The 281,268-nt window shown below is 42.6% G+C and overlaps 28 protein-coding genes and 5 long non-coding RNA genes across 42 annotated transcripts in view; 24 read left to right on the top strand and 9 right to left on the bottom strand.

The window, feature by feature from the left end:
* Positions 1-13,886: 13,886 nt before the first annotated feature.
* LOC725504 (homeobox protein ARX) lies at positions 13,887-28,964 on the bottom strand. The gene is made up of 2 exons (XM_006560986.3): positions 27,028-28,964; positions 13,887-21,550 (listed from the first exon to the last, which is right to left on the bottom strand). The coding sequence occupies exons 1-2, from the start codon at positions 28,001-28,003 to the stop codon at positions 20,688-20,690; spliced, it is 1,839 nt and encodes a 612-aa protein (XP_006561049.3). The 5' UTR covers positions 28,004-28,964; the 3' UTR covers positions 13,887-20,687.
* A 24,813-nt stretch (positions 28,965-53,777) lies between these two features.
* Positions 53,778-54,985, top strand: LOC552641 (39S ribosomal protein L2, mitochondrial). The gene is made up of 2 exons (XM_006560985.3): positions 53,778-54,034; positions 54,260-54,985. Exons 1-2 carry the CDS (start codon positions 53,800-53,802, stop codon positions 54,955-54,957), a joined length of 933 nt encoding a protein of 310 aa, XP_006561048.2. The 5' UTR covers positions 53,778-53,799; the 3' UTR covers positions 54,958-54,985.
* Positions 54,968-57,048, bottom strand: LOC408539 (sideroflexin-3). The gene is made up of 4 exons (XM_392085.7): positions 56,586-57,048; positions 56,335-56,511; positions 55,566-55,954; positions 54,968-55,486 (listed from the first exon to the last, which is right to left on the bottom strand). Exons 1-4 carry the CDS (start codon positions 56,738-56,740, stop codon positions 55,242-55,244), a joined length of 966 nt encoding a protein of 321 aa, XP_392085.2. The 5' UTR covers positions 56,741-57,048; the 3' UTR covers positions 54,968-55,241.
* Positions 57,049-62,658: 5,610 nt separating this feature from the next.
* Positions 62,659-66,703, top strand: LOC102655457. The gene is made up of 4 exons (XM_006560987.3): positions 62,659-63,592; positions 64,148-64,415; positions 64,567-64,827; positions 65,314-66,703. Exons 1-4 carry the CDS (start codon positions 63,371-63,373, stop codon positions 65,391-65,393), a joined length of 831 nt encoding a protein of 276 aa, XP_006561050.1. The 5' UTR covers positions 62,659-63,370; the 3' UTR covers positions 65,394-66,703.
* A 2,047-nt stretch (positions 66,704-68,750) lies between these two features.
* LOC102655520 lies at positions 68,751-72,970 on the top strand. 4 transcript variants are annotated; one of them, XM_006560988.3, is made up of 5 exons: positions 68,751-69,140; positions 69,528-70,211; positions 71,041-71,214; positions 71,284-71,576; positions 71,954-72,970. In XM_006560988.3, exons 2-5 carry the CDS (start codon positions 69,680-69,682, stop codon positions 72,374-72,376), a joined length of 1,422 nt encoding a protein of 473 aa, XP_006561051.1. In that variant the 5' UTR covers positions 68,751-69,140; positions 69,528-69,679; the 3' UTR covers positions 72,377-72,970. The 4 variants fall into 4 exon arrangements, with proteins under 4 accessions (XP_006561051.1, XP_006561054.1, XP_006561052.1 ...); XM_006560991.3 differs by having other exon boundaries at positions 68,752-69,140; positions 69,528-70,106; positions 71,095-71,214; XM_006560989.3 differs by having other exon boundaries at positions 68,753-69,140; positions 71,095-71,214.
* Positions 72,971-73,979: 1,009 nt separating this feature from the next.
* LOC725622 lies at positions 73,980-76,957 on the top strand. The gene is made up of 5 exons (XM_001121449.5): positions 73,980-74,562; positions 75,461-75,587; positions 75,685-75,982; positions 76,066-76,259; positions 76,420-76,957. Exons 2-5 carry the CDS (start codon positions 75,476-75,478, stop codon positions 76,776-76,778), a joined length of 963 nt encoding a protein of 320 aa, XP_001121449.1. The 5' UTR covers positions 73,980-74,562; positions 75,461-75,475; the 3' UTR covers positions 76,779-76,957.
* Positions 76,958-80,245: 3,288 nt separating this feature from the next.
* On the bottom strand, positions 80,246-89,888 carry LOC102654656. 2 transcript variants are annotated; one of them, XR_003306143.1, is made up of 3 exons: positions 89,803-89,888; positions 81,708-81,806; positions 80,246-81,645 (listed from the first exon to the last, which is right to left on the bottom strand). It is a non-coding gene; the product is annotated as an uncharacterized LOC102654656 (long non-coding RNA). The 2 variants fall into 2 exon arrangements; XR_003306142.1 differs by having other exon boundaries at positions 80,246-81,659.
* LOC725660 lies at positions 82,406-84,925 on the top strand. 2 transcript variants are annotated; one of them, XM_001121482.5, is made up of 3 exons: positions 82,406-82,650; positions 82,792-83,330; positions 84,111-84,925. In XM_001121482.5, exons 2-3 carry the CDS (start codon positions 82,817-82,819, stop codon positions 84,479-84,481), a joined length of 885 nt encoding a protein of 294 aa, XP_001121482.1. In that variant the 5' UTR covers positions 82,406-82,650; positions 82,792-82,816; the 3' UTR covers positions 84,482-84,925. The 2 variants fall into 2 exon arrangements, with proteins under 2 accessions (XP_001121482.1, XP_026301196.1); XM_026445411.1 differs by having other exon boundaries at positions 82,484-82,649; positions 82,789-83,330.
* Positions 89,007-91,515, top strand: LOC102655709. The gene is made up of 3 exons (XM_006560993.3): positions 89,007-89,508; positions 89,595-89,702; positions 89,827-91,515. Exons 1-3 carry the CDS (start codon positions 89,007-89,009, stop codon positions 90,093-90,095), a joined length of 879 nt encoding a protein of 292 aa, XP_006561056.2. The 3' UTR covers positions 90,096-91,515.
* Positions 91,516-97,377: 5,862 nt separating this feature from the next.
* LOC725729 lies at positions 97,378-99,151 on the top strand. Its single transcript, XM_001121541.5, has 3 exons — positions 97,378-97,900; positions 97,983-98,085; positions 98,236-99,151. The coding sequence occupies exons 1-3, from the start codon at positions 97,568-97,570 to the stop codon at positions 98,571-98,573; spliced, it is 774 nt and encodes a 257-aa protein (XP_001121541.1). The 5' UTR covers positions 97,378-97,567; the 3' UTR covers positions 98,574-99,151.
* A 4,934-nt stretch (positions 99,152-104,085) lies between these two features.
* LOC552558 lies at positions 104,086-107,655 on the top strand. Its single transcript, XM_016916685.2, has 3 exons — positions 104,086-104,593; positions 104,720-104,895; positions 105,697-107,655. Exons 1-3 carry the CDS (start codon positions 104,331-104,333, stop codon positions 106,089-106,091), a joined length of 834 nt encoding a protein of 277 aa, XP_016772174.1. The 5' UTR covers positions 104,086-104,330; the 3' UTR covers positions 106,092-107,655.
* Positions 107,656-109,056: 1,401 nt separating this feature from the next.
* Positions 109,057-110,785, top strand: LOC107965608. Of its 2 annotated transcripts, none has more exons than XM_016916686.2 (3): positions 109,057-109,210; positions 109,317-109,846; positions 110,090-110,785. In XM_016916686.2, the coding sequence occupies exons 2-3, from the start codon at positions 109,345-109,347 to the stop codon at positions 110,380-110,382; spliced, it is 795 nt and encodes a 264-aa protein (XP_016772175.1). In that variant the 5' UTR covers positions 109,057-109,210; positions 109,317-109,344; the 3' UTR covers positions 110,383-110,785. The 2 variants fall into 2 exon arrangements, with proteins under 2 accessions (XP_016772175.1, XP_026301478.1); XM_026445693.1 differs by lacking the exon at positions 109,057-109,210 and adding an exon at positions 109,239-109,262.
* A 5,276-nt stretch (positions 110,786-116,061) lies between these two features.
* Positions 116,062-118,049, top strand: LOC725823. The gene is made up of 3 exons (XM_001121625.4): positions 116,062-116,596; positions 116,771-116,943; positions 117,032-118,049. Exons 1-3 carry the CDS (start codon positions 116,316-116,318, stop codon positions 117,340-117,342), a joined length of 765 nt encoding a protein of 254 aa, XP_001121625.2. The 5' UTR covers positions 116,062-116,315; the 3' UTR covers positions 117,343-118,049.
* Positions 118,050-118,250: 201 nt separating this feature from the next.
* On the top strand, positions 118,251-124,483 carry LOC100576740. Its single transcript, XM_026445623.1, has 6 exons — positions 118,251-119,694; positions 120,161-120,586; positions 121,186-121,298; positions 123,189-123,741; positions 123,827-123,886; positions 123,968-124,483. Exons 1-6 carry the CDS (start codon positions 119,184-119,186, stop codon positions 124,204-124,206), a joined length of 1,902 nt encoding a protein of 633 aa, XP_026301408.1. The 5' UTR covers positions 118,251-119,183; the 3' UTR covers positions 124,207-124,483.
* A 281-nt stretch (positions 124,484-124,764) lies between these two features.
* On the bottom strand, positions 124,765-128,610 carry LOC100577464. Of its 2 annotated transcripts, none has more exons than XM_006560997.3 (4): positions 127,913-128,610; positions 125,789-127,622; positions 125,078-125,260; positions 124,765-124,997 (listed from the first exon to the last, which is right to left on the bottom strand). In XM_006560997.3, the coding sequence occupies exons 2-4, from the start codon at positions 126,096-126,098 to the stop codon at positions 124,846-124,848; spliced, it is 645 nt and encodes a 214-aa protein (XP_006561060.1). In that variant the 5' UTR covers positions 126,099-127,622; positions 127,913-128,610; the 3' UTR covers positions 124,765-124,845. The 2 variants fall into 2 exon arrangements, with proteins under 2 accessions (XP_006561060.1, XP_016772176.1); XM_016916687.2 differs by lacking the exon at positions 127,913-128,610 and having other exon boundaries at positions 125,789-127,012; positions 127,288-127,632.
* Positions 128,611-130,624: 2,014 nt separating this feature from the next.
* LOC725988 lies at positions 130,625-132,085 on the top strand. Its single transcript, XM_006560996.3, has one exon. The coding sequence runs from the start codon at positions 131,104-131,106 to the stop codon at positions 131,893-131,895; it is 792 nt and encodes a 263-aa protein (XP_006561059.1). The 5' UTR covers positions 130,625-131,103; the 3' UTR covers positions 131,896-132,085.
* A 1,176-nt stretch (positions 132,086-133,261) lies between these two features.
* LOC100577544 lies at positions 133,262-135,529 on the bottom strand. 2 transcript variants are annotated; one of them, XM_016916688.2, is made up of 3 exons: positions 134,711-135,529; positions 134,221-134,609; positions 133,262-133,812 (listed from the first exon to the last, which is right to left on the bottom strand). In XM_016916688.2, exons 2-3 carry the CDS (start codon positions 134,540-134,542, stop codon positions 133,625-133,627), a joined length of 510 nt encoding a protein of 169 aa, XP_016772177.1. In that variant the 5' UTR covers positions 134,543-134,609; positions 134,711-135,529; the 3' UTR covers positions 133,262-133,624. The 2 variants fall into 2 exon arrangements, with proteins under 2 accessions (XP_016772177.1, XP_006561058.1); XM_006560995.3 differs by having other exon boundaries at positions 134,221-134,596; positions 134,711-135,521.
* Positions 135,530-136,730: 1,201 nt separating this feature from the next.
* LOC102655899 lies at positions 136,731-139,629 on the top strand. The gene is made up of 4 exons (XM_006560994.2): positions 136,731-137,850; positions 137,936-138,256; positions 138,817-139,141; positions 139,222-139,629. Exons 2-4 carry the CDS (start codon positions 138,055-138,057, stop codon positions 139,241-139,243), a joined length of 549 nt encoding a protein of 182 aa, XP_006561057.2. The 5' UTR covers positions 136,731-137,850; positions 137,936-138,054; the 3' UTR covers positions 139,244-139,629.
* Positions 139,630-141,786: 2,157 nt separating this feature from the next.
* On the top strand, positions 141,787-144,191 carry LOC408538. The gene is made up of 3 exons (XM_392084.7): positions 141,787-142,667; positions 142,927-143,112; positions 143,615-144,191. Exons 1-3 carry the CDS (start codon positions 142,442-142,444, stop codon positions 144,004-144,006), a joined length of 804 nt encoding a protein of 267 aa, XP_392084.1. The 5' UTR covers positions 141,787-142,441; the 3' UTR covers positions 144,007-144,191.
* On the bottom strand, positions 143,457-145,860 carry LOC113219288. Its single transcript, XR_003306194.1, has 2 exons — positions 144,626-145,860; positions 143,457-143,813 (listed from the first exon to the last, which is right to left on the bottom strand). It is a non-coding gene; the product is annotated as an uncharacterized LOC113219288 (long non-coding RNA).
* A 124-nt stretch (positions 145,861-145,984) lies between these two features.
* LOC726094 lies at positions 145,985-148,595 on the top strand. The gene is made up of 2 exons (XM_001121861.5): positions 145,985-146,412; positions 148,140-148,595. Exons 1-2 carry the CDS (start codon positions 146,043-146,045, stop codon positions 148,469-148,471), a joined length of 702 nt encoding a protein of 233 aa, XP_001121861.1. The 5' UTR covers positions 145,985-146,042; the 3' UTR covers positions 148,472-148,595.
* A 4,459-nt stretch (positions 148,596-153,054) lies between these two features.
* Positions 153,055-155,207, top strand: LOC102656231. The gene is made up of 2 exons (XM_006561001.3): positions 153,055-154,136; positions 154,299-155,207. The coding sequence occupies exons 1-2, from the start codon at positions 153,608-153,610 to the stop codon at positions 154,679-154,681; spliced, it is 912 nt and encodes a 303-aa protein (XP_006561064.1). The 5' UTR covers positions 153,055-153,607; the 3' UTR covers positions 154,682-155,207.
* A 691-nt stretch (positions 155,208-155,898) lies between these two features.
* Positions 155,899-156,793, top strand: LOC726125. Its single transcript, XM_026445624.1, has 2 exons — positions 155,899-156,173; positions 156,248-156,793. The coding sequence occupies exons 1-2, from the start codon at positions 155,899-155,901 to the stop codon at positions 156,768-156,770; spliced, it is 798 nt and encodes a 265-aa protein (XP_026301409.1). The 3' UTR covers positions 156,771-156,793.
* Positions 156,794-167,131: 10,338 nt separating this feature from the next.
* Positions 167,132-170,180, top strand: LOC100577654. The gene is made up of 3 exons (XR_003306195.1): positions 167,132-169,467; positions 169,551-169,870; positions 169,962-170,180. It is a non-coding gene; the product is annotated as an uncharacterized LOC100577654 (long non-coding RNA).
* A 1,268-nt stretch (positions 170,181-171,448) lies between these two features.
* Positions 171,449-175,812, top strand: LOC726155. Its single transcript, XM_001121915.5, has 4 exons — positions 171,449-172,707; positions 172,880-173,112; positions 173,195-173,937; positions 174,677-175,812. Exons 1-4 carry the CDS (start codon positions 172,062-172,064, stop codon positions 174,813-174,815), a joined length of 1,761 nt encoding a protein of 586 aa, XP_001121915.3. The 5' UTR covers positions 171,449-172,061; the 3' UTR covers positions 174,816-175,812.
* Positions 175,813-176,469: 657 nt separating this feature from the next.
* On the top strand, positions 176,470-177,611 carry LOC726185. The gene is made up of 3 exons (XM_001121942.5): positions 176,470-176,632; positions 176,723-177,087; positions 177,181-177,611. The coding sequence occupies exons 1-3, from the start codon at positions 176,529-176,531 to the stop codon at positions 177,459-177,461; spliced, it is 750 nt and encodes a 249-aa protein (XP_001121942.2). The 5' UTR covers positions 176,470-176,528; the 3' UTR covers positions 177,462-177,611.
* Positions 177,612-179,606: 1,995 nt separating this feature from the next.
* On the top strand, positions 179,607-180,668 carry LOC726206. Its single transcript, XM_001121961.5, has 2 exons — positions 179,607-179,918; positions 180,020-180,668. The coding sequence occupies exons 1-2, from the start codon at positions 179,712-179,714 to the stop codon at positions 180,554-180,556; spliced, it is 744 nt and encodes a 247-aa protein (XP_001121961.1). The 5' UTR covers positions 179,607-179,711; the 3' UTR covers positions 180,557-180,668.
* A 1,705-nt stretch (positions 180,669-182,373) lies between these two features.
* Positions 182,374-183,969, top strand: LOC726229. Its single transcript, XM_001121985.5, has 2 exons — positions 182,374-183,133; positions 183,207-183,969. The coding sequence occupies exons 1-2, from the start codon at positions 182,578-182,580 to the stop codon at positions 183,461-183,463; spliced, it is 813 nt and encodes a 270-aa protein (XP_001121985.1). The 5' UTR covers positions 182,374-182,577; the 3' UTR covers positions 183,464-183,969.
* A 6,776-nt stretch (positions 183,970-190,745) lies between these two features.
* LOC102656509 lies at positions 190,746-193,257 on the top strand. The gene is made up of 2 exons (XR_003306131.1): positions 190,746-192,253; positions 192,946-193,257. It is a non-coding gene; the product is annotated as an uncharacterized LOC102656509 (long non-coding RNA).
* Positions 193,258-245,593: 52,336 nt separating this feature from the next.
* On the top strand, positions 245,594-249,247 carry LOC102656563. Its single transcript, XR_408967.3, has 2 exons — positions 245,594-246,759; positions 246,850-249,247. It is a non-coding gene; the product is annotated as an uncharacterized LOC102656563 (long non-coding RNA).
* Positions 249,248-250,698: 1,451 nt separating this feature from the next.
* LOC102656143 (keratin-associated protein 10-7-like) lies at positions 250,699-251,302 on the bottom strand. Its single transcript, XM_006561051.3, has one exon. It carries the CDS (start codon positions 251,277-251,279, stop codon positions 250,752-250,754), a length of 528 nt encoding a protein of 175 aa, XP_006561114.2. The 5' UTR covers positions 251,280-251,302; the 3' UTR covers positions 250,699-250,751.
* Positions 251,303-251,594: 292 nt separating this feature from the next.
* Positions 251,595-269,930, bottom strand: LOC410627 (putative aminopeptidase W07G4.4). Of its 2 annotated transcripts, none has more exons than XM_006561008.3 (8): positions 269,706-269,930; positions 267,127-267,408; positions 263,187-263,295; positions 256,494-256,641; positions 253,184-253,536; positions 252,669-252,947; positions 251,982-252,221; positions 251,595-251,902 (listed from the first exon to the last, which is right to left on the bottom strand). In XM_006561008.3, exons 1-8 carry the CDS (start codon positions 269,720-269,722, stop codon positions 251,756-251,758), a joined length of 1,575 nt encoding a protein of 524 aa, XP_006561071.2. In that variant the 5' UTR covers positions 269,723-269,930; the 3' UTR covers positions 251,595-251,755. The 2 variants fall into 2 exon arrangements, with proteins under 2 accessions (XP_006561071.2, XP_026301122.1); XM_026445337.1 differs by lacking the exon at positions 269,706-269,930 and adding an exon at positions 269,396-269,412.
* Positions 269,931-271,629: 1,699 nt separating this feature from the next.
* LOC410626 (sodium-coupled monocarboxylate transporter 1) overlaps positions 271,630-281,268 on the bottom strand; it is an 11,997-nt gene continuing 2,358 nt past the window's right edge. Inside the window, exons 3-5 of the mRNA XM_016916549.2 lie at positions 279,367-279,518; positions 278,500-278,640; positions 271,630-274,295 (exon numbers count right to left, since the gene is read on the bottom strand). Of these exons, the coding sequence (XP_016772038.1) occupies positions 273,152-274,295; positions 278,500-278,640; positions 279,367-279,518 (1,437 nt within the window). The 3' untranslated portion in view covers positions 271,630-273,151. The remainder of the gene's footprint in view (positions 274,296-278,499; positions 278,641-279,366; positions 279,519-281,268) is intronic.

Here is a 281,268-nt window from a genome sequence, read left to right on the forward strand (position 1 = left end):
TGTTTCATCGTTCATTGCCCAAAAATAATTAATTTGGAAAGAGATTGAACCACTTTTGTCCTGTCGTATCCATTTATCAAAAAACGCGCTAATCATAAATCAATGGGATTCGCATGTCGAAAACGTGGTCGCGACACGCTCGGTCCCATCGCTACGCGCGCCACTGCGCCAATTCGAACCGGCCGATTCATTAAATACGGTCCTCGGGAGACCCGCAGGGTCTCCATGAGCCCGCGCCCGCTAAAACCGACCTCATTAGGAGGCACGCCGAACGCATTTGTCGGCCCCTTCCCCCTCCACCGCGCCCCCGCGTGATTTTTCCGCGATACCGCCAGGCGCTCGCCCGCCTCTTGTTATGCAACTCTATACGCTTTCCCGTTGTCCCGTTCCATTCTTTTATTATCGGAGACATTCGCCTATTCACCGCGGTATCGCGCGGAACGAGAAAATTCTCGGTATAATAGAAACTTTTTCAATGATAAAGAAAAGAATGGCGGGGCCAATTTGCGACTAAGGAGCGAGAACGGTGGACGGAGGCGACGGCGAGGTGGGGAGGGAGGAGGGTGGTAGGTTGGCGAGAGAGAGAGGGAGGAGGGGAGGGGAGGGGAAGGGAGAGGGGCGACGGAGGGGAAAAAGGAAACGGGGCGCGTCTCAAACGGACGCATTAGAATAAAGCGGAAGATTAAAGTTAACGCGTTCCGTCGGCCGCTCTGTCGTCGGCTGGTCGGAATGAATGGGGCTCGATAGAGGTGATCATTAAGGCGCTCTTCAACGGTGGCGCTATCCTCAACGTCCATCGAACGTTGAGGATATGCTAGTGAGGAAAGGGAGTGTTAGTGTTTTCTAGTTTTCCAGTTTCGAAAAAAGGGATTTTTTGTTTGTGAGGAGATTTTTTTTGAGAAGGAGATTTCATTGCGATTTAAAATACGTTTTTTTTTTTTTTTATTATTAATGTAGGACCGATGTTTGGACGAGAAAGAAATGTGGAGGTTAGTTGGAGAATTGATCGGTTTAAGATATCTGTTTTTCTTTTTCTTTTTTTTCGATGGAGGAAAATTTTGATCGAGGCTTGTTTTGTCGAGCGATTTTAATCTCGTAATTGGATAAGGTGAGGCGGATGATAGATGGAGATATGGTTTGGATGAAATTAAATTAGAAGGGAAAAAAGTTATATACAATATATCATTATTTGCAATAATTTTGCGATTACAAAAATGGGTATTAAACGATTATCAATGTATTGATTACATTAATTGGAGAGGTTTTTTGTTAGATGAGATACGTCTTCTAATTTTGGACACGGTTTAAGCGTTCCTCGAAACGTTTTGCACTGAAAAATTTTAGCATTTCATCGATTTCTCTCCCCTTCCCCCTTTTTTTCTTGATGTTGTTTACAACGACCGTTTTCGCGGTTTTTTTTTTATTTTTACTCGTTTCAGAGGGATGGCATTACAACGACGCTTTTTCGGGGAATTTTAAAGGGGAGTAATTTATCGACGAGAAACGCGAATAAATCATGACCGTCGCGCGGAAAGTTCGCGGAAAATTTATTCCTGTGACAAACGTTCGAAATTTAACGCCCTGCGAAAAATTTCTCTTTGGAAGGATATCTCTCTCTGTTCGAGGATATCGAAAGAATGGTATCTAACGCCACGAAGTTGTAAATTTTGTAAATTTCCTCGCGGAAGGACTCGGTGGATAAGCTTGAGATACTTCTTGTTTTTGATGGATTATTGAGTAAGGATAAGAATCCTTATTCTAAAGTAGTTATCATGAGAGTAAATTCATCCTTTGATGGCAGCACCAATACAGAAGTGTATACGATAGATTTAGTATCTCATACATTACTTATCTCTTTACCATTTTAGTATCATTTTCAATGTTACCGATTTAATTCAGAATGAGACGTAATATTCGTAATTCAGAAATATTATGATTTACGAAATAGTAGAGATTGTAAAGCTAAAAGCGCAATAAATAATATATTTTTTATTGAAAATTTTCTATTGAAAATTAAGACACATTAAAATTTTGTAAGAAAAATTATAATTCGCGTATATTTTATGTTCCAAGTATAGACATATGATAAAAATTTGAGAATCAGCCATCTTCAGAGTACGGTAAATGAAGGCAAAGAAGGCAAAGACAGCGAATAATAAAAAAAGAATAGAGATACATAATAATTGATCAGTACCATCTCTAAAATATTGAGAATATAGCTTTAAGTAGATAAGTTACGATAGAATTAAAGGTAAAATAGGATAGATAAAGATAAAGAGGATAAGAATTAAAGACGAGCGCCATCTCTTCATTATTTTTAGAGATATTCTTGAAAACGAAAGATGGCACAAATACTAATTCTCATTCTATCTTCTTTTTGAAAAGATGTCTTTTGTACTCAAGAGATGATGCTGATAATCAATTCTTATTGTATCCTTTTATCTATTCTTTTCGTATTATAGATTGTCTTTACTTATATTAAATTCATTTGCGAGACTCTAGAGATGAAGCTGAATACCACATTTTTATATTATCTATATCTTTTTTCCACTATTTGTTTTTCTTGTCTATATTTGCCATGCAAAATTATATCTCAACATATGATATCTTCTACATCTAATTAATTTTATTGATATTTTCTATTTAATTTAATATATAAAAATTCTACTTCATTTAATTATTATATGTTGCAAGTATTATAGACATTATAGATATTTATTTTTGTATACATATATATCCAGGAATTCCATATATTTTTCTAAATATTTTACATATACTTTCTTATGTGTTGTAAAAAAAAAAAATACAATAAAAAATATATAATATATATTTTTGTATTTTTGTATTTAATAAATATATTTATATAATGTTTTAAATTCTGAATGCATTTTCGTTTTACATTAGGAAAAGATAAATCGATAAGAGATTGATCGAGAAATTTTTGATTGAACGAAATTTTTGGTCGAAAATTTGATTTTGTATTAGGAGAACATAAGTTGATAGGAGGTCGTTCGAGAAATTTTTGATTGAACGAAATTTTTGGTCGAAAATTCAATTTTGTATTAGGAGAACATAAGTTCGTAGGAGGTCTTTCGAGAAATTTTTGACCGAAAATTCTATTTTGTATTAGGAGAAATAATACATAAGTTGATAGGAGGTCGTTCCAGAAATTTTTGTAAGAATTTTTGAAATTTTCGAACGGACGAAAATATTCATTCTTCACATACTTATCTTTTGTAATGAAAACTATCATTTTTTGAGATTTTAACCAATTTTGTTAATATTTGAAGAATTCAAGAATATAATGATCATTATATTTTTATTATATGGAATATCTCGTTTGTTTTTTATAATATCGAAAAATATTTTAGATGAAAGTTAAGTGGTTTCGAAAGAGACATATTTTTGTATTATTACTTTTTTCATTTCTTGACACGTGGAGAATTTATGAAAATCTAGAACAATTTTTTAAATACAATCATATGTTTTTTAAAACTTTAGAAGATGCATCTCAGCGTTCTCTATAAAAAAGTATTAATGTCTATATAGTAAGAAATTTATAATTTAAAAGATAATTAAATTTAATTAAATATCTTTTAAACTAATAGTTTTTCGCTATAATTGGCTTAATACTTTCTTTTTATAGAGAATATCGAGTTGCATCTATTAATGCATTAAAAAACATATTATTTTATTTAAAAAAATAAAATTAATTTCCATAAGTTTTTGACGCGTTCACTTATGAAAAAATCAAGTAAATCAGAATATTCCTTTCGTGAAACTATACAATTTTTATTTGAAACATTTTTTGATATCATAAAAAATTAACGAGATATTAGGATAAATACAATAACCCATCCTGAACATCCCTCAATCCCTTAGAATTAAGTAAACTGTTAAAAAATGATTAATTAGCTAAAAATTGGCTAAATTAAAAGGTAAGTATTGGAAAGGTAAGTATAAAGGTAAGTATAAAAGGTAAGTATAAAGGTAAGTATAAAAGAAAAGTATAAAAGGTAAGTATGCTATTCTTTTCATAATTTTATTAACCTAATAAAAAAGAAAAAAACTGGCAAAAAAATCGATCTGAAGTTCTAAAAAAATATAAGCCACTTCCTCTTAAATTATATTCCTCCAATACAATGTTAAAAGATTGACTGAAAATTTTTGCTTTTCGAAAAATTGGATTTTCTACTAGGAGAATATAAGTTGATAGGAGGTCATTCGAGAAATGTTTCCAAGAATTTTCAAAATTTTTGATCGAACGAAATTTTGCTCAATTTTTCCCTTTGTATTAGGAGAAAATGATACGAGAGGAGGTCGGCCTCCTACAAATTTCTAATTTTTGCTATATCTTTTAAACTATTGGTTTTTCGCTATAAGTGGGTTAATACTTTTTTATAGGAAATTTTATGCTCTATCGATTGGCGCTTTAAAAAATACATGTTATCGGCAAAAAAAACAAAGTTGTGCTAAAAAAGCTCCTTATTGGTCAACCTACTAAAAAACTGAGAGCGTCATAATGTAGCCCTTTCGAAACCAATCAACTTTTATTTGAAACATTTTTTAATATTCTGAATAATAAGCGAGATATTAAAAAAAAAGTACAAACGTCGAAATTTCGGCGAAGAAAAATTTCTGGCCAAAAATTCGATTTTGTATTAGGAGAACATGATACGAGAGAAGGTCGACCTCCTACAAATTTCTAATTTTTGCTATATCTTTTAAACTATTGGTTTTTCGCTATAAGTGGGTTAATACTTTTTTATAGGAAATTTTATGCTCTATCGATTGGCGCTTTAAAAAATACATGTTATCGGCAAAAAAAACAAAGTTGTGCTAAAAAACTCCTTATTGGTCAACCTACTAAAAAACTGAGAGCGTCATAATATAGCCCTTTCGAAACCAATCAACTTTTATTTGAAACATTTTTTAATATTCTGAATAATAAGCGAGATATTAAAAAAAAGTACAAACGTCGAAATTTCGGCGAAGAAAAATTTTGGCCAAAAATTCGATTTTGTATTAGGAGAACATGATACGAGAGGAGGTCGACCTCCTACAAATTTCTAATTTTTGCTATATCTTTTAAACTATTGGTTTTTCGCTATAATTGGGTTAATACTTTTTTATAGGAAATTTTATGCTCTATCGATTGGCGCTTTAAAAAATACATGTTATCGGCAAAGAAAACAAAGTTGTGCTAAAAAAGCTCCTTATTGGTCAACCTACTAAAAAACTGAGAGCGTCATAATATAGTCCTTTCGAAACCAATCAACTTTTATTTGAAACATTTTTTAATATTCTGAATAATAAGCGAGATATTAAAAAAAAAGTACAAACGTCGAAATTTCGGCGAAGAAAAATTTTTGGCCAAAAATTCGATTTTGTATTAGGAGAACATGATACGAGAGGAGGTCGACCTCCTACAAATTTCTAATTTTTGCTATATCTTTTAAACTATTGGTTTTTCGCTATAAGTGGGTTAATACTTTTTTATAGGAAATTTTATGCTCTATCGATTGGCGCTTTAAAAAATACATGTTATCGGCAAAAAAAACAAAGTTGTGCTAAAAAAGCTCCTTATTGGTCAACCTACTAAAAAACTGAGAGCGTCATAATATAGTCCTTTCGAAACCAATCAACTTTTATTTGAAACATTTTTTAATATTCTGAATAATAAGCGAGATATTAAAAAAAAAGTACAAACGTCGAAATTTCGGCGAAGAAAAGTTTTTGGCCAAAAATTCGATTTTGTATTAGGAGAACATGATACGAGAGGAGGTCGACCTCCTACAAATTTCTAATTTTTGCTATATCTTTTAAACTATTGGTTTTTCGCTATAAGTGGGTTAATACTTTTTTATAGGAAATTTTATGCTCTATCGATTGGCGCTTTAAAAAATACATGTTATCGGCAAAAAAACAAAGTTGTGCTAAAAAAGCTCCTTATTGGTCAACCTACTAAAAAACTGAGAGCGTCATAATATAGCCCTTTCGAAACCAATCAACTTTTATTTGAAACATTTTTTAATATTCTGAATAATAAGCGAGATATTAAAAAAAAAGTACAAACGTCGAAATTTCGGCGAAGAAAATTTTTGGCCAAAAATTCGATTTTGTATTAGGAGAACATGATACGAGAGGAGGTCGACCTCCTACAAATTTCTAATTTTTGCTATATCTTTTAAACTATTGGTTTTTCGCTATAAGTGGGTTAATACTTTTTTATAGGAAATTTTATGCTCTATCGATTGGCGCTTTAAAAAATACATGTTATCGGCAAAAAAAACAAAGTTGTGCTAAAAAAGCTCCTTATTGGTCAACCTACTAAAAAACTGAGAGCGTCATAATGTAGCCCTTTCGAAACCAATCAACTTTTATTTGAAACATTTTTAATATTCTGAATAATAAGCGAGATATTAAAAAAAAAGTACAAACGTCGAAATTTCGGCGAAGAAAAATTTCTGGCCAAAAATTCGATTTTGTATTAGGAGAACATGATACGAGAGGAGGTCGACCTCCTACAAATTTCTAATTTTTGCTATATCTTTTAAACTCTTGGTTTTTCGCTATAAGTGGGTTAATACTTTTTTATAGGAAATCTTATGCTCTATCGATTGGCGCTTTAAAAAATACATGTTATCGGCAAAAAAACAAAGTTGTGCTAAAAAAGCTCCTTATTGGTCAACCTACTAAAAAACTGAGAGCGTCATAATGTAGCCCTTTCGAAACCAATCAACTTTTATTTGAAACATTTTTTAATATTCTGAATAATAAGCGAGATATTAAAAAAAAAGTACAAACGTCGAAATTTCGGCGAAGAAAAATTTTGGCCAAAAATTCGATTTGTATTAGGAGAACATGATACGAGAGGAGGTCGACCTCCTACAAATTTCTAATTTTTGCTATATCTTTTAAACTATTGGTTTTTCGCTATAATGGGTTAATACTTTTTATAGGAAATTTTATGCTCTATCGATTGGCGCTTTAAAAAATACATGTTATCGGCAAAAAAAACAAAGTTGTGCTAAAAAACTCCTTATTGGTCAACCTACTAAAAAACTGAGAGCGTCATAATATAGCCCTTTCGAAACCAATCAACTTTTATTTGAAACATTTTTTAATATTCTGAATAATAAGCGAGATATTAAAAAAAAGTACAAACGTCGAAATTTCGGCGAAGAAAAATTTTTGGCCAAAAATTCGATTTTGTATTAGGAGAACATGATACGAGAGGAGGTCGACCTCCTACAATTTCTAATTTTTGCTATATCTTTTAAACTATTGGTTTTTCGCTATAATGGGTTAATACTTTTTTATAGGAAATTTATGCTCTATCGATTGGCGCTTTAAAAAATACATGTTATCGGCAAAGAAAACAAAGTTGTGCTAAAAAAGCTCCTTATTGGTCAACCTACTAAAAAACTGAGAGCGTCATAATATAGCCTTTCGAAACCAATCAACTTTTATTTGAAACATTTTTTAATATTCTGAATAATAAGCGAGATATTAAAAAAAAGTACAAACGTCGAAATTTCGGCGAAGAAAAATTTTTGGCCAAAAATTCGATTTTGTATTAGGAGAACATGATACGAGAGGAGGTCGACCTCCTACAAATTTCTAATTTTTGCTATATCTTTTAAACTATTGGTTTTTCGCTATAAGTGGGTTAATACTTTTTATAGGAAATTTTATGCTCTATCGATTGGCGCTTTAAAAAATACATGTTATCGGCAAAAAAAACAAAGTTGTGCTAAAAAAGCTCCTTATTGGTCAACCTACTAAAAACTGAGACGTCATAATGTAGCCCTTTCGAAACCAATCAACTTTTATTTGAAACATTTTTAATATTCTGAATAATAAGCGAGATATTAAAAAAAAAGTACAAACGTCGAAATTTCGGCGAAGAAAAATTTTTGGCCAAAAATTCGATTTTGTATTAGGAGAACATGATACGAGAGGAGGTCGACCTCCTACAAATTTCTAATTTTTGCTATATCTTTTAAACTATTGGTTTTTCGCTATAAGTGGGTTAATACTTTTTTATAGGAAATTTTATGCTCTATCGATTGGCGCTTTAAAAAATACATGTTATCGGCAAAGAAAACAAAGTTGTGCTAAAAAAGCTCCTTATTGGTCAACCTACTAAAAAACTGAGAGCGTCATAATATAGCCCTTTCGAAACCAATCAACTTTTATTTGAAACATTTTTAATATTCTGAATAATAAGCGAGATATTAAAAAAAAGTACAAACGTCGAAATTTCGGCGAAGAAAATTTTTGGCCAAAAATTCGATTTTGTATTAGGAGAACATGATACGAGAGGAGGTCGACCTCCTACAAATTTCTAATTTTTGCTATATCTTTTAAACTATTGGTTTTTCGCTATAATTGGGTTAATACTTTTTTATAGGAAATTTTATGCTCTATCGATTGGCGCTTTAAAAAATACATGTTATCGGCAAAAAAACAAGTTGTGCTAAAAAAGCTCCTTATTGGTCAACCTACTAAAAAACTGAGAGCGTCATAATGTAGCCCTTTCGAAACCAATCAACTTTTATTTGAAACATTTTTTAATATTCTGAATAATAAGCGAGATATTAAAAAAAAAGTACAAACGGCGAAATTTCGGCGAAGAAAAATTTTTGGCCAAAAATTCGATTTTGTATTAGGAGAACATGATACGAGAGGAGGTCGACCTCCTACAAATTTCTAATTTTTGCTATATCTTTTAAACTATTGGTTTTTCGCTATAAGTGGGTTAATACTTTTTTATAGGAAATTTTATGCTCTATCGATTGGCGCTTTAAAAAATACATGTTATCGGCAAAAAAAACAAAGTTGTGCTAAAAAAGCTCCTTATTGGTCAACCTACTAAAAAACTGAGAGCGTCATAATATAGCCCTTTCGAAACCAATCAACTTTTATTTGAAACATTTTTTAATATTCTGAATAATAAGCGAGATATTAAAAAAAAAGTACAAACGTCGAAATTTCGGCGAAGAAAAATTTTTGGCCGAAATTTCGATTTTGTATTAGGAGAACATAAGTTGGTAGGAGGTCGTTCGAAAAATTTTTGGTTGTACGAAATTTTTTGGCGAAAATTCGATTTTGTATTAGGAGAACATAAGTTGGTAGGAGGTTATTCGAGAAATTTTTCCACAAATTTTACCAGTTCTTGGAAATGACATCAAGTTCCTGAAATTTTTAAAATTTGATTAGGCGATAGCACATGAAGTTTTTTTTGATAATTATATATATTTAATTAAAATACTTACCTGTAAAATACTTACCTGTGATATACTTACCGTTTGCATACTTACCTTGCAGCTATTTTTTTGTTTTTTTTATTGTTTTTTTCAACAGTTTACTTAAATCTAATTATACTTACCGTTTGTATACTGACCTGTTGTAGCTGTCATTCTTTTGAAGAGTCTTTTAATCATTTTTTAAATTGTTTTTTTAAATTTAAAAATCTTTATATTTTACATACTTATCTTTTACAATAACTATGTTCTTTTTATAATATTGAATATATTCTGACTATTTTTTACATTTATAATATCCAGAAATAGACCAAGTGTCCCACATCATATTTTACCTGAAATATTTAATTTCTTTTTAATGACATTGAATAATATTATTTCGAATAAAAATTAAATGATTTCAAAAAGACTATTTTTATATTAGTGCATATTTCTTTGCATTAATATAAATTATTGTATTCTCTACAAAAAAAGACTATGAAAATCGAAAAAATATTAATTTAAAAGATAATCGTTTAAATGAAATAAATATTTTAAATATTTTGCAAAGTAATGATTTTTTTTTAATTTTTATTTGAAATCATTTAATTTTTATTTGTAATATTTTTTATTATAGAGAATAAGTTAAATAAAATTAGTAGAATTATCAAATATTAATATCAATAATGGGATCTTATATAAAATAGTTATACTTTAAAAATATAATATAAAAATATAGAAATGCAAATTAGATAGAATATAAGAAACAATCTGTTTTTCAGGAATCGATATTTTAGAACACAAAGTTTGTTAAAACATCATGTTCATTTTCTACCTTATCTGTAGCTACTAATTTCACATTGCCTAATCGATAATCAAATACCATTTGTTGGTAATGATCGTCTATCTATAAAATAATATTCTTCTTTATCTACAGACAATAAGAGAAGAGAATTTTATTTCCAACGCAAGATATCAAATTTGTTTTCTTTTTAAACTTATCATCTGCAGCAAAATTTGTTTCCAATATTATCTTGTATATCACTTTTATTTGCACGAATTATCATACTAATCTGTCTCTATCCTAATCATTCATCCTATTTCATCATTGATCGAAACATAGTCAATATCCTGATCATTATACGTTATATTATATAAAAAACTATATTTAGTATATAGTACAAATAATTATTTCTAAATACTCTCCGAATACATCTAAAAAAAAAAAAAAAAAAAGAAAAAATCCAAACGTAATAAAAAATCATCGAGTCCATATAAAAAATCCACGATATATTGACCAGATCGCCTAGAATCGCCATATCGTTACGCAAACTTTTCTTACCACCAGAAAGCACGTCACGCTCGATTGAAACCCCCTCGACTGCGAGAACAACCCGGGCATAATTCCGTCCGAGTTCGAGTAAGAAAACTAGGAGATTGAGAGCCGAGGAGAAGATTCTCCAGAATCTTCTCCCTCCACCAATCCTTACATCCCTTTCTCAATCTTTCGCTCAACGATATATTCGAAAGGGTTCTCCTCTTCTCGGTGTAAAGCCGAGAATCCCCGATATAAATGTCAAGTTCGCCTTTCGGCTTTGCCACTCGAGTCTCTCTCTCTCTCTCTCTCTCCCTCCTCCACGCGCGTTTCTCTTTCGTCACCGAGGGTGGTTTCGGCTCTCGTTGCCCTTGACGTGCCTCCTATCTCTTCCCTTACCCTCTTCCTGTCGTTACCTACCCCCGAATATTTTCTCCATCTCCTCCTCTCTTCTTCCAGAACCCTCCCCCCCCTTTTGAGTACACGCTTACATTTTACTTCCCTCTCGTTGTAAAGTCCGACCAACCCTCCACGTCCTTCCACGATCTTTCTTCTTCCTCCGTTCTCCTACGTTCATCCTCCTCCACTTTTGTTTCTGCCCCCTTTCTTGCCTCCACGAGCCGAGGGGTTCACGTCGTCGAAACAACAAACAGAGCGAGGAAGAGAGGGAGAGGGCGGGAGAGGGAGGAGGAGGGAGGGCTACATAGTAATCGTAGCGATCTTCGCCCAGCAAGTGAGAAAGGCAATTTGGGCGAACCGCACACCACCACCACCACAGGGGAGGGGGAGAAGGTCCGGTGGATAACGAACGGCCCGCTGGGAGGTAATTAACGGTGTTTTCCAACCCCCGGAGTAATGCTCGTCGTTACGACGGTTACGACTGCTCGTCTGGAGGAGGCAGAGCCGGGGAAATCGGCAGAGGCGAGGCTTTCTTCGACCGCGGCGAAGGTGAGGAACTCTAACTCGTCTGGCCTTCTGGCCGAATGTCGGATGAGCCTGGACGAAGGCATCCTTCGAAGAGGGATGAAAGGGAATTTCTTTCTTTTTCTTTTTTTTTTCGTCGAGATTAAGTGGTTAACCTTTATGGATTCCTTTTGAGAAAAGGGGGGAGAATGTGGAAGAATGTAGCTAATGGAACTTTTTTATTTATTTACGATGCGAGGAAAATTTGGACAATTTTAATTCATATTTTTATAATTTCACAATATTCTTATAGGTTTTTAAGTTTGCATCAATTTTTTTAATCCCTCGTTAAATCCATTTACAACTCTTAGAGATTAAGGCTTTTTCAAATTCTTTAGGATCCGTTCTATTCAAAGATAAATTTACACTTTCTTACGTCGAATATCAGATCCAACATACGTGTAATAAAAACAATGTTAACGATATATATATATATAAAATTACTTAAAACAAACAGTTGTTACTTCTTTCCAACACATTTCCAAAACAAGCTCGACCAATTCTCAGAGCCTGAAAAAGCAAATTAAGTATAATCACCTTACCATCCGCTATCCTGTCTATACACACACACACACACACACACACACACACACACACACACACACACACACACACACACATACGCACGCATATACGAGTATTCCTTTCCTCCTAAAAACATGAATCATTCCTAAAAATTTTCACCACCCATACCATACGTAATCATCGCGAGAAAAATCAACGATCTCGCGGCCACCGATCGCCCCCATTCTTCCATGTAACCAAGACGACGGGTACAGGGTGGATACAGATGAAGCAGGTACACATGCATCTCTCCAACGCGCGCACACACACACACTTGGACACGACACGCCTACCTAACGCCGCGACTGCGGCGGAACGCGGCCAGAGAGTTGCCTCGCACCGGTAAATAATGCAAGCCGGGGTAATGGCGCTATCTCTGCGCATCTTTTATTAAACGTTCGCTTCGCCGCCCCTTCCCAACCCTCCCGCGCCACCCCTCCCTCCCCCACCCGCAACGCCGCTCAACTATCCGAGCCGGAACCCGCACCCCCTCAACACCCACGTAGCACAGCCGGGTTATTGCCACCCTGACTGCTCTCTTCTTCGCGGAAAGGTGAGGAGGAGGCCGAGGAGGAGGGAGGAGCGCGAGTCCTCTACCACCCCGCTACCGTACTATGCCGTTGTTCCACGTTCCTTGTCCACTTGTTCCTCGACGCCAATGATTTTGCCACAGATTTTGCGCAGCTTTTCTTTCTTCGGGTGAAGAGAGAGAGAGAGAAAGGGAGGTAAGAGGAGGGGTGAGTTTCGCTCGGTGCTCGTTTTGAGTCGGTCAAATCTTGCAACGTTTGCGGGGTAAACAGGGGAGTATGGTTCATCGATGCGAGAGAGAAAATTCGCGTTGAAAATACCAACTTTGCGTTCGTATCGTGCAAATTCGGGCCTTGTAAGATCATTTTGTAATCGAAAATCCTCTGGAGGAAAAGGGAAGAAGAAATTTTGAAATTTGTTCTTCAATGGGACGTTTGATACTTACAATTAATAATTATTCTCAATATTATCGAACGAAAGAGAATGGTTGCTTCGATTCTACCAAGGAATTTCTTCTTTTAGAAATTTCTCTTCTCCCTTTCATCCCTTCCTCCCCCGCACGATGTGTGCACGATCGAAAAGACGAGGTCGCATTGCGAGGCGTTGGCAATTCGAGCGTGGAAACCCGAAGGGCTGTCGATTTTCGCGGCGGTGCTGATTTCAATTAGCATTATTATTAGAACCGCATCGGCGACAAGGAGAGGAGCGGAGCGGAGCCGATCGTCCTTCTCCCCCCTCTCGTGCACGCGCACACCCACCTCCTCCGGTCCGGAGCGCGCAGGTCCCTCACGTACACGCGGCCTGGGGACCACCCCGAGCGGCTGACGCTTTGCTAGGGGGTGTTTGAAAGCGGTGAAATCAATGCTTCTGTTTGCACTGTTGAGGTCGAACCGAATTCCGTTCTCCCGCCCGCGTGTTTGTGAGCCTTTGTATGTATGTATATATGTATGTGTATGTGTGTGTGTGTATGTATATGTATGTATATGTGCGTACGTGTGCGTGCAGTCAGATACGAGCACCACGTTCCACCCACCATGACACACTCGGCCGATCGCTAAGGTGAAAGTGCATGTGGATGGATGTGCATAGGCGACGCCAATTTTCGTCGGAGGCGGTTCTCTCTCTCTCTCTTTTTCTCCTCTTCCCTTCTTTCTTTCTTTCTTTCTCTTCTTTTCTTTTTTTTAATCGAAACTACGACCGCCATACCTCCTTTCCTTTTTCTCTTTTTCGGCTTCGATCTCCGTCCGTGGCTACGTCTCTTTCCTTCCTTCCTTCCTTCCTTCCTCCTGTTCCGGCTGTAAAATCAATCGGCGCTGCTCGGCCGAGGATTAGACTCGATGTCGATGGTAATCGAAACCCCGGCTGGTAATTAAGCGGATATTTTGATAATAAATTTAGATTGGATTTGGATAAGTAGAATCGGATGGATTTCCTTGTTCGATTTTCGAATGAAATTTGAAGAAATTTTGAAGAAACGATGGTATATAATTTTGCGATTAATCAGTGTGTATTCTGCACACTCTTACAAATTATTTAGTAAGAGGTGTAGTGATTCTCGATCTTTCGATCTAGAAAGATCGTTAAACTGTTCAAGCGAAATCGAGGCGAGTCAAATGAAAATTTGCCAAACGAATTTTAACCCCCTCCCTCTGAGATAACCGTTTCGGAGCTTCCACTTAATTCGCGTCAAATGGAGCCAAAGAGGAGAGGTTTCGATGGGATCGGTCCCAAGAAGAAAAGGAAGAAGGAAGAGAGGGAGGAGCGGCTGCCATAATCCCCTTCCCCCCGGTTGATCTGGTTCCGCTCGCGAGACAAGCGAGAGGACGCGTCCGCATCGCGGGCGGGAAACAGCGGCGCGGGTTGGACGAGGAAAGAGAGTGGCGCGGACGCGAAAGATAACGGCTCGCAGCCAATCGATCGATCCGCGGAGGCTTTTGTTCGTCTACGGTTCGTCCCGCTATCCGATTTAACTACGACTGCCCGGAATCGAGCCGCCACCGTAAGAACCGACTTTGTCTCCTCCCCAACCCTCTTCGCAGCTGGGGATCCTGCGAAAATATTGCTCGATCGCGCCGTTACAACCCGCCCTCCTCCCTTCTTTGTCCACGAATCTTACGTCTTATACGATAATAATAATATTGTTCTTCGACAAAAAAGTGTAACGCACGAGAATTGTGTGCGTGCGTATGGAGGATCTGATTTTATTAGTCATCTAAAAGTCTCCTGAAAGTAATAATCTCGATTTTGAATTTTGTTACGTAACTTTGTTGACAAATTCAAGAGACATGTCGATACGTCGTTTCAGGTACACTTGCTCGACTATACAATCATTAATTTACTCTATTTCTCTTAATTGCATTCACAAGTAGAAATTTCTTTAATTAAGGTAAATTGCACTTACGTAATAGCTGGATATTTATTATTTCCTTCGAATAATAAATTAGAATTCTCCTGTTTACAATTTAAAATGTAAAAAAAAAAAGAATTACACGCATCTCGATACAAGTTTCAATTAGGTTCAATTAGGTAAACGACTCATTTGGACCCGTATAACACATCTATTTTTCGAAGAAAACAATCCTTCCAATTTCCTAAACAAAAATATATCCCCCCCCTCCAAACTTCCCATTTCTATCAAACGCCCAATTAACGGATTCCAATCAGCGTGTCGGTCCAATTCCGAATCCAAGTCGAAATCGTGCGCGTTCCTCAAGGCAAGGATAGCCTCGTTAACCACGGCCGGACCAATTACCTGTTCCGCGAAACGTCGCTCAAGAAACGTCTTTTTCCCTCCTTCCCTCCTTCCTTCCTTTCCTTTTCCTTTTTTTTTTCCAAGCATATTTCGGTAGCTCCTTGTCCTATAAATAGCACGCGCGCGCAAGTGGTGCGCGCCCTCGTCGTATCCGCAGCAGCAGACAGGACGAACGAACAGCTATCGAGCTATTACACGCTTAAGTGGAACAGGGTTGACTGCAGTGGCAACAGCGTGCCTTGCTCGATGCGTGCGACTCGGCGACCTCAAACTGCTAATCCGTAACACGGATCCGGGTGGATCGGTGTGCACAACCGCTACACAGGAGTCGTCCCGTTGTTGGCACCCGACGGTGAGCGGACGGGGAAAGGACAAAGGGGGTATATACGGCGGCGGCGGCTATACGGTTGACCGTGGATAATTGGTAACTCTAGACCACGACCGACTTCCTAACCGGTCGCGCTACGCGCCTTTTCACGCGGCTGATAACGAGCCCTTCCCCCACCATTTTAAACGCGCCACATTGGGGAACGGAGAGGTTTAGCCGGCCTTGCCTTGCCGCGTAGGTCCTAGGGAGAATTTATTTTAACAGCTTTTTTTCTTCTTTTTTTTATCCCCGTCGCGGGCTGCTGATTTAAATTGGGAATAAATATTGCGTTTAATTAAAAGGGCGTGAAAGGGGTTTGGAAAATTGTTTCTGGTTAACGATGGTGTTTGATAACGATCGTTCGAAATATATGGAATATAGTATCGAAGAATTGGAAAATTTTGTTTAAAAATGAATTTAAAATTCGATATTTAAAGAGTGTATTATTGTTATTTCGTTCTTTCCCGTTGGTAAAAAACCATTTAATTTCGTGTCATTTTTCAATTTCAATTCTTGATACAAACTTAAACAAATGAATTAGACTCCACGATTTATATATAAAAATCTTCTATCTACACCAATAACTTTCAACAAATTAAAATCGTGATTCGATCGGAATATCGAAATATGATACGACCGTGTCCCTCGTTGTTTCGAATATCGATCAATATCGTTGATTTTCGACGCTAATGAGCCAATCATCCCCGAGACAAGCCGACACGAGGGACACAACGCCCAAGAGTCCCCGAGACGGATCGTTAATTAGCACCCCCCTCCCTCCCTCCATGTTTGCACCCGTGTTCCATTCTCCGAGGTTAAGCGTGCTCGAGGAAAGAATTTCTTCTTTCTTTCTTCCTCCGTACGATTCCACCTTGCGCCCGTCGAGGTTACGCCACTGTGCGCGGGGAGCGAGTGTCGCGCGGGGTTGGTTATTTCACGGTCCACTCGGTCGACTCACACCCCTTACAGGCGGCGGCAGCGGTGGCGGAGCCCCTTTCCAAATCCACCCCTAAGAATTAATTCGAGAGAATCGTCCGGCGGCCGTGCGACAGCCGCCTCTTCCGCTCTCTTCCTCCTTCCCGCCTACCCCCTCGGATCATCCCTCCTCTCTCTCTCTCTCTCTCCCCCAGAGAGAGGCCACTTTCTTCTTCTTCTTCCTCCTCCTCTTCCTCTTCTTATTCGCTCTCCTTTCGCATTACCGTTCGCGTCGATCTAACTCAACTCCCCCGGAGCTCTGGCATCCCTTGGCTTGATAACACCGTCGTTTCGAAGGGTCGAGATAAAAAGGAAAGGGCCTGAAACGTGAGGAGGGAGGGGGAGGAACACGAGGAGGTCTTTTTCATTGTCTACGGTCGAATGGGTTGGTGAGACTGATAAGGCTAATTTTCCCTGCCCTGCTGATTTTTCACCGATTTCCTGTCTTTTGTCCTGGACGGACGAATTTCTGTGATTTCTTTCTTTTTTTGTCTGGAAAAATGTGTATAATGAGGAGGAGGATTTTTGCGTTCGATTTTAATCGATTGATTTCCAAGAAAAAAAAAGAAAAATGTATAGAAGTAACGATGGAAATTAATGCAATAAGAAATTTTTCGCGAATATTATTAGATTTGATTAGATTAGAATCTTATAAATGAAACTTTTATCACCGATTATCCGATCTTTCCATCTTTCTGTGGAGAACGATTCATTCATTTAAGAAAAGAAAAACTAATTCCAATTTAAAATTTTATGAATTCTTCTTCGATTCCTTTTCCCGATTGGAAAAATAATAATCTAACGAATTTCTTACACGATTTTACAGAGATCTTTTCGAGATTCGAGTTACCAAGGGTAGAGGGGGATCGATTTATACATCCAACGATTCCTCTGCGAACGACGTGTAGTGTTTCATCTGGACTGATTTGCACGCATATGTTCGCATGGACACGAGCGACGGGTAAAAATATTTCACGCTGTCGGATGTCGACGAAAAATTCCATTGGGACTGGGTTACAACGACCAGTCGAAATATCTTTCTCATTAATGACGATGAGTAATAGCGTTGTATCGCCAACGTTGAACGTTTCGAGCGATATGTTACCCGCTCATCGACCACCGCCATTTTTCAGAAGCCTCGCTGCAGATCGATTCTTTATAAACATCGATTCGAACGTGATCCCTTTTAATTTTTATCTCTTATGCAAAATTCTCTTCTTTTATTCTAATTACAACGTTTCTCCTTTTAACGAGTTCGTTTCAAGATTCTTGCATTTGCCAAAAAAAAGAAAAAAAAAAGGAAAGGAGAAAGGAGCGGAGGGGAAGCGAATTATCGTGTCCAAGCGTCGCAAAAAGCGCCGATCTCTGCTCGTCAAACGTCCATCATTGTCCCAGAGGAGGCCTTTGTCAGCGCCTACGGAGGCCGGATCAGGAGGCCTGCGCCTCGCCTCGCGCTTTCTAATTTCGGCATCAAAGCAAGGCGCGAGCGATTTTCCGTCAATTGAACGTGGCTGCCTTTGGGACGGGTTGACAACAAGCCGCCACTGTATATCACGAACCGTGCGTGGAAGGCTGGACGAGTTTGGGCGAACGGCCGTTCAAAGCGCGTAATATTCCTCCGCCATCCGGCCGTCTAATGGCTCGACTCGTTTAGCGACTCTCCGTTCTTTCTGTCGAGCTCCCTCTCCCTCTCCCTCTCCCTCTCTCTCTCTTCCCACTTTCGCGAAAATTTCGACTCCGCTTCGCCGTGAGCACACAATCGAGAAACCGATTGTGGAGCAGGATTGATTAAGAAAAAGCGGGTAGAAAAAGTTTAAGAGATAATTAGAATTCCAGGCCTCTCAGATCGTTCAGAGTCCAAGTACAGTGTTTATTCACTCGTTATAACAAGCTCGATACGATATTTAAAAAGAGATATTTAATCGGAAACACTTGCACTTTTTTGGAACACTCGATCGAATTTAAATTTTATTAGAAATTTTCAATTTTACGTTTGTTTCAATATATATATATACTATCATATTCATAGTGAAAAAACGAACTCGAGCGTATAACGAAAATAAATGCACACTGTGCGTTTAATAATTTTTCTCTGGAAAATGGATTGATTCAAGGGAGAGTGGAGAAGAGAGGAGGATGGTAGCGTTCGAGACGAGGATACGTAAGGAACGTAAAATCGTTGGGGCCACGCGATCATTCGAATGGATTCGAAGCATGGAAATACGCATAATACGCAAAGTATGCTCGATTTGCAGCGGCACCTGCATCGGGTGCACGCAGGGTTGATCGATCTTCGTTGAGGCCGGCGCGTATGCTGTATGGGATAATCTGCGTGTATTTACTGGCAAAGGCTTACGAGTGTAACGTACGGTATTTTATTTTACACAGGAACGTTCCACTGCGTTCCGACGTGGTTCAGTTTTTTGCAGTTTTTGCAGCACAAAAAATTTGCTCGCTAAATCCTTCCCTCTCTCTCTCTCTCTCGCTCGCTCGCTCATCCACTCGCGACAGACACACCCGCTCCGCTAACCCTTTCTCTCACGCACACCTTACCACCTCTTCGCCTTCCTTCTTCCGTTTTTTACACCTATTACAGATGATCTCTCCATTTTCCTTCATCGACGAAGGCGTTGAATATGTTACAACGATGTACGAGAAATTTCATTCCCTGTTGTTCATCTTTTCAAAAACAACAACAAAAGTTTCCACCGATCTTTCATAATAATATTCAATTAATATATCGAGAAACGGATAAAGAAAACTTCGATCGGTTTCACTCGATTTTCCCTTTCTCCCCCCATCCGTTCCCCCCCTCCTACGCGTTACACACGAATATTGCACAATTTGATAATAAAAACCGTAGTAATAATAATAATAATAATAATAACCCTCGTATATTCGTTCAATTTTTTTTTCAATTGCGCATATATATATCCGGTTTTACAGCCGGCCGGCTGTAATCGACCGCCTGTTGTTATTCCAAAGGCCGCGTATCACCGCGTATTTATCTTTCCGCTTGGGATGTCCCCTTCTCCTCGCGTGTTTGGTGAATTTTAAACGAGCCGACAATATCCTCCAAGAGATACGCGCTCGTTTTCCGCGCCTCGCCCCCGCGTAAACCGATTACCCTATCGTGGAGAGAGGGGGAGGGGGAGGAGGGGGAAGGGGGCAGTCCATGCGCGACGATCATCAAAAAAACAAAGTGGGCGAAACGGATAGGTCGACGTTCGGAGATATATATATATATATATATATTCGAGATATGTTCTTCCAAGTTGGCTGTTCACATCTCTCTTTCCTCGCGAGGAAAGAAACATTCTCTCGAGATGGAATCGGTGAAGATGAAGAAACGGAATGGTTGGCGCTATTTACAATTTGCAATTGCGGCGTTCCGTCGTGGATCTCGACGATATTCGTTCAACGCGAGCGGTGTGCGTCTACGAAGCTGCATATACGATCGGAATCCACGGAAAGACACCTCGATTCGCTTAATCGATCCCTATTGTACATCATCTTACATACTTGACTTTTCATTTCTTCACGCGCTGCCCTCTTCGATCAAAGCGTACAGCGATTTCTCCCTCTATTCGAATCGATGTCACGAAAATTATAGAAACAATTTTCTCTTTATTATACATACTGACCGAATATATTTCGAAGTTGAAGATCTTCTCCAAACGAATGAATAATTGTATTTCGAAAGATAGAAAACCCGCTCTACTCTTCGACCAAAGATGGCAGGAGATTAAAAATCACCACCAATTCCTTCCATCCCCCCTGCCTCGCGCATCGTCGTCTCGTGCAATCGTAACCACTCGCTCGCTCGCAAAGTGCATACTGTACAACAATATATATATTCTCACCCGATACATATTCGCGCCACAGCACCCACACTCGCGACGAGTCCACCTTTTGTAGCGACTACAGCGAAGGCGAGGACGAGGACGCGGTCCGCGCGACGGATTGTCGAGTTCGCTACGCGTGCGGATGCGTGTGGGGGTGCGGATGGGTGGAGAGGGCAAGGCCCGTGGAGGATGGCGTGGAGGTGGGTGGTGGGCCGGAGGCGGTGGCCGGGGTGGCGGGCAGGTGGTGGCCGAAGAAGGTCGGCCCCGTGGGGGGGTAGGGGGGCGCGGCCGGGTGATAATAGCCGGGGGGCGGCGGGGGGACGGGCGGCGGGTGGTGGACGTGGGTGTGGGGGTGCGGGTGCGTGTGCGAGTGGGGGAGGGGGTGCTGGTGAGGATGAGCGGCGAAGAGGAAGGCCGGCGCGTAGGGGGGCGGATGGGGCGGCGTGGTGGGCACGGTCGGGCTGTTCACGTCGAGGCCCGGGTTCTGCTTCTTCCACTTGGTGCGCCTGTTCTGGAACCAGATCTTCACCTGGGTCTCGGTCAACGAGAGCGAGAGGGCCAGGTTGAGCCGCTCGCACACAGACAGGTATCTCGTCGTCTTGAACTTGTTCTCGAGGGCGACCAGTTGCTCGTAAGTGAACGCCGTCCTGGCCCTCCTCGGCTTCCCGCCTGTCCCACCGCCGCTCCCCCCGGTCCCGTTCTGGCTGCCCTGGTTCTGACCCTGGCAACCCTGCGCTTGGACGCTGCTCGACGAGGAGGAGGAGGAGGAGGACTGCCTCTTCTTGCAGTTGGCCGAGGGCACGTTGCTCGCCGCGGTCGCGCTCCCGTCCCGGCCCGCGCTCGAGGACTCTTGATCGGCCACCCTCATCTCCACGTCCTCGTCCTCCTCCTCCTCGTCCGCCTCCTCGTCCATCTCCTCCATCCCCGCCTCGGGCGTGCCCTCCTCGTCCTCCTGGCCGCTCCCGCAGGCGAACTCGCCCCGCGAGTCACCATCTGAAAACAGCAATCGCGCGAGTTAGACGCGGGGGAAAGATGAAGAAGAAGAAGAAGAAGAAGAAGATGATGATGGTGGTAGGGGGCAAGGAAAGCGATACGGTGTTGCGTGACGAAAATTGATTACACCGGTGGGGGGAGAAGGATTGGATGGGATGGGGTGAGATTGCCGGTCGGGTGTCGGTTTACCCTGTGACAAAGCGGTAACGTGACCCCGGCCGTTGTTTCACGCCGCGTCTCCGCGCGGAAGACCAGGCCGCGATGGGGCGGCGGGGCGCGAACTCGATACCGCATTACACGAGGGAAAATGAAAAAGAGATGATCTCCATTTATCGGGGTGGAAAATAGGCGAGGAACGGGACTCCAACTCGCGCCGATCGACCCTCTTATCCCATCAGCGTACAGTAACCTCGAAAAAACGCGCTTGTCGACGCTTGTTCCACGGCAATCAGTTTCAACGAGGGACATCGATGCGGTTTCGATGGAAAGTTTCATTCCGCGTTTAATTTTATTCCTCTCCGTTTCGGTCTGAGAAAAGATAGGATATTCATTTCTCGAACGTTTATATATTCTCTCGAACCGACAATATTTAAAAATATTCCATGGATAGTTGGATTCGTCTCAAAGAGGAGGAGAGAAAAGTCAGAATTGAACAAGTTGCAACGAGCAACGTTGCAACGTATCCAATCGCGAAAATCTCTCGTAGCTTTGACGACGTGGAAGACGTATCCCTGGGATTCCGATCTCTGGACTCGACAAAACGATCGGATGATACGCGCGAATCAGATGGAAAAGGAGAGAGAGTAATAAGCGGGCAGCCGGTCGGCCGGAATCAGAGAGGGAAAGAGAAAGAGAGCGGCCAATCGTTCGCTCAATGAGAGAGGAGATTGGAGATTCAATCAGCACGCAGATGTCCCGGGGACAGATATTCCCTGGCTCCGGTCCGTGGAGGCTGGGGGCGCCCCTGTGGGAGGGGGTGGGGATAGGTTTCCGGATAAAACCAGAGAGACGGAAAGAGAGAGATTGAAAGAGACGGATGGGCGGTTGAAGAGAGAGGAGAAGACAGCTGGGAGCAAAGGAGGAAGAGGGGGACGGGCGGATGGAGAAATGGAGAGATGGAGAGAGAGAGAGATGGTGGAACTTCATCCGAATTGGCGTGGCTCGTGGCCCATAGCCCGTAGCCCAGCACCGTGCCTGGGGGTTGGAAGTCCGTAGGGGGCGACGGATCGAGAAGGTTTACGTCGTAATGGGATTTGTATCTCGTTAACGCGCGATCGTTCTTGCAGGCCGTCGTACAGGCCGCCGCCGACCGCCTCTCCCCTCCCCCCCGCCCGCCCCATAGCTTCCTCTTTCTTTGCCTATTTTCCGCCACCGGCCCTCGTATCTTTCAACTCCATACCGTGGCCCGCAGGCTACATCCTTCCCTCCCTCCTTTTTTTTGCCATTGTACAGGCGTTGCGCCGATTGATCGGCCTCTAATTGAATCGCGTAATTTATATTGTTCCTCCGATTCTCCATTTTCCAACCGGCCGTTTTTTTCCCAACGAATATCTTCGTGCTTCCCTCGAAATCCTTTAATCGTTTCTAATTAAACGATATCGTTCTTCTTCTTCTTTATCCGTTATTTTATTCTCCCCCTCGTTCGCATTCGAATTCTTTCGATAAGAATCTCGACGAGAATCGGATAACGCGTTGCCAATTTTCTAATCGAATTTCTCCGATTCGTTTTCGTTGGCTGCCAATTCAATCAATTTCGAGATATCGTTCGAGATAAATTTTTGGAAACAGTTGGAAAGGAATCGACGAGGCGTCTTTGGGCAATTAATCTTCGACAATGCACCCTTTTGTCGCGCTTATCGATATTTTACAGCGTCGATGAAGCATTTATCTCGTTTAAATCTTCTTCATTAGATCTCTCGCGCGGGAGAATCGATATACGAGGGGGCAGGGTTAAGGTCCCCGGGGGGTGGCGTAAGAGGGCACGAGGGGGTTGGGAGCGCAGTCAGGAGCACTTATTTCGGTTTTCCTCATTAAGCACAATGACAGCAGCGTTTGAAAACGAGTATCGCGGCTTGGGAATAGGCAGACCACCCTTCCCCTCACCTCCCTCGGATGATGACGTTGACGAAGCGTTGCGAGACGGTTGGATCGAAGCCTAGAAACGTTAATGGGCGGCGGGAATGTTAGGAATATTAGTGTGAAATTTCGTGTGGGCAGAGCAATAATGGAGGAAGATAAACGAGGCGAGGTTGATCACGATCGATCGAGATTTAACAGCGGTCTGTTTGTTTTACGAGCGGCCGGCCAATTATAGATTGGCAAGTGTCGAATAATCAGGTTCTTGGATACGTTCCGCTCTTCATAAAGGATAAATCCATAGGTTTGGAACACATATGGTCACGTGTCTAAAATCTGTGGGGAAGAAATATCGGCGGGTGATTGATCCAATAAACTAGGGTTGAAATTGCTTTTACCATCGCTCGATCTAAACACGGTTTAATTATTTGGCTTGGTTGCGCGAATACAAACGATTAAATCCCTCAATTTCGAAACTTTTCCTTTTACCCATAATATTTATTCTTGTTACGCTACTTTTTTTTAAAAAAAGAAATATCTATCTATCGAGCAAAAGATTTCGCTCCAACAAATTTTTTACTCCTTCCTTTCAATTCGACCACTTTTTCTTCTCGCAAAGAATTATCCCTTAATGCTTCTTTACCTCACTAATTTTCCACAAACCATCCTTATCTCGTCATCCACGAGATACTCGAGAAAATATACTGATACAATTATCATAGTGTTTCCAAAACTTGGAACAATGAAGATCGGTCCAAGAAATATATATATATATATATATATATATATATATATATATATATATATATATATATATAGAATTGTTCCCTTAACGAACAACTCCCTTCTCCCCCCTTTGCCTCCTCCGATAAGAAAAACACAGAGCTGTTCAACCAACTACTATCCAACGTCCGATCGGTAATTACAATTTTTCCAGAAAAATCTAGCGGAAAATCCGAGTGAAATTTCGAGTCGTGAGGGGGAGGGGAGATGGAGAGGAGGAGAAGGAGGGGGCTTACGTTCTCGGTCGGAGAATCGGTGGCGTGTGCAAAAGGGGGAGAGACGGTGGGGCGACGATGAGGGAGAAGTCATTATGATGCAGAAGAGCCAATTTTCTGGGCGGCTTGGCGCGATGCGACGCGATACGCCGCGATGCTGCGCGATTATCATAACAACCGGCGATATTATTCCGTCGCCGGATTTGCGGCGGGGGTGGAGAGAAGAGCCGGAGAGCTTCGACGGCTGCCGGTCGAAACGGATTTCAACCGATCGGCCGGCTGTGCCTCTGATGCACTTTTAATGGATATTCCTGACCACCCCGCAAGATGGATGGGCCGAGAATCGTTTGTAATCCCGATTTCATCGCCTCCTCTGATCGATCCTCCGAGAAGCCAGCCAGTTTCTCTCCTTTCTTCTCCCCTTTCTTCCGCCAAAGGCACTTTACTCTGTTTCGTTTCATTCGTTCACATCCAAACTTTTACTTTTCGTCACCATTTCATCCGTAATTTTGCAAACCACTCACATTGATCACATTATTGATTCGTTTCGTCCCTTCTTACATTATTGCGCATACATCGTTTCTTCTCGTTCATCGTAAAAATTAACGTTCTCGTCTCGTCGCCCATCAATTTTGACAATTTCCTTCAACCTCCATTCTTCCCATTCCACCGTTACTTTTTGTATCTCTTCTCACGCGACGAAAGATGAATCCATCCATCGGTTGACAGCGCCGGTTGATTTCGTTTGCAGCCAGCGTCCCGTACCGGGATAAAGGGACGATAATGATGGGGTTCAAGGACTGGTTAACGCAGATTAGCGGAGCAATTTGTCACGCTCCGACAGGCCGCCCTCGCGAGCCCCCCCTCTCCTCCGCAGGTCTGCAGGTCCCCCTACACCCAACCTTGGTCCCTTTTCCTACCCCCTTCGTTGGACGAATTCCTCCGCCCACCCTCTGTTATCGGAGCCGGGGATTCTTCCTTCTTATCTGTCCGCCAGACTCCATTAAATTCGAAAGTCAACTGTGAAATTGGGATCCTCGCGCGCGCGCGCGTGCTCGATCATCGACATTATCGGGACCGGATAAGCTTTCCGCGCCAGATGACTCGTTTCGATTACTAAGGCGAACGAGGAATTTAATAAAATTCGAGTCGAATCTTGGTCCGAAAGAACGCATCCGTCGTACTTGCTTTGCATTATTAATTGCATGAATCAATTTTATATTTCCAAAATAAGTGGAATAAGTTTCAACTTTGATACTTTTCTTCGTCGATAAAATTGAAATTGGAATTATATCGAATCGAGGTAGGAGAAATGAGTGATTTCTGTATCATCTTCGTCGAATAAATCGTCGAATAATTCGTTTAGATTTTCGGGCGGTGATTATTAAACGGTGAGACGACTTTTTGAGTTTAAGCGGATCACGACGGAACGAATGGGATTGGAAGAGGGCATTTAACGGCGACATTCGACCGTTCCGCTTCAACCCTTGTTCCCGGTAAAGCGTCTACATCATCACTTTTGTCGGAATCCCCGCAACTAACGCAAATAACTCTGAAACGGGCGAAATTGCAGGACGCGCGGGGAACCGAGCACCGTCCTCCCGTCCGTTCTAAACTTAGAAACGAGGAAGAAGCGTCGAATAAGGGGGGCGGTGGTGGAGAGGAGATGCGCCCGGGGACGGAAAAAAAATCCACGTTCAAGATCGCGGGATCCCGAGGCGGGCGGGAGAGACGAGGACCATATGTTTCCTCCTCCTCGGTGGAGAAAAAGAGCGGAGCGAGCGATGTTTTGGTGGACGATTACGAGGACGAGCGCGAGAAAGGAGGAAGCAATAAACATGCGAGCTGATGTCTCGTGGGGAACGAAAGCCGGTCGAGATTAGGTGGAGGCTTTGCGAGTCGCTCGAATGCGAATATGATCCTCGCTCCGGATTAATCGGCCACGTTTTCCAACCGAATTTATCAACCGAGGAGAAAGACGGAGCGACGTGTTTTTCGTCGGAGCGACGGTAGAATCGCTTCTGTATGAAAATGTAAATATTTCGGATAGGAAGATTTGTCGTGTTTACCAGCAAGGATTAATACTCGATAATACATTGTAACGAACGATAATATTTCCAAGATATTTAATCGTTAAAAATGACCCGTTATCAAATATTCTATCGATTAAACTATCTTGTATTTCCCTATTGTTCACCGTTTAAACAACGATTCCCTCCACTATCTCGGAAAAAAATTTATGGAATCGTCAACGTTCGTCCAAAAATAAACACGACTCATTATATATACAAATATAAAAAAGAAAAATCATTTCCAACACAGCGTTTCAAGTCGTCAAAATCAATCCTAGATCAATCAATCACCAGACGTATTAGGATCGAAATCGAAGAGCAAACTAATCACCTTCGTGCACGCTGTCGGGCCGCCGATGTCGCCGATGCTGAACGCGGCTGTGTACCACCCTTCCGCCGGTGAACTTGTTCGGATCCAGTATATTCTCGACGGAGAACGCGAGGCACCGTTTGTTCGCTTGGACGGTGCTCGCGGTCGTGGTGATGCCACCGCCGCCGGTCGAGGTGCCGGTCGTCCGTGCCGCGTTCCCGGAAGTGCAGACGGTCATCACGGTCGACGCGGCGGCCGCGGCGGCGGCGGCGGCGGCGGCGGCGTGCGCGGATATGTACACAGGTGTGCCGTGGGCAGTAGCGGTCTGTTCACCGCTTTGAACACACGAGAAAGGGTGGACGACGCCTCGGGCGGCGAACGGGTTAAGGAACTGGTCGGATCCATCGCCGCCCCTCGACGAGGGGGCGGTCAAGTCTACCGGGCTGCTCGGGTTGCTCTCGTCCACCTCGTCCCGACAAACGTCCACCTCGACCTCCTCGTCCTCCTGATAACTTCCGTTCCGATCTCCCGGATGCACTACTACTTCCTCCTCCTCCTCCTCCTCCTGCTCCTCCTCGTCCTCCTCGTCCTCGACCACGTTCCTCCTCCTCCTCCTGCTCCTCCTCCTCCTCGCGCTCCTCTCGTCGCGGTCGCCGTTCTCCTCCTCCACCTCCTCCTCCTCCTGCTCCTCCTCCTCCTCCTCCTCGGCCTCGTCGTCTTCCATCCTCTTCGACCGGGCCGATTCCATCTCGTGGAAGGTCGCCTCGCTCCCGTTGTCTAACGGGCGGAGGATCGGCGAGGCCGGCGAGGGCGAGTGCTGCTGCTGGCGCGCGTTCTCGTAGCGGACGAAAGGCTCGGCGGCTGTGCGTACGTGGAGCAACACGTGCCTCCTTTCTTGAGGCGGCAGCGACAGCCCCGCACGCATATCCGCTTCCTCCCGCGGTAGAACGACCGGCCCTAGAGGCGACACGGTCCTCCCTTCCTGCATCCTCCACATAACCCTTCGAGGTTATCTCTCCTTTACCTCCTCCCCGCCTCTCGATCCTCCATTCTCTTCTTCCAATGCTTCCTCCCTCCCCGCTGACTCCAAACTACCACTACTACTATTATTATTACTGTCGCTGTTGCTGCAGATACTATTATCTATTACTGTTACTACTCGCGAGAGAGCGAGAGAATATTCACACTCTTCACGGATACAATTAATAATTACGGATCACCTCAAACGGTGGTGGGAAACGGGTGCACCCCGACTCGGCGAGACACCACTCACACCCCCCGATCACACTCCAACTCCATCACTGATTCCTCTCCAACCACACTATAATTTCTCTCCTCCTCTCCTCTATCCTGCCGGAAGAAGAGCGAGGAGGAGAACACCAAACGAAACGTTCCTCGCTCGAGACGAGACGGATATTACGTGTACGTGACCGAACAACCGAGTCTCGCCTCTTCCTCTCGAGAACAAGCGCGCGACGAATCACCGAGAAACGGAACGGACGAACCGAGGGTGTCGCGTAGCACAGCGTAGAATCCGTGTGAAATCGTGGTTGGCGATCAGAGCGTGGTCGGGCGCGCGATTAGCAGTGTCTTTGGTGAGTGAGAAGCGGCGCGCGTCCCGTGAAAGCTGGCCTCGGCACCTCCACGTAGAGCCATGGTGGCTTGAATAGGTGGTATATCGGCGTATTATTAGTAGCGGAGGAGCCGTCGTAGGAGACGTGGTCGGGCGTACCGGCGTACCCCGTCTGGTGGGGTGGTTGTTCCGCCTCGAGTGGGCGTGTCCAACCCCTGCCGGCTTACCAGAGTGTGCCGTGACCGGCGAGGGGGCGTGCACGGTGTACGGGGGGTTGCGCGCACACACGTGCTCTACCCCGGGCCCGTCCGTGGTGGGTTGCGATCCATGTCCACCGCGGGCGGCTCTCTCTCTCTCTCGCCCGTGTTGGTTGGACGCCCGCGCCAACGATCACTTACACGACGATCACGAGGACGCGCGCGATCCACCCAGACACGAAGCCGCGGATAGTGAATGGACGGGCACGAACACGAAATCGGGAAACAGAGGCCGCGTGCAGACGTTTCGCGGCCCCACGAGCGAGCTTTCGCCAGATACTCGGGTATGTACACACAGGGAGAGCCCTACCTCTCCCTCCCTACACCAGCTTTCTATCCGCCCTCCCACTCCCTATCCTCACCCCACTCCCTCCGATCCGGACCGGCTAAAGTGGTTTGTCTTTGATTTAACCACCACCGCCGCCACCGCCGCCACCGCCACCGTCGATGGAGGAACGCTTTTCCCTCCACGCACGTTGCCATCGTTCAACGTTTCCCGGAGGACGTGTGGAGGAGTTGCTCTACCTGCTAGATATGTACATATATATATATATATTTGTGATCGTGAAACGTTGCTAGGTTTATCGATGATCTTGACACGCTGGACGGCTTCGAGTACAATTATGTCGAAGATCTTTCGATCTGTCTTTGAGCGGCTTTGGCTTTTTGGAGGCGAAGGAAGAATGGAATGGAACGGTCGGTCGGTGGATGAAGGAAACCGGGGAAACTGGCGGCCACTGTTCGCGGTAGCGGCGTGGCTGTATGTATTGCCGCCGCCGCCGCCGCTCTTAACTCGGCGCACGGATATTGTTTACCCGACCATTTAGGTAATTGCTGGCCTACCGCCCTGCCAGCCAATCGAACGTAACCGGCGGATGAGCCTGCAATACCGAGGCCCTCCCTCCCCCCCGATCAATCCTCTCTCGTCCCGCGTGTACACGGATCTCTCTCTCTCTCTCTATCTCGCGATTTTTCCTCCCTTTTCAACTTTGTTATTGTTATCGATAGTAGTGCGCGTCTATAGATATCTGGCTTTTGTTTGTCGTTCGATCCGCGTTGCAGGAAGCATCTCCCCTCGTCTCCTCGATCATCGTCGAATTAGCTCGGGCCCAATCGTTCCACGAGATTGACGCTCTCCGATCGATTCTTTCCACGAAATTGGAGAGAGCTTTTTTTCGTCATCGAAAAACCCCGATCCCGGATTCGGATCGTTCGATGACCGAAAGGGGGAAAGCGAGGTTTTGGAATGTAATCCATAACCTGAAGTTGTAAAGCGAGCTTTTAGACGGAAGAAGAAGTAACGGAGGAAGTAGTTCGATCGAGGAAGAATGGAAAGATTTTCAAAAGAGGCTCGAGAATGTAAGCCTCGAAACTTTGAAACTATTCGCACGTGTGATATCGAAATTATTAATCGTTCAATTTCCCTATCTATCCCAGAGAAGGAAAAAGAACTGATCTGACAACACGTCTGAAAAGCCCGTTTCAAAAACTAATTTTCCTAATTAACCGCAAACAGCCGAATTAACGGCTGTTCAACACGGCCGACCATAATCGCCTCCACACCGTAAAAGGGTTAAACGATCGAAACGTATTTCCCAAGTCGTTGGAAATGCTCGCTCGGCTTTGCCTTCTCTTCATCCGCCCGCTAATAAGCTGTAATAATAGGGCGGCTCACCCTCCCCCCTTCCACCCCCTCCCTCGCCTCGCTCGAATCGATAAGCATAATGAACCAGATCAAATATTTATAATCCTTACGAGGCCGCTTTATCGAGTTTTACTTGGACAGTACAGATGTTCCTGATTCGCGTAATCGCATCCAGTTTGCATCCAGGGCGGAGGGGGAGGGGAGGGAGGACGAGGGGGAGTGAAGAGAATATCGCGCGGCGGTAACTGGAAACTGGCTGAAGCCCGTTGGTTTTCCAGCGGAAGGCGGAGGGAGAAGAGGGGAGGGGAAGGGAGGAGGAGGAGGTGGTGGTAGGGGCAGCTGGTAGTTGGCCAGCTACTAATTTTCGCCCGCTCGCCGCCGCCCGGCTAATGAGCATTATCGTAAATTTATTTCGGGGTATATACCACGAGCCGGCACCCGGCACCCGGCCACCGCATAAGAACTAACAAATTAATTTAATTCGTAAATGACACGTACGGCTTGCACGGTGCATTTACTGCATTGAATGCCGGCGCGCCGGGCGCGGCTCAATTTGCAGGCCGGCCACCAAAGCTTAATTAAAAATTTACACCGACAATGCGCCACGTTCCGCACGTGCCCCGATTGTTGTTGTTGTTGTTGTTGTTGTTGTTGTTGTTGTTGTTATTGGCGTTCAACTATCTCTCGGTGACGAAAGATTTCTTGCGCGACGAGGGTTCTAAAACTCGTGGAGGGAGGAGGAGAAGGGGAAGAGAGAGAGAGAGAGAGAGATCGAAGATGCGCGTTAATAAGCGGAAACTCTTTTCGAAACTCTCTCATCGACTCGGTGGAATAGAAAGGAAAACAGGTTGTTAACCTGTGGAAGATTGGGGTTGGTACCCTTGGCGAGGTCGCAGGTGGAGCGGACCGGCGGATTATCCTATACCTGGCAAAGTGATGTGGGTTTAGGCGAGCGTCCCTAATAGTTCCGAAACGGTGCAAGCGGAGTCGAAGGGATAGGCGGTGGGAAAGGGGAAAGGAGATGAGGAGAGCGAGAGGGCGGTATAGGGGTTGCGCTGTTGCTAGAGCAGGATAGATCGATACGCGAGCGCGAGGGAGAAGGACGGGGCGATGGGACGCGCGATCGGGCGGAGAAAGACGTAAATATGGAATAAGGGGCGAGGGGCGAAACAGAGAAAGGACGAAAGGTGGAAGGTGGCGGAGGAGCGGGGAGGAGGAGAGGGAAGGGGAAGGGGGTAGTTTGGAACGAAGATCGAACAGACCAGCCGTGACCAATTTGCGCCCGTTCCTGCTCTCGATTCCGATCCCGATCTCGCTCTCCCTCTCTCTCTCTCTTTCTCTCTTTCATCCACACTCTCTCGTGCACGCGACACACACATACAGGCATATATTCGCCCGTGCGCGAACACTATCCAATCTCTATACGCGTACATTCGTATAGTGTAAGTACACGCGTATGTATATATATATATATATATATATATATATATATATATATAGACACACATGAACGAGCGGAATCTTCCTACCCTCTCGCGACGAGTATAGTAGCCCGTACTACTACTACTATTACTACTAATGGTAGGAAACGATGGCAAAAGATAGTCGGCCGGGGAGGAAAGTCGGCGCTCCGTTGTCGCTGTGCTTGTGTACACAGCGCCGGCCACCCCAAAAGTTTCACGCCTATCTGGACCGACGCGGCACCCACTTCTATCCGCGCCACGATAATTGGCCAATTAAAACCGGCCGAGAGCGTTCGAGTTACCTGGCATCCGATAATTATACGGTATCCTCGCGGTGGTTCGACCACCACGTATCCACGCGACCAAGGGAGGGCGCCGGAAAGGGAGGTGGCACCCCGCACTCCACCTGGCCTGAAGGGAGGAACCGGATGGATCTGACGTGGAGGAGGAGGAGGAGGTGGAGGAGACGGTGGAAGGAAGAGAGGAAGAGAAGGTTGGAATCGACTATTCCGATTACGTGGCTTCGGGATTCTCTCTCTCTCCCTCTCTCTCTCTCTCTCTCTCTCTCTCTCTGTCTCTCCTCGCAGCTTGTCCTCCCCCGCCACACCCCCTCTCGGGCCTTCCCTCTCGACGTCCTGTCCTCTTCTACGTAAATCAATGCGGCCAGCACGCCCTCTTCTTAACCCCGTGACGCATGACTGGAATATTCCTCGGTTCTCCGCGTTCATCCGCGGTCTGTTTACCGGGACTCGTTTCTATCCCCCCCTCTCCCCTTCCCTCCATCGAGTCGATATCGATGTATAACGGCGGTTCGATCTCTTGATTTCGTATGTGTGTGTGTGTGTGTGCGCGCGCGCGCCAGGTGACTCGATAAGAAGGGTGGACGGGTTGGTTGTGCTTGGACTGGTGGAGAAACTGGTGGCTGGCCGGCCGGCTTGATCGACAGCTCGTTAGCCGGCATGTTAATTGATTCGATCCTTCGGAGCGGGGAGGGAGTGGGGAGAGGGAGGATGGAGAATTCGATGATTTTCAAGTAAGAGGTTCGGATGTTGCGAGGATCGATGGAAAATTGTAATCGTTTTTTGTTTGGGTTGCGGAAATTCATCTTGGCGGAACGATGAAATATAATTAACGATGTTTCAATTATTTTATCGCAGTAGCAATTTCACGTACAATCGCTTTTTCGAAATTATCCCTCGCCACGAGAGCGAGAGTAAGAGTGTCCAGTCGTCTCGATTATTTATTTATTCGTATTCGGATATCGTATTCGATTCGCGCGCACCCTTTCGATACATCCCTCGCGAATTAAGATTTTCGATTTTATGCAAATTGGATTTTTACGTAATTGGATTCCTCGCACGTTGGGACGGATGGATTTTCGAAACGGACCGTTCGATGTTTTTCATTTATCTTAACTATAAATTGTTCACGAGTGAAAAAAGAAAAAAAAGAAAAAAGAACCAACGCTTTTCTCAATTTTCATCTCGAAAATAAACACGTACAATTTTCATAATAAACAGTCCATTTATAATCGTGGTATTACAATAACACGTGATTTACCTTACCCGGGCGTAATTTCATGCATAATATTGCCGCACCGGAAACGCAAATAGAAAACGTTGTGTCCGGGCCGAAACAAGCTCCCTCCCTCCTCGAATAATCGAATATCCGATCGAATGGAAATAAATATTTGAAATATTTTTTTTTTCTTTCAAATACAACACGCGCACGCACACCGTGCCGAGCCGAAAATGGAATTCGTATCGGGATGCATGTCTCATTAAGAATGAGTTTTCCAGTTTGATTAATCCCGTGGCCGGGTGATTGATCGTTTACCCCTAATTAGAGATCGGATAAGTCGTGAAAAAGTGGATGAAATTACGCGTGACACGGGAGGAAATTAGGTCCTCGGCGAACAGAATGATGTATGATCGTTATACTTCAGTAACCTTAGCGACAACCGCGTTAAGATACTCGTGGATACGAGGCTGCTCTATTTCCGATGGAACCTTCTTCCAACGAGGTAATTATCCTCTTAATTAGAAGCATAATTCCCCGTTGACGTCTCGTTCTCTCTTTTTGAACAGACTCGGGTGAAAAATAAAGGAGGGAGAAAAAAAAAAAGGAAAAAAAAAAAGAAAAAAAAGAGGAAAGGAAAAAAAGGAGAGGAAGATGGAAAAGTGGACGAGAAGATTTATGAAAATCTTTTTTCTTTCTATTTTTATTTTTTTTTTGTTTGGTATATCATTTTCCACATGGTTGCGATCAACATTGATGCAACAATGGCCGGTGACTTTTAATGCGTAATCGCGTAAACGTTAATTGTTGGCGATTATCGATTCATACAATTAACATTTTCTATAGACTATTGAACACCGATTGATGTTAATTACTAAGCCCCCCTTTGTTTAATAAAGCTCGTTTTCAAACGATTATTGCTCGCCCCGCGTATCGAGCTCGCGTTATTAGCGGATAGAAACGTAATTGAAAACGCGCCACCAAGAATCCGATATTCCAATTCGTGACGCTTTCATCTTGCTTGCACGTGTCAAAAATAAAATTATCAATTAACAAAAAAAAAATCTATCGCGTTGCTCGCGAGCTTGAGAATATTTCCCTCGGAGAAAAAAAAAGAAAATGAAAATAAAAATATTATAAGTGTCGAGGCGTAAATTTATCCGCGAAAAAAATAATATTAGTAACGAAACCGTTTCTCGAACAATTTAAATGCAACATTACAATCATTAACACCCAAATGCACATTCGTCCAAAACTCTTCGAAAACTCCAAAATCCTCGAAATTCCATCGAGGCAATTTCCATCCAAGGGGAGGATCGAGGAAGAGCGGGCTCTCCTCCAATTTACGCTCGGCCGCAGAGTGAGCGTAGCCCCGTAGTCAAAGACATCGAAACGGGCGTACACTCGATCTAACGGGGAACAATGGCCGTAACGGGTATCATAATGGATCTAATGACGGCACAGCTTTCCGGATAATTCGATGTCAAGGCGGCGTTTCCGCCACGATTTCCAAGTGACGCGCGTGCGAGGATAGGTCTGGGGAATAGGGCCCAAAGGAGGTGATTATACGCGCTCGTGCTCCAACGATGAACGGTTGGCAAAAGGGTCGTTCCGTATATATATACATATATATAATATATCGCATTAGGCGCGGGGGTGAACCGAGGCCGGGTATCGCTTACGCGTTATTATTGCAGCGATACGACACGCTACGGTGTCACCCGTGACCTCCCATGGGGGGTTTGCCACCGTATCATATACAATGTAGGTACCAACTGTCACACCATAGGCGAGAGGCGGCCAGGGTATTCCCCCGGCTGGAAACCGGCTAGGCGTGCTTTATGGTGCGTCAAATTAAAAGATTCCCTCCTTTGCGTACCCTAACTGCGATCCGATCCACTTTGGCCCCCCGGTTTACGATCGGAGAGAGATCGGGCCGCGGAATCTTGGCCGAGCGATCGAGCCTTAATTCGCGGCCAATGGACCGTCGTTACGGGTGAAACGTGGCGAGAAAATTTTCTAATTCGTCGGCACCGGGATTTCTTAATCGTTCGGGAGTGTCGACGGGGGGGCGATTCGAGATATATCGTCGAGAGAAGCGATTCGTAATCGTTTTCTAAAAAGAAAAAAAAAGATAGAAATAATAGAGAAGATAATTTTTGAACTTTTGAAGAAACGAAGAGATAATTTCTTGATGTTTAATACGTTTCGTTTCAGATTCTGTATATACATCTTGTCTGATATTTGTATCTTTATTAACAAATAGAAATTATATTTGAAAAAAACTTTCTAGCACTTTTATTCTCCCCGTCAAACTTCGTACTTTTATTATTTAACATTTCCAGTAAGCGAACCTTCACGCATACAGATAAAACATGAATTATTAAACCCATTCTTCCCCCCCAATCCCCAACCGTTCCAAAATTCCCCGTTCAATCATCCATGAGATTCGAACGATATTTCCAAACCTCCAAACAGGTCGTTACCACAATTCATCTAGAAGCCACCCACGAATAGTTTCGCGTCTCTCTCTCTCTCTATCTCTCTGTCGCCTTTCCCCGAGCGAGATCGTTCGCATAAATATCATCCTCGGTATAACGAATCGGTTCGATAATGATGGGCCCGATTAGCCGAGAATCGTGGCCAAAATTCGAATCGGCGGTCGATTAACCACACCACTTTGCACGTTTTCCAAGGAAACTCGGTCCAAGTGTCGCGCGTACGCTTGAAATCGCGTGAATTCGAACAGAGGGGGACGGATATATGAATTTCCGGGCGATGTGCCACTCGCCGTGAATTACAACGCTCGATCCTCCTTAGCCACCCTCCTCTCCTTCTCTCCGCGAGATCGTGTACCGAGAATTATGCGCATCAAACGGCGTGTATTTGCATATTTCGAACGAGCCAGTGACATAGGAGAGGGGCGAGAGAGAGAGAGAGAGAGAGAGAGAGAGAGAGAGAGAGAGAGAGAGAGAGAGAGACGTTTGATAGAGGATAATTCGTGGATGCGCTCGACAACTCGTCGGCCAAGATGCTCCACGTTCGTTTGCTCCGGGTTATTTTTGCGGTCTCCCCGCTTTGTAAATAGCGGGAGGCCGCCGTTTGAAACGGCGGAAAATGATCCGGTGGTTTATAACGGCCCCCATTATTTAATGGCGCAAACTATGATCCCACCGTGGAAACATCTTGTTTCAAGCTAGTTTCCATTAGACTTAGCCGACGATCGTCCATTTAATAAACAAATGGTTCGCGCGCCTACGAGTTGCGCGCAAATAATAATCGGCCGGTTTGCATAATCCTCTCCACCCCGCCCGTTCCTCCGGCTTAATTCGCCCGCCCGTTTTGTCAACTTGACAATAAGGGGGTAAAAAACAGGAAAAGATGGGGCAGGGGAAGGTAAACAAGAGGAATTCCTTTTCGCTTCCGTTGGAATGAAGTTTTCGAGTGTGGACACAATTGTCAAAGAATATATATATATATATAAAAATATCTTTCCTCAGATTCTTAATCATTTCATACCGTTCTTGTAAATGTTTATCTTGGATATTTTTTATTCATCGTTGCATTAAAAATTTACAAACCTTCCTATCACCTTCCTTCTTCGACGAAACTTTACCCCTATTTTAATTCACTCTTTTTGGAAAAAGAAAAAAAAAAGAAACAAGATACGAGATTCATCGAGAAAGCGGTAGCACAAAGGGAGATCTCGTAACTTGCGACGCGTTACGGTTCCTCTGCCTCCTCGTGGGCCGAACTCGGGGCGACGTTTCGAATTCTTAACGACTCTGTACCGCGTATTAACGACGCGGTCGGTCGGTGGCAATTTCGCGCGAGACTTACGGCCGTGGCCCATCGCGGCTCGTTAGTAAAAATAATCCTCCTTCGTGGGAAAGGGGGGGTGGAAAGAAGTCAGAAACGCGAATACGCGGCGTTACACGCGGCTGGCAATGGAAACGAACGAGTCTATAAGTCCGTGTCGAGGCGCGAATAAACCGGGACAGCTCTTGTCTCGGACCCCGTCTCTCTTTCTCCCTCTCCAACCATCGACGACGACTACGAGGTTCGATCCTCCTCCCCCGTTAGACGTTTCGCCTCTTCAAAGTGTCAAGTGACAAACGGTCCCGCTACCGAGTAGGCGTAGTCGTCGGGGTGGATATAATTTGTCAGGAAATCACCCAATTAGCCTCCCAGTTATGCGGCCCAACAGATTTAACCAATTAGTTTAGCTATGCGAGCCCTAATACATTTCCACGCCGCCGCCGGCTACCGAGCCGCACCTCTCTCTCGCCCTTCTCTCTCATTGCCCCCTCTTCTCTCTCTCTGCGATTCTTTCGTTCCTCCTCCTCGGATTTTCGCTTCGGTTCTCACCGAATGGATGCATATGCGTTTCATTATAAATTAATTCAACTTAACAAATAAGAAAATTACGTGCAATTTCCTAGCATAAGAGGATGAAAAAGTTATCTCGAGTTATTATCCCTCCTATAAGAATATACGACTCGCGTGAAAAGAAAAATCGATGCAAATTCGATGCGGTTTTCCATTTAATTATCCTCCATAGGAAGAGATCCGTCCACGATGGGACACAGAAAACTCAGGCACGTTCTGCACATTCTGGACGCGCGTTCCACGCGCGCACACAGCCGGGGGAAAGTGGTTAGTATCTATTTATAGAGGAGTGGATCGTCGAGCGGAGTGTTCTCTCCGCGTCGGATAGGGCGGACAGGGGGAGAGAGAGAGAGAGAGAAAGAGAGAGGGAGAGAAGGGGAGAAAGTGGGGCTGGTACGTACAGAGAGTCGAGAGGTGAAGCAATTTGTCTCCCTAATGAGATGTCACCCCATCCGCGCGCGTGCAGCCGCGGCCAGTAAGGAGACGGAGCGGGACACACGGTGAAACCGATCGAGCAGAAATTCCCCGCGCCTTCCGCTTTTTCCACCACCGAAGAGTATCCTTCGCGGCGACCCTTGGTGCTGATTTTTTTTGACAGTGACCGATGTATCTCGCCCTGCCTCCCTGTGAAAGAAGAAACGGATCGAGAGAGAGAGAGAGAGATTCGTCTTAGATTCCATTCGAGTTAACGAGTTTGAACGAGGGTGGTGTATTTTTATGTTTTTTCTTTTTTTTCTTTATATGAGTAAGTATACATATTGATGTAAATCGTATTGTTTTGGATAAATCTGATCTTGGAAAAATTGTGTATCGAAAATTTGTGTACGTGTAATTTAATTGGAAGGAAGGTTGACGATAAGATTGATGAAAGTCAAGAAAGAATGAATTTATTATTATTCTTAAGAATTTCTTCTCTCCTGTCATCGAAATGGAAAGAATTTTAATAGGAATTAAATCAAGGAAATGAAAAGTTGTTTGAGCAAGGATACCAAGTTAAATGGAAAGTAAAATAATATTTGTAAAAGACGAGGGTGTATGAGTAATTGATTAACCGTCATAAATTTCCTGACGAAAATTGCTTCGAATTACGTACTTCAAATTAACCGTCTGCGAAACACCGAAAGACACGTGGTGTAAAAAATGATCCAATCTTCCCCAGGCACGTTTACGAACCGAGAGAAAAAAAGGAAAGGAAAGGGGAAAAAAAAAAAAAGAAAAAAGAACGATTAATACCGCGGTATATACAAAGTCTAGCACGTCTATATAAAGCTTAAGCCATCCTGAGCAAACAGTACACCGGGTAATAACGTTAATGACTGCTCGGTTGCCTGTCCCTTGCACCGAATAAACCGTCCCTCCCTGGAAACCGCCCATGTCGCTGCCGCAAACGAATATACGAAGCCACGAAGCGATAAAACGAAGGCAATGATTTTGTCAACGGGCTCAAGACGTTCCGGAAATAAGCGTCCCGATCGCGCGATAGAAAAACGAGAGACTCTCGTCGACTGCTCGGTTAGGAAACCTTCGTTTTTATCTCTCGCGAGCGAGACCCGACCCGGTTTCGTTAACTCTGCTCCCTTCTGCTCCCTTTCCTTCGAATTACCTTCCTTTTTTTCTTATTTTTATTGTTCTTATTACAAACAATATTTCTATTGGCAAATATAAGGAAATATTGTTGTAAGATAAGTTCGTAAGATTTCATAGACAGGTAATGTAGAAAAATAATATAGGTTCAAATATATAATGAGAAACGGAAAGAGGCAAGGGAGAATTTTATTGATGCACGGTCATCGCAATACGTGAGGTCCTTAGTCCTCGATTTTTACGCTCTTTTACGCGGTAATCGACACGCAACTGCGGACTTTTCAAACGTTTAGGGGCATGAAATCGTGAAATAGTTGCGAAAATTCACCGAATCAATGATGGATGAAAAAAAAAAACACGTCTATATATAAAATCTTATAAAAATACGATTAGTAAATTAGTAAATTTTTGAAACATTATCCATATTCATTGATTAAAGAAACAACTCTTTGCCTCCAATTCAATGTAATATTTCCACAAATATCACGTGATATCGATTAATGCACTATTTTCGTTCTTCGAATTGAGATTCAATTCCGATACAAGTTAAAAATTATTCGGCCCTGGCCTAAATTAAAATAAAATAAGAATTTAAATTAATCATTTGCCTAGATCGTATCGCGCATCGACGAGTTCATAAAGAACGCAGGAATTGGTCGAGCAAGCCTCGCGTATTCCATCATTATCCAGCCAGCTCCCTTTTTTATTCCTCCGGAATAAATCCCCGTGCTTTAATCGCGACCAAGAGAGATCGATCGAATGGAGTAACACGGAAAGAGAGAGAGTGCGTGTGTGTATATGTGTGCACGGTCAATGGGAGCACAGTCGGAGTACAGGATTGCTCTGGTCGATTCTAATTGAATCGTCCTTTGGCCTCTAAGCGATCACAGTTCCGCCCGCTGTTAGAACGGGCGACCCTCTCCTCGGCCTCTATTACGCGTTTCCAACCGGAGATTCCACGCGACTCGTCTTATTTTAGACGAGCGATCCAGCTTTTTCCCCGAAACCCCGGCGCGCGGACCTACGGCATCCGGCCGCGATAATTGTTCGAAAATTAATTTCCTCCGATCTGGAATTGGCGTGAAACGAGGTTTGAATCGAATCGGAGAATGAAACGGAAGAATTTTAAAAGGGAAATTGGAAAACATCCGTACGATGGTTACGTATATAAGAACAGTTGACGAAAACAGTTGAAATAATGTAAATTATTCATTTTTATTTTCATTCTTACCTAATTAGTCCTCTAATTAGAACACGCATCAACTGTGATATACAAACTGTCTAATCTCCCCTTCAACACTTTGATACATTCGAATATTCAAGCCCCAATTTAAGTTCCAATAAGAAATTATTAAAAGAAAATTATCAAAGAAGTGATAAAGAGCAAACGTGGACAGGTGGACCAATTAACCGACATACTTATATCTCTCGCGTCTTACACCCACTCGTATCCACCACCCACGCGCGGTGTGGGTTCACAATTGCACGCGACGGCGCCCACCAGCCGTTATTTTTAAAAACCGTCCTCGGAATTTCTCCCTTCTTCCTCCACCATGCTTAATTCCGTCTCTCGATAAAAACCTCGCCTTCCCTCCTTCCTCCGCCTTCCCACCCGCGCTTCGCGACGTGAAAGAAAGAAGAGCGAATCGAACGTGGAAAGCAAGGTGGCGAGGTCCGCAGGTGATCGCTCGAAAAAAAAAAAAAAAAAAAGAAAAAACGCCTCCAGCCAATATTAATACAACCCCTACCCCCGCCATAAGACGATCCCCCTCCCTCCGACGAGGGGGGAGCGCGCACGCGTGGGGTATTAAATTAATGTAGTCGACTCCTAGGTCGGCGATTAAACAAAGGGTGAAAATTGAGCACCGCGTGCCCCCCCTCCTCCTCCTCCCTCGCTCCCCGCCGCCGCGGTGGCGGCGGCGGCGGCGGCGTGCTCGGCCACGAAACGGCGCATCGGCTACACCCACCCTCGGCTCGATTTCGTCGCTCGATCGCTCGTAACGCGTGGACAGCGTGGCCAGAGTGTGTGTGTGTGCGCGCGCGTGTGTATGTGTATATATCGCGCTATTGGGTCGCGCTCGCGCGCGCTCCATGCATATACGTACACTGCCATCACGGACGAGTAATCGTCCCCACGTACAATCGTGTCCGCCCGCTTTCACGGATACCACCTGGGGAGGAGGAGGAGGAGGAGGAGGAGGAGGAGGAGAGAGGTGGTGTCGTGGTGTTCATGGACGCCGGGTTTTCACGGGTTATATCGAAATTTCGGTTGTCTGCGAGTCGAGGAGGGGGAGGGAGCGCGCACACGCGTTTAATATATGTAAACTGGCGGTGACGGTGGCAGTGTGTATATGTATATACGTGTATATGCGTGTGTACGCGTGTATACGTTGCCGGTTATACCTATGTACACATCGGCCGACCGCCGTGGGGCGGGCTTCGTTCGTTGAATGCGGTTTAATATTAATGGGAACTGATGATAAGCAGCGCAAACAAGCGTCGAGTCTCCCGGGAGAGATCTGCCTTCTGTTACCCCGGGTGCAGTGGGACCCTGTGCGCTACACGCGTATATATACGTTCGCGGGAGTGGAGTATACCGTGGAGGAGGAGGAGGAGGAGGAGGAGGAGGATGGCTATACGCCGCCGACACAAAGATGTCGACCTGTTTCGTTTTTCGACTCACAACGGTGGGGAAAAACGGTGTTGCGGCAGATATATCGGTGAAAAAGAACCATTTATCGTAATGACAAATATTTTCGAACGAATTAAACTTGATCTTAAACAGAGAGAGAAAGAATTAAAAAAAGAATATCGTACTTCCATTTGATCGACGAAAAGAGAAGAAATATTGTAGGTGATCGATATGTTTTACGCGTTTCTTGTAAAAATTGGAAAGAATAACGGGGGGAAAATCAGGGGCACTTGGGTAATCGGTGGGTATAAATACGGTCCCATACAAACACGAGCGCAAATGCGGGGAATGGTGACTCTTACACGCACAGATGCACGTACAAATGAGGGAGAACTCGGGCCGGGGTACAGGGAGGGGGTAGGAGGGGCTCGTTTGCCGGTACTTACTTTGGTCGCCTCGTCCTTTTCTCTTCAACCCTGCGTGTGTGCCAGCAGCTCTCTGTGGACACGAGCCCCCTGCCTGCCTCTCTTCCCGTGGCTCCACGATTGTGCCCCGGCTAACCTATTCGGTTTCGGCGCGAGTGTTTGCTCGGCAAATTAGAAAACGATCGGCGATCGACTATTCTCGGCCGAATAGGGAGACGAAACGCACTGTGTTGGGGTTGTTTCGAACGTTAGGGAGAACTTAATGCGCCGCTACGAATCGCTTCGCTAATACGTTATAAATTCCCGGGGCGTTCGTTAACGAGGGGAGGGGGTGGGGGAGGGTTTGCGGTTTCTTTGCACTTTGTTCGCGTCAATTTTACAAATTTACGCGTTGGAGAAGAGAGAGGAGAAATCTCGATGATCCGTGACGTCCAACACTGACGAAAACACTGAAAAAGGAAACGTGTACATGAAACATACGCGGATGATTTGTGTCTCGGAACAGATCTCGTTTCGAGGAATTTCGAGGCCCATTGCCTGCCAAATTTAGGGCGTATTCCCGCCGTAACCCTGGCCAGGATCGTATTCAACATCCTCGTCATCACGACCGCCTCCGCCGCTTCGCTATCCGCGCTTGATTAAATGGCTCCACGCTCGCTTACAACGTTTATTAGAACGCTCCACTGAGAATCTCCTCACGACATGCTCCTCCTCTCTCGATCATCCATCATTTACGAATAATCCACTCGCTATGATATTCTAAATTCTAGATTTAAGAAAGATCCGTTTTCCATAATCATCTAATTATCCCCTACTCGTCGCTCACTTCATGCAAATCCAAACTGGATAAAGAAACATTGTCGGTTTCGATCTAATACATAAGCCAAGCCAAGATTCGTGGGAACAATATGAAACCGAGATACTACCACTCGAGCGGGGAATTCATCCGTGGCGAATAATCGAGCATTGGCAACTAATTTGGCCGACGATCATCGTCGAGAGACGATGGTGGTGTACACCGATATCTCGGTGGTGCACGGATATTCTCGAAGCCGCAACGAGAAGTACAAAGCCTCCCTCCTTTCACCCCCCTCTCTCTCTCTCGTAGCAGTAGTAGTAGTAGTAGTAGTAGTTTCCTAGTGCTACTAGGTGAGGAGGGAATAACCCAGGTGGAGAGAGACGGATAGATAACAAGATAGATGTGTAGAGAGGGAGGGAGGGAAATTGCAGAGGCAGAAGAGGAGGCGATGGAGGTGGGAATAGGGATTCCATTATTTAACCGAGGTAGTTTAGGCGAGTATTAGGGGTTTGAGTTTATGACACCCCCCTCTGCTGTCCGGATTGCCTATTAATACGATATGAGGCTGGCCCGCCTCTATTCCGCATCATCGCGCCTGGCGAGGCGCTCGCCACCCCCGGAGCACGAATTTTTTTTTTTTTCTTTTTTATCATGCAACGACGTTTCGTATGAATGCGAAAATTCCTTCTCCCCGCGGCGGTCGCCCCTCCCCCCCTGCTCGCCTCCCCGCGATATCTTTATTGCCCGTTTTCATTCCACGCAATCTCGCCCGGTAATTTATCCGCTCGCTTTCTCGCTCGCCCGAGTTTCACAGCTGCGGTGCGGATCTCGTGGATCTTCCACCGGTTCTCGTGTCCTCCTCCTCCTCTTCACCCCACCCACTTCCCCCTCTTTTTGTTTTTTGAATCGATATCCACTGTCGCGAAAGAATCCACTCGAATCCGCGTTCCTTTGGAAATTTTCAAAGCAGAGAGAGGAGGTTTCTTTGTTCAAAGGGGAATTTTATCCAGTTACAATTTCGATTTAAATGTTCGTAATACTTGATTTAATCGAGATATTTAAAAATTAGAAAGCGTACTTACTTAAACCTTCGGAATTTATCAATCAATTTGAAACATTGCGGAGTTTCGAGGCAAGGCATCGTTTATTGCTAATCGCATATTTCGATCAATCGTAAGCCGATCTCTCTCGATTACTCGCGTTCCTCTCTCTGTCTTTAAAGGAACGGTACCTGCGTGTGCTCGCAACAAAGAGGAATCCCTCTTGTGGAACAACAAGTTCCAAGTAACTGGATCGGAGAGGTTACTTGGATTCTCTTACGCGGTAACGATCTTTCTCCGCGGTCGCGATTCAAACTTTGCGTAAACGCTTGCGAAACACCAGGAGGAAACGGAGGAAAAGGGATAGAGGCAGAGTGAGAGGAAGCAAGATACAATTGGAAGAAGAAGGAGAAAGAGAGAGAGAGAGAGAGAGAGAGTTTGTACTTGGGCTTATATCCGCGTACAAATTGCCTTTCGCTTAAGAGCTAATTAAGAGGCAGTCGTATCCCCGTTGGGGGAAGGTTTCCATTGGAAAATGTATCCTCTAAACTGGCGAACGTATATCCTATGACCTCCCCTGGACTCTCGAGAACTCGAGCAGAAGAGACCCTTCCTTTTCGTGCACCTATATACAGAGAGACCGAGGTAATCGTTACGACGTATCCGTAGACAGATAAGAGCATCGACTGCTCTTCCGTCTCGATTTCCAACTCTCTCTCTCTCTCTCTCTCTCTCTCTCTCTCTCTCTCTCTCTCTCTCTCTCTCTCTCTCTCTTCCATCCGTATTTCGCCCCTTCCCCTCAGACCGGGTCCATCCAGGTTCCAGGAAGCGTAGAATCCTCTTGGATTCCCCGGAGCCGACTTATCCGCGTATACTCCTAAAGTGGCGGGTGATCCTCGATGAACCGTGACTGGTCAGGATTTCTAGCGATTCTGGGGTAAGGGGAGGGTAAGGCGGAGGATCATCGAGGACCGTGTTACGTTCGAATTTAAAAGTTACGAGCGGACCTGGCGTGTTTAAGGGATGGCGAACGATTCTCTTCGATGGAGAATTCCATAGAGAGTTTTTCCATTTTTATTCTCGATGATTCCTTTTTTTTTGGATTATAAGTGATAAAGGTTTCGATCTAATGATTTAACACGCAAGATAGTAGAATCATCGAGGGGGGTATTATGTTTGAAGTTGTTGTTTGATCGAAGAAGATCGAGAGAGAGAGAATAGAAGCAGATCTTATTAAAATTGGAATCAATTGTCCGATAAAATGATTTCACGATCGAAGAAAATAAGATTCGAAATGGTATAACAGGCAAACAAAGGGAGGTTGGTGAACTGTGAGAAACTCTCAGCTGATCTGATAAGTAGATGCACCAGGGGAGGCGATTTAAGGATGGCACACTTGATTACGTGTGAACAGCGTGACGTTGGAATAAAATTCTTATAATCAAAATTCGATATCTTCTTCTTAAAATTTACAAGAAACGGTCTCGAAATTTTTATCTCACGCAACAAGTTTCTCGATTCCGTTTTCCAGAAAAGAATACCCCTCCCTCCTTCCTTCGTTCAATTATCCCTTCGAAATCGAAACTCCAAAAAGTCCCGCCCCTCCTCGAAAAAAACCAAAACGAGCTTACCATCTTAGAAACAGATGTGTACAATATTTCCCGGTTGTCTCACGGTTTACCGACGCAATTAAAATTCGCCTCGCAAGCTCAAGCACGTTCATTGCCACGCCATTAATCCCTCCCCTCCCCCCCGAACATCCGACTAAAACCAACACGCCTCGCCCCCCTCCCCCCCTAATTCTCCACCTCTAAATACCCTCCTCCTAAATATTCGCCTCGCGTATGTATATAATACCGCGTTTAAAGGAGCAACCTGGAATCTTCTACAAACCTCGGGATCGAGCTAGGGAGAAAGGAACGGTATGGAAAAGCGAGGTCGGAAATCGTAAAGTGCTCGACACCTCGGCCCTCCTGGACAAATAAGACGGCGAGTGGAAGAAGACGAAGCGGCGACGACAACCGGCGGCGACGAGTGGGAACCGACTTGTGACTCTCTCTCTCTCTCTCTCTCTCTCTCTCTCTCTCTCTCTCTCTCTATGTATAACACAGAGAGACGACTCCATACTACGCGGCAATTCAACTACTCGACACCGTCGAGCCCTCGCCTCTTCCATTCAGCCCAAGAGGACGTGGACGACGAGGGGGGTGAGGAAGAGGGGGAGGGTAGAACGTGTCACATTGGATGGAGGCAGGAGGCCGGGACAGGGACAGCTAAATAATAATTCTCACTTAACTAACTCGGTTAACTAGCTTCGCCGCGGCTAATAATAAAGGCGTCGTCGTGAGCGCGACGAGAGCGAGAGGGAGAGGATCGTTTTCGAGAGAGGGTGCCACGACGTCGTCGAGCTCCGGACGGCGGGAAGGGAAGGGAGAGGGAAGAAGACCGTGGACCGCGCCGAGGTCTGAAGTCAATTTGTCGGAGAATGCGTTGGGAACACGTGCGTCGCGAGATTCTCTTTCGTTTCTGAGCGTAAACGCACGGAAACACGCGTGTTGAAAAACTTTGGGAATTCTCCTCTTCGAGGAGAAGGGAGGACGAATCAGCCCCGCCGACGAATTTCGACTGTCCTAGACCGGCAGTCTGCCGCGCAGGAGACGCCCTAGGGATTTCCGGAAGGACACCGCATTCGTGCTGCACACATTCCTTTTGAGAAAAAGTCAAAACTCATTCGCGACACGGAAAATTGGAAAGAGAACGAAGAATTAACTCCACATGTATATACATTCCTTTATCTACTTGCACAATGACAATTAATCTTCCTAAGATTTCTCTTCGCAAGTAAAGAAATCAAACTGAACGGAACGAAACATTGGAACACATTATCCAGAAGGAACCACGACGGCCAAGAACTAAGATCTAAGATCTATTTTTTATCGTCGATGCACACAGCCTGTATTGTACGGATGAGGTGTGTGCCCTGCCCCCTCTCTCTCTCCTATCCCCCTATTCGATCCCGGATGGTCCAGAGGGGGGCGTCGGTAGATCCGGGTCGACCTTTCGGTCTTTCGGGGTGGTCCGCAGCCCGCCACTACGTAGGTATCCACTTATAAACACGACCCTACTTACTCTTTCCGTAGTCTCTGGCCTCGTAGGACTCGCGTCAGGGCGGTAAAAGGGTAGATAGATACACGGCACGGTATTAGTAGGTATTAGGTGTTGGCCTGGGAAAGGCTGCACGTGCTTGCGAGGAATCCCATCCCCTCCTGCGAGTTCGGATAATTCTTTAAGTGCTTCCTTTCACCCTTCACGCCGCCTCCGATCTCGCCACTCTTACCCCGGGGGGGCCGATCCTCGGCTCACCACCCCCCCTCGACACCAACACCCTCCCCTCCTCCCTCATCTCAGACCGACACGCTCGCGGTGCCAAGGCTCCGGCTACGGATCTCTCTTTCCGGTCTACGTGTATATACGTATACGTATATGTATATGTATATGTATATATATAACGGTCGACCCTTTTTTCCATCCTTTTCTCCGTTTCGTTGCTGGATCCTAGGTCGCGAGGATCCTTGCTCCTCCGCAGACGGCTTTTAGCAATTTTATCGTGTGCGCGATTCTCCGATTCGGCTTTCACCGCCTCTTTGGACACCTTAACGGAGGAGGAGGAGGAGGAGGAGGAGGCCCTTTAATCTTCTTAACGCGAAGTTAAGCGTTCGGAGGAGGCTGGATGCGTCGACTTTAATGCATTCGATGATAATCGGATAGGGCGCCGAATGCTGTTGTGGATTAATTATCAGGAGAGAGCGTGGCTGCGCTTGAAATTGAGCCCAACAGTCGAGAGTTGGAAGATTATGATTGAAAAAAAAGAAAAAAGAATTGGAAAATCATATGCTATTCTATGAGTGATTTTTAATCTTCTCTTCCTTTCTTTTATTTATTTTTTTTTTCTTCAAACGAGAGAATCTCGAAAGGAAGTTTTTTCTTAATCGGCGCGATTCAATTATATAACGTAAATGAAGATACACGAGAGATAGAGCATTGAAAATTTGCAGCGGTATTCATAACAGGTATGGTTTCCACTTGAAATCTCGCCGGCAACTACCCGGCCGATTTACGTATTCCCATTCCGGGGCGGTGGTGCGTCGCGCGATGGCGGCATAAATAGAGCGTTACTTTCGCAATTTGAAACGGCAGCCTCCATAATTAGAATAATATTGCCGCACGCGAGACTCGTAATTTCCGTAACGCGGCGCAGTCGAGCGGCGGAGTACTCGGTAAATGACATAATTATCGCTGAATGAGCGCGCGTATCGCGCCGGTCCCCGTCTCTCTCTCTCTCTCTCTCTCTCTCTCTCTCTCTCTCTGAAATTACTTCGTAACACCTAGTTTTCACCGCGCGGATCCTTCCACTCCGCGTCCCTTCCACGCCGGGCAAAATAATCCGTATCCGTGCAAGCGTTCCATTCGTTGTCTCCGACCTCCGACAAGGACGTCCTTCCTCGCAGGATCACCCTCCTCCTCCTCCTCCTCTAAAAGAGTAGATGGTCTCGCGCGGAAAAGTGAACGAACCGTTCTCAACCAAGCCGTTCTCCTCCGAACATCTGGATGAAATTAACTCGACCGGTTCTTCCGCAGACAGACTGTCTGCCGCGTCTTCCTCTCCTCGCCTCCTGCGATATTTTTTTTCTCTCTCTCTCCCTCTAACCGAGGAAACACTCTTTCCCTCCGATCAGTCGAGGATTCGTCGTGCAAAATTGTCATACGAAAGAATCTTTATTATTTCCCTCCTCCTCCTCCCTTGAACGATCGTTCGAAACGATCGACGAGAACAAAATGCGCGCGAGAAACGAAAAAGCTGATTCGAAAAACAGGGGAGATGGAGGGGGTGGAGAAATTGATAAAATTTATTTCCATCCATGGAGAAAAGGAGAGAGAAATAAAAAGAACTGTCTTCGGTTCGGTCGGCCGATCAAAGACAATCGAGCGTGGAAAAACACGCGAGGGGGGAAGGGGGGGGGCGGACAATGGGTCGGCGCGGTCGGATAAAAAGCGGCGAGCTGCGCTGAAATGAAAAGCATTGAATTCGTCGCGGACGGATTTATAGGTAATTATTTTTCTCGAACGTGTCCGCCGTCCCCCCTTTTATCGAGAGAGGCGTAGGTGGTGGAGAAGGGGGGAGGAGGGTTTGCCGCGTCTCTCGTCAAGCGAGTATCTCTCTGGCGAACGAGAGCCACCGCTGGGCGTGGAAACTAAAGCCTGATCATGTCGCGGATGTACATTTTCTACGGGGATCGTATTCAGCCGAGGAACGGCGAGAGGGTGAGGCCGGAGGTGGTTGCAGCCAAAAGGGAGGTGCGAGGGTGTATATAACCGGCGACAATTGCCGGTTACTGCGATTCGCGCGAATCGCACAAGGACTTAGCTAGCTCGTGTATACATATATATGTATATATGTATATATATATATATATACGAATACTACACCGTGAATCCTCGCCATGAGGCCGAGTGGAACAGGCGGATCGAGGAGGAGGAGGAGGAAGTGGAGGAGGATGAGGAATCGTTGAGGAAGATAGCGGAGGCAAGAATGGGACAGATGGAGGGGCGAGAGAAAGAGGGATGGCGAACGGCGGTGAGGGCGAGGGGTTGTATAGATACATCCCTGCGGCGGTGGTTTGTAATATTATGATAACCCTCCCTGGCTGCCTGGCTGCCTCACCCCTACCCTCGTTTCCCTCCTACGCGGCCCAGGCTGCGCGGCCACCCTCTTTCAGCGGCCATGTTGCCGGGAAATATGATTATTGTTATTATTTGCACCCTCCTTCGACCGCATCCTCCTGACTCCTCACCTCCTCTGGTGGCAATCCTCTCATCCTACCGCTCTTCCCTCTCCCTCCCTGTCTTCCCTGTCTTTCTTTCACCATCTCGTTTCACCGTCACCCGCCTCCGATGCTCTTGTTGCCATCCTCCCTTCCCCATATCTTTCCTTCGTCTCTCTGATCTCTATCTGATTTCCTCCTTCCGTCCCTCTCCCTCCTCCCCCTGCTACTCATCCCCCTTCGATCAAACTTGATTCTCTTCTCTCCGAGGCTTGCTCGCCTCTACAGATCCTACAATGACGATTCTTCGCTCTCCGATGAATTAAGAGGAAACAGAACAGAAATAAGTCAAAAGAAAAGGGGGGGAAAAAAAAAGAAGGAATCAACGATGATTCTTTCTTTTCCATCGCCTTCCATTCTATTCCCGTGTCTCTTTGTTCTTCCATCCTTTTCGCGTCTGTGGCCGTTCGGCAGTTCGCGAAACTTTACGATGCAAAATGCCATCCCCGTGTGTCGCGCTTCTTTCCATCGCTCCTTCTTCTACTTTTTTTTTTTCTTTTTTTCTCGTTCTATACCGCTTGCGTTTCTTTTTTATTTTTTTTTTCTTCCCAGAGTATTTTGCTCTTCCTCGTCTCCTTCTTTTTATTTTTATCTAACGCTTCTCCCCGTCTTTGTCGTTTACCCTCGTACACCTCTTTTTCCTTCTCGACGCGCAGTTCATCCGCAACTCCTCCCTGCGGAAACGTTTCATCGACCGAGACCATCGTCCTCCTACCACCTTTCCTTGTTTTTTTCGCAGCTTTCCTCCGGGCTTTTCTTTTTTTTTCCCCCCCTCCTCTTTCTTTTTTCCACCATCCCCGAAACTTTCCTCGCGTGACTAATATTGAGAAGTATCTCTCTCTCCGCCCCGTGTTTGAGGAGCGGGACGGTTATCTCGAATCTGAAGACTGATAACCGGAAACTTTAAAAAAAAAGAAGAAGAAGAAAAGAAGGGAGATCTTTTTAAACGTAATATTCGTGTTTCAACGCTCGAACGCTGTCTCCAAACTTTCTCGAATAATAATCGTGCAAAAGGAGGGGAGGGAAAAAAAAAAAAAGAAAATAAGACGAGATATTCCTCGAAGAAATCTCGAGATACAAGCTTAAATATCCTCTTCTCAACTCTCTTCTGGAAAAGGGATCGCGAGAATCGCGTAGACGTGCAGACCATTTCCCGCAAATTCGACTAATCGTGTTATTCGTCGATTCCTCTCTCGGTATATACGTTGTAGAACGCCGACGGTAGAAGCGTTAAATGTAACGAGAATCGTTGGTGTGACGTAAGAAAGGAAGAAATAAACGAACAGCCATCGGGTCGGAAGAGAGCACCACGGGATGGGTGGTTAGAAAGAAACGAAGGAACGAACGAACGAATAAACGAACGGGGGCGGATGGAAAAAGGAAAAAGAAGAGAAAAAGAAGAAGAAAAAGAAAACGAAAAAAAGCAAAAAGAAGAAAAGAAAGGAAAGAGAAAAGGAAGAAGGGAAACGAGGAAGGTGGTGGTCTCGGTCTCGTACCAGTCGCGAGAGTCGTGGTAATAAATGGGCAACACGAGCGCTTATAAGGGGTAGGTAATCTAAAGCTTTCGAGGCGGTAGCGGGGAGGGAAGGTGGAGAGAAAGCGAGGAGGAAGATGGGGGAGGATGGGGGAGGGTGGATGGAGGCGAACCTGTGTGCAGGGATGAGAGGAAGAACCGGCTGGAGGAGGAGACCACGGAGGAAGGGGGATAAGGGTGGTTACGGTGAGGGTGTGAGATAAGGTATAAGGTGGGTAAGATGGCGGACAATTTGCCGCTCGACTACTCTTGCCCGCACCCTTCCCTCCACGCGATTCCTCCCCTCCCCCTCCCCTGCCCATGTACCGGGTAATAGATGTTCCTCCTTCGCAACCAACAGAGAAACGTTGAACGCGCGCGCAAGCACCGGTTTCCACCCTCCTCAACCCCTTACCTCCTCATTCCCTTTCTCCCTCTATCTCTCTTTCTTTTCCCATCCGAGTCTACGTCTCCTCTTTCTCCGCACGGAAAGACCCTTCTCGCGGCTTTTCCGTCCCTTTCTCGACGCGTGTGGAACCGCGCATGAACGTATATATATATATATATTTCTACGTATGTATGTACGTATGTACGTATAAGCGACGAGATGAGAGGAGAATCACGCGTGCACGCGAGCAGCGGAGACACGTACATGGCGGAAAGTTGCGGCCGCGTTCGCATATACACCGACTGGCTCCGCGGTATTCACGTTCGTGGTACGTAGGTATTTTAAACGCTCTCCACACCGTCACCTGCCGCCGCCGCCACTGCTCGCTCCACCCTTCGCGCCTCCACCTCTCCCCGCCCCTCCCTGACAGTCTACCCGCCAGACCGCACCAGCATGCTCTCTCTTAGCATTCCATCCGCCATCTTCTCACTTAATAAAATAATTACCCCAGGCCAATTAAGCGTTCCCCCACCCCTTTCAACCCTTCGTCCCCACCGACCCCTTCGTCCCGAGGCCATCCTCGTCTCACCAACGCCTAACCCCTCTGTTCCTTTGCCAGGAGGGAGAAGGAGGAGGAGGAGGAGGAGGAAGAGTACAAGGCAGCGCGTACAACTCGCGCGTTCTTGCTCCTTTGAGCGAAGAGGCTTTCTTCTTGGGAGAGAGGCAGCTATTCCGCACGGTCGTTACACGACCGTTTACTCGGTATTATTATTTCAAAATGCCCGCCAAACGGGCTACGATTAAACCTGGCGAGAATTATTCAAACGCGATTACGCGTGCCTCGATGTATTATGATTTATATCACGTGATCTCGATCATAGTTGGAGTTTCTCACGCGAGAATGATATTTTTTGGGGGAAAGGGGGGAAATGTTGTCAGTTTTTTTTTTTTAAAGAGGTTACGATCGGTTGTTATGTATGTATGTACATATATGTATGTATATGTGTATGTATATGGAGAAGGGGGGCCCGCGAGGGCGCGCTCGCGCTGTTCCCGCGTATTTTATACGCGTATCGTTATTTAACGGCTCACCACTCGCACTTTTTCCCGTGTACGGGAGAGATTTAACGTGCACCGGCGATAATGCATTTTATATTTATGCACCGGTGAAAATTTAGCATGAAACGGCGATGCATTGCTCGTCAGCACGGAAAATCATTTATTGATTTCCAATAACGGTGTTTTATCTTTCGTATAAATATAATGGCCTCGGTAACGTACCTGATGAATCCGGCACGCCCTATTTTTCATCGTTGTAGACGAGTCTTGCTCCTGCTTTCCATTTTCGATCGTTGACTAATTGCGTTGTCCTTGACAGGAAGCATCGAAGATCGTATTTCTTAACGTATGAGACGTTCCTCCGATTTTTAGATCTCACTCAACGTTCTAATTCACGCTTTCGTAACACTAGTGATATGAATCCACGCTGAAGCAAATTTGTTAACATGAATTAACGCGAAATTCAAAATTTATTCGACGTAGAACAGTATCGCACTAACTAGTCAAATAGGAAACTAACGAATTAGAATTCGTTTGAAACATCGGTGGCGACATCTATTGACAACTGCTCGATTTAAACTCGGTCTTAAGACGCGACGATGGCGCTGTAATCAATTCGTATCAAGATGTCTACCATGTCGTTGATAAATCGCGTTTTCGGTAAATACGTTGCAGAAATTTGTCATAAAACTGCTTCGGTATCGTATCAAGTGCAGCCAAGGAGAAACCAGTGGAATCTAGTGAAAACTCCAAAACCTGGAATCAAAGGAAAGAGTTACAGAAGAATTGTACATTTCAAAAATGAATACACAATTGAACCTTTGAAGGTTACGAATTTAGGAGGCAGAGATCCTGTTACAGGTGCGCACTTTTACTTAAATTTTTTACTTTTTACATCCATGAGATATAATAAATTGACATTGATGGATTTGACGAGGTTAAATTAATTTTCAAAGTATATTTCATTTTTCGTTTGATAATAAAATCGTCGGTTGATAAAATAGTTTTCTATTCTGGCGAGAAACGTAACACGAATGAATTAACGTTAAATTATTCGTCCATTATATTATTTATTTTTCAAAACAGGAAGACTAGTGGCCAAAGGAATCGGTGGAGGTATTAAACACAAATATCATTGGATTAGATGGATGAGAGATGGACCCACCGATATCACTGAACCTCCAAAGGAAGACAAAGTTTTGGCAATAATAAAAGATGGTTGCAGAACGTCGAACGTGGCTTTGATCGGAAGTGGCAATCACATGCAATACATCCTCGCTACTAAAAATATGAAAATTGGAGATATAATTCGTACTCATAAAGGTGTCCCACCGAATCCGGTCAGAGCTTACGAGGGAGATTCTTATCCGCTTGGTGCATTGGCCAAAGGCACAATCGTCAATTGCGTGGAAAAGTATCCAGGTCTGGGTGGTTCCCTTATTCATTCCGCCGGAACGTACGGTACAATATTAAGAAAGGACGGATCTGATCGCGTAATTGTTAAAATGCCAAGCAAGAGGGAATTCAGCTTGCACGAAACTTGTATGGCAACGGTCGGTAGATTGTCGAACATCGAGCATGATTCGATACCGATTGGTAGCGCGCAGAAAAATAGAGAGCTCGGAAATCGACCGAGAAGCGGTTTGTGGAAGAGGAAGACAAGTCAATACGGTCGAAAAATTAAATCCACGCCTCCATTACGTATGATCGGGCCAAATATGATTGGTTTAAAAGAGGAAAAGCTCGAATTAAATTTATCGGGTTATAATATTGTTAAAAATTAAATTCAATAAATATCGTTGTACCGTTTCACTTTATTGTCTTCGTTACTTGACCTTGCTAGCTTTTCTTTCTTTTCTATATAGTTGCAACACGTAATTGTAATATATACCAGAGAATAAAACTGGATTTGTTTACATCTGTATCTCGATCCCGATTAGAATCGTGATTGAATCTTTAACCGTGATTCCGTCTCTATAGAAATATTACAATTATAATTCCTTCCGCTTTCTCTCGCGATTTTTTTCAATCGCGCGCACGCTTCCTTTGGCAGTATTTCGATATTCGTTCAAAGACCTTTATTGTAATACACTGTTTGAAGATTCGGATACTTGGAGAGTATTTGTTCCCGTACTTCTGGTTCCAGATCGTCTACCGACATGGCTACTCGTTGCTCGAACAGCGCGCAACAAAGAGGTGTGGCAAACGTCAAGCAAATTCCGCAAATTAAAACTTGTATAGGCACGACAGCCCATTTCGCCTCTTGCAACAATTTTCGTCGTTCTATCACGTTCATTATGATTGGCGCCATTGCTGAAAATACGTAAAATATCGATCATTTCAACGTTACAAATAGATAAAAATCCCACCAACGTATTTTAAAAAAACTTACTCATGCTCGGCACGGCCATAAGGACACGGGACAGAGTGACAGCGGCAATCGCCCTTCTAGCGGCACGTTTACTGTTTCCAATCTTTACTCCTTTCTCCGTCTGTAATTCAATACCGTTTTGGAGCTCCAACATCCTCATGAACGGAATATTTACGCAGTTGGCTGCGGCCACCGCTGCGAACGGCACCAATCGGCACACCATAGGTGGTGCATTCCGGAATAGTCGATTCAGGCTGAGGGCTGTTATTACAGCTCCTCCAGTTGCAATACCGTAACTCTGCAGGATCGTTTGTGTGGGAATCGGACTCGACCCGCTACGGTTCGTGTAATTGACGATAGCGTTGAACGACTGGTTCACCCATTGCCAGAACATGACATGCGTTGTTGTTCTAGAGTATCAAAAAAATCGAGCATGTTAACACGAGAATAAAAGAAAAGCGTTAAAAGGAAAAAAATTATTCAAAAATTCGTGTCGTTTTTTTCCTTTCACGAATGCAAATCGAATATACCGCAACACGATAAATTTGAATTAAATTTTTTTCGCATATTGATGTTCACTCATGTTTATGTATCTCCCCGTTGTAACACATTTTGAATCGAACAAACAAATATATATAAATCGATACGATTCGATAGTAAGGTGAAAGGTCCGACAAATGTTTATCAATTCAATGCCACGATTTATATATATATATATAAACCGATATAAACCGTCCGTCCCAATTTTCTTCTTACTCGCCAACATTAACGTAAAAACTCGTTCACGCACTTGTAGAACGTTAACATACAGCCGGTGATCATCATGTTCATCGGTACTTGGGCGCTCATCCGTCCTATCAGGAACATTTTCTCTCCCGTGTCGGGATGGAAAGCGCTGTCGTACAAGTATTTGCATCTCCACAACTCGTCCTCCGTGATTTTCAACTCGGCCAGACTGTCCCCTTTCCTGAGGGAATAATATACAAAATCACATTCCACACCTAACGAAGCCAAACGTATTAAATCGTAGATGTTAATTACCTGTATTTGGTGACCACGTCTCGTGCATGCTCCAGCTGTTTCCCGGTGGCAAACAGATTCAAAGGGTTCGTTACGGCGAGGAAGTGAAGCGCCCTACCCTTGTACGTGCTCTGATCCCAATACGGTTTCTCGATGTCGATTCTCTCCTTCGACATTTTGCCAACTCCTTCTGCTCCTGCCACTCGTTCCTTCTCCTATCGGTTGCTCTCTCTTGCTCTCTCTCTCTCTCGCACACCTGCTCCGTTTCCTCTCCACGTTACACGCACTCCCACCACGCGACAGGTTTCTTTGCCTCTTGTTCGCTAAGACGACGAGAGGACGATTTCATACGAATCCTCGAGAGAGGACGCTCACACGCCTAAGACGCATAGCGTCTCGCGACTGAATCGAACCGTTGCATAACGCGATATCGTCGCCCCCATCGCCACCGTGTTCGACCTTTCGATCCCGATACTTCTCTCTCTCTGTTCTCCTCTCGGCTTCTCACCCCTTCGATGCCGTTATCGATAACGCATGCACGCCTGCGTGACCACCACCTTGCCACCGACGCTTCAGTTTACCTCCTCCGCCAACAGATGGTGATACTTTTATCGATGGTCAGTTTGCAGTTTGGGATTTTATTTTATTTTTTTTTTTTTTTGGAACGTTGAAGTTTTATTTTATTAAGATAGTTAAAAATTTTTTTTAACTATGGTTAACAGCGATCATTGTATATGTAATTAAGTCAATTGTTTTTTTTTTCGTTAAGGTGGTGATAGTTTAGTTTTCTAAATTTGAAATTTTATTTTTTTTCTAGTTTGGAAAGTTTGTTGGAAGGGAGAAGGTTATTCGTTGTATTTATTGAGAGGGTTGAAGGAGGATTAAAGGAGAAAAATTCTCTTTAGGGGTAGAGATTGATACTTTAAATTGTACTGTTTCTTCAACCCTCCAACAGATGGAGTAACGCGTCATTTCTATAAAAATTCTACGCTTCAAGTTTCGAGCAAGCGCTTGAAATTTATCTCGAAATATTGTGTATGTTTCTTTGTTTTCTTGTTTAAATCCCCGCTCGCATTACATTTCGTGACACGGTAATATGATAAACGTTGGACGCAGTCATGATGAAATGTTATGTTACTAACCTTTAAATCGAAAGATCTATCAAATTTTATCGCTTATTGTCTTATTTGATTTTTGTACGGTAACGTAAATGGCCACGTTACAAATGAAAATCGACAATCAACAGTAAATTGAAATCAATTATTCGATAAACTTTGTGTACGCCCAGTCTTCGATGTATGTATGTCCTTTTTTTGACAGTATCTTGTCCCTTTTCTTGATAATTAAAAAAATGAACGAAGACGCGGCCTTCTTAGGGAACGAATTAAAAATTCGTCATTACTCTCGGTTTTAATAATAAACGTTGATTTATCGATCGATCAAATTGCGACACGGGGATCAATCCATCGGGGAAACTTTCTACAAACGTTAGATCCAGTTCGAGGCAATAAAGTTGAAGTTTTAATATAATTATTTATCGACTGGAAAAAGGAAAAAAAAATTCTTCCAACGCCAAATGCCCCGATTTTTCATCGCCCCATTTAACTTTTCTTCTATTTCTATTCTCTCGTTACCATCTTACTTTATTTTTTTTAATTCACGGATGATTTATCGATTCGTAAAAATTCGTGTCATTTCGCTCGCTCGTGCGACGACACGACAATATTTCATATTTCTTTATCCGCTTTAACAACGTGGATATAAATGGCGAAGAAACGGTCGAACGTTAATAACTGAGATTGATAACCGAAAGGGGAAGGGGAGCACGCGCCAGCACGTGTTCTTTTCCAGGCCAGAGAAGTGTCTTATCGTACGTTTCAATTGCATCGTCCTGTTCCACACCGTTTCAATTTTCACGCAGCATATTTTTCGCCGCATTTTTCCTTCGACGAATCGAGGTCGTTTCACAGTGTGTACACGTTTATCACTGCTCGGAATTTGTAATTAAACGTTTTAATCTTTTTGATCGTGTCAAAACGCGCCGGCTTCAAGGCTTGCCGATCATCGGCCAGTTCATCACACGTTGCCCCACTTGTTCATCGCACGTATCGTGCGACTGAAATCGAAAACGAAAGGCAAGAGAACGTACGCGGAAACTGTAATTTGCATCATTACATGCGCCGATTATGCGCTCATCCCCACCACTATTGTCTAAACATAATTGTTAATTCTACCGGTAAAAAACCTTTGAGCGGTTGGATCGATGAGGTATTAAATAGGGTATTTATAAATATAAATTATAATCTCTTAGCGCGCTCTTATTATACCAGCTTTCCTTTCGAGTTTTTGTTAAAACGAGATAAATATATTAAACGTTTACTGCATTTGAATATTTAACATTTCTCTTAATAATCTCTCAAATTTTTGTTCGCAACAAATTTGATTCGAAATGCTTATAACTCGAGTTTTCAGAAGACGAAAAATCACCAAACCAGTTAGTTGCGTCAATCGTCTTATCGAATATCCTGCTCTGGATATAATATATAATAAGCCTCTTTTTTAATTTCTCATCACAAAGTGAAATTATAATAGATTTTCGATCGAAAACCATGATAATTGTTCGATTCAAAAGTTCGATCATTTTATCACGCCTCTAAAAATGTAACCACGAATCGAATAATTATTTTCTCTCGCCTCTTTTTTTCAATATAATAAATCGGATCCATATTTTTTTTTTTTCTTACAAGGGGACAAGTTTAATTATAATAGATTTTCGATCGAAAACCATGATAATTGAAAAATGTTATATTCAAAAGTTCGATCATTTTATCACGCCTCTAAAAATGTAACCACGAATCGAATAATTATTTTCTCTCGCCTCTTTTTTTCAATATAATAAATCGGATCCATATATTTTTTTTTTTTTTTCTTACAAGGGAACAAGTTTAATTATAATAGATTTTCGATCGAAAACCATGATAATTGACAAAAATGTTATATTCAAAAGTTCGATCATTTTATCACGCCTTTAAAAATTCTAAAATGTAACCACGAATCGAATAATTATTCCGTTTCTACTTTTTCGCCTCTTTTTTTCAATAATAAATCGGATCCATATTTTTTTTTTCTTGCAGGGGACAAGTTTTTTACGACGCGGTATTCAGGCCGTGAAATTTTCACGCGTTCACACGTTGTCCCCAACGTGTATCAACGGACGATCAATTTTACGAGTATTTACGAGCATTTCTTTCCTCGCGAGCTTAACTCTTCCGATTCGTAAACAGGCATAATGATTCGCTGAACTCGTTTCGAGTTGAGAATAAAAAAAAATGGACGAAACGATCCTTCCGCAAGTTCAATAATTATCGGCGATCGATACTTTCACCGGGGCGGAATTAACGGGGCGATCATTGGCATACGAGATCTACTCGGGGCGCAACTATTGGCGCGGAAATGGAGGCCAATTGGAAGCAGCGAACGTAAGACGAGCCGTAAATGATGACGAGCCTTCTCCTTTCCTCGACAATTTCTAACTCGATAGCTCGAAACAATGAAATTATTCGCAAATTATGCGAGGCAGGACTACTACTACTACTATTATTATTATTATTATTTTTTATTATCCCAATTCGAAACGTCTTGATTTGAAACGTTTCCGTGAAATGTGGCGCAGTCTCGTTTGACGTCAATTTTTTTTCTTTTCTTTTTTTCCTTTAGGAAATCGTGTCGTATTATTTCTTTTGGAAAGAAGAAGAAGAAGAAAAAAGTATCCACGGCTGTGGCTTCCTTAATAAACACTTAATATCCGTTGCGGTTTATTTGGCTACGAGAAGAAAAAGAATTTGTCAAATTTTGTTTATTCGTCTCGTCCTCTGTTGTTGAAAATTTTTATCCATGATATAATTCTTCGAGTAATTGTCTACTTATCATCTTGCTTATGTTGGTAATATTATCTCGTAGTATTATTTAACATGGTATCGTTTAACATGTCATGAACGTGTATATATATCTGTAACTTATCCAAGTCGTTATTATAAAACCAACCAATTGAAACGGAATAAACTTTTTGGTCGTACAAGTATGGCGAGAGATTGAACGTGATTATTAACCTCATTACGATTATGTAAATTCTATCTTCTATTCTGCGTTCTATTTTTATCGGAAATTTTATCTGTTTACGTTTGATTGATCGTATAAAAGAAGAAGAAGAAAATCTTATAAAATTTACTATTAATTAATCTATCCCGTAATATCTGTTAATTAACGCAACGAATTGAACGAATACCTGCAACGAATCGATAAACGAATCTCATTCACAATTTTCTCTTCTTGTTAACCCAACAGAAATCGTCGTCCCCGCTGAAGAGAATGAAATATTTATTCTTTTTCTTGCAGGAATTATGTACAAGCGGTGGTCAAACTGGAATTATCGTCATATCCTGTGGACAATTACACAAAAGTGGGTCAATAAAAAAAAAAACATAATTTGTAAAGCAGGTTACATAGCTAGAGACGCGGAGCGTCCAAGGATTCTGCCTTCCAGACATCGGACGAGGCCTGGATTTTTATATCTAAAGTCAAAGCTGCTCGTTCTCCTTCCTTCCACTTTTTCTTCGATTTATCGATGAATTCTATAAACCTGTTATTTATTAATTCTTCGTACCAATTTTTGTTTACATCCGGGTCGCTTGATTCCATCGAACGTTTTTCTTTAAAACAACATTTTTTTCTGAAAAAAAAAAAAGAAATATGTACATGTATTTATATATTCATTCAATTATATTATTTGCAATGTTTAAAGATTTTTATTGATTAAAAAGAGACATGAAATATTACTATTAACATTGTTTAATTAAAGATTAACGACATTGGAGCAGCTCAAGATTTTATTCGTAACAAGCAAAAATAGAGGATACGTACGAGAAATCCGGATAAAAATCGAAATACTTCTTTTGATAGCGTAATCGACGGCTAGAAAAAGAGAGAAGCAGGATTAAATAACGATATTATTCTTAGAGACCGTAAGAAAGTGTTTAAGAGTGATGTGTTTAAGATATGCGTGGAAACAAAATATGATAGTTCCAGTTAAAGTGTTACCGAACAATTAGAATTGAAATAAAATTAAAGATAAAATTCGTCAATCGAGTTTCTTCTCAGCCTCGAATTTATAATTACCTTATCGAAGTTAATCTTCATCGTTCTTTGACTTTCTTCTTTTATTAATATCAGAGGATTTTCAGACAGAATTAAATTGATCGACCAAGAAATAAATTTATCCTTGCCATCGACGAAGTTTGAATCACGTTAAGGGAAGAGGTGTAGAAATTTTCTCCTGGAAAAGTAAAAGGTTTGGTGTTGGAGTAAAGGACGAGTAAAAAGAAAAATATTACACGTAATTATATCGAATATTTTTCGAGGATAACAAGATTTGATCGACGAGCATTAAACTAGTTTTTACCAGTTTCTTTCTTCTTTTTCTTCTTCTTCTTCTTCTTTTTTTCACAGAATCTTGTAAAATTTCTCGTTTGCACGGTTTGTTTGAAATCGTAAAAATATTCGAGTTCTCTAAAGATGTTACGGGTCATTAAGAAATCTGTGTCACTGATTACGACCAGTTAGATAAGCAAAAGTAAAGATCCAGAGGTAACGAGAAAGCTTGCAAAAAAACATCTTCCTGCTCTCCTTGCGAACAATCGTGATAATTTCTCTTCTTTCCTTCCTCGAATCGGCAAATTTGAATCTTTTTACTTTCCGACCTCAAGATTTTACCGTCTCATTAGAGACTTTTATTACGATTTTTCGAATTTTTAAGGCATAATTTTTCTCTTCCTCTCCTCTTCCAGTTGTACTTGTAATTGTTTTCTTCGAATTGTTGAATATAAATTTTTTTCAATTTTCATAAATTTTCAAATCTTGGAGTATGTCCTTTCTTCTTCTTTTTTTTTTCATTATAAAGTGTATCGATCCTTTTATCCCTCTTGTATGGAAAATAAATGATACGTTATTTCCTTCGAATCGTTAAAGAAACATTTTCTAAATTCTTAATTAATTTTAATACCTTGAAATTATCAACGCCATATTTTAATTAATTTAATTACGCATATCTTATTGCCTAATTATTTTAACTCGATCGAAAGTAGTTTAAAAAAAACGATTACAGAAAGAGGCTAATTTTCTTAGACATCTTAAACAAGCTCTGCTTATCTCGATACAATCCTACGGAAATTTCAAACGAAATATCGATACATTATTTCAAACTTAACAACAAACTACGATTAAAAAAAAAAATAATCAAAATTCTCCCATCAAATTTAACTTCGAGCAATAATAATACCAACGATTTCTTCCCCGATCAAACAAAACGATTCAACGATTCGTGAGGCGATCCTCATAAGGTTTCTTATCCAATTCACAGCCGGTTCCAACGAGATCGTTCGCCTTTTCAACAAACTGCAGTGCGTGTGCAGAATCAAGCTCCAGTCTCTTGCTTGAAGATTATCTAAGCCGTGTATCTAACCGGTACCCCCACCGACCTAAATGCACCAGATATAAATGGTCAAGACACCATTCTAAGATGTCAGATAGTGAGTGGACTTAATCTCTCGATCATCCTGCGATCATCCGAGAGAGGCGGTGCTCGATGCTCGTCGTCTCGATCCATCGATCGAAGGAACAAACATTATTCCTCGGGAATAATCGGATCGTAATCATGGAAAGGGAAACCCGTGGGGAATATTGGTGCACGGAATAGAAATAGGATTATATAATAAATCGCGATTCAGTGTTCTTCAAGGATTTCCTCGATCATGAAGTCGCGTGGCTCGAATTCGTTCCATGGAATTGGTTACGCTTGGTTACTGGTGACCATCTTTTGTCTCTCGTCGACCACGTCTCACACTTTTAATTATTCGAGCAACAACTCGACGTACGTCGAGAAATGCCGAGCCGATTGCGCGTCCCACAAGGATCTTATAAGTTGCGGCAAGTTCAGGGTCGTTAGATGGTTGAACGACATCGCGAGGGAGAAGGTAGGATTCGTCCAAGTTTTCTTCTTTTGCTTTAATTTTATTGTAGAATACTCGAACTCGGAATATATTTCCAAATTTTTGAGTTCAATTCAAAATATTAAGAGAGAATCTTTGATAATCGCGAAACTTCATGCACTAGTTCTGAACAAAAATTGTTATTCGAAAATAAGCCGCAAAAAAACGAAGCAATCTTTTCCACAAGATATATATGACAGCAGTTTGATTGAAGTATCCATTATTCGCTACAAGAAAAACTGTTCAGGTGAGAGTATCGACACACAATCCTCTCTGTCACCTCTTCGAGACTTTTACTTTTTAATATCACAGCGATCGAATCCACACGCGATTTTTCATTTCTCATTCCCTTTTCAGATATCTGTTATACAAATCAAAATTTTAATTATTAATATTAAAGATACGAAAAAAAAAACAAAATTTTTTTAAGAAATCCAATTATTATATAACAGAGCCAATATCCGATTATTTTGTTGATTTTCCTTTCTTTTCAATGATGATAATAATAATTGATCGACGATTCGAAAACCTCGTTTCCAGGAATTCAAGTACGGCGCGATCCGCATCGTGAGGATCCCGTTCCTGTCGCAGCAACCGGTTATCCCGAAATTGCCCGAGTCCCGTGCGTTCAAGAGCGGCATAATGGAGGCCTTGAACTTCGTCAGGGACACGGCCGAGGATCTCATTACGAAACGAGCTTTCGTTTACACGATCGACAACACGGCCTCCGCGAGAAGTTTCGGGACCATGCCTATGATCTTGGACGAGGATCAACTCGCTCGGATGGAGAGCAGAGGCATATCCGACGGTAATTTTTACATAAATTCACTCCTCCTTAATCCTTCGTTCCAACGAGCAGAAATACTTTAAACAGATCAGAATAATCGATTATGAAATTAATAATAATAATAATAATAAATTCGATCTTTTTTTTAACAAATTTCCATAATAATTAACAGCTGCTTGGCGAGGGATCAAGCAGAAGAAGGCTCTCATCCTCCCGCTCTTGATCCTCTTCAAACTGATGAAGCTGAAGCTTTGGATCGTGCCGATCTTCCTCGCCGTCCACTTCATCAAAAAGATTCTGGTGATCGCCTCGATCCTCGTCCCGATACTGTTCACGCGTCTCAAGATATGCAAAGTGTCGCAGCCCCATCATCAAGGCTACCCTCATCACCTGTGGACCACAGCGGCCGAAGCGCCGATCGATTATCCGTCAGGTAAACGGAAGCGGGACCCGCTTCGCCACCGGTTTCGTGTCACGGTTCGTTGTCATTTCGGAACGTGCACGATTTTAAGACCGACATTGACCGTGACGATTGGTCGGAATATATAAATAATGTAATCGTGCGATGACACAATGCGAAGCACAGTTATATAACGCGGAATTGATGGGCGAGGAGCGATATTTTCCAATGATATTTCGATCGCAGTGATTCCACGTTATTGTAATTGCACGTATTTTCTCTGGAGAAAAAAGAAAAAATGAAGAAGAGATTAGTCGAGTGTAACCCGTTTTCTAGGCTGAGATCGATATAATCTGCCCTCCTTACGTAAAATAATAATAATATAATTATCGAGAGAAGGGATTCATCCTCTAGAATTGTATTATTAATGAATTTTACAATCCTGCTAATTGTTGCAATATTTCCATTCATCACAGTTTCGAGTTCGTCTCTAATATTCGAAATTTTTTCGGTCCACAGGAGAGGAAATCTGGCCGTCCCACAGAAACGACTACCAACAAGCTCCCCCCTATCTAGCCTACCGCAACCCGTACGGATGAGGCAGGGAGAGGAAAGCAAAAGATCAAGAAGGATCATGCAACGCGCTCGTGCCAAATCTCGCTTGGACAAACAAATCCTTTCCTTCCTCTTCTTCCTCAACACTTTCTTAACGATAATAGGATGCGTCGTATTTAGCGGCGATTATCGATCGCTTTCCACCCGGCGAGAAATGACTTTCACACGTTGCCGAGTACCGTTACCGATATTTGTAACGAGGCGCACGTAATCGAGGATCAAAGTGGATTTTTCTTTTCCTTTTTTTTTTTTCCACGAATTCGTGTATACGCGAGTCAGTCGAATTTCTCGAATTGATTAGGTGTACCGTAAATCCAAAGGAATTCGCCACGGACCTCGCGTGACGCCCACTTCCGGGATATAATGTAACGAGACTGTGTACGAGTCTTGGAAGAACGCACGCGGAAGGGGAGGACACGATGGATTTGGAAAGAAACAATTTTCTTGATGAAATTGAAGGGAAAAATTCGTTGAAATTGTCCCATTGTTAGATTTATCATGAAACGAATTAGTTGTAATTAATTCCCAATATATATATATATTTTTGTAAAATAAAATTGGACAAGATTATCTCCAAATACTTATACTTCATGTACAATTCAAAAGTGATACCTGATTACTGTAACCAACGATTACAATCTCCACTGGATTTCGAATTGTTTTTTTCCAATCCTCCCCAAATTTCTTCCCCAAATACTTATATTCATGTACAATTCAAAAGTGATACGATACCTGAAAAACTCCTAATTTCTCGAATAAAGAGAGCCAACCAACAATCTCCATTGGATTTCGAATCGTTTTTTCCAATCCTCCCCAAATTTCCTCCCCAAATACTTATATTCATGTACAATTCAAAAGTGATACGATATCTGAAAAACTTCTAATTTCTCAAATAAAGAGAACCAACGATTACAATCTCCATTGGATTTCGAATCGTTCTTTTCCAATCCTCCCCAAATTTCCTCCCCAAATACTTATATTCATGTACAATTCAAAAGTATACGATACTTGAAAAACTCCTAATTTCTCGAATAAAGAGAGCCAACTAACGATTGCAATTTCCACTGGATTTCGAATCGTTTTTTCCAATCCTCCCCAAATTTCCTCCCCAAATACTTATATTCATGTACAATTAAAAAATGATATCCGAAAAATTCCTAATTTCTCGAATAAAGAGAGCCAACCAACAATCTCCACTGGATTTCGAATCGTTTTTTTTTTCCAATCCTCCCCAAATTTTCCAAACGCATACGCGAGCCTTTTCAGCGAGGCGCGAACGATGGCGGTCAAGGTCGATTCGTTGGTTGGAAACTCGTGGAAAGGCGCGGCGCACCAACTGACCCACTGACAGATTTGGACGCGGTGCGTGGCTCCCCGTGACGCGCGCTTCCGCACGCTGACCCGACGCGCGCGATCGCGGGGGGGGCACGACCGTTACAGGGCCGGCCGGTTATAGGCGCTCGTGGATGGATGCGGCGCCGATCGTTCCACGCGATAATACACCGTCCGTCGCCGTTTTAATGACAATGATTGCAGCCGATCGGGTGGAACGGTCGCCGCGAGACGGCGACCGACACGCAGCTTGCGTCCGACCGTTACGCTCGAGCCGGGGTATTAACATAACGGCGCTCGTTCCAAGGGTTTCTCGAGCTCGAGAACTCGAGTCCAGGGGGTTGCGAAGTTTTCTCGCGAGAGAAAAGAAAGATGTAACACGGGTTGGGTATGAAAGGTTTAAGATTCTTGAGGATTTTTCTCGATTGAACGTGTCTTGCGGGTGATTTGAGGAATTATTAAAGAGAGGAGGATAGATTGCTTTGCATGATAGCTTAAGCAACACGTTTCATCTTTTCAAAAATCGATGAATTATTCATCGATCAACGAATTCCGTTGCTGGCTATCTCAACAGAGATCTAGCAGGATTGTAAAGTGTTTCATTAATAATACAATTCTAGAGGAGGAATGAAATTCATCCTTATTATCCCGCAATATCGTATGTAATTTCGAATTACAGATTCAGAGAATCGAGTCACGTCGGCCGAGTATATCGTTTCGTAACACCATCATCATCGATTCCGTTGAAAACGTCTTTGTCTTTCTTAAATCCGATAAAATTATTCCAAACACGACCCAATTTCCAAAGCAAATAAATTTCTTTAACCCGCGATCGAGAAAGTAACCACAACATCCGAAATCTTCCTCGAGATCCTCGCTATATCCAAATGATATATACTTTTGATTTGAATTTAAAAATTTGAAACAAATCTTACTTGAAATCGAACCATGTGAAAAGGTAATTTTACGGAAGAAACGAGAACAAATCTTCCACGAATCGAAATCGAAGGGTGAGATCGCGGATTGAAATTCTTATCGCGCGCCCGATCCAATTTCCCTTGGCACACACGCGCGTACACGAATCAAGGAATGGGCTTGAAGAAAACTGTGTGTCCATTCGGGACACACAGTGAAATCTGTCGCGAGAGTGACGATGCAACAAATTTTCAACACCCTTTTCTATCGATTAGCGTAGTTAACGTCTCGACACATTCTTTCCATCTCTGTTCCGATTCTGCACAAGGAAAGATGCAAGGCTTCGCGAGAGAATGAAAAATTTTATCCACGGGTTCTTTTCGGGGAGAAAAATAAATTGAAAACCGGATTAGCGGCCTACTTGAATTTTAAAAATGCTCGATTATTCGTGTCGATGGTGCAACGACACCTCAACAGCCGGGGCTTTACGCCGGGAATTTTCCACGACGAGCTTTCCGCGCGAGCTTCGACCTCGCGTCACGTGAGATTCGATTTCTCCTCGATGGAAGGCTGGGCCTTTCTACTCGAAAAGTTGAATCGATAAGAAAGAAGAAGAAAAAAAGAACAAAATTCCCCTTTTCTTCACATCTTGTATATATCATATATAATAATTTCAAAAATCCAATTATCGAAATTGATTTAAATTTCTACAATTTAATATATATATAATAGATTTAATAGAAAAGAATGGATTTACAATTTCATCAATTAAACAAATAAAATTTTTAACGAAGGAAAACAAATGATTAAAAGAATAATAATTAAATCGGAAGGGAAGAAAAACTAAGCTAGTTAAGCGAAAAATCAGAGTAAAGGGCATAAAAAAGAAGGAAGAATCAGCCGAAATTCCAACCGGTGAAATCGTTGCGGGTTAGACCCGCGTCGAGAATTCGATTGGATTTGAATGAGAGGAGGACGGGTTGCGTTGCGCGCGGTGGATGAAAGGAGACGGGCGGTGTATGGCGGGAGCTTGGCTGGCGAATGAACGAGGAGGACGAGAAGGTGGAAAGGAAGGAACAGAGGGACGGGCAGACGACGAATGGCCGGGTAACCCAGATCGGATCTGCCCAACCGATCCTACGGAGAGAGACTCGCCAGTTGCGCTCGAGTCGACCATCGTGCACGGCTTCTCGAACGGGTTTGCTTCCATTATTCCCCGTCGTGCACGCGTGCTCCAATAATCCTTCCCCCGATAACAAATCTGAAAAATCTGCCTGGAATAATCGTTAAAGATTAATTACGTTTGATTCGGTTTGGACAAGGATCGTACACAGGCTTCGATGGCCGACCGGATACGTTTACGACGCGACCACGCGAAGGGGAAGAATCTGGTGTGAATTCTCGAAACGAATCCAAGGATCAGGATTCCGCCGATTCCTGTTCAACAAATATCTCTCTGCTACACTCGAACCAGATATATAAAGGTAAACATGGATGGATAGAACGTTTAGAATATACGTGTATATATATGTATTAAAAGATCCGTTGCACGGGATCGTGTTGTTTTTATTCAGAATCGATACTGTTACGCTGTTCACCGTAAATCTTTGTGCAAAAGCTTACGATTTCTCACACTTTGTTTCTAATACGAAATACAACTTAAATACTCTGACATTCGTACCAACTATAATTAATTATCGTTAATAGTAATAAAACTCTCGTGTCCCCTTACAAAAATTATGTAACAAATTAATTTTTTTTAAATTAATTTTAACAAACTAAAAAAAACCCTGAAAGATCGACAATAATAAAGCACGTTCTTCGATCTTTCGTCAAATCGATTGAAATTGAAACAAAGGAAATGATTGCAGGAACGAAAACGAGCGAGCCTCCGAGAGACCGAGATGCAGCTACATTTCGGCGGTAAAAGTAGCTAGCCGAGAGGAGAGAGCGATAGAGACAGAGCGATACAAGATAGAAAGAGAGAGAGAGTGAGTGAGAGGAGAGCGAGCGCGGCCCAACGATGCGCGTGACGAGAATCTTGTCGGTGTTGGCGGTCGCGTGGCTGGCGTCCGGGGTCAAGGACCACGTGGCGGCCTTGAACGAGACCAGCCACCACAGTCCCGACCAACCCATCGAGAACGAGGTTTCGTTGGACAGCGGCGAGACCACGACGGACCACCACCACCACCCCCATCAAACCGTGCCCGGCAAACCTACGAAACTGGACGTGAACGTGAACCAAATAGTCCAAACGGACGACAGATCTCGATACCTGGCCGAGGCTACGGATCCGAACAACTCGACGTCCCCCGTTTCTCGAGGAGGGGAAGAAGAGGAAGAGGAGGGGAGAAAGGAAGGGATTGTTCGCCTCGTCCTTGGGGACGATCCGGCCGGCAACGCGTCGCGGATAATGCTGGGGAGCGGGGACGGGAGGAAGGGCGAAAAAGGTAAAGAGGAGAGGCGGCCGGACGCGAGAGAGCACGTGGTAAAGATGATACGTGGTCTGAGGAAGGATTTAGTAGCCGGTAGAAAAGCTAGAAACTTCTTGAACGGTGAGTCCGCGTGAACGTGTCACGCTTTCGTAATCCTCGCACCGGAGCGGATGCTCGATAGGGAGAGGTGGTTTATTTCACGCAGCGTCGCGATTATTCTTCTTTTTATTCTGTGTTTGTTTGCCTTATTCGCCCGATTTTGCACAGGGATGGAACGATCGTCGACGAATCGGTCGAGTTTCGAAACGAAACGGGCGGGCGATCGGGTCTCGATCGTGATCTCGCGATATTTGCTATTATTTATCCATTGGAGCAATGATTCTCCTCTTCGTCGAGAAAGTAGGCAAAGTTCTCCGAACTTTTTTCTTCTGTAAAACGAAAGTACTAAGTTTTCGAGGAGAAGAAGAATAAGTTTTTTTACTGGAAGTCTACTTTCCTTGGACGAATATTTTTCGTGGACGATTTGGATTACGATCGAGGCCCGGAAGCGAGCTTCTCAGAAAGAGAATTAATCTTCGTTGGCAAGAAAATCGTTGCACGTACACGCACAGAGATCGATCGATCGAATGGACGCCCGCCATTGTCGAAGAATTACGCTTTTCACCAACGCACCACCAACGATCTTTTTTTTAGCTTTCTCGCTGAAACATGCTGAAACAAAAAAAAAAGAAAGAGAGAATTAGCTTGGTAATCTCACCTGCTGATTTATTGGCAAAAATTAATCAAAAAACGTCGATGTTGGTCGCTTAATAAATAAAATTTCGATTACAGTCGAGTCGAGTGTGAAATTTCAGAGTGAGAGAAAGAGAGAGAGAGGCCGATGGCTGCAGCAGCATGGCTTGCAGGACTAACCGCAGTGCTTTAATACGCTACGTACTTTTGCTTTCAGCCATCTTTCAGGGAAAGAGTTCCTTTTTAACAGGATTCGGACTTGGTTTTCTAGCATTCGGCCTGAAGAAGCTGCTGCTACCTCTGATTTTCGGTGTACAGATCATTAAGAGCGTCCTGCTCGCGCTTTTCCTGCCCAGCATCATAGGGAGTATCGGTAATATCGTCGGCAAAGGTGAGTGGTAACCTTCTTTCTATCAAAATTCTATCGATGTGACGCGACAAATCTCTTCGATCGATTCAGGGGTTTCCTCGTTCGCTCAATCGTCGCACACCACGGCCCAACCCGAAGAGAATTTCGAGTTCAAGGATAATTCCGACTTGTACAACGACGACTATTTGACCAGGCAACCGGTGGGGACTCTACCAGCCTCCGCGATGTACGACGAGACCATGATGCAGTCACAAAAGACGCCAGAAATCGCCTCGAGATATTCTTTCACCGATCACAGAATGACGCATGCTAATGCAGTCGCTGATCGTTATTACACCAGGCACGTCGCAGCCAATGGACTTTCTAAAAAGCAAGATTTCAAGGTAAAGACTGTTATTACGATATTACTCTTCCATTTATCTTTTTTACATATATATATCGTTTGATGAAAACTCATTCCCAATTAGAAAAGAGTTACTGCTATTCCATTTTTTTCAATCGAGATTTGAAAGAAAGAAAGAAACAAGGAAAGTTAGAGAAATTTTATAGAATAGTAATTCGAATCAAGGTACAAGATGAGCTTCAATAAATTTAATTTTAGAATTACTTATTTCAATATAAGTATGAAAGAGGATTTAAAAGTAAATTAAAGAAATTTCTTTAATTGAAGATTGTTTTACAAATCGCCCGTCAATTTCAATTAAAATTGAAATAAGTCGTAACGAAGGAATTCAAAGTTGTTTAAAACAAACTCTTTCAGGTGTTCCACGAGATTCCAACGAGCTCGTTGCTGTTGACCAACTACGATCCTTTCTACTCTCCCCTACTGTCACGGCTGGACGCGGTGTTCTCGCGGCTCGGTCACACGAGCGAAGGTTGCAGGGAGTACGCCGTGTGCGCCATGTATCGAAGCCCTGCCAGATACGCGCCCTACTCGAACCTCGTCTCGGCCCAATTGTCCAGGGAATTGAACGAGCTGAGGAGGCCGAGCAGCGACAACCCGGACGTGCTCAGGTTTTTCCGTTACATGAAGGCTGCCAAGGACGGCCAGGACGGCGTCAAGTGCGAGGCCGCCTATTCCAATTGCGCGTTCGCGCGGGAGGATCAAAGCCTCAGGCAGAATCAGGCGATGCTGGCCACGTATCAGGACATCGACAAACTGGTGCACGCGAGGAAGTTGTAAGAGACGGGATTCGACGAAACGAGATGATTCGAATCTATCTTCGACAAGACTTTTCGAATAATTATATCATTTCTCGTAATTCACGGGGTAACCGAGCCAGGTGTTTTCGAGCGTGCGCTCCAGTTTCCAAATGGCATTCGATATGTAACGGAGTTTCTTGAGAACGGAGTTTGAGGAGAAATATTTTTTTATTCATCTAGATTATCCTATATCTCGATTGAAAGATGATTTTTCCTATTCAAATATTCTGACATTCCGATATCCTACCCGACTAGTCCAGTTCTATGCGGGCATCGAAATCTCCTTCAACGTGGAACATTCCACGAAAGGGATCTCCTCAGGTTCCGTTCAGAAAGATGCAAAAAAGTCTCGAGGCATCCACAGCTCGGTTATCTACGCGTGTCTACACGATGATCGTTTCACAGGGCAATTATATGATCGGTAGTAGTCCGGATCAAAGACAGTTAAATCGAGGCAATTTCGATTGAACAGGGGCTGGCAACGAAAGAACGTCGATAATTACGCGTCGATAACGGTACACGGATATGAAACGCGTGTATCGTTATCACGAACGTTATATAGGGGGGGGGGGGGGGGGGGGGACTCGTCGTGGATCCGACGAATAATTATCTTCTCGAATCGAGAAGAGACACGCACGGTTTATCAGGGAAACAGTTTATACCGCGTGTTTCTCGATATTTCGAGTTATCTTTGAATCGCCGGCGTCGATGATACGACGAGATCTTTGAATAAAGTTTGATTGTTAAAATAATTTTTCTTTTCTTTTTTTTTTTTTTCGATGAAATCGTTCGTCGACGATTCAAAGAGTAAACAAAGATGAGAGAACAAAGTGGAAAATCGAAGTGGTATGTGATATATATATATATATATAAAACGTAACCACCAATTTTCCAGCAAAGGAAAACGAGCAATTCCATTTGATTTAGCGGTTTAATTAATCGGCAAGATCAAGCCAATGATCACAGTGGAGTGGAGTTGGAAATCGTGACCAACACCTTTCGTTTTTTTTTTTTTTTCTTTTAATTTAATTTAGCCGTTTAATTGTTCGCGATAATCAGGAGGGATCCAAAGCTCCACGGATTTAGTTTATTTATTTATTTATTCTTAAGTCAAGGGTGAGACTTGTTTGGCTGTTAATTTTGAATTAATCAACGGAAGCGCGGGGATGATGTGAACATATTCCTGGGCAAAACTATTATTTATTAATATAATAACATTTCCATCAGGGTCGGAGAGAGCCGGCCCGACTTCTGGGTCAACCGAGTTCTTTGTACAGTGCGTCAATAAAATTGTGAATGCGCTACCGATTTCTTCTTTCTTTTTTTTTTTTTTTTTTTTTTTTCTTCCGTTTTACGAAACATATCGGCACACATCATTCACGGTAATTTGGAAACGGTATTATTCAACGGTATTATTTCAATTATATATATCAGGATGTTGATGTACTTGTTCATAGTTTTGGAGGATAGGATTTCTTCACGAATTAATATATGTATTATTTATTCGAAAAATTATTAAATATGAAGCGAAATTGCAATGGATTTTAACAATTGGATAAGGAAATTGTTTTTTTTTTCTATAAATCTTGTTTATAAATTTGTCTATCGATCGAATTTTCTTTTTCTTCAACCTCCAAAGCTGTTTCACGAATATCATCAACTCGATAAAAAAAAAAAAACGAAGTTCCTTTTGTTTTCGCGAAATTCGGGATTAATAATGAGCGAAAAATTTTGTATTCCAGTCTCGATCGCCAATTTCGTTTGCCGTGCTTCCACGAAAGGGTCGAATAATCTAGAATTTAAACAAAGTTTCGAAAGAATAGGTTGGAGAACACGAAAGGAGAAAACGAAAGGAGCAGGCTCGATGACGCACGCTCGATTACTTAAGGAAAGTCCAACGACTTCTTCTCGTTCTCGTCACTCTCTTGCTCCTCCCTCGAAACCGACTTGTTCCGGATCCCACATCCGGGGACCGCTTTCACTTTCGGATTTTTACATGCTCCCTTTTCTGCCCCCGCACGAATCAGCCAACCTACGAATCCTTCTCTCCTCTCACTCCACGAGCCTCCTCGAGCCGAGTATATAAATAAAGAGGAAAGAGACGCGAGCACCGATCGTCTCTAAATCCATCCTCCATTTTGCATTTTGAATTTACGTCAGGAGAAGGTGAGACTCCATTTTTCTTTTTTCCCCTCTCTCTTTCGAAAAAAGAAACTTCGAAACTCGATTTTTATATAAATCTGAAACAAAGAGAGAGATTCTACGTTGAAATTCCATCATTGTTAGAAACAGCGAGACTTCTTTGATCGATAATTCCGAAAAAAAGAATCTTTATCCAATATTCAACTCTTATTATATTATAAAATCGAATTATTTATCATTTGATTAAACGATTGATCGCGATTAACGAATCCATTTCTCAAAGTCGAGATTGAATCGGATTGAATCGAATTGAATTAATCTAAAGCAATTAGAAACGTTACAATTAAGAGAAAAAGGATATTAAAGTCGCGCACGGTGAATGAATTCGGTTCGAAGAGAAGAGAATGCGTGATCGGCGTGACGAATGCGATGGACGCGCGACCGGAATACAAGGTTACGGAACCCGGTTCCTTTGAACCAGGACTCGCGATTGGTCCGCCGAGGTAACGGAACTTGGAGATCCGCCGCGTGGTTAACGATCCAACTCTTGTTGGGTCTCCGACAGACGTTCGACCGCGGTTCGTGAATCACGATCGCCGTGATTCTCTTCTTCTTCTTCTTCTTCCTCCTTTTTTTATCCCCCTTCCCTCCCCCTGGAATCGTGGAATCGATGTCGTTACCCGATCCAGTCGCTCCAGACGAGGTTTAGAGCGCGATCCATTTTTCAAAATCCATCAATTCATTTTCTTCTTCTTTTCTCTCTCTCTCTCTCCTTTATTCCTTTCTTCCTTCCTTTCTCGAGTCGAAAAACAGTGCGTTTCTTTCGATAGAAATGGTATTCGGTTAAAGGACGTGTATTTGATATATATATATTTCGAGAGGATGTCGTCGCGGGTGTGTCGATAAAGGAACGTGATTGCAGGAACTGTTCAGAAGAATGCGACTAGTGCAATTGCCGGTAACGAAAGGTTGCGTGGTGTTGTTCACGCTGTTGGTACCGTGCCTGTCGGTCACATTCGAGGATGGAAGTTCCGGATCCGAGGCACGCGGTGAGTCGTTTCGAAAGAAATGAGTCATTTCGAGAGAATCGATGAAAAGAGAAATTTCGAAATTTTTCATCGATCGATAAACTTCATCGATTTTCAGAGAATCACGTGGCGGAAGAACAGGCGGCGAACAATTTCAACAAGACGCGGCAAGGGAAGGGATTGTTCGATTGGTTAGGCGTGGATCGAGACGTGGATCCTTACGTGGCAAAGACGGATCAAGGATGTTTGAACGGCGATCTCGCGGAATGCTTCAAATCTCAGGCTTTGCGTTATTTCTCCGATTTCTTCGACCAGCCTCGCTACGACATGAACGAGCGCGTGAAGGTAGTCAGGATGTCGAGTAACGTGGTGCGGCAGGTCGATCGTCAACCGTACGAATACTCCGGCGAAGCCAGGTACGAGCCAAGAATTTCAAAAAAATATATATCAATTCGTTTTACGAATATATACATTAATTTCTCACGATTTTTCTTTTCAGGTCCACCGACTCCGAATGGGATCAACTGATGAAGTTCGCCCTAAGAAAAATCGAAAAGTTCGTGAAAACGGTGGCCATAGAATTGCACGTAAATTCGGAAGAAACTGGAGAGAACGAAGTGTACGCGCCACGATTCCTGGACGAAATCGCCGACGAAATCGATACTCTTGAGAACAAGAAGGATACCCTTTTCTGTGAGCAGAAACGAATAATTTATTTATCTCGTTGCAAAGTTTTCCAAAATTATATTACATTCTCTTCATCTCTACGTTCAAACTTCTTTAAAGTGTATTTATTTATTTTTTGAATCTAAGTTTCTAAATATCGTTATTAATATTATATTTCTTTCAACAGCTCGTAATCAATTCAAGAGACTTCTCATCCCCATGCTGATCGTGTTGAAGCTGTTCAAACTGAAGCTGCTCTTGTTCCTGCCTCTGATCCTCGGTCTGGCGTCCTTCAAGAAGTTTCTAGGCTTCCTCGCGATCGTGATACCCGGTTTAATCGGCTTCTTCAAACTTTACAAGCCGTTTACGCAGACTTATCATCCACCCGTGTACACTCAAAGCGGCATAGCTTACCCGTATCACAAGGAAAACAACGGTTATCCTTATCCCGGGGAACATCACGGCCCTGAGTATCCAATTGGATATCACAGAGATGCCTATGGGCAGGAACTTGCTTATCGAGGCTATCGAGATTACCAGTCGTAAATTTTTTGAAAATTTTGCTCCATGCTCGCTCTCTTTTTTTTTAGATTATACGAATACGTGTTGACCTGATGTTGATGATAGTATTACGATGATATTCCGTACAATGGTACAGTCTTTTGTAGTATTACGTTCGGAATTGTATCGAAGAAATCTTTGCAAAACTGTTTCATTGAAAATTTTTCCAAGGGATACGCTCTCTTTTTAGATTATAAACCATTGCCATCGTTGAACACGCAATAGTCGCTCGTTTCGAATATTGGACGTAGCTGTGATGTCCACTTTTCATTTCATGAATTTGAACAAGTTCTCTCTACATGTGTGTGTATGTGTATGTGCGTACGCGTATGTATGCTATGTGTAAGTATGTATATATATACAAAGAACGCGAGTGTATAAGCAAATAATAAGTTGTGATAATTTATTTTGTATACATTTAGGATTTTAAGATTTTATTATTTTTTCCAACGATCAATGATTCATAAATTTAATTATAGGCGTACGATTCGATCCACGCATTATATGCAATGATTATTGAACGAAATAAAAGGAATAATATAACGGAAAACTTTCTCAAAATTTAAACGACAGTCAGCTGCCTTCTACTTCTTTACTTTTCATAAATTATTCACGCGGCTATTTCTTGTAATAATTAAAATTAATAATTAAGTAGTAAAAACGGATTATAACAAAATTTATTGCGGAATTAAACGACATTGTTGTTGTTGTCGTCGTCGTCATTGTCATTGTCGTCTTCGTCGTTGTTGTTTCATTGAAATATCTCTTTGAATGGAAAGTTGCTCGAAGCGTAGCTGTCGTATAAAATTTTATTAATATCGGATTACTTGTTTTCATGTTTCTCCGCGTTCCCTCCACGTTTAAGTTTTCTCAATCGTCAACAAAATATGGGACGGCTGTGACAAGTTTACGGCCGGAGAAGAGCCATCGTGCATCTTTATTTTGCACGTCGATGATGACAAACCGTCGCCACCGAAAAAAATATTATCCCGATGTATGTAAACACAAGTCATGCATAAGAATTTGAATTCTCGTACCTTTTTTCTCTTCCAAGAAATCTCTGGACATCAGAGACTCATACTTTTAATTCTGAATTACACAATTTCTGAATTAAAAAATTTCTGAATTACACAAATTACTCTCGATCCAGATAAGAGAAGGTTATGATATTTTGACGTATTTCCAAACTCACGAATTTCTTCAAAAATAGATTAAATTGAAGAAAAAAAAGCTTTTCGAAAAAATTACTGTAACTTCTATTTCAATCTTCATAAATAGTATTTTAACTTCATTACGATTTCCCTTCATTTTTTTTTTATCCTTTCCAGGATAAAATAATTTCCTGTCGTTTATTAACTTGCAACCCCTCTCCCTTAAACCCCCATTTTCTTTCGTATTCAAACATTTCCACACACAGTCGGAAAACCAGTCGTTCTCCAAAATAATAGCCTCGATCGAACAACCAACCACTTCACATTCTTTCGTTCTCCGAGTCTCGTTCCTCCCCTCTTTTTCTTCTTCGTGGATGGAACGCGATAAGCGGGTTTGAAGTCGCGTGAAAATCTTGTCTCTCTCTCTCTCTCTTCCTCTCTCTTCTTCTCTCTCTCTCTCGTCGTGGAAGAAAAGGTGGAACGAGAGTGCACGAGGCAACCGGTTCGACGCGATTCTCACTCGCGATCCAGAGAATCGGATGGAGCGGACCTGTTGACCAAGTGGCCTCGTTCGAGCCAGAAGACCGGAAACGGCCGATACACGGAAAACACGGAAAGTCTCGCGCAAAAACAATCGATTTTACGAACCAGTTTTTACATACTCATCGAGATACTCACAATGGAATCGTCGCTTCTCGATCGATCTTCCTTCTTCAGGGAGAGATTCTTCAGGGAGTAGAAAAAATTTGGGAAATTGAGGGAGAGAAGAATGATTTAGGAATGATTAAAGTCTGGATACATAAGAGAACGCATTTAACTTTGTTAATGATTTTCAGCTACGTTTCTTAATTATTTGATGCTCTTTTCGAAGATTCGTGTAAGTAGATTTTTTTTTCTTCTTGAATTCTTAATCGAATTCGTTAAAATTTATCAAAACCTCGAAATGGAGCGTGCTCTGTAATTTCAGAGGAAAAGAAATTTCTAAAACGGGACGCAAACTCGTCTCTTCGTTTCATCCAACGAATATATCGCGATAATAAACGAGCGGAGGAAACGTTGATGATTTCACTTTTAAATGAAATTGCCTGCCACTTTAATACTCGACGATGTCTCTCGAACGAATCCCTATAGACAAATGGAAATTGACAATAATTTAAGAATTTCGTCCATCCGTTGTTTTGATGCGCGGCAAGGGAAGCGAAATTTCCTGTGTGCGCGTGCGTGTGTGACACGGTCGATCAAATCGTCGATACGTCGACTGGTATCAAGCGAGGAAAAAAAAAGAAAAAGAAAAAAAGAAATGAGGGAACAAGGTTACCGAGGAGAAAGTTAACGAAACAGGTAGATATCAAAGGCACTCGAGCAATGCAAATCGACCAAAGATCGCACGTGACTGTTCGCCATCTTTTTTCTTTTTCTTTTTCAAACTTTGTCGATTCTTCGTTAGTTTCGTTTAAATCTATCGGATCGGATAGAAATTTTATAGAATATGAATAATATTTGCGGAGAATTTTAATCGATTATTCGCCAAAATTATGATTCGAAAAAGAAATATGATTTTTATCAAATACTGAAAGGAAAAACTATACAAGAAAATGATTCTTTGCAATTGTAATTTTTCCTTCTTAAAACGAAGTTACTAACGAAATTTTATTAGAGGAAGGATTTAAGGGGGAAATTATTGTTAATGAATTGAATATAAAACGCTTAGGAGACTGAATATTTATATATATATGTATACACGTCGAGTTGGATGAACGAGAGTTTGGCACGAAAGTATGCCTGCTTTTACCTGGATGAATGTAACCGATGATGTACATACCTGCGATTTTCCTGGTCAGTTCCTGGTGTGTTTACTTAGATAAGATGCGATTTAACGAGTGGATATTCTCCAGAAGACGGTTAGGATGTTAAACATAGCCTCCAGAAGAGGCCAAGGTAAGGCGCGGTGTCCAATATGATAATTCGTACTTCGTACAAGTGATCGTTGTACGAATGTTGTACAACCTCTTTCTAGACAAAAATTCCAATTTCACGCGAAAACTTCGATTCGTATTAATAATATTCCGTTAAAGTCTCGAATTTTCTCCAAAATTTAAAAAAACAACATCGATCGATCTACAAAAATCTTGAAAATAGAATCTTAATAAATTGAGATCTCGTTGAAAATTCGATCACCCACGCTGTCCTATGGGCGTCCAAACGAATTGGAATTCGGCGTAACGGTCCTCGAACCTTTAACCAAAAACACCTTCAGGGCGATTGGAAGATCGAGTCGACGTCGAATAATCGTTTGCCATATACGAATCCGCGGCTGGCACACTTCTCGTCCCTTTTATTTATTTATTTTTTTCTTCAACATTCCATTTTGCCTCTACCAAGCTCGCATCCACGAGTTCTTCAACGCGAGTGAAAAGAATCGATGCGATTCGAGCAGAGAAAAAAATTCGATCGACGTTCACGACTCGAAATGGAAATTGTAACGCGGAAATCTACGATCGGCGATCTCGGTGTACGTTTTCAGGTCATGCGGATTAGTTTCGGTATCGAATTTTAATTTCACCGATCGGGAGGAATTAGATTTCACTGGGTGATTTATCGAGCGGTTGACCGATTATCTTTGGAAATTTGAATATTTGAAAGTTTCGAGGGGACGGCGTCGTTTAACGAGTCGAAAGTCGGATAAGATTTTAATAACCGGCCGAAAATTTTCTACCCTTCCAACCGAGAACAAACTCGAACAAATAAAACAAAAATATAGATCCAAGAAAATCATTGAGAATTACGAGAGATCTCGTAATTCGATTGAACGCGTCCAACCTTTTTCTCCCCCGTCCGGGAAAGTAGCAACAGTTTACCCGATTCAAGAATGAAAAGCGGATATCGGATATACGTTTTTCTTCACGCCTAGTTTTACTCGGATCTCTCGGCGACATCTCGGCGATCCCCTTGATTTCTTTCCTAACTTCAACCGCGAACTGTTCCCTCGAAGTCGCGCTGTTCATTCGAAACGCAAACAACGGCACCAGCTTGAACTTGGCATTCCAACTTTCTACCGAATTCATCACTGTCCGAACATCCAAGAAAATCCGTTTATTTACTATTTACCACGCTCATCATCAACTCTTTTTCACCGCGCTGCTCAAATATTTGATTTTCTTTATCCCACCACCACCTCCAGTTGATCGATCGTTTCCCGTGCTCGAATCCTCTCGTCTGTCTCTCAATGTACTTCCTATTTCCATCTATGGGTGGAACGAGTTGGAGGGATAATTCTTTTATTTTTATCCGGGTTAAGACACCGAGTTTTCCCAACGATTAGGGAAAAGAGATCGCGCGTGTTATTTCTTTCTTCTTCTTCTTCTTCTTCTTCTTCTTTTTCTTACGATTTAAACGCTCGAAACCAGGCAAAAGAAATCTTGGGCCGCGCGAAGTTGCGCAGCAATCCTGCGGAAGGAAGGAGGCTCCGAACTTGGCACACTTCGTCTGCCACGCAAACCCTCCTCCTCCTCCTCCTGCTCCTCCTCCCATAATTGTTTCTTGTTACGGCACGCGATATTTACTTTCTTTACGAGCGTAATATAACGAGGGCCCCTAGTAGTTAGTTGCTTTCTAGAATATTTTTCACCTCGATTCCGATATATCCTGCGCCGGCCCACGAGTCACGAGATCGTCCCGATCTTCCTTCCCTCCAAACGAATCTGGAAAAAGAAAACTACTATAACCGATGAAATAATCCACCTGAAACTTATCCCCAAATTACTTCATTATCTTTCCATCTTAAATCAAAATCCTCTTACGAATTGTCCCAATCGACAACCCCTCTTTCTCTTCCTAAAAGACTCCCAAACTCCAAGCTAACCTAAAAAAAAAAAAAAAAAAAGAAAAAAGAGAGTGAGAGAAGAGTTGGAAATTGCGTAGAGAATATATCGTGTACATCATAGAGATGGCGAATCGATCGCGACACCGGATGGATGCATCGGCAGCCTCGGTCAAGTGTCTAACAAAGTGGCGGCCGCTCGGCGTGCGTTCCACATCCGTGACACGGTTCTCGCGACACGACGGGTCTCGTGGCTGGACACCACCACCGGGAGAAGAGTCCAGGAATCGGTCGCGCTTGTGTTGGTTCGACGACGAACCACTCGCGACGACCTCCACTCTACACCAATAAGTACTCAAACACCACCACCCGGAGGTGTCCCGAGGTGTCCGGCAAAGGTGGAACCAGTTTCGATCTCCTCTCTCGGGGGTCGGCGCTCTTTTCAACGGCCGAGATCACTGCGCCGCGGAGGGACATAGGAGGAGGGGGGGCGGGAGCGGGGGAGCACACGGTGGATCCCACCACCACTGTGCTTTTCCCATCATGTGACCGGCAGCCAACCTCGTATCAAAGGCAAAAGTGGCCGCCACCCGCCCCCGTGTATACTCCTCCGTGTGTGATATCCCTGGCGTGTGGTGGACGACCCGGTGCGTTGCCGCGCCGCGTTTTCGCGTGCACGCATATTCGGCCTACGGTTTGCCTACGGTATATAAAAGCGGCCGGGGCGAGACGACCGGGTTCAGAATACTCGCTACGCTCGATCCACGCATCGGGTGGTGGACCCGCCGCCTTCGGTTCGAGACAGGAAAGGGACAGAGAGAAGAGGGCACGAGGCACCCGTGCTTCCTTCCACCCGCTCCGCTCGTCTTCTTCGATTTCAATTTTCGTGAGTACCTCGCGAAAGCTTTGTCCTCTCTCGAGAGAGATCAAGTTTCTTGTGGATCTTTGGAATTATCGAGAGTTGTTTTGCCAAATTTTTCTTCTCTCGATTGGAATTCGAATCGAAGTTTTTTTCGTTGATTCGCAGAGAAAGAGAGAGAGAGAGAGGCAGGATGAAGGTAACAGTGTTATTCCTGTCGATCTCGTTGCTGGTAGCCCTGTGCCCGGCAACCCCGTTGACGGAGAAGCTCGACAAGATGAGCGTGCTCGAGCAGCAGTCCGTGACGCTAACGGATCGGGCCAAGTACGAGGAGGAGCTTCTAAGGAAGCTCAACTCCAAGTGCTCGCAAAACGACATGAGCAGTTGCGTGATGCTCAAGCTGGTCACGTACATGAACAAGCTGCTGAAGAAGGCGTCCATCAAGTTGACCGACGACATCGAGATAAGAAAAACGAGCCAAGCGTCCGAGGAAGTGATCACGTTCGAGGCAGGGAGGAGCAAAGACGATGAATCCGAGGTCCTCGACCTCGTCGCCAACAAGGTGTACGCGTTCGTCAAGTCGAGGAGCATCAAATGGAGGATCCTGCCCGAGGACGACGTAGTGGTTTCCGCGTCCGAGGATGAGAACGGATCCTTGAACCTCGGACTCTCCATCGAGAGGGCGGATAACGTTCCCGTACAAGATGGTAAACATATTCTTCTATTCCAATTAATAAATTTTCATCTTTTAATGAGGGACATTTTTACTTTTATTTCGATTCTATATTATAAAAATCCAGATCTGGAGGAATCTATTCTCCAATAAAGATATTCCATCATCTATTTTAATTAATAAATTTTAATCTCTCATTGAGGGACATTTTTACTTTTATTTCGATTCTATATTATAAAAATTCTATATCATCAAATCTGAAGGAATCTACGAAGGAGATTTTTATTTTTATTTCGTTCAAATTCGATTCTATATTATAGAAATCCAGATCTGAAGGAATCTATTCTCCAATAAAGATTCCATCGTCCACTTTTAATTAATAGATTTTAATCTCTCATTGAGGGAGATTTTTTATTTTTATTTCGATTCTATATCATAAAAATCCAAATCTGAAGGAATCTACAAGAGAGATTTTTACTTTTATTTCGTTCAATATTATAGAAAGATCTGGAATCTATTCTACGGTAAAGATATTCCATCATAATCCAATTAATAGATTTTAATCTCTCATTGAGGGAGATCTTTTTACTCATATTTTATATTATAAAAATCCAAATCTTCAATCTATTCTTCTCCAGTTACGCAAGTTGCTTAACTTATGTTCATCTTCTTCCCTCGACTTTTACTCTCCCCCCAATTGTTTTGGTTCCTTCGATCCGGATATCATCACGATTCCAAAACCATTGCGAAAAATTATTTCGAATCGAGTTCGTTTCTTAAAGAAAGCGAAAGAATATGACGGTTGATGTTGCAGGCCGTGGCAAGAAGAACAACAACATGGGCCCGTTGATCGCGGCTGCTGTGCTGAAGATCGGTCTGATCGGAGGTCTCGCCTTTAAAGCGCTCGCGCTATTGGTCGGGAAAGCGTTGCTCCTCTCCAAGATAGCTCTGCTGTTGGCCGGTATAATAGGCCTGAAGAAGCTCTTCTCCCAGCAGAAACACGTGACGTACGAGGTGGTCGCCCATCCTCATCACAGCTCCAGTCACACGTTCAGCTCGGACCACGGCCACGGCGACAGCTACTCGAGCGGTTGGGCCAGAAGTTTCCACGGCCCCCAGGAGCCCATTTCTGGTGTTCAGGGCGACGCTGCCCACGAGCTGGCCTACTCGGCGCACACCAAGTAAAAAGAAGAAGAAGAAGAAGAAGAAGAAGAAAAAAGAGATCCCAGTGCGACTCGGTTGACTCGAAATTTTTCTCGGCCAAAATTTTCCACAATTTTTCTTGCCAACACGCTCTTCTTGCCTCTCCATTTCCCTTCTTCCTTATATCTTCGTTTATATCTCGTTTTTGTTATCCATTTCTTCTTCATCTCTCTCTTTTGAAACGAGACAACTCTTTGCTGTTTGACCGTAGACTTGGACAGATCGTGACAGAGTTTGGACAGAGTTTCTTTAAAATAATTTTCAAATTGGAATATGTTGTGTTTACATCGATATTTCCATCTCTCTCTGTTGATACAATTTTTATTCGCGCCAAAAAATTGGTAAAACCTCCTCGTTTTGTTTTTTTACTTTTAATGCCGCGTTTTTCGACGCTTGGCAGTTGAATTATATACGCGAATATATATATACGATCGAGGAATCGAGTTCCCACGAGCTCATCGAGCGGTCGGATCACGTTTATAGGTAGACGGACGAACGAGACGCACCCATCGACACGGAATTACTACTACTACTGTTGCTACTATTACTACGCACATACCGACGAGTGGACTGTTTCCATAACAAACTGTAACTATACTCTATTTATCGACTAATTTATGATTAACTTATTCGCCACCGCTACGCGGGGCCCAGAACTGTAAAATAATGTTATTATTTACGTTGTTATTTACTTGTATAAATAATTTATTTATTTTGTTGTTATTTATATATATACACGTTTGCATCTAATCTTGTATGGAAAAAAAAAACTAGTCCAATATTTGTGTTTTCAATTTCCCCATCCCTGTCGTTTTGTTTAATTTATCCGATATTTATTGGAATTATAAAAAGAAAAAGAAGAAGAAGACTGTATATAAATATTATTGAAGAATGCGTGGCAATAAAAATGAATAATTGTTTTACTTAAAAGGTAGGTGCAAACGAATTCTCGAATCTGAATTATTTGAATCATTGTAATCACTTGGATGATTACAGAGATTACACGTTCACCTTTATCGTTTCTTTTTATCGCTGTTTATTATCAAAGCCAATCGTGATTAAATTCGAATAAGAAATTCTCGACCGAAACTCTTAGTACAACTTTTAATTAGACGAAAAGAAGAAGAAGAAGAGGAATGATAAACGTAACGTAAAAATATATATATCATTCTAGATCCAGAACGAAACATTTTTACCAATTAGCGAAACGCGGTTACATACAGATCGAATACAATTAACAGGTCGATATTAATTAGCGCGAAAATTAATGGAAAATTTAATTAACGCTTCCATCTTTGCTTATCTTGAGAAAAGTAGCAGGAAAAATGATCACACACGGAACGAAAGTTTCGATAAATTATTTCTAACTGTTCGATAGGAAAAATATGCGCAATATATTCGTGGTATTCGTCACGTCGTGCTCCGCTTTGCGGAACTTAGCGGGACTTGCAACACCACCAGATGGCGTCGACCTAGGAATTTGACTCGACTCACGACCAATCTTCGAGCGTATTTTGAACCTCTTCCTCGTTTCTCCAATTTTCCAATTTCGTTTAAAATTTCCACCGTTCTTCACACGCAAAAAAAAGAAAGAAAATTACGTATCAAACGATTCAAAAACGAATGGAATTTCTTCTTCGAGCAATCGAATATTCGAGATAAAAAGAAACGAGAACTGTCTCAAGATTTGAATTATCCCAAATTCTCGACAGAAGAAGCGTCGAGGTGGCCCATACATTTTCGGAAGGTGTCGGAAGAGACGAAGGGAAAACGAAAAAGTAGCCGTGGATCCACGGAGGCATCTCTCATTCAAATAAACCGTCCCCGTTTCGCCCGTGGCCGCTTTCTCCGCCTCGATCGGGAAGGATCGAAAAGAAGAAGATGACGACGATGGCTCGCGATAAGGGACACCCAGGAGAAAAAGAATCTCCTTCCCTTCTCCCTTCCCCTTCCCTACTCCTTCCGCGCGATCAACTTTCGGTTTCGGGTATCGGAGAGAGGCGGACGTCGTCATCGTTGACCCAGTTCTCGATATTCGTAAATTGGAGAGAAGAAGAGGAAGAAGAAAATATCGACACGTGGATCACGAAAAATTCGAGGATCGATTTAATCGAGAGAAAGAATGCTTCAAACAATTTAATATCATCTTTCTGATAATTCTAATCGTTCGAAAGCAATCGAAAGGATCGAGATTATTTTTCTTTTCTTTCGATGTCGAATTTATTATTATTATTATTATTATTATTGTAACGCGCGCGAATCGAAAATTAGTGGCCTGGTTTCGTTTCGGAAGCGCGTTTTCGCCCGATTCGGAGAAATTCGTCGCGAGAGGAGAAAGTATCCGTGGACGTATCGATCGTATCTTTTCTTATTATCGTCGTAGAAGGATGTTGAACGCGTCGTAAATGGTGTCGACCGGTCTCTGCGTCTGAATGATCGACCGCTTGTTGCCGACACACATTTCGTCTATCGAAAGGAGAAAACGTCTGCGATCGGTAGATTCTCGACCGGCTCGTTCTAAATTGTCCTCCTCCCTCGCTTATTACGGAAGTATAATTCTCCCGGGGAGAAACCCGAGAGCCTGATTAAATTCCCTCTCCCTCCCTCCCTCTCGAATTTTCAACACGAGGAAAAAACAAGGACACTCGAGTTTACACGTTTGAAAAACTTGATGATCATTACACAGGATATTAAAAGCCGTCGTTAAGGGGAAATTTACGATCGTAAAATATTAAATTGAAGGTGTTGGATATAATTAAAGACGGCTACTTTGACTGGGGAGAAAGAAAGATAATTGAATTCTAAATATAGAAGAGTTGACTAAGTACAGTTAAATTGCTGTAACCAAGTTTGTAAATTAGAAATAATTAAGAAACTTACCACCGAGGAACGAGACGAGAATGAGAATTTTCAAATTTTCGACGATATTTCGAATTTTTTCTATATTCAACGTACGATCGTTGCGATCGTACCATCCCCTCCTTCTCCCACCCCTCTCTTAAATATCCTAAAAAAAGATTTCCATAACTTATCCACGACGAGAAAAAGAAAAAAGAACGAAGCGGAGAACGACGAGAGAACCACTCGATCCTCTCCTCGAGAGAAAGACGGAGAAAAGGACAAGGAAAACCAGGAAGAAAGCCTGTCTCATCGTCGATCGGGTTTCAAGGATACACGATCGTCCGTGTGGCGTGGCGTCGTGGCAAGGTATCGAGCGAACGGTATCAAACCGGGCCTAGTTATACCAACCATCCAACGTGTACACCGCACGTATACACGTATATACGCCGCGGTGTATCGTTCAAGCGGCACGCGAAGGGAAGTGGAACAGAAGAGAAAGGTATGCGGCGGCAAGATGAACTAGTTTCGTTCACCGGCCTGGTGCGTCGATCAAGCGCCGATGGGACCGATTCCTTCACATCCCGTCTCTCATCTCACACCCGAACCACCTGTTGTCCCTCTCTACTCCTCCTCCCTCGGGGGAATCAAGTATCCCCGGAGGAGGAGGAGGAAAATTCTCTCTTCGTGGAGAAGGGGGGCGCATCGATGCCTCCATCGCGTTTCCATTCAAAAATTCACGAACGCGTTCAAATTCAAATTCCAGGCGATGAAAAAAAGAAAAGAGAAAATTTAAACCAACTCGAGGAAAATCCAGGTGGCTGGAATAATAATAATAATAATATGTGGCGCGGATCTCGTGCAGCTAATTGCGGATCGAAAGATATATATATACATATAAGGGGGACGGGGAGAAGAGAGCGCTTTACCGCGCTTGCCTTGTTACAACCGCGTTCCGAGATTCGAAATCGGTTACGTTCTCTTCTGCTCCACTAAATCGCGGAAAGAGGGAAAGGAAGCCGTTTGTTCCGTCCGTTTGGGCGGGGTGTTGTACAGCGCTAGTATCCAGTGATCTAGAATAAAGGGAGAGCGAGGATGAGAGAGAAGAGGAGATCGAGAGAGACGGGGGAGGAGGGGGCGTATTGGCAGCCAACCGCGGCGTAACGCTCTGAAACGCTTCGGAAAAATGAGAATTAAAAACCTGGGAGCAGGAGATGATAAAGATTGAGAGGCAGGAGAGGAGATTAGACAGAGAGAGGAGGAGGAAAAAAAACGGGACGGGGGAGAGCGGGGGCGAAGGAAGAATCGCAAGCCCGACAACGGCAAGCAACGAGCGAGCAACAACGAGAAGAGGAGAACGGTTCGAAGCTGCCGCTCTCCTTGCTTCTTTTCCTTTTTTTTTTCTTCCCCCTTTTCTTTTTTCTCCTTTTCCTTTTTTTTTTCCTCTTTTTCATAGTTACAATCACCGACCGGCACGTACAACTTATATATAAACGAGATTTCAAATCCGCCTAGATGCACCACTCGGACCTCCGCCGTAGGTTCCACAGGTACGGTTACATATATATATATATACATATATTCGTCGAAGCGCGTGTCTCTTCTACGCGGCCGCCGCGTGTCAATTCGGAGTGCAGAGTCGGAGAAACAGCAACAGCAAGGGGGAGCCATGGATTGGGCAAGGATCGCGTTCACGCTTCGCTACGGGGAGAGACGCGGCCGTTGCTTGGCCATCTGTCTGTCCGTCGTCTGCGTGTTTTGCATCGCGAGTCAGGCTGACGCGGCGACGACCAACAACAACGAGACGAAGGACGCATCCGGCTGGGCATCGGCTGGATTCCCGTCGGGAGCCGATTGCTCGGGCGCGGACCCGTCTAAGAATATTTCTGTGTCTTGTTACGGGATCAGGATCGTGAGGAGGATCGTGCAACAATTCTTGGAGAGGTCGAGCCAGGAGCCGAATCTCGAGATATTGGACGGAGTGAGTTTGGTCGAGGTGCCGGCCAATGCCGCCTCCTCCCCGTTCAGGAAAGGGAAGTTCATGAAAGGGTTCGGGGGCGTGGGAAGCTTGATGCAGTTTCTCGAGGGAAGGGAGTTGAGGATCAAACTGCCCGCCCTGTTGCCGCAGAATCTCGAGACCGCCCTTCAGGAGAGTTTGCCGGTCGATCAAGGTTCTCATCCGGATGATTCCATTCCATCGAAATCGGTATTCGGCTCGTCTTCACTTATCCTTCCCTCTTTTTTGTATCGGTTTCAGCGAGACGAGGAAACGGCGGAGGATTCGGGGGCGGCGGCGGCGGCGGAGGATTCCGCGGCGGGAAGAAAGGCGGCGGCGGAGGGATGATGATGCTGGCTCTGATGATGGGTAAGACGATTTTTCGAAATCAACATTTTTTTCTCCTCCCTCTCCGCCTGAAAAATATTTCTCTCTCTCTCTCTCTCGACAAGAGATATAATTAATTTACCTGGTTTATTTCTGCGATTTTCAGGCAAGATGATGGCCGCGCTAGGATTCGGCGCTCTCGGTCTGCTGGCCATGAAGGCGTTGATGGTGTCCGCGTTGGCCCTGATGCTCTCGTTGATCGTGGCCGTGAAGAAACTGGCGAGCGGGCACGAGAGCGGCGGCGGCCACCACGTGGTGTACGCGCAGGACGTCGGCCACCACCATTACCGGAAGAAACGGTCCTCCTCCATAGGCGAGGAGGACCTTCCTTACAGGGGATACGCTCACCTGTTCGCCGACTCGAGGGTGTCCTGATCCGAATGTCTTGATCCCAAGATCCCGCGCTGGACCGGCTTCGTCGCCTCTTCGAGACGAGACAGCAGCACCGATACGTTTGTTAATTAATTAAAAAAAAGTCGAGGATGGGAGGGGAAGGGGAGAGAGAGAGAGAGAAAGCACGAGAAGAGACGAGACGAGACGAGGACGGGCGACACTGGACTGGTGACAATGACATTGAGACGATGGAGGTAGTGAGACGGACGAAACACTTGACGCTCCGTTAGAAAGTGACGGTTTTAAAGATTCTCACACGTGACACGTAAAGTAAAGAGTGTTGAAAACGTAACGATCGGTTGTGATGGATCGCGCGACACGCGAGGAGCAACGACGAAACGAACGGGCGCTGGAGAAATCCGAGCTTCCTCATCCAAGCTTCTACTTGACTCGAAGAATAATTTATTTGTTATCCCTTTCTTTCGTTCTCTCATCTGATTCATTTCTTCATTTCTTCCTCTTTTGTATTTATTTATTTATTTATTTATTTATTTATTTATTTATTTATTTATTTATTTGTCGCAACCGAGCAAATAAAAATTTCTATCCAATTTGTTTGGCTGAAAAACAAATCGTGTGTGCGTCTGTTCCATTCTTCTGTCACTTTCCGCCAATAAAAGGGAGAGAGAGAGAATAGAAGAATTTGGCTCCGAATATAGATGGAAAATTTGTACAAATTGCCCGTGATTTATTTTCTATTAAGAAAAGGGAAGAAAATTCGAGAACTGAACCCGATTAATTCGATTGGAAATTACATTGGGCCAGATATTCCGCTCCAGTTTGTCGCTCGAGCATAAAAAGAAAAGAGAGAAGAAACTCGAAAATCCGTTCTAGGATCAAGAGAGAAGAAAAATTTAAAATTCTATTGGAAAAAAGAATTGATAATCGAGAACAGTTGAACCAACGTGTATTAATATCCGATCGAATATATATATATATATATAGGAAAATCGGCCGATCGAGGAAAGTGTGCCAACGACTCGCCATTTGCCGTGCGTTGCATATTTCACTTTGCTTTCCGCGCTCGCGATTAAACTCTCCCCCTCCATTCCTAATCGATCGGATTAACGAGCATAAAAGTGGCAAAAAGCCACTTATCACGGCGCGAATCCCTCCTCGCGTGATCCGGATGTCCGCGTTGGCGGATGGTTGTGGGTAATCGTGTCTCGCAAGTGGCACAAACCGATTGTGTAAGAAATCGTGCAAAGTGAAACGTGGCCGCTCGGTTTCGACCAACGTCTCGCGGCGCGTGATCGCAATCGCCGTCATCAAACTCGAATTAATCCAATTAATTAATTAATTAACAATACATGTATACACATAAAACTCCAAGTTAAACGAACAAGTTTATCGTTTGCATTATCCTTTTTCTACCAGAGATTAAAGAAAATTTTACGAGAGATCGAATCCCTGGAAAATTTCATTGTCAAAAAAAAAAAAAAAAATTGATTTGGAAATCGAGGCCTCGAACGAATATTCGAATCTCGTTTCTCGGAGAAGGATTCGAAGCCGCGGTCGAGCGGCAGAGTCGGCTCAGCTTTCCAGAGCCTTCCTCTTTCTATGCACCTTCCCAACTCCCCTCCCTCCCCTCCTCACTCGAGCCAACCCGTCGTTCCCCTACCTCGAGGCCCCGTTTCTTCGTCGAGTCGCGTTCGAAGCGAGCACAGAGTGTCTGGTGGGAGGATGAGCGAGGAGACCGAGACCCACTGGCACAGATTCCACACACACTTCCTCTTTTTTTACGTTTGAAATATCATAAAACGGGGGAAACGCGGCGGTAATCGGCTCAGATCATCCAGTGAATGCCGCGCACTCGTAACAAACGGCCGATGAACCGATCTCCCGCTACGTTGGCCGGAAATGAGACTCGAATTGGAATCTAAATGTTTTTCGAACGTAAACAGTTTCGTCCGATCGATTTCTTCTTTTAATATTATTATCGTGCTTTGTCTTTTATCTCGTGTCGAAACTTTCTTCGTCGATATAAATATAAGTTTTCTTTGATCGATCGATTTATCTTTCGATTAATACAGTAATCCATCATCAACTTTCTCGAATGATAATAAAAAGAAAAATGAGATAGAAAAAAGTTTCTTATCGATTCATTTCACTTGAATTTCTCGAAGGAAAAATTCCTCCTTCTTTTTTTTTAAATACATATTGCAATTTATATATTCATTGTCTTTTACTTTTTACTGCCATCAACTTTCACACTTTGTTTTCTGTTTCCTTGATTGGTAAACAAGTTTCCAACTTGGATTTTTTTCTCTCTCTCTCTTTTTTCTTCTTCTCTCATTTAAAATTTGCATAAATATACTTTCCTTCTCGAACTTCATAACTTCGCAACTGCCGCGTTTCGCTTTCGTTCCCCACTCTCGAGAAGAAACTTCCTTCCTCCTCCTCCTCCTCTTCATCTCGGCGATGCGGCCGAGATGATCAAAAAATCGGCGCCCAATTCTGCTCTGCTTTCGAACAACGCTCGCGAACAATGCAACGCGAACGACGCGGCGATTAAAATTTTACAGCGCCGTAAACTCGAGCGACCAGCCAACTCTGCCGCCTTGCCGAGGGAAAACGAAAGTTGGAACGTTTTCGTGAATGGACCCCGGCAAAACGACAGAAATCGCGATCTTCGAAACCGTTCCAATCTATCTTCGGAAAGAAACCACTATTGAGAGATCATTTTCGTTCCTCGACCTACTTTTCCCTCTTTTTTTCCGAATTAAGAGATCCTCCCGGACTTTTTTCTTTCTAGAATTTAAAATATTTTTGCCCGATCGAAGCGACTTTTCGAGAAATCGGAGAAATTCTAACGATAAATTCGTCTAAAAATCGACGATCGAACACAGTAATATTTCTCTTAGTGAAAGAGTAGTCCGTTACATTCCACGGTTATTATCCGTTCGACGAAAAGGAAATTTAAAATTCAAATGCCGGCCGGTGTCGACCGATTTTACGAATGTACGCGCGCGTGTCAAAGGCGATTCATGCTTCACCGTGAATAACGCCACTGTTCCGAATAATCAGAAATTTCTATGTAAACTAACAGGGTATGTATTAGAGAGGATCGATACGAATGGATGGAACATGTCCGATTTAAAAATTGTTTATGCAAATGGTTTCGCGCCGGGATTCGGGTCGGATGATGATTGATGAAACGGCAGAGAGATTTTTGAAATTCCTGCGCGAAAGAATTTTCTCCTTTCTCGTGCGGGAAAATGGATCTTTCATAATTCAACTCGATGACGTCCTCGGTGAATTATCGAGAAAAGTTAGAGAATCGTCGAATAATGGAACCACAAACTATTTATTTTCCCGTTTCTTTTTCTTTTTTTTTTTTAATCTCTAAAATCGATTCGTTCTTTGAATCTGTCGAACAGATCGATGAATGGAATTTTCCTATCGCGGAAAAATTCTATTCAAAGCAATGAATATTTCTAATGAAAGAAAGAAAAAAATCACTCATTCCATTAATTCCACGAGAGAGAAAAAAAAAAAAAATACGGTAGTCTTTACACGTTCCTCGACCGATTTACTCGTAAACTCGTCGCTACGACTCGTTACCACGCAACCAATTCGTGGAACGATAAAACGACACTTTGACAAATCTTATTGAATTCTCTCTCTCGTCTCGATAATAAAGGATTCGTCACACTTGTTGAATAGACGACGAGTCCACGTACGCGCGAAAAAATTAAAATGAAGAAGAAGAGAGAGAGAGAGAGAAAAAAAAGAAAAAAAGAATCCGTCGATGATCGACAGAATCGAGAAAGCGGAGTGAAACATATTCCACCCTTTCGAAAAATATAAACTTCAACTCGGCTCGAAAACGCTTCAACTTGCGAACCAATGACCGTGGAAAACTCCGACTAGTTACAATTTTCCCCCCCCTTTGTTTCCTGTTGACCGACTTGGCACAATGTATGATATTTTCGTTCGAAAAGTTTGCAATTTCGAAGTTGAATCGTTCGAGAGAGGAAGCTCGGGGCAAATTATAAGGAATTTGCGTGGAAAATGTTGCGTGCATTTCTGGGTTAACACCGGATCGGCCAATCAAGGGACCGATCCTCGTTTCTCTGGTTCGAGTGAAATTCTTTGGGCGAACCAAGTGTATGCGAAGCGAGTCGAGGTGGAGAGAGAAACGTCAACTTCGAGGCTATAACGTGCGTGCACGATGACATCTATTTTCGAGTTCTCTCTCTCCTCTTTCTTCCTTCCCTCTTCTTCTTTTTCTTCTTTTTTTTTTTCCCTCCCATTTCGAATCTCGTTTCGTTCGCGATACACGATACATTCCCGGAATTCGTGAAAGAAATCGGTGAAATTCGAGCCGAGCTCCAGAATCGTCGAGTGATTTATTCAAAGAATAAATCAGAGTGGATCGTATATTTCAAATGGGCGATTATCGAATTCTAAATTAGTATAGGAGAATTCGTTCTCTTGAAAATGTTCCATCCACAAATGTATTAAACGTCGTTAATGATATAATTCTCGGAGGATACGCGCGACGTGCATGTACGAAATTGAATGTGAACACTCGAACGACGAGCGACAATGAGCTCGTTTCGCAAAAAGTATTACTGAAGTATGAGAAGACGCGATAGACATTATACGAAGTGAGTATATGCTATTTACTCTCTCTCTCTCCTCATTACATTAACCATTTTCATTGCATTAAACGGATAAAATGAATATTCCATCGATTCGTTAATTATCGCTGCGGTAGAAATTCAACAACAACGATTACTTTCCACGATTAGCTTCGACAAAGCTCGGTTAATAAATAGCGACTCTCGTATACACGAGTATACGGCGTGTAAACATCACTGTACCCATTAATCTCTTCTTTATTCCAAACGTAATTCGAAATTCTCCTATTATCTTGTAATAATATCCAATATATATATATATATATATACACCTCATTTACCGAATAAATAAAATATTTCCTTGTATATCATTTTAAAAACAACGATCAATTTCATTTGAAATTTTTACTCTCGATATCTAGTATTCTCGAGTGTTCTTCGCCGATAGCGTATATCTCGAATATAAATTCAAGATGAAGAGAGAGAGAGAGAAAAAAAACACCACGCACAGACACGCGCAAAGAGAAAAGAAGTTACCTCTCGGTGAAAGTTTACATAATCCGTTGAACGAGTACGATATCAAGCGTACCTAATTTCGCGATCTTCCTCTTTCTCTCTCTTCGGATCGTTTTCCTTCCTGTACACGATTCCAGCTGGAACAAGGCTCTGGGCGTGTCTGCTCCTCCGTGGAAGGAGAAACCGTGATTTTACTTTTGAACGGAGGTCTCTCCTACCCGTTTGCCAAGGAAGGGGGCGAGGAAGGATCGACGAAAGGATGATCCCAAGCCCGATGAATGAACGGGCCACTGACGTCACGTCCAACCGGATTTCCTTCTCTCGTCGCGCCTGGAAAGAGGAGGAAGAAACGAACGAGAGGAAGAAATTTTTTCAAGGTAATTATTATCAACGCGTTTCTTCTTCTTCTTCTGACCTTATATTCGCTCGCCTAGCAACCCTCGTCTCCCATTTCGTGCTCGATGAAAGGGATTCGAATCTGCGCCTGAAAGAAGGACGGAGAGTTACACGAAATAAAAAATTCCAAATTGGATTCGAAAATTCTTTTCAAACAATTGAATCTTACCTACCGTAAGAATTAATTGATAAAAAATTCAAATTTCAAATGATACGAAATAAAAAATTCCAAATTTGGAATTAAAATTAATTGATAAAATATTCAAATGATAAATAAAATCGGTACTCCTCGAAGATGATCAATCGTTGTTACGTTGAGATTCACGTTCCTTCTCCTCTCGTATGTACGACACAATGGACGAGTTCGAAATTTTGGAATTTCGTGGACGAGTGGCGGCTTGTGCGAGGAAGTTATTGGGTTATTTCGCAACCGAAAATTCCTCGTCCGCTCGAAAGGAGGGAAAACGAAAACGACAAGAGGCTCTCGCGTCATTATCGACGAGGGTCTCCGTCGTGAGAGCCGCGGCGGGGTCAGAGTAGAAAGTGGTGTCCGCGCGCGCGATGAAGGTCGGATCCGGGATGTTTGAACCTGATCTATACCAGTTTTCTTTCATTCACGCGAGAGAGAGAGAGAGAGAGTTCATATCACGCGTCAATTTCTTTCTTCCACCGGAAATCGCGCGAGCAACCAGCGATTTAACCAGACTCTTCACTTTGCGATTATCGCGTGGAATAGGATCCATCGAATTGAACGCGATCGTGTTGGACGCGCCAGTAGATCTCTCTCTCTCTCTCTCTCTTTCTCTATCCCTTCCAATCAGATCTTATCCACCATACCCGTTTAACGCCGTTAAGAGGTCTACACGATTTGCCGCTCTCTAACAACAGCGTTTTGTTAATTGGAGGATCCTCGTTAATTGCCCCGCGTGACTTCATCCGACGCTCCTTTCGAGGAGAAAACTCGGTTCACGCATTGAAATCTATAATTTCACCCGAACACACGCACACAGTCTCCAATTAAGTAAGGAGTTTTTTTTACTATTGCTCGAACAAATATAATTTAGATTTTTAACTTTTGGTTTTGTTAATTGGATCTCTCTTTTCTTTCTTTATTTAATTGCCCCATATACCTTCGTAACGTGCGTAACCTTAATTTCCAGCCAAGCGTTTTTTCTTCTTCTTTTTCCTCTTCTATTCACACTTTCCGTGATAAATACGTCAATAAGAAATATTCATAATCCAACAATAAAAATCGTTGAATAATTTCCCGAAAATTCGGGTCATCTTTATTCAAATAATGCCTCTCGCTCACTTATCTTATCTTATCTTGATTTCTCCATAAATATCCAAATCAGAAAAGAATCATCCAACAAATGCACCTTCGAATTTTTCCTTCGAAATACTACTCGCTACTCTCCACGAGAATACTCTCCGAGAGATGAAAGGGAACGGAGGAGGCAAGATTTTTCTCACCAGCCGCCTCGTATCCGTTATCCGTGGGCAGGTCGCAGGTCGTGCGATGGGCGGCTGTGTACGCCGTGGTGGAACACCTATCCGCGCCCGCCTCGCTCGAATACTTTCCTCGGTACGGGCCCCCTGCGTTAAACGGCCCGCGCGTGGCCACGCTCGGAGCCCGTGAGAGCATTGTGACGACACGTCCCGTGCCACGGCAAATAGGAAGAAAAAAGAGACAGGGTGGGGCGGTGACGCGGACCGCGCCGAGAGGAGGGGCCCGCCAAATATATAAGGTAAAGAGATTGCACGGATGGACCACACGAAATTTCACTACGGACGGGACGGGTTTCGGGAAAATTCGGCGCCCATTTTCATCCAATAGTTGCCTTTACAATCCACACGTATACGTATATATATATATATATACGTATACATATATATACACATATATATATAAATCTCGACTTTTCGTTTCGTTCGAGAGAGAGAGAAAGAGAAGTCATGAAGATACTCGCGATCGCATCGATCTTGACCGTGGCCGTGGCCGTTGGCCAGAGTTTGGACGATTGTCTGCAGACCGACAGCATCTCCTGCGTGCAGAAAAGCTTGTACAGAAAGGCCAAGGAGTTTTTCGACAAGGACAGCTTGGAGCTGTTCGCCGGTGTCAGCTTGGTGAGGAACGAGCGCGGCCAGGGGAGAAGCTCGAGGAGTGGGAAGGAGTTGATGTACGAGCAGGAAATCGACTCGGCTAACAGTGTCACGGACAGGCAGACAGCTCTCGAGAACTTCGTCAGCGAGGAGGCTGGGCAATTGTTGACCGGTCGCAGCCTCAGGGTGAATACAATTATTTACGCATTCACGAGTTGTAATGTAAGGGTTCATTTCTTAAGAATTCGTTAATCCTTCGTATTCGCAGATCAACTTTGCCCCAGCTTTCGAGAAGATCGGGGAGTCGGCGCGCGCCATTTCGGACTCGGCGCCGGAAGAGGTTCGCCAGGCGGTCGACGAAATCGTCGAAGGTACGTAGCGATCTATTTCTAATTATCTATTTTTAATCGAGATCCAGTGATATTCCATTTATGGAATATATTTGTCGACGTGTAAAATAAATAGATAAAATACTCCATTTGAAGAAAAATTCGATTAAAATGAATTCTGTTCGTTTCCAGGTCGAGGGAAGAAGAAGATACTCAAGTCGATCCTGCCCCTCCTGATCGCAGCGAAAGTGAAGATCGGCGCGTTGGCAACCCTCGCCTACTTCGCCATCGGCCTGATAGCGAAGAAGGCGATCTTCGCGTCGCTCATCTCGCTCGCCATTTCCGCTTTCTTCGGCCTGAGGGCGCTCTGGTCCAAGAATTCCCACGACATCACCCCGTACAACGGTTGGGCAAGCGGCAACAACGGTTGGGCAGCCACCCCCGTAGCGAGCGGATGGTCCTCGGCCAACTCGTGGGACGACTCTCACGGCTACGCGCAGAGCCAAGCGTATTCCGGATATCATCATTAATCCTTCCCTCTCAACTTTTAGCTCCATTCGCGTAAACGTCTCTCTTTCTCTCTCTCTTCTCCTTTTTTTCTTCTTCCTCTTCATTCTCTATCCCCTCTTTCCTTTCCCTTCTTTTTCTTTTCTACAGTTCCTGAATCGATCTAACAAAAAATTTTTATATTTATTTCGCTCTATTTATCCGATATAATAGTTAGACGCGACTATCCCCATCGGGGGGGAGGGTCGAAGTGTAAATAATGTTAATATATTATATTATATAAATATATATATATATGTGTGTGAAGAAATTGACAGGATTTCGGAATCAAACAGATAGAGGCTAGTCGTAATAAAAGAAAGAACGAGAAAAAAAAAAATGAAACAAACTCTCCCTACGAGGAGGAGGTCACACGCGATGACCAATTTCTCTCTCTCCATTTTCCACCATTCAGCATATACTCCTCCCCGCAATTAATTTAATTAATTAATATCGATCGCAGTTGAAACACCATCTAGTCCACGTACACGATTTAGATGAACTCCCTACCTGATTGTCTAATGTAACTATATATGTATACGTGAACCGTAGGTTTAAAAAGGAAAAAAAAAAAAAAAAACAAAACAGAGAACGACACGAGAAAATCGATTCATTTTTCTCTTCCTTCAAAGAAATATCTTCGAGTCTTCTTCCATTCGATCGAAAATTCTACCGGATCCGAAACGACGAAAAGAGAAATCATTCGCCGACTTTCCAACCTTTCCAGGAACCTCCGAAACCGTCTCCCCCCCTCTCTCGTTCCCCTTCCCTTTTTTCATCGGCGAAATTTCAGAACGAAACCGGCCTCGAAACCGGGCCCTCGAAATCGAGACGGGGCCCGATCTCGTCGGTACGACGAGGGGAAAGTGCATCGGCGATGCGAAGCCGAGGCGATTCACCGCGCATCCGGTCGAGAAGCGTGGAGAATAGGTGGAATAGGATGGGTCGATGGGGTCGAGTTCTGCGAATCGGGTCGGTGGATTCCAGTAAATCTTTTGCGCGACCGATGTCCTTAAGTCCCAGATAGAGGAAAATGAGCGGCTGGAAAGGAGGTTGGCGCGAAATTGCCGTTTCTTCCGATATCCCCCGTTCAGGGGGCCAGGTAAAAATCCTTTTTTGCCCACCGGTTTCTGGGCCACGAATACTCGATCGGATTGTAAAAACATTTGTTTGAGGAGTCGGCCCTCGAACCGATTTCTTCCAAGGATCGTGAAATTTTCAAACGAGGAATTGAGAATCGGTGGTGGTCGAGATAAAAGAAGAGAAATAAGACTTCATTGGATGGAACGAAGGTGAAACGAGGAGGATCGAGGGGAAACAGGAGTGTCACGGCTCGTTACATCCGGCAGGATCGCGAGGAATCCCGGGGAAAAAAAAGATGCGGAATTATTCTGAAAGGAAGAGGAGAACTTTCGTTGGTGGCAAAGTGACGGGGAGAGGAGGGGCATGTATTAATCATCTCATCTCGGTATTTCTCTTCGAGAAATCTGAATCCAATAATATCTTATCGATCCAATATATATAAATAAAATTCTTTTTCCTGAATTTCAAAAAATAATTTCGTTCCCTTGAATCGAATTCATAAACCAATTTATATTATATATATATAAGGCAATCGAGCCCGTGAATCGTTCGATTTCTTCGTGGAGAGGCAGAAACTCGGGCAGAAAAATCGGAACGCGTTACAGAAAGAATAATTCGCGACATTTGTCAGAAAAGAAAAAGAAAAGAGGAGAAAAGAAAAAGGAAAATTGGCGCTGCGAATTTCGAATGATCGAACCAACGAACAAACAGAAGGCTTTCTTCTGGATGTCAGAGAAGCAGGAATTTCACCTCGTGAACGCGGCGAGGCCTTCTATCTCGAGTTTATTAGAGAGTCGTAAACGGCGGCAAAGTCATGGCCGGCTCGCTCGTATCTGAATCTCGGCACGGTTCCTCCTCGAGTCCGCGATTAGTCAAGTCTCAAGAGTTTCTCGCGCGTCACACGGTTTCTTCGGATTCATTGGTTCGAATCCTTTCCTTATTAGTGGGGCCTCCCCCTTACGGGCGACGCGCGACAGATGTTCGGCGTGATTCGAATCGCGGCGGCGGTTGGTCCTTGGTAAAAATGTAGTAAAAGCGCGACACGGATTCCTCCCGTGGAACGATACAACGGAGTATCGTTGGAAATTGGAAAGTTTCGAGAAGACGCGTCGATTTTCGAAGGAGCCTTCTCCGAACCGGGTTACGAACCCGTCGAAAATAATTTATTCGAGCTGTGTAAGCTCGCTTTACACGTTTTACACCTAGAAACAGATTGGTCGATGAATAGGAATTTTAGTTTAGTTTAATCGTTCCAATCCAAGGAAGAGGACTTGGAAATTAGAGGAATAGAATTATCTTCAAAAGGAAGAATTCTCTTCGAAATAGCCTGCACGTTATTATTACGTTATTTAGGTCATTTTGCTCGATTGTTTTGTTGTCCATTTAAAATTGCAATTAAAAGAGAAAGAAAAAAAATGGTTTCTCTGCAATCTTTCTTTTACATACGTTAAGTATATCCTGTATCCATCGTGATTTAAATAAATAAAGTGCGAAAAATAAGGCGTACTCGATACGTAGACACGCTTCGTTCATCCGGAAGCGGGAGAAACAAAAAGAAAAATTAAATTCCAACTTTCGAGAGGAAGCCGGGATCGATACACGCGAGCGGCGTGTCACGCAACACCTTGAACTTCGCCGTGAATTTCGAAACAACAATCGCCAGCTGACCCGTTACTCTTTCCCGCGGCATCGTTCCGCTCCTCTCGAGGCTTCTTCGCTCTCTTGCTCAGACTGCTCGTCTCCATTCCAATTATAACGCATCTAGATCTTCTTCTTTTTCCATGCACACATGAAATATATTCGAGAATCGAATAAACAGTTTTCATCAATCTCATCATTCAACGTCGACTTACTTCCAAACATACGTATATATACATATATATATATATACTTTCGATAACGTTTCAACAGCTTTCCGATCGGTTGAAAGTGTGCTGTCCTCTCCACTACTCTCTCACACGGGCTCTTAACCTTTGATTCCCGCGTTCTCTAACCATAATGTCCTCGATACTCGAATGGCTTCTGCCACTAGAAGCTAGCGATGGGATCGAATTCTATATATATCTTTTTTGTTTCTGACTGAATCGAGATCCGAGCAACACGTCCAAGATTCGTATTGGAAATTTTTGGCAAGTTAGTATTATTTAATACTGTCTTCTTTTTCTTAGGGAATAAGTAAAACACGGATAAAATAAATCGATCTTATCAATCGATGATTGATATATTCAATCCTCTCTTTTTTTCCTTACTATGATAAGTTTCATACCCTCATTGTTCAATTCTACTTCTCCTTTTTAAACTCCTTTGTTCAACTACTCGCGAGCCGCTCGATCCCATCGCTACTAGAAACCGTTCTCCATTCCGCTAAAACGATTACATTACGTTCCATCCTTTTCCACGTATTCGAGTGCACGCATTCCACACGGCTGTTCCCCGCTATTCTTCTTCTCGGCGCGAAATCGAGGTGTCATTTCATTTTGATCGAGGGTGGCCACAGAGTTTGTGCTGTACCTTCCCTTTTGTTCACGTGCACGCGTACGCCGGCACGTAAGAGGCCGCGCGTCAGGTGGATGATTCCTCCGCCTTGGGCGACATTCGTTCTCGAGGGCCGGCCGATCTTGATCCCCGAAACCGGCCTCTCCCTCTCTCTCTCTCTCTCTCTCTCTCTCTCTGGAAGGGAGCAGATACGGATCGGGGAGAGATGAAGACAGGTGTGCTCATGAAGGGGAAGGAAGAGAGGAGAGGAAGAAGAAGAAGAAGAAAAAAGAGACGAGGCAGCCGAAACGAACGCTGGGCTCTCGACCCAGTTGTAAATGGGTGAGCGACCCCGTTCTCGAGATAATATCTCGCGTCCATCATACGACGATGAATTTTTCGATCCATGTCAACCTCTCTGGCAATTAACGATCCACTAGATGTTGCGTTTCCATGCTTGAGGAGAGCGTGGGGGTAATCGTGGGAAACGATTGTACGACTTGTACGAGAATCGATCCAATTTTTCCATTTCGAAATAATTTCTTTCCAAACGTTCGAGAAACAAATGGATTCGACGTTTCTTTTCTTTATAAGAATAGTGGTGACAGCGAAATTTTATTTATAAAAGTCAAGCATTTTGTTGGTAATTGATTCAAACTGCATTTGTAATAAATACAAATATACGAATCTTTCTTGACGCGAATAAGAATAATTGTCATTCGTGTTTCGCAATCTTTACGGGGAGGAACGATACCAATTTCGTAATTCAATATCTTAATTTCTGGCCTCGAATATGTTGTTACTCGTGGAAGGAATTTAACGACATTAAATCTCGGCTAACTGTATAAGCGCTGTAAGGACCGGTCTAAAAGTAGCTTCCTACAACTTGGAAACAGTGTCATACTGTTCCAACAGACTGTAACACCGTTGATCATTCCTCGCGATCGAGCAACGTAATAAGGAAAAATCAACAATTTTCGCAATTCTCCAAACATTCTCAAATCCCCAATTTCCGAGATACGATGAAAAAGTTTCGCGCTCGAATCCCATCTCCGGGAATATAATAAAATCGGGGAGGATCTTTTCTTTTTTTACACCTCCTCGATCACGATACGTCACGATATGTGTATTTATACGTCGCGTGCATTACAGAACGCGAACGATCTCCTCCCAATAATAATAAATAATAATAGAGAATCGACGAAGAAGAAGAAGAAGAAGAAGAAAAGGAGAAGAGACACGTGAAGTCGTGCGAGAAATCACAAGGGAGCCCCCCACGTGTCCCCCCACGACATATGCGCGGCCGCGTATAGTAGATTTCCCTCGTTGAAATCTCGAATCGAACGAGGCTCCCTTCTACCATTCCAGGAGAACCTTAATGGAGTCCGAACCGAAGTAGGTCTGCCGTGAAGAAGAGGAAGAGGAGAAGAAGAGAAGATGGTACTACATCGTCGAGCCAACAACAACGTCATAAAAAAAAAAAAAACCGACGAGAAAAGAAAATGCAAGTGCGTTCTTTGTTTAATAATCCTCTAATGTAATCCCCTTGTATTTATATATATTATATCTCTGCATGCGCATCGTGCATACAACTTGTGCGTATCCTGTTCCTTCTCCTTCTCTTTCTCTTCCTCCTCCTCCTCTTTTTCTTTCTTTCTTCTTCTTCTTCTTCTCTTTTTCGCCGTTTCTTGCCGAAATAACAAGGATCGGGGAGAAAGGAGAGGGATGCAACGAGGGAAGGAGAGGCCTCGTAGAGAGAAGGCCTTGGAGGCCTTCGAAGAGAGGGGTACGAGAGAGAGAGAGAAACGAGGGGGAGTAGAGAGGGGATTGCAACGCGGGGAATAGAGGGAGACGGAATGGTAAGCGAACGCGAACTCTCGATGGCCTGTGCCCACGAGGTCTCCCCTCGTGCGATACTTCGGTATAAAAGCAAAGCAACCTCTTTTGGATGTAACACACGAGGTTCGATCGACGCTCATCCTGGCGTCCTCTCCGTGGCTCGACATTCGTTACTCGCGCGATCGTATCGAGGGATATTAATAAGCGACTTTTTTCCAATTTTTTTTTTTTCGTACGGTGGTGATTCTTTCTTCTCCTTCTCCTTCTTCTTCTTCTTCCTTCTTCTCCTCCTACTCCTCTTCTTCTTCTTGCAACTGTTTGTCGAGGATCGTTGGATCTTGAAGATGAGCAAGTACTTTGTGACCGTTCTACTGTGGCTACTTCCGGTACTGGCCGCGGCGCTGCCGGCCAATGACAAGCCTGGAACCGAGAACGACCTCATGGCGACCATATACACCGATTGTTTGAAGAAGGAGTCGATCAACTGCATCAAGTACAAAGTATTCTCGTACGTGGACAAGATGCTGGCCGATAAGGAGGATTTCACGCTCACGGATGGCATCACCGTGGTCAAAACGTCCAATGCCAACGAGGAAGGTGCACCTAGGTCGGTTCTCTTTTCTCCCTCTTTCTTTCTTTCTAAACTTTTACGATTATTACGAATTGATTTATCGTTCTTAAGAATTTTCCTTTTCGCGCGTTTCATTTCTTATCGCGATCATCGTAATTGCAGATCGATAGAGTCGAGCGACTTGGACACGCTTCTGTTCGACCGCCTGGGCAGGTTCTTGAGGACGTATTCCATCAAGGTCGATCTCAAGGGGACCGATATCCTCGGCGCCATCGAGTCTGCCGGGCGAAGTTTCGAGGATTTCACCGACAACGCCGTGGAAAGTCGTGGCAAGAAAAGTAATTAACAATCGATCGATCCCATCTACTAACTACTACGTGATCTTCACTCGTGTAACTCGTGTAACCAGTAGTATATATATATATACTCTTCTTGATTCCATCCATCACTAATCGGAACTGCAGGTACTTCGTGTCGCAGGAGTCGCGATCACAGTTCAATGATCGATCAATTTTCAATCTTCCAAGTTTTCGGCTTTCGAAGCGTCGTTTCGGGCTCGACGTTTTTCAACCGCGGCGTCGGCCGTGCCGAGGAAGCTGGCCGCGAGACGTTGACCCACTGAGGAACTGGTTCCGCTTCCCCTCGAAGCGGAGCCCGCAAACGGAGACGCGATCACCCGCGAGCGAGGAGAGAGAAAAAGACGGGCGACAGAGACCTCCTCTCGAGATCTCGTCGCGCGAGATTTTTGACATACTTTCTTCCGTTCACGGGGTACGTCGCCTTGACCTTCGCCTATTCCACTTAAACGGATCTCTCCGCGCGTATCATTCTGAGAAAGGTCGGCCTCCTCCCCCCCTCTGCTATTATCCCGTGGGAAGTTCCGTGCATGAGAAACAGATCTCGCGTGTACGATTATATCGTAATCATCCAGAAGAGAGAAATCGTAGTCGTTCCACGGCTGACCGAAAAACTGAAACAATCTTTCTTTCTTTCTTTCTTTCTTTTCGATGGATATAGAAACAAACTCTTTGCTCTTCCTCTCCGTGCAAATTGATATCCTGATAAATTTTCGTTCATCGTTGATCGAGAAAATGGGGTACCTGATACGCGATATAATTCTCTCACGAATCGTTTCACAGAGAAAGCCCAGAAGATTCTCGGCCCGCTAATGATGGCCCTGGCCCTCAAGGCTGCAGCCCTGTTGCCGTTGGCGTTGGGCGCGATCGCCGCCATCGCCGGGAAAGCGCTCCTCGTGGGGAAAATCGCTCTGGTCATCTCGGCCATCATCGGGTTGAAGAAGTTGCTTAGCTCGAGCGGGAAACACGTGACGTACGAGGTGGTGTCGCATCCTCATCACAGCAGCAGCCACATAGTGAGTCACGACGACGGTGGACACGGCGGTTACGGAGGAGGTGGCGCCGACTATGGCGGCGGTTATTCCGGCGGAAGCAGCGGCCACGGCTGGGCAAGAAGTCTGCCTCAAGACGCCCACGAGCTTGCTTATCGCGCCCACCAACCTCAACCGCAAGCATAAAGAATCTCATAGAAAGTCACTTTCCTCCTCCTTACCTCGTCGTCCTTTTGATTCCACCACTCTCCACCTACCCCCTTCTCCCTCGCCCTCCATCCTCTTGCGCTCTCTACTTTACGTTTATTTATTATTTATGTTCCTGTTCGATCCAATCATCTCAACCTTTTTCCATTTCTTCCTCCATTTCTTCTCCTTCTTCTTCTTTCACGAATTCCTCGAAATTCTTTCCTTTCGTTCTTTTTTTCCACGAGGAACCAGTACCTCCGCGAGATACTCGTTCCATGTATAGCGTATATATATATATCTCTATTTATATATATATGTCGAGCATTGTTTATTTATTCAATTGCGCCTAACATGACCTAGTATTTATTTAATTCTATCTTCATTCGATTCGTGTGTTATTTGTTACACCGCCTGCGTATATTTGTTCTTTGTAATAAAGAGATGACGGAACGGCGCGATGCGGCGTCTTGTCCCAAAGAGAAAAGGGAAAAAAAAGAGAGAGAGAGAAAAGAAAAGAAAAGAAAAGAAAAGAAAAGAAGAAAAACGAAAAGCGTACGTGAGCGTGAGAATCCGTTTGCTCTATTTATTTATACTTGCACTTCGAGCAAATTATTTATTTTATTATCGTAGGGTGGCACCACTCTGGTCCAACTGATGACGAATCACGCGCGTTCGAGCTTTTTCTTTTTTTTTCTTTTTCTTTTTTTCTTCTTTCTTCTTACCGCTTATTATTTATGAAAACGAGCGAAAGTAGCGTAGGAACGCGTCGTCGTTCGGCGCATCCATTGATACCTGAACCAGATACGAGTTAATGAGTGTGAACACGTTATAGGGGATTCCGGCTAGTAGTAGTAGAAAGTACTCGTTTGCATGCAACTCGATTGTATTGTTTTCTTTTTTCGATAGAGACAGAGAGAGAGAGAGAAAAGAAGAAAAAAAGGGAACAAGCTCAGAAATTTTCTCCACGGTGAGTTATCTTTCCCGCGAAACGATGCGAAATTCCTCCCGTCTTAATAACGTCGTAAACAATGTAAAATATCGAATAACCAACGTCCACTCGACCGTGTCGCTACTGACCCAGCTTCGTCCAACGGCTCGTTTAATGGCTCGTAAACCGTAAATGGCTCTTTTTCGCCAAGCACTCTCATTACTAGCCACTTAGATTACCGGCGTCGGCGTAGCGAAACCGGATGCGCCGTGAACTTCCAACCGGTAACCTGCATACCTCCTATACCCACTGTATAATAACCAGATAAAACGTTACGCGTACGTTGTACTGCGGACGGTGCAAGGACGACAATGGAATGAATATTACGGATCCCATTGGCGGGCGCGTGTACGCATCGGGTTTCCTCCGGAGAGGAGGGTATCATCAACGGGGATCACGAAGCGGAAAATGATTAGGTCGATGGGATCGCTATCGAGCAGGAAATCGTTCTGGTTCTTGTGCAACTGGTGGCGCTAGCGAGATCTAGCGGTCGCTTTCGCCGACGCGCAGTAGAGTATCTAGAGAAGAAGTGTAATGTTTAATTACTCTTATGTTATAAATAGTTTATTACAAGTGTTGTAAGTTTGTTTATAAACGATACACACTCGTTTATAATCCCTTTCTTTCTTACTCGATTATTTCTAACAATTCTATCAAATATACCTGTACAGAGTTATTGTTAATATATTAAATAAAACTAAAAAAAGTAAATACGATTCTTTTAAATATTATTACTCGTTATAGTCTCTTCTTCAACTATGATAAAAATTTTATTTTACTGTTTCAAAAATTCAATTTCGCGAGTCAAGTTTAACGAGACATTTCTATCTCTATAGCGTCGTCTCGATACGACGAAATTCAATATTTTAAATCGTTCTCGATCCAGAAGAATTCCCTCTATCGATCGATTCGACGTCGAAGCGTGGGAGAGAGAAAGAGAGGGAGGGAAAAGAAATCGAAGCGGAACAGGTCCCCCCAATCGAAATTTCAAATCGAAATTTCTTGCCTCGCTGCCTTCCTCGACGCTTCACCGCGCCCCCCAATGCGAATCCAAACATTAAGAGGAACGATGCCCCCTTCGAGAGGGGAGGGAGGGAGGGAGGCCACGCGTATCTACGCGTTTTCACTTGGCGAGTTGACCCAGTTACCCCGGCCCTCCCCTCCGGCCAGGACGAAAATGGCGAGGATGCTATGGCAAAACGCAGGATAAGAGGGAAAAGCGAACTCTAACCAGGACGGTTGATATATATATAAATACGCACATACGATGACTAACGGTCCCCGTTAATTAACACAGCTTCGTTTCTACTTTTATTCGTGTCATAAATGTAGAATACGCTTATCCAAGCAGCGTTACATCTACCTCAACCGCCAAACAATCGTTCCTCGTTACAATCTGTTTAATCCATTCAATGTTAATCAACCCCCACCCTCTCTCCCCTCCCCCCTTTCTCTCTCTCTTCACCTGCTCGCGTGGAAGTGCTTTCGATTTCAGGCTTATCGAGATACGACGATAACGCGGGAGAAAATGAAAATCGTTTCTTCTCTCTCTCTCTCTCTCTTTTCAGATTTCAAATTTCCATCGATTTAGATATTAGATTTCGCGTCGATCGAGAGATTCAAGCGACGACAAGGGCGTTCCGCTCCGGAGTAGCGAGACGATTCGCCTGGATCCGAGGTTTTATCACCGATGGATCGAATCGCGGTAAAAGGGAGGGGAGGGGATGGCTCTCCTCCTCCGCACGGGGAGAAGGGGAAACGGGGAAATTGACGCAGGAGAGGACGATCCCCGGCTGCTCTCCGTCCATCCGGCGTGCAACAACCCCGACGCGATCTCTCAAGTGATCCTTGGCTTGGATGAAAATGCTCCCACAATGACGGTATTCGTACGCGGCGCGGCCGCCACGAGAAGGTGGGGGGGAGAATATCGCCAGCAACGGAGGTACACCTGACCAGATATATAGAGCTAGGGCAGGGCTTCCGTTACGGACAGTCCAGTTACAGTGCTCTGTGCAAGCACGCATCTCACGCGGCCCAAAGTGTCAAACCGAGCGAACCGAAGGTGGCCGAACGAAACTTCATCGAGAACAAACCTTGCAATAATAATAATAATAGTAATCTTGCTTCGGTGGGTATGGAAGGGATAGAAGAATTTTGAGAATTTTCTTCGGGAACACGAGGTGTGTATGTACAGTGGCACTGTGTACTTTACACAGATTTTCGTGGGTTTCCAGGGTTTCGTTCTACTTCTCGAAGAGAGACATGGTTCGACGGTTGGCGCATTGTTCCGTTCATCTGGCTCTCCTGTTGGCCGTGGCTTCGGCCAGGTCGGCCGAGACCAATCCCACGACCAATTCCATCGACGGGGAGGCGGGTAGATCGGCAACGGGGAACGGCAACGTGTTCGGGGATCTACGGCAGATGTATCAGATCTACAAGGAATGCGCGGACGAGGATCTCAGTTCCTGTTTGAAAGTGAGGCTGTTGTCGGTCATAGACAGGGTGTCGAGGAGCGTCCAGTTGAACGTCGCGGACGGAGTCACGTTCGTCCAGGACGATCCAATTTCGGAGGCCAACGTTGCGTCGGACGAGCCGCCGAAATCGTTACAGGAGATCGAGGCTAGCCTGCCGAGAAGTTTGGAGGACAAGGAGGACGCGTTGAACGCAATGATCTTCGACAAGGTGGTCAAGTTCTTCCAGAGCCACACGTTGAAGTTGAAACTGCCCAATGTGGAGGAACTTCAACGGAGTCTCGTCGAGGAAGGTGAGAGAAAAAGTTCGAAAAGAAAATCGAAACTCCAAACTCTCCGATCGAATCCCCTAATTCCCAAAGCAATGATCCGAAAAAAAGAAAGTCCCCAGTTCCGGTTTCCCGGCTCAGTAGACCGTATGGCCCACTCTTTTCCACCACTCCACAGGAATGATCTTCAATTTTCCACTTCTCTCCGAACCCTACTCGAATTCTATCCAATCTTTCTCTGATCGAAGTTCGATTATTATCACGCAGGTCGCAAAAAGAAGAAGAACATGAGCGGTCTTCTCGCCATTCCCCTTCTGATCGGTGGAACCCTGGTGCCGCTAGCTCTGGGAGCGTTGGCCCTCCTGGCCGGGAAAGCTCTGATCGTGAGCAAGCTCGCTCTCGTGCTGGCCTCCATCATCGGTTTGAAGAAGCTGGTGTCGGGAGGCGGGGACCACGGCCACGAAGTGGTTCAAGTAGCTGGTGGCCACGGATCGAGCGGATGGGCGAGATCGAGTCACGACCTCGCCTACTCCGCCTACAAGCCCTCGTCCTCCACCTAACAAAGGAAAACAAAGGAAGACGACGAGAAAGAGAGATCAAGAGATTGCCCTTGCCTTTTCAATCTCGTTAGACTTCGCTTTCACGAATCATGTCCTTCCTCGACGTCCAGATGTCGCTTTTCACCACGACCGTTCATCTCTCTCTCTCCTCTCTCTCCCTTCTCTCTCTCTCCCTCCCTCCCTCTCTCCCTCTTTCCCTCACTCTCTCTCTCTTTCTCACACACGCACATACGTTACGCTTCCCCATTTATCCCCAAACAAAACGAAACGAAACACGAGAAAGAAAAGAGAATCATTCCATCGTCTCACACCATATTTATTTATTTGTTGCGCGCGGAGCTGCTAGCCAGCCATGTATATTTATAGATGTATGGAAATATATTAAGATCAAGATTCGTCCGTATATCCGTCGATCGACTTGCTCTTGCAGAATCCTTTTCATCCCAAATATTACTCTCTCTCTTTTTCTAATTAATAATTTCTTTCTTCTCTTTCTTTCTTCCCAACGAAATCCAACGAGATTTTTCAAAAATCTCATCCAAGTCTAAGGGGAGGGGGCGAATTCCTCGAGGCTCGTTGAAAGTAACGCTCGACCCCAGAGGGGAGAAGTTTCGACACGCACACAGCCTCTGGATGCAGGGCAGGAGAGCGCGATCCGCGCTCGCACTTCCGTCTTTTCCTTCTTCCGCGCGGGGCAAGAAAGCTGGGAAGAAAGGCGGAGGCAGAGGGGAGGGCAGAGCGCGCCGTTGAGTTACCTAGATACTAGAAACTACCGCACGCACGCACGCACGCACGCACGCACGCACACGTTACGCACCCGGCAAGGTCCGCAAGCGCGCGCGCACGCGCCCGAGCGCCAGACGCGCGATCGAGAAGTAAACCAGGCCAGTCAGCATCCGCGCCGCCGCCGAGTCTTCTCCAGCCTAACACTCTCCACCGTCCACGGAAGAAAAAGCCGTGTCTCTCTCTCTTAACCGCTCACCCCTCCCCTTCCCTCCCTCCCTCCGCCCCATCGATCCATCGATCTCCCCCTCCCCGACCCCGACCACGTGATGATCGAGGTTCATCGATCCTCGAGCGCAATCTCGGGTCAGGTGGTCCCGTTCCGAAGATGCCTCTCCTCTTTCGGCCCTTTTCGACACCGTGAGCCGAAAGTAGCCGAATGCCTCGCCTCGTTTTCCACGAGGAGGAGGAGGAGGAGGAACGAGGGAGATGCCGTCGCAAATTTTTTTAGAGAAGCTTCGCTCCAATCCCTCTCCCCCCCGATTATTCGTTTCATTTCGAGCAGATCGATTTCGAGAGGTGAAATTTTACGATCTTACTTAGGTGGATTAAAACAAGATTTTGGAATTGTTCATCTCTGGTTCTCTTCGTTTCGATATATATATATTGGATTGGATTTGAATTTGGAATTTCTGGAAATTCATTCCTTCCTCTCTATCTCGATTATGGAATTATGGAAAGTGGAACGTGAGCCGTTTCATTCTTATTTTCGTTCCCTTCTTATTTTTTAATACACGATAGAAGGATAGTGGATAAGAGAAGAATGCAAGGGGAGAGGGAACGAGGACTCGTTCATTCATGTGATATATGTGCATGGAAAGTTTGCTTCTGTTTCTCTCTGTTTCTCTTGCTTTTTCTTTCCTTTTCTTTTCTTCTTCTTTTTTTCGTTCGTGTCTTTTTCGGGGAACCGGTAAAGGAAAAGGAACCGAGAGAAGGCGAGAGAATCGAACATGCGTGAATCGCGTTCATTCATCCGTGCCCGACGACTCTCCTTTTGCGTGCTACTTTTTCTTCCCTGGAATAGTTTCATTCATAGATCGAAATCGAGCTGATTGATCGATCGGAATTTCATTCCATTTATAGTTAAAACTCAAAGAGAAAAAAAAAAAACTTCTTCACCGTCGAAATTCGTTGAAATTTTTATTAACGACAACATGATCGATGATACGTCAAAAAATTTCCTCGCCGAATTAAAAAATTCATCTAACAACTTACCGATCACAATGTAAAGTAGAACAACGTTAAACTTTCCTTTCATCTAAATGAAATTTGAACGATGACGAGTCGGGATGATTGGGAAAAGAGTTACGCTCTTTCCTTCGTGGAGAAGAATTTTCTTTGATTCCCTGATTCACAGTTGACGAAAAAGAAAAGAATGAGAAGAGGGAAAAGAGGGGGAGAGGTGGGGCTTTGCTTCGTGGGGGCCTTGACCTGACCTCGATCCTCGGCCGAGTTCACTCTCGCCCGGCGTCGTCGAGAGGAAAGTGTTCCATTATCACCGCTCAGCTCGCAGCCGCCTCGTTCTGCCATCAGGATTAGCTCGAGTTTCGGTTATGCTCGAGAATATAAGCGACTCCGATCGTCGATTCGCGAATAACTTTGTCGAGTTGTGATCATCCGTCACACGCGCGCTCCCACGCTGCGACTAAACTTGAACTTCGTGGATCGAGGAAGATCTCTCGTCTTCCACTTTGTTAAAAAAAAAGAAAAAACGAGAATCGATATTGATCGATGAAGTGAAAGTTCTTCTTCTTAATGAGATGCAACGTTTTTCTTTTTTTTTTTTTACTTCTTTCTCCTATCGACTTTCCTCCTCGTCGTTCCCTTTGCTTCTCTCTTTTCTTTCTATTGTAAAAGATATTCGTAAAAGGAACTCGTTTGGATTCTATTTCCCCTTTGCACGATGCTCCTTTTTTTATATCTCATACATTTCAGATGAAATTTTCTTTCCTCTTGAATCGATTGTATTGCTTACGCGAAATATGACAGATGCAAAGATCTTTTCTTCTCGTTTATTCGATTCAATTCAAGAAAAAAAATGTCTACCTTCTCTCGACGAAAGTAAAAAAGTTGAAAGACTTCCTCCGATTATACTGTCCCAATTGTAATTACTTTCTAACACCATCCAACTAACAATTCCATCGATTCTAAAAATAAAAAAAAAGAAGAAAATCTATCTAATCCCAATCCAAATAACGACACAATATAACAAAGTTCCCGAGAATTAAGTTATAAATAAACGAGAGACAAAGAGAGAGAGAGAGAGAGAGAGAGAGAGAGAGAAGAAGAAAAAAAGACGTCGAATTCGCGATGGACAGGCAGACGGAGAAAGTCAGAGGGGAGAGGGGGGGGAGGGATCGGAAACGAGCCTCGCATCGGCCGCTCGCGTCCTCTCATCTTTTTCCTTCCTTGTACGCGCATTTTTTCTAGGCGAGACGTCTTCGGGGTCACGGCGAGGCGCGGCCGGCTGTTCTCCTTGAGGAGGTCTGGCGCGGACCCAACTCGTCCACGCACAGACATTCCATGAAAAACCGTTAAACGTTTACACGCGATATGCCGGCCGGCCCCACGAATACATTAATTTCAAACAACATTTTTTTTTTTTTCAAACGTTCCGATACCATTTGACACCGAACGGACGGGAAGAGAAGATATCGTGACCCTCCTCCTCCTCCTCCTCGACCAGGAGGATTCTTCAATCGTTCAGTTAACAGGATAGAGAAACGTACCTCTCTCGAGGTATGGGCTGGAAATGAAAGAAATTCGTTCGAATTGATAAATCGATGGAATTTCTCGAACTCGAACGGAAGGAGGAATGCGTTATTCTCGAGAATGGAGAAGAGAATCGACGAGACAAATTTACGAATGAAATGGAAAAAAGGGTGGGGGGAGGGGGAAAGATGGATGATGAAATTTCGAGTTTGGTAGGCGCGAGTGGAGTGGAAGAAGAAAGGGGGAGAGAAGGATTTGCGAATGGAGAACGCACGTTCCGCTCGATAGGAGGTCGCGACGACGAGGAAAGTTGCGGAGGCGTGAGATTTCAAGTATCTTGTACATAATGCGAGGTATTATACGGCTTGTTGAAAGGGAAATTGCGCCCCGGTTATCGCTCGATCCTCCTCCTCCTGTTCCAGGATTCTTGTATTCGAAAAATAGATTCTTATCCTCCCCCTCCTCCCATCCGAGAAAAGCGAACTCGATCGAAAAAATGGAATCTTCAAATGGAAATGTTAAGGATTAAGAGCGAAGCGAACGGAAAAAAATTGTTTTTTGTTTGTATATATCGCGAAGGGGAATGAAACAAGTAACGGTTGGAGGGGGAAAAATTATATTGTTTCTTTTCTTTTTTTTTTTTTTTTTTCTTTTCTTTTTTCTTCTTCTCCTCTCTCAAAGTGTTTCCTATTTAATATTTTATGATGTTTTCACAGTTACTTTTAATGAATTTGGAACTTTACTATTTTCAAGAATAAATTCTTGGAGAATATAGAAAGTAATTTTATGGATTACGCGGAACCGGTAATTAAATTTGGATACCTCTTCAGAGATATATACATGCAAATAAAGGAAAACTCGATTTTATGGTATATTTACAGAACAATTTTAAGAGCACACTTAGTGAGAAGACTTATTACAAACCGAAACGATTCCCTGTGAATATCATTGACCCTGAATATTCGATTTCTAAATACACCTTTGCCGGCCTCTCCTCGGAAACAAATACGGTACCATAGAACGAGAAAGTAACCAAATTCTACGAACTTTCCTTCCACACTTTACAAAAAATATTATCACGTCTCGATAACTCGACTACTACAACTTTCAACCAATCCAAACTAACTAATTGTACATACTACTCTCCTACGGAAAGTTCGAAAAAACGATCCCATCGAACGAATGTTACGTTTTATCGCGGATAAAAAGATATATAAAACAACCGACTCGTGGAGATAATTTATCAAGATCGATCGAAATTGGCAAGCCAATCGAACGGAACCACTTTTGTTCGAAGAGAGGAAAAAAAGAAAAATAAATAAATGTGACCAAACCTATCGATATAATATTTATTACACGGCAACACAGTCTGAAACAACTTCCTACCGTAACATCGTGTATATTTTACCGAATAAAAACCTGTTACCTAAGTATATATGACGAATACACACACTCGTCACGAAGAATGCCATTTAGTTACAACTTAATTCAATCTTGCATACGCATCTTTTTTTCCAATATATATATGCATGTATATACGTATATATCGCAAGCTTTTCGCAGAAACAAGAGGGAACACTAACAACGCAACGCGATTCCGCATTCCCTTCTTCTCAAGAATAGAATACGAAATCATCGTCGATTCTTTAAACGAAAAAAAAAAAGAAAAAAAAGAAAAGCATCATCCCATTACCACTATTCCTCACCTTCGATTCTCTTTCCTCTCGAGAGACGCACACTGAGAAACGTGACACATATATTCCATTTCCCGATTGGACCCTCGGCTCAATTTCCCTCGATCTCCTCCAACGCGGGAAGGGCTGGAACCGCGTGGCTTTCAGCAGCGGTCTTCCAGCAATTTCCTCTCCCTCTCCCTCCCTCCTTCCCTCCCTCCCTCCCTCTCTCTCTCTCTCTTCCCCCCCGTCCGTGACCAATCGTCCGACGAGCACTCACCTGTGCGCGGTCAGGGCTGGTTCAAACAGAGGAACAGAGAGGAGAGAAGCGAGAAGAAGGAGCGAGGCGCGGAGGCGCGTCAACGGGAGAGACGCGCGCGACAGGGAAACACGGGGACGCGACGACCGCCTGGAGGAGAACCAATAGCTCGTATGGGTTGTAACCCAGGCGGGGACCAAGCCGGTGGGGGCCATCAAAATTTCAAAAACGTACGCGGGCCCCTTTCGCGACGAGGATAAAAGGAAGGAATCGTGATTCTTTCGGTCAGTTTCGATACGATCGCCGCAGTAGAGTGGTTCCGACCCGTCCGTCCGTCCGTCCGTCCGTCCGTCCGTTCCGTGGGCCTGTATACGTCTGTATACACGTATACACACGTCGAAAGAAAAAGAAACACGCGCACAAAAACTTTTATCTTGTGATAACCACCTCTTCTCGAGTATTGTGTCGAGTATTGTATCGATCCCAGTGTGAACGACGCAAGGAGGATGACGACGATAACGATGATCAAGTTGTCGGGGATCGCGATTCTCCTAGCAGTGGCGGCGACGACGACGGCCGCACCGGCAGCGGCAAGCCAACAGGAGGAGCCGTCCGTCCTCGAGGAAGCCCTGGACGTGTACGCGTCCTGCTCCTCCGGGGAGGAGGACGTCTCCGTCTGCTTGAAACTGAGGGCGCTCAGATTCGTGGACAGGGTGGCCAGGTCGAGCGCGGACATCGAGGTCGCGGATGGGTTCAAGATCGTTCAGACGGAGGAGGCGAAGACCAGGTAAGGGGGTGCAAGTGGCGAGAAAGTGAACGAGTATAAGAGGAGAGGGGGAGGGGAGGGGAGAGGGAGGAAAGGGGGGGTTCAAGATGGAAGGAAGAACGAAGGAAGGGTATTACATACCCTGAGATTCGATTACAATCTCACGCGTTGTTCACGCAATTGTACGCGTTCCAGCCGCGCGGACAATGGAAGATCATTGAACGACATCGAAAGTAGCTTGCCGGCCGAGGCGGGGGCCAAAGAGGCGGTCATCGATCAGGCAATCCTCGACAGGACCGCAAAGTTCCTCTCCACCCACACCGTCGAGTTGAGTCTGCCCGAGGACGTGTCCCGCTCCTTCGACGAAGGTAAGCAACGATATTCATTCATCCATTAATTTCTTCACTCTCGCGATTTATTATATTTATTATTTAATTCGGGGGATTTGGATTGCAGCTCGAGGAAAGAAGAAGAAGATCGTGAAATCTCTGCTGCCGATCCTGCTGCTGCTCAAACTGAAGGCCGCAGCTCTGATACCGATCGCGTTGGGCGGGCTTGCCCTGCTCGCGCTCAAGGCGCTCGCGATCGGCAAGATCGCGTTGATCATCAGCGCCATCATCGCCCTGCAGAAGCTGTTCGCCAACAAGCATCAGAGTTACGAAGTGGTCGCCCACCCTGTACACTCGTACGGGCAGGAAGACCACCACGGGTGGGCGAGATCGTCGGGGGCCGATCTCGCGTACAAGGCGTACAAACCTTCCCAATAGTTTCAAGTCCATCCGGTTCGTTCGTTCGTTCGTAGTACGCAAAACGTTTCTTCATTCTCAACTCACCTACCTTCGCTCGCCAAAGTGATCGTTCGGCCGAGGGGCTGCGAAGGATCTCGATCCCTTCGTCCGGAGAACTCGACCTGTGCGGCGATCGAATACGATCTGGATTATTATTCGTCGATGCTCGTCGTCATTTTCACCGGTATCTCGCCTTTTCGTTACACACAGTGACGCATACTACATTTACGCACATACTGGGACACGTACAGTGACGGGACGTACTTCGTGACTTCGCCGAATTTAAAATATTTCCCTCAGATTTGATCGAGACACGTTGTTGACACGCGTACTTGCGTGCAATCGTAACGAAATCCATCTATCGCGGGATTACGATTTTCGTCAATCGTGACGGAAAGGAAAGCAGCTACGACGGACTTTATTATATATTTATGGACAGTGGTGAAAGGTGGCGAACGTACGGAGCGTATATCACGTTCCACCACCAGTGATCGATACGATGCACCCCTTCGAGGGGGGTCGACGATCCCTCGATCGCAGATCCCGGGTCGAACGCGCTCGGACTCAGTAGTCAGTACCTGTACAGGGCTACCAGATTTCATCCAATGATTATTTATATTCTCATCCCTCGCCCGGGTCGCCATGTAACTTATACTATTTATAAATAAATGTTAATTTTATACGAAGCTGTTGTCGCTTTCTCTCTCTCTCCTTTCTATAATTGTGTATTCTTTCTTTTATTAAAGTTAAAAGAGCGAGTATTCGGGAATGATCGATAATTTTTGGGATAAAATTTCTCTATCATTTGCCGTTACTTTCGATCGTTTCGTTTCATTTTTCGATATTTTCTTTGATAAAAAAAAAACGTACAAACAGTTTTGCATATATTCATACTCGAACGCGTATAATCCTCTCGACGTTCGAAAGTCGTATATTTGTCAAATAAACGTATGAGACAAGCTGAATGGACGATAGTTAAATAAAGGCAAGTTGAAAGAGTGATTTGCATTCAAGGAGGATCTCTTTCCTCCTCTTAGGGGGGGGGAACGATGCCGTGCGCGATTCAACAACTTTTCCCTTCTCAATTTCATCACTTTCATGAATCGATGACTCGATGCTGATACCGGTTTACATCGATGATAATCCGTAGATTTGAACGAGCATTGCTTCCATCCATCGTTCGACGAACTCTTAGAAACTTAGATACTTCTTAGAGTCGCGAGTTTTCACATATCTTTTACACATCGAATCGATATTTGAACATTTCGAATGTTTAATAGTTAGAATAGTTTTTTTTTTTCTTCCTTTCCAAAATCATTTCTCGTGAACCAACAGTTCCGACAGTCTGACTCGCTTTTCTCGCTTCTCGAACTCTCGAAATTGGCCTGCTCGAGTGCATCCAGTGTATCGAGGGATCCTCGATCTCTCGTACGAAATGAAAAGAACCAGGTACTTTCGCTGCTCGAGAAGATTCACCGAGTGAAACCAATTGTGTTCCGTTGCGTGTGAACGTCCTTTGCCGCCTATATAGGGAGCTGATCGTGGGCGTTGGATCAGTACAGTATTGTTCCAGATCCCGGTTACCACCATTCTTCATTCTCTCGTTCCATGTATCGCCTCCTTTCCCACCTTCCTTTGTTCTTATTTTTCCTCTCTCTCTCTTCGACGAGAAAAAATGAAGGAGAATTCGTCGGATGAGAGAAGAATATCGATCCTCGAGTAATTCTTCATTCCTCCAGGAATGGAGCGATTGGCCTAAATAGGGAAAACTTCGTCGTCGAGACTTTCTCTTCCTTTCTCTTCCTTTCGTCGTTCGAAGAATGAAGAAGCACGGATTGAGAAGAAGCTTGTGCCTTTTAATCTACGTTTCAACCGGGATCGCGTCGATCGTCGAATCGATCGAGAAGGAATCGGCGAACGGGGGAGAGAATCGGGCGAGTTTCGAGGAGGGTTTCGGCTCGTGTCTTGCCGGGAGACGGTATGCCACGTTGGAATGCGTGAATCGGGGCGCTTTGATCGCTCTTCGATCCATCGATCGAAGGGACGATTTGGATTTTGGCGGCGTGCACTTGGAGAGAGCGGACGGCCAGCAGAGAAGGGAGGAGGAGGAGGAGGTTTTGGATTGGGATTACGATCCAAAGGATTTTGGGAACGTAGTGAGGGCGGCTACCGAGCTGATGGAACGGCGAAGCCTCAGATGGAATCTGGACAGCGTGTATCCCGGTCTCGAATTGAGAGCTGGGCCGACGTTGAACGGGAACGGGGTACTGGAGTTCGTCGTTAACGAGGAATCCACGATTTTCGGGGACAGGCAGCAATCTTTGGGCCCAGGTGAGCAATCTGTATACACTTTTATTAAGTAGCACGATCCACCTTTCCCGAGCAATTCGAAAAACTTTCGATACGGATATTTATCTTTGTCGGACGAACGCTAATTATTCGCCAATTTGCGATACAGCACGGAAGCGAACCCATGCCGTTGTTCATGGTTCGTATCTGGGCTGAGTCCGACGCTCGCCATGAGCTGGTTTCAGGAAGCACCTCCAGCAGGCAGCACGGTCAAGGCCACCCGCTCCGTCGAGCCTCCATATACTTCGTTTCACAGTTCTAGAATTTATCAGAGCATCTAATACATACATACATTGTATATATATATATATATATATAAAACTAGGTCTATCTTCCATTAATAAACCTGTACATCGAATGTTCCTATTTCCAATGGAACAAGGTTACAAATGAAACGTGTGTGAACACGGACGTCTAAAAGCCTGCCCCGCAACTTTCTCCTTTCCAGGAAGGCAAATGATGAGACACCTGTTGATACCGTTCCTGCTAGGTTTTAAGTTCAACCTGGCCTCCCTGATCCCCCTCATGTTCGGCTTTCTGCTGCTGCTCACCAAGAAGGCTCTGCTGTTGACGAAGGTGGCGCTCGTCATCACCGGCCTGCTCGGCTGGAACTCCTTCTTCTCCGCCACCTATCCACCAAGCGGGATCCATCACTCTTACGAGGGACACGGTAGCGCGTTTCCACCGCACTACGAGCATTATCACAATTTCCACCACAGACCACCGTACAGGGGATTCCAGGGCAACGACTTGCACGAGCCAACGTACTACGGCCAACACGTCATCAGAGAGGTCGTCGACGTTTACGATAACGCGGCGGATCAGAGCAACGTTGACAAGAGCAAGGGCCGGAAGAATTTCGTTTGGGTCAAGAGTAGCTGACTCGTTCCACTGATTCGTTGCGTGGATAGATTTTAATCACGGATTAGTAGATTAATATTCAGAAGTTTCAAGTTTATTTTCAATTGCTGGTAGTTTAATTTCGTTCGACCGAAAAGAAATTTCGAGATACGTAGAATTGAAATTGAATAAAATATTTCTAGTAGAGGAAATTTTATTCCTTCCCCTCGATTCATATTCCGCTCTCTTTTCCACTCGTCGTAATTATCAATGCTAAGAAAGTTAGTCAGCCCGAATATACAAACAATGAAGAAAGGATTCCAGGTTGAATCGGTTGAATTCGTTACGATTGAACAACCGTGAAATTGGCAGAAAACCAGATATCCGGATAACCCGGATAAAAGGATAAGTTCTCTTCCTGTTCGATCCAATCGATCCTCATCCATCCCATTGATCCCAATATGATGGATGGAACTTCAATTTCACTGTCGTTTTCGATTCCAAAAAAGAAAAAAGAGAGAGACAAAGGGAACACATCCTGACATGGAGTTTTCACTCCGTGACAGATCCATTAGAGCCGCGCGCCATTATCGTAACTGTACTGTATATCCATCCACGATTATCTTCTCGAAGGAAGGAGCACCGACGTCCGGGAAACACGGTTTGCTCGCAACAGTGTTCACGATCCCGTGAACGTGCTGCCCTGCTCCTCCACACGTGGCCAGCAGGAGAGCAGCTTCGCTTATGTCTCTCCTCTTATGTCAAGTGTGACGACGAATACGCGGCATACATTATCGAGGATGACAGTCGACCGTAAAACTTGCTCGTTTTCCGCCGCCACCGTTTCACGGCCGCGTGAACGGCCCCCCTCCTCTCCTATCTATCCCCTATTCTCTTCTCCATGCCTGTTGTTCCTAACAATTTCTGCACTCGGCTGCCCTGCTCGAACGTGCGTGACGTCCGATTCGTTACCCGCGTAACGGTCCGCTATTTTTACGTCGTTATAGAATTCGTACGCTCCATGTTGCTCGAAATTATCATGATGAAATATTTCATAAAGTTGCTCGATCGGAAATGATCCGTTTTCTTTTTTTCCCTCTCTCTCTCTCTTGATAATTGGTGCTCTTTTATCGTAACCAAGTTATTCCATGGCTAATAGAGTTATTTATTTATTTATTTTTTTTTTAATCCAGATTTTTTTCCCTCTCCTTATTTCGATCAATTCGAAGTTTCGCGTGTTATTTCAACGGAATAATGGTATTTGTCTCCGAGTTATTTATTTAACGATTCGAATCAATCTCACGAAATTATTCAATTCACCACGTATAGTTTTCTTCCCTCTTCTTTCTCCGTTCCATGGCTGTGCAACATCCTTCTCGATTCGAGGGTAATTCTTAATCTTCTTTAATCTTTAAACTCGTGTTGGTGAGAAATTCCATCATCGTGAAATTCGTCTCCCTCGACGGAACAAACGCTTCGCGAAATTATTTATTTAATCGAAATCTTCCCATCCTCTTCTTCTCCCCTTCACTTCGCTTCGCTTCGCTCGATTCAAAGTTCGAAGTAGGGTAATGATCGGCAATCATCCGAAAGAAGAAACACGAAAATCTCCGCGGGTAATGTAACGACGAGTCGCAGCAAACTTGCAACCAGATTTCTTTTTCTTTTTTTTTTTATTTTTCAGAAGACATCGGAGAAAATTTCTTCTCTTTTTTTCTTCGTTGTAACATTGTTAAATGTTTCTTCTTCTTCTCTCTCTCTCTCCCTCAAGTAGGGTAATTGCGTTCGCTACTGGCTGCCATCAGAGAAGAGATCGGTGGAAAGCGTAGGAAATGATAAATAAGAAGGAGAAGAGTGCCCTGAATTTTTCAAAACCCGGACCCTCGTGTACGCGTGCATGCATAAACCACCGCGTGGACATTTTTAAATATTAAATTTCGTGCGCGCGTAATTGGCCACGGGTCGTTTGACGTATGTGGCGCGTCACGGTCTGTAATCCGTGTCGGATTAACAGTATCTCTCCTCGTGTTAATTAATTCCGCGGTGACTAATTCCCCGACTCGCGTAATTAAGGATCATTCTGAGGGGGAGGGGGGGACCACCCGTGCCGCATCATTTAACGAAAATGTAAATAAGCCAACTTTCGCCGGTTTATAAATGAATGAAAAGAGGACTTGGCGCCTCGAAACTTGATTCTCTCTCTCTCTTTTCCTCATCCCTTTCTTCATTCTTATTCTCGATTCAAATCGAAGAATCCTCTTCCCTCGATAAATTTTTTATCTCCATCCAGTGAAATATTTTATTTCAACTCTTCCCCTCGTGATTCATTCGCGATTTCCATCAATAAGAATCTCATTTGAATCTCGAAACGATCCGTAGTAACACCGTGCATGTAAATACGCACGCAAGAAAAGAAAAAACTACAGCCTGGATTCGCAATTCTCGTTAAAACTGGCCTTTAAACTCCATTCGCGGCCCGTTCGTTGCGCGGGGGTTCAAGCTTGGCTTGGCAACCGGGTCAGAGGGATACTTACTTACGGGGCTGTACGACATTGTTTTGAATCGAAGGAGTCCCTCCCTCCGAAGGAGGAGGCGTTAAACAGCGCGTGGATCAACAGGTGTGAGGTGGCTGGTAGGTATCGCAAGGTAGGAGGAAACACGGGAAATACTCTTATAAAAGAGCGGCGATCGGAACAATTTCAATTAGTCCGCGATATTTTTCGAGACCGCGCACAACTCGCCGCTCTAAATATTCTAGCATATCCTCGATATCATCGTCTCGAGAGAAACGTCGTCGTCGTCTCGAAGGCGCGATTATGAGATTTCGAATTTGCCGCGAATTTGCGTTGGCCGTTTGCCTGCTCGCCACTTGCCTGCTCGACCAGGCGCAGAGCAGGAACGAGTACGCGAGATTGTTCGACAAATGCGCGGCGGAGAGGAACGCGTTCGATTGCTTGAAGAGGAGGGCGTTGGAGATCCTGGATTCGGCGATCAAGGACGACACGGTGTACGTGTTGAACGAGTACGTGTCGATCGGCAGGGATCCCTCGGCCGCCGCCAGGAATATCGACAGATCGTTCAAGGAAAACGGGACCGAGCTTAGCCTGGATCAGATGCTGGACAACAAGTTTCACGAATACATTTCTTCCAGGAACGTGAAGCTCACCATTCCTGGGGACGCGTTTCAAGGTAAGGATATTGATTTAGTATTATTATTTTTTTCTTTATACATTAAATGAAATTAAAAATACCTTGTCTTCTCTCGGTTTCACAGGTCGAAAGAAAAAGGACAAGGGATACGGTGCACTGATAATGGGCGCAATGGCTGTGGGAGGTAGGACACGAATTAATCGTGAAAAGAGACATCTTGTCGATATCTTCTTTTTGGTTTTCAAGTTTCTTTTCCTTTTTTCAGCTATGATGGCGCAACTGGCCTACGGTAAGATCGCCTTTATCGCCGGAACCGCCTTGCTCACGGCCAAGATAGCCCTGGTTTTGAGCGCAATAATCGGATTGAAGAAGCTTGTGTCCAGCCACGGAGGAGGCGGCCACGAGGTTATTTATGCTACAGGCTCCGAACACCATGGAAGTTACGGCGGTGGGGGATACGGAGGTGGCTGGCAAAGAGCCATGGAGGGCGTTCCTACAACTTGAACAAAAACCAAACTTTAAACTTAATTCATTTCCTGTACGATATTTCTCTTAAGCGTGTAATAATGCAAGTAAAAAAAAGAAAAAGGATAGAGATACTTTCCATTTGTATATAAATAAAGTTAGACGTCGATGACCAGATGCTTGATTTGAGCGATGTTGCATAATCGAAGGCAAGTTATGAAACGGACGATTGAATATAGTTTTTCCATCGAGAATTTATTTATTTGTATATTTTGTAGAATAGTTGAAGAATTACCAAAAATTATATATATATATATTGTATCGTGTATTTATTTATTTTCCAAATGTATCGCAGTAAAATGTGTTCACGTCATTTGTGCAAAAATGACATCACAATAAAAAATTTCAAATATAATTATTATTATCATTATCATAGATATCAAATTGTTTTTAGTCCTGGAAATTCGAAGATTTGTAAATAACTTTTCAAATAATTTCAAGAAAATATTTTCCACATTCTAAATTAATAACATACTCTTCAAAGATTCCAAAATCCTCTTTATATATATAAAACACAAGAATTAACAATCCTATTTATTTACTTATTTTACACTTTTATTTATTTCAAAATAATTATATATATATATAATTTATTCGTTTATTTGTACTCTTCGTGGCTCAACGAATTAATTTTCTATTAACTTTTTGCCTCTGATGTCCGAAATCACGTTCCCACGATCCACCGTGATCGTAATCGAAACTTGTACTGTGCGTGTTCTCGTAGCTGTGATACGGATACTTGATTATCTCGTACGAAATTTTCTCATTCTCTGAAAATAAAGACAGAGGTATTATTAACAACATCGTCGTGTTGAAATAAAAAATTCCAAAAAAGAAACCAACGATATACCAAGAATTCTCTTCAATCCGATCGCGGTAGCAATTGCCAGAGCAACTTTGGCGACGATCAGAGCCTTGCCGGCAATCGCAGCAACCACGTTCGTTATTACGTAAAGCATAGTCATTTTCGACGCGCCCAGAAGATAGAGCAACATCTGCCCGTATCCCTTGTTCTTCTTTCTTCGTCCAGCGACTGGAAGAAAAAAAACAAACTTTACATAATAACGTAACACATAACCAACGAAATATATAATACTTCGCGCGTTCATTTTTAACGCAAAAAAAGCAAAGAAAAAGTAATTTGATTTGTGTCACGCCGCGTGCAAGATCGTACGCGATGATAGTTACGAAAGGAAACGAAACACGTAATTGAATAATTAACAACGGGTAACGTGAATAATTGCATAGAATCGTTTTCGTGGAACGGTATTTTTTATATATATATTCAGATGCGTCGTCATAAGAAGAAAAAAAAAAGACGAATATCGTCTACTACGAAGTTACTCGACCAGTTGTCTGAAACGCTCTCATTTTATGCAAAATATAGTAACTACAGACCGCGTAATATTAACTTTCAACGATAACTTTTATTCCACTCTTACACCGATAATTTTCCTTTATCTTTTACGACTATAAATAGAATTCGTTATATATATATATCTATGACACTCACACAAATTAATTCAAAACTGTCCATCCTCAACTTTTTCTAATCACTCACCCTGTTCTATCGCAGCATCCTCACTTTTTTCAAATTCTTCCCCTCCAATCCTAGATTCCCTGGTCATCGACCGGTCCTCCCTCCTTTGCCCCTCCGCCTCTTCCATCCTCCGCCTCGTCACGCATTCGGTGGAATTCTCTCCTCGGTTGCAACCGATCGATCTCGCCGACACCGTATCGCGATCGCTTCGATGGAGGACGGTGCTGCAACTGCACGCGGCCAACACGGCGCACAACGTCAACGGGAATACAAGGAAGATCGTGCGTTGAGGCATGTTCGACGCGGACTGAACGGCCGAACGAATGACCATTTTTATAGAAACACGGCATAATTAACAGTTAGTTACAGGCATACAGAGCGTGAATCCCGAGGATTCTTCGCTTGTTTTGTCGATTCCTCGAGTCGCTGATGCGATACGCGTATTATGCGCCCGTTGATGTAATTGCGCCGTGGCCACGCGGTGTGAAACGACGATACAAATGAAAAGGAATTGGGCTAATTGCGAGGGCGTTCGGGAAAAACGACTCGACTCGAGCGAGTTGGAGAATAGGATTATCGCGATGGTCGGAGGTAATGTTCTGTGATAGATATAGAGAGATATAACTTATGCTACCAAGACAGATTATTCAATATCTCCTTTGTTTTTCTTTTTCTTTTTCTTTTTTGTTTGAAACTTTTCACTCGCAATCACGAATATATTGAGAATTTCGTGGAAAAGATAGTGTTGATCAATCGGAAGAGTATGGAAAACTATTTCTTTTTTTTATTGGATAATGGAGAATCGAATAATGGGTTTCCTTTTTCGAAATCTCGAAAAACGAGTATTTTTAAACAACCTCAATAATTGGATGGAACGTACGTAATGGAGGAATAATACGCCGTAATACTTCCAGCTATCTATGATTGGAAAGCCAATGGTTGGGAGGCTGAAATCGTAGATATCTAGGGAAACATTGTCGCCAAATTGAGACTGTTTCTCCCTAGCTCCGCCTCCCGTGCCGCTTATACGCGGCGGAAGTGGAGAACAAGGTCTAAAAGGTAGGCTCTTTTTCTTCGGTGCTGCTTTGTGTGCCACTGGGCCGATTGCGCATCCTCGATTCACTTGCTTCCCAGATAAGAAAACTGTAGGGGAAGGTTAACACGCGACGTGAAACCGTGAAAACCCGACGACGGGGACACGATTTCTGTTCACGATCCCCGGTGAAATGTACACGCGTTTTCCTCCTAAAAAAATCAGTTTCAGTAAGTAAAATCAGGAAACGTCGTTGATAATTATAACCATCCATTATCTGGATTCTCTTAAAATTTTTACTCGTACAATCGTTCTAAATAATTTCGAGAAAAAGAATTGGAGAGTTCGAACATTCACCGAGCGAAATCAATATTTCATAAACTTATTCTCGTTGTATCATCGAATCATATTTTCTATCTATCTCTTCGCAACAAGGAAAAGTAGATTGTTACGTAATACGTGTGTAATAAAATTGTCACATACTAACCCATACAATGTTTCAAGAAAGTAATACCGTGTAATAAACGTGTTTTACAATCGTTGGATGCACAGTTAAACGCGTACAAGTTCGCACCTCCACCCTTTCGGCCTCTTTCGTTAATTCAATTTGCCAAACGCGTCGTCCGTGAAGAATTTTTGCGGTATCGGTAAATTCTTGGTGATAAAGATCTCCTCCTCGCGATAATATATATATATAGAGAGAGAGAAGAGGACTGGTAGAGCAGGGATCGTGAACACGTTCGAGGTCGAACTGGATGAACATAAATTCCAGAGGAAGATAATGAGCCAGGTCAAAAGTTACAACCACCTGTTGTTGCTGGCCTGAATCCGATAACAAAAAATTAGGATCTAAAATAGTATTGAAAAAAGTTCCTTAAATCGTGATGATAGATGCAATGATATTATTCGATTAAAGGATAAAAAAGAGAATTTCCTTCTCTTCTTCTTTTATTCTATTATTATAATTTGCATAAAAAAAATATCAAAATTTAGACACGTAAAAATATATCAATATGAATTGTTTCCGATAAAAGAAATTATTGTTTCGATCGAAACTATTTCGATATCTTTTTTTTCTTTTTTTATTCGAAATATAATTGACGTCTATTTACCTGTTTAAATAATTTTCTGTTGACTATTCGATTAACTTGTAAAAGTTGTTGTTCGAGCTTCGAAGAATCAGAAGAAAAATATTTTTCCTTCTCGCTCATTGCTCTTCGTATCACGTGCATTGTGTAAACAACATTGGTGAAGAGAAAAGAGAAGAAATCCTTCTTGGAAACGGGACTACTTCGACGATTTCTTTGTAATTTGAAAGTAGAGGATATATATTATTTTCGGTAAGGATCTTTCGTACATCTTCGTCCTTCCAAAGATTCTGTTGCGTCACCGTTTTCGACGAGAAGCGAGTCTAAACGGGTTGAACGGCAAAAGACATTCGACAAGAATCGCTTACAGGAACTATTCACGTTTGCGACAGTAACGTATTCGCTCATTAATTCCGCGCGTCCCCGTTTACCGGTAAACCGACAACTTTCCTTCGTAACAATGGAGAATGAACTAATGTCACGTTTACTATTTTATTGTGGTGGAATAAAAGTAGAGTAAGCAATTGCTAGCACAGCAAGGGATCCAAGTTTCTCAGTTTCCAACCGGTAAATAATATGTAATGACTACGACAAATGGAATGCGATATTGCGAAATGAAAAAGCTTTAAAAATTATATAGCGTCCCAAAATGGAAAAAGTGGCACGGTGTAATTACAGTAGAGAAGAAGAAGTAGAAGTAGTAGTGCCAAAAAAACTGACCTCTCCGCCAATACCACTTTCAACTCCTTCACCTGAAATAATATCTATAATCAAAATATTCTCCAAAACGAATATACAAAAATTATTCTCATTGAGACGGAATTTTTTAAAATTTCTGGAAAATTTATTAAAAAAAAAAACAACCCAATTTGGTATATTAACGAAGAAAGAAAAGAAAAAATTGCGGATAATTGTTGAAAGATTTCACGATGGCATTCCAAAAACAAAAAAGAAATAAAGGATAAAAATTTTTTAAAGTAGATCAAAACCGAAACGACGTAACAAAATTTTCATCGAGAAAGGAAGAAAAAAAAGTTGGATTTTCTCACAAACTCACCTGGAATTAAATATATATCTCCCTACGTTTAATGAAAAAAAAAAAAAAAAAAAAAGAGAACAATCACGACGAATAAATATTCGAATCTTTTCAACTTGTTTACGCGTTCGGAGGTTCGATCTTCGAACAATTTCCATTGTTTGCCGTGGAATCCGTCCCCGACAGCGTCCGCGCGCGGATTCACCTGCGTGTTGTGAATGTGGCACGCGCGTTAACACTGTTCACTTCGGGTTCCTTCGCGAGGATACCTTGTTGACGCATTAGAGATGCGTTAACCTCAATCCAACCCGTGTATTCGTATTACAACAAGATCGGCACAGTGACACGTTGACCAATTCATTTTTTTTCCCCCACCATGAATTGCGAAAGATTCAAGATTAATCTTCCCTCCTTCTTACACAATTTTCAATCCAATTCTCGTATTTCTTAATCAATTCAAAAGATGCCTCCTTCTTAGAAGCTCAGGAGGATGAAAGAATCCTTGTTATATATAAACTTTATTGATTGTATTATTTATTTACGATAAAGTTACACCAAACACTAGAACTATCAATTTATAACCGATTTAAAACCAATTTGCTTTGACAGTGTTAACAAATTTTTTCTCCTTCTCCAACTTGAAGAATTAAAAAGAAATTTGCATAATTCATTTCCTTTTACCTCTCGTCGCCTTGTTTTTGCTTCTTTGGATCGTTTGTTGGAAAAAATCCAAAACTCGATGGATCGTCGAGTTCGAATTCAGGCGAGATGGATGGAAGAGAGAGAGAGAGAGAGTGAAGCGTTGCAAAGTGAATGAAAGACACCCTGTAGACGAGTGTTTGTTTTCCACGCCGCAGACACGCCTAGTTGGCCACCAGGGAAAAAAGAGGAGGACCGCGAGCGAAGGTGAGGGACGCGACAAAAGAGGCGAGAAAAAGATGCAACAACGTGCTCTTCCCTCCAACCTGGCCGCTCTCATTGTTAATCTCGAGATCGCTGCGCCGATAATAAAACGACAACGTTACCAGGTCCTTGATTTCCTTAATTACAACGCGCCGAGCGAGGATGATGACAAACCGTAACGCGCGTTGCATACATTTTTTTTTTAAATCGAATGATACAATTTCTTTCCTCTCGACAACGAATTCATCCTTACGATTTACACTCTTCTCTTCTTCAGAATCTGGAATATTTGATATTTCCAAAAGAAAAAAAGAAAAAAGAATTAAAGAAAATAAACCTTCGAACAATCTGGACGCGAAAGAGGACGCGACGCAAGGAGAGAAGTCTCGAGAGAAAGAGGAAGAAAGGGAGATAGTTAAGGCCACGGATCGTCCGCGACCTAAAACTACTTCCATTCTATCACGGGGTCAACAGGGTCACGGTACCAGGCATACCTTGAAACGAATGAATCCCTATACGTTTCAGCCATCCCCCTCTCTCTCTCTCCTTCCTCCTTCTCCTCCTTCTCCTCCCCTACTAGAGGAGGCAGGGAAATTTTTAATTCGTTGCGCGATCGCGATCCTGCCTTCTTCCTTCCTCTATCTCGATCTCGGCGGATTCAGTGGGTCTGTGTGTCAGAATGGGTCACGCTGTGAGAGAATCATACGTACGCGCGGGGAGCAGAAGAGCGAGTGGAGTAGCGATGAGAAGGACGAGAAGGAGGAGAGGAAGAGTGCACGGAGTGCCGCGTTGAACGGAGGAAGGCCGCGAGAGTTGTTTAGAGGTTTGCCTTTCGCAGGGGAGGCCCGAGGGAAGGCGAGGGGGACGTGTACCGTCACGTGTACCATTGGTAGGTCCGCGGGCTTGTGTTGGCACAGCTTCTTACGTGGGAGACAACTCAGCCCGATTCGCGAGGGATGGCGGATCGCCGGATGGTATATATTTGTCCGGGCTTGCTTCTCCCGTCGTCAGTCTCCTGTCGTTGATCCTGGGCCCCGTGGAAGTGCTCTCTCTCTCTCTCTCTCTCTCTCTCCCTCTTCATCTCTCCCTCCCTCTCTCTCTCTCTATGTCTCTCTGAATCCGCAATATTCCTCCGTGACGTCTCGTTTCGTTCATTTCTCATCCATCGCGTCGTCGTTGATCCATCGTTTTTTCCGTTGAAAAATAAGAAGAAGAAGAGGAACAAGTTGAAGATTCGACGTTATATATATATATATCTAGAGAGAGAAAAAGGAAGATGATCGTCGTCGATCTATTCAAGTGTGTGTCCATCTTGTTGGCGTGGTGCGCGCTCTGCGAGGGGATAGGTCCGGAGGTTAACAAGGAGGAGGAGAGCCTGGTCGACAGGGGGTTCAGGGCGATGTACAGGGTGTACGAGGATTGCCAGCAACGGAACATAGCCGTGTCACCGTGTCTCAAGAAGAAGGCGATAGCGTTCTTCGAGAGGTTGGGCAGGATACGCAATCTGCCCCTTTCGGAGAATTTCGAGCTGATCAGGAGCACGGATGCCGAGGAGTTGCCGAGGAGCTCGTTCGCCGAGTTGGAGACCCAGCTGGGCAGAACCGCGTCGAGCAAGGACGAGATACTCAACGAGATCCTGTTCGACAGGGTTGCCTCGTTGTTGAACAGTTTCAACGTGCAGATCCGATTGCCGCGTACCAGCCCCGGCGAGTTGAAACGAGGGATGGAGGAGGGGCGCGGCAAGATGAAGAAGATGATGGGCATGATGATGATGGGCATGGCGATGAAGATGGCCGCAATGATACCCATCGCCCTCGGGGTACTGTTCCTCCTGGCAGGCAAGGCTCTCATAATCAGCAAAGTCGCCTTGGTCTTGTCCCTCATCATCGGTTTGAAGAAGTTGCTCAGCTCCAAGCAGAGCAACGACCACGGCGGTTGGCAGCACGGCGGCGGAGGTTGGGACAGAAGTTTGAAGAACGTTCTGGGCTCCTCCACAGAGGCGAGCACGACGGAACTTGCGCGCGAATACGCGCACAACTTGGCCTACTCGGCGCGACATCAGCACTGAGTCGTCGTTGCGGGAAGAAGGGAGAGAAGGGACATCTTCCGGTTCCGGTTGCATGGGCGCTTGAATCGCGTCTAACTCTACACAACACATTCCAGGCCGCACAACGGACCTTCCGTTCGCGTTTATTCGATCGTACTCGGAGAGTGACGTCGCATTTTTTTTTTTTTCTTTAACGTAAAGAGAAATCGTTGATAAAGAAACAAGTTCGTTCGTTGTTACGAATTCGTGGAAAAGAACAATTGCAGGGAAGCTTACAGGTATTTCGAGATTCGTGTCTGTTTCTTTTTCAAGAAACATCAATGTTCAACGTATATATATATCGTCGAATTATTTATAAAAGAAATTATTAAATTTTGTTAGTTACTCTTATTCGTAGACGTACCCCTATTCTGAAAAATTTCTTCAAAAAACGTAAAAAATTCTCTTCTAATCGCTCGTAAATCTTTATAAAGAAATATTCACGATTCTGCAGTACATATTTATACTTAAATTTCTACTTTCAGCTCACATTCGCAATTAAAATTCTAAATTTCCTCAGTAGAAGAAATTCTATATCTTTATTTTCTCTCTTTTTTTTTTCTTTCTTCTTATCGAAATATTGAGCTCCACAAATAAGATTAAACAATGGTTAACAATGGACGAGGAATCTCCATTTGCGAAATGACGACTTGATAATTGAGCCTGAATTTTTCTTTCCAACATGAGAAAGCAACAAGAGCAATTATCGGATAAATGCATAATGCGAACGTAAGCGACACTTATCAAGAAATACCGTCACGCGATAATCAAGTGCATCGTGTATTACAACTGCCACTCATTTTCGTTCCTCGTCAACCAAGAATCCATTCGGCACGATAATAACACCGAGCAGCTATCTCCACGCATGCGAATTTCTAACGGAACCGAGTCGAGGCATTTTTGTGTTCGAAACGAATTGTAAACAGAGAATATTACTTCTACGTGTTATTTGCAATTGTTTTCTCCCAATTGCAAACAAGGCGAACTCTTTCATATTCGTTTCCCTAATAGTTCAATTAACCTACGAAGACCCAGACCCAATAATGATCGATAATATCGTTGAACGTAATGACGAATATTTAACGCGTTTGATTTAATTGCAAAATTAAAAAAAAGAAAAATGCGTAAAGTGTACCTGAGAAAAAAGAATTACAGAATTTCGATTCAATTTCTCCGCTACGAGGATAAACGTTCTTTCTATTTCCATCGTTAACAATATTATCGATCATATCTGGGCCCTTATCCTAACGGAATAAGAAAGTTATTTATTGCTGAACGCCATTTACCGTATTTATCGTATTTATGATACGTATTATTATTATTATTAACCCTTCTTTGACTTTTTTTCTTTTTTTTTTTTTTTGTAACAGACTCCTCCATGGATGGATCGAGCCTGAGATCGAATAAAGAGATCGCGTAATCGACGTGAATAAGGAAGAACAGAAACGGTTCAATCATTTCCAACGCTTATTCTTTCTTAGCTACACCAGATACACGAGAATACAATAATATGTTACATTCTTAAATCTTCGATTCACTGCGTGGGTCGCCGCTGCATTGCGCATGCGCGCGGCCCACGTGATCATAACCTCAAAATAATAGCCGCGGACGCGACGGCTATCGGTTTTTACCGAAATATCATTTTAATTACATTATCGGCCTCACTTTTGATCGATCACTCGTCGATGTTCTCGTCGTGAAATAGGTTCGTTCACTTCACTTTCAGACCGAGAACCGCGGCGAACAGCGCGAAGAAGAAGCCTGCGAGTAGCGCGGTAGCTTTTAACAAGATCAACCCTCCGACCAGTGTTGGAATCAGGGCGACGAATTTCAATTTGTACGCCATCAGCAACGCCATCATCGTTCGATCCATCTTTCGCTTCTTTCGGCGTGGACGGTCTGAAAGCAGAGGGGGGATAATTATTGTCGTGCACGTTTCGTCGATTACCTTTCTTTTTGTATCGATCTGTCTATCGTATAGATGTAAGGAAAATTACGACAGATTTTTATTTTTATTTTCTTGTAACGACCGCGTATTTATCGAGATTATTTTCTGTAACGTTTTAACGATAGATATAGTAAGAAATTAATAAATAAGAATGAAAATTACATTGAGTATATATTATTTGATCGCGTGTAAAAATATTATTGTGTAATCTTTCTCACCATCAATAATCATCGAACAAAGGATGTATAAATAATGTACGATAATAAGGATAAGTATCAATTGTCTTTAAGAGTTGAATATTTCTAACGAAAGATCAAAGTGTCGCGTCTCTAAAGAGAGATATCACGATTCGACATTACCTGGCTCATGAAAGTAATCTTTCGACAAACCGAAACCGGTATTCTTGCTCTTCAGAACTTTAGTTTTATCTTCTATCCGCATAAGAGCCGCGCTTTGAGACGCAACTTTGTTATGAATCTCCTTGACGATCTTCTTCCCGACCGGATAATACTCCTTGCGTTGACTCGAATGCTTCTCGTCGCTCTTCAATCCCTCCAGTACGCGCGCCGCGCAGCTCAAAGTCAACAAAATCGCGACTAGATTCACTCTCGATTTCATCGTCCACGATTTGAACACGGCTCCCGTTTCACATCCTCGAAAATACCTTCGTTCTTCGATCATAACAGACTGCCCATGACGACACCATGACTTTCCTTAATTACATCTCGATCGTTTCTGAAAATGGCAGCTAAATTCGATATCAAAAATATCTACGAATTCGATCGAGTGATACATTTTATTAAAATCTATCTCGAGAAAGAAACTACTCCAAACTTACGAACTCCTTACCGAAAATAAATCTTTCTTATTCCTCCTCGTCTGCAACATCCACCGATCCGTTCAACAATCGACTCTAATCTATTTTCAAACACTGAGAGGAAAAAGAGACGAATAAATAAACGAATAAAAAATGGAATAAAACACTGGCTTCGAAACGCAAATTGGATTATCGGCCGGTGACGGAGGAGTGAGTGCAACAGCGAGCAACCGCGACCGCGAGCTAACTGATGCGCTCTTGATTCCTCGGCAACGATCTGTCGGAGGGGCTGTGGCCGGCCAGGGTACCGCGGCGGGCACGCTTCAGTTACCAGCAGGATCGACAGTCCGTGAAAAATGAGCGCCGTGCGACGTGGCGGCGATATATGAGCGCGGCACAAGCTCTATGATATATATGTCAGGTTGCGTGGTCGAACGGTACAACAAGGGGGATCGTTCCAAGAACAACGAACGAACGAAGGAAGAAAGGAAGGAAGGAAGGACAATGAGGGGGTGGATCCCGCGCCGCGTAATCACACGCCGCGACGTGAATCGTGGCGACGTGATTCTTTTTTAGTTACGCTACGCTGTTTAACCGGGCCGATGACAAGTGGTGGTCGAGCGATGATGGAGGAGCCGATCAACGGAACCCGGGTGGATCCTATCGATGTATGATCGTTTATTTGTAGGAGGGGAGATTGGAGAAGGAAAAAGGAAAGAGGAGAGGTTGAAAATCTTTTGATAACTGTTCGTTGAAGCTCGAGAGTGAAGTTTGATGGAAAAATTGGAAAATGTTAATACGCAATGATCGAATTGATTGGAAATAATTTGGAAAAATATTATTAGCCTACGTTTCACGATTCTTTTTTACGAGAATAGATGACGATTCTATGTTTAAATTTAAGTTTATTTAAAATTATTTATGCTGGTGATGATTGTAAAAGGATAATTAAAAAAATGTAAGGATCAAATGTTTGGAGAAATTTGTTGCGGCCGTTCCACTTTTGCGTTGAAAAATAATTTGCTAAGAGAGGTTTCTAGCACGGAATCGTGATAATCGACGCAGTGCACGCGATACAGTTTATCGCGTTCTGAAATACCTGCATGAAATACGGGAATTCTTCGTGTCAATCGCTCTTTGAACGCAGATATGATTGTTAGAAAGCTGGGCAAACGCCGCCTCCTCTCAATGTCGCGCGTATATCGCCACGAAGATTGGATTTGTAAAAACACTTTCCTAGTTATTTTCCATCGTACCGCCTACTCTCGACGATATACAAATTTGTGAAAATGATTCTTGGGGGGGAGGTAATCGTTATCAAGCCGCGTGATATACCGTTAGAAAAATGACTATATAGAAGCAATATTATCTGCAAAGTACAATTTCACTAGAGAATCAGACTTTTCGCCCGGAGTGAAAAGGAAACTTTCGATAAAAATTCAATTTCAAAAGTTTGATAAAAAGAAAAAAAAACACGGTGGAAATCGTTAATCACGGTGACACGAATTTCGATCGAGAACTCGGTCGAAAAATTGAAAAAAAGAAATTTCATTGAACGGCGATAAAGAACGAAAAATCTCTATCGACAAAGGCAAAAAGAGGCATCAAAGTGGGAGATGCCGTGTCGCACGAAATCTTCTTCTTCTTCTTCTTCTTCGTATTAACGTCGAATCGAGTCACAAGTTTTGCCGCAGTTTCCTATTCAAGTGGCAGGTGAAAGAGCAGTCGTTACGTTCCACGAGGAAGGCAAGGTAATTTCGTAGCTTCCTGCGTGAACACGGTGACGCGAATAATTGCACGAGAAACGGGACACGGAGTGAAAAGTAGGGGAAGGAGTATAAAGGAAAAATGGGAGGACGAAAATTCTACTACTACTACTACTTCTACTATACGCCTGTAAAATCACTGTCATCATTGCGGTCCCTCTCTTTCTGCGTTCTTTGTGTCTTCCTCCGTTGCGTGCCGCGCATTCGTAACTGCGATCGATATCGCAGTTTTATTTCCAAAGAAATGTAACGGTCGGGTGTTGTCCACGACCGCTCGACGATCACACAAAAAGCGTCGAAAGCGGCGCGATAACCAGAACGATCAGAGATTTTTCTTTTCAAAGAACTCAATTAGGATGTCGGTCTTTGCGCTTCTTTTTCTTCGATCTCGATCCAATTGTTACTTCATTTCGTTCGCAGTTTAGAAAAACGGGACACTTCAACGGCCAAGTTATAAATAATTGAAAGAAAACGATCCAACTTCCACGTTATGCAACATTATATTTTTCTTCATGCTCTAACTGCAATTTGAATAACGTGAAAATCACGGGAATCTTAAAAAGAAATCACGAGTAATAAATTAATTGCTTCCTGTACTTCGCCGTTTTGCTCCAACGATTCGCACGATAAATAGAGATCTGCGTTTCATGTAATCGGGATTACGAAACTTCTGCCTCGTATCTTCTTCAGCATCGTTTAAAATAAATTAATTCCCGTTGCATGATCGCGTGTTATTAAACAACGAATTCCGTTTCACGCGTCTTAACCAAAAGATCGAGCGGAACCACGAAGAGAGATTCGTGAGAATCTGACATAAATTTTCGATTCTCTTACATTAAAAATCTCCAAGAAAGAAAGATCTCTCGTTCAGAATATCATTCAGAATATACCTCAACTTATCGAGAACAGATTTATCCTCTTCTTTACTAAACTTTACTTAAGAAAAGAATCTTTCATATCGTCCCCCTTCCCTCTCTCTGTATATCCAAGCGGAACAACCAAGACAGATCCCTTCTTCCCAGGATTCGATTAATTGCTCGACTGTGAAATTGACGGTGTAATTAACGGATCGAGGCCCGCGTTTTTTTTCCACGCGGACAGTGTCCCATTGTCGTCGATCGAAATGTTCGGTCGGGGACCAATGGTGGCCAATGATCGAAGAGAAGAGAAGACGGAGGTGGAATGGACAGTGTATTTTTCGTCACGCGTCAAGTACCAAGTTAGATGGCGGTCTCCTTCTCTGGCCTTTTCACGTCCCACCTATATATAAACTAATGGTCCGGCCTAGGGCGAATGTCAGTTAACATTTCATTTGCCGCGTGGACGGTGCTCGCGTAAATCGACCGGTTACTTTACTTCTCTCGATACAATCTGTGGATAAGAATAATTCGATAATTCGTTCGATGGTGAGATATATATAATTACATGTAGCTTTTTTCTTTTTTGTTTTTCATGATCGAGACAATTAACACGTTTCTTTTCTTTCCTTAGGGCGTAGTCGCGTTCTTCCCTTTCCAAAAGTGTAATAAATTGAGAAGTGCAAGTTCTATCGTCAAGTTCCTATCGTAGAATATATTGGATCGATAGTAGATAGTAGAGATAGAGAAGAGATGCTGCTGTTGATGTATCCTATATTGCTCTTCCTGCCTGTGTTGACGATGGCGGAAACCACGCAGGCAACCACGATGCAGGAAAGGTGGAGGTCCCAGCTGGAAGATTGGAGAAGGCCCGTTGATTGGATCGGCGATGGAATTTTCAACGTTGCCGGCACCGTCCTTCCTGTTACTCGATCACCGTTCGACGGAATACGAGGTATAATTCGTCGACGTGTATATAAACACATACACGTTTTTTTTAAATATATACAATTGCGAGCGAGCGAGCAAGAAAAAACGGAGAATTTTAGAAATTATTCACAATCCAAGTGATGAAACCGCGTCACGTGTTAATTGCAATGGTTGCTCGGCATAATGTTGTTGCACGAGCTCATTAGCGACGTGTAATATGCATGATAACGCGAAGGCACGGTCATTCACAGCACACAGTCGGTGGTCAACACAATAACCATAAATGCTTTCCACTCCAGTTCACCTTATTACCTTGTTCATTTCGCGAACGTGACTAATAAGGAGCGCTTCCTTTTTTGCCTCCAATCACTTGCGTTATCTGGTGCATCTCCGATGACATAGAAACGGTACCCGATTTTGTAGTTCGATTCGAAAAATATATCATCCATTTAAATTTAATTATTCTATTTCAAAAACGAATGCTTTTGAAACGACATGTTTTGCAATTTTTCTATTTTTTTTTTACCATTGGAGAAATTAGAAATTTAATAATTATTTACAAATATATCGTTCAATCTGTTGCAGCGCGTAGGAAGAAGAAACACAAGTTGAACAAATACGTTATCCCCCTGATCGTGGGATTCATGCTAATAAAATCGATCCTGCTCCCTATTGCCTTGAAGACTTTGGCCATTTTAAGCGGCAAGGCGGTCGTTCTCAGCTTGATGAGCTTGATACTGGCGGCCATCGTGGGGCTGAAGAAGGTGGCACAGGGGGGCCACTCGGGAGGGAGTTACGAGGTTCTAACCGTGCCCCACAACAAGTACAAGAGGCAGGATTATCTGGACACGGGTGACGACTTGATGGACACAGAGCCTTACAAGTTTTATAGGGAACGACGCAGGAGAAAGTAAAGATTCACATTGAAGAAAAACTCGATGACGTTCCGTTCATTTCTTCGTCCCTTTAACTCCTTTAACCTCCTTTCAGGATCAAATTTGTTCAGGAGTAGGGGAAAAGTTTTCCTGAAAAAGCGAACGAGACTGCGTTAACTCGAATTAAAGAAGATGAATTTGAGTCGTATAAACAATTACACTTTTTTACATCGAAAGAATCTCGACATCGATCGATAATTTGATACAATTGATGTTTATTATTACAATATGCTGTAATAGGATGTTGATCTTAACGATTAATGCAAAAGGAATTAAAATGTCGGTCGAAAATGAAACTTTGCTTGCATGCCAGAGTTTCTGTCATTTATCGACAACAAGGTTCGAGGTGTATATATGTATAAAACTTTCTTTATTCGTACAAATACGAACGAGACTCGCTAATTATTCCGTTACGCAAAAGGAACGGAGCAAGAACGAGGTAAGAAGTTAGCGGATGAAAAGTGAAGCGAATCATGGAAAGTGTTTTCGAATAATTAACAAGGTGGGAAAAATTCGATTGATCGCTACGAGTTTTGGCATCGAAAAGGAAGCTCTTAAATATCTCGAGAATTTTGAGAATTACGAAGTAAACGAAATATAAACAAGTAAAATTGTGAAAGAATTGGATCCATTGGTTTTCTTTTTTTTTCTTTTAGAATACAAGAGTTCTTATTAACAATTAAACAATTATTGTGAAAATATAGAATAGAATTGAAAATAGAATTTAAATATTAACCGTGTTTCTGTTAATTCTGTTTCCGAATAAATGAGAGTCGATATAAATATTTTTGGATATTTGGTAATTTCTATACGTTATAAAATATTACTTCGAGATAGTAAATAAATAGCAAGAGTATTATAAAATGTTACTCATACAATTCAAGTAAAATCCAAAAGAAAGAAGGGAAAAAAAAAATAATAAAAATATAAAATGAGCCAGTAAATAGGGCAAGCGTCTATTCCTATACTCGGTAAAATAAAATTCGTGGAAGAATAGATATACTCGCCTTTCCAATTCATCAAACGTCTCTATTTTTCAATCACTCTTACTCTATTCAAAAACTTTAATTTGCAAAACATTATCTTCCCTGGCTAACAACCTATTGATCGGCCGAGAATGAAATTACGTCGATTGAAAGTCGAAATACAATAATGATATGGGAAACAACAATAGGGAAGAAAGTAATATAGACGCAATCGAAATTGAATCATCGTCGAAAGCAAGGTGTAAGCAAGAAATTTCTCCATTTAACATATAACGCTTGGATATTAACATTTCTCTCTCTTCTTCTTTCCACCGAACGATTCTTATCACATTTCTCTCTCTCTCTTCCAAGAGATCGAAAAAGACTCGAGAGAACACCGTGATTTTGACGTACAACGTTAAAAAATTGAGTTTAGTTTCGTACTTGGAATCGAAATTCTCTTTTCACGAGGACTTTTTTCTTTTTCGAGCCATCGATAATCGAATCGACTTCTCGGAATCAACCTCGAGAAGAATTAGAAAATGTTGCAAGTGATATATATATATATATATATATAGTGACCGACTTTGAGAGGTTGTCGGGTGTAACCTAGAAAATTAATCGCGAAAATCCATCGAACGTTATATACCGTTAACGCAGGAGATGACGAAGTTCCGCGCGGCTGTTAAATATTTAAAGAGACCCGGAACGAGACAATGGAACGCGGCGCCCGCGAATAAGGCAGTTGCCATTCCGAGGCACGCGCCGTTCCAACGAGGGAAAAAGAAAAAGAAGAGAAAGAAGAAGAACAACAACGGCGTACAATGCACATGAGGGGATCGATTGGACACATTGTTTGTTGCCGGACGAATGACACACGCTCTGGCTGAGCCACTTACCGCTCCGCCCATCCTTATAAATTCTTATTAAAAAAAGAAAAAGAAAAAACGAGCATATTCATTTGTTTGCCCGAGCATACATATATCTGTGTGTGTGTGTGTGTGCATATACATGGTTAATTGACGATCGGTGTTTACTTTGAAAAGAAAAACACGGAGAAATGGATAGAGGTGAACCGCAATTAAAAGTATGGACAAGTACTCTATCGACCAATTTCATTCACTATAGCGTTTACCTAAAACCGCTATTGACAGTGTAAATAGCGAGCCGGTGAAAGTATAGTTTATCTCTCTCTCTCTCTCTCTCTCTCTAGAAAAATCGTAAAATGCACGCGAAACATTTATACATCCTACGAATGTTAGAGGAAATAATTTGAATTTCAGAGGATCGAGTGAGATCTTTCGTCTCGGCTAACTTGACTCTTGAAGAAGGCTCGAGAGCTACCTTCGATCGCGGCGTATCGTTAAAAGCCTGATTCTCCTTCTCGTATGTAACACGGAATATATAAACGTGGAAAGAACAAAAGAAATAATAATGCGCGGAGAAACTATCGGTAATCATATCATCAAGCCGTCGCGTATCAGGAAATCCATCAATGCAACGAGTGGCTTTGTACGACGACCACGTCTGTGGGTCAAGGTGAACTGCTTGCTCGTTGCACGTGGACGTATACAAGATATCTATATACATATATATATGTGCGCATTCGTCCCAATTATACGATCTACGCTTTTCAATCCTAGAATTTAGGGGGAACGAATGCCGGAGGGGATTCAGATGAATTATATGCGTTTTAGAGAGGACCGATTGTAAAGATAATAATCCATTGATCCATCTCTCGATTTACATAATCGAATATATGATATATATATATCAAAAACTCACGAGAATTGTTGAGTTTGTTGAATTGGACAAAACCAATATCTTTCTCTTTTTGGATCCAAAGATACGATCCTCTCTCTCTCTCAGTGTCTCACACTGGGTATTCTCCTCCCTACTGACCCAAATCTGGGAGCTTGGGCGATCGGTATTGCGCTACTAGGGTCCACAGCTTGTTGCGCCAACTCGGGGAAGAGTCGGCCGTTTGTTTAAAAAATTATTGAAGAAAGTTCGGCGTGACGGGGAGGTGGGTACAACAACGACGGTGTACCAAGCGCGATGACGCCTTGGTGTGTGCCTTGGTCGTTCGTCGTCGTCACACGCGTCATCCGCCGTGAGAGTGGGGATATTGGGGAGGGTCCCAGCTGGCGAACACCTATAAAGATAGAAGCTACGGAGGGTCAGATCACACTTTGCTCCGAAAATTTTCCGAGGATCGATCCTCGTGGACAGTGAGGGAGAGAGAAAGAGAAAGAGAGGGAGAGGGAAAGAGGGAGAGAGAGAGAGAGACACTCGCTAATTGTCGGAAAGATGAACAAGCTGCTGGTGATTCTGGGATTTCTCGCCGCTTCCGCGACGGCTGTGCCCACGTCGGTCGTTAACAACGTTCAACTGAACAGGGATCTCGATTGCTTGGAGCAAGAGAACGCGCTGTTCAGCTGTATCTCCGTCAAGACTGTCAGCATGCTGGACAGAGCTGCGAGGTCCAGCGACATTGACATCGTCGATGGGGTCAAGTTCGTAAGGGAAACGCCGAGTGAGTTTCAATTCCATTATTCGTTTTATTAATTTCTCTTCGACATCTTTCTCTGATTCGTCGTCATCGTTTTAATTATTATTCCATCTTCTTCGCGACATCTTATGCAAATTATTATTGTTTGTTTCTACTTCAAAAAAAAAATGTAGAAACTCGACGTAAAATTTGTTCGTTCTCGATCTTTTTTTTTTTGTTCGCTTTAATTATATATAAAAAAAGGATTAAAGTGACGATATAAATATCCATCTCTCCCTTCCAGTGGAGCGCAACGGAAAAGATCTGAGGACCGAGGTGGACATGATGAACGAGTTGCCGAGGGACGCGTCGGACAGAGCCATCAAGCTGATGGGTATGATGTTCGACTCGGCCATGTCCTTCGTGAAATCCCACAGTTTGAAGCTGAGCATGCCCGAGGAGGGCTCCATATCCCGCGCTCTGGACCAAGGTAAAAACTTTCTACTATCCTTCTATCATAGAAGAGAGACACGCGCATCCGTTACGTAATCCTTCCCACCCGTTGATGACCGTTCACGTCACGCGCATATGAACGAATAAACCAAGCCTTGTTCGAGCCTTTCACCTTCGTGATATCTACACGATGCGCCGCGGCAACCTGTTCCGGATAAACTCGTTCCTTCGCGCGTTCCACCTCCTACGTTCTCGCTTTCCTTCTCAAAATTATATTATACGCCATGCTCGGTGAGAGAAGAAAGAAAGAGAGAGAAAATGTTTATTGCAAGTTAATAAGACTGTTGAATTCAAGAATTGGGAAAGAAGATTTTCTTTTTCTTTTCTCTTCAACACTCGTTACTTTATTTACAGCAGAAAACGAACAATTTCGTTGTTCGATGAACTAAAACTAACTTGCCGTGTCGTCGTTTTATTTTAAAATCATCAGATTTGGATGAAGTAGAAATAGATACGCGAATAATTTCCCATTTTTCCAGGCCGCGCCAAGATAAAGAAAATCGCGTTGCCACTGATCGCCGCCGCGGGGGTGAAATTATTCGCCCTGATCCCAATTGTGCTGGGAAGTCTGGGCCTGCTGGTGATGAAGGCCCTTTTCGTGGGCAAGATCGCCCTTCTCCTCGCCGGGGTGCTGGCTTTCCAGAGGCTGTTCGGCAGCGGCAACGGGACGACGAGTTTCTTCAACAAGAACAATCAGCCGTCAACCGGATGGGTGGACAACGCAGGTGGACAAGGTTGGTCGACGTCGGGCAACGTCGCGGCAAACGTGCAGCCCCAGGGTTACTACAGAAGCTTCGACGGCCACCGACAAACGGATGCCCATTCTATGGCGTACTCGGCCCAGGCGCCGATCACGAACGAAACCAATTGAAACGACGGGTCGACGATCTCGAGTGGAAAAAAAAATCGCGAAACGTTTGAACGAAGAAGAATCGGAGAGGCCATATCTCGCGTGCGTTTAAACATGCTAGATCTAGATAATTAATTCTCTCGACTGCTAGATTAATATTTATTATATTAATCCCTTTTGTATTAATAAATTATTCGTATTCAATACCTCTTCTTGCAAAATATCTCTTTTCTCATTTATCGATTCGTTTATCAATCGTTTAATTCGATCCATCTCGTTCTTGCCTTCACAAATATAATTATATTCCTTTTTCTTGAAAAAAGAAAATCTCGCAACATCACTTTTGACGCGACACGAGGGTAAACTCGTCGAATCGTTCCGTCAAACGACGAATATAAATCGAAAGCCGATTTCTAATTTGAAGGGAGGAATAATTTACTTATCGATGCGCTTGGAGAAATATTATACGCGATGCAACGCCGCAAGGTGCATAGAAAAAAAGCGGCCGATACGTGATCAGTGTTGCTGTTCTGCCGCGAAATATCGAAACGATCGATCATGCCTCATATTCGATTCAGATCGGACGTATACCGTAGTTTCGTTTCCCACTCCCGGCCGCTCTTGTACCCCATTTTCTCACCTTCTCCCTCCCCTTCCTTCCTCCTCGCTCGTTCCATTTCCTTCTCTCCTTCTTCCTTCCTCCTTCTTCCTCCTCCTGACCGAAAACAGATTCGGGACACGGCAGCAGCACAACAGCAGGTCGCCCGTTTTGCATGCCGCGTGTTCCGTGTCACACGCGGCAACAGGCACGGAAATCTAATTTTCACCGAGAAACTTATTACCCGCCGTCTCGTGTATATACACGATCGTGTATCGTGTATCGTCCAAGGCATACTACCACCTGGGGCTGGGAACGGGCGGCCGTTTATCGCGTGGCCACCGATTCCAGAGAGAGAGAGAGAGAGAGAGAGAGAGAAGAAGAAGAAAGAAGCGTCGGCTGTGGAAACTTTGCTTGCCATTGTGATTGGAGATTGACAAAAGGCGGCACACACATCCTTTTATTATTCCTACGATTTCGCGAGAGACAAGAAATCTATCTTTATTGTTGAAGTACGATTGTTGTTCCCCCCCCACCGAATGGACTCGCTCGTTTGAATAGAGAATTTGGTAGAAAGTACCAAGTCATAGGTGGACGTCTCCTCCTCCATGTCCATCATCATGCCTACGTTCGCGCCTTTCCACGAATAAACTGTGATTCTTATTTCCAACCGTCTGCCAACGGCAAGTTCGAAAAGACGCTTCTTCCTACTTTTCTCTAAAACAAATTATCCGCACCTTAAAACGGCCTATCAACTTTCACGCTTTTCAATCATCGTTAAGACGGGCTCCTTCCATTCCAGAAAATTGTGTATTCTCACTCCTCAAGTTTCTACAAATCCGTATTTCTCCGTTTATGCGCCTCTCTCGCAGGTTTCGAAGCAAACACACTGTGCTCGTCGAACTTTTTCCTTCTCTCTCTCTCTCTTTACTAAAAAAATATCCGTTCTTTCGATATTAAACGATTTTTCTTTTTTATTTTGCAATTATTAAGAACGCGCAGTAAAATCGTTATTAATTATTGGCATGAAAATATTCGACGTATTTTTCGAAACTAACTTCGACATTTATCCCAGGAAAGAAATGAAAGAAATGAAAATTAAAACACGTCTGACGGATAAAAATTACCAGATTCAACAATTTCGACGTCAAAATCTAATTGGAAAACACACGCGCGATCGCTCGAAAGTGATCGCGCTGAAAAGGAAAATTAAATTTCTATCGGTTTGAAGACGAAACGAACTCCTCGCTTACGTTAGCCGAAGCTCGTCGTAGGCTTCGATCGGCGAGACGTTGAAATTAAAATTCCTGACACCGCGGTCCTTGCACGTCGCTTGCCAAATGGTTCAAACCGCCCCCACCATCGATCACGGGCCCAAGTATAAAAGAAAAATTTGCCCCCGGGGCAAACAGTCAAAATCCTCGCGCGTTCCTCGATACTCGATAACACATTCATCAGGATGAAACGGTATAACGCGATTCTATCTGTCACTTTGTTGTTGTCGCTCGTCTGCGTCGCGATCGCGCAAGATCCGAGGGACGCGGAGGAGGAGATCAGGCTGACGAGGGCGATGGACGAGTTGAACAAGAGGGATACCATCAGCATCTACGGTGACATGATCACTTTGGAGAAGGTTGCGAGCGACGAGGAGGAGGGAAGATCGAAGAGCGAGGATCCTCTGATAGGACAGATCGAACGGTTCTTGAACACCAGGAGGATCCGCTTTCATCTGCCCAACGATGGATCTTCGGCGGATATGTTCGGCAGAGCGTTGGGACGGAAGGATGTGGGCGTTGAACTCAGAGGCTTGATCACGGGGGCATCCGAAGGTGAGAATTATTTTTTTGGGATGAGGAGCTGGAGGTAGAAGTTGAAGGATTTTTTAAATATTTATCACGAATTCGATGAGTCAGACGCGTGGAAAGTAAGGAGGAAAAATATCGAGTCGTTTGAAATTATGATATTCAAAAGTTCGAACGATTCTTTTTTTAAACGTTGAATCATATTTTTTTAAATTAGGAATTTTAATTTAAGAAATCGATCAAATATCAATTCTAACTTGAGTCAAGCTTGAGTTTTAAGTTTGGGTTATGTTTCTCAAATGTAAACTACATACTTTTCACTACATATCGAAAGTCTCCAAGCTTTTATTAAAAAAGAATCGAAAATAGAAAGTGAAATTCGAGAAATTAGAAAATAGAAGAGTGGAGGAGGGGGAGAAGAATAGACTATAAAGAAACATACGTATAAGTCTTTTTCTCCCCCCCCCCAAAAAAGAAAGAAAGAAAGAAAGAAAGAAAAGAAAGACTCACCAAAGAATCAATCATCGAGGAAAGCTCGAAGGAACTTTCTATCGGAAATAACCATTCCTTCGATCTCTCCTTTAGCCTACATATCGATCATCTTAAGCATTCGAGGCCTCGAGAAACCCCCCTCGAATACCAAAGCGCGAGAGACCGCTCAAACTATTGGAAGAGAAATATATATTCATGCGTCTCTCCACCTTATGGGGATCCCTAATTCGACCAACTTAATAAATTCCACGCGTCTCGATCTCTTCGAGGCGTCGACGAGCCGGTGCTGCGAACGGATCGGGGCACGTCCGCCAACTTATAGCCCCTCGCCTTTCTAAACTCTCTCTAATACGATCGAAGTAAGCCACCGAGGCGAGAGGCGATTGGCCGCAAAAGTGGGACTTCCGGTGGCGAGGCTTCCGATTGGCGGCCTCAGAATCAATCCGCGGCACCTCCTTCCTCCTCTCTTTTCCTCGGCCTCTTTTCCTTCGCCTCGAAATTTCCACCAATTTTTCTCTCCTTTTTTTCTCTCTCTCTCCCCCTCCCCCTCTTTTCTCATCTCTCTCCTCTCCCCGCGTTCCTTCCCTCCCCACGGAAGGAGTGAAACAAGAAGCGAGAAGAGAAGGTGACGAGGAGGGAGCCGCAGGAAAGTGGCCGGGCGTCGTAGAAAGCCGGCGTCGTCCAACGCGCGTCCCACTTCCTCCGCATCCGCGAAAACGACGGTAGGACGGACGGGGGGAGGGGAGGGCAGTGGGCAAAGTGGGCCACCGTTGGGATTCCGGGTTTCTGGGACGGCAGCCGACTGGGAAGAGAGCAACGAGGAACGAGGACCTTGAACGAGAGTGCCACATGTCGAAGAAAGTAGATAGCCGGCGATTAAAGCGGCCATTAAAGATTCCAACATTCTTATAGATATATCCCTTCTTCCCGAGCCTGCCTCTGGGCCTCGTATTGATAAATTTCACTTGACGATCAATCAAGGGTATATTTTTTTTACCAGTGTCGCTGCTCTTCCTCTTCTCAGATCATGATAATAACGCATTGTTGAGAAAGAAAAGAGATTGATGAGATCTTGGACCAGATTCGTTCGATGGATTTCGGATTTAAAGTCTTAATTTGTCCTTAAATTCATCGATATATATATATATATTGTTTTTTTATACGAAAGAAAAGATTTGTAGTCGATAGCGTATTGTTAGAAGAAAAAAGAAGAATCGCAAAATTTCTTAAAGCGAAATTTAAAATTTTCCCTTTCGTTCCAGCCCGAACCAAACTGAAGAAGATGGTGCTGCCGCTTCTGCTGGCCCTGAAACTCAAAGCTATGATCGTCCTGCCCATCGTCATCACTCTGATCGGGCTGATAGGGATCAAGGGACTCGGCGCCGGTCTGCTGTCCCTTCTCCTCTCAGGAGCGGTTGCCCTCAAGGCGTTGCTCACGCCGCCACCACCCCCCGCCAGGGTGACGTACGGAGTCGTGAAACCAGAGATCCATCACGAGCATTGGCACAGGTCGCAGGAGGAGTTGAATCAACCCTACAGAGGTTGGGCGCCTGAATTTGGGCCTGAACAATATCCCTACCAGGACATCCCTTGAATTTAATCTTTAAAAATCGTTAACAAAACGTTCATCCTCTCATCCCACCCCCCTCACTTTATTTATTATCTCCTCTCTGTTACCCTCTGCGTTGTATTTAAATAAAATGGCATCGTATCCTCTCTTTTCTTTTTTTACAAACTCTACAATTTGTCCCTTTCCTCGACGATAAACAACTCTCTTCCACCCTAAAATTCCTCGTCGTCCATCCAAAGAAGCATTCGTCCACTTTCCTTTCGATCCATTCTTCGGTCCAACGACTGTTAAAATAATTAAATAAATAATTAAAAATCTATAATCGCTAAGGTAAAGCGGGTTATCTTGGGCGAAGGGGGGAAGGCTAACGACCCAAATAGAAGCTGTTCGAAGAGAGGGAGAGAGAGAGAGAGAGAAAGGACGAAGACAGGTGGGGAAGAAAGAACAGATGAGAGAGTGGGGGGAAAGGAATCGAGGTCACTGTTACGCGAAAGGTGGGAAAAGTGGCCGAGGCAACGATTGGTCGTTTGTCCTTCCCTCTCGGAGGATCCTCAGGATCAAGGGCACTGGGTCATTGCCTCCACGTGGACCCCTACTTCGCGCTCTCCTCCCCTCCCTCCTGTTTGGTTCGCCTCCGGGTGGGGAAGTAACGGTATCGGTTGTGATCGAGTCACGTGGAGAGGGCGAGAACCTCGGATATATTACGAGCCGATCGAGAGGACAGCACCGTCAAGAGGCTGGAGAACTCGAGGCGAGAAGTTGATGAGTCGAATGATGGGCTTTTCTTGGGCTTGGATTTTGAATTTTGTTCACGCACAAAGTTTTGTTATCACTTGTTTGAAGGATTTCTTTTATCTGTTAGAAACAGGATCGATTTATGATTTTCGCGAAGAATTAATGCGAATGATTAGTAATAGATCTCTTAAAATTTTCTCTTCCTCTTCGTTGAAGATTCAATCTTACTTAGCTCTTAGCTCTTCTTTGAAAAATATTATCATCCCTCCGTCGATGAATAAAATCTTATCAATCGAAATAATTCCTTCTAATAAAATCACTTCGAATCGAATCGTTATAATTTCATAAGAAACTGAATTACTGTTCACGGTAATTGATTTTCTTTTAAAGAATCACCAAGAATAATAAAACAGTTGAAGGAGGAATTCGAGTAGCCTCGAAGTGAAAGAACGCAAAAGTATGATCGCGCACGAAGAATTTTCGAGCGCATAACGGATGCTCGTTCTCGAATTAACGAGGTCTACGCAGCCATTCGGCCAGTAATCGTAGTCGACGATGCACCTCAATTTTTTTTATTTTTTTTTTCTCTTCCCCGCTCTACACACAACTCGATAACGCGTGCATTCGCTCGGCATGCCTGAGAACATTAGACGCGTGAACCGAACGGATGCACGAGACGAGGAATAGGAAAAAGGCCTCAGAGAAATTACGGAAAATTGCCGTGAAACTATTCCTTTTGGAATTGTACCGGATTGGCAGAAAGCTTGAATCGTAGATTATAATTCAACGCATCTTCTAAACTGCCAATGTTTCCTTTTATTCAAAGCTTCCAATATCACGAATCATATTTAATCTTATCTATCCTTGTTACATTTTCAATGCTTTAGAATGACAATTCCAATGCCGGCTTTTTTCTTGATTTTAAACTCGGATATTTCGGATCATAATCGACGAATAAATAATTCTATGAATAAATAAATTCTTATGTTACGCAAACAATGGAAAGAGAATTCGAGAATTCATCGAAATTATCGCGATTCTACGAGGGAGGGAGGGGAGACAGTGAGATATGATCCGTCATGGTCGAGCCGCTCCTCGAGCGACACGCTTTTCCAAATAACGTCGCCGCTCACCGAGCAAACGATCACCGATCGATCTTCGGGGAATTCACGCCGACTTTCTCGATATCTCGTTCTATTCGTCTCGATTTTCGAAACGAAAACGGGGTGACCGCGCAATTACGCTTCCGATATATACAGGGTATCTCGGTTATATCGACTGAAAAGTTATCAAAAAGTTCAAAATTCAATCCGTGAAAAAAGACAAGTACGAGGCATACGTGAGATACGTTTTTAACAAAAATAGAAATTTTATGAGAAATATCTCCTGTAGGGGACATTTTATAAGAAAAAAATCTTAAAAGCTTTCCTTCAAAACCATCTTCGAATATCTTTTCAAATATCTGTCGTCCTCGTGAGATATTTTTATTGGATAAACTAGCGATACACCCTGTATAAATCGAAGGAGAGAGAGAGAGAGAGAGATATGGGGAATTAGAATCTTGGAGAAGAAACAGAGATTGACCTGATTGCGGATTAGACAGGGACAGTCCTATAAAATCGAACTTGCCCATCGATTGAAACGTGCGATTCGATCTCCAGTTTTCTCCAGTTTCAATTGCTAATTGCCGTAAAGCCGGCCATTTAATCCGAATAGATATCTGCGGATTAGTCGATTCGCAGCTTTTATTATTTCCACACGCTTTTGTATTAACTTTCAACCGCAAGAGGGAAGGAAGATCGATCGATTTTCTTATATCACTCCGTGTGACGCGTCCGTAGAAACGTAGGAATTAAGGACACTTATGAAATTGCTTCGTTGATCGATTTTAATTTTCGCTTTCGCCCCGTCTCGAAAGTGGAGTAGCAAAGTAGTGGCGTTTTCCATCTTTTTTGCCCGCGCCGCCTTTCGAACAAGGATCATTTAATAGCACATAGGCAAGAGGGGGAGGAGGAGGAGGAGGAGGAGGATCGTAGAATAACGATCGATGAAATTCAGACGAGCCCGTGTCCGCGTATCAAATGTGCCAGAAGGATAGTAACAGTATACGAGGAATAACAGTTATGGGGAACAAGAGGGCCCATTCGCGTTTCACCACTTGCGGCACGATTCGCATTGGTTTGGATCGATTGGAAAGGTGGTGATCGATCGATGAAAATCGAGTCTACGGAACCCGCGAACCGTAACACTATGCATTTTCTAATAACTCTGTATCCAATTCTTATATCTCTGCCGTAATCCCTTCCATTCAAAATAAAATTTCATTTTTTGGAAAAATTGTTTAAAATATTCCTGATCCTGATTTGCTACGATTTGAGATAATTCTTTTATCCGATCTGAAGAAAAAATATTGGTATTGGTTGTAAAATTTAAAAGAGAGGAAACGACAAGAATCTTCTACGAATCTCAAGTTTCGGTGAATTTTTGCCGATAAAAAATTCGAAAGAAAATTTTCCGATCCGATTCGATCGAAGGAAATTCCGGCACACAAGCGGATCGCGAAACAAGAGCAGCTGAGCGGTGATCGCGCGATTATTAAGGAAGAAAGGAAGGCGTTGCGGTAAAAGGAAGTGGCGAAACAAGGTGGATGGAAAAGAAGGCCTAATTCTCTCCTTTCCGGCACACCTGTTGGCCGAGCAGCGCATCGTCCCGCCCGTACGAAATGCAAATGTAAAACGGCGGCCAATTTTTCATCACGCTCCAAACTCCACGCCCTATTGACGGTGGATCGTTTTCCCCAGTGGGAATGCGCTGCAATATTTCACGCGATTCGCGTGCTTTGTTTCGAGAAGCTCTAAATATTTAGTGAAATACGACCGAGTATACATATCTGAATCTCGTCCAACCAAGCTTCTCTTTAACTCCAATTTTTTCATTCCGTTACTTCGCGTTTCTTCTAACTTTTCTTGATCCTCTTCCTCCAATTAATAAATTTCTAAAGCAAATATAAATATTCTTCCATCGATTTGTTCCGACTTAAATGATTTCTTAATAAGATAATTTGCGTAAAAAAGAAAGCTCTTCGATATTATAAAAAAATTACCTCTCCTCGAATTCGAGCCCGCAAAAATTAAAAACTTCGGAATGAAGATTATTCGAAGAATGATTGTCGAGTCGAATGATGAACGCGTAAAATCGCAATTTCCACGCGATCACGCGATTTCCACCAATTCCACAGCTCTCCAAAGATGCTCCTCTCGGATCCTCTTTGCGGAAATTGGCCACTTTCTCGCTGCCGGATCCGTCTGTAGCGCGCGCGCTCGTCGTCGTTGGAGCGTGGCGCGCGAAAATCCAATCTCCACCGAGTTAACCGGTCTAATTTAAAGTAGGCCTTCTCGTTTCGCTCCAAGCCGATGTAAATATTATGCGCGCAACGACCATTCCCCTTCTCTCCCGTATTTTCGTAAATACACCGATTTTCGCTCGGAACCGGATGTAAAAAGCAGGCATCCATCCATTTTCGCTCGGGGGTCGATCGACCGCCCACCGCCGACCGCCTCGATTTCGTCGTCGAGATCGAAAGTGGTTCACGCCGGGTTCGTTACTGTCGTCGTCCGATCGATCCGCAACGCTCGATCGACCGACCTTCTTCCTTCTCTTCCTTCCAAAACGCACACAGATTTGCAGGAAAATGGTGGACAAAGAATTTCCTCTCAATAATGTACAATACAAAGAAGAATCCATTATCTCATCTCCTTTAAGATACGATATATTATAACAATTTTCTCGATTTACGATGTCGCGCGTTAGAAACTTTCTGTGCTAATAATTTTTAGATCGAAGATTCGATACCGATCGAAGGAAAATATAGGGAATAAAATCCGTGAGAATTGACGAAGCCGAGAGAGGCGTGAATGGGTGATCAATCCAAGGTGATTCAACGAGGCTTCGCTCTCATTATAGAGTGTCTCCGGTATCTCCTTTTTTTCCCCCGCGAATTCGACAGAGATTCGAATTCTCCGCTCTATTTGACGCTCCCTCTCGCCGCTTGAAGGCGGCGGCGGCGGCGGCGGCGGCGGTGGATGCCCCTCGCCTCCTCTTGGACCGCCGCGAAGAGAGCCGCGCGCCGTCGTCTCTCCGTTGCCTCTCTCGACTTAGGAGAATGTATGGAACGGGCCGAAAGGCAAAAAGGAAAAAGGACTACCCGGTGATTCGCTCTATATATACTGCAACTATCCGAGGGTATGTCCAGTGCACGGTACGCGCCTCGTCCGTCAGCTTCGGCCTGCCGTCCTTACCATCGAGAGCACGCTTAACTCCTGTGACCAGCGAGACTACTCGCGGATCATCCGTTCAACAAAGCAGCACAGGAGGAGAATCGCGTCGAGATCTCGGGTTTCGCAAAGTAAAGGAAGGAAGGAAACAATGAAGGGAGTCGAACGAAGCCATCAACGGCAACGGGCCATCATCTTGGCGGCTATTCTGCTTCCCGTTCTTTTGGCCTTTGGGCCCGCTGCAGGCGAGATCGAGAGACGCAGCTCGAAGCAGATGGTCGAGGAGTCGGCCGAGGGCTTGGCCTCCGGGTTGAGCAAGGACTGCGGCAAGTCGTACAGCGCCACCTGCCTGAAACTGGACGTGGTCTCGTTCCTCGACAGGCTGTCCGAGCAGGAGGACATCAGCATCCTGCCGGGTGTCTCGGTGATCAAGGAGAACGGGACTGCGAACGTGCCCGCCTCGGAGGTGGTCGCAAATCTGGCCAGAGATTTCCCCAACGACGTGGAGAAGAGGCTGGACGCGTACCTCGTGCACAAGGTGGGAAGTTATCTCAACAGCCACTCCATCTCCATCAAACTGTTCGATCCGAGGACGTTCGAGGCGGCGAGAAATTTTAACGAGGAGACCCTGGCCCAGCTTGGACTCGGCGGTGGCGGGCAGCAAAATGGCGTTGGAACTGGTAAGAAATTTCCCCTCCTCCCTCTCCCCATTTACAAAAAACGTACGAAAAAAAAAAAAACGAGAAAACGCTCGTCCCTTATGATTGTATGAGCGCGAGAGAGGAATGAGAATGAAAAAAAAAAAAAAGAAAAGAAAAAAAAAAAACGACGATTTCGCGCAGGGCGCAAGAAGGAGAAGGGCGGCATGGGAGGCATGATGGCGGGTCTGATGATGATGAAGGGCACGTTGGGGGCGATCGGTTTCGGCGCCCTAGCTCTGCTCGCGGGTAAAGCGCTGATGACGGGCCTGATGGCCCTCATGTTATCGGCCATCGTCGGTCTGAAATCTCTGGCGAGCGGGGGCGAGAAGAAGACCACCTACGAGATCGTGAGCAAACCGGTGTACTCGAGTTCTCACACTCACAGCTCGGAGGAGCACCACGGCCACGGTTACGGGCATTCAGGATACGGGCGATCCCTGGACGCGATCCACGAGGACGTGGAGCAGGCCGTCCTCAAGTACGGCAACGTGCGGGATCGTCGATCGTTGCTTCGGCAAAATTAATAAATAATACTCGTCGTGCCGGCTACTAACAACTCCGCCGGTGGCAGAGATCCAGTAGCACGCCTCTACCTCACCGAGTCTCCACACACTTCATTTCCACTTTTCCACTCGTATTCTTACTTTCCTTCCTCGTCCTTCGTCACCATCTCTCTCACCAGCTGTTACGTTCCTTCTATCTCTCTTTCTCTCTTTGTCACTCATTCATCATCTCTTTTCTCTCTCTCTCTTTCTTCATTCATCGTTTCTTCCGGTTCTCTCATTACACTGTAATCTCGATCACCGTCACCGAGCTATAAACTCGTAGATTCGTAGGTATTTATTTTACATTGGAATCATGCTATCGCCACCTCCACCACCACCACACGGTCACTCAAGGCTCGAGAGAAGAAGAAGCTGGTCGTCGTCGTCGTCGTTGCACACACGGACCATCCTCGAATCGTGTACATGATTTTCTCTTTGTTATTTATATTGTATTTATTACCCATTGTAAAGTTTTAATAAAAAAAAAAAATCATGTTTTTAAGAAGCCGCTTTTGATCCGCTTCTTCGTATTTTTTTTTCTTTTATCTCGTGTTTTGTATTCGAATTGATTTAATTCACTGCTCGTTCGATGATGCTGGATTTCTGGATTCGCTCGTGGCGAAAGAAACGAGAAATCGAAGGGGATTAAAGACTGGGCTTTGCTTCGATCTGCCAAGTAAATTATAGAATGAATGTATCGTTCAATTGGATCGACGCGAAATAAGGTCGTTTTTCTTTCTTCGCGCACACGTCGAAGCTATCCAGATGTTCCATAATCAATTATCCAACATTTCTCATCGATGAATTCGCATATCTCGTAAAGGTAGAGAATATATTTTACGTCTTCGACGTAATTTACAATCCGAAAATATTTAATTTCTTTATGCGAAGATTATTGTAACTTTCGTTACAATTTTTCTTAACCTTTTCTTCGTTTCACAATTGTATTTATCGCAGAAAATAATAATTCCCTGCATACCTATTCGATTGTTATATCCAAGAAAACGGGTAAATAACAAACGGTAAAAAAGATTTCATCATCGCAGATCAGAGAATTCTATTAATCTTTTCGCAATAATCTTGTCCCCGAATTCTCGAAAAGACAGCATCCTGCTTTGCAATCTAGGAGATCAAACCGAGTAAACGTATCATTACGCTGTTTACTTACCGACCAATGATAAATGGTAATCGTGACAATGTCTGGAAAAAATCCAACGGATGACATAAATCTTATTGTATATAAACGATATTTACGATCTGATGGAAGTCAGTCTTTGGAAATCGTTTGGGGATCGGTCGCAAACAAAGCAATGACAAGTTGGAGGATCGTGGGCAAAGTGCAAGGATCGATATTGATTGTGATTTTATATTCGGTGATCCTCCCGATCGTGGTACGAAGCCAAGCCAACGATGCAACGATCAAGAAGAATCTGATCCTGAATCCTTACAAAATCGTCGAGACCAATCAATAGTACAATCATTTTCGTTATTTCGTTTATTCTTTGATATAATGTGTTCGCTTCCGGACCAGTGACATCTCTTTTCCTCCCTTCTAAAATTCTTCAATTCTTCTCCAATATTTCCGTCGCTACGCTCTTTCTCTCAAATTATCGAAATTTCTAGCAACATTGGCCGAAGAGTGTTCGATTTCCGGAAGAACGGGATCAGAGTGGATATCAGAGTGGTGCCGTCTTCGAAGAACGACTCGATCAAGGACGATGGGTTCCCGGAGTTTCCAGCGATGGATATAAACCGATGCGTCATCGATCTCTCGTTGATCTGCGCGAGGAACCGCCTCGGCCGATTCCTCGAGTCGATTAGGAGCATGAACGAGATTCACTTAATGGGGCAAAACGTTAAACTGGTGAAAACCAGGGCGAGGATCGGTCGTGGCAGATTCGTTAACGAGAGTAACGACAATATAGAGCGCAGCGTCAACGATTTCTTTGACACGTTCGCCTTGAGAATTACGTTACCAAGGTGGAGTGGGAATCGAGAAAAGAATCAGATCGACGTTATGTACGACGAGACCGATATTGTGGAAGGTTTGTCAGATTTTAACGTTTAATGAATAATTAACAAAATAATATATATATATAAATACGTATTACACTCTAGGAAGAGGGAAGAAAGGAGGTGGTGGTGGTGGTAAGGGAGGAGGCAAAGGGTGTCAGATGATGATGATGGCGGGCCTTATGATGCTGAAAATGAAATTTATGGGTAAATGAAACATCATCTTCCATTCCAACAAGTATATAATTAATTTTCAATCAAAATTTTCTTTTTTAATAAAAAAATTTGTTAAATCAGGAATAGCTACGATGAAAGGAATGATGATGGCAGGTATGTCCCTAATGATAACAATGGCAATGTTAATGAACAAATACATGAAGGGTGGCGGTGGTGGAGGCGGAGGCGGTAATGGAGGTAATATATCACGAATATTCGTCATCGTCCGAGTATCATTTCGAGTATCGAATGAACACGGTGCATTCGATTGCTTGCAGGTCAATACAAAGAAATTGTTCTGTTGACGAAAGCTGCTGGAGGAGGAGCTGGAGGTGGCTACGGCGGAGGAGGTGGAGGTGGCTACGGTGGAGGGGGTGGAGGAGGTTATGGTGGCGGTGGCGGAGGCGGTGGTGGAGGAGATTATTATGGCGTCCCACCGGCTATGACCTACGGTGTACCATCAGGCGGTGGTTGGGGTCGGAGTTTTGGAAGACAAGTTGTAACCACCAATCCCGAGAAAATTAACTGTACGAACGATTGTACGACGAATTCACTTTTGAAAAGTGAAAGGAAACCTGTTCTAAGTACAAATTTTATCAGCTATAAGAATTACGGATACCCGTTTCTTAATTCCAATTTCACGAATTGGAATTACAGCAATCACGCGCAACCGCAGAAATATTTAATTAACAATGTTAGTAACGTGGAGCCATTACTGCGACGTTCTTCTGATAATAAATACGCTATTGACACGAAAACTTATCGAATAAATGAGGGTACGAGAGATCGCGTGATTGACGGGGAATCAATCGTTGATCATACGGATAATGTCACTTTGACGAATCATATAGGTAACAATTACGGAGCAAATTTAACGCAGCCGATTCACAGCAACGAATCAACGCCAATCAACGGAAGAGAGATTACATCTAAAGTTTGAATAGAGGAATTTCGAGAAAAAAATTCGAACGTTTCGTTGCGCGATGAATTTGATGTAATTCTCGAAAAAAAAAAAAAATGAAAAACTTTGTGTACTATTTAAAAATAAAATTAACTATTTAAAAATTACTTTGTTCGTTTTCAAGAATGATTCAAAACAAAACCCATCAATGCGATCGCGATTTTAAATCAGGTGCCATTACGTGCAAAACAGTGGTGCGATCTTTCGAATAACCAAGTAAGACAATGCAGAACAGTGTTTTACCCGTCTTCGAGTGTAACTTTTTATCCGTATGTTCCGTGAATTACAGACGAGAATAAATGTATTATCGTTAGAACGAAAAAAATAAAAAAAATAAATAAAAAAAGAAAAGAAATTAAACGAATTTAATAATTCAACGATAGAATATTGAAATTGTAAGATTTTAAATAGAAACAATCGTTTGTGTCGATACAGCGCGTCCCTTTACCCGTCGAGCTGTGTTTACGTAAGGCTTTAGTTTCGTTTCGACTTTCGACATCGACGCGTGTGAAATACGTGCGGAAAATTTAATTTCGTATAAAATTTAAAATTTTGCGTGTATTTTGTAATTTAAAAAATTACATGCAGTGTCGGTACATTTTTTTATTGTTAGAACGGACGATCTAGTGATTTAAACGGTGTCACGATTTTATCTGCGAACGGTAAAACTTATGGAACTTTGCGTGTTCTGAAATACCGACTTCAAAAAACACCAAAAGTATTTTTTACGTATTTTTTTTATATCTATGGCAAACTGTAATGTAAGTACACAAAATTGAATCATTCCAAAATACAAAATAAAAATAAAAATCTGTATTTTTATATTTTAACAAACTATTATTTATTTTTTAAATAAAATTTCTATAATAATAATAATTAATAATTAATTCTATCTATAATAATAAAAATATAATCGCGGTCGCAGCCAATTAGCTCATATTATTTCTTATAAAATATATAATTATATCACTGATTGTTAACTAATTATACGGTGATATGATTATATATTGTATATTAAATAATAATGATTTCCCAGGTCTCACCGCTTGGAGGTTGCTGCGAATTGGAGACCCACCCTAGCCACGGCATCCCATCCACCCTCCTTTTGCGTGTGAAAATTTATTTTCAAATAAATTCTCCTTTTGGCGTACGTTTGCAAAACGTTCAAATGTTTTACACGTTGCGCAATACGAACAACAAAAGGAGCTATAAAAAAGAAAACCGGCGCGGAAGACTAAATCTGAAAAATGAAATTTTAATTAATCTATCGATATTTTACATTTCCATCATTATGAAAATGCAAAATGATTGATAGTTTGAAGCTTGAAAAAAAAGAAAAAAAAAGAAGCGAAATAAGCACATTTTACAAAGCACTACTTTGGCCATTATCTACTTGTCTACAAACTACTTAACACTCTTGATTTGCATGCATTTAATTGTAAATATATTTACATTTTCAAATACATTTTTAATCGATATTTTTCCACGACGTAATCTTCTATTCTTCTGAGAAGTAAAGAATCCTGAAACAAACTTAAATATAGGATTAAAAACATTTTCCTACCTATTCTAAGAGCTCTTTTCCCTATCTATATAAGAATATTTTATTTATGAAGCGTGTCTATTAAAAATCTAAAGGATCTTTCTCACAACCAAACGTTCATACAAACAACACAACACAATTTTCAAAAATTCAACACAACAGGATATGAACCACATGTGGTGAAAAAAGAAGTGAACGATAGCTATGATGAACAAAGTCACATATAGCCATCAAGTATCGAGGATTTGATTGTTTAAAATAAGGAAGTTTAGGAAGAATGGCAATTTCATGATCATGTTGCCTCGAAAAGGAATATTCTTTCTATGGGAAACTATGAATCGGAGTAGGAAAGGCAAAGATGCCTTTTAACAAGAGGAAGAAGAGAAGATTAAATCATTTATAAATCCTATCTTATAAATCCTACCAAGAAAAGCTAACTTTATTTGATCCTGCCTAATATAAAAATTGAAATGAAAGAAGAATGAGATGATCCCTCTATTGAAATTTGAGGACTGAAGAATTCCTGAAACAGAAATTATACAACAGAATTAGTGAAATTTAATAACACAGATAGTTAAATTTTACAAATGAAAATGAAATCATTATTTAATTACTTCTTCTTCTTCTCTTCATTTTCTTCAATCCTGTAACAAACTCAATCATTGGATTAGTAAAAAGAACACAGATAGTTAAATTCTACAAATGAAAATCAAATCATTTAATTACTTTTTCTTCTTCTCTTCATTTTCTTCAATCCCTGCCTATAACAAACTCAATCATTGGATTAGTAAAAAGAAAATATTAATTTTCAAGATAAAATCAAATTATCAAAATATTGTTAAGTAACTCATAATTTTAAAGGAAAAACATTTATGTATTTAAAAAAATATATTTTTTAATAAATTAATTTAATATTTTTTAAAAGTATTTTCAATAGCAAATGCTCTTAATAAAGGGATGCTGAAAAGAAAAAAGAGGTAACGAGAAGGGTTACCAAAAAAAATATCCACTCAATATAAACCCGAACAAACCGTGAGTGGAATCTCTTCTATCTCGCAACACTAATATACTAAAATCTTCAAAAAAAAACGCGAAGAGTGCTTTATTATATTTGCAATACAATTCTTTAATAAAAAAAAAAAAAATAAATAAATAAAAGACTCGCGAAAATATGTAATGAAATATTTTAAATATTTACGAAATTCTCTAAATCAACTATTTTCTGCACTCGTATTTTTTTGTACGCAACACTAATAGCGGAAGGTCGCAGCCATATCAGAGGCTGCCGTCGTATAAAACCACCTTTGCAACTCTTTTGGTCGCAATAAGTGATTCAAAGCTGGAACATGCTTCCACAATTCAAGTGGAAAAAGGGGATGCTGAAAAAAAAAAAGAGGTAACCAGAAGGGTTACCAAAAAAAATATCCACTCAATAAACCCGAACAACCCGTGAGTGGAATCTTTTTTATCTCGCAACACTAATATACTAAAATCTTCAAAAAAAACGCGAAGAGTGCTTTATTATATTTGCAATGCAATTCTTGAATAAAAAAAAATAAATAAATAAAAAACTCGCGAAAATATGTAATATTTTAAATATTTACGAAATTCTCTAAATTAACTATTTTCTGCACTCGTATTTTTTTGTACGCAACACTAATAGCGGAAGGTTGCAGCCATATCAAAGGCTGCCGTCGTATAAAACCACCTTTGCAACTCTTTTGGTCGCAATAAGTGATCCAGAGCTGGAACATGCTTCCACAGTCCAAGTGGAAGAAATAGTGGGCAATTCGTAAATTCGCAACACTACTGTACAAAACGCGTTTATTTGTGAACGCAACACTACTATACAAAACGCGTTTATTTGTGAACGCAACACTACTTCAAACAACGCGATCATTCATCATCGCAACACTAACTCTTAAAACGAATGCAATATTCTTTAAAAACTAATATCTCAATAATATATCATATGATTGCAGTAAAAAAATAAAAATTCAAATAAAAAAAAAATAAAAAAAACAGGCTAATTCATCGAAATAATTAGAAACAATCGCGATATTATTTGCAACGCGATTCTCATTTTATCGCAACACTAATTCAAAACGCGAGATTTGTAAGTAAACGCAACTCTAATGCAACCCGTTACTGATCAATCGCAACACTAATAAAAAATCGCGATGCCCATGATGACTGGATCCGATGGGCCTGCATGCAATCGGCCAGACAGCACAAACAATTACTACATATTGCTAAAACGAGCACGGTGACAAAATAGTAACAATGACTTCCCATCCTTTGGACCGAAAAAACAGATCCAAAAGATGAGAAACCATTCGTTGCAGCCCCTCTTCGTGACAGTTTGTCGAGGCCTCTTCGGTCTTCCTCCTTCGGGCGCGATGCCCGCTGAAACTTAAATCTAGGCTCGAGATTCACTGATCGCAAATCAAAAAAAAAAAGAAAAAAAAAGGACTAAATCGCGGAAGCTAAGCGCGCATGGACGACCAACAATCGCAATGATCGTTCTCCGTACATGCGCAGAATCTCGAGCGCAACGTTCGTTTCGAAATTTTTCGCGACCGCGTCCGCGAAATTCGAAAAATCGAATGAACGAGGCCAGGGACGAATGATACGACGATTCACCATTCATCCCAGCTTCATCCTCGATTTCTCAAACTTTATTTCCTGAAACAGATTGTCACGCGAAAAAACGCGCCTACCCGAACAGAGACTGTGACAATCTGCCCGGCCCTACCTACTTACAATTAACATTCGCACCAGAAGTATACTACCTATCCTACCTAGCCCTATATTTAAAAAATGTGCAAAACAGGCGTACCAACACACACATTCCACGATATTCTCACGCATAATACTCAGGCGCAAAAGCCTACACTAGGGAAAGCGTCCCGGGACGCCTCCGACACCTGAGCTTGGCACACTACAGGCATACTCTAACTTTACGTACCATTTTCACTGAAATCGACTGATGATGGCTAGCAACCATTGCGTATGAGACAATAAACTTTCGTATATATATATAAATTTTAATATTAAATATATTGTACAATTGAAAAAAGATGTATGTTCTCTAAATAAAATATCATTGGAGGATAATGTATCATTATTATAATGATATAACAAGTAAGATTATATTTTACTATTTTTAATCTGTAATATATAACAGATTTTATATACAAATTAATATTACAAATTATAATATTACAATTGTGATTGAATTAATAATTTGTTAATGAAATAATAGTTAAAACGACGCAATTCCACAGCCTAACCACACATACACATGTGAAAAATACGTCGTGCACGATATACTAACGCATCATCAGTCGCTGAGAAATTTTTATTAACTTATAACTAAGGTCATCATGCCCATCGCCTCTCTCTCACCCAAGTAACACCTGGGCACGTGAGTGAGTTCCTGGCAATGAACACGGAAAGGGTTAAATCTGAAAATCCTGAGCTAAAAAGATAGATTAGTGTAAATATTTAACGGGCTAATCATTTTGTATATATCATATTTCAAATTTTAATATTTCAAATTTTATTATCTTGACTCTACTTTATTTTTAATTTACTTTTTATCAATATAATAAATTATTAAAATTTTAATATTCTATAAAATTATTAATCAAATGAGAATATATTTATTTAAAAAATGATTGAAACAATGTAATAATAATTAAAATTTAATAATTGAAAGTTAAATATCAATGATAATTAAAATACCCTCAGATGATTCCTTCATCAAAGCACATTTTTTAAAATACAAAATAAATATTCAAAATTTATAGCTTTGATTTCAAAATCTACCTGTCGCGAAGTGTCTTCTTGCACATAATATTTGATATATTTTCAAACGAAAGAAATAAAGCTACAATTTTTATTATCTTGAAAATCAAATGAAATGATTTATTATTATGGTATTATTTTATTTTAATATTTTTTTAGATATCTGATGTTTGCAAATATTCATAAAATATATTCATAAAAATATTCATTAAATATAGTTTAATAGATTGTAATAATTTAATTTTAGAATTAATTATTTTAGAAAATTATTAATATTTAAAAACGCGATGTACAAGAAGACCTAGCCTGAATTAATAAATAAAAACAGAAAATGTTACTATTCACGAATAATAAATATCCGTGGTCACTGTGCTCGTGCAAAATTCTACGTATACAACCAGTTACCCGTGTCGATTTGGACCTTTCATCCTACGACATGATTGAGTAACCAGAGGAAACAAAATGCATGCGACTCACCATTAGATGCGAAGAATCTGCATTGCCATTGAAGTCCTCATCAAGAAACTATCAAAAAATAAAATATAATTTAAAACATATATATTATTATTTTAAAAAATTGGTACTTTAATTTGATATTAAAGATAGATGAAGATAGTTACCTCTTCGCGTGATGGATGATCGCCTTATAATCTTGAACCACTGATTCTAATATATATCCGAAACGAATATTTAAAAAAAAATAAAAAAAAATTATTAACGCGCCCGTTCAAATTACAATCGGCGAACAAACACTGGCTCTAATTTCGCGAATAATTATTCTTTATAATTAATTTTAATTAGAGCAGCTGTGCTCTAAAAAATATTTAAAATACTATTACGAAAGAAACACTGACTCTAACAACCGCATTGCGCGCGGTTACATATATTTGTTAAGATTCAAATCCAAGAAAAAACCGCAAAATCATCAGCACCTTTAAAAAATGTAAAATATTATAATACATTCATAATATTTTTTTTAAAAGTTAAAAATTTAATTAATAAAAATAATGGTGAAAATAATTACCTCTTCGAATGATGGATGATCGCCTTATTCTCTTGATGCACTGACTCTAAATATATATCCGAAACGAATATTTAAAAAAGAAAAAAAAAATAAAATATAAGACTATCGACGCGTCCGTTTAAATTTCAATCGACGAACAAACACTGATTCTAATTTCGCGAATAATTAATATAAAAAAATTAAATTAGAGCAGCTGTGCTCTAAAAAATATTTTAACTACTATTACGAGACTAACACTGACTCTATCAACCGCATTGCGCGCGGTCATAATTTTTTCTGAAAGAAAAATTGGATTAGGAGGGAGGGAATGAAGAAATAAGAGAAAAGAAACAAAATTTTTCGATCTTTTCTTCTTTTTTCTATCGAGCATTATTAAAGAAAATACTTTTCTGAAGCTAGAAATTGAGAGTTATGATGAAAGAATAAATTTAATTTATTTGAAATAAAAAATAAAAATGTAATTTATTTAATCTAATTTCATTATAGTATTCTTAATAATTCATGTATTACGAGTTACTTAACAAATATAGATATATTAGTATATTATAACTCAACAAGAAAAACGTAAATCTGCTTTTGATATGAAAAATCAAATGTTACCACTTCTCCGATTAACCGTCGTCGAAAGTCGTTAACGGCAGCCATATTGAAATTCCGTTTTCCACCTCGTGATATTCCGATATTTTATCTGCAAAAAATAATCAAATTTTTAGAATAAATATATAAAATATATGAAAATTAAAAGATTGTATTAAAATGAGGCAATAACTAATATAATTTGACAAACAAAATTGAATTAATTAATTTTTTCGAAAAATTATTAATATTTAACAATAAATTATTGAATAAATGTACTAATTAAATAATAATGAGAAGAAAAAAATAATATATTACGTAATAAATTGGTCACACTTTGGGAAGAGAAGCGTTTAAACACTATAATTTTCGATATATAACAATTTCAATATATAATATAAACTGAGGGGAGAGGGGAGGGGGGGGGGGGGAAGCAATTAAACAAGTCGAAACCTGTCGAAACCTGTCGAACGTGATAAGAACACGAACTGAAATTTTCTCGAAAGATTGAATTACATTGAAAAATGTTTTCAGCTTTGCAGCCTTGAACATTGTTCAATAATATAATTCAATAAATAATTAAATAAAACTAATATAAAAATAATATAAGCGATATAGCTTAATAAGAATAGAAATTGCGTCGTAATATATATTTACGTACCTCAAGCCGATGATGCGTCCTACCAAGAGGATTTCGGAAAGACGAATAACACAACATATCATAGAATCACTCACGAAACTATTTGATTTTCTTATCACAATGTACAATGAACACTTAGATAAACGAAACTAATAAGAATATTAATAAAATAATTTAATAAGAATAGAAATTGCGACGTACGAACCGGCGACACGTCCTGTCCCAAGGATTTTCGAGAGACGAATGACGCAATGCATCACATGACTTCTTAGAAGCTTTCCTATTGGTTGGAGCAGTCTCCCCCCTCAACTACGTTTGCGCGGTAAATCTTTCTTCGAACGAAGAAGTACGAAATATTCCGAGTTACATATCACGTGACTAGCTAGCAGCTCGACTATTGGCCGAAACGATCTGCTCCTTCTAAGTTCGGATAAATTTTCCCTCGAATAAAAAGCTACGAAATATTTATAATAGTTATTCGAACGAATTTTATAGTTACATTTAATTTTATTTCTAAGTTATTAATCAGTAATATTATCATCTAATATTAGAAACGATTTTATATTTCTTAAGGATCTTTTAATCATATATAAGCGTTTCTTGAACATATAAATTTTGCAGAACAAATATAAATAAAAACAAATATAAACAAATAGAATATGAAAGACAAAGGAGTACCATCTCTAAAATGTAGCAAATGAAATACATAAAGAAAAGAGAAAATAATGATGGGAAAAAATAGAAAAAGGATAAGAATTGCAATTATTTTTTAAGTAAAATATTTTAAAAATATGCAAAAAATAATATTGATATCAATTCTTACTCTATTTTTATTTTCTTTCTTTTCTTTATATATTTCATTTTCAATACTCTGAATATAGCGCTGATTTTAATATTCCTATCCTATCTTTATCTTTTTCTCACTATTTATTTTTCTTTTCTTTACTTACTCTTAGTACCATAAATAAAATATGAGATAGCAAATGAACATACTTTTATCGTTTTTCTTTCAAAATTCTTTCAAATGTGTCTTAAAGTAATTTAATATAAAATACGTACATTTTCGATTTTGTATAGAATAACGACTTCATAAAACATAAATAAAACCTGATAAAAACCATAAAATCAGAAAAGATCTACAAGATACCAACTTTCGACTCAAAAGTTTCAACTTGAAAAGCATCGTTACATGTCTTCTAAAATCATCAACCAACTAATTTCCATTATGAAGTTCAGAATCCTACGAAAAATAATCTTCCACGTAATTTTTAGGATGAAGCATAATTATATGGATGGAATGCAAGGTATGGAATAAATTTTATTTTTGAATAATTTTTTCTTTTAATGCCTTTAAACATTTTATAAAAGAGGAAATGAAATTTACAATCTAGTACTAGATTTTTTTTATTAATTTGATCACATTTTAAAATATCTTTAACTTTTTTGTCAATTTTAAATAATAATTTATATATATATACAATTCAATTCATTCAAAACTCGATTTTAATCATAATTGAATATATTTATGTATAACGATGTGTTATTAACAAGTATCTAAGCAATACAAAAGAATAATATAAACCATAATACGATTTCATAACATAAATAGCTACAACATAGACAAGTGTAGAAATATGTTTTAATTGCATGATAATTGTATACCAAGAAGCATTAAGTTTATATAAAAATGTGTCTTAATACTATTCAACATACAAATCGTTTTATAGAATCGTCTCTGTACAATAACTGACCCACATCGATTTGCGAGCTTAGCATATACATTTCATGTTCGTACGTATTTTTTTCGAAGACAACACGATTCGATTTGAAAGGTATAACGGCAATCAGATTTTTCTACAACGACTAACAATTTCCAGCTATTTCTTCCTCGTAGATGGATCTAAAAAAATAATCTGTGCCTATAAATAGTCTGTTTGTCTGTATTGAATTCAAATATCTTAAAGCCATTAAGAGTTTAACATAATTTTAACATTTAACTCGAAACGTTGAACATAAAATTGCTCTATATTTTAAGGATTCTCTAAACTACTTTCACTTAGATCAAAACTATGTTAGATCGTATCTAAAGCACGTTCGACAACCTTCATAGAATTCTTTATATGTATAATGTCTACATAAAAATAATTAATTTCAGGAAAAATTTGAAAGAATAACGGGCAACGAAACAATGAATCGGGAAAATTGGTGAAAGTTCTCGCGTAAGAGGATAAACTCGATCATCAGTGCCAGAAATAGGTAGAATGTGTCATGTCACGAGTTTGTGGATCGGTTCACTTTCTTACGAACGTATGCACGCTTCGTGACGGATCTTTATTCAATTCCTCGTTGATGTAATAGGGCATTACCGACACGAGAAACCGGCCGAACAGGAAAAAGAGTGGAAATTTGATCGCATTGTTTTTATTTCCTAGAATGATGTGATAATGGCAAATTAAAGAGTGCAGAAATCGTATCTTTCCTCGCTATGTGTCAAACTGAACGACGATGATTTCCAAAGAAAATCCTGGTAAGAGTCTCGCTTCTCATAGCTCGTTTTCTATATCAAAAATCTATGTCAATCTTGTTCGTTCGTTTTTATTTAACTTTCTTGGTCAAGGACATTTTTAATTACTTATAACATAATCAGCATTATATAAGTCGAACAGAAATTACTTTAGTTCATTGATCACTTTAATGTTATCTGTTTATACAACGTGTCTCGTTATTCATAATAATCAGGCAAAAGATTCTTCATGAAAAAATAAAATATAAAGAATTTTCTTCATTCGAAGCTTCATTTTCGAATAAATAAAATTTGAAAAATTTTTAAATACAAGTAAAATCTCAAAATTCATTTCTTTTCCAACTTCTAACTTTTTTTCGTCATTCCAAGCTAGTGAATTTATCGTTCCAAATATTCGAAGCTAACAGGAAGTACGAATAATATCACGTATCGAATAGTCGATCTCGATCGCGTACGTGACATTGAACAAGGGTAAGACTTAAAATTTTTACGCACACCCAATATATGCAATGTGTCCCAGTTCCTTGGTTCACTTCGAGCACGTGCAAACCAGTTTCGATGCAGTGTGTCTTGTACAAATACTTTCTGCCGGCGTTTCTCAGTTAATGACACGCATAGACTTCCGATTTGATGTTATCGTCCGTTCAACAGTACAACGCACGATCAGTATCGATAAACGTTGACAATATTAAACAATTATATTTAATTTTTAATTGTTTAAATTTGCAACAATTTTCAAATATCATCGACAATAAGCTGTTTGTGATAAAAACAGGTTTAACCTGTCGTCTAAGAAAACAAATAAAAATGAAACTAAGACATAATCGATGTAGTTTTCGCTAATTTCAATTTTATTTTTTTTTTCAATCTTGCAGATGATTCGAGTAGAAACGATACGGTTCATTCAGCCTACTTCGACATTCGAGTTTCTCCTTTTTCTCGCCATTCGTCTAATCACTTCTTATTCGCTATCGCTCTTCGAAATCTCGGATATTAATAAAATTTCCATAAAACAGTTAGCCAAAACGAGTATATTCAATATATATATATATATGTTTTAAATATTTAATCGAAAGGATTTCGAAGTGTGTTACTATTATGGAAATTCTTCTAGGTCGACGAGTGGAATCGTGTGTACGTAGTGTTGGGGAATTCTACGTACTGGTACTAATATCTAGGCTGTCTGGAGCGTGGCCGTTCTTCCTCCATGGGTATCGAGGGCCACGACGAAAAAGAAGGAGGAAAAAGACGAGGCCGTTTCTATGAACGAGCACGATCGTTTTCGGTGGTCGTCGAGCGACTAAGCCGGTCGTCGCTCTACCTGCCCAGTGGCCAGATCGATAGTAGGTCAATGGAATTCATCCGACCACGTTCGCCATCGTGTCTCCATTGACCCATCCGATTCTTCCTCATGATCATGAAATTTAGACGAGATCACTGTGAAACGAAGGATTGATCGTATGTATCGTATTTTCTAAATCTTTACCGTTTAATTTATTGCAAATTAATCTCCAATCTCAACATCGTATTTTCCCATTCAGGAAGAGAATTGAAATTACATTGAAATTGATATTTCTCTCATTGAAGAAATACCGAAAACAGTCATTGAACTGTTGTACGACTGTTGCTTATCGTACGTTCCTCATGAATGTAGGTTATTGGCATGGAAGCGGCTGTTTCCAATAATGGGAACACCTTCACCAACGATCTATTAGTGAAAACACCAAGGTGGAGCTGGTTAAGAATTCGTAACAATGTTTATGAGATGGCTACTTGATCCATGACGTTTATGAATAACTTCAGAATAAAACAGTAGAATAATTAATAGAGAATTGGAGTAGAAATAGCTTTTGTCCAGGAGGTATAATTATATTTATCTTAGAATTTGAAGTAATCAATAATTATGACAATAACAAGTAAAATTAATTTAAAATAATCAATTATAAAAACAGAATCAAGACAAACAGTCAACACCGGCACTCAGGTAAAAATTTAGAATAGAAATTATAATATCATTCTAGAAAGGCAAAGGATGTAAATGAAATTTCAGTTACTCATTGGAAATCGCTCGGCTGTTGGCTTATACTTCGTTCCAGATGACTATGCCATCATTTCCTAGTCAAATCTCAAACTTTGCTACGTCTTTCACAACAGTTAACCTCGATACGAAAAATAAGGTGAGGACAGAGTTACTTAATATTCCGCTCGATGATATTCTTCATTTCTCGTTTTGTTTTTCACGGTACACGTTCCAAATTTCACTCTCGCGTTCCACTTATTTGCATTTATTCTATGAATATATTCGGATATGGGCCGACTATTCAAAGAGCCTGCAATGGAGACTGTAAAAAGCGATGCTGGATCTCGTGGTTGTAATCGAGCGATAATCAAAAGGAGATCACTCGTCATCTCGCGTCAGACCGGTCTGATGGCACATAAACAGCGATCCGCAACGGTTCATTGATTAGCAGTTTCTATTGAATCTGATAGAAGAAGAGTTTTCACGAGAAATGACGAATTAATTATTTCTTTTTGCCTTGAATGTTGTTATGATTACTATAATATTTATTTATTTGATTAACGGGATGAATCTACTTGTTTTAGAATGAAAGAGGAAATAAAATGAAGATGGAATGGTAAACAATATTGTTTAAAACACATTAATAAACAAAAAAGAAAAATATTGATTTGATAAGAGGTATAATATAGATATCATACTCTTTAATCAAAAGTAAAGTACTATCTAATAATTGGAAGTTATATTAACAATCCAAATGATTAGCAATTGTCCAAATTAAATTATAAATCCAAAATTGGGCAAATGAAGATAATATAATATAACAATCTAAGAATATTCGTCTAATCTTTGAAAAGTTTTGACAACTCATAACATTATACATACGTTACATCATACGTTAATTAAAAGATCAATTTAATTCCTAGTTTCTACACTTTCTAAACAACTTAACTATTTTTCATCTTACAACAAGATAAACCAAAGGATACACACTAAAATTCATGTACAGTTATATCATGAATAACCGTGTTATGGAATGTATAATTAAACGAGTATTTAATACTTGAAGTGCTATGAAATTTCACCTAACCAAACCAAACCGAAAAAAAAAAAAAAGATCCTCCTCGTATAATAACCGGCAGAATCCATAATCTCCATATAAATAACGTACGTTGTGTTAAAAAAGCGAAAAACAGTTAGCAAAAAAGAAACAAAAAATTCGACTAGAGAGAATTTTCCATCAGCTTTCACCGCGGCCGGTGCCAAGAGATCCCCGAGATCCCCGTGGCGCATACGAAATCCGAAATCCTCTTCGACGCCTCTGGACACGAGCGTGCGTGTACCGAGGCGCGTGGCCGGTTGCAGCCAGAGAGGAGACGATAATGACCTTCCACGGAGCGGGCATGGACGGAGTAGGAGGGCCTTTGACACACTTGACGCTCAAGTGAATTGTAGCCGAGAACCGAGGAGGTTGCGGTTAGTTTTGAGCGGGAGATCGTGGTGAACGCGTCTCGCGAGAAAGGACGGAGAGGACGAAACGAGAGGACGACGTGACATGCCGGCCAGGTGACACGGGCATGTCGACATCGAATCGATGTGCCGTTCGCGACATGAATTGCGTGGAATCTCTAAAAGGGTAGTCGAACATCACTGAAGAGAGAAAAGAGGAGCAACGCGTTCGGATTGATATCGAGGTCGTGGCTGCTGGTGGGGGCGGCGGAAGTGATAAAAGGTGCACGTGGATATCTGTTCAGAAGAAATCAAAAGTGTATTGATCAGTCTCTAATTCTTCCTCTCTTCTCCGCTTCGATCGAAGTTGTTATGGCAATTGTAGGATGAATTACATCGAGTTAGATTGCTTCAACGTTGGGAATAAAACGGTTCACTTCATAAATGTGATTTGTTAACATGTAAAAAAAATATTATTGGAAATATCAGAGACACGGTTTGAATTTGTTCAAGTTTATTTGAAAACTTGTTGAAGTTTTTAATTTTTGTTTCGGTAAGTTGTAGTTGAATCTAGTCCTCGACGAGAATGCATCTGAAGTACGTGATCGTGATCGTGTGTTTCTTCTTCGTGGCGCGTGCAAATTCTCAGCTCTTCGTCATGAAGAATTTGGAGAAATATTCGAGGATCTTTAATCTTGGTGGTTTATGGGTGAACAAGACCGGGAACGAATTGTGGGATGGGTTAATCAGGGACTGCGATCGATCGATTACGTTCTCCTGCATACAGAAGAACGCTTACGCTTATCTGGATCACGTTTTCGAGGAACGTGACAACATCACGGTGTTCGATGGTTTCACCATGACTAAGAACAAATTGGATTATAGTACTTGCCGCAGGAATTTGAAGGAAAATTATCAGGATTCCATGGATGAGAATCTCGTGGATGGATCTATCAAGGATGATTGCAACGAAGAGGAAAGTGAGGAAGAAAGGGATCGACAATTTGATGAAAAGCAATCACCTTTGGAGGAGGTGACTGATGCGTTGAGGAAGAGGACGGTGAAATTTCTCGCGACCAGGGATTACGAGGTCCAATTACCCGATTTCTTCTTCGAGGGTGCCACGATTAAATTGAGTCCTCGTGAGGTTGACGAAAATGGCGCCCTGGTCAGAGTGGACTTTGGTCAGAGTGGGGTGGAGAACCAAGGACGACTCTTTTTCAAAAAAATTAGTACGATCCTTTATAATAACCCAATAATAATAATAAATTATTTGGAATGTTTGTGCAAATTTATATTTTTTATGTATAACTGTAGAAATGAAATTGACGTATATTTTTACACATAAATTCAACGAGACAAATGCACAAACTTTTCCACAATTTGATCAATGTTTATTTTCAGGGAAGTTCATACAGAACAAACTGTTGACGAGTTTTCTGGCCCTGCTGCTGATCATCAAATTGATCAAATTGAAGTTCATGTTCGTGATACCATTTTTATTCGGCGTGGGTACCGCGAAGAAATTGTTCCTCAAGCTGCTGCTCTTCTTCATACCGGCATTCGCGCATGTATTTAAATTATGCTCGAGCTATTACTCGACGCATGGCACGAAGTATCACCATCATCATCACCAGGTAATCATTAAATCCATTTCGATGTCATCTGGCGAATACATCTCGAATAATGGCCACATTAATATTCCATTTTTATTTTTAGATAGCTCATCATCATCACCATGTCCCGGTTCCGGTACCGGTTCCAACCTATTACAGCCACCATCATCACAATGAATTCGACGGTTACGATTACGCTCATCCTCACATTCAATATAGAAAAGATATGGAGGAATTGAAGGAATGGGGTATAGAGCCTTACGAAGAGCCGTACGAAATTCAAGCAGAGTCCATAGGAGGAGGTGGCACAGGACCAGTCCATCCTCCTGGTGTGCTTCCAGCGTCATTCTCAGCGCCCACTTACTCTGGAACGTATAGCGTCTCCCAGTACGCGTCCAACGTTCAACCTCTAACGTCCCCATATCTAGAGAAGCATCCACAAGTGTCTGCTCATAATTTAGCTTATTCGGCGTACGCCGATAATAATCGTCGAACGAATTCCGCGCCAGTTGTCAACGTTCCTTTGAATCCTGCTAACTTGCCGACCACTTTGCTACCAACCGCGACAAACGTGAAGGCGTACACCTCGTTTGGGCAAATGCAGAATGTTAACAGTAGGCAAGGTTCCACGAAGAGCAATCAGATAGAGTCGAAGATAACAGTTGGCACTCGGCGATCAGACTACGACGATGAGTTTTATGGGCCGATAATTAAGAGGCTGGAGGACATATTCAAGCAATTGAGATTCGTGGACGAGCCTTGTAGAGAAAGACTCGTGTGCAGCATGTACAAGAACCCGACGGTTTATTCGCCGCACAGCAACCTCGTTTCGAACGAGCTGTCCAGGTAGGAGAGGATGAAAGATGAAGATTAACCGATAATTATTAATGTTTAGAAGAAGTTGGTTCAACGTTGGAAAGCGTGGAAACGGGGACGTGGTTATTTGGTTTTTGTCCGTCGTTGGTCAAATAATTTCACGAACAATATTGAGATGATCGATTCTCTTGTCTTCTTCCCCGTCTCGATTTTTTCTCATATTAATTACGTGTTCATCGGTTCGCATCGCATTCGAATTCGATCGGTTTGAGCGTTAATTACGGAGGAGAAAGGTAGCCGTCGTTCTGAATCGCTCGAATCGGAACGCTTGAATCACATTCCTCTTGATTCTTTTTCTTTTTATATTTTTCCTTTGGCCATTCTCCGGCAACGATAAACGTTGTTCACGAAACAAGAAGCATTCATTGTACAATAATCGTTAATTCCAGTAGTAAGTTATGATAAATCGAAGCTAAATATTATCTTTTATCAATTATTAATAATATAAATAATAAAAAAAGAGATCAATTTCGATAAAAGAGGAATACCGATCAGAACAAAGCATTCAATTTGTGTATATAAAATTATTAATGTACAATATTAAAAGAGAATGTAATATTAATTCGTTAGCATCCGTTAAATGGCGAAAGTATCACACATGTTGACTCGACGCAAATATTGGCAGGAGAAAGAGGGTCAGGGTTTAATATGATTGTCGCTTGATTTCTATGTCAAGAGATTGTTAACAAAGACAATTTTTTTTTTTCAGAGATCCGCAGGAGTTGAAGCAGACTGGGATCGAAAGCTTATCCAGCCAGAAATTTCACAGATATCTCGAAGCGGCCAGGCTTGGGCAAGATGGTGGAGATTGTTTAAGAACGTATCCATGCCATATAAATACCGAATAAATCGGGTGTAAATTTTGTAACGATTTGCAATAGGCTATGTAACGCGCCAAACTAGGCATCGATTACTTTCCTTAGTGTGAGATTGACTGGTCTGTTCCGCTAGATATTATTTAGGTTATTTATTTGTGTCAGTGTCACGATTTTTCGAGTACGATGTCGAATGATTTTATACATTTAAATATTTTTAGAAAGATAAAGATATTTTTTTTCACGATATTATTTTAAATTCCACATATGTGTGTATGGTATTATTTTAAAGAAACGTTTTGATCGAAAGGTTCTTTATCTTACTCGCAAAATTAGTTTATAATTTTCGATAAATAATATTATTTTATATGATATACGAATTGGGGGTTTGAAATATTTTTTATTCGTGGCAATATTAAATGGAATTTAATGTGATGGATATTACAAGTCGAAATGGAATGGGCTTCCTGGGTTTGAATACATTATATAAATGTAAATATCTATAAGATTTTTCTTCGAAGTTACAAGAATATTTTTTAGCGTTTTATATATATTCAGTCTTCGATATCGTCCGGAGCTGGATAATATTTTCTGATGAGATGTCAAATTTCGTATCTTTGACACTTTGTCAGAAAAGAAACTCCTAGTGATATTTGTAACTTCATTGTTGTCTGTGTACGAATTTGTAGATTTCTCCCGGATTTATTAAATTATAAATAAAGATAACTCCTCCTAAGATATTTTTAAATCCACACGATATCGTTGTGTAAAATACACAAAATGTAATTTATATTTAATATATAAGTAACTTATTGCAATGAGTATATTTTTAAAAAAATAAACTCTTAACGCAATTATTTATTTATTTTTTAAATACGATCGTTTATTGTTACGTTCTCGGGTGCCATACCCATACGTTTAGATTCTAAGTTATTTATTGTACAAAAACGATTCACACTTCGATTTTACTATCTCGAAGTTGTAATAAACAATTGTTCGTAATAAATAATGTAAAAAAAAAAAAACAATTATCACTATTTCATACCTTTTATCATTAAAATAAAATTGCCAAAAAAATTATTTACGTTTTACGAGATACATTTCGAAGAAAGATAAAATTGCATAATCACACGTAAAGCTCGAATAACCACAAAAAAAATCCAATTCACACTCTCGATTGAATCTCGTTCAAGAAGATTCGAGCGATCCATCATCCCCGTTTCACGAATCTTGAGTCAAATCACCGCGTAAAATCACTTTCTATCCAATCTCTGTCTTCGTTCATTCCTCCCTCTCATAAATCAATTTTTACTTTCATTCCATTCTCTTCTCACGACCTCGAGCAATTTCACTTCGTCGTTCGTTAGTTTTTCTCCGTCAATCGAGCTGTACATTTTTTTTTCCTTTTTCTTCTCTTTTTTTTTCCTTTCTTTCTTTACCACTTCGAATGATCGAAATCGAACGAAAGAAAATCTTCTCGGCCACGATTTTTTTTTTTCTTTTTCTTTTTGGGGCCAGACATTTATTGACCGGAAATCATGGGTGTCGAAAACGAGAATCGTATCGCGGAGCCCGTGAAAACATCGTCACCCTAGATAACGAGGCTTTCTTCTTTCCTTTCAGCCGGGCACACGTCCCTGATCAAAATTCATCGGCCGTACGTGGCTTCCATCGGCTATAAAACCGCGTTGTCTTCGTTCGAGCCGGCATTCGGTGTTTAGCCTCGCAAATCGGTCGGGTACCGTCATGAAGTTCACAACGATCCTCGCGTCTCTCGCCCTTATGGCCGCCCTCGCCAACGCGCAGAGGGCCGAGACCACTGTCGACGCCCTTCGACACATTTATTACAGGTGAGGGATCAAAGAAACGATACTCTTTAATTAAAAAAAAAAGAAAGGAAAATCTGTAACGAGATTTGTAACATTATTTCATTTTTGCAGATGCATAGACAACGAGTCCATGTTGTCGTGCGCGAAGCCCAAAGTCCTCGCCTACCTCAGCCAAGCAGCGAAACAAGACAGGCTGGCCATTACGGAAGACTTGTCGCTGGTGAAGTCCAGAGACATGGCCGAGGAAAACAGCGAGGATTATTACCCGGCTCAATACGACTCCGTGGACCCAGCGAGGAAGGAGCTGTTGAGATCCTTGATGTTGGAGAAACTTGACGCGTACCTGTCGAGCCACCAGCTGGAGGCTAAGTTGCCGGAAGCCATCGTTGGGTCCAATATCGTGCCGAGATCCTTGGTGGACAGTATGCCAAGAAGCTTGACGGTGCCTCTTTCCGACACCTCGAGCAACGGCCAAGGTGGGCAAAAATTTGTTCTTGGTTAAATTGTTAAACGAGTGTTGGACAAATTCTTTTCGAGTCTTTAATTCGATATGATTGAAAATGGAACAGGTCGTGGATTCGTGAAGAAGGTGATGATACCATTCCTGTTGGGCCTCAAGTTCAAGGCAACAGCTTTGGTCCCGCTAGCCCTTGCCCTGATCGCCCTGAAAACGTGGAAGGCTCTCACCTTGGGCCTCCTCTCGTTGGTGCTGAGCGGTGCCATGATGATCTTCAAGCTGACGAAACCCAAGGTCGCCTACGAGGTGGTGCATTACGGACACCCACCCGTCGAGCATCCACCACACTGGGAGACCTCGGCCCACGGACCCTACAGGGCGTACAGGAAATAGATTAAACTCTCGAACACTCTCCTTCCCACCCACCCATCCCCATACTTTTTCTTGTTATAAGAATAGTTTTATTTAATATTTATTGACGCGCGACGACTCTGACTTTTATTTATATACATATAAATAAAAAATCTTCTTTCATGGTCTCATCAAAATCATCTTTCATTTCTTCGATCCTATCGATTCGTCAAAGAGGGGAAACTATAAAGAAAAGAAGAAAGATGGAAATAAAACAAGCGAATCCACTCTCACTCCCTAATGTTCATCGAAGAAAGAAAGAAAGAAAGAAAGAAATTAATGCACTCACTTTCCTTTTTATTATTTGCCTACGCGAGGAGAATCGGTCGCAGGATCGGTCGTGTATTCGAAAGATGGAGAAAGTGGAAAGGGTCGCTTGTGCATTCAGCACGATAATTCCGAGTAAATCCACTCTGTGCCGTAAGAATAATTGGGTCGATCGCCTTCGTTTCGGATTCGATTCTTTTTTCTGGAACGGTAAAAGTAGACGCAAAATACGGAGATGTTGATCTCTTCGATCGAACGATTTAACAAACTTCCTCATCCTTTCTTTCGTTATCGAGGAAGCGAGTTTTTCTTTTTTATATATCACATGTGTGCACAGAACACGTCGCGTGGGCAGAAACTGTCTTGGAGGGAACGCGAGCGCAGAAGGAAAATGCAGGTCGTGGAAACTCGCGAAGGGAGAATTAGATTGGAAGGTGGTGACATCGATCGGTGACGCTACTACGTCCTGAATGCTTATGCAAACTCGACCCAAAATTCCAATTACCGGTTCATTGTTACGAGCGGTATAGGAAGTCGGGCAAATGTGTCTCGTCGTAGCAACCCCACGCGTGCATTCTCGCACGAGAAACTCGCACGCAACGTGCATTTCTGATGCGTTAGAGAGAAGAATCTTTGCCTGAGAGAGTCTGTTGGGACACGTGGTTCGATTCACTCCTCTTCTTCTTCGAGGATGAAATTTACATTCGTTCAAACGATCGCTTTTTAAATATTCATTTATATCCGCCTTTAGAATTTCAGAATTATTTATTTATACAGACAGAATTCTAATAATAATTCTCGAGATTAGGAAATTAGTTTGGTTTATTATTATTATTTTTTTTTCGTGAAAATAACGCGAAAGGGTGAAAATTTTCTGTTCGTTTGAGAGGGGAGGGGGAGGAGTGGGGAGCGCGCGAGCTAACGAGGCAAACGTGTGGAAAGTGTCGTGTTCGTGGAGTGAATGAACGATCGGTTCAATGCCAATGTTACGGTGCCATTGGTGCCAAGGATGAAGGGTCTTCTCAACTCTTGGCCGGCGTGCGCACGCCACTTCCGCTTTGCTACCTGAAACGATGCTGCGTATTATAGGGGGCCAAATAATTCGAAAGTTTCGTCCGTTTTGTTGCGTGAGCGGATTTTTTTATTATCGAACCACGATCGAGGTTAATGAAATGATAGATCATATTTTCGATCACTTTGGAATCCGAGCAATTTCGATCCCTTTTAGATATAAATACGAAGTAGCGTGTAAATATCCAGAAAGAAATATTAATTATTTATCAATCGATCAACTTTTCAATTCAATCCTCACGATTACCACTAATCTTGGAAAATAATATTAAATGAGATATCCCATAAGCAACTATAGCGCAAGAATGATAAATATAATCCTCGAATTGCAAATTCTATTTCTTCTAACTTCAATATATTTATCATAAAGATTTAAAAATATAACGTCGAGATCGCGTAACGCAAATAAATCCACTCCAAAAAAGGCGATAGGATTAAAAATATCGATGAAGGTATCGCTAATGGTAGAAAGTAAATGCGTACAACGAAATGGTTCACGCGATAGAAATCAATCGGCGACGACGGAAGAATAATCTCTCACGCGACCCTTCCCCGACACCGTTCACGAGGCTTTCTTTCGGCTTCCCTCGGATCCCGCGCATTCCCTTCGCATTCCCGTCACGATCGAGGCGCGAGGCCTCGATAATCGAACACCATACTGAACGAAAAGAAAATTCGTGGCCGGATGGAAGTGGGGACGTGGTGCGCGGCCGGTGGTGCTCCGCTACTCGCTGCTTCAACGTCCGTCGACACGACGACCGGGGGCCCCGTATAAATAGCCTGGTGCCCAACCCATTGGCAACAGTCGTCGTGCAATCGTCGATCGTCCAAACGGTGCTCCACCTCCTCTACGACTCGAGAAACGGAAGCGTCCACCAGCCTAGCGGAAAAACCATGAAGCTGTTGTTGCTCGCGTTGTGCTCCCTCCTGGCCCTTGCCGCGGCCCAGCCGGCGAAAAACGACCTGTGGAAGGGCAGCAGCATGGATCAGATGGTCGATCAAACGAAAATCGAGTGCGCGCAGAAGAACGACGAGGTCTCTTGCATGAAGTTCAAGGTCCTCAACCTCCTCGACCAGATCTTCCGCAAGGACAGCTTCAAGGCAAGTGTCGGCCCTGGATCAGGCAATAGTTCAATGATTACCTTCGTATCGAAAGTTTCAAACTTGCTCCTCGTTTTCTTCATCCGTAATCTGAATCGCAGGTGTCCGAAACGGTGGAGGTGACCCGGAACTCGTACCCCGTGGAAGAGGTATCGGGGCGTAGCGAGGGCTCGTTCTTGGACAACGTGCAGACGTACTTGACCTCTCACGACGTGACCTTCAAACTGCCGATGGACTCGTCGGTGAAGGTGAGCGCGAGGAACATCGAGGACGATCAGCTCACTTTCGACGTCAAGTTCGGCAGGGGTCGCGCCGTCGAGGAGGCCCGCAAGTCGAAATTGAAGAAGGTTGTCATCCCGATTCTCGTGTTCGTCCTGCTCAAAGCTATGACGCTGATCCCGCTTGCGATCGGTGTCCTCGGCCTGAAAGCCTGGAACGCCCTTCAACTCTCGTTCTTCAGCTTTATCGTCTCCGTCGGAATGGCGATCTTCCAGCTGTGCAAGAAAATCGCCGCCGACAGCCACGGCGCCGCGTTGACCGCGCACGGGCCGTGGGAGTACCAGGCCCAGTACAGATCCTTCGACGAGCAGCCGGATTTCGCGCAGGATCTCGCTTACTCGGCGCACGCGCAATCGTGAACGCACTCCCGGTATCTCGTTCATCGCCGCGACTTTTGTAAAATACCTGCCTTCCTTCTCTCCTCCTCTGTACACTTTATTTAATAAATTATTATTGTTGCATATCATTCAAGTCGGCCAATTCTGTTTTTCTTTCTCTCGGATGCGATGGGATAATTTCCATGTTATATTCGAGATTCTGTCAAATTCCTTTCCAAATTTTCTTTATCTGTTTCACGAGAAGAATTTTTAATATAGAATTCAGGGGAAATTCTTCTCGAGCAAATGATATTTCAGACACTTTGGAAGCTTAAAGTTTGTCGAGAGCATAACAAGAATGGTAATGGAACGAGGAGAAAATTATTTAAGAGATTCGAAAACACGGTTTATATCGATTGTAAATTAGCAAAATCTCGTTTCTTATGATAGAAATTTCGCGGAGAAAATTAACAAGGAAGAAACTCACAAGGATGATCTAAATAAGGAAGATCGTTCCTAAAGGATAAACGCTAAGTTTCGCGTTACATTACGATTACGTCTTCATCTCTGCGATCTGATAAAATCATGTTATCCTAATAATTGTACTCGTAATCCAATTACAAGAGCGAAAGAATGACATCGAAACTGGCTTATTCTAATAAAAACCTTCCATTGTTATCGAAGGATCTCAATTAGAGAGGGGATTCGGTGAAAAATGCGCGATATCGAGTCTAATAGGAGTGGTTTGTTTTTACAGGCGAATCGTAAGGGGAGAGGGAGGAAGGGAAAGGAATGTTCGTGTAAAATCGTCCACGAGTGGATCCGAGCTTGCGAAACTGAACCGCAGTCCGGTTCTGCAAGGAGATTATGCCCGATAATGATCAGACGCGGCCAAGTTCGCGCCACTCGGAGGCCATAAGCGCTTTACTTCTTCCGTAAAATGGAAATCCAGTTTCGTCTTCGCGAACGAAGATTCCCGCATTCTCCGCTTTCCTTTTTCTTTCCGTACCCTTCCCGCATTTTAAGTCTTATTTCGGGAATGTTTTCGTGACTTTTACGCTTGTTTTCGTTGAACGTACACGTAACCTACACGTAAAATATTCTTATATATATGTATGCATATTTACAGGATAAATCAAATAAATCATTTTTACAAAAACAAATGAAAAGAAATTATGTGCGTTTATTGAAATAAATATATAAAAAAGAAAAATCTTCTATTTCACATCAAATCTCCCAAAACAAGTTACGTAACATTCACAATCGATTTCTAGATAAACAAGATTCAGTTCCCAAATGTTTCCCAAACAATTCTTCCCTCCTAATCGTTCGTGGAAGAAGAAAAAAGAACTCTCGATCTACGTAACCGCTCGACCAAATTAAAACCCAGTCGACGTTTCCACCATCCACCTACCGTATACGGTCCACCTACCAAAAATCGTGGCGAGGAAACTCTCTCGTTCCCGTTCGTAACGAACGGGAACGGTTTATACCAAAGCGGCCGAAAGCCCTGGAATCCCTCCTCCCTTCCCTCCTGTGGATCGTAGGAACGTACGTACGTGGAAACTTAGGCTTAGAAACTCGAGGGGGCGCGCGGATCGATCAAGTTCCGTTTCCGTCGCAGCCGCATGCCATCGTGTACACTCTACGCGACGCCCGATCGTGCGACGCGTCGGGACGCGCGCGTGCACGCACGTACCACCCGGAGGGAGAGGCGCGAGGGGAGAGGTGCCGCTCTATGTGCCAGTGAAATTTGAATAATTTTCCTTCGATCTTCGATTCCCGGCATGCGCGACCGAATAACATAGATTCGCGGGGGGCAAATTAAATAAAAGGGGCGGGCCACTCCTCCGTCAGTCGCAGTTCGATCGGCGATCGCTCGTCTCTACAAACGCACGCGCGGGTGAAAAACAAACGGGTGGACGGATCTTCTTTGTTTTCCTCTCTCTTTCTCTCTCTCTTTCTCTCTCTCTCTCTTTCTTCCTCACACGCGAGAGATAGGAGGGAAATTATATATACGTATATACATATTGGTTTGGTATTTTTGATCAATCGGGAAGAGGATGAGGAAATTGGTAGCAATCTTAACGATCGTGTCCACGGTGGGAGGATGTTTGGCCGGGCAGGATTTCCTCTCGAAATCGTTGAACGAGTGCATAGCCGCCGACTCTTGGCTGTCGTGCCTTAAGCAAGAGGTGCTCGGATACTTGGACGGGAAGCTTGGAACGAGCACCGAGGCCAGATCCTTGGACACGGTCGACGAGGCTATAGTCGCGAGGTCGTTCAAGTATCTGAAGAGCTTCGACTACGGGTTAGACCTGCCTTTCGTGGACGCTAGCCTCAAGTACAGGCCTAGCAGGAGTTTGGCGGATCTGGATATCGAGTTCAATGGGAACGAGGTGGCCACCAGCCAGGCGAGGGGAATGTTGAAGAAGAAGCTGCTGTTGCCCTTCCTGCTCCTGTTGAAATTGAAACTGAAGGCCCTTATGCCGATCCTCGTAGCCGTCGTTGGATTGAAGGCGTTGAAGGCTCTGATCCTCTCGAAACTCGCCATCCTCCTCGTCGTTGGATTCATCGCTGTTCAATTGCTCAAGAAGGGTGGAATGATGATGCCGATGGGTAAGATTTTCTCTGATTTCGTAAATTCCATGTATTTTCCAGTTGATTAACTCTGTCTCTCTCTCTCTCGCAGGAATGTCGATGGAACCGGCTGCACCGGCGTACGGAGCTCCACCTATGCCCTCGACCACGTCGAGCTACGATCCGGCGAACACGTGGGACGGAAACGGACCGTATTCCCGCGTATGGACGCCGACCAACGGTGTGGAAGCGCAGAATCTAGCATACTCTTACTACTCTCCGAGCAGCGGGTCCAACTCTTACAGCGGCTCCTCGTCCTCCTCGTCCTCCTCGTCGTCGGTCAATTCCGCTAGCTCGACCAACTATTAGACCGATGGATAGTCGATTCGTTCTCCCCCCTTTTTTTCAACTCTGACTTTATAACGACGGATCGATCGCACGATCGAGAGACCAAAGAGAATAGAAATACGCACGCCAAATAATCTAATCTGACGATTAGACGATCGTCGATCGATCGATCAAAGACTCGATCATTCTTGATCCACTGTCCGAAAGTTCCGTATTCTCGTCGATGCGAGAACTTGTAGTTTAGAATTTTTATTAACGAGTGTAAATTTCGAATTGTCGAGAAAGAGATCGGCGAGAGGATGGAAGAATTTTCAAGATCAACAGGAATTCGATTTGCAAAATCGTCCGAACGATTCGAGAAGAATTCGAATCTCGCGGCTGGAATACATTTCTTTCCTTCTTTTTGTAATAAACCTCGGAACGTTGTTGCTTCCTTTATTTATTATTATTACTCGCGCGGCACGATTATTTATTATTGTCTCCCTCGCATTTGTTAATAAAAAAGCATATGAATAACAATTACACTACTCCTTTGTCTTTCCTTGGAATTAATGAAATTCAATTGGGCGCAGGGCGAATGCACTTTCTCCCGGCTCGATTCGGCCCTGAGTTGAAACGAAATAATTCCGATCGCGTTGAAAGTGTAAGCGCCACGATGTATGCTATACTCCTTGCACCGCTGCACGCCTGATAGTTTTCGAACAACGTAGTTAACTTAAAAATTAAATTAAATAAGTAAGTATGTGTTGTTATAATATATGTGTTTAATCTACATTCTTCTTATTCAATTTATTTATTATTAATTAAATATTTATATAAATATTTTGAAATTTATAAAAAAAAATGTAATATGAATACTTCGTATTAATGAAAAGAAATAATGTTTCACTATTAACAACAAAAATTATAATTTATAATAAACAATTTTTTTATCAATAATGTATCGATAACAGAATTCGCATTAAAAATCCATAGTGGATTCCAAAGTAGTTTGGAATGTTTGCCGGTAACTCGAATTTATCTTGGGTAATCTTTTCAAGTTGCAGGACACCGGCTGAAGATGGCGCCAGTTCCACTTCTCTGAAATCTCAGGTGTTACCTACCGGCCTATCAAATATGGAACGTGACATTGAACTCTACTACGTTCATTCCTTATCGATTCCTTATACTAATATCGCCAATAATTCCAACAATCTTTAAAATACGCAAGAAATAAGCCTACTTCGAATAATAAATGAAAGATTGTAGGAAATAACATCGCAAGAAAAGAACGAAGAATGTAAAACGACTAAGATGAGAATTCGAAACTTCTTTTCTCAAGGAAAATCGAATCACGAAATTTGCTTCAACGAGAAGATCGCGGCAACAGGAAAAAATATATAAATATCCGTCAGGATACTGTACAATCGCAAACAGATCCTTGTTAATCTCCTAAATTTACAGGATTAACGCGACCCTTTGCTCCACCCCTTTCGTCCTTAACGCAAGCTTTCCTTTTCGACAAAGACAACCTTCTCTTTCACCATTCTCCCGTAGAGAAAAAACCGCACTGACCAGAAAACGCAGTAAAAATTTATGATCCGAAAGGTGGTGGTCCAGGTAAATTCTCTGTTCTCGAGTGTCGGAGCGAAAGGGTTTTCGCTTCTCCAGAAGCATCCTTCTTGATGACAATGGTGTAAGCCTTCTCGAGTTGTGTTCTAACTCGAGAATCGTGGATAATCCTTTCTTCGAATCTTAATCCTCTTCACGTCTTCTTTGACCGCAGGATTTCCTCGACTGGTGTAAACATAGAAGGAAAAGGGATTCGAAGGGAAAGGATGGCTCGAAGGGTGGATAATTAATGGGAAAAAATTGACAGAAAATCGTCGACTTCGTAGCTGTAACTTTGAATTGGAAAATTGGAAAGGAGAATAAATTTATAAGACTCGTATGCTCATATTTTTCTCGATTACAATCAAAAAACAGTGCAATGGAAATTGAATTTTGGAGAATTTTGAAGAATTTTCTACTTTCGAGTTGATTATATTGCATATATCCATCGACAATTCGTTTATATTCGTCTGCAAACGTGTGTCACGAAAACATGTTTCCTAGAAGAATATTTAATTATATAAGTTTTCATCTTTTAATAATATATGAGGGAATGTAAATGTTCGGTGACTTCAACGAAAGGATAAGCGCGATCGATATAATATCAAAATATTATTTATTACAAATTTTTGTGACGAAATATAAAAAAAAATATTATAAAATTGAAAGATCTATGACATTCTTGAGGATATCTTTGAAAATGCGGATTAATCGGAGAGTCAAAGAGTAATTCGTTTACACGACGTGGATTATCTCATTTTTTGACAAGTTTTAATCAATTTCGAGAGAAAGACCGGTTCGAGGCGGAAGCAAGGCGCAACCCTTTTTCCAGAAACCTTCTCCCTTCAACGGTTCGGTCTCGTTTGTGCCCAAATCATCGTCATCATCCTGAATGCCTTGTGGTTTTTTTCAAACCATCCATTCTCACGGTCTACCGAAACCATCGTCATCTCTCCTCCCCCTCCCCCCCCTTCTCCCTGTAGTACACTCATAAATTCGTCGTCCTCGTCGTACAGCTTGTTATAACAGAATGTCATTAGCGTTATCTTTGACTAATAGTAATTGCCTCGTGGAAAAAGTCATTAGCCAGGCAATGATAACCGAATGAGTTATTAATTCTGATCCAATACAAAAACGTTTCGTGATAAAAACAACGAGAAAGTGTGTCCAATCTTCCATATTCTTCCCTACAAATGTAAAATATGATAACTTCTAATAACTTCTAATAATATTACTACGTCAATTATTTAAAAATTATTCAAGAAATTTATTCTTCGATTTATCTAATTTAATTTTTTATCATTTGTGTATTTTTTTCATCTCTTGAAACCTAAATTGATAATTGATAAAATTTAAGTGCATCAAGGAGAGTGGAGAAAAATAAAAATCAAACTCGTGTTAAGGGATACAAATATAAAAATACACACAAAGTAAATCCAAGATCAAAGTTCTCGAGTGTCCAGGATCGATCGAATAAAGGGCAAGGCACGATCCTTGGAGCGATAGATCGATCGCACAGGATGCGTAACTTCCTGCATTTGTATTCCCTCGTGTGCATGGACACTCGAGGGATCGAAAAACTGTCGGCGTTTCTCCGTCCAACCATCCGACCAACCGTTGCACCGGTTCCTTCCTCCTTTTTTTTTTTCCCCCCCACTCCTTTTTTTTCTCCTCCTCTGGAACTATTAAAAAAACGAACTCGTCGAAAACTGCGGATCCTTTGTAAAATGCAACGAGAGGGTGGCAGGCAACGAGAGGACGGGGTGCAGGGCAGACAGACTGTTGCACAACCGGAAGGAAATCTGTAACACAAGGATTTCGACAACGAGGATCTCTCGTCATCTTCTTCGTCTCGATTGAAAAAAGAGAAAGAGAGAGAGAGAGAGATGTGGGGAGGAAAAAAGGAAAGAAAAGGAAAACGTGCACAGCCTCTTCGTTTGCGTAATTCCTTCCGCCTTCTTACGCATCTGTCGCTGAAACTGCTATTTACACAATCGAATAAAAGAATGTATTTCGTAATAATGTTCATTGTACGAATGATGAAGATGACGAGGTTGGAGGAAAGCGTGTATGTATATATATATATATTTTCTTTTTCTTCTTTTTTTCTTTTTCTTTTTTTTTAATTATAATTGACAGAAGTAACCAGGCAATTTTAATTAACTATTATATAGAATATAATTTGGTATATGAATTTGTTATATCAGAAGTAGAAATTCATGAAGAAGAAATTGTATATAGACAAGAGATCGTAAAATGAATTCCATTAAAACGATCGTATATATAAAAAAAAAAACCAGGAGCTGATCAAATATATTTAATAATACGAAAAATCAATATTAAATTTTCTACAAGAGATGTTTTATATCTCGATTACATTCATTATAATCCAAACATATCCTATCATTCTCTTTTCTTTCTTTCTTCAGAATTTTTATCCCATAAATTGCAACGAGCCTCTCCTCGAGTTATACTCATAATTTTTCCCGAAACTGCAATTTCAATCACGAAAAAAAACTAAGTAAACAGTTGAACAGAAAAAATCCAAGCAGCAATCCTCCGCGGAAGAGGAGGAAACGTTCTCGCTCGTGTTCCCGCATTTCGACGAAAGAAAGTTTGTGAACGTTGGCTGGCAAATAGTCGCCACTTTCTTTCCCTATCTCCTCATCCCTCTCTCTTTCTCTCTTCTTCTCCCTCTCTCTTTCTCTCGCCGATTGCGTAACGAGAAATCGATCTTCGTTGCATCGATACGATATAGCGGGACACGCACGCACGCACGCACGCACGCGTCTTATATGCGGCTTGCGGTGAATTGCGTAATTTCGTTTCGTCGAGCGATCTTTTCCACGGCTGGGCTTCCCTCCAATTTAATTTCAACAAGGACAAACGGCCGCCGCCGTGTCGCGCTCGTGCCCCGCCGACATTTAATCGAACCGTGTACATAAACATGTGTATATATATATATTTATATGTATGTGTGTGTCTGTGACATTTGACTCGTCCAATTTCCCTCGCTCCCTTGCAAAATCGTCTTCGAGCTTCGTCTCTTTCCCGTTTCTTTCTTCTTCTTCTTCTTCTTCTTCTTTTCCACTCTTCCTTCCCTGAGGCTGTGTTTCTCTCTTCTCTCCCTCCCTCCCTCCCTTGCGTGTGCCATCGGTTGACATTTGCCACCGACTGGCGATGGAGGCGAACGGAGGCCGTCCAGTGGAATCTCGAGTGCATGCTATATAAGGGGATTATGGGATCGTGAATTTAGGAAAATTTAGGGGACAAAGTCGGGAGCGTGTAGCACGGATATATCGGTGATATTATATCTGTAGTGAAGAAAGTGGTGAAATTAACTAAATTATCGTCGATCTCTGGCGGTTTGGAAAGGAAAGATGAGGGAAAAGGTGGCGTTTTCGATCGTTTCCCGATACGATCGGTTTTCGAAGAAGAGGAAGAAAATAACCGATGGAGTCTAAGCGCGAAAAAAAAAGAAGAAGAGGAGGACTATATTTCAGAGGAAAGAAAGCAAAAAAGGGGAGAAAAGAAATAATAGGAGAAAGGTGGAGATGCTGCTCGGGAGAGACACAGGTAAAAGGTGAAATGATGCGAGATATCAGCGGTTCGACAATCGCTAACGACTCTATTCTCTTTCGTCGAAGGGTTGCTCGTAAACCATTACTCGTGAACCTGCGCAAACTCTCTTTCTCGCATTCACGAATAAACGGCCGATACTCGCCCGATACCTTCCACGAAACACCTCGGCCATGCCTATCGGCCGCTCATTATCTTCATCGGAGGATCGAGGTGCCTTTCGAAACGAGAGGTTGCAACATTGTTCTTTCGCTTCCAATTGTTTACCTGTCCGACGGCCATCGATGGCCCTCCTTCCGGAACGACACGGGCAAATTTAATTTATTTGCTCCCCGACCTTGCCCGGGACGCGATGGGAAATTCAACGAATCTTCCTTTAATTCTTTTCTTTTTTTTTTTTTTTTAAAGAAAGAAGAAAGGAATCCGACTTGCCATTAAATTTCTATTTATGGAGAGACGAAAAATTCTCCATTTATCGATATATCCATCCACCAATTATACATGTACAAATGCAACGAATGAAAGAAAGAAGAATAGCCTCTCGTTAATCTCGTTCAACCCCGGTTCTCGATCTTCGCATTTTCTCGTCCCGTCCTCGCCGGTTGCATTCCAACAGGGGACTTTTCAAGAGGCGCGCTTGCGCAATCGATCGTTGCGCGATTCCCGATAAAATATCAGGCCCCCTGTCGAACGATCGTTGGAATTCACGATTTTTAATCATAGACGGGCCCCGCATCTCTCTCGTGAATCGATCAATTGACGTTTAATTAACTTGGCCCAGCTTCGTTCTGGTCGGAATTCATCGAGAATAAAAACCGATGATGTATAAATATATATATATATAGTGATGAAGGGGTGGCTGGTTTTTCACACTGTCCTCGATCATCGCGACAGCCCATGAGAAACCGATAAACCGTGACGTGAAAGGAAAAAACGCGATCACCAAGCCGCCTGCGTTGCCATTGTGAGTGAAATGAGTATATCGGCGAAAAGGGGGAGTCGGTTGGATAATTTAACGATCGTATCGAGCGTGTGTGCTGAAAAGTAGGTCCATTCAGTTTCGCGTATACTTGGCCCATTCATCGCCGGTTTAGCGATCGAGACGGGTTGAATCGCTCGTCTAGACGAGCCGACACGGATGATTTGCAATCACCGCTCTTCGATGGATCAATGGGCAGTGTGTTTGGTAAATGGAGTGGTGTCGGTGAATAGCTACTGGACTTCACGGACCACCAGCCATCATCTACACCTGAAAAATTTTGAAACAAGACTATTAAGACGATTTTAATCTTTCGTAACGCTATATCGAATCGTGGAAAATTTAAATTTGCACAAGAAGATATATATATTTATTCTGATAAAAGTCTATACATTTCACGCGAAAAAAGGAGAGAATCATTCGTTTTTTTTCTCCTCCATGGCTCATCCGTTCGTGGGAAACGAAGAAATGAGGAGATGTTTCGCAAATATTGGCTCATCAGTTACGCACTCTAATTGAAATATTTCCCTGGGCAATGTTTAATCGCGAATTAAGATATCAATCATGCACGCTTGTAAACTCGAATAATTATCGTCTTTGGGCGTCATCTCTTCGAGGCATTTCTTCTAACGTCTCCGGCGAAGGCTGCACAACGAAGGCGGCAACCCCCCGTTCCTCGGGGCTCGTTTCGACAGAGCAGGTAAGTGGCGGCGATTAGCGAAGGAACAGGACAGCGTGTAATTAAGGCGCCTGTGTTAAAGCCCACAGTTCCACAGCCGGCTTAACTTACGTACAACGAGTCTCCCCCGAGCATCGATGCGTCACGAAATGTTGAGCCGCCTCGAATACCGAAGAATTCCTATCGCTTATCCGCATATTTTCAAGGGTCACCGAGCCGGGCCGAGAACGTGCCTCGCTCTTCCATCGCCAACTCTCCGTCGAGGGTGGAAACCACGCGAACATCTTTCCGTTTCTCCCGTGTTTCCATTCGAAAACTTTCTTTCAGAGACTTTCAAGTCAAACAAATTTTAAAATTGAATCATTCAACTTGTAATTTTCAGATTTTCAGAATTCTTAAATGAATGAAGAGATTCTTTCCCCTTACAAACTTATCACGGTTCGTGGCCATCGTAAAAGGAACAACCTGGCCATTCGATCATGGCCAAGAGAAGAAACCGAGATAAGAAGGGATGAAAGGGGACGAAGATGTAAGTAAGTCGAAGCATTTTTCTCTTTTTCTTTTTTCCCTTCTTTCTTTTGGGGGCAAGCATCTTATCATGAAAGGCGTCCACGTCGATTCGAAAGGGAGATTCCTTCGTGGTGTCGTCACGGATTTCATGCATTCCTGCGCGGACGCCGCGGGAGGCTTCCTTAAAACCGAAAGTGATACCGGGACGCCGCGGACGTGAAAAGACGGGCGGAGAGGCTCAGCCCTCGTACACTCTCTCGCGTGACACGGCTCCATACGAACGAGTGTGGAGAAAAAACGTGGAGGAACGGGGAGAGATAAAGAGGAGAGGATGAAAGAGGAGGTTTTCTTTCTTTTTATTTATTCTTTCTTTCCTTTCGCCACGTGACGAACTGAAGTAAGTGCACCTGTGTCACGGCAACCCGACCGGTCGATCGATCGGACAGATAACTCGAACACGGAGGGGAAACAGGTGTAAATAGGTGGATATGACGTTCGAATTCATGTAACTCGGATTGAGACAAATTTCCTTCACGGGAGGAGATACTTAAACCAATCTGATTAGAATATTTTGTATAACAAATGGTGAAACATATAGTTGATGCACTTGTGAATTTTTGAGAATTGAGCGAAAAGATTAAAAATTTTGAAATATAATAACTCGATATAGCAGGAAACGAGTATTGTTTCGGGTCGGCAAGGTAAGGTAATTATCGTAGGCAACAGAAGCCATTTTCTATAAGGTCGTTTTCTTCATTTTTTTTTGCCCGCCTTCTAGGTCGTCGATTTCTTCAACGGCTACGGTTTTTGCTTTATGCAACGTTCCCGGTGACGCGCAACGAGACCTTCGACGATCTCGGAGAGAACGATCATTCTTGCTTTATTAGTTTGCTCCTTTGCTCTCGCGCATTAGGCAACGTGGAATATTTCTTCGATGAACCCGCGATGTTTCAACTTTCCTTTTCTTTTTTTTTTAAGATTTCTCTTCGAGTAATTTGTACACCAATTAATTTGATTTCCCAAAGATGGAAGGAAACGTTGCCTTTACGATTTATATCGAGAAACGAGATCGACGACACGATCCACAAAAAAAAAGAAAGAAAACACGAAGATCGTGGTCGATCGAATCGACCACGTTCTCACGATACTGCCTCGATTAATTTCCCTCTCTTAGGTAATTCCTTATCGAGATCAATCACGAGATGCCGCTGCCCCTTTAACGCGATCGTTTAACACAAACCATCCTGCTGTCGGGTTCCACGTATGCCGCCAGGAAACGGGGGTACAACCACAGCTGGCGAATTTCCAGGCACCTGGCTGGAGAAAGAAGCTGGAATCGAGTGGTGGATCTGGAAAAGAAGCGCGAGAGAAGGAGAGAGAGAGAAAGAAAGAAAGAAAGAAAAAAAAGGGAAGAAAGGCACGAAATCTGGCGGAAGAAAGACGTTCGAGAGAAATTGAGGAAGGGGTTGGCTAGGTAAGAAGAATCTCTCCGCTTTCTAAACGGTATGCGGAAGGGTTGAGGCTAACCTGGACTCCTCTCCCTCCCTCTCTCTCTCTCTCTCGTCTCGATTTTTTTTATTATTCCCTACCCCCTCGATGATAGGGCGGTTACCGAGGTACCGTTAGGTCAGCTCGCCATCAAGCTGCCCCTTGTGGTGGGTGGTTGCAGCGTTTCCTCCTCTTCTTCTCCATTTTTTTTTTTTTTCGTCCCCCTTTGTTGACGCTTCTTCGCCCGCTTCCTTGAAACCCTCGTCCATAACTGTGATCCGTGTAATCCACGCGCTGCTTCCGCGTTTCGAGGGGCTGCGTCTTTTTTTTCTCACGAGCACCCCGTTTGGGAAACGTTCTGCTTCTTTTTTTCCTCTCTCTTTTTTTAGATTCAACTGGGAATGGACCTCGCTTTTTTTTGGGAGGGGAATTAATTTGAACGCGGTGCTTTTTTGGACGTGGAAATGGAGGAATGTGAAGGGAAAGGTGGCGATGATATATAGAATTGGAAAATATTAATCGAGTGGAGTTTTTGAGGTTTTAAAATCGATGTTTTATTAAACATTGCTCGATTATTAAAATTCCATTGCACGAGACCGCGTTGTGTCTCGAGCTGATCTTCGAACAGATAAGACTTAATTATTCGAGGAATCAAAAAAATTCTTATACTTTTTACAGAGTGAAGCTTCCAGCGCTCCAAAGGACAACGTGTCAATAATCTAGTCGAGGCGACTACTCCCCGTGGATAGAAATCGTTGTAGTCCTTGAACACTGTGCAAGATTACGACAAGATTTATGGCAATATTGATAAATTCGTCGAAATTTGGTAGAGAATGTTTCGAATTTCATTTGAAATTTTCGTTTCTTGAAACGAAATGATTTCACTCGGAATGAAAAGAATTGTAAAAATGGCGTGAAAATAATTAAGTTCCAAGAAAGAAGATTTTAAAGCATTGTGTAAAGATTTTAAAGCGTGGCTGTCGCAGGTAATTTCCGAGCGTTCTTTATTTTTCTAGGCCAAAAATCCTTGTACTTTCCCCCCCCCCTCATTTTTACGGAACGAGACCTCCCTCTATCCAACGATTTCTTTACTTTTCAATCATGGAGGATATCTCTGAAACGATCGTTGAAACACGTTTCTTCGGAATAGATTCGATCACTTGTTTAGATTATTTAAATATATTTCGTTCGCCGTTCTTGGACAGGGAAAATTTCGAAGAAAATTTCATCGTTCACGAACGACTCTTCCCTCGACTTTTGATCCCTCCCTTCGTTCCATCCTCGTCGAGCGGAGGAGAACTGGTTCCATCCGTCGAAAGTTCACCAGAATATTCAACATCGGCGAGAAAAACGAGGAGAGGAAGAACAGAGACAAGTGACGGTACGTGACCGGACTTGAAAACGAAGAAGGGGCGGGGAAGGGATCCCCGTGGATTTCGAAATAGAGAGATGCAAGGTCGCTAACCGTAATAATTTTGCAAATTTCCTTTTCTCTCCGAGGTGTTCACCTCGGTGCACCTCGCTGCGTCCCTCGAGGTCACGGAGGATTCTCCCTCTTTTCCTTTCTTCCTCCTCTTCTTCTTCTTCTTCTTTTTTTTCCCCTCCCCCTTCCTCGTTGTCCCATAACGGGATCGCGAAAAATTCGATCCTACCTGAGACCGTTAAAAATAACGCTCCCTTGGCCTTTTTCTGCCTTTTCTCCGACTGCTCTCGCTCGCGAAGAGGAAAGCAAGGACAAGTCAAGGGGGGAAAAATTATTAGAAACGGGTTATTAGAATCCGATGCGGAGAGAGAACACGGCCGGGGAGCGAAGGTTGCTCGATTTTTCTTCCCAAGAGTGAGCAAGAAAATTCGCTACAGAAACAACTAGTTCCTAGATAGATCAGAAAAAAAGAAAAAAAAACGTTGTTTCTTGCCGGAAGTCAAGGACGGGGCCTCGACTTTGCTCACTTGGAATGTCACTCTCTCGCTTTTTCTTTTTTTCATCTTTAAATTATATATCTACCGATAAATAAAATTCCTGAGATGAATTATGCATATTGGATACGATAAATATTGAAATATATATATAATTGAAAGAGAGAATGATATTTATTAGTTTAAGAAATAGAATAGAATTGTTCTAAAGTTGATTCGTATTCTTTTCCAGGTTCAATTTGGTAAAAACCTCGAAATAAACGAAACGACTTTTTCTAAATTTACTCTATTAAATAATTCAACGAAACGAAGATTGACACGATACCGTTATATCGTACATTCTGATCTCCTTTTACCAATCATCTTTCAAGTCCAAACCTAAACATCAAACGGAACAAATCGTCGTTATTTTATTAATTTATACGTAACGAATAAAAAAGTCTCTTAAAGCTTCAATTTGCACGACTTTAAAAATATATCGATTCTTATATACTCGCAGAACTTATTCAGAAATTATTCCATCCGTATAATAATTGAAATAGGGGATCGGGTTGCCCGTTGGATAACAAGAAATAAAAATACGTTACGAGCGAAGCGAAGGTGCATCGTCGCATATCCGGGGTATGCACCTCGGTCCGCAGGCGTCCACGCCGTGCCAGGGTCGAGGGAAAGAGGAGCCGGGTTGAAGGTGGTGCGGTGGTGGGGAGGGAGCCGGCAGGACGAAGGGGGAAGGAGAGGAGCGGGGAGCTCGAGAGGAGAGAACCCAGTAACCTAGTGCCGAGTCGCCTGGAGGTCTGCAAAAACAAAAGAGAGGAGAGAAGTGCGTGCCACGTGCCCCGCCGCCCCGCCGCCGCCGCCGCCGGCCGCCGCCGATCGCCGATCCCTCGCGATTAGTCGCGGTGGCCCGCAAAAATTACCCCCTTTCGCGCCTCGCCGCGATTTTATCGGGCGTCGAGGGTGGCCACGCGCCCGAGATTTCGCGATTCTTCTCGCCGATACGCCTCTCGAGGCTTCGAATCGCAATCCCAATCTTGTCTCTTGTTGATAACGAGAAATTTCTAGAGGATCCGAGATTTTTTTTCTTCTTCTTTATTTCGAAGAAATTCGTAGAAGGATTCTCTTAAGAATGGATATAGCGTTACAGTATGTAATATAATATATAGTTAAAAATATTAGAATATTATCGCTGTCTCGAACTTGTCGATCAATTGCAATCGATTCTTTTTCTTTGGCAGTTATTACGGGGGTACAAAAGAAGAGATTAAAAAGGGCGAAATATATTTATTTTCCGAGGAGAGTATCGAATTTCTTTTTTTCTTTTTTTAATCTCCTACAAGATATCAACGTGCCCTGTTTAGAAATGACTCAATCGCGATAGTGCGCGGTCAGCGAAAATATTTCCATCTCGAAGGCCAACAAGAGGCGCGCAGGAAGCGGTCTCGAGGAGAAAAAGTGAGAAAGAGGAAAGAGGAGGAAAGCAACAATCGATCGTTTCTTTCTCCTTTTTTTTCCCCTCCCTCGCCGTTTGATCGTTCGTTGCAAGAGAAGGGCGAAGGGCAACGAAGAGGAACAAAGTGTAGAGAGAAAATGATACAAACGCCAAGATATTTTTTTTTGTTTCTTACTATTTTTTTTTTCTTTTGTTTGTTCACCCACCCCTCTTGTTTCGAGGTGAGAAGGAACGTTGGTCGCCGCTAATTAAACGGAGGATAGATTCGATATTAGCGGAGGAAAATGGTGAAGCACGGTCTTCCCGCCGCAACCTCCGGTAACAAACTTATCGATCCATCGATCGTTGCGTTCCACAGAAAGGTCACGAGGATCATGACGGAGGAGAGATATACACGTTGGCACGCGTTCACGTGCGCTCGATGCGGCGACAAAACCGCATACCCTGCGATTTCTGCGATCATCGCGTATCGATTATCGATTATCGAGAATATTCGATGCGTCCAATACAACGATACGTATACTTTGACAATGAACGATACAATTTTTCTTTCCTCGGATTTTCTTTCTTTACTGATTCGTGAAAAATTAAAAAAAGAAGAAATATCGAAGAATTCTGAATATTTCTTTCTTTTTTTTTTTTTCCATTTCGGTTGACTCGTGCAATTTCGATAAGAATCGAATATCGTTCTCGAAATCTAAACAAATTTGCCTTAATTGCCGAGCGAATTGATCGATGATAAGTCGACTAGGTATTCAGTCGGCCAATATATTTCACACTCGAGCACACGGGGAAACTTCAACTTTCCTTTCACTTAACTTTTACTTCAAACTTCAAACGCCGCCATTATGATATACCAATTCACCGATCTTATCTCGCGCTGCGTGGAAGTGTCGACGAGAGACCGATCATTAACGGACTTCCGTTCAGATTTGCCACGCTATATTTTTATCTTAGCCCCGAACAGAGAATAGATGCAGATAAAAATATATATATATGTACGTATATCCATTTATTTTTATCTACTCGTGTATATATTATACACGTAAAGAAATTTTACGTGTCTCTCTTTCTCTCGCTCGAACGTCGCGTTACAGCTACCTCTCTCTTACACACCATGCATTCGGCCATCTCTCCTTTCTCTCGCACGTAACCACACACATAGCAAATCCTTCCAATCTTCTTCCTCTCTCCGTCTTTCTCTCCTCGGTATCTTCTTCTTCTTCCTCCTCCTCCTCTTCTTCTCGCTTCGGTTCTCCTTCTTTGCAACGCGCGATCGCGATCTGTGCCGTGGTAAGGTAAAGGAGGAGGAGGAGGAGGACGTCCAGGTGGAACGTCCAGGAGAGATCGTTAACGCGGGTTGAACAATCGAATCGCGTAATGTTAATCGTGGTGGAAATAACGTAACATCGGTGACGATAACGATGCAGTTTCTAATTATTTGACGCGCGTATTCGTTGCTGGGATGGATTACAATCGATGATGAAGAGGATCGTGTTTTTCGTTGTGTCGTGACGGTGACAGTTTTGGTAGAAAATCAGTTTGAGTTCTTTTTTTTTTTCTTGTAAGTTACGACGATTTTATTTTTTGAATTTGGATCTGCTTGGAAAAAAATATCGTTCTTCTTTTCAATTTAATTTAATTAAACTCGTCATACAATCGCATGTTGCAGAAATTTGTACAATTTTTATCGACAGATCGAGATGAATTATGCGATTTTATTCACTTGTTAATTAGGCAAGGCATTAAGTTTCAATCTTCGTATTGTTTTTTATAAATGTAATTGGAATTTGGAGATATTTTGGTAGGAAGATAAAAAAAAGAGTCTTAAATAGTGAATATACTTAAAAGATACTCAGATATCATCATACAGGATCCAACGTATTAATAATATATAGGGGGTTAGATTGAGAAAAAGATAAAATACATTTCAACTAGTTTACACTTCCATATAAAAAACTCCTTGATTTTACAAAATGAACACAATTACAAATTATTCCAAATCCTGTCCAAATCCTACGATTTCTCGCAACAACCATATCATAAATCCGTGTTATATTACAAAAAAAAAAAAAAGAAAGAATGGGTAGTCTGGTATTATTTTCATAAACTACCTTCCAATTCGCGCAGAACGTATTTTCCCAACAACAAGCTTTCCCTTCAAACGAAAAATTTTATCTTACATAAGTAGAACAATTACATTAGTAGAACAATCTTCCACGTTCAACAACTTCCCTCGAAATTACAAACCACTCCATCGATATCAATATTTCTCTCTTCAGAGGGAAAAATAAATCGGTCCAATAAAAGTAACTCGAAAAGAAGGAGAATACGATGATGAAACGCGAAGCCACTCGCGAGGCTGTCCCCGCGGAAAAAAGGCGGCGCGCGTGCCCGTGGAATGCAAAAGCATTCGGCGCGGGGATCGCCGACGATGGAAAGAAGTTTATGTGTAACAATGCGCGCTGCCACGCGGTAACTGCTTCCTGACGACCACGGGGGCCAGAGAGAGAGAGAGAGAGAAGGGAAGAAAGAAGGAGACAGGAAACGGAGGATGGGCAAAGGGAAGAGGTGGGAAAAGAGAGAAAACCGCGCGCATTCCCTCTCGCGTGCACAAGGCGAGCACGTAGGCGAGCGCGCAGGAGCGGGTCAACGAACACTCGAATGCGAGCGGATTGAAACGAAAAATAGGCAATCCTTTTCTTTCCTTTCTTCTTCTTCTTTTTTTCTTCCTTCGTTCCCTCCTCCTCGAAGAAGCTTGGACCCAGTCTGGCGCCGCAGTCGTCTTCCTGTGTCTGTGATATCCTTAAAATTTTCGTGAGATCCAAACGAATCTATATATAGGGAAACTGGACAGAGAAGACACATACGCAGTTTGTTTCAAATAAATATATTCTAAAAGTATGAAATAGAAATAGTGAGAATAATTTAAGTGGTAATTTAATAAGGCGCCGATACATAAAGATTATAAGAAAGGACGATATTTCTTCCCTCGTCCGCGCCGTTCTGGAGTCTCTCGTTTCTCGGGTTTACGATCCATCGATCACAAGAAAAAAAAAAAAAAGAAAAAAAGAAAAAACGAATCCCTCCTGGAGATCGATTCAATCGTTTCGCCCTGGGAGAGAAAGTAAGTATAAATTATAATATAAGGATAATAGAGAGGGGGGTGATGTGTGTGTATTTTTCCGATGTTCGCGCCTCTGTAACGGCTCTATCGGCCGATAGAGGATGGAGAGTGGCGAATAATTGCTGCGTAACAGGCGATATAGCGGCGGTGCAGTGAGTATAATGGCCTGTGGTAAAATAGCCAATAACGCACAGGGCGGGGAGGAAAATGGAAACGAAAGAATCTGAATTTAACCAGAAACGTGGCCGGCCGAACCGTTCGCGTAGCTCCTCTTTATATTAAATCACCCATTCTGGAATGGGACTGGATACAAGTAACGAGGGGGGCAGAGGCCGAGAAACGTTTAAGTAAATTCAGCGTCATCGTGTACATACTGTAGAGAGAGGGAGAGACTCCTCGAGTGTCCGTGTCTACGTGCATACGTGTTTAAGTGTGTGCGTCTTTATACAGTAACCAAAGTAACTATCGAACGAGAGTTTAATGACAATAATTTTTCAATATACGGGGAGATACGAAGAAGTTTCGCGGCTATCGTGTGTTTAGGATCCTTGGTCCGCACCTACGTTTTCATATACATGTACAATATTTATATATATATCTATATATATATATATTTATAACGGTGCCCCCTTAACGATAAGATTTAAATAATAATAATAATAGTAATAATAATAATAATAATAGTAATAATAATTATTTATAATTAATAATAATAATAATAATTATTTATAATTAATAATAATAATAATAAAAAATAGTAACATCTCGAAATTCGTTCCCTCGAATGCGGGCTCGACGGGACCGATGGAGAAAGGTGAAACGAACACGCGTCAAAAAAACGGGCAATCCTGCGGATCGATCATCATCATCGTCGAAAGGTGGGGATGGAAGGGTGCATGGACGATGACGATTCAGGGTTTCGAACAACGTATAACGCATATCCAATCCTCTCTTTCGCTTTCCTCGACGAATGATGATAATGTTGAACGAAGAACAACAGCAAGCTTGGTGACTGATGCTCGTGGCAGTGCGAAGCTTCCATTCTCGTGTGTTTCCTCCGCTTCTCTATATACATGTATATGTGTATATATATACATATATATGTATATTTCTCTCTCCTCCCTTTCTAGCTGTTTCTCGAGGGGCGTGGATCGCGGTCGCGAGCTCGATCCGATCGCGCAACGATCCGGATTCCTCGAACGGCAGTGACGTTGTTGCTGGTCTGTCTGTAAAAGAAGAGAAAAAAAATGCGCTGACGTTACTTGTACTACACCTCATTGTTTCCAATAGAAAGAGTTATTTAAGAAACCTCCTCCTTTAAAAGTACAATTCAAAATTAATCATCGAATTATCAATTCGCAAGAATTCGTTCTTGAACAGTGGCGGACTCTATCGTTCCACTTACCCTTAACGCTTGACTTACAATTAACGATCTTGAAACTATTCGTCAATACGCTATTAAAACGTGGATATTATTATACAAAAAAAAAAGAAACGGGATCTATAAAATACATATATACGTGTCAGGTGAGAGTGGGCACGGGATGTGACGGTGAGGGTGAGACGGTGGGTGAGGGAACCGGCAGAACAGGGAGCATAACAGCGGAATATCCTGATCCTAGCGAAGGTCGCCTGGTGCATTCTAGTAAAAAGCGCGCGGAGAAACCACGCCCTGGCTTCGAGTAGCCGCGTGAGCGAAATATAATAGACACCACCCCTCCATTAATTAATTAATCCCTCGTGTATGCTTCGATTCGATTCGCCAAAATCTTCTCCGTCGATCGATCGAGGTAGGAAAAAAATCGGTTTTCGAAAAGAGGAGAGCTTTGTTACCAGCTACCTTTCCACCTACTTCACCCACCTACCCAGCAACCCAGTTCCCTGCTCCCGTCTATTCGCCAACGTGAGCCACGGCCGAGCATTATCGCCGATCGCCGCGATATATCTTCCGCGTTCGAAACGGCCTTCGCGACCACCTCGCCGAGGTCGCGCACGTCACAGATCCGTCTCTTGCCGATCCTTGGACGAGAGAGAGAGAGATATCGATTCGGTAATTGGAAGCGAGACTCTTCCGGAGAATCAGGAAGGAAAGGATCGGAACGTGTGGAGCACGTAGGAATAGAATAGGAATAAATTGGATCGAAATCAACTTCAATCGTTCGTAAATAAATAATTTTTAAGCTTGGATACTTTTTATCAAAAGAGAACTACACGTATTATATTCGGAAAATCGTGCCATTTACTTGCACTTTCCATCCGGTTGGTCCCGACGAAAACGTGACGTTTTTTCCCCCTCCTCCCGGAGAGAAAGTCGTCTAGGCCAGGATCACGGGCAAGGAGAAAGAGAAAACTCTCTCTCTCTCTGTCTCTCGACGTTTTATGTGTGAGAAGAAGGCGTCAGGGGGATGGAACGGGCGCACGCTGCGGGGGAGAAATAAAACTAGGCAGAGTGAAGTCCGTTAGACCGCCTCCGCCGTCTCGTTTCTCCCTCTCGAGGGGAGGTGCGCGTATGCACAAGTTGGAGAGAGAAGAAGCTAAGCTAAGCCGCTGTGGCGCTGCAGTTCGCCCCTGAACTTGGTTCTCGCGTCTCTTGCCCACACCGCGTTGACCTACTTCCATGCCCTACCCGATATCTCTCCACTGCGTTCTATGACTGCGCGCCGATTTTCCTTTTCCTCCTCCTCCTCCTCCTCCCTGATTCCTTGGTCGTTTTATAATCACGATTTAACGATCGCGCATTTATTCATCTATTTTTCTTATCCAGCGTCATTAAAGACGGAATACGATTTCCTCGTATTTTTATATACGGCGAATACTTAAAAAGAGAACCGATGCGAAATCATCTAATGATTCGAAATTATTTCTATGCAGAGAAAGGAATTCGTGAGGGGACGATCGTGAAAGTAGTAATCCATCGATGATGGATATCGTGGACGCGATATCGTGAAACTATTCTTTCGCGATGCAGATAGACTAGATAATTTGTAAGAAGGAACGTGGAAGTAATCGTGTCCTTACGACGGCTAATGTAGATTTAATAGTAGTTTCGTAACAGTGGTTAATTCGTGCCGGATTGAAAGCTAATAAATGCCTAGACCGAGATCGGTAATCGAAAGGTGGCATCCAATCCGTTCGAACGCGGCGAGCCAAGGTCCTCCTTAAACTTCCATAATATAATTTGCCTTTTTATTTATTTTCTATCAAATCGTAAAAGAATAATCCTTCAAATTTACTCGCCTCCTATAAATTAATAATATTAAAGAATATTCTTCGAAAATTACAAAAATTCCAACCACGTATCTTCATTCACAAAACCGACTCTCGATCTTGTCAAATATATTCCCGAGAAAGAACGAACGAGAATAATCGAGGGAATTATTACAACTTGGTTTCGTCCACGAGCAAAAAGGTATGCCTGTGTCACATCGATCGATATCGATATTTGCATATACATATCGTAATCGCGCGAGGAAGTTAACCGCGCCGTAGTAGATGAATCTCGCGTTCCAACGTGACATCTCGATCTCCTTGGGCCTTATCTTCTTAGCCGGCTGCTGAATTTCCTGCTCACAGAGAGAGAGAGAGAGAAGGATCGAAGTGGCCGGCTCGTATATTATTATTAGAGCGGCGTCTCGGGGGCGTTATCCGTTATCTCGCGTGTTATCTCGCCCGGACCGGTAAGTTAAACGAGGCTGCCGCGATAATGAGCCGTGCACGAGGTCCCCATCTCGTTCACCGTGCGCCACGATTACACTTACCACTTGCTCGCTCGAGCAGTGGAGGAAGGGGAGGAAGAGGAGTAGTAGTATCGGGATCCGCACGGTAGGTACGGTACCGGTCAACCTGCGCGGGATACCCATTGGTTTAGACATCGAGGCAATGCACAAGTACCGGGATAATCATTAGTTTATATAACAAGTCATTTCCCGCGGCCACGTGATTTTCTCGTCAAGGCGAGCCGCTCCACCACCACCACCGCCGCCGCCGCTTCTTAGCGACGCACCGCTACTTCTGTGCTGCTACCATAGGTCAGCATCACCACGCGATCACCTCGATGGATGGTGAGAAAAAAAAAGAAAAAGGAGAGGTTTCGACGAAAGAGAAGAAGTTGGGTCTCTTCTTTTGGGTTTTTCTTTTTTTCCCTCTCTCTCTCTTCTTTTCGGAATTCGATCGATCTTATCGATTCCTCCGTTCAAGGTATCCGAGGGATAACAAGGGAGATGATGCCGTGTGCTTATAGTAGAGTAATAAAAATATCACGTTTCACGAAATACCGTGTCAGAATCCGTGGAATTCCTAGGCGATTCGTAGGTGTTGCGAGAGAGCGATGCATACCGCGGAGCGGAGTTGTAATGGAACGCTAAAGAAGCTGCTGGTGTGCACCTCGTGCACCTCGTGCCACGATCGAAACGGAGGGAAAGAAGGAAAAAGATCGAGAGAATGACTGCGGGTACTACGGTAGGCCGAGGAGGAGGGAAGGGGAGAAAGAAGAGGGATGGAAAAGAAAGAGTAGAACGATGGACGGAGACCGTTCCCGTTCGCGTGGAAGAGACGGAGAAACGGGAGGAATGGAGAGGACGAGGAAGAGAGAGAGAGAGAGAGAAGGAGAGAGGAATAGTCGAGGCAAAGGTGGTCTTGCCGGCGTAAATGCCACTGGTTGGCATTATGCCGCTTGTCCGGCCAGACCTTCGATGCACATCGAACACATCCCGATGATGATTGCCTGGTTGGCTATAATCGTGATATCGTTCGTTCTAAGATAGAAGCAAGAGACGCACGTTCCAAGTCGGAGGGAATTTCGTGTTGCGCGACCGCACGACCAGCGACAACCACGAGGACGGCCCTGGCCCATTTACCTCTGCCAGAGTCACCAGATACCATCGTGCCGATATTGGCCTTTTCAACCACCCCCTCCCCTCGACTCAGCCTCCTTCGCAGCTTGCGTTCTCTCTCTTTCTTCGATTCCTCCAACTCTCTCTCTAGCTCGTGCCACCTACGCGATGCCGCGAAAGGTCGCCACGCGATGCCCGCGAGCTGAAGATTCCACGGCTCGCCTCGCCAGTTCCGCGAATTTCCATCCGCTTTTATGCGAACGTTTTGGCCCTCGCGATATCAATAATAAAGTTTAAATCCGGGGAACCATCCGATTATTTCGAATTATATTTAAAACGCGGTAGAATTTTCTTGTTCTCGAAAACGTTCAATTCGTGAAAGCTTCGATCGATATTTTCTCTCCCCTCGCTTTGTTAAACGTTTGGATAATCTTAAAATCTCGAGTTCGAGAGTAGCACAAATTGAATAAGGATCGTGCATAAAACATCTAATCGCATTTTTATAAGATTAGCATTAAAAAAAAAAGAAGAAGAAAAAAACTTGGCGTTTATGGTAAACGCTGAATCATTCTATTCAATAAAACATTATATATATATATCGCAACATTTACATACGATTACACGTTTAATCAATTATATTTACTGTAACGTATGTAATAACAATACAATTTTACCGTTAAAAAAGGAATAATAAATATCAAGAGCATGTAATCGATTAAAAGATCGAAAATCGAACAGAGCTCGAGTCTGACCCTTGACCCTCGATAATTCTCATCCTTCCATCGAACTTAATGGATCGAACGATCGAGATTCGGATTTCGAAATGGGAAGCAGGAAAAATCGTAAATCTCACGGCCAACCTCCTCCAACTTCCGCGGAGCTCAGCTGAGCATTCGTGTTTGACGTAATCGGTCCGCGGATCGATCGGCGCGAACGGAATCGTGTCGGCGCAAGGACACCCGGTCGTGCGACGGCCGGCTAGGCGAAACGAGCGATCGATCTCCTTCGAGCCGAGGCAGGCAACGAATTTCCAAACCAACTGCAACGAGGCGAAGAAGGGCCGGACCCTGGATGGAATGGAATGTCGAATTGAAGCGACCGTCTTCGGGGGAGATAGGGGAGAGAGAGAGACGGCTGGCTCTCCTAGACAGGCCTCTACGCGCAAGGTAACGAGCTTAGGGCTGGCCTACATGTGTATAGGAGGGATTCTTTGAGTGTAGGAAGGAGAGAGGTGAACGAACCTCCGAAACTTCGAGCGGAGGGAAGGAAAGAGTGGAGAGAAAAAAAGTGGATGGCTTCGAGAAAAAAAAAGGGAAAAAAGAAGAGAGAGAGAGAGAGGAACGGAGTGTCTAGGAGGAGCGAGAGGCGGCCGAGGCTAGATCACGAAAAAGTGAAAGAGAAGGATGGAGAGGGATCTTTCTTTTTTCTTTGTGCTGGAAGAAGCAGATGGAGGAAGAAGAAGGAAATGGTAAAATAAAGTAAAGAGGATGAAGAAGATGAAGAGTGGTAAACGAGTTCGTTCGATTAATAATTAATCTAACAAATAAATCAGCCGCTTGTCAACCTTTTATCATATCAATTTGTATCACGTTGTAATTGATCGTAATATTGAACGTTTCTATCGAACAGTGAGAGAGAAAAAAAAAAAATAGCATGTGCACACGTCGCAAGAACATGTGTTTCTGTCTCTCTCTCTCTTTTTTACTTGTTGCTGCAAGCGACGATGACGTTGTTCAAGGCTATATATATATATATATTTGCTATTTTTTTTCTTTCATTCTTTTTCTTCCCTTTTTTGTATTTACTCCGTTTTTTTTTTTTTGGTCGTTGTTATTGTTGTCGCCGCTACTTTGTTTGGAACACGGGACACGCATGGATGCGTTGCAAAATGCATTCGATGGCGGAAGAAACGGATCGGCCGTTTAACGCTTATGTAAACTCGTGTAAACGTGTTTCACCGTTTTTCGCGTCCTCGCGCGATTGCTTGTCGATAAATCATATATCTCTTGTCATGGTACCATACAGAGAGAGAGAGAGAGAAGGACAGGCATCGAATCGATTAATTTCCGTTCCTGTCGATACCGGAAATGTTTGGCGTACGGTTTCACAGAAAAATTCGACGCTTTCCCTTTCTTGATTCTTTTAAACTCACGATTCTGATATAATATTCCGTCCGAACAAATTATACAAAAATAAATATCCATATTTATAAAGTTTCTCAAGACGCTTTTAAATTTTAATCAAAGAAAGGAAAGTTATTTAGATCGATTAGAAGATAATAAATTTCTCCCCTTTATCGCCGGCTCGAGGAGAAGGAGATGAGGAGTCGTGGCCGAGGCCCAAATAAAGTCAAAGCCTTAGTTTTTCGTGGTTGTATGCGCGCGCGCACTCGCTGTACGTAGGCAGCGGCGCGGATGTGGGGGAGGAGGTGGGATCGAATCGGGCAGCGCGCGCGTCCACGTAACCAAATTCAAATCCGGGGGCGCGATTGTTATGCGAGATGCATCGGCCCGTTTCAGATGCCTCGCTGCCAAAATCCGCGGCGGGCCTCGGGTTCGATAGCATCGGAGGAGGAGGAGGAGGAGGCGCCTCCTCCGTCGAATGCGTCACCACGAGACTATTGTCCAGATATTCCAACGCGCCTCGTTCGTTCGTTTCTTCGAAGGAGAACCGCTCTGAATTCTTTTATTTTTTTTTTAGAAGAAAGGATTCAACACGATTAACGCTCCCGTTTGAATCCAAATCTTATTATTAGCGAGCCGTGAAGAGAAAACGAGTCTCTCTTTATGTATAAAATATTCAAGTTTTCTTTCTCGAGGGATATTCGATTCGATATTTGGCAAAAATAAGAACGAAACATACTTTTTCTCTCTCTCTCTCTCTCTTTCTCTTGGAAGAAACGTAACGAATAAGAATCGAAAGTTGGAAAGCAGAACGAAAGATTGTTATTACTATTATTATTATTTTGCGAGGAGACGAGGGACGGAGAGATCAATCCCCGTTTTTTACGTTTGTTTCGCAGAATCCAAAGATCGTCTTACGAGCGCATTAACACCCTGCATACGCGAGGAAGAGAGCGAAGACGCGACTAATGCGCGGAAAAGAAGGGAAGAAGGAATGCGCGAATATACGCGGGAGAGCGAGAGAGAAACGATTGGCATGCAGGTCGCGCGGTATGTTGTCCTAGGTCACGCGTAATCCCACTCTCTCTCTCTCTCTCTCTCTCTCTCTCTCTCTCTCTCTCCTCTCCTTACTCTTTCCCTCTAACCGTCTCCTTTTCCCTCCTCCTCGCCTCATCTCGCGGATGGTGCGCGAGGAAAGAGACGAGCATCTCTCTCCTCTCCTCTTGTCGTTTCTCATCTCTCCTCCGCTCGTTTTCTTTTTTTTTTTTTTTTTTTCCCCTCTTTTTCGAGTAACGAGACCACTCGGGGAGAGATGAGACGGGAGAGAGATCCCCTTGCACATTGTCGCACACGATCCCTTCCCCGGGAGTGGAAGTGATTTACGGATTGATCACGGATTTTCTACGGGATTTCTGCCTTGTTCGTCGCCTTTTACCTAAACACGCTCGATGAATATCGATTAGCGCGCGGGACGGGACGCGCGGGTACGCGGCGATAAAAATAATTGCGCGATCGCGGGTATACGCGAGGGAGCAGGGGATCGGCGTACAGTTGAGGATAAAATTACACGGACCGTTTCTTTCTTTCTTTCTTTTCCTCGTCCTTTCGAAGGATCGAATCCCTGTCATCGATCATGAATTATCGATTAAATAACGAAGTCAACGAGAGTCTAACCGCATCGAATCTAAATTTTTCCTTTGCTCTGGAGATCGACGAATCCCTCGACCCGTTCCTTCCACGCCAAAGGGGGGGACGGACGGGTGCGTGGCGAGCGTTGCACTTGCTGGAGCGAGCGGTGTGCACGACCGGTTCGCGAAATTTTCGCCTGAGTTTCCCGCCACCGGGCGAGCGAAAACGATGGTTCACCGGGCGGGCGAAAAGGCGGCAGGAGCGAGAGAGGAGCGCGAGAGAGAGAGAGAGAGAGCCGGGGCGGGCCGGTACGGGCGTACCAACAACGATCGCTTATTCGGTTGACGAGGAGGGCACGATTGGTCGGCGCGCGCGCGCGACCGGGACGGTGAATGCCCAAAACTCAGCTTGGTGTCAATGAACTCGGCCATGTGAGGAGTCGGACGGAGAGGAGGCCTCCTCGGGCTTATATACTCTGCTATCGGGGTCTTGTCTTTCCCATGGAACCAAGACTAATTTCGTGACTTTGCGAAAGCCTCCGGGCGACCAGGAAGTGCACCCGTCCGCTTCCTCCTCGAAATCTCGCCCCATCGAGTTTATGGGCCAACCCCTTGTCATTTATTTATTCGCTCGTTTATATTTCTCGAACGACGCTTTCGTCCCGTTTTAGGAGTCGCGTAATCCTAATGGAGAAGTCTCTAGATCGTAGGAAAAAGAAAAAAAAAAAAAGGAAGGATAAAATTGTGCGCGAATGGAGCAAGAGCTCGGTTGGTGGGGAGGGAGAGATCCTAGCCAGAAGTTCCCCTAATTACGCGCGCGGCAACGACATATTTGGCTGTGTACCTGTGCCGACAGAGAAGAAGAGAGAGGTGAACGTTCTAGACCGACTGGCGAGGCACCTGCTCGTAACCGCGACAAGAAAACCGGCGAACGATACTCGTCTCTTTGCTCTCCACTTTTGCCACGTACAAAACGTCTTTCCGATTCTTTCCTTCCTTCCTTCCTTCCTTTCTTTCCTTCTTCTTAAAGTAAAAAAAAAAAAAAAATGAATTTCCAAGCGCGCGGTATTTATAAATTTTTATTATCGTCGTCGAAAATTACGTCCCTAATTCTTTGAACGAATAAAAAATTGAGATTAAAAAATCGTGAAAATAGGTCAGAGATTCTTGGCTCCGCTGGAGAAATACGCATGGATTTTCTAAACGAAAGAAATGGAAGAGGAAGAAGAAAAAAATTCGACCTGGTCAAATTTGGTAGGTCAGGAAGATTCTCTATGCTCTGCGACGGATTTACCGTGTATTATTTAAGCGTGAACGTGACGTAACGCGAAGAAATCGGACAGCCGGGCTCTCTCCCCCCGCTCTTCCTCCCCCCTCGAAGGCAGCGTGTTCGTTTTTAACCGGCTACCTCTTCTCTTCTCTCTTTCTCTCTCTCTCTTCCTCTCACTCACTCACTCTCTCTCTCTTTCTCTCCCGTTTTGAGTCGCCGGTCACGCCGCGGGTCAGCGAATCTTCGAAGGAGGAATACCTCCCTTCTTTTGCAACTTGTGCAAAAGGAGGTAGCCTCGCACGCAGAGGTTGAACGCAGAGGCAGAGGAGGAGAGGAAAGAGAGCCGAAAGAGAAGTAGTCGCGATTCGATTGCATCACGATATTATCGCGATATATTCCATATCTCTTTCGTCCAAACTTTGTCGACAAAGGAACAAAGATTCGATCCGTCAGAATCTCGAGTCGAAGAAAAGAAAAAGGAAAAAAAGAAGCAACAACGTTCACCAACGATACGATGAAAATTTTTCGGAAGAATCACGGTCATTGGTTAAACGATCGAGGAGAACACGGCTACCATATGTCAGGGCACGGTGAGTATTACATAAGCGAGGACTACAGGTGGATTCGTTCCTATCGACGGCGCATCTATCGATCTACAGTGATTTATCCAAGTTTAATCGCGGTGATAAATAAATAACAAAATAGGGAGGACAGAATTTTGCGCGAAAGGAGTGGATGAAGGAAAGAGAGAGAGAAAAAAAACGAGATTCGAAGGCTCGATCGATGAGCAGAGGAGAGAAAGGAAAAGAGGAGACGGAACGGAGATGAGTCGCTCTATAAATACGAGTAATTAACGGACTAAGTAACTAACTAACTAACTAACTAACTAACTAACCTCTCTGTTAGGCGCAGGCAGTGACAGTCTCCGAGCGGGTTCATTGATGAGTCTTGAGATCCAACGTGAACGGCGGACGATGTCTTCCCTTCCGTATGTGGATGCTCCACTCGGTTCTCCTCAGATTCGAGGTCGAGGTCTCCTCTCTACCCCTCACTCGTCTACCCATCGTCGACGACGCACCTCAACTCAACTTTTCCAACCTCCTCTTCTTCCCCCTTTTCCACCTTCTTCCACTCCCCTCCGATTATAATCTCCTCCGATTCGATTAATTAGAGAAGCTTCTCCCTTCGCGGACGAAGAGAGGGAGTGAGAAAGAAGAAGAAGAGAGAGAGAGAGAGAGAAAGAGAGGGAAGGAGAGAGAGAGAGAGAGAGAGAGAGAGAGGGGTTCAATACTGGCCGGTTGGATCGAGGCCCGTGCTGGCAGCCATGTCGCGACCTTGAGGTATCTCTTCCTCGACTCCACACGATCGACTTCCTCGCCTCTTCCGGAATCCTCCTCCTCGACCTACCTCCACTTCCCTTCCTTCAGTACTGACCGGTCGGATCGAGTCCAGCCATGTTCCTCTCTTCGCCGGGATGCGTCCCCTCACGATGCGCGATGATAAATAATCGAACTCGACACGGAAACTGGCCACGGATATTTTTCCTTTCTTTTCTTTTTTTTTTTTCTTCTTCTTCTTCTCTCGATCGGCTATCTTCTCTCCGGTTTCTTCCCCGTGTACACGCGCTCTCTTATAATACGGCTCGTTCGTGTGGTGTTCCTGACGGTTGTGATGGTGGTGGTGGTGGTGATGATGCCGATAGTGGTGGTGGTGGTGGCGATGGCGACGGCGGTGGGGGGGAAAGCGGCTCTTCTGGTTTCCTCTCTGTGTTCAGTAGAGCCCGGTGGGGTCCAATCCAGTTGCCATGATGTCAACCGATGATGTCGAACTGTCACTCGAATCGAACTGAGAATCGAATCGAATCGGTCGGTCCGTGATTTATCCTCCCCGGAAAGATAGAAAGATGCGGAATCCAAGCGGTTTCAATACTGGCCGGTAGGGTCCAACTGGCGAGCCATATCTCTCCACCCTAGCTAATCCTCTCGAGACGTTCTCCACCGGAGGGAGAGGGGGGCGGGGGAGGGGGGAGGCCTCCAAGGGAGGGGACCAAATTCGACCTCTCGTCGCGACGATCCTCTCTGTCCTGTCGGTGCGTGATCTCTCTCTCTCTCACTGCTCGCTCGTCAAACGGCGACGAGCTTTTTCGACCTTCGTCGAGAAACTACTTTTCGCGGCGACGGAGAGCGAAGGAAGAGAAAAGGGAGGAGAAGGAAAGGAACGGGGGGAGGGGCAAAAAAAAAAAGAAGGAGAAGAAAAACAAAAAAAAAAACGGCGACGGCTGGCTGCCAATCGCTCGGATGCACACGCCGCACGACCCGCGTTTCGGACTACACTCCGCGAGCCGATGAATCCGCACGGCCACGATCCACGGGCCAGTGGACGGAACACGGAGCACGGTTGTGAGAAACGTTGCCGAGAGAACAGAATACCGAACCGATACCGAGGGGATCTCGTAGCCGAGAAAGAAACGGGAGGCGGGAGGAATGATAGGAAGGAGGAAAAAGAAAGGAGGGGAGGAGAGAGGGGAGAGAGAGAGAGAGAGGAAGAGAGAGAGAGGAAAAGAAAGAGAGAGAGAGGAAAAGAGAGAAAGAGAGAAAGAGAGAGAGAAAGGGAGAGAGAGAAAAAAAAAAGGAAGAAATGAATGGAGAAAGTGTCGAAAAAAAAAAAAAGACCAGCTGCTGTGTGCGTGACCGTGCCCCACAGAGCTCTGACAGCTCCACGGCGAGTGGCCTCGCTTAAGTCTTGGCTGACCCCCACTTGCTCGACCGGGGGCGACGCTGATTGGTCGACGCCACCGGCTACACCGGCAATCGGCACTACGATCAAGCTTTCGGAAAATTTCCCCCGATATATCGTCCGGACGAGCCCAACCCCCACGAGTGTGCCGTGCCGGGGCCCAATCCAACGTGGGGAGGAAAGTGGGATTCGTTGGTCACTCGAGGAAGGGAGAGAGAGAGAGAGAGAGAGAGAGAGAGAAAGAGAGAGACACTTCCGAACGGTGGACGCTCCTCCCGGGGTTCCAGCAGAATATTTTCACGAACGATTGGACGAGGTGGGACTGCTCGTCGCTTCAAGGGACGGGATAAATTTTCGCGGTCGAAATATTAGAATTTCCTTCTTAGGGGATGTGTTAAGTAAATTATTTTTCATTCGAATAATGTACGGATATCGATCGATTCGATGGAAGATAGAAACTCGAGTTGGAGAGAAGAAGAATCGTTTTTGCGGTAAGATACGGTAAATTTTTTTAAAAATTCTAAAAAAAAGAAAAATGCAATTCTTTGTTCGAAGAAATCTGTATCTCTCTTTTCCTTTTTTCTTTTCCCCTCGAACGAATAAAGTTAAACTTTATCTAAAAAGTTTCACCAAGAATAATAATAAAGGAATTACTCGAGAAAAGATGGTGGAATGGTAACAGTGCCACGTAGAAGAGCGTCAGCCATTTTTGGCTGATTTTTCTCTACGAAGCAGGAAGCGAGCAGAGAATTGTGCCACTTGAAAGGACACGTAAACAAGTCGCAGCTTCGCGATGATTCATACGAATTCCGTTTCGAAATGGAATTTCGTGGTAATGGATGAACGATCGATGACGACGTTTATCTTTCGGGTGGTGCAACCGGTGCGTTTCACGTCTCCCGTTCCACTAGGCTTGCGCCCGTGGTGGTCTCTGCTCGCGGCGCTGCGCGCTCGCCTCGCGCGCGGACAGGGCAAAAAGTTCGTGGAACGTTGGCCAAGTATGCGAGCCTGGTGTTTCCCGGATGGAAAACTGGATCGTGTACGCGACGAATTTTCCACCGAGTGACGCGAAATAATTGTGCGAAGAATTATTTGATTATTCGACTCAATTGAAAATTTCAGATCCACGAATCTTTTTAAAATTTATAATCCCTGTTATTTCGTAATATCTCTCCTTTTCTTCAAACGCGATCAAGATCAAGATCAATCAGAAGGATCTTATTCATAGATCATAGTCTCGATCATGGATTATCAGCGATTCTGAGGAACGAAGAATTCATTGACCTCGTATATGGCAGAATCGATTCGTTATCGCGTGTATCGAAGAAAGGTAACGTTATCACAACAAACTCGACGATTCCTCTTTTTATTTATTTTTTCTTTCGTCATCGTTCTCGATAAAATCACTTTTATTCACTCGGTTATGCCGAGATAAATCGATAATGTAATTTATAACACATTTTTTTCTCAAATACATTTGTCTCTCGAATGGACGAACGAACGAGGGGAAGGAAAAAACAAGGGAAATCGAGGATTTCGAATTCGTTCGTTGGAGCATGCATCGAGCGCTCATACACGATGCGAGAATAAACTCGTGCGCGTGCATTAAATCATCGCGTATACCGGCTCTTCCTACGTTCGTCCTACGAGAGCTGGAATTCTGCGACTTCCCTTCGTTCCAACCCTAATACACTCGATAAGGAAGCTCGTTAGCTAATAGGCTCCGCGTCTCGGATCGAACGAGACGAGACGCTTACGTAACCGGTCGTAAATGCCTGGAAATCGGTAAAATTCGTTTCACCGTATCGCCACCTTTGAACCGTGTACGCCTGTATATGTGCTATTAGGTTCACATTATCAAGTAATGCAATGCATTTTCGAAAGCTTGATTCGAAGAAAAAGAAAAGAAAAACGAGTAATCCTTATTTTTCTTTTTAACAAAACAGATTTAGAATTCGAATTTTTGTAATCAAGGAAGTATAATTACGCCAATTATATAAATGGTAAATGCAGAATTACTAGATCATCGATGAATTTTTTCAAAAAAGAAAGAGACCATAGAAACGTATTATTTTAATGTATTAAATTATATAATTATTATATTTTAGATAATAGAATAGAATTTCAAGATTGATAGAAGATACTCAACACATCGAACAGAAAAATTTTACGTACTTAAATAACGATATTTCGGAACGAAAAATTCGAATGCTTTCGAAAAAGATCATCCCGCTGTTGTCTCCGTATCGTAATTATCATTATAGTAAGATCGATGAGGATATTTCGAAAAGCGGGAATATTCCATTATCCGTTATTAAATATATACGATGTCTGGAGAACAGCTCGGAGAGGAAAAAAAGTGACGCATCGCTCGTATACGAATAACGAGGCGGCGAACGTCTTCGCGAAGGCTTCCGTGGCTCGTTCCCCGTGAAATACGAGCCTTCCGCGAACTAACCCCTCGCCTTTAATCCCTCTTCGACACCGCGCCGACGTCGAACGCGTCGTAAAACGCGTCAAACGCGTTAAAGGAACTTTCGTTTTGCCCCGAAACCTTTCCCCCCCTCCTCTTCTCTTTCCCTCGTTTTCCCGGCGTAAATCGTAGCGTCCAATTCTAATCGCATTGGAGAGATTGTCGACGAAAAGCGTTTATCGCGCATCGCGACTCTATTCTCTAAGTGGCGGCGAGGATTAAGGGTGTGGCCGTTCTGGCCCCATTAAGGCAACTATGGCTATACGTACTCGTACTGGGTCTCCTCTCTCGTTCGCGCAGGAGACAATGACCGGTAGGATCCAGACGGTGGCCTACCTAAGCCACGTTCCGCCTCCCTCGCGGATGGGCGAACCGAAACCGGGGTTCTTCTTCCTCGTTTCCTCTTCGAAGAAGAGGGATAAATACGAGAATGTTAAGTGAACGGGATATTAAGCGAGCACAGCAGTGATTTATGGAAGTTTCGATCGCATGGAAGTGGATTCCCTTTCGAAATAATTCGAGATAAGATTGGGAGGATAAAGTAATTTTAAAACGGGTTGTAATTAGTGAATGGAGGTTTCGTGCTCGATATGGAAGAGGGATTCAGTTCTTTCTTTTGACGATCGTCGAGATAAATTTCCTTGTTGAAAGATTTAGGGAAATGTAATTATGAAACTATTCGGGCTCGTTCATTCGGGAAGGAAACCATTGGAATCAAAGGAATCGAATTTTAAAGCGGAATGAAACTTAGGATACAGATAAGAATAATTCTTTTCCTTAATATTTACTCGATTTAATGATAGAATTAATGGCCTAAATTTCGTAGAAGCGACCTCTTTGTTTGCAATGTCCCGTTAAGATTAAAATTATCCGGAAAATAAACTATTTTCTCATATAAATAAAAAAATCTTCGAAACCTCTCCTCCAAAATCGAACCTCATTTCAGAATTAACAACAGCGCGACGATTTTATCAATTTACAAAAAAATACATCCATCCGGAGACCGCAACACCCGCTCATAAATCAACCTCCGTTTTTCATTCCCATTCGCCTCTTCTCCCCCTTCTTTTAGAGGGACATCAATTTGGACTCGCGTATTTTACGAGCAGAAGCCCCCCCCTCCTCCCACAGCGTGGTGGTGGAAAACAAAGAAGGGAAGAGAAGAAAAACAAACAAGACGAAATAATAATAATAATAAAAAGAAGAAGAAGAAGCGAGCGAGACGACCCTAACGGATCGAACTCGAGAGAGAGAGAGAGAGAGAGAGAGAATAAGACGAGAGAGGGACAGAGAGAGAGATATACACGACGATACACGGCGGCATCTGATCGGCCGATACAAATAAAGCACGGTACCGGCATCGGTCGGTCGTCGTCGTGTAGATATACCGCGAGAACGTGCAGTTTGTAGTTTGTCGCCCGTCGTCGCTCGCGGCTACGACTTCGTGTTACTGGGATAAAAGGTGAACGACTCGGTGGTACTCTCGGTTTGCTCGTCCGTCCCACCACCGGCAGCATCCCGCTCTCGACTCTTTGGAGGGGTAGCGTCCTTCTACGAAGTCTAACCGAGAGATACAACGCGCAACGAGACAGGGGGAGGGGAGTGGAGGAGGAGAGGAAGAGGAGACGACGGTCGGGCGAGGAGGAGGAGGAGGAGGAGGAGGAGGAGGAGAAGAGGAGCAGAACAGACGCGAGGGACAGAGAGGAAGGAGGAGGAGGAGGAGGTGACGGGCAGGAGGAGAGAGAGGGAGGGAGGGGAAGGGGGAGTCATAAATTACTTGATCATCCTCAAGGTTCGATTCGACGCCGGTCTCTGCGTGCACCTTCAACGTTGCAAGCTGTCATTAAACGAGAATTTTTGCGCGGAAATGTAAATCTTCAGCGTTTAGGATCTCCAGAACGATTGGACGAGCGTGGGCGTAGTCAATAATGAAGATAAGAGAGTCGTCTTAAAAAAAGGATAGATGGAAAAGAACGGTTAGGGAATCCCCGAGTCGATAAACCTAATTCGAGAGATCGAGACTCGATATTCACGCGTGCGCGCGTTTGCTGTATGCGCAAACGGAAGCACGTGGTGCAAGCGGAACCATCTGAATGGCGCCAAACGAGCCGATCACCTCGATCTCTCGACCCTCGTTACGACACGTTGATCTCAATTTTTCGATGCTTTCGAAACTTGTACTAATTACAATTTAATTTAATTTCGATCGAAACTCATCGAAGCATCATTTTCCTTTCGACTTTATTTCCATTCTTTTCACAGCCGAAAATTTGAACCGCGCGTGCCCTTCGATCCTTGTTTCACGTTTCAACGCGACGGTAAACGCGCGACACGGCACGACGATTGTGCAACGGACGAGCGGCCTGCCTACTTATCCACGAGGTTTACGCAACGTGAAAAGAGTTTCGAAAAGTAGACGTGTACGGGAGGATGCGGCAACGCTCGTCTCTCGTAGGCCAACCATCGCACCGGTTGGGCTACTACACGATTAATTAAGGCTGGCTAACGATTAAATAGATAGGAGGAGAAGAAGAAGAAGAAGAAGAGGTTTTTGAAGAGCGTCGGTTGATCACCGGAGGCCGGAAGGGGCTTTCAAGTCGACACGTTCGCTCCACATTGACGATGAAACGCCTTTAATTACGGATCTCGCTTCCTACTCCAACCTCGTGCCCCCTTTGTGCGCCTCGTTTCCTTAGACGCGCCGGGGTCATTAGGCGGCTAACGATGGAACTAAACTGGTGGATATTCGTCGATATACACGTACACCGCCGCTTAGTTAACGATCAATCGTTATAATTATCCATACGGGATAATTACGAAGTATAATCGGAATCGGAAACGTATCGACCATTTGATAATTGATAATCTTTCTTGATATATTATACTTATATTTCAAAATAAATAAATAAACGAACATAAAACTCGTCTCATCTTTTCCAAAGCGTGGATCGTGATTCATCTCGAAACGATCGGTTGCTAGAAAAATGTGAGAACGCAGATATCGGCAACTTGCGAAACGCGGCGGCGTGGAAGGCAGCAGCCTTGGTCACTGCACGTGACGCGATCCCCGCGAGTCGCGTGCCTCCTTCCAAGATCCTGCTGACAATAGAGAAACTCTCTCGTCACGGTCATCCAGATCCGGAAGTGGCGCGGCCAGACGGAATCTCCTGACACGCGGCGAAAGGGAGGAAAAGGAGAGAGAGAGAGAGAGAGAGAGATCGAGGGAGTCGGTGGAAGGAAGGAGGAAGAAGCGACAAGGCGATGTTAATCGGGCGGCGGAGCACGGACGTGATCCTAGGTCGTCGAAGGACTCGGAAGTCGGAGTCGGCTCGCTCGGCTTGCTCCACTAGCGGCTGGGAAAAAGTGAAAGACGCTATGAGAGGAGGACGCGAGAGAGGGGGGCATGGGGAGGAGGAAGAAGGAATCTCGCGGCGAGAGGGAGAGGGAATGAGGAAGAGGAGACGGCGAGGGGAGGGTGACGTCCTGGTGGAAAGGTGCGAAGGCGAGGGAGGACAGGAGGAAACGAAGCGAGCGTGCGAAGGGAGGTAGGAGGAGCAGGACGGCGAGACGGGAGGAACGGGAGGATGGAGAGAGACGGAGGGAGAGATAGACGGTCGGAGAAGGAGAGAGAAAGAGGGAGAGAGAGTCACTCGCTCGAGTTGTCGAGGCGATTGTGCCGATGTGCGTGGCAAAGTTTTGCGCCGGGACTCTCCCTGACCTAACCACTCCGCTCCTCTCACGACCGGGCCTCTCGTAGCCACCATAATTCGCCCCTTTACCCAACGAACAAATCCAAATTTATTTCCCTCTTATCGTTCGAGTCGAAGAATGATGATTTTACGATTTCGCACAGTCATCGTGCCTCTTCCGTTTGATAGAAAAAGAACGAACTACAATAATTAGTCAGTCCTGTATCGGAAAAGGAGAATCGAATTTCATTTCTTTTGAGTAAAAGTACATTTAACGATATTCCCATCACGATATTGGGGAGGTATTTAATCCTTACGAAGGTACAAGAGTGTGTACGAGAGCGTGGATTCCCGCCTCGGTCGAAACTCCCGCGAGAGGCGGCCGCTCTCGGCGCAGCCTCTAGGTCGGCCGTTCACCCTGTCCCGAGACGAACAAGCCGAGACTCGCGGCCGGGAATGCTGAAACTCGATCGAATTTCGCTGTTCGCCGCGAGCGGCTCGCGAATCGCCACGGTTGTTCACCGGGAAACACGCTTCCGGGAAAACGGGGCCGGAGAGAGAGAGAGAGAGAGAGAGACAGGAGCTGGATCCGTGGGATGGGACGAAAGGGGGAAGAGGACGACGAGAAGAGGACGGTGGAATGGTCGATGAGCTGACTGTCGTCGATCGAATTCCGTTGAATCGTGTCGGTTGGACGCGCGGAGCATCGGTTTTTTTTTTTTTTATATCGATCGATCGATCGGCAAACGAAGATCGTGGTTCATCGTGGCGACGAAGGGAATTTTCTTTAACAGTAACAGAGTTCTGGATCGAAGGAAAAAGTCTGAATCATTCGTGTTGAGAAATACGCTTGATCCGCTACGTCATGCAAGTAGCCGTGGCTGTAGAATTTCCATCTCTGGTGGGGATCTCCCCGTGTCCCGATTAGAGATCCGTTTGTGACGTTTCTGATTTTCTATTTAATTCTCCAACACATTGACTCAGAATCCGTGACAGAGTTTAATTCCCGTTCGATAATTTGGGTCTCCATTCTCCACTCCATTTCTAACTTTTTTCATCAACGATTCGACATTTAGCCTACGTATGCGAAATCCTGAACTCCAAACAATCTAACGACTCACGTGCACGTATTTAGGAAAGAGCATGCTCGGTTAAACGCGACACGAGTGGCGTTTAATGAAACACTTTCTTTAAAAATAGCGCCCGATCGAAGGTGAGACGATCGCAACTCCTTTATAATTTCTTTGTCCTCGTATAATTGATTCCTAGATGCCCCATCGGACTTGCTCCAAGCGATACTTACGCCTCTCCCAACCGATTCGTCACAGTTCCCACTTCCTGTTTCTCGAGACGCCTCCTCTCTAAACGCCAAACCAATTTAAAACCACCTTCGATCATCCGAAATCCATCCTCTCCTCCTATTCCATTTCTCAAATCGCAGCATCACTCGTTCGCCATCCGCTTCGTCTTAAAATTAAAATCCATCCCTCTCTCAAAGGAATATATATATATGGAGAACAAAAGGCTCGAAGAAACTCGTCCAGATCGAACACGAAGTGACCCATTCCCCGTTAATCGAGGGCCAGGCCGGAGCTTCGATGCTCTTTTTCTCGAGGTGAAAAAAACCGTGGCGACCGTGTGATACCTCCCCTTCGCCCCCTCCCCCTCCCGTGGCCCCGCTGTCGAGATCGAGCGGAGCCCGTTTCTTGCGAATCGATTCAGCTGGATCAGTGACCTGAAGCCGGGGCGCCATGCCCGTGTGTTCCATCGATACAGGGATCGCAACGAATTATCATCCGTCCATATGATATATACGTCTCCTCTTCATTCTCAGCTGTTCCTCTCATCTGGCGGTAACCTAAGATAGGTAGATAATTGGATGCAAAGTTTGAATACAAACATGACGTGCAAAAATATTTCTTCTTTTTTCTTAAAGATCCCCTTTGTGAGAGTTTCATTTTTGCTTATAGATATATATATATTCAATTTTTAGTTACGAATAATTATATTTCTTTTATATAACGTCTTCTTACAAATTGTTTTGACAACCGATCATCGTTAATAATTATAATATATCTCGAAAATTTCTCGAAGGAACGAAGCAGATCCTTTGTCCGATATTCCTAAAAAAATAAGATTTCCGTACCACTTTTACTTTAATCGAGGTAAAAGCTTCGTTTTCATCCTCGTCAAAACTTAAGAAACAACAACAACATGAATCCAACGGGAGGAGAAAGATTCGAAATCAAAGATACGCGCACGCTCGTCTCCAGCGTTATTCCTCTCTCGCGTTCCGGCCGCGGAGGTGGTGGGTCGCGCGCGTGGTTAAACGGCCGATTCACCAATTCGGGATTCCACCGGCTTGGAGAGGAGCGAGTGAATAAGTGGCGATAAGTAGGTAGATGGGTAGGTAGGTAGGCAGAATGGATAGGTTGGCTCGGTTGGTCGCTCGTTAGGCCTTAGGTGCGTTGACCCGCCTGGCGTGTACGCTGCCCAGAGCCCGGGGAGACGGATAGACAGGGGCGGGGAGGAGGAGGAGGAGGAAGGTGGAGCGGGACGGATAGAGAGGAGATGGAACAGGACACCGCGAGGGGTCGGGGGTTGGAGGAGGAAGGGGTGTCGTTGGCCGGGTTCCGCGACCCTCTCCTCCCGAAACGCTCCAAAACGCTCGAAAACCGAACAAAGAACGTTGAACTCGGCGTTGAAACGATCCATCGATCCAACCTCTGCACGAGGAGGGGGAGGGGGAGGGGAGTTGTGTCGCGATTCGGGCCACCGTTCTCCCGGCACGCGTCTCGATCGCTTCCACGATACGATTTATCATCCGTGGGCACCGCTTTGCCTCTTATTCGTGCAAAGAGGAGGAGGACTGCATCCACTTCTTCTTTTCCTCTCCTTTCTCCACTGTCGATCGTTGATATATATATATATGAGAGAAATCGACAAAGAAGGGATGGATGCGATTAAAAAGTTTAAATTTTCGAATCATCCGAATGAAAAATCGTGGATCGATAGCATTGTCTCGATTATTCGAGAAGATTGGAGTAAAACAATCGGCGAGAAGAATTCTGAAAGGAAACGAGTTTCGAGAAAATGGGTTGCAGGGAATAAAAGGAATAAGATGGAAGGCGAGGTGGAAATTTGGGAGGGACGAGAGAGGAGTCCCCTTCTTCTTCTCCCTCCCCCCCCCTTCTCGATTGCATATCCGGGGATCCGATTTTTTAACACCTCGGTGGCGCTCTCTCCGTCTCTCACGGTTCTCCTTTACTTTCCCCTGCCGCGAAAAAAGCGAGAGAAAGAGAATAGGAGGCGAGGCGGCTTCCTGATCGGGGAAAGTGAAATCGGTCGGCCGCTCGATCGCACGCGTGCCCACCTCGTTCAACGCTTCTTACCCGCCTTCTTCTCCCGATAAATCAGCCGACGCTTCCATTAATTCATGGAACAGAAACGAGCTAATTTAACTAACGCGCCTCCCCCTCGGGAAAAAAGGAAACGATCGAGGAGAAAGTTTCTCGAGTCGAGGGAAAATTTATCGAGGATAAATGCAACGAAAATAGGATAGGCAAAATAGGATTCATTCTCAGCCATTTTCATCGCCGGCAAGTCACGCGTGGAGAAACGAAAGATTGGAAGTCGATTGGATGAAGCGGTTTGGGGAACGTTCTCCAAGATATCGCGTTTTACGTTGGAGAAATTATACTTTGTTCTACCGTTTCATTATCGATTTCAGCATCCCAGAGGCACTAAACAAGCGTTACGTGACGCCCGTCACATCCATCGTACGCATCCATCCACCATCCGTAACTCCACTAAAAGCATCCTCTCTCGGTTTCGTGTCCGAACCATTTATCTCTCCCCATCGGACAACCGTCCGACAGGGATTCTACGCTATCCCCACTAAACTGACACCACCGTTTTCGGTTCCAGAACAACGAATACGAGACTTCTACTTGTTGTTTGTCGGCAAGGGAACCGATCGATGGGCCACCCAAATTGCTCAAGACAAGACTATCTCAATTTTGTTCAATTCTATTCAATATAGCATAACAATGCCTTCCTTCTACATCCATATCGAATAGTGTAGAAAAAACTGTGTCACCAAGTTTAAAACGTACTTTAAAATAACTCTTGGCCGATTGAATCTATCGAGTCACCCAAATTATTCAAGACTATCTCAATTTTGTTCAATTCTACTCAATATAGCATAACAATGCCTTCCTTCTACATCCATATCGAATAGTGTAGAAAAAACTGTATCACCAACTTTAAAACGTACTTTAAAATAGCTCTGGGTCGATTGAACCGATCGATGTAACCGGACCACTCAAATTACTCAAGACAAGAGTATCTCAATTTTGTTCAATTTTACTCAATATAACATAACAATACCTCAAATGTTTCCTTGTACATCCATATCGATCGGCGTAGAAAAAAGTTTTGAAAGAGATCGTATCACCAACTTTAAAACGTACTTTAAAATAGCTCTGGGCCAATTGAACTGATCGATGTAACCGGGCCACCCAAATTATTGAAGACAAGAGTATCTCAATTTTGTTCAATTCTCAATATAGCATAACAATGCCTCAAATGCTTCCTTCTATATCTATATAGAACTGTGTAGAAAAAAGTTTTGAAAGACCGTGTCACTAACTTTAAAACGTACTTTAAAATAGTTCTGAGCCGATTGAACCGATCGATGTAACCGGGTCATCCAAATTATTGAAGACAAGAGTATCTCAATTTTGTTCAATATAGCATAACAATGCCTCAAATGCTTCCTTCTACATCTATATAGAACTGTATAGAAAAAAGTTTTGAAAGAGACTATGTCACCAACGAAACTTTACTATTTTAAAATAGCTCTGGGCCGATTGAAACCGGTACAAATTTTCTTCTTCAATTCTTATCATTTCATCTACCCTCTCCAAAGATTAGGATAGATTAATCTCGAAATACCATAGATGGAATAATCTCCAAAGATTAAGCTCGAAATAATTGGAGAAGTGTTGAATATAACGAGACAAGGGAGAGGATGTCAACCCCCTTGGCGATGGGCGCATGCGAACGCTCGTCACGAACGGAGAACTGTTGTGCAGAATTCAGCGCGCATTTGCATCCCGGCGGGTGCTTGTGCGCTTGTGTGCGGACGTGGCCGGTCGCGTGCAACGACGCGCGCGAATCGCGAGCGGTGCCGGTGTGTGCGTGCGTGCGTGCGCGCGATCGGCTCGAACGCGTGATCGGCACGCGAGTCGAATCTCGATCGGGCGGTGCGCGTGCGCTTCGCTACGCGAGCGCACGATGAAGCGACCACGAAACAGGGTCGAACGATCCACGCCGCTAACGACCATCGCCATTACGCGAGAGTGAAAGAATCGAGAGTACGATCGCACGCGATCCGCCTCGAAAACGTTTTCTTTCCAATTGTTGTCGGGAAGATTCGTTTCTCCTTTCCCCTCCTTTTGGAAACGCGTTAAACGCTTCTCTTGATGGTGCTCGAGAGACGTCTATCCGATGATAAGAAGGACAGGTAGATTTTATTTTCAAAGGATGTTGCGTTTCTTAATTTTTTTTCGAAAATGTTTTCTTTCCAATTGTTGTCGAGAAGATTCGTTTCTCCTTTCCCCTCCTTTTGGAAACCTTCTCTTGACGGTTAGCTCGAGAGACGTCTATCCGATGATAAGAAGTTGGACAGGTAGATTTTATTTTCAAGGGATGTTATGTTTCTTAATTTTTTTTCGAAAATGTTTTCTTTCCAATTGTTGTCGGGAAGATTCGTTTCTCCTTTCCCCTCCTTTTGGAAACGTGTTAAACCTTCTCTTGACGGTGCTCTATCCAATGATAAGAAGTTGGACAGGTAGATTTTATTTCCAAGGGATGTTGCGTTTCTTAATTTTTTTTCGAAAATGTTTTCTTTCCAATTGTTGTCGAGAAGATTCGTTTCTCCTTTCCCCTCCTTTTGGAAACCTTCTCTTGACGGTTAGCTCGAGAGACGTCTATCCGATGATAGATTTTATTTTCAAGGGATGTTCTCTTAATTTTCTTCTTAACGATTAAATAAATAAATAAATAAAATAAGAGGGGAGATTAAGATTCGCGCGTTATGGGTGTTAAGATGATAGAAGTGGAAGGTGGATAATTGAAGGGTAAAATTTCTATAGGTTATATAGGGAGGGATAGTCGTTTCCATTTGATTTATTATGTAAATATATAGTGTAAAGCCTAAATCCCCGGTACGTAATAATGACTATTACCGCAACATCGGAGAATGCCTTCGCTTTGAGTGATTCATGGTTGAAGGATCGAGGGTGTAGAATTATCCTAGGCGGGGAATTTATGGTGGAACGTTCGTTGATAGTTTCGATAGCATCGTTTCGCATGCAACTATGTATTGTATGCATGCTACTTTAAAATTCCTGCTATCTACCTAAAGCACATTGCATGTAGTAGCAACAAGATTTCTCTGGAACCGCGCTACGTACCCGGTGTCCAAACCCGATCGACGCATAAGATGTTAACCGTATACGAATGTATCGCTCGAAACGGGACACCCGGTACGTGTGTGGAAATAACAGCACGATCCGCGGCACAATGCGCATATATAGCATTTTAATGTAAATTGCATCTTCATATATATATATATATATATAAAACTATATACATATACAGCTTCTTCAATCGTGTATTTTATCGAAATAATTCTTAAACGCGTGGGAAGAAAATTTTCGTATTATTAATTCACATCTCTCTGAATTTAATTTAATAACGAATATCTTGCATCGTTCGTTGCACAAAAATTTAACCAAAATTTGATTGAATTTCAAGTTGGATCGGTAAAAAAAGATGATCTGGCAAGTAACAGAAGGAAAGTGGTCGGATCTCTAACATGAGCGTGGCGAGAAAGAAACCGAGGGATCGCAGATCGCCGTCCAGTCTAGCGAAACTGGCACAGTGTCAAGGTGCCTCGCGGGCACATTTGCCCCAGCAGTGGAAGAGGGGCGTGCAGGATGCACGGAGAGGGGGGAGGTACGCCTTCGTGGTCACCTTTCCTCCACGTTTCACCACCAAAGAAGAGTGGCCGGCCGGCCGAGTGGCGCACACGATCGCCGGCAACAGCGGACTTTCACGGAGCTTTCTTCTTTCGCGGCCGAGTTAGGCGTGTGCCACTATTTCCCGTAAACACGGCCGAGATATCAGGATCCGGGGTGAAAGGCAAAAAGGAAGAAACACGTGGGCAGAGAGCCGATTTTCCGTGGAAATGAAAAGCCTTCGCGACGCCTTTCACCGATACCCTTGCCTCGCCCGTCGCTTTACTTTCCTACTTTCGTTTCTTTCGCGATACTTTTTCCCTTGCTTCGATCCTTCCCGCTTTGATTTCCGACGAAGAAATCTCTATTTCAATTTATCTTTGTATTTCGAGAATTTTTACAGCGAGGAAGGATGCGAAGGATTAAGTGTCTTACGTATGGAGACAGTAATTTATTTTTTAGAGAGAGGTTTAAGAAACGCTCGATTATACGTTAAAAAATTCATATCCAAACGCACGGATGGATACGAGACGCGTGGTTCGTAACGCGAGTCACGTAATGTCCTCGAAAATTGAATTCTTTCGTGTACCATAGCTGAAGCGTTCGGTAGCCGGCGCTTCATTCATAAAGAAATTACATCGGCTCGAGGATTATTTATAATGGAGAAGCGTGGGCATGGGGTTCGTTCGTTTCCTCCTAGGTCTCCGAGACCTAGTTTCGCGATAGGAGTCGAACGTATTTATAGACGTACCTTTAAACTTCCTGTGACATCATTCCGATAAACGTGAGCTCTGTCTTAAGCGTATTCCGAGAGAACCGAATATTTCGAGGAAATTGAGCTTGTGCTGTCCATAAAAAAAAACTCACGTGTCTACATTCTCCGAAATAACTAGTCAACTATTAAAGCTAATAGTTCGTTATTAATACGAAATGGAATATTCCATCAACCACAGTATCAATTACGTGCACTCACTTTCACTTTTTTTTTTTTCCCTTGAAATACAAATTTTTGTTCGTTCACATTTCTACTTTCTAACAAGTATATAATATAATGAGTTTTCTATTAGAAAACTGTCTCGTAAGTGAAATTGAAATAAGAGTGAAATTCATAAGCGTACGTATACGAGTTTCACGAAATGCGTCGTATTAATACAAACAAAGTAAAGTTACTTTTTACCAAATCGATCAACGCGTCACGTTTCAATCTCTATCTGGAACGAAAATTTCAAATCGAAAGTATAAAGAAAAAAAGAGATACCTCTCTGTCAAACGTTAAGCCGCGGTGCTACGAAATGATATTCAACCGTGTGCGTTTCGACAGGCCGGGTGTCGTTAACCTCCCGCGCGGTTCATTCCTCGCCAGCCGCGAAACAATTGTCCAATCTAGACCTAGTCGGTCCCGCTCCAGCCGCCCACCATCCGAGGACTACATCAATTCCGCGAGCCGCGTCCCGTAGGTTGCGAATTGGGCGTTGGCCTCTTGTAGTACGTTTCTTCCCCGATGTGTTAGATCCCCGAACGATCAACATGATCAACGACTGGTATGCCACGTGCGATCACGAGAAAACTATTTTTTCCTCCCACCTCGCCGGACGGATTTCGACGGAGGCCCTACTCGAGCGGAGGCGCGGGGAGAGGGGCGGCGTCGAAAAAGCACGGAAGGTGGGAAGAGGAGGCGCGCATGGTCGCGTGTGCACGGTGCTGGTACACCGAAAATTCTGTGGATGGATACACGTGGATGGCCCAAATGGTCGGTCAAGTGGAGTGTTGCAATCTTGCGCCTGTCCCGTTTCTTTCTATTCTCTTTCTCGAGTCCCCAGAGACTCGACTCTTCTTCGATAAGATTTCTCACGGTGAATCGAATCGGGTTTCGGGCAACAATACACGTATTGTTGTGAGGTACACGGCTACGAATCGTGTACACGTGAATGAGACGAGTTAATCGGAGGTTAGGATAATAACGAAGCAAGATTGGAGAAGTGGGAATCGGTGGCGACAATGTCAAGCGCGGTGAAGTTCCCTAACCTCTGTCTCTGACTACTTAGCTACGTGGAACAGTAAGTTGCATCGCGTGCAATGACGCGTTTCTACCGGCTACGAGGCGTACGGGCCGAAATCGTTTTCAAAGCGGAAATTTACGGCCGCGTTTACTTGGCAGGACGGTAGTTGTGCAGCGTGGTTAAAGGCAAGTACAGTGGAAACGTCACGCGAGACGAGCTCCCAGCTGTCCGCGGTAACGTGCACTAACTCTGATCTATGGTGTCAGGGTCCGTGGCTACCACGACTGATCGCTCTATTAGAGCTTACGGGGCCCGATCGTTCAACCGACCGGCCTACTTTCTTGAAAATCGTAACTCCACGAGATATCGGAACCCGTTACACGGAACCGCCTCATCCGCCTTGTCGTGTACTTTTAAACGTAACCTATATTTCTCTTGTTTCTCTTCAGCTTGTTTCGCCTCCAGTGTAATTCGAGCGAATACAATTTTTCCCGCCTTTTTTAACGAACATCCGGATATCGTGCACTTTTTAAACTAATTCATATTTTTCCACATCAGAGATTATTTTACTCCTTTATGTATTTGCGAATGAAAAATTGAATTTCGAGTATAATGATCATCTTCGTACCCTAATAGTTTTAAATCTAACCTATTTTTTTTTACATTTAATAACAATATACAATTTCAAAACGAAATTTTCCTTTTATAAGATTAAAAATACATTTCTCTCTCGAAACTCCAAATATTCCAAACCTGTCTTCCCATTCATCAAGTACCCTCAAAAAAAAAACAAACCTAAACTCGCATTCGCGTCGAAGAGTCGTCATCGATCACGAAGAAAGGAAAGAAGGAACGAAGAAGCCTAATCCCAAAGCGGCGAGAATCCTCTTAGATCCCATCCGGATAGCCGCAACGATGCACCATCGCGGACGGACACGTATGCAAAATGGTTGACCGAGTGAGAGAAGAAGGGGCGAGGACCGCTCGAATCTCGGGCTAAAATCTCGCGGCTCTCGAGGATCCGAGAAGAAGAAGAGGAGGAGGAGGAGGAGGAGGCGAGCAACGGTAATCCATTGTATCGGACAGCCGGTTCCCTTTACGACGGGTTTCTCACGATCGGTCAGTCGGCGGATAAGCCAGAGGCGAAGCCGTGCCCCGTTCCGCGATCCCCCGGGCTCTCTTGACGCGAGGATGCGTGTAAACCCCGCGGTGCGTGCAACTGGGTTTACAGCCGGATGCAGGCGGTGGATCGCGCGGAGGTCGTCGCGGCCACCGCATGCGGGGAGGGAGGGGAGCGGGAGCAGCCGCCCGTCAGTTGGACAAGGGCAAGGAGAGGACAGGGCGAAGCCGGATTTCTTTTCTCGTCGCGCTCGCACGCGGCTAACTGTATTTTGACTTTGTGGCCTGAATTGCGGTAACACGGTAACTGGCTCCGCAGCGCGCGACACCCCGGAGTAACGGGCCATATCTCGAAGCCACGCTCTTCACACAGGCCTTTACCACGCGTCCAACCTACCTACATAAAAGGCGCTCTCACGTAACTCTCCTCCCCCCGCGTCGCGCGCGCGAAACGCCACCGGTTGTTACGGCAACGTTACAGCAGGGGCAGATGGCCGATACTGGGGAGCGTGGAACGAGGGAAACGCCGTGGACGGTGGATGGAAAGAGGAACGGATGGAAGAGGAGGAGAGGAGGGAGAGGAGGATCGGGAACGGTTTTTCACGGTGTGCGTACGGGCCGCGGCGAGCCCTCTCCTACGTTCGTGCACGCGGCCGTGAGTGTAGGTACAGTTAGGTGGAAGGTGGCCACTCGACTCTGTAGGTCGGAGCCGCGGGACAAGCGGCTCCGTGTATCCTTCGCATCCGGTGCGATCGAGACGACAGCCAGGACCTTGGGCCTTAACCCACTCTTACCGGGAAAGGGACGTATAACGCTTCTTCTTCTTCTTCTTCTTCTTCTTCTTCGTTTCTTCCGCGTTCGCCGCTTCTCGGCCAAGAGAGTTCTTTCGTCCAAAGTTCTTTCCCAGACGATTTCGATAGTGGACAAGAGAATGAAAGAAGTAGTTAATTTTGTCCGAAACGTTAGTGTTTTATATTGGTGTAATATGATTTATCGTTACTTACCTATTAATCAAAATTGAAGAGATCTAAAATGAAACGAAATTTCTTAAATCCATCCATTCAGGTTATCGCAAAAAAAATTAATTATTTAATTAACGGAGAGACTGTTGACGAGTAATTCTCATAGGCTGCATGTACAATATTATAGCGGCTTTCTCCGAAGAAGATTAAACTCGAATGTATCAATTCGTTTCCAAGATAGAAATCGAACGGCGCTTGCCTCGATCTTTCATCAATAACCTTTTCTGAACGCGGGCCGATCGTCGAAACCGATCAGGATGCTCACGTGCCGTGGCACGCGACGCTCTCCATTATAGAACCTAAAAGCGTAATCACGAGAGAAAGCCATCCGAAACTCGTTTCCCGCTCATCCTTCATCTCACCCCCTTTCTTTCTCCCTTTGCATCTTCCTTGCACAACAGGAACAGAAGGTGCAGCAGCAGCAGCTGTTTCCAGAGAGCTTTCTCGAGAAGAACCCTTTCCCCTCCCCTCCGATTGTTCCTCGATTGGAGATCTCCCAAGAGGAGATCTCCTTCCGGGATCTCGTGTATCTGGCATTGCATCCGACTGGTTTTCACCTTGGGAGGGGAGAGAAAAAGTGGCCATTGGAGGGGGTGGACGTGGAAAGTGAAGAAAAAGGAAAAGAAAGGCTTTGTTGAACGGCCTCCGAGCGATAGATCTCTTCCTGGAAACGTTCAAATTTTCATCTATCGACGGGAATCGAGGTATGGAATAATTATCGTCGAGGCTGCCTTTCATCGATTCCAATCTCTCCGCACGAGAAAATCATCATGGAGAAAGCAACGCGATTAGAGGGCCTTGATGTCGCCATCGACGGAGTCTCTCGTCTCTTGTTGCCATTTTTCTCTTTCTTTCTTTCTTTTTTTAATCTTTTACAAACATGGCTTTTTTATGTCATCTTTACGGATGGAGGAGTTTCCTCTTTGACAAGCTTTGCACTTTGGAACCGATAGCCGAGCAAAGATACGGCTGTTTGATCGGACAATATCGCTCGTAAATTGTAAATAAAGTAAATATGCGTGCGTTTAGAACGTAGTAAAAATTATTGAAATTGAAGATAAGCGTTTTTCCATTTTTTTCTATCTCTCTTAAATATTAAATATTAACCACAAACAACACTGACGCCTAATCACAGTTGCAGACAGAAAAATCACAATGGAAATTTCGAGTGAACATGGTCGGTCTCGGATCGCCAACTGCGATGCATTTTAAAATGGCACAATACGAGGCGTTTAAAACGCATTCCCTTCGAACAATTCATCCCCCGTGATCACGTTGACCGCAAGAATGATCCCAGGAACAAGATTCTCGACGTCCAGCCGTTCCCGGCGAATTGTGCCCTATGCAGATGTCCGTACACTCGCTGGCCACCGTGGAAAAATGGTCAGCCAGTTCTCCGCCACGAAAAATGTCTTTTTAATTGGCAATTAGCCGCCGTCATGCGACCCTTTCGCATCTGTCACGCGGGTGATCTTTCATCCTCCGAGAGGAGTTCCCTCGAGAGGGAACTTGGATTGAATGGCGGCCCGGTTAAAAAGCCCGGACAAAGTGCATTCTCCCTTAATCCCTGGGACACGCGTTTCCCCCATTTCTTCCATTCGGCCACGCGAAAAAAGGTGAAAAAAGAAGAAAGGGGCCGCGGCGGAGTGGACGATGGGCATTTTTCATCCTCTAATTTGAAGGACGGGCGTGCGGCCACCGTGCCTCTTCCTCCTCCTCCTCCTCCTCCGTTTCTAAGGACACTGTGTATATATCGAAGAGATAGGAGGGATATTCAAAAGCTTTTCAATCTCTCGATCGTGTTTTAACATCCTGGCCGGCCCATTTCATTCACAGCCGCCTTTTCGCTTGGTTACTTTTACACGGAATACTATTCAATTTCAATGGTTTCTCATGATGGAAAATTTCCAATATATATATTTTTATAATCCAAGCTTATCATTGGCGGAGGATGATAAATAATAAATCGTATTGAAGTGACATATCTTTCATATCTCTCTTGAATAAATAGTTAGAAATCCGTATTCTCTTCTTCGTTTGCTTTAAAAAATATAAATATATATATAAATGCATTGCATCATTTTTCAAATATTAATCTTCGTTTATATCACTCCGTTATCGCCGTATAATATTTAATAAATTGTCAACGATCGAGAGATATACGTAACTTTACACGGTAAAAATATTTCCCGACCGCGTTTAATCGCATCTCGAGGACGAGAACACGAATCACGGTGGATTATTCCGGATCGCTGCGCTCGTACAATTAATAAACAGCGGGAGAAATATCGTAAAAGCGGAATGGCAAGTTTTCACGGGCCTTGCCGCCCACGCGTCGGCGGCGAAGAAAAGGGACGCGTCCCGGAAAAGCGATATCTCGTTGAAGGGTTCGAGAAATATCTCCTCGCGAACAATGGGGGAAGGAGCGGTGGTAACAGAACGGCGATAACAGAATCGTGGCAGCATATCACGGACCTTGAATCGCGGCTGGCACACCTCCGTGTTTGCCATTACGCGGCCAGTTGGCACTCCGCGCGCCTACCTCCGGCCGCATACATCCTCCATTTTTCACGCCGGTGATCTATGCGCTCTAAGATTACGTTGCGACTACGTTCCCCTCATTCTCGAAACGTAGCAACCGCGTCTCTCTCTCTCAAAGCCGGCTAAACGCCGTACCCGTTACTAATCTCTCTCCCCTCCTCCCAACACGATTGTTGCAGCCGACTGATAAATCGATCGCTAAACCGCTGCAAATTCCGCGTTCTATCGACGCTCCATCCGCCGATCTATATCATCTTGCGTGTTTTCGTGAAGATACAATAATATTTCCAAATTTCATCCATCCGAATTTATACGATTCTGAATAGGAATCTTATTAACTTTTCCCAACAGCAATTTGTAGGAATGGGTCTGTACATATCGATCCCTTTATCGAAATATAAAACCGAGTAATAAACGTCCGATTACGTTCACAATCGGAATGCGAGACGTTTCGTTTTCTTTTTTACTGCCTCGAAGGAATTTGGAGAAAATTCCGCCGCGTTTCAAGTTTTAAACGTCGTAAACGTCACGGATCTTTTTTTCGGATGGAGGAGGGCCGCCTTCGATGACGACGACGGGGAGGAACGATGGTAGAGAACGATCGAGGATGCGGCTCCACGCCGCACGTAGTTGCATCGTATCGGGAGAGCCAATATATATATATATATATATATATATATATATATATAAACACAACACCGGTGTCGACCGGTATGGCGAAGTCTAATTTCAAACACTTGCGCGACTCCGCGTCGAGGCGTGATGAGGAATCGATAATACGATCGATGCCCGCCCGTGTCTTCTTCGTCCTTCTGTTCACCGGTCGTTCTCCTCCTTTCTCTCTCCTCCTCCTCCTCCTCCTCCTCTCCTCCTCTCCCTCCCTCCTTCCCCCTCTCCAACCAGCCTTTCTACTTTCTTCCCTCGGCCACAGCCCGGATTCATTCGGACTGCCGATGATGTTTCGAGAACAGTTATGTGGGAGTCTGGGTCACGAGGCGTGGCTTCTATGGGGACACCCGTCCACTGTCCCATAGAACCACAATCCCATTGGCCAAGAAACACAGGCGAGGCACGACCGGAATAATTATGTAACCCGCGCTTCGCGGTACGCGAGCCGAAGCGTTTCGAGAAACAGCGAGGGGGGTTGCGAACACCACCGAGTCGAGAGTGAAGGAAAAAAAAAAATAAATGAAAAATAAAAAAGGAAGGGAAGAGAGAAGAGAGAAGATCCGCGCGGTGGGATACGCGCGGAGGGATGGGAAGAGGAGAGGAGAGGAGAGGAGAGCGGCAGAGTATCGGGCGGAGCGGCGGAGAGGGGGCACGGTGACCCCTGGACGCGAGGAAAATAGGTGCCGGTCTGCCCACGTGCGCCTCGTGTTTTTCCTCTTTTTCCTTTCGTCGCCTTTCGTCGCCGCTGCGACTGTCTCCATCTCGGCTGCTCGATCACCGCCGCTCCGTCGTCATCCGTCCGTGCAAGTGGGAAACGATCGACGGTGACCTCGGCTAGGATGTCGGCGGGATGCCCGCGCGCGGCTTCTATTTATCGGCCCCTCGCGTCAAAAGGGGCCCCTCCCCCCCCTCTTTTGGATGGATGGATGGATGGATGGATTCGTGTCAGGGAAAAGGTTAATTGTAGCCAGTCACGAGAGCGAGACAGAGCTTTCGACGAGAGGCTGCGCTGCCTCTCCTTCTCTCTCTCTCTCGCTGAGGGGGGAGGGGAATTAACCTTTCGAGCGGTGGCGGCGGCGGCTTTTAACGGGAGTCGGTTCAAGACTGATCTATCCGCGAATCTTTTTTAATCCTGATCCATTGGAATTGAAATTTTTAATCACTCGCTTCGACTCGAATTATTTTTAAGCCAGTAAAAAAATGTAGCGGTAATCGTTTTTTTCTTACAGATATTTGTTTGACGAATTGTAGAAAACATTGGTGGATTGACGCCCACTAAGCAGACGTCGTAGCTGCATACCATTGATAAACTTCCGCGATGAGGTTACAATGAATCGCGTTACGATCTCGCGAGATATTATATCCTTCTCTTACGTTACACCGGCAAATTGATTCCAGCAGAGAGAAGGAACGTACGAGGGAAAGGTCTCTTACTTGAAGAAATAATGAAATAAAATTTGTCCTCGCCATGTAGATCTTACAATTGTGAAAATTATTCCGGATTTTTATACAATCGAAACACGTAATTTTTATAATAATGATTTTCTCCACATTTTCCGACGAATTAATCCTGTATGAAAAAATATATATTTGCATAGAAATCTTGCACTTATTGCGCTCTCTTCTTTTTAGAAAAAGAAACGTTCAAAGAATTCATTTCGTTTTCGTTAATCGCACAGAAACCACCCACCACGTGATTCGAGAAAATAAAACAAAAACTTTCAAAATTCTTCAAAACAACGGGCCAACAACGGTGTTTCCAAGTAAAACGTGGAAAAATTAGCACGGGCCGTAACTCTCTCCGTTCTCAAAGGACCGTGTTTCGTGCGCGCGAGGAACCGTGTTGTTCCCAATTATCATGGCCGCGCGAAACGAGGATTTTCGAGGCACGGCCGAGCCTAATGCCCCAGTAACGGGATGACTCTACTCTCTTCACGGCGTTGCGAATTTGCAATTCAAATAATTAGCGAACCCGACGAAAAAGAGGAAAAAGGAAAAGGAAAAAAAAAGAAGAAGAAGAAGAAGAAAAAGAAACAGAAAAAAACGACCGATCCTCGCGCGCGTTATTTATCATTCTCCTCCTCCTCCTCCTCTCTCTCTCTCTCTCTCTCTCTCCTTCCCCCTCCCCTCTTCCCTCCTAGCACCGAGCATCGTGCATCTCCCGTCGTGCATGTTCGTAAAGCAATCGCCAGGATGTCCATTCGCGGTAAAATCGGACATGGGTCGTTCGCTCGCCAAGTTCCGCGATGAATGGCGAACACACAACAGTGACTTTTTGACCTAAATTCTTTAACGACCGGCGAAGCTGACGTCACCGAGTCCTTGACCGTAACCGGCGATCGCCTATACTCAGCCACCACCTCCACCACGGCCGAGGCATCATGGGATCGCCGGTGACCCTACCGGGAATTTGATTCGCGCCGGCCACGCTTCCTGCTTCTCTTCTCTCTCTCTCTCGCTCTCTCTCTCTCTCGTTCGCCCACGTCTTCCCCTCCGCCCCGTCTTCCCCTCGATTGTCCCGCTATTCGATTATTTTTGGCAGTGTAACCTGTATTCCCGCCTCGCCTTGGATTCGTTCGGGAGCGGAAGATCGGCGAGTCGCGATTCGACGAGGGTATCCGCGCGTAATAAGTGGTAGGATTGAATTTTCTCGAATTGAATTTTTGATGACACTCTGAAAAAACTTTGAAAAACGATTACTTATTGATTTTTAGAGACTAGTGGTATTTATTGGGTTATGTGTTTGAGAAATTTTTCGTAAATTAAATTATTCGAGAGGCGAAAAAAAGAAAAAAGAGAAAGAGAGCAGAGAGTTTTTACTTTCGAGTCAATTTGTGTTTCATATATATATATATATGTGAACGAGGAAAGAATGTAATAATTGTGTGAAACGGTTAAACGGTTTTTAGAGATTTCAAAGACGATGCGCGTGGAGGGATATCGAAGCATTGGCGGGAAATTTGAAAGGAGGAGGAGAAATTTCGGGCGGTTGCAATTGCGCGCTTGGGATGCGACAGAATGTTTACTTATTGAAATTGTAAGGCCTACGCAAAATCGGTGAGGATTATGCCGAAACCGGTTTCGATTGTGTAGCTATTTTTGGAGGTACGCAAACTCGTAAAACGGTTTTACGAGGAACGATGGTCTGTCGCATTCGTGAAACGCAACGATGGACGTCCATCCATCGAGCGAAACTTTCTTTGTCTATCGCGCGATATTCGCCCGTCCCAGCGGCCTATTCAATATCCAAGGAAGGAAGGATCATGTTTTACAGTTCAATCGAACGACTTTCGTTTACCGGAATTCTCCGTTCCATCTTCTATGTACAGTCCGCGATAAAAATTTTTCTTTCCGAAATATCATCCTTCTACTTCACAGAAGAATGAAAATCTTGTAATACTTTTCAATACTTCCTCTTCCATGCAGGAATTTCGTTTAATCAATTTCATTCTTCTCCTTCAGAGAAGGATGAAAATCTTTCAATACTTTTCAATAGTTCTACATCCTCTTCCATGCAGGAATTTCGTTTAATCAATTTCATTCTTTTTCTTCAGAGAAGGAAAAGAAAATCTTGCAATACTTTTTCAATACTTCTACATCCTCTTCTATGCAGGAATTTCATTCAATTTCATTTCGTCAAAATTTTGAACGAATCTTAATTATCGAAAAGAATCAATCATTATTATTATTTTCTACATTTTCTTTCCGAAAGAAATATCATCCTCCTCCTTCAGAGAAGGGTGAAAATCTTGTAATACTTTTCAATACTTTCTCTACATGCAGGAATTTCGTTTAATCAATTTCATTTCGTCAAACTTTTGAACGAATCTTAACTATCGAAAGAATCAACAATCAATTATTATCCCTCTTCTCTACATTTTCTTTCCGAAAGAAATATCATCTTTCTCCTTCAGAGAAGAATGAAAATCTTGCAATACTTTTCAATACTTCCTCTACATGCAGGAATTTCGTTTAATTAATTTCATTTCAAAATTTTGAACGAATCTTAACTATCGAGAAGAATCAACAATCAATTATTATCCCTCTTCTCTACGTTTCTCTCTCTGTGCCACAATTCGTAAAAAAGCGCGATATAATTAACAAAAATCTTACCAAAACGATATCCCTTGTCACACCTCTCACGTGACCAACGATACCCTTTAAAGTATATCCCGTTACACAATCCTGCTAAACACCTTAAGCTTCAATTACAATAGGCAGGCAATTCCATCTGGCTGGAATTAAAACCGACCCATATCCATATCCATTTATCTCATCTTAACCTAACTTAACGCTCACCTAATGTCCCCCCCCTTCCTTTTTCGCGAATCATCATCCTTCCGTGAATCTTGCACGAATTAAAATCGCTTAGGCGGATGCTTCTGCTGTCATCGTTTCGAGGGATGCAGCTTCGAGGTTGCACGCGCCGGCCGCGTAACACGAGATTCACGTAATCGAATACGCGGGAGAGCGCGCGCACAAAAGGGGGAGCGTACGGGAAAAGGCGAGGGGGTGGCGAGAGGAAGAAGGAAAAAAAGAACAAAAAAAGGAGGAGGAGGGAAAAAAAAAAGAAAGAAACGGGAAAAAAAGAGGACGGATAGGATGTGTACTGTCGTGGCAGCTTCGATATTCCGTATATTCGGACTATGGCCGGTCGATCGGACGTCGTCGCTTCTTCATCTCTTCTAAAGAGAAAAAGAGAGGGAGGGAGGGGAGGAAGATCAAGCTGCGAGCACAGGATGCGTCGATTTTTTGCCCGTTTTTTTTTCCCTCTCTCCCTTCCCTCATTTTTTTCCTTTCTTCTCTCTCTCTGTCCGCCGCTCTGCCTTTTCCCCGGTGGAAAAATGCATAACGGGACGCGTGAAACGGCCGCCGAAAAACCGGAGGAACGTGCGCGGCATCGTCGAGCCGCGGAGTTCGACTTGTACCCGCCAGTTGGGTCCCTCTCCCTCCTCCCTCTTTCCAAAAAAAGAACGAAACCTGTGGAATCCACCGATGGGTGGATTCGAGGGTGTAGTTTCCTCGAGAGGAAATGGAGGAAAGGAAAAGATTCGACCGGTGATAAGCGGGAGAAGAGGCAAGACGTGCTGCAAGATAGGTATCCGCAGCAGCAGGTATCCGGGACGTTTTATTTCATTAATAAAACGCAATACTGTAATCGTGGATACGTCGATTCGGCAGCTGGTGGAACATAGATATCCCATTCCTCGAGGAATTAGCCGTTCCGAAACAAACTCAAATATCACGTCATTTATATATATATATTATACCTTTTATATACACGTATGTATGTATCGTCCTGCTGTATTTACGAGAGAAAACGAGGGGAAAGGAGGAAAAAAGGCAAACCGCAGCCGGTAACGTGAAAAAAAGGAGAAGAAGAAGAAGGTAAAAAAAGGAAGAAAAAAAAAAAAAAAAGACTCACGCACAACGCCACCACATTTCCTTCCCCATCAATCAACCAGGAACCACGTGACAGAGGGAGGGAGGGAGGAGTGCTCGAAGGATCCGATCTACCGCCCCTAAAAGGGGAAGGTAGGGAGGAGGGTGAAAAGGGCCGTAAATGGGCGCCCCGCGTGAATCCAGAATTCGTATACCGTGGACGAGGAGCATGCACGGTTTCGGTGTTACAATATGCACGAACTGGTCGTTGGTTGCGCACGAGGAAACGTGACGCGAAAGCAAGAGAGTCCTTCTCCTCGTGCATCTCATTAGGACGCTCGAGAGGAACAGGGAAAGAGGGAGGGAGGGAGAGAGAGGACCTCTCTCGTCCGTTCGCTTATCAGGATGGATATATTTTACGATCGGGAAGTTGGCCAGCTTCCGCTGTTCCTAGGCTACCTAATTGGACGGCTCTCTTCCTGGTACCGCTCGCCCAGGAATCCCTCCACTTTGGAATGGAGGCCGAGAATAAACGTTTAGAATAAACGTTGTTGGGCCGTCTCCTGCACTTCTAGAGAAGTAAGAAGTCTTCTTTGTCTTCTTCTTCTTCGTCGTCGTCGTCTCGTCTTTGTCCCGCGTTCTTTCTCGCGTCCGTTCTCTCCCGTCTTTCGACCTTCCTTTCTCACCTTTCCTCCTGCCATCCACACCGTGGAGGAAGTTTAACGCCGGCCCATCGTGGCGTGGCACGGGCTGCGTTCGTTCGTTCGTTCGTTCGTTCGTTCGTTCGTTCGTTCGTTCGCCGCGCATCCGTGAAAGTGAAACGGAGAAAATCAGGTTTCGAAGACGAGCCTTCGAAGCCTCCTCCAGTGGACGTGGCGCGGGATGGCGTTGATTGAACCGAGAGCATTTGCCCCTCGAATCTTTCCTTTCCTCGATTCAAATATTTTTTTCCTTTCGGATACGTGGAATTTTTATGACCGTGTTTCGTAATACTATGAATCCAAGAATATTTTTTTCTTTTTAAGATTCTTTCTAAAATTTAGAATCACCTTTTTCTGCCACTTTTTTTTTTTTAGCTTAGGTTAAATTAGTTTCTAATTCCGAATGACGTAGCGATTTTAGATGGCTCGTTATTTTCTCACAAATATTTCGCTACTTTTCAGATTAGGTTAGATAATACGGTGTACAATTTAAATTTTTAGAGACACGTTCAATCGAGGATGAAATGGTTTAAACGAGAATCAGAGTCGTCAACTTAAGGAAACAGGCTGATGCGAGATCTCAGCTGAGACGCGGCCAAAGTCAGCTGACTTCGAGTGTTGCCTGGCACGGGTCAAGTCCCCCTTCCACTTCACAGACTACTTCTTTGTCTCTCCTCGCGCTTCCCCCTTCCATCCGCATCCCCGAGCCATAAACCATCCCAATCTGTTTCGAGAAAATTTCTTGACGCAATTATTTGCGTCTCTTCTCCTTCTCGAAGTTCTCTTAAAAAAAAGAGAAGAAGAAGAAAAAAAAAAGAAAGAAAACCTCCAACAATGCCGTCGATCGCTCCTAACAAGAGAATCGAACAATTGAAACGGGAACAAGGAAGTTATCGCAAACTTGGAGAAATTTAACTTTATATTCATCGTGAATGGTTTCTTAAGAAGAAGAGGAAAAAAAGAAACGGAAGCAAAAAGAATCGTCTCAAGGGAGGATCGAAATGCTGCGAAAAGGAATCGATAGTTACCACGGGCCTCGGTTCATAAACCAAGAAACCACAACGCGCCACTTCCCGCGCGGAACGCGCGACTCCTCTCTTCCGTAAACACAAGCCCGATCATTCATCGTATATCCGATCAATCGTGCAAACGTATTGATATGTAATAACAATAACGATGATGAAAAGAATGGAAGAAGCGAGCTGGAGGTTTCACCCTCGTGGGGCTGCCGCCAAGTTGCGCGCGGGATCCGTGTGTTCCGTCCACGCGAAATCGTGCGAATCGATCGGGCCGCTGGCATGGGACAGAGTGCAAGGAGGAAGCGAGCGATCGAAAAAGAGCAGCAAACCGGGAAGAAGACGAACGCGCGGAGGATGGAATACGATAGACCAAGAACAAGAGGAGGAAGGAGGAGAAAAGTGTATGGAAAGGTGTGCGGCGGTGGTGGAGGAGGAGGAGGAGGAGGAGGAGAAGATCGAACGAAGTGGAGAACGAAGAGAGAGAGGGAGATAGAGAGAGAGGAGGTGAAAGAAGCTGAGGCGGAGGAAGAGGAATTAGAAGGAGAGAGGGATGAGAGGATGAGAAAAGAGGCGGAGGAGGAGGCGGAGGAGACACGAGTCGTCGTCGGTGCAAACCGAACGAGGTATAGAGGAATCGGTAGGCGATACGGGAGCGGGGGAGGTCGAGCGTGCGAGGGAGGGAGGAGGTGGAGGTCCCCGGGTGCGGGGACGAGGTAAGGTGGGGGCTGGAGGGGCCTCGCGGGGCCGGGGACGAAGGGAAGTTGGTATCGCGGATGGCGATGGCGATGGCAGAGTCAATGTCCTAGCGCTCGCACTGGGTCACGGCGAGTTGCGGCCAACGACCCAAGCCCACAGCTCCTCTTTACTTTGCACACAGCGAGCGAGAGAGCGAGAGAGCCAGAGAAAGCCAGAGAGAGAGAGAGAGAGAGAGGTGATTACCGAGAGGGACGAGGACGGAGCTGGAGATCGAGCGACGGAGAGAAAGAGAGAAAGAGAGAGAGAGAGAGAGAGAGAGAGAGAGAAGGAAGGAAGATATATACACTGTCTCGGTTGAAGAGAGACACATCCATGTTGGTGTTCCATGGTTCCTCGTCTCGCGATGTGTATACTGGGTGCTCGAAGCGAGAAGTCGTTCCTTCTTCTTCGCCGATCCTTCTTCTCCTGGTGGAGGATCCTTCTTCCAGTTTTCTGCTTCTCTCCGCCTAGCCTTTGTCCATCGCGTCTGCTTAACCCAGACCTGCTGGCCAGCCGGATCCGCCGCTGACACGGAAACCAGCCTGAGAATCTCGTTTCCTTCGAGCCTACGTGGTTCGCGTTCCGGTGAAGAAAGGGGCGAGGAGAGGGGGGCACGCAAGTTCAGTGGCGATTATCGGTGACCTGTCTCCTCTCTATATATACATACACACACACACACATACACACATATATATATAAAATACATATATATATATGTATATATATATATATATAAAATATATGTATCCGTGTTGTGGTGTGGTTTCCATCAGAGACCACGATTCGCGGGCACGGAGGAAACGATCCGGCGAAGGATCGGGGAAAAAATTATATACCTTGAACGGCGGCGGCCCTATCCCATCCCCGGCTTTTCCCTTTCTTCTCGTTAATCTTGGGAAGGAGAGATTCTCTCTTCCCAAGGTGGCCGACCGGTTCCGCGATCTTTCACGATCGCTATGACTACTCTTTGTGCCGGCACTCTTCGACCGAGACTAATAGATTACGTTCTATCCGTCTGTCTCCTCGGTGTCCTCCCCCCTTCCTCCCTTCCCCCCCCCTCCTCCGCCCGATGTCGCGAGGGCTTCTTATATAATTCCATCGTGTGTCCTTCCTTGAGGAAAAGGAGAGACCCCAGAGCTCTCGAGAACGCGAGACACACGCGAGATAGAATCTCTCTCTCTTCTCTTCTCTCCTCTCCTCTCCTCTCCTGTGGCACGGGATGGCATTGGCTTTGACTCGCGAGAGAATTCGAGGAAAGTCCTGTAATGAACGTTCACCACCACCACCGCTACGAAGGTCTTCTGCTGTCGAGACCGAGAAACGGATAAATTACCGAGGCGTTTGGTCGGACGTAAATCATCGGTGACACTCCTCTCCGTCCCGGCCGCTTGGGACCGGAAGTATCGATCGAACGAGGCGCCGCTGTCCCCTCGATTATAAGCAAGGTGGGACTAGATTTTCGATAGCGACGGTTAGATTCGTTTCGCGTGCCCCCTTCCAACCAGCGGCTGCAACCAGCCGTGAAGAAGTTCATCCGCGTTCGTTGAAAGCCAGCTCGCTTCATCCAGACCCGAGACCAATCGAGAAACTCGAGTTCCCGACCGAGAGACACCGTCTCGAATTCCACTCCTCGTGCATTAGCATGCATAATGAATATTTGTTTTCGTAGCGGCTGTGACCACGTGCTCGAACCTCGAGATTTCCCTTTCTTATTTTTTCCCTTTTTTCCTTTTCCTTTTTTTCCCCACTCGTTCTTTAAATCGATGTTCCAATGACGCCGAGTGTATGCGCGCGCGTGTAAAGTCGCGCATGGAAATATCGTGTTCCTGTACAGCCTATACGGTTGGCATATATCGTATCGAGATATGTACGCACTTATTCGTAGTCGAGTATATCGACGATGATCACAGATTATTAGAGTTCGCGCAATTCAAATTTGCAAATAATCATTTTCTCGCAATTATAATTTCGATTTTCGACGCGTATCTATCTTATATCCGTGCTCGTTTCAACACATCGATACACTGATTTCAACTTGACTCGAACCGATTCTAGTCTCTTATAAATTATATCTATTATTACGGGTCGTTCAACTTCTAGAATCGTTTACTGCGTTTCCAATGGCTCTACGCAGTTTAGATACGTGATGATAAAAATAGTTAGCAGTTGGTGGAAGAACTTCATCCAAGATCCTCCACGTCTCGAGCCTCGTCACCCTCGTCCGCGAATCTTAATCCATTTCCTTTTCCTCAAGCGTCCCGGCTCCCGGACGAATTCCCGAATTTCAGGGAGGTGAAAATTCGAGGATGACTCGCGTGATATTCGCAATAATTTATTCGGCCAATTACTTGAGAAACTGACGCGAGCCTATGGCGAATCATTGAGCGTAAAGGTCAATAGCACGTAGCTCTAACTCCGTTGCGCGGCAACAAGTCATCTAACCGCTTGTATCCGTGGAGATCCGAGTTTTCGTGCGATTTTATATATATATATATATATATTCATTAAACAGATTATCCTTCCATTCTTTTCTCTTCAATGGAAAAGAAAGAAGAGAACAAAATATGTTTATATATATATTTTTACCATATATATATATATATATATTTAGATACGTGGATATCCAAGTATCAGTCGGTGGGTTCCCCTTTGGACTGCCGAGTAATGGCTCCCGAGTTGAACATCGCGGAATTAACTTCACCCTGTTATTATCCGTACCACGGTCCCTTATACGCGGCAAGGGATTAATTAATCGCGCGATTAATAAGCGCGCTACGAATTTCAAATATTTATGAGAATGGAATTCAAGTGTGCGCGAGGTGAGCGCGCGGGGGAAAGCCTAAGTGGGAGAGATGGGCGATAAGCAGACGGAAAATACAAGAGCGAGGCGAGCACTCGGAAGACTCGCGCGCTCGTTCGGCTCGGTTTAACCTGCTCGCGGTGAGAAGTGAACGGTGGCGATTAAAAGCAACGTTGAATTTATATATATATATATATATATATATATATATAAAATATATCATCCATAAAATTAATTAAAAGCACGATCGATCAATTAAATTATTTGAAATTATTTTTGTTATTTTTTTTTAAAATATTAAACGGATCAATCGAACGAAGGAGATATATTATATTCGTTGTTTCGATTGTAATAGATAATAATGGACTTTGTAAGTTACGTTTTATCATTCTGTAACAACGAATGGAAAGGGGATTAATTTGTATACTTAATAATTACATCGATCTTCTCGATCGATTGATCTTGATTTCCTCGACCGTCAATAGGAAGCATCAAGTTCGATGCTTGTCGTTTAACGTCGAGGCTGTCTCCTGTAACACAGCTAGAATTCCAACACACAGGAATAATATCAGTTAACGCGTTCGAATTGACAAGTGGAACCTGTAACAAGTTAGTTCCTGCCTATATATATATATATATATTCTTTCTCCGTTCGTGCCTCGATACAGACGGGCGCAGGAATCACGAAACACGCGTGACGGTTCGCAGAGATTCTAATTATAAGTCAGTTTCTAATGGAACCGCCTGGAATTGCCGCTTCAGATACCACGAGAATTATATCCGACCTCTTCCTACGGAATACCAAATGAACAAACGAAAGCCTCGTTAAGCTCATAAATAAACGAACAGCGCCTCCCCCACCACCACCACGTCGGTGGTTCTGCTGTTGCCCGCCGAGGCCTTAGAGGAGCGCTACCATTTTCGATCTAATCCCGGAGGTCGCGGGAGGAACGAGCTTCAACCTCGCATGAATTATTCCCTCCGATTCGCCAACCATTCTTAATCCGCTTAAATCCGTAGACGGCCGACATTTTTCCACCCATTCATCCACTCCTTCGTTATCTTTACTTTTCTTCTTTCTCTCTCTCTCTTTCTTTTCCTGCGACGTAAGAATTTTCGAATCGTGCGAAACTTTTTCGCTAAAAATTCGTAAACGATGGATAAATTTTTCTTTTTAAAAAAATTTTACGATTTGTTGATATAGGGAGAGACAACTCATCATTGCGCCCATTATTCGATTCATTCGATGATTATAATAACGTTCGACGCTCACAATGATTCATACTCGAACGCACGGAAGCGAAAGATCGGATGAGATTCGGATCACGTCTCCTCTTTGGCCCAAGAATTTTCGTCACGCGACGTCTCTCCTAGTATCTACGATCGGCCAAAGAGAATCGAACCAATTTCTCGGTTTGTAGAAGCCGTAGAATCTCGCGATGAATTATTCAAAACCGAACCATTATAATCCGCCAATCTACCAAATTCTTCTTCTTCTTCTTTTTTTTTAACCCACGATCGTCCATTAATCTCTCGATTATTTCCTTGTTCTTAATTATAATAACATTTCGATCCTCGTCGATGCTGCTACGATGAAATATCGCATCCCAAGAATTTTTCGTATATAAGATATATATATTGCAATATCTTTTTCCTTTTTTGCCGGGGAAGAGAATCGAGGCCCGATTCTCTCTCGTGGCACAAGTTAAACGGACGTTTCCAGGAATCGATCTGGCCTCCTTTCAGCGCGGTACGAAGGGAGCATGTCGAAAATAAATTCGAGACCCGATGGATCGGCGAACGAGCACGAACACCACCGGCAGATCCAGCAGGGAAATATACCGTTAGCGCGTTGCCCACGAATAGTTCACGGCGATCGAGCGAGCCCGATTTTTTTTCTCTCAGCCTCGCTGGCTCACCTACTTACTCAGCCGCGCTCCGCCATTTACGTCCCCATCCGTTGGTCCAACAGCGGGCCTTTTTCTTCCTTTTCGATCTGCTTCGCTTCACCGAGGATTATTCCGATTTTCGGTGACGTGGCTTCTTTCTTTCTCTTTTTCTTTGGATCGGTAATTCGGATACACTCGAATTATTTTTCAGAGATTAAAATTCCGATTATTGGCCCGAAATGTTTCTTTATCATTCGTAGAATATAATTCGTTCTCCGATTTTATTAAATTTAAGTTAAAAAAAAGAAACACGGGCAAGCATCATCGCATCAGAAGCAAGACATTTCCTTCATGAATAACGACATCGCCCCTAATGAAGATGTCTCGAGCTCGTTGGAGCTCGTTACATCCCCTCGTACGTAATAATAATTTGGCCACGGCATGGGTATTAATTTTAATTAAACGATAGTTTTATTGTTTCGAAATGATAATTCCCTCCGCCCCGTGGGTAATGCCGTTTGGGGATCCGTCATGTGAACCTGCGAACGATCCTTAGAGGGAAGGGAAAACCTCGGGAAGAAATATATATATATATATATTCGAATTCGTTACGTGTAGTTTGAAAAGTAATAGTATTTGCAGCTTGTAGAACAGGGTGGGAAGAGGATCTTCTCTTCTGACGCGCGCGCACACACACACACAGGCAACAATGGAGGCCGGGTTTATTCATCACCTTGATGCGTACGATATCCCCCCAATTCACTTTTGCCGCGAACAACCTCAACCGTGACAATTTATTACGAGGAAACACGGAATAAACCCCTGCAACGAACGAGGAATATTAACCCATTGAAAAATATTCCGCCGTTCTACACGGCCGTCTACGCGCCATCTCCCATCCAGGCGAGCCAGGCAGACACGTAGGTAATTTGAAACGAAGTGCGAAGAGTTGGTTGAATTTAATTTCGCGATAACTTTAGCACGGCCCGACCTTGTTTTCGACTCTATTATTACACTCCCGAGGCCGCTTACTCCTCCGTACATTTTTTCCACGCTTGATAAAATAAAATAAAATTCCTCTCTCCCCCCCTCTAATAATCGTTAAACGAGAAGAGAATATCTTTAAGATCGGCTACGATCAATCCGTGAATCCATTCGGTTTCATTTCACGATACAACTACTGTCCCTCGTTCCTCGCGATGGGACACCATCGCGATGAATAGGCGATAATTGAAACGGTCGATGTTGCAAGAAGCGGCCGGCCGGCCATCGCATCAGGGTCAGCAACGAGGAAGCGTGCTGCGGTGGAAAAGAAGGGAAAAGGAGAGAGGAGGAAAGAAACGAGGAGGGACGATCCTCTCCTCCCCCTCTCTCTTCGGTTGCATAATCCCGATTTCGATCCCCCTCGATCGGCCGTCGTTCTTGTCTCGGGGTCAGCGTGCTTCGAAGAAAATCACTTTCCTTCCCATAGAAGCTACGTATATACATACACATATACATATATATATATATAATATACCGCGACCGCTCATCGAGCATACGTGCATACGTGCACGTAAAATATACACTCGACGCGCACGCGCACAGACACGCGTAACTGCTCGCTCGCTCGCTCGCTCGCTTGGCTGGCTGGGTTGGCTGGCTGTGGAGAGCGGCGGAGCGCGTGCACCGATTCTTCCTTCCTCCTCCTGCTCTTCCTGGTTTCTCAGCTCGTTACGAGGCAACCGACAAATTATCGGTGCCTCCCTTGCGCTCCCTTCCCTTCGTTGTGTTCGACGTGATACACCAGAAGAGGGGAGGGGAGGGAGGGAAGGATAGGGAAGGACGGAGGAACGACAGCACGAAATCTCGGATGCGCCTAGTAAACGCAGGCCTCCGCGTTTATACTTTCACTTCCTTTCCACCTCGCAGCGGAGAGAGCTTCCCATCTTTCTCCCCCTTCGACTCGTCCACCGAGTCTCGCTCCCTCCGGATCTCTCGGACATAGAACTACTTTTCCTTTCAAACCCTTGGACCGAGGGTATATTATCCCGCACCGAATCCATCCATTTCCTACTTTCCACACGCTGTTTGTATTTAATCATTCCATCGATTTCCATAATTTCTCTCTTCTTCCTCCCTTCCTTTCCATTCGAATTCAGGCGTGGGACGAATAGGTGTCGCGTCCATCAGTGGCTATTGCCGGTCGATCACTGAACGAGGAGGACTCGAGGAGGCAGTTGGAGGAGGGAGAAGGAAGAATGAAAGAGGGAAACGTGGCGTGACCTTTCCGCCGCGCGAGGAGGAGGAGAGGAGCGGCGCAGTCTGCGCGGAGCATTGGCGAGGAGCCGGGCGAGGGAGCAAGGGTGAGAATGTGGAAGGCTGTGGAAAATATTAGAGGCGGAGGAGTAAGGAGTGAGGAGTATAATCCCGACGTTTTCTCTCGATTGTGGTAGGTAGCCGAGGAGGGGTGGCGAGGAGGGGATGAAAGAACGAGGCACGAGGTAGCGGCGGTGTTGTTCGTGAGCAGGGAACAAGGAGACTGCCGAAGAGAGGAGGCGGACCAGGATGTTTCGCGCGTGTCGCTTTCGCGTGATATACGCGGAGACGAAGAAGAAGAAGAAGAAGAAGAAGAGGACGTTGACGTTAGACCCATAATAACAACTACAACATAAACCACCGATTCTTTGACTTGACAACTTTCGCTTCAATTGGACAGGTACATAAGGCGAAAGGGAAGAATAAGGAGGGACAAGGAGGAATGGAGGAATCGAGGATAGAAGTAACAATGAAAGAGAAAAGGAAAAAGGATATGCGATTGATGGAGAAAAATCATCGATAAGTAAATTCAAGATAAATGAAAAGACACAAAGTAGCAAATGAGTATCTGGGAAAGGATGCTGAAAAAAGGAAAAAGGAGAAAGAAACGTTGATGTCAGCAACAACGATCGACAACGATTAATAAGCGCTAAGACGAAAAGGAAGAAGAGGAAGAAGAAGAAGAGGAGGAGAAAGAGAATAGGAGATGAAAAAGAAGGTGGTGGACGTGTCGAGGAAAAGGAGACAAGAAGAAACGTGGAAACAAGAAAGCGAGGAGGGTCCCGATGATAGAGACAACTCTCCACCGCGGTGGAACGAGCGCGAAGGAGCATGCAGAGGAAGAGACTGCGAAGGAAGGCTGCAGAAGGCGGGTTGGCGAGTAGTGGAGCGGGCCGGTGGGGCGGAGAGAGGAGGGCAGAGGAGGTGAGTCGAGATGATGCAGTTGTGCGTTTGCAAGGAAGGCGGAAGGAGGAACCGCGGAGGGAACCGGTCCCGGTCACTGGGCCACCAGCCGGCCGTCGAACCCGCCATACTGCCCCCTACCACCCCCTACCCCACCTTTTCCTCGCCATCTTTCTGTCCCTCTTCGCTCTTCCTCGCGTCTCTGCCTCGCGGCCTGTCTCCGTCTCGCTTCCTTCGCTCTCCCTCTGCCGCCTCCTCCTCCCACTCCTCCTCCTCCTCCGCTCCCTTGGAGGAAAGCGTGCCTCCATCGCGAAACCTCTTTCTCAATTCGTCGACGAACGCGACGAAAATGACGAAGCACAAAATTGACCACGAGGATGAAAACGAAGGAACGAAGAAGACAAAGAGGAAAACAAGGATGAAAGATGGCACGACAAAGAAGATGATTACTCTTAGATACCTCCTTCCTCCTCCTCCTCCTCTTCTTCTTCGAGTTCTTCAAACAATGTCAACCGGCGTGTGCGGCATTGTATGCGCCGATAATGCCACCGGTGGCCACCATGTTTACCGGCCCGAGGCTATATGCTAGAGGAGACTACGGTTCCCGCCGTGACCGACGTTTTCGCGTGTCTCCTCGTCCCCTCCGAAGATCGCACGCTTTTAACGGTGAGAATGAACACGGATCGGATGGACGATGCCTGCTCGGATCCTGTCCCGGATGAACTTGCCGTTTAAATAGGCGAACAGTGGAACGGTACGATGATTATTCGCGATATAATGGTAAATTTAAAACGGTAATTTTTGTTGGAATATCACTTTTGGGTATATATAATTTTCCTTTCGAATTTCGTGATTGGATTTTGAAACGTATTTCGAAAAATTATAAAAATTGCTTGAAAATCGCTCGATCGAGTTTTAGCGGAGATCCATAATCTTGGAAAAACTTGGAATCGTTTTTTTTATCATCCACACGATTCGAATTAGATAAGGATAATCTCGGTTGAAACGTCGATGGGCGAGCGCGTGTGCAAACACGGCCGATATATCGAAGCGGTGAAAAGGAACGGAGACACGGGCACGGTCGTTCGCGTGGAAGAATGGAGGAATTAGTTTTGGATCGGGCTTTCGATCGTGAGAGAGCAGGCGAGCAGGTAGCGCAAACGGAAGCTTAGTACTCGTACACGGTAATCTCGCCGAGATACGCCAAACATTTTCTCTTAATTAAGAAAGGACGTGGCCGTAATTAAGTTTCCCTTCCACGTTATTCTCCTGCTCGTTTCAAGCCGTGCCGCGCGTTACGCCGTCAAAACTGAGTGTTCAGTGGCTTCGAACGATGACTTCTGCTTTTCATTAACCACTCTAATTCGTCAAATACTGCAATAGTTCTCTTATACGGTTATTATATATCGTATTTTTCTCGTTTTCTCGTTCGAAGATCGATTCTAGAAGCCAAAAAAAAAAAGCACAAAAGTTTGTATACAAAAATGTGAGCTCGAGCTTTATTTAAGAAGAATGTAAGTTTGCGCTGGATAAAGCGAGAAAACAAGACTCTATTTGTATCTCATTTTGTCTAATTTATCTAAACTTCAATTGCTTATAACTTATATAACTTAATAAATACGCTTTGATCAATTCTTTTTTTTTAATTCACAATCTGCATAAAATTATAGATATTTATGTTAATACTGTAATAAGTGACGCGATGCTAGCGCCACGTGACTATTAACTACTAATATATATATATATATATAGAATATGACGGAAATAAAGTTGTCTCATTTCGTGGAAGTTCGATTATTTTATTCAAAATGATATTAATCAAAGTGTGATTCACATTTAAAAAACAAATTCAATATATCATTTTGATCGATCTCGGATATTATTCTAAGAAATGTTCATAGATTGGCATAGTATTTTCAAACTTCCTATCCGATAACGCTTAATTTAGCAATCAAGACGAACAATATCGCGATTCCGTTTGTCGACGCGAGGCGTGTAATCCTTGTCCATTTTATCAGGACCGGCCGATAAACTTCCCGATAGGAAAGGTTCAACAATACCGGCGCGTGTTATCGCTGTCCCGCGCTTCGACGCGCTAGCGTAACTCGCTCTGTCACGAGCCGGTAATCGACAGTCTGGAAAGTTCGACGATTCTTGTCCACTGTCGCGCCCGCTTGGATTGCATTCCGCGGATAGGATTTGCAACGGCCGACAAGAAAGATTATCGGCATACGTCGCGATCTTTCTCTGGAATTGTGTAGAATGCGCGTAATTTTCAATTTCTTCGATTGAAACCGCGAGAGAATTGGTTATTTTTGAAAAAATCATGACTAAGAGAAAGTTTTCTCTATTTTTTGTTGTTGTGTATAAATAAAGGAGTGTAGATAATTTATTAAGAGAAGAGAGCTATGTTATTGTGAATGCATCGCTAGATTCGATTATCTATGTAGATATTGAAGATTTCTACAAGATCCCTGTCGATCACTATATGATCTACATCCTCGACAGAAGGTACATTTTACTTTTTTTATATAAATCATAAGGATATTTATCATAACAGATAAGAAAAACTTGTTAAAAAGACACATTCTCATTGATTTTAAAGAATTTTCAAGGATTGAATTACAATAATTACGAATAAAGAAATTAAATAATAAAAAATGAACAAATATAAGATAAAATAAGAATTGTCAACAGTGCCATCTCTTGAGAACTAGAAAACTATTCAAAAAAAGAAACGAAAAAAAAAAGAATCGATACTTATCATCCTCTTTTAAACTTTTTAAAAAAAATGTTATAAATAACACGACATATAAAAACAAATTTCAGAGAGCGTTCTTTTCCGAGGTTGATATTATAGAAAACGTTCATCTACTGCAGGTAACTTAGAATATGGATATTATCGATTGAAAAGAAAAACGATTAACAGAAAAAATTATCAACAATCAATAAATATTTCCGAATCTCTTCCATACCAATCACCGATAAAACACATCACACTTTTCCTTTAAATACGAAATACTAAAAAAAAAAAAACATCGATAAAAGAACAATTAAACCAAGAATAAAAGAAACCCCATACATAAATTTTGAAAACACTTTATTACAAAACATCCTTACGAACGAAATATCATCTTTAATTACACACCCCTTTCGGTACGTTCGGTCTGCACACCGGTTGGACAAGGGTCACGGTTTCCCCCCCACACGGTGGGCAAGGAGCACAGGAGGCAGGTGGGCAAACAGGAGGGCAACACGGGTCACAAGGTTGAGTACACGGGGGACAACAGGAACAATTAGGAGGTGCGCATATCTTCACGTCGCACGGAGTACAGGGTGGACAGGGTTGGCACGGTTGAAGGCATACAGGCTTGCAGTCCACTTCGCAAACGTACTGCATCTCGAACGGCAGATCGTTTCGGACGGTGAGACATTTGCCTTGGATCAGGTAGCAATAGGCCAATGCAAGAACCGGATTGCCGCTGTAGGGTAGCTCGTGGGGTAGGCTCAGATGCGGGGCCATGTCGATGTTGGTGTATTTTAAAGGAGAGCAGCTACAGGCACCGTGCTGCAATCGATACGAAGGAGGGATGAGGAAGGTGGTCGAACCAAGGGCGGGCGGAGGGGTGTGTAGACCCGGGGTAAATGAGTTTTTAAACGTCATTGTAATGGAAAAGCCTTTTAATCTCCCATTAATGCCTTCTCGCGATACTTATGCTAAACTGATCGCCCATAAAAAATTCATCTTGCCGTTTCCAATAAAGGAAGAAGAGTGCTCTGCGTATAAAATTGATTCGCTGACGGACGTCGGGGTTTAAAAACGTACGATTGCAGCGATAAGTCTTTTAACCGGATAGCCAAACATACAAATAGATAGCCAAGAAACAAACGAAATTGATATTTAGATTTTAGATTTAGATTTGATCGTCCATAGCGTGGGATCGGGATAAGATTGGTAAAATCTGGGGAAGAAGAATGATTGATTAGATACATCGATCGTTTATTCTCTTGATTGAAGATCTGCTTCTCTCTGCGTATACACGAAATACAAAATTAAAAAACATGATTGACTGATGAATCCCGACTCAGGAAACCTGAAAACGTAATGTCAAGTAATAAAATTTCGACCGGCTGGCCCGCCTAGCTGGCCTCCTCGCAGTCGCGAACGAGAAACTGTTTGGCCAACGCCAGAATTGGAGCACCTGTTGGAGGATCGGGAATATCGCCAGCGCTCCCGGCGATATCCAAGTGAGAATATTTCAGAGGTGTCCCCGATCGTGTGCCGTGCTAAAATTTACCACCAGCTCCTTCATACCAGAGGCAAATCATCTACTTAACACTTAATTTCGAAACCTTGTCACCGTACCTTGTCCAGGCCGGAGGCCATGATCAGGAAGGCGGACGGTCCTTGATGGCCCCTGTTCGTCACACCTGAACTGTCCTTATCCGAATTCAGGACATCGTCCCCTTCCGTTCGCCCCTCGTGGAAACTGAAATCCTCCCTTCGTATCCTCGATATCTCGAATGGGTCGCCCATCGTCTCACCCGAAGCTTGAAGCTTCTCCGCGTTGCTCACCAAACGCGCCACCGCGTTGTCCATGGCGATCTTGAGTGATTATTTCGTTTAATAAACGAAACGAACGATTGCCACGAACGGGATTCGATAAATTTCGGATCGATGATGTTTCGCGATTAGGAATATTTATCGCGGCGGTTAGTGAATCCGGATCCGATCCGATTGGAGAATAAACAATATAACTAGAACTCATGTAATAGGATTCCGCTAATTCCCCTCGTCCAGGCTATGACTCCTCGTTCGAATAATACAAGTTCGGATAAGTAGATTTAATCGGATTCTAACTAAAATTTCATTCGGATGAAATGAAACTTCGATCTATGCGAATTAGACAATTATTTGTATACAATTATTCGTTTCTAGCCGGCTAAATAAAAGAAAGCTCGGCCAAAGCTAACCGAGAAACTGTACAAAAATTTGTTCTCTCGAAACGAAAGATTCGATCCCAATGACAAAAGAACGGAGTCTTCCACTTACCGAGTATCCTCGGCCGGCAGTTAGTATCGCATGATAGGTCAACGTTGCCACCGTGAAAATGTGCGGATTGACCGAGCACAGCGCCATTTCTTTGATATGGCACAGGGCATCGGCCATGACCAAACGGCCCTCCGCATCCGTATTCCCAATACGTACCCTCGTGCCGGATTTCGCGGTGATCACTTCATCCGAGACGTACGAATTTTCACCCACGCTATTCCTCACCACGCAGAGAGCAGCCACCGCCTTCACAGTCGGCGGTTGCAGTAAATTCACCACCTATGTGAACCCAAAATGAAGAGAATACAATATAAAATTACATAATTCTCTTCATCTTTAAACAAAAATCCGAATATCATTTAGAAAGAAATATTCTGATCCATCAACTCGGAGAAAAATATATCTATCTCGTATTTTTTCTATTCAATTATATTAATCAAGTTAATGAACGAGAGATGATTGAATGGAAAGTTCAATTTTCCAACGTTGTTGATGTAACAATTAAAGAAAGGGACCTGCATGAATCCAGCGCAGGCAGCCGCCCCGCATTTATCCCTCGACATCCCGAACATGTTGCCCTTGCTCTTGATATCCGCGCCCCCCGTGTCGTAGGTAACACCCTTGCCCACGAACATCACCGTTTCAAGTATGCAGGCGGGATTGGGCGGCTCGTAGGTGAGGAAAATAATCCTGCCAGCGTGGCGGGGGATCATAGACGCGGCACGGTTCACGCAAGCGAACAGCGGGTACTCCTGGAGGAGGGTCTCCTGGTCGGACACCACTTGCATAGTCACGTTCGAGCCGCAGAACAGCTCCGCCAGATACTCCTCGACCCTTGGTGGCGCCATTCTTTCGGGATCTGCGCCGCCTGCGGGGAAATCACGTGAAATTAGCGTAGGGAACGAGATTTCGCCGGGGTGAAAGGGGTATTATCGGGGGTAATTCGGGACGGTGTGGATTTTATAAGCGAGGAAGATACAACGGAATTGCGTGGCTAAATTCGTATTCAACCACTTTTTTCCATTATTATTTTCCGTGACGGGGAAAAATTTGTTTATTACCTGTTTATTACCATTTATTACCTGATAAATGTTAATATTCCTATTATTACCATTGACAATGCCATCTTGCATTATCGTCGTGCGTTTAAAATTTTCCAATTCTCCGACGTTTAATAAACGTTCGTATTATTTCTGTATTGTTATCTCGCACGAATTAATCGTTCCTCCAATAATTTAGGTTAACTATGATTTTGCACGAGACGAGAAGTAGATGGTTTCCAACACTTGTGAGCGAATTATTGTTGCCACGGGAATTCGGTGTTGACTTAACGGGGAAAGATCGAAGGGGAGGAATTATGGCGATGGAGATAATTTGCAGAATTGTTCTGGATTTCTTAACCGCGGATCCTTATGGAATTTATATATAATGAGCGTGAATTGCAGGTTGCAACACAGGTGCGGTAGCAATAGAGTTAACGACACGCCAGAAAATGCGACATCGGCTCGCTTGTTCTTACGTGTGTGGACATCCACCGTTCTTACGGGTGAGCAACGCAGGATATGAGTTCTTGCCACTCCACCGAGTGCACAGTTAAATTGTCTCTCAACCTTGCCGAGATTTATGTCGGTTCCCCATTTTTGTGCATCTCTCAAAGCGAGCTTGTACCGGCAGGATTTTCATGGAAAAAGGGTTAGAGTAGGGCAAAACAGAGATTGGGTACACAATATGTGGAGGTAGAAATGCAAAAAAACTACTACATTACTTCTACGCTATTTTTAATTTTCTTCTAATGACACGAATAAACGTACCATCGTTTTTAATCTTTGTTCCCTTTTTTTCGGTGAAATATAATTTTGACGAAGTTAAATAGCGAGTTGAATACGAACGAAATCAATTGTCATTGGTTCATAAGTTTTGTACATAAGGTGTGTATATCCAACTTTATAGAAATTAAACTGTATGCATAATATTATGGCGAGAGAATCAGTGGGGGTATAAGAAAAATGATAAAACGACATGGTTAAATAGAGTTTAACGAGGCACAAAATTTCGGTTTAAATTCAAATCTATGGCATGCATAAATGGAATACTTCTCGTTCTTCTTGCTATATTTTAATGCACGAAAAAAAGAATTAACGTTTCGCGGGAAAAATTAACCTTAATTTTACAGGTATAATTCAGTCGTTAAAGAAAGATCGGAAGATATTACTTTATTTTTTTTTTATTTCTTTTTGAACGATCCTTTCCTCGAATATATTTTCGAGCGTATATTATTTCAGCCAAAAGGATCAGCGTCTTTTTTTTATCATCTGTAATATTATTTTACGTGACAGAGAGGCACGAGAGATACGTGAATGGAAGATTTCCGGGAGTTTTCGTATAAAATTTTCACGCGACACGTTTCTTCCATCGGTTCCCATCGTTTTTTCCAACGGAGAAATTAATACGATGCACGTATCTTTTGAAACGAGTTCAAAATACGACGGATAAAAATTTCAACCAACTATCTATCATGGAGGAAGTTAAAAAAGAAAAAATGGAATGACCCTACCGATTAATAAATATCGATAAATCGACAAAAATTAAAAAAAAATGCCGTGTATCGGACTTTTGTCTGATAATTATTTCTCAAAAAGTTATCAAATTTATCAAATTTATAAATTTCTCTTCTAATTATAATATCACGATTTACACCAAAGTTGAAGTTATTGTTGCGAAAATAATTCAATATGCACGATTATCTTTCTATTCGAACGAGAATGAATATTAAACTTCGTCTTAAAAAAACTTGCTTGCACATTTTTAATAATTGCAAAGACAAAGAATCTGAAGTCTAGTCAATTTGACTTAGCTTTTAAAACTTCTTAAATAAGAAGTTTCTTTACGAAAAGAGTTGCATAAATACAAAGTTGAGGAAGAAACTTGTGAAATTTCTACACTTTCTAAATTAGGACATAATTGGATAATACAAAATTTAGCCGGTAATACGGCTAGGGTGTAACTTTTAAGTGGCAAATTATGAAATTGCCTTCAAGTGTAAAGCAAATTTTTAATTTACGCTCGCCGATTCTTTTTCTTTTTCTTCTTCTTTTTTTTCTCCTTTGAAAATCGTCCAAAAAATATAAACCAGACTGAAATATTAAACACAATAATTTTTTAATCGTGCACGAGGGAGGCTCGGAATTTTTTAAACATTCGTCGAGAAAATGCATGGACGACGACGTGTCCCGACGTAATGTCGCGCGGAGACGTATATATACGCGACTTTTTCCCGCTTAATTAAACGCCCGAGATTCTTGCAAGGGTACGTGCAAGTGGAACGGCCTGAAATTTACATTCTCTCGACCGCGAGGAACGCGAACAGGACGGTTAAATCGTCGCGCGTTCTCCGCCTAGAGAAGATATCGGGGTTGATGGACCCTTGCAAAATACTTTCTTATATAATATTCCTGCAATATTCGCGAGACATTTCAACATTGTCCACGGTAAATGCAAAAATTCTAACGAATATTCATTCGAATCCACAAGAAAGAAAATTTTATCAACTAAAATATACTAGAATTTCATAACAATCAATTTGGAACATCTTGTTGGATTTTAGAATTCGAAAGAAAAATTGAATAAAATAAAGTAAGTGTAATATTAGTAATTGTCGCATGGCGCTAGTATCGCGTTTCTATAAAAAGATAGTCTCTAGCAAAGATTTCTGAAAGACAGAGGAGGATTTACACGAGGATTTACGGCCAATCGGATTCGAGATGAAACGAAGGGATGTCGGGCCATTTTTTAACAAAGATTTTGGTTGGAGGGACAACGACTTACCGATGTCTCTCGCGACGTATCTTCCACTCTCGAGCGCCGAGGCCAGCTTCACGATACCCTGAAGCTTCTTGCTACAAATCGGACTCCAGACGCCCAGTTGACACGCCTTGTAGCAACGATCCGGGCACGTCTCTCGCACCTCTAGCGGCTGTAACGGGAAACAGTGGAGAGGATTCGTGGTTGAACAATTTTCGATGGGAACAACAATTTAACATTTTGTTTTAATGGCTAATAGAAGAGTGAAATTGTCTATTGAATGACAGAAACGATTCGTACGATAACTATTTAGATAGAAAGAACAGAAAGAAGATATAAATTAAAAAAGAAAAAAAATGGAATACGTCGTAAATATTGTGTTTAATTATATCGTGGAAAAAGTATATGCAATTAAATTGTGAAATTGTTGAGAATTGGACGAGGATTGTTTTTATTACGAAAACTCCAATTTTTTTTTGCTAAAATTAATAATTCATGTCGGTGGTGAATGGAAAGGGGGAGGGTTGATTGAATTATTGGCAGGTTTGTTGGAAAGGTCAGGGACTCGAACGGATCGATGGTCAATCTGGAACTTACGTCAGTCACTGTTCCATGTTATAATTTTACAGTGACTGTAGAGTGGAATGAGGTGAAAAAATGAGGTCGTGGACATATTTAATTGACCAATAATTACCTTGTAAGACAATAACTTGGTAAAATCTTAATTATCGAGAGATTTGCCGGAATTATTTTTATGGAAAATTTCTATACAAATCTCATCTTTAATTATAACACGCACACACACAGAAACTATTTCATCGTGCTATACCAATAAAAAGAAACCAGGCAGAGGTCTCCAAAGGAAGCCCGTGAAGAAAAATCGATAATAAAGAATTAACCCCTGGAGAGACCAATGTCCAAAGGTTGTAACGTTCTCCTGACGTGACTGAAACACGGTTTCCTCAAAAGATACTCATCATAAACCATTAATAAGAAACGAAAGAAAGAGAGAAAGAAAAAAATCACCACCTTAATCCCTCGATCTTCCAACAATCAACGCACAAATTCTTTCTTTCGAATGAAACGAAAGATAAAGAAAGAAAGAAAATTGATCCTGCGAGTCACGTGATACGGATCAAAGGTCAACGATCGCGTTAAAGAAACGTGAGAAGGGGATAGAGAGAAGAAAGTAAGGAGAAGAAATTCACGGAGCGAGGACTCCAGTTTCCGGCGGAAACTTATACGGAATATTTCAAGAGGCGAGTTCTCTCACGCCATAGACACGTCGAATTCTAACGCAACTCCCTCCTCTTTTCCAATCTTTGTTCCAAAAAAATATCAAAGCAGATAATCCTCTTAGCGGATCGTTTCATAATTTCGGAAAACGAACGTTTCATTCGTCCCTTTTTTCCATTCCCTAATCACTCCTATTCTCTCCTCTTTAAAAAATCGCGAAATTACCCCTAATCCTCCTCCCCTGCTGCTTATCTTCCCTTCTCTTCTTTTTCTTCTTCAGAAGAAGTTTCAGATTCAGGCAAGATAGGCTTCTCTCATCTTCGTTATCCGAACGCCCGGCATAGTTAATGTATTCGCTGCTCGTATCGGAGCCGCGTGTCTGTCTATCCGATACCTATTATTTCCAAGTAGGTGAATAGTTTACGAGTATGTACGTGGCTGTACGATATACTGCGAGGGCAACGTTATGTAACAGATTAGTCCGCTAATACATCCCTCCTCCCCCTCTCCGTAACACATCGACGTAATACGTTTCGTTGACGTTTTCTGTGAAGGGTGAGAGACAGATTTGTTTGTTAACGTTTCATCTTGCGTTCATTTCTTCGTCGAAGATGATTCTCTTTTGCATTTCGAAAAATATTGATCGGAGAAATTATTGATTAACAGATTTTGTGATGCTTTTTAATATTGTTTCATCGAAACGAATTAGATATTCTGGAAGAATGAGAAATTATTTTGCGTAAAATTAAAAATTGTTATATTGTTTTCGATTAAATTTTTAAGAAAATGTTATCGTTAGATAGGGAAGTTAATTTAAAATCAATTTCGAAACTTTTAACCCCTCACGGGTTATTTAATATTCGTCTGGTATGACACCAAGATAATCTCATAATCGAATCTTGCGATCGGCTAGATTCCATCATTCTCAGGGATGCAAATTTCGCAGCGTGGGGGAGGGGAAAGTTTGGGAATATACCCCGGATCGGAACTTTCTTCGTAGTTGCTCGAAACGATATCGGCGTAATAACGGGTGAAATTCCGAATGTTTAAAAGAGCCCGATAATTTCAATCGAAGCAACTGAAATTCCTGGAGCACCGAAAGTCGAGTAATATTCGAAGCGGGGTTAAAATACCTCGAGCTATTTCAATCTCGTCGTTGACTACTTTCTTCTTTCTCGGCGAAAAAACTTTGAAAATTCTTGGGAACATTGATAAAACATCGAACAAAAAGAAAGTAAAAGAAAAAAAACTTCCTTTTTCCGAAAATGAAGAAAAGAGGAAATAAAATTGAGAAAAAAAAAAGAAACGAAAAGAAGTATCTTTTCTTAAAGAAACAAAAAATTAGAAACATGTCAGAGAAGAAGAAAATAATCATAACTAGAAAAAAAACCATTATATTATTCCACAATACTCAAGTCAAAGAAGAAATAGAAAAAAAGAAAAGAAAAGAAAAACTCCATTTTTAAACAAAATAAGAAAAAATTTACTCCCAAACAAACTTTCATATTTTCACAAAATCAAATCGAAAAGAGGAAACGAAAGCTTCATTTCCCCTCAAAAATCAAAAAAGGGAGAAAAATAATTTCAACAAACATCGGTGTATCAAGAAAAACTCTCTTTTTTCGGGAAAGAAAATAAAGAAGAAGAAAATAAAAAGACTCGCCGCTAATGTAACCGAAACAAATGCTTGCTCTAAACAAAGTTACAAACAAAATATTCAAGATGGAGAAGAGATTCTCTAGAAGAGACACCCCAAAAACAAAACTTTCACCTCAAAAAAAAAAAAAAAGGATTATTAATCGTTTCCTCGACGAAACTATGAAGATAGGGGGGAAGCATGTTAGGGCACGGAGGAGGAGGACGACGTACAAGAAGCTGCTTTGGAATTCCTAGGGCGTCTTTAGGTATTTGGAAAATGATGCCCCGTATTCGCGAGGTCCTCCGGGGGAAGGAGTTGGCTAAACGACGCGGAGGAAGCGAGGGCGCAAAGAAGCGCGTCGATGGATCCAGACACACGAAGAGATCCTTCCTGGGCCTCGAGTATTTCGCTAATTAGGTCGGCCAGCCGGCCGCCTGGATTTAGGAACGCGAGGCATCCACTATTCTTGGCAACACCACTCCTCTTCATCCCCCGTCTTATACTGTTCACCATCGCGAGCGAAGAAGATCTCCCCCCTTCCTTCCCTCTCGCGTATTCGCGGTTTAAAGCACGAGGCGGATACGCGTTGAAGGGATGAAGATTTTGAAGATGGGCGGAGAACGAACTTGGAGTGGATCATCGATGAGGAAGATTGATCTTCTCATGGATCAGAATTAGTTTCAATTTGTTACGTTGGAATTTGCAAGTAATTTTAATAAGAATAATAATAAAAATAATTTATATAATTTCAGATAAATCGATGAAGGGATTTCAATTTTTTATCCTTGAAGTTTTCAGTTATAAGTGAATTCGAGATTTTTTGGAAATGTATACATTCTTCCAGGAATCGCGTTTAAAGTTTGAGAGATCTATGTGAGAATATAAGACTAAAAATTAACCCTTTCCTTTACACGATGATATCTCAAGAACAGAAAGTATTATCAAGATGAACGAAAAAGTGTTTGAAAGCACAAGATTCTGCACTTCTGATGTTCACTAATTTTTCGAAGGTTATTCTCTATATCGATTCAAATTTGTTCCAATTTTTAATAACGCACTACGTAATATTCACGCACGAAAGGAATAAAATGCGTAATACGTAAATTTCCAGATGACAAGAACAAAGCGGGAACAACGTTAACCTAAATGTCACCACTATCAGCCTTTCGTGCTAATTAATCTTGTCTCCTGTGTGGCGTTATCGATAATTTCGCAGGCAAGATACCATGCAGATACGATTGACCAATGTCAAACAGGCAATCCTACGGCACAACATGCCTCGTTTCCGATCGTAATTCCGATTGTCAGGTATATCATATCAGTTGGACGTAGGAACGAAGCCGGAATCGATCTCGATTTCGGCAAGATATCGATGAACAATGGAGGACTCGTAAGATATACTTATCCATCATCCGCAGCATAATGTTGCTACTGCGCGTGACAAATGTTGTTTAATAGCTCTGTTGACCGCCCGTTTCGCATCTGATACCTGTCACGCGCCGCTGTTTACTCGAAATGTCGACGAACCGGAACTATATATATACGATTTTATACGCTCCAGTAACCGAATTTCCACCGATTATTATCCGTGATAAAGATTAGACAGGGCAACGACCTGTCTTATCAACCCGTCTTATCTACCTGTCTTATCATCACTCGTGCACTCCTATCGAAGATACTTTATCACTTGTAATTGCTAAAATCGGATCATACATTTCAAATTCAAAAATACATTATCCAATACTGTGTAATTTCTTTACTCAGTTTCTTTTTTTCAATAAATTCTTCGAAAAAGTGGAATAATAAAATCCTTCGACTTACACTTATTTTTATTACATACGTGGATAATAAGAAAAAAAAAAAATCATCGATAGTTGATATCAGAATATCGCGCGTCAAGGAGTGCCGAAAGGGGTGGAGGAAAGGCCTGACCTTGACCGGCCAATTGATTTTCCACGAAGGCTCGAAGGTGGTCGTAAATAAATCAGAGACGAAACTTTTCAGTGAAGATTGCTTTCGAGCGAGTAGTAATTAACGTGGGCCATCGAGGGGATAACGAGGTAATCTAGAACGTTCACTTGGCCGGATTCATCGTTTATCTAACGAATCAAGCCAAGACGACTTCGCCGAAAAAAAAATTCTGTCTGTCTCGTCGATCGTCGATCTCTATATACAATAACGCTCGAAACGACGTCGTTGGTTATGGATTAAGACGAGGACGACGACGAGGAGGATTTCGGGCCGAAATTCATTCGATCATTTTGGCCGATGAGTGGATTTAGGTCGGTTTGGCGAGCAAGCCAATCAGAGTTTGCCGAAACACACGGGGACACGAGGTCTGAATTCCTTTCAAACACAGGCCACGGGCTTCCTCTATTCTCCGAACGTAGTCACCACGCCGGCCCAGCGCTCCGTTGTCTCTGTTTGATTGGTTTAAATGGCGCGGCAGCGACCACAATTCGACCGACTATCTGGGAAACGCTTTAACCAGCCGTGTTGCCTACAATTGAGCGGCGCGCGTTTATCAGCGACGTTGACGTTACTAATCTTCGGCTGCTCCACTTTCTTCCGGCCGACTGTTCGATCTGTCGTGTCCCCAGTCAGTTTCCGCCGTTTCCTTTTTACTCCACCCTCCTCCCTCCCTCCCCTTTGACTCGATCTGCTTTAGTTTCGAACGTCGTCATCCTTGCGCCAACTGTTGGGTTCAGCGGATTGGGGGATGTGTGTCGATAGTTCTTCAGCAATTACGATATTTCGAATCGAATACCATTTACGAGACTCTCCTATTTGAGAAGATTCGTTAAAATATCCTATCTAGTATTTTTTGGATACCCAGAAAAGAAATTTTGTTATTTGTTTTGTTTTATAATATGTTGTATAAACGTACATATCTTGAAAAAAGGAAGAAAATGGTAAATAAAAATTTACTACTTTTAGTAAATTCTTTCATCTATTTTGATAATCTCGAAATCAATAAAATATTATTTCTATGGTGTACAGATGTATTTTTTGATTTGTCTTGAAATTGCAAATGATTTCGATAAAGGAAGGAAATGTTAGATAGAAATTTACTATACGTAAATTCTTTCATCTATTTTGAATAATCTCGAAAAAAAAGTAAAATATTACATTTCTATGGTGTACAGATGTATTTTTTGATTTGTCTTGAAATTGCAAAGAAGAAAGTGACAGATAGAAATTTACTATTTTTAGTAAAATATAATTCTTTCATCTATTTTGAATAATCTCGAAAAAAAAGTAAAATATTACATTTCTATGATGTACAGATGTATTTTTTGATTTGTCTTGAAATTGCAAATGATTTCGATAAAGGAAGGAAATGTTAGATAGAAATTTACTACTTTTAGTAAAATATACGTAAATTCTTTCATCTATTTTGAATAATCTCGAAAAAAAAGTAAAATATTACATTTCTATGATGTACAGATGTATTTTTTGATTTGTCTTGAAATTGCAAATGATTTCGATAAAGGAAGGAAATGTTAGATAGAAATTTACTACTTTTAGTAAAATATACGTAAATTCTTTCATCTATTTTGAATAATCTCGAAAAAAAAATAAAATATTACATTTCTATGATGTACAGATGTATTTTTTGATTTGTCTTGAAATTGCAAATGATTTCGATAAAGGAAGAAAATGACAAATAGAAATTTTTAGTAAAATATACGTAAATTCAGTGTACAGATGTATTTTTTGATTTGTCTTGAAATTGCAAATGGTTCGAGTTTCGATAAAGATAGAAGAAAATTGTGAAACGGTGATCTTTGACTTTTCGAGTGTTAACGTTTCAAGTGGATTAACGTAAGTGAATCACTCACCACGTAGAAACCTTCGAGGGCTCCAAGAAGAGTGACCAGTTCGACGTTCTCGAAGCGGATATCCGGCAGGAGTGCGAACAGTGGACACCTGACACCAGCTTTCAACGCTCTGTTCAAACAAGAATTTTCGGTTTAATAGATTCGATTTGTGTGGAGAGAGAAAGAGAGAGAGGAAGCCGAAAGGGTGATCAAACGTAGGTAAAATTAATTCTATCATCCCCGGAAAACGAAAAAGGGAAATAATACATCGATGTCAATTTTGGCCGCGAAATGAGAAAATTAGAGTCGAATTGTACCATTGTCGAGATCAATGTTCTTCTGAAATGGGAATAATAAAACGAACGTTTTCGAATTAACTTTTTTCGAATTTTTTTTCAGGTTTCACAAAGCATAATAAAAAAAAGAAAAAAAAGAAAAGAAAAAAGAAGCCAGTTTATTTGACAAACGTGTAAAACCGTTTAAAATTTAGCGACTAAGCGTTAAATAATAATCGTTGTACGTTCATTTAAAGGTAACCGAGGGTAGAATTTCAATAAAATTTTATTCATTGTTTCATTATAAAAATTCATAATAAAATGCGCTTTATATATATATTTAAAATTCAACGTAAAAACATTATTGGCAATATTAGTAGAACGAATCGAAAAAGTTACATCTACCGTTGCCATAAAATTTAAATAAAAATTTAAGTAAAAATATAAGTACAATTAAACCAACGAAATAATAATCAATCAAAGATTTTAATCGCAATAAATTCAATTATACTTTTCAATAAATAAAATGTACTTAATACGTTCAATTAAACACGATATTGATAATTAATATCAATAACAATATATAATTATTAAGAATAACCTAATATTTATTATCCAATTAAAAATAAATCGAACTAATCTATAGATCAAAGTTAAAGTATTATACAAATAATCTTTCTATCCGAATAAAAATCAATCAATTATAATTTTCGCCAAGAAAGAATTCGCCAAGCAAAAATGATCTTGAAATCCAAAAAATCAATTCGACTTTTATTCTCATTAAAGGACTGAGAAGAGAAACATCCCATCAAAATTGAGCAACATCTATGGAATAATAAGTCCACTTCTCATCATAAACTCATCGAATTTTTAAAAATTATAATCCAGAGATCACGATTCTTCAGTCCAATTTCTCGCAATCATCGAAAAAGATTTATCATCCCGCTTTCAATTCGTTCAAAAAGCGCGAGATGAGAAGATCAAACGCTCCCTTCCCTCCCCTTTAAGACGCGCAACGTAACCAATATCTCATCTCCCCGCGAGCGTCACCTCGAACGCAATTCCCTTTTCCCCAAAAATCCTCACGTCGCGCGGCTTTAAAGCTTTTGCGCCGCACCGAAATCAAGGAATCGCGCGGACTAATATCGCGGTAGTAAGAAAAGTAAGAAAGTCGCTCCTCCTGTCTCTCCCTCCCTCTCCCCCCGTTCCCGTCGCGGCATTTCGGCTGTCACCGCGCCACGTATGCGGGGAATCCCCCTGGCGACGATCCCGGGGCCGCGGAATTTCATTTTTCAAGCGAAATTCGAGACAGCGGGGCCGTGCGGATCGCGAGGAATCTCGCTTTATTCCGCGCGTGCACCGGAAAACCGACGACGATTCGCGTTTGGAGGGACGATTCGTGAGAAACTGAGGATTCTTCGCCGCGGAGGGGGGTGGGGGTTGGTTGATTAATCGCCTCGAATCGGATGGAGAAGTTGTAGAAGGAAGCACGGGAGCGGATAATGGATAGAATTAGACGTCTTGGAGTCTCTTTTCGAGTCTCTCTCTCTCTCTCTCTCTCTCTCTCTCTCTCTTCCTCTCTGGAAGAGAGAGAGACGCTTGATTACTTTGGTCTCTTTGCGCAGGCTACGATTCTTCTATTGCATTTCGCTTTGACGCGCGAATATTGCAATTTGAAACTCTCGGGAGTTTCTCGAGAATATATCCTCTCCTCGGGATATAATGTATCGATATAGCGGCTGTTCGATATATATTACTCTTTTACTCGTCGAGCGCATTTCACTCCAATGTTTATTAATAAAGTTGTCGCGGAAAAATTAGGAAATACGAAGGAGTAAAGAATAAAAATAGATTAATGGAATAAATGGAACACTTATACTGTTTTCTTATTCACGAAGAGAGAATTTTTGTCTCAAAATTTTTCATATTTTCCATTTTCTCATCCATATCTATTCGACGAACGATATTGTTTCTGGTCGGAGGAGGAGGAGGGGGGGCTGGTTGTTCATTGCAAAAGATATCTATCAAAAGGTTCGTCGAACCTTTATTCCGCGGTATTAAAGCGGTAAAAAGCGAGCGACAGTAAAAGGCGGATCGAGGGGTGGTGTTACCTTGGGCGGTGGCCCTCGATCATGAATATTTACCCTCGTCTCACAGCTTCGCTTCATTCCGTATTTATTAAGCGAGAGACACCTCGCGAATCAAACGTGCCGTTGTCATAAATAGACGACGGGTCGATCCTTCCGTTAAAAACTGATAGATCCGATGAATCATTCAGCCGATCATGCACACGGACAACCCTTATTTCTCGGGGGGAGGGAGGGAGGGGTCTACCTATTTCCGTGTGTGTTCTTATAAATATTCAAGAGACCCATTTATCTTTCCTCTTGGAGGACATCCATCATACGAAGAGGGAGGAGGGAAAAAACGTTTCCAATAGGGAAGATAGGAGGTGAATCGAGCCGTGTTCTCTCGTTCACTTACGCGAGAATTTAACGAGGTAAAGACCACGTCGATTATCGAAGAATTTTCAGATATCTTTGATGACGAGATTTATCGTGCATTATTCGTCAGAGTCATCGATAATCACGATTAATTGAAAAGCAATAACCGGGCAACGAAGTTTGTATTATCGATGGGAAAATCGATTTAAAGTCACTTGGAATCGTCATTTGTCGGGAAATTGGAAATCAAAGTCACTTGGAAATAACTTGATACCGAGGATCGAAGTTATTTAAAGATTGTAATATCGAGGGTAAAAAAGGTATTCGATATTTTTCGATCATCGAGATTATCACGCTGAGATGACTTAGATCGATTTCTCGATTTAACGACAAGAATAAAACTTGAAACGTGAAATAATTAAAATTTGAAAGTTTGAAATTATTCGATGAAATTCACTTGGACCGTCGAGCTATTATTTGATAATCTGAAAATTTGCGAAGACGACGACGATTTGTTTCGATTCGACTAATTTTTCATTTCCCTCGATCATATCTTTTTTTTTGTCACAAAAAACATTTGAAAATTTGAGTATTTAAAGAGAAGAGTTATCCAACGCGAAATCTTTGTTATTCAACAAAACTAAATTCATCGAATGAACCTGTATTTTTAATATCTTTAATTATTATTACAGTGCAATTAATACACGATTACGCGGCGATCGGATTTAGATAATACGCCTGCTCTTGTCTACGTTCCCGGAAAATAAATGATAAATATACACCACGAACTCTCTCATTATTTTCTACGACTACTTAATTTTATTTTCAAAAAAAATTAAATACGACGAAATTATGCTTACATAATCCCTGCATACTGGAAGTTAAATAACAATAATAATGATTTTAAAAAATTATTGTTGACGATTTTTAAATATTTTTCAATTCTATTATCCATCATTTTGCATGACTAAAAAAATAAATGCATTTAATACAGCAGACTATATTCACTAAATCTATTCCAAAATTCACGAATTTAATAAAAAATTACGTTAAAAACATAAATGTATTATAATTACAATTGATATTTGTTAACATCAATTCTTAATGTATAATAAAGTTAGCATACGATTAAATTGCAATTGGAAAAATAATTTCAAAATCTTAAGAGTTAGTATATATATGTAATAAGAGAAAGAAAGAGAGAGAAAGAGAGAGGGAGAGATAATATTAATTGAATCGTACCTCTTTACGCCCTTAGTGGCCGCCTCGGCGAAGCTCCGCACGTCGTGGTAATCCATGTTGAGCGGGCCGGTCGGACTGTAAATGAGCCTTTTCGCGGGTAAATTGATGGGCAAAACCGCACCGATTACGCCCAGGGCGGAATCGATCTGGGCAGCGCTGAACAGAACCGTTTTGAAAGGCTCGGGCTCGTCGTAGCCCGGCGCGCATCCTGACACCAGGATTATGCCATCGTAGTCGCAGCTGCAGATGTTCGGCTCGATTTTCAGTTGACATGGCATCCATCTGAAACGAAATCATCATCATCATCATCATCATCACTTGTTAATCGTGCCATTAATTGTCCTAGCACATCCTGATAATTATTCGCCAGTCATTGTGGGACGCGTATCGATATCATCCGATCGTTAATCGATTATCCAACAGCATTTCGATATAGGTTGCTGTACATTAAGATGATATTATCGACAGGAATATCAGGAAGATTTAGGCGAGCTAGAAGGCGTGGAGTTAAGAAAATCTGGCAGTTTAGTTGTAATATGAGGCCGAGGTGGCAAGTATCCAGAGAATTACATTTAAGAATAGAGATTTATCTAGGATCTTGGATAATCTCGAATGAAATGGATGTGAGAAAGAATGGCGTAGCTTTTCTCTTGGAATTTTTCTCTTGGCAATTTTTTGGAACACGATTCTCTTGGTTTCGAGAGTCGTTTATAATAATATTACGAATTCAAAAGTTAACGGATCTTTATTAATATAAACTAATTATTTTAATAAAGAGATATCTCATTGAAGAAAACAATTATTTTGTTATTCGTTATTTTTGATAAATTACATATAGCAAAAAGGAAACATCTCTCGAAATGATTGCACCAGCAATTCGATAGAAAAACGAGGGTTCCAGAAAGCCAAAGGCAATTTGATACGAATCTCTGAGATCTCATGTGGCTTCGAAATCACTGCGGTTCCGCCCACGAATCCGTGATTTATCGTGAAACATACAACCTCCGCTAACTTTTGAGAACCTTTCCGTATCCTGATAAATTTGCCTTGTTTCTCATCGTTTTCCTTCTTTCTCCAATACAAAATCTCAATTTTCTCAAAAACATTAAACACCCTCACCTTGAGTGTTTTTTAACGAAAAGTTGAATGAGTTTAGAAACTCTGCTTTCAAACTGGTATTACCGTCGAAGGAAATTTCACGAAGAGAAGGTTTTCACCGAGGAATACTCGAATCCTTGCATGGTGCAGTTATATGTAAGAAGAAAGTTTCTGTTGGCTTATTTTCGCGGATTCACGGCCATAGGGGCGTCTTTTCGCAACTTCGAGAACCAGTTCGCCTCTCTGGGGATGGATGTGTTAAATCGCGATACAACTCGTAATTTTTTGGTCTTTTCTTTTCGTTATCAATCACCAGACACACCTCTTGAATTCTATCATGCATCAATGTGCAGAAATTTGATTGATATATTTGATCTGAACTGAGTTTCAAATATTGCTATCTGAATGTCATGAAAATTTTTGCTTTCTTATTGCAAAACTTAAAATTATTTTGAGATTCATATGACTATTTTATTTTTCACATAATATTTACTTAGTATTTATTTTGCAATATTGATTGAAATGTGCAAAAGTGCACATTTATAAAGAAATATATGAGAATAACTTTTGGTGGATATAAACTTTTCAGAAAAAAGATATATTAATTAGAATAGAAAATTAGAATATTTAGTAAGATACTAAATATACCTAATATACTAAATATATGCTAAATATTTTGGTAAATAATGAAAAAAAAACAAGAAAAATACAAAAACAGGCAATGATTAATAATTACATTACTATCCTTATAATATAAAAGTACATTGTCGAGTGATTTACAATACAATGACTTTTGAGCAAAATAAAAAGAAAGCAAAAGAAGTAAAATAATATGAATCTATTAGTGTTCATGAGAGAATTCAATTTAATACTAGAATTATTAAGTTTACGAAGTCAACCGGTTTCAGATCTTTTGTTTTTTTAATTATATAAAATGCATAAGTATTTTTGACAAAATTAACATGTCAATATTAGTCCTTATTCAGAATAGATAATATAATAGAAAATAGAGAATATATAATCCAATATTTTCATAATATATCCAATTATTTTCATAATAATTTTTTAACTTTTGTCAATATATAATCAATATATAATACAGATATATAAGTACATATTTATAATTGATAAATCTAATGTTAATATATACAATAAAAGAATATTTACTTACATTATTTTATGTATTTAAATCAATCCAAACTTCTTTTAGAAAAATATTTCATAAGATTTCATATTTCATATATCACAATATTTCATATTTCATATATCACAAGAAATATTTAACAAACAGTAAAAAATATCAAAAAAATTTAAAGCAACGTTCTTTTTCAACAATCAAAACTAAAACATGGCGGTTTCTCGAGATGAGCCGAGCTACGCCGAATTTACACGAAGCCAGTTGGGTCAACGATTCCACAAGGAAATATGAGCCTTTATACACAATTACACAATACATCGTTTCATCGCTTCGCGCGTTTTACCTCGATTCTACCGCCATGATGTACACTGTAGCTGCGACGTATCCTTTCTAGAAATTATCCTCTTCTCGAAGTCAATAATGATTTTTCTATCGGTCACTGGATCACCTCGAAGGGATTGGATCGAAACTGTGCGTGGATCACGATTAAAAAATCGTGTAGAAGGTGGAAAAAATCGTGACGTTCCTAGACGTCTCTCGACACGACGCGAGACACCGAAAGGACCGAAATACTGAAGAAGGAAGAACAACGACCGATCGACTATCGCTCTTCGCTGCCAACTTCACACTGGATATCGATTCTCGTTCAGACTGCGTCCATTTTCTCTTTTAGTGTTTCTTGGTTGTTTGTCGATCATTTCGTTTCGTAAATGGGATTTTTATTGACATCATCTTGTGAATTTTTATTGTTAACAGTGTACAATGTCATCAATATGGTCTCGTGAGTAATTTATCTTTTATTAATTATTAATATAATGAAATAGGAACATATAAATCATTACTAAACTGTGGATGATTATGCAAATTTATATTTTCATTGAAACAATAAAAAATTAATAATAATTTACAATAATTAACAATAAAAAATAATAAGTTTTTTTATTTTATATATATAAATTTCTTTTAAATGCATAAACATTCATAGTATAATTATTATAATGAGAAATGAAATTTTGATAATTCTTGTTTTATTACAATAAGGATTTGTTTATTGTTTTTATTACAATTATCATATTTACTATATTTGCGAAATCATTTTAATTAAACTAAAATAAGATGTAAATCGGTTTTTAACCTAAACTTAAGATTTAAGAAAAATTATTTATTAAATAGGTTATATTATTTTTATCGTTATAACAGATCTTTAATACGTTTTTTTTTTCACAAGTTTTGATTCATTCTCTAAAAAAATATTATATTCACTTTACTTTACGAAAAATATTCTTTTTATGCAACAGTAAGGATGAAAGGAAATTGCTATTACGAAATAGGGTTATGACTCAAAAAAGGATTGGGGAAACACTGGGAAACACTGCTTTAAAAAACGTAACTCTTCGAATCACATTTTCTATAGGATCACTTTATACCGTATTCATACAATCTAACTTCCGTACGACGTGATTTAACTTTTATATTATATATAGACAGGAATTATAGTAAAATTTTAAGGCATCCAATTTCGATTATATTCTCCGATCTTTATGAAGAGATTCTATCATATGGCCATTCTCTTGGCTCTCGTTTCTCATAAATTTGCAAGTTTACATTTGTTGACAGTTTACATTGAAAATGACACGGTCGATAGATTTCGTAACGCGAAATTTCCTAGAAGTTTGACGATAAAGTCGTTCGATTTTTTATCCTCTTTTCCTCTCTTTCTCTTTACATGACGCGAATTGACTTTTAATCCAAGACGATTTTCGACATCAATCCACGTTTCATTGTAATTTTTGCGTTGAAACGTGATTCGAAGAGTGTCGAAGGAAACGTCAAAGCAATTTAAACGACAGGTAATAACGTTATCTAATCGATCGATTGACGTCATCGATTAATCTCGAACACGATTACGCGTCGAGACATGTGAATTTCTGATTGATGAATGTACGTACAGCTACAGATTTTTATTTTGCAAAATGATAGATCTTTCTGCTATAATCGGAACTGGGAATGATTTTCGCTGATCGATCGAGGGCATCGTTCCTGAATCACGGGTTATCGACCGAGCGGAATGATGTTATCGATTAAACTAGGGGAAAATTTGGACAGAACGCGCGCAATTTAAAAATTTTCGATGAATTGGTCTAACTAACAGAGTAATGGATGGATGAAAAAATGAAACGTCCATTTTCAACACAACACATAAAAAACGCGATATATTTGTGCAAAAAAAAAAAAAAAAAAAAAAAAAAAAAAAGAGAAGAAAAAAATAAATATTCACAATATTTCGTACAGATCTATTCGATACTTGATATAGATACATCTAACGCAATTATATTTGTTATACCTATGTTATGTTACAAAAATAACGTAATCTATGACATATAAAACTTACAATAACGTAGAGACGAAACTCCACGAGGCTAACGGAGGCACACTCAATGTACAATTTACTCGAATAGTATTCGCGCTCTGTCATCACACGCCTCTTTCATTTGCATAGTGAATCACACTTGTCGCAAAACGTAAACTCATACCTTTAAGAAATCTTGCGCAACGGACGCATTAACATCCGCTTGATATCTCACAATCTTATCACGATTCAATACTTTCGTTATAAACTAATGCAGGAGCGGAATCGAGGAGACGAAAGCCACCGGGTGAAAGCGTTTCTATATCAAATGTCAAAGATCACTTTCACCTCGTCTATAATCAAGCGCGAATAAGGAACGTTTCTCGTATTACTGTTACGTAATATATTTTGACATGAAATAGGAATAGAAAATTTAGAAATAAAAATTAAAACGAAAATGAAAATTGATATGTACAAAAAATTTATAAAATATAATATACAACAAAAAGATATTGATCGCAGTATTTACAGATTGAATCAAAATTCGTTTAAATTCTTTTAAAATCTTTTAAAATCTTGATTACGTTTTAAATTATTCTCGTCCAAATATATTTCTCGATAATCGAATTCTTTAAACGAAGAATTCTTTTCTTTATCGATATCAACAAACGATCCACGATTCCGTTCCTGATTTGAGACAATGAGTATTACATGCGTGTGTACGTATAACGTACAGAGTTCTTATGGCAAATTTGCGAATCGAAATTCGCAAATGACTGGCTCTTTCCACGAAGTAATTACAATATACAGTTTTACACTGGAACTACATTTAAATGTACAAATCTCGCGTGAATCAAAGTGAAACTCGTCAGTCAGAAAAACAATGTGTGAAACGATCAAGATAATCTAAGATAAGGAGAGACACAATGAGACACGATGAGACAATCGAATCAACAAAGTAGCTTGCAGTTCTACGTGCACTGATAAATGCCATCGTTTTTAATCTGCAATTACAGAAAGCTGACTCGTTCGTACGAACCGGATTTCACTATCATCAATACCGAGACACTCATTCTTCTTGGAATCTCTACTTAACATAATTACTCTGATTAAGTATACGCGTGTACGTGGTAGGCCAAGTAATCACGCGCATGCGTGGCTCATCGAAGCCTACGACTTTGTACTACCGTCTACCCTGTAAAATCGCTCGCTCGCCAATTCTCAATATAAAAATTAACATTTCACACGACGTGAAATCGATGAAAACTATTACTTAAAGAGATTACATGCAACATAATCGCCTGTAATACTACCAACGTAGGATCGACGAAATTAAAAAAAAGAATATAATATTTATCACCCAGACAGATTGGTTAACTCGGAAATGGATGAAATACTTTGGAATCAGCCTCGATTCTCGAACAAATCTTCGAGACTCCTCAAAGCCTCGTCCCTTTGTTGACCTCGTTGGTCACGTCGAGCGAGACGTTCTTAAGGGCGTTCAGTTTCTCTATGTAACCGACGTCGATACGAAGGTTCCCGCTATCATCGACGACCCCCTGAAGAGTGGCAGTCTTTTCCGCGCCATTCGCGATCGAGGTCACCGAGGACGAGGAAGTAGCGTTCGCCCCGTTCTGCTCGTTCTGCAACCGCGTGCTGCTCGCGTATAATCTCCGCCTACCCGGGAAGAATCTGGAGATCTTCACTGCGAGAGGGTGAAGGAGGTGCTCCTCGTACATGTCTCCTTTCGGGTCGGCTGTCACCAAGCTCACGATAACACCGACGATCACGGTCGACATGCTTCCTATGAACGCGTAGTACATATACGTGATGCTGTACAAGAACTCGACAGGGCCTATACCCGCCGTATCCTCGCTCCCGTTCCTAAGCAACGGTCCATTTTCGTACGAGTTATTGGCCGTGTTGAGATATGGCATGCTGGCTGGCTTGGTGATCCAAGGTGAGAACGTGTCGTTCCGACAATTCTCGGTCGACAGGGGTAACGTTTCCACGTTGTTGCTGACGGTCAGGTGGCCAAACGTGATCCACAAAGTGGTCACGTGGCTGAAGATCATCCCGGCTGCGGCACCCTTCCAGTTGGCGCAAGGAACGAGCATGGCCAGCAGAAAAACGCCGAGCAGGGGGCCTGAGGTGGCCGAAGTCATCAGCATGGACGACTCGATCACTCCCGACAGCATTGCGATGAGGAAGCTCACACCTATTATCAGTACACCGTAGATAACGCTGATCAGCTTGATCAGGCGCAACTGTTGCTTATCTTTCAAGTTTTTCATCGAGGGTATTTGACCGAAGAAGTCCTCGAACGTGACCGTGGCGAGAGAGTTGAGATTAGACATCGCCATGGTGAGGGCGCTGTTGAACAAGGTCGCCATTACGAGGCCCAACAAGCCCGGAAAGTTGAGGAATTTATCTTCCACGTAGAACGGGACGATCTCGTCGAATTTCGAGATGTATCCAAGCGACAGGGGGTCGCAGTCCGCGTAGTTGGCGAAGATTACCATTCCGACCACCCAGGAGAGGGAGTACAGGACGAAGATTATAGGGATGTTGGCCAACATAGTCCTGGAACATATGCATATTATATATTTTTTTTTTCATTGAAATACGAATTATACACTTTTGGATTAAACTCTCTATTCTCACTCCTCGATCTTAACTCTAAAGTATGTCGTTCTTTAGATACACGTACGACTCGATAGCGTCGAGCACCTTAGCCAGAGGAGGGGGAATATCTATCGTTAAAAGTTTGGCCTGCTGCCATTTGACCCTACCGTGGGTGCCAGCCGAAAGACTCATTGATTATGTGGTAAAGGGTAGCGCGGAGAGAATATCGCGAATCGGAAAGTATCTCGGCCAAAGATGGACCTCGCGTGGAAATCTGTTTTAGAGCTAGAGAGACGGTCCATGAATTCGCGAAACTTTTTTAGGACACTTCGAAACTCTCTTAATCCCAGTTCGATACACTTTCCATAGAATTTCAATCGAGAGATGCCGAGGGAGAGGGAAAGATATAGAACGTATCGTAAATTTTTAAAAACGATCATCCATTTCGTACGAATTTTCCCGTAAGTAAGCAGTAACGCCAATTGCAATTTTTTCCTTTCTTTTTTTCCCATTCTCCGCGGAAACTTTATCATCAACGGCCCTCGAAAATGTGTAATAAAACGACAAATCGTGGGTAATTTTGCCCGCTCGCGCGCGCGGTTATATACCCTAATAAAAATCCATACGATGAAACATTTTTATCGCGAGAGTGGAGAACCATGGCCGCGATTATATTCTAATAAAAGTCCATTTCGGGCCGAGGTTTTTATCGCGGCGGTACCGACACTTCGTTTGCTCGAATTTATGCACTAATAAAACAGTCCTGTCCTCGTCGATGTCACGTTATCCCGAAAGGGATAAATTGCCTTTGGAATCGGCCGTTAATTTGTTTCGTACTTTTTTTTTTTTTTTTTTTTTTTTTATCTAGAAACAATGACACACGAGAAACGAAAGGTTTTCGCGTGTCGTTTAAACCTCAAACGAGATCTTTTCGCGCTCGAATCTCTCTGATTGTCAACGAGATTTAATTGGAGATTTCATTCGTAAAATGCGAAGAGACAAGTGTGTACAGAGCCGGACGAAAGTATTGGCACACTGTAATTTTTTTCTTTGCAACGTAGGATTTTTTGTAATTCTTCAGAATTCAAGTATTCACGAAAAATACTAAACTATATCATATCATTTGTAATGCAAAATAGATTGAAATATTTCGAGATGAAATATTCTAAAAGTTTATATATTTTGCATAAACAAATTTAGAATTTGCGAAATATTATATTATATCTAATGCTGTGAATCAAATATTATTTCACGTTTAAGTAAAATATTATTTTCTGTTTATATTTGGTTTCGAAAATAGATGATACAATTTATGCACATTTGAAATATTATTTCATTACGTAAATACTATATATTCAAAACTCTATTTTCTTTGTGAAATAGCATACATGTATAGTGATATTTAATTTCTCTAAAAATTAATCCTTTATTAAACAACTTTAGACTCTAAAATTACAATTTTGACACAAAACGTTTGAGGAAAAAAAATCCTGAGAATAGAGATTTACGAAAAACGTCACTAACAGAGTGTGCGTATATTTTTGTTCGCTACTTTATGAATATTAAACTCGTAAAATTCAAAGTGATATTTTTTCTGCGGATCCATATTTTATTTGTCTAAATCCTTTTAAAATGGCCGAGTTATTATTTTTTTCGCGAGAAAGAGTTTTGTATCTCCCGCGATTTCTAACTAATAACCGTATTTCGAAAGCTGAATAAATAAAGTATGGATATTTCTCGAATTCGTATCCGTCAATCTTTTCACGTTTTATGAATGAATTTATTTATTTTTTCTTTTTCTTTTTACTCTTAATGGAATCGACCCGGATGTATGGTTTCTTCATTTCGAATCATTCGAAAGATTTAACTTTTATCCTCGTGGAAGGACGAAAAGAAGTTCGCAAATTACTTTCAGTCTGCTTTTCATCGTAGGTGTTCATCGTCCATGAAAAACGGAGTTATTGCGTCACGTGAGTTATGAAAAGGGAGCGAGATTTTTTGGTTTTTTTTAAACGACGAACGTCTCGATACTCTATTTAACATTTTTCCAACTGTTTCAACTGGTTTTCTTTCAACGAAAAATTATGTACTTAAATGTCATGTCGTTAATTGTAAGACACGTCATTAAAATTCACTTAACTTGTTACGATAAAATAGGGAATCGATAATCGAATGGAACGTTATTTATTTATTTACTTATTTTTTCTTAATTTTGATAAACAATGATAAGGACCGATCAATCACAAGTAAAGTAAGATTAGATAAGAATTTATATAATCAAGTGAAATGGTTATCACTGAAACACACGCGGTTCGTAGTCAGCTTACAATAATAATAATAATAATAATATCAAGTAAGATAAACGTCAAGCAGGAATAATTTCTACTCTAAGCGTGATGATGATTCATATAGCGCACGTGATTGACCTTTTAATTGAAATGTCAGTCGTCAATTGAACCACACCAGAACCCAAACTGTACAATTCCATCAAAGTTAATTATTCGGTTTTTATTAAACACTTAACATTATACATTTTTCAAGAAATGGTTTATTTAATGGATTTAATTAACGAGTACCTCAATTGAGGAAGATTGAGAATCCACTGTTACCATTCCAATTTAAAATCTGTTAAAGTAAGAGAATAAATAATAAAAATACACAAGGGAAGAGTTATTTCAACCTACAACTTCTGTATAATTAATTTCTGTAAAATGTTTTGTACAGTGATCGTTGTGATCCCGCCCGCCAATTGTCTCAATTCGGGAGGAGGGGGAAAAGAAATAAAAAGAGGGAGTAAAAAGCGGAAAGAAAAAGTAGACACGATCGATCGGACAGAGTTTCTTTTGAGATCATTCCCGGAAGGATTTCCCTCCTTTCGTCTTTCTAGCTCGAGGGAAAACAGTCGATTTCGTGTACACGTCGACTAAGTGATCCGCAAACTTTCAACTCACACCCTCCTCTTACTTTATTTCTGGGATACAAGACATATTCTCATCCTTCGTGGAGAGACGTGGTCGATGATAGTTCCGATTGCTTGGCCGGAAAGCCGCTCTAAGGGGCCAACAATGGCGGCGACAATGGCGGCCGTGAGAAATTAATCCAATTAATTCTTATCTCGATCATTTTTTTTTTTTTTTAATAATATCACAAGCAATCCAGGTCAACGAAGTTGAGCAAAATGTTTCTCTCGATTTTCTAGAAAAATTTTTTCGTCCAAAAATTTATTTTGAATAAACCGTTACAAACTATCATTTCATCGGAAAACTTTATTAAAAAATAAACTAACAATTTTTTTTTTTATTTATAATTGAATTGTAAAGGAAAGGCAATTCAATCTTTTAGGGTGTAATCAAAAATTCGCGTAGAAATGGAGGAAAAATGATTATCTCGTTACATGAAAAGATCGAGGATCAAGATTTTAAATGTCTAATCAAACTTTTTATTATATCGAATTTTCAATATACAAATCGCTTATTGAAAAATCACTTCTACGTTTAAATATATCGAATCTCGCAACACGTAATGTTATCTCTGCACAATACTTATTTACATATCAGTCGCGTAAAATGCTAATGTCGTGCATGCCTCGAAGTCATAGCGTATACACAAGCGATCTCTGCTATATTCCGCAAACTTCTCGAATATACCGTCTGATTTTTTTTCTCTTTTCTCTCTCTCTCTCTCTTTCTCTCGGCCGAAAATTGCCGAAACACCAGGGATAGATTTCGGGGAATCAATGGTTCCAGGAATTTCGAAATTTCGCCGCGAGCCGTGTAATTTCGACTCGAGCGTTATTCCTCGCTAAATTATTATTACGGAAATGCGAGGTAACGCGGTTAATAAAAATGATAAAAAAAAAAAAAAAAAAAACAATAAAAGTACGGAATACCCGTCAAAATGACGGGTTTCCAATTTTTCAATGTTCTCGCAATTACGAGAAATATATTATACGGGTGGTTTACTCGCGAAATTAATTTGATTTTTATCGGGATAGAAACGTCATCGGTAATACGTACGTGTTATACCGATAACGATCCATTATTCCGTCCGTTAATAATTCCATCTTATATGCCGAGGAAAATCGATTTTGCAGTCTCGTTTATTATTGAATTTTCAATTTGATTTTTCGAGAAAGATTCGACGAAAGAAATTATATACTCACTTGATCACTTTCCTCTCGCTGGTCATGCTACAATATCTCTGCACGAAGTTCTGCTGACAACCGAAGATGGACAGGCTCATGAATAATTGACCCAGAGTTGCCGACAGAGTCGTCACTCGAAGTGTGGGATCGAAATTCATGCTGAAACCAGAGATCGGTTCGATTAATTTGATCGGAGGGATTGATAATTTTCTTGTTTCTCAAAATTAATGAAAATGGAAGATATTTTTTTTTTTTCTCTTCTTTATTTTAAATCGAAGATACGTTGTTCATTGGAAGCTGATACCGATTACTGATATCGATTATTCAGAAATTATTTTCCCCTTTCTTGATTAAAGTTTTCTACAATAATAGTTTCTCATTTTTCGAGATGCATTCGAAATTAGAAGAATCTATATACAATGGAAAGATTATATATAAAGAAAGTCTTTGTATTTAAAGATATACAAATATTTCAGGATAGGAGAAATTTTTATAGTTATTAATGTTATTTGCTAGTTGAATTAGAAAACAAACATTTTTCTATTTACATTTTCGCCATTATTCTTTGTAAACAATTTGTACGTATTTATTTAAACGAGAATGACACGTGGGAAAATTATTATATAAATTTTTTTTAATTATCTCGGATATTTTGAAATGATAAATAAGAATACATCGTGAATAAGAAAGTATGGTATAAATATTTAGGATAATAAAATAAAATAATAGTAGAATCGAGGCAAATATCAATGACATAATAGCACGTGAACACTTTCGTTTAACATCGATTCGAATCTCGACTAGATTTCGAATCGTGAAACTTGGATCAATGATTAAGCCAATAAGATTTGTCGATATCTAAATTTAACCAATGTTTACACTTACTCGAAGAATTCCAATCGGCCACGTTCGTACGTCACGTTTAAAATTTGACTGGGACCGATATCAGCGGAGCCTCTCACGATTATCACGAGCGACACACCGATCATGGTCAAACCTTGTATAACGTCTGAGAGGATGGCCGCTTTCAGTCCTCCCTGCGAATGCATAAACATATGAGAAATTCATGAATTTTTTTTTTTTTTTACTCAAAATTTTGATAATTTCTTCTTTTTGAAGTGATTTAATTTTTTATATCCCATTTAAAATTCTTCCTCCTGGGATAATTTAAATTTTTAATCAAATGATAAGGGAAATTCTCGAAATTTTTGTACAGACATGATAGAAAATTTTAGAAATTAATTCTCGATATCTCAAAAGATGTAATTTCTCTTTACCACTCTTTATCATTTTTCTTTCTCTTTTTATCATTCTTTAACAGCAACTTTCATTCTCAACGCAATCCACTAGAAAGAAAAGCATTTTCGAAAAAAACAATTTCTCTTATTTTCAAATATATTCGCAACGATACGCGCATTCAATTCCTGTGAATTGAATCGCTACGAATACAAATTTCTCTAATTGCAAAGCACTGCGTTTTTTCAAATATTTTCTTCTACTATCACCACAAAAAAAAACGCGACCTACGAAAAAAAAAAACAAAAAGAAAAATGCAAACACGGAGAGAGAGAAAGATGGATATTTAATCCGACGGACGAAAAAGCGAAAATCGCGCGTTTATAACGCGAGAATATGCGAGGGAATATTTCAAACGAATTGAAAATTATTGGACGACACGGAAATGAATTCACGTGTACGACGCACGGGAAAGGCGAGTATAAAATGGACATTTTCACGTGGTTCTCTTGCCTCCCGCGCGTTGTTCCACGGAAATTTTACGATCACGCGTGTTGTATTTACGATGCTTTCGATGGGAGGAAATGTCCTTTCGAACGGCCAACCATCCTCTCGGATACAGAATAATTGATGGGGCGAAAATGCGACGGCGGCTATCGTAAGGACGATTTTAAATGAATCAGCGCGAAAAATCATCGGCCTCTTTGACTTTCTTCTCCCCTTCCTTTTGTCGTTGCTGTAAATCGCGTGGCCGATGAACTCTTCTCGAATGAATATTTATGATCCGGACCGAGTATCGTTAGTTTCGTGAAATATTTTGATCGAAAGTGTAAAAGATAAATTAAGAGAATTTCTTTGAATTAAATTTGAGAAAAAATTTGATTTTGTTTGTTTTTTTTTTCTTCGTTTCTTTCTATTAATCGCAGTGGATAAATATCTATGTATTGATAAACGTTCTTTTAAAATATATATTTAAAACAGCATCAAATAAGTATTATATGTTACGATTACGAAGCCGAGTTCGAGCCGACTTTTTGCTGAATTTTTATAAACTCGAACGTATAAATTATTCATTATTTTTTTTTTTTTTCAGCATAATAATAAGTTCGAGAGCTATAGATTAACGCTCGTGTTTATTCGCATTTTAATAATAATAAAGAAAAGAAAAAGTTGAAAATACGAGATGGAATTAAGATTAAACTTTACGATGTTTGCTTCGTAAGATTTCCATAAATATCTACGATTTGGTCGAATGATAAATTTCTCTCTAAATATTTGGCGTTTAAATATTAAGAAAATTTCACGATCTTATTAACCTTTCTCTAATACCAAATACGAGAAAAATGAATTGTTAATTTTTTGGATTGCATAATTTTTTTTACTATATACGTGTCATGATTTGTTTACATGTCTCTACATTCTGAAAAAAATTTTTTTTTTTCGAAAAAGTTCGCGATCACCTGCCATGGAATAGGAAATTCCCATGACGCGTACGTTCTGTTTATCCGCATCGAATGCATTAATTCAATCGATTTAGAAACTAACTTTCGA

The sequence above is a fragment of the Apis mellifera genome, linkage group LG15, assembly GCF_003254395.2.
Source record: "Apis mellifera strain DH4 linkage group LG15, Amel_HAv3.1, whole genome shotgun sequence".
NCBI lineage: Eukaryota > Metazoa > Arthropoda > Insecta > Hymenoptera > Apidae > Apis > Apis mellifera.

Coding starts and splice junctions, on each gene's coding strand:
- LOC725660 (XM_001121482.5), top strand. CDS start 82,817: ATGAAGGTAACAGTGTTATTCCTGTCGATCTCGTTGCTGGTAGCCCTG. Junction 83,331..84,110: donor TAACGTTCCCGTACAAGATG/GTAAACATATTC, acceptor TTGATGTTGCAG/GCCGTGGCAAGAAGAACAAC.
- LOC100577544 (XM_016916688.2), bottom strand. CDS start 134,542: ATGATCGAAGAACGAAGGTATTTTCGAGGATGTGAAACGGGAGCCGTG. Junction 133,813..134,220: donor AGATTACTTTCATGAGCCAG/GTAATGTCGAAT, acceptor CTCTGCTTTCAG/ACCGTCCACGCCGAAAGAAG.
- LOC102656143 (XM_006561051.3), bottom strand. CDS start 251,279: ATGACGTTTAAAAACTCATTTACCCCGGGTCTACACACCCCTCCGCCC.
- LOC100577464 (XM_006560997.3), bottom strand. CDS start 126,098: ATGGTCATTCGTTCGGCCGTTCAGTCCGCGTCGAACATGCCTCAACGC. Junction 125,261..125,788: donor GGATGCTGCGATAGAACAGG/GTGAGTGATTAG, acceptor TTTTTCTTCCAG/TCGCTGGACGAAGAAAGAAG. Junction 124,998..125,077: donor CGGATTGAAGAGAATTCTTG/GTATATCGTTGG, acceptor CTTTATTTTCAG/AGAATGAGAAAATTTCGTAC.
- LOC102655520 (XM_006560988.3), top strand. CDS start 69,680: ATGCGCGTGACGAGAATCTTGTCGGTGTTGGCGGTCGCGTGGCTGGCG. Junction 71,215..71,283: donor CGGTAATATCGTCGGCAAAG/GTGAGTGGTAAC, acceptor CGATCGATTCAG/GGGTTTCCTCGTTCGCTCAA. Junction 71,577..71,953: donor CTAAAAAGCAAGATTTCAAG/GTAAAGACTGTT, acceptor AAACTCTTTCAG/GTGTTCCACGAGATTCCAAC.
- LOC552641 (XM_006560985.3), top strand. CDS start 53,800: ATGTCTACCATGTCGTTGATAAATCGCGTTTTCGGTAAATACGTTGCA. Junction 54,035..54,259: donor AGGCAGAGATCCTGTTACAG/GTGCGCACTTTT, acceptor TTTTCAAAACAG/GAAGACTAGTGGCCAAAGGA.
- LOC725622 (XM_001121449.5), top strand. CDS start 75,476: ATGCGACTAGTGCAATTGCCGGTAACGAAAGGTTGCGTGGTGTTGTTC. Junction 75,588..75,684: donor TTCCGGATCCGAGGCACGCG/GTGAGTCGTTTC, acceptor ATCGATTTTCAG/AGAATCACGTGGCGGAAGAA. Junction 76,260..76,419: donor CAAGAAGGATACCCTTTTCT/GTGAGCAGAAAC, acceptor TTCTTTCAACAG/CTCGTAATCAATTCAAGAGA.
- LOC726229 (XM_001121985.5), top strand. CDS start 182,578: ATGAGGAAATTGGTAGCAATCTTAACGATCGTGTCCACGGTGGGAGGA. Junction 183,134..183,206: donor TGGAATGATGATGCCGATGG/GTAAGATTTTCT, acceptor TCTCTCTCGCAG/GAATGTCGATGGAACCGGCT.
- LOC725988 (XM_006560996.3), top strand. CDS start 131,104: ATGATCGTCGTCGATCTATTCAAGTGTGTGTCCATCTTGTTGGCGTGG.
- LOC552558 (XM_016916685.2), top strand. CDS start 104,331: ATGAGCAAGTACTTTGTGACCGTTCTACTGTGGCTACTTCCGGTACTG. Junction 104,594..104,719: donor AACGAGGAAGGTGCACCTAG/GTCGGTTCTCTT, acceptor TCGTAATTGCAG/ATCGATAGAGTCGAGCGACT. Junction 104,896..105,696: donor GGAAAGTCGTGGCAAGAAAA/GTAATTAACAAT, acceptor ATCGTTTCACAG/AGAAAGCCCAGAAGATTCTC.
- LOC410627 (XM_006561008.3), bottom strand. Junction 263,296..267,126: donor GCCACTAAGGGCGTAAAGAG/GTACGATTCAAT, acceptor TTGTTTGAACAG/AGCGTTGAAAGCTGGTGTCA. Junction 253,537..256,493: donor ATACGTCGCGAGAGACATCG/GTAAGTCGTTGT, acceptor ATTTCCCCGCAG/GCGGCGCAGATCCCGAAAGA.
- LOC408539 (XM_392085.7), bottom strand. CDS start 56,740: ATGTCGAAGGAGAGAATCGACATCGAGAAACCGTATTGGGATCAGAGC. Junction 56,512..56,585: donor GACGTGGTCACCAAATACAG/GTAATTAACATC, acceptor TTATTCCCTCAG/GAAAGGGGACAGTCTGGCCG. Junction 55,487..55,565: donor TATGGCCGTGCCGAGCATGA/GTAAGTTTTTTT, acceptor ACGTATTTTCAG/CAATGGCGCCAATCATAATG.
- LOC725823 (XM_001121625.4), top strand. CDS start 116,316: ATGACGACGATAACGATGATCAAGTTGTCGGGGATCGCGATTCTCCTA. Junction 116,597..116,770: donor ACGGAGGAGGCGAAGACCAG/GTAAGGGGGTGC, acceptor TACGCGTTCCAG/CCGCGCGGACAATGGAAGAT. Junction 116,944..117,031: donor GTCCCGCTCCTTCGACGAAG/GTAAGCAACGAT, acceptor TTTGGATTGCAG/CTCGAGGAAAGAAGAAGAAG.
- LOC408538 (XM_392084.7), top strand. CDS start 142,442: ATGAACAAGCTGCTGGTGATTCTGGGATTTCTCGCCGCTTCCGCGACG. Junction 142,668..142,926: donor GTTCGTAAGGGAAACGCCGA/GTGAGTTTCAAT, acceptor TCTCCCTTCCAG/TGGAGCGCAACGGAAAAGAT. Junction 143,113..143,614: donor ATCCCGCGCTCTGGACCAAG/GTAAAAACTTTC, acceptor CCATTTTTCCAG/GCCGCGCCAAGATAAAGAAA.
- LOC725504 (XM_006560986.3), bottom strand. CDS start 28,003: ATGTGGAGGATGCAGGAAGGGAGGACCGTGTCGCCTCTAGGGCCGGTC. Junction 21,551..27,027: donor GCCCGACAGCGTGCACGAAG/GTGATTAGTTTG, acceptor TGCTGTTTTCAG/ATGGTGACTCGCGGGGCGAG.
- LOC726206 (XM_001121961.5), top strand. CDS start 179,712: ATGAAGCTGTTGTTGCTCGCGTTGTGCTCCCTCCTGGCCCTTGCCGCG. Junction 179,919..180,019: donor TCCGCAAGGACAGCTTCAAG/GCAAGTGTCGGC, acceptor TCTGAATCGCAG/GTGTCCGAAACGGTGGAGGT.
- LOC107965608 (XM_016916686.2), top strand. CDS start 109,345: ATGGTTCGACGGTTGGCGCATTGTTCCGTTCATCTGGCTCTCCTGTTG. Junction 109,847..110,089: donor ACGGAGTCTCGTCGAGGAAG/GTGAGAGAAAAA, acceptor ATTATCACGCAG/GTCGCAAAAAGAAGAAGAAC.
- LOC102655709 (XM_006560993.3), top strand. CDS start 89,007: ATGGATTGGGCAAGGATCGCGTTCACGCTTCGCTACGGGGAGAGACGC. Junction 89,509..89,594: donor GAGTTTGCCGGTCGATCAAG/GTTCTCATCCGG, acceptor TATCGGTTTCAG/CGAGACGAGGAAACGGCGGA. Junction 89,703..89,826: donor GATGCTGGCTCTGATGATGG/GTAAGACGATTT, acceptor TGCGATTTTCAG/GCAAGATGATGGCCGCGCTA.
- LOC102655899 (XM_006560994.2), top strand. CDS start 138,055: ATGCTGCTGTTGATGTATCCTATATTGCTCTTCCTGCCTGTGTTGACG. Junction 138,257..138,816: donor ACCGTTCGACGGAATACGAG/GTATAATTCGTC, acceptor AATCTGTTGCAG/CGCGTAGGAAGAAGAAACAC. Junction 139,142..139,221: donor AGGGAACGACGCAGGAGAAA/GTAAAGATTCAC, acceptor ACCTCCTTTCAG/GATCAAATTTGTTCAGGAGT.
- LOC102655457 (XM_006560987.3), top strand. CDS start 63,371: ATGAAGTCGCGTGGCTCGAATTCGTTCCATGGAATTGGTTACGCTTGG. Junction 64,416..64,566: donor GAGCAGAGGCATATCCGACG/GTAATTTTTACA, acceptor AATAATTAACAG/CTGCTTGGCGAGGGATCAAG. Junction 64,828..65,313: donor GCCGATCGATTATCCGTCAG/GTAAACGGAAGC, acceptor TTCGGTCCACAG/GAGAGGAAATCTGGCCGTCC.
- LOC102656231 (XM_006561001.3), top strand. CDS start 153,608: ATGAAGGGAGTCGAACGAAGCCATCAACGGCAACGGGCCATCATCTTG. Junction 154,137..154,298: donor GCAAAATGGCGTTGGAACTG/GTAAGAAATTTC, acceptor GATTTCGCGCAG/GGCGCAAGAAGGAGAAGGGC.
- LOC100576740 (XM_026445623.1), top strand. CDS start 119,184: ATGAAGAAGCACGGATTGAGAAGAAGCTTGTGCCTTTTAATCTACGTT. Junction 119,695..120,160: donor GCAGCAATCTTTGGGCCCAG/GTGAGCAATCTG, acceptor TCTCCTTTCCAG/GAAGGCAAATGATGAGACAC. Junction 120,587..121,185: donor GAATTTCGTTTGGGTCAAGA/GTAGCTGACTCG, acceptor ATCTTCTCGAAG/GAAGGAGCACCGACGTCCGG.
- LOC726125 (XM_026445624.1), top strand. CDS start 155,899: ATGTCTGGAAAAAATCCAACGGATGACATAAATCTTATTGTATATAAA. Junction 156,174..156,247: donor ATCGTCGAGACCAATCAATA/GTACAATCATTT, acceptor ACATCTCTTTTC/CTCCCTTCTAAAATTCTTCA.
- LOC725729 (XM_001121541.5), top strand. CDS start 97,568: ATGAAGATACTCGCGATCGCATCGATCTTGACCGTGGCCGTGGCCGTT. Junction 97,901..97,982: donor TGACCGGTCGCAGCCTCAGG/GTGAATACAATT, acceptor TCGTATTCGCAG/ATCAACTTTGCCCCAGCTTT. Junction 98,086..98,235: donor GGTCGACGAAATCGTCGAAG/GTACGTAGCGAT, acceptor GTTCGTTTCCAG/GTCGAGGGAAGAAGAAGATA.
- LOC726094 (XM_001121861.5), top strand. CDS start 146,043: ATGAAACGGTATAACGCGATTCTATCTGTCACTTTGTTGTTGTCGCTC. Junction 146,413..148,139: donor GATCACGGGGGCATCCGAAG/GTGAGAATTATT, acceptor CTTTCGTTCCAG/CCCGAACCAAACTGAAGAAG.
- LOC726185 (XM_001121942.5), top strand. CDS start 176,529: ATGAAGTTCACAACGATCCTCGCGTCTCTCGCCCTTATGGCCGCCCTC. Junction 176,633..176,722: donor CTTCGACACATTTATTACAG/GTGAGGGATCAA, acceptor TCATTTTTGCAG/ATGCATAGACAACGAGTCCA. Junction 177,088..177,180: donor CACCTCGAGCAACGGCCAAG/GTGGGCAAAAAT, acceptor AAAATGGAACAG/GTCGTGGATTCGTGAAGAAG.
- LOC726155 (XM_001121915.5), top strand. CDS start 172,062: ATGCATCTGAAGTACGTGATCGTGATCGTGTGTTTCTTCTTCGTGGCG. Junction 172,708..172,879: donor ACTCTTTTTCAAAAAAATTA/GTACGATCCTTT, acceptor GTTTATTTTCAG/GGAAGTTCATACAGAACAAA. Junction 173,113..173,194: donor ATCACCATCATCATCACCAG/GTAATCATTAAA, acceptor TTTTATTTTTAG/ATAGCTCATCATCATCACCA.